The 288,358-nt window shown below is 43.0% G+C and overlaps 9 protein-coding genes and 1 pseudogene across 23 annotated transcripts; 4 read left to right on the forward strand and 6 right to left on the reverse strand.

Annotated features, from left to right (window-relative positions):
- Nucleotides 1–12,285: 12,285 nt before the first annotated feature.
- On the forward strand, nt 12,286–13,224 carry LOC138916650 (olfactory receptor 5AN1-like). Its single transcript, XM_070229692.1, has one exon. The coding sequence runs from the start codon at nt 12,286–12,288 to the stop codon at nt 13,222–13,224; it is 939 nt and encodes a 312-aa protein (XP_070085793.1).
- Nucleotides 13,225–44,925: 31,701 nt separating this feature from the next.
- OR5BB17 (olfactory receptor family 5 subfamily BB member 17) lies at nt 44,926–45,859 on the forward strand. The gene is given in 2 exon segments (NM_001391801.1): nt 44,926–45,806; nt 45,808–45,859. Coding segments are annotated over 2 exon segments (933 nt in total).
- Nucleotides 45,860–51,249: 5,390 nt separating this feature from the next.
- Nucleotides 51,250–61,714, forward strand: LOC138916651 (src substrate cortactin-like). Of its 3 annotated transcripts, XM_070229695.1 has the most exons (6): nt 51,250–51,400; nt 53,231–53,341; nt 54,865–54,975; nt 55,509–55,619; nt 57,971–58,026; nt 61,595–61,714. In XM_070229695.1, the coding sequence occupies exons 1-6, from the start codon at nt 51,265–51,267 to the stop codon at nt 61,598–61,600; spliced, it is 531 nt and encodes a 176-aa protein (XP_070085796.1). In that variant the 5' UTR covers nt 51,250–51,264; the 3' UTR covers nt 61,601–61,714. The 3 variants fall into 3 exon arrangements, with proteins under 3 accessions (XP_070085796.1, XP_070085794.1, XP_070085795.1); XM_070229693.1 differs by lacking the exon at nt 61,595–61,714 and having other exon boundaries at nt 57,971–58,360; XM_070229694.1 differs by lacking the exons at nt 57,971–58,026; nt 61,595–61,714 and adding an exon at nt 56,507–56,825.
- LOC138916649 (liprin-alpha-1-like) lies at nt 61,634–163,799 on the forward strand. Of its 13 annotated transcripts, XM_070229691.1 has the most exons (31): nt 61,634–61,800; nt 62,134–62,203; nt 102,746–102,847; nt 103,189–103,353; nt 103,998–104,072; nt 104,433–104,534; nt 104,763–104,984; nt 106,657–106,803; nt 108,191–108,325; nt 109,495–109,569; nt 109,949–110,032; nt 111,988–112,118; nt 113,420–113,483; nt 114,540–114,619; nt 118,569–118,704; nt 121,844–122,067; nt 124,732–124,963; nt 130,150–130,301; nt 131,289–131,461; nt 131,855–131,948; nt 137,995–138,076; nt 138,184–138,384; nt 140,012–140,074; nt 140,575–140,601; nt 145,486–145,665; nt 145,750–145,843; nt 156,714–156,889; nt 157,856–157,924; nt 158,819–158,984; nt 161,444–161,511; nt 162,416–163,799. In XM_070229691.1, exons 1-30 carry the CDS (start codon nt 61,634–61,636, stop codon nt 161,500–161,502), a joined length of 3,747 nt encoding a protein of 1,248 aa, XP_070085792.1. In that variant the 3' UTR covers nt 161,503–161,511; nt 162,416–163,799. The 13 variants fall into 13 exon arrangements, 11 of the variants coding, with proteins under 11 accessions (XP_070085792.1, XP_070085782.1, XP_070085783.1 ...); XM_070229688.1 differs by lacking the exons at nt 61,634–61,800; nt 109,495–109,569; nt 113,420–113,483; nt 140,012–140,074; nt 140,575–140,601 and adding exons at nt 65,272–65,361; nt 67,501–67,672 and having other exon boundaries at nt 62,075–62,203; nt 111,988–112,119; nt 145,486–145,661; nt 145,746–145,843; XM_070229687.1 differs by lacking the exons at nt 61,634–61,800; nt 62,134–62,203; nt 109,495–109,569; ... (1 more) ...; nt 140,012–140,074; nt 140,575–140,601 and adding exons at nt 63,722–63,856; nt 65,272–65,361; nt 67,501–67,672 and having other exon boundaries at nt 104,760–104,984; nt 111,988–112,119; nt 145,486–145,661; nt 145,746–145,843.
- Nucleotides 163,800–169,848: 6,049 nt separating this feature from the next.
- On the reverse strand, nt 169,849–170,784 carry LOC138916825 (olfactory receptor 4D11-like). The gene has a single exon (XM_070230437.1). It carries the CDS (start codon nt 170,782–170,784, stop codon nt 169,849–169,851), a length of 936 nt encoding a protein of 311 aa, XP_070086538.1.
- A 7,803-nt stretch (nt 170,785–178,587) lies between these two features.
- Nucleotides 178,588–179,511, reverse strand: LOC138916477 (olfactory receptor 4D10-like). The gene has a single exon (XM_070229123.1). The coding sequence runs from the start codon at nt 179,509–179,511 to the stop codon at nt 178,588–178,590; it is 924 nt and encodes a 307-aa protein (XP_070085224.1).
- Nucleotides 179,512–216,671: 37,160 nt separating this feature from the next.
- On the reverse strand, nt 216,672–217,607 carry LOC138916478 (olfactory receptor 4D10-like). Its single transcript, XM_070229124.1, has one exon. It carries the CDS (start codon nt 217,605–217,607, stop codon nt 216,672–216,674), a length of 936 nt encoding a protein of 311 aa, XP_070085225.1.
- A 26,613-nt stretch (nt 217,608–244,220) lies between these two features.
- On the reverse strand, nt 244,221–245,152 carry LOC138916826 (olfactory receptor 4D11-like; annotated as a pseudogene).
- A 5,907-nt stretch (nt 245,153–251,059) lies between these two features.
- Nucleotides 251,060–252,004, reverse strand: LOC138916827 (olfactory receptor 4D6-like). The gene has a single exon (XM_070230438.1). It carries the CDS (start codon nt 252,002–252,004, stop codon nt 251,060–251,062), a length of 945 nt encoding a protein of 314 aa, XP_070086539.1.
- Nucleotides 252,005–276,828: 24,824 nt separating this feature from the next.
- On the reverse strand, nt 276,829–277,785 carry LOC138916479 (olfactory receptor 5A1-like). Its single transcript, XM_070229125.1, has one exon. The coding sequence runs from the start codon at nt 277,783–277,785 to the stop codon at nt 276,829–276,831; it is 957 nt and encodes a 318-aa protein (XP_070085226.1).
- Nucleotides 277,786–288,358: the final 10,573 nt, after the last annotated feature.

A 288,358-nucleotide genomic window follows, 5' to 3' on the forward strand; every position in this document is an offset into this window, starting at 1 on the left:
GTTTATTTCTGAGTTCTCGATTCTGTTGCATTGATGTGTGTGTCTGTTTTTGTGCCAGTACCATGCTGTTTTGGTTACTATAGCTTTGTAGCATATTTTGAAAACAGAGAGTGTGATACTTCCAGGTTTTTTCCTTTTTCTCAGGATTCCTCTGGCTGTTTGGAGTCTTTTTTGTTCCATATAAATTTCAGGATTCTTTGTTCTTTTTCTGTTTAAAATGTCTTTGGAACTTTGATAGGAATTGCATTGATCTGTATACTGCTTTAGGAAGTATAGACATTTTAACTACATTAATTCTTCCAATCCAAGAGCATGGAATATCTTTCCATTTCTTTGTGTCCTATTTCTTTCAACAATATTTTATAGTTTTCAGTCTACAAGTCTTTCACCTCTTTGGTTAAGTTTATTCCTAGGTATTTTATTCTTTTTGTTGCACTTGTAAATGGGATTGCATTCTTAATTTCTCTTTATGCTACTTGGTTGTTAATGTATAGAAACCCAACTGATTTTTGTATGTTGATTTTGTATTCTGCAACTTTAGTGTATTCATTTATTGTTTCTAAAGTTTTTGTGCAATTATTTAGGGTTTTCTATATATAAAATAATGTCATGTGAAAATAGTGACAGTTTCACTTCTTTCTTTCCAATTTGCATCCATTTTATTTCTGTTTCTTGCCTGATTGCACTGGCTAGAACTTCCACTGCTATGTTAAATGAAAGTGGCAAAAGTGGGCATCCTTCTCTGGTTCCTGTTCTTAGAGGAATAGTTTTCAGTTTTTCTGCATTGAGAATTATATTAGCTGAGAGATTTTCATATATGGCCTTTATGATGTTGAGATACTTTCCTTCTATGCCCATTTTATTTAGAATTTTTATCATAAATAGATACTGTATCTTGTCAAATCCTTTCTCTGTATCTATTGAGATAGTCATATGGTTTTTATTCTTCCTTTTGTCTATATGGTGTATCACATTGATTGATTTGTGGAGGTTGAACCATCCCTGGAATAAATCCCACTTGGTCTTTTTGATGAATTGTATTCAATTTGCTGGCATTTTATTGAATATTTTTGCATCAATATTCATCAGTGACACTGGCCTGTAATTTTGCTTTTCTGTGTTGTCCTTGTCTTGTTTTGTTATCAGGATAATATTGGCTTCCAGAATGAGTTAGGAAGCTTTCATTCCTCTTGACTTTTTTGGAAGAGTTTGAGAAGACTAGGTATTAAATCTTCATTGAGTGTTTGGTCAAATTCACTAGGGAAGCCATATAGTCTTGGACTTTTGTTTTTGGGGAGGTTTTTGATTACTGTTTTGATCTCCTTACTGGTGATTAGTCTATTCAAATTTCTATTTTTTCTTGATTACATTTTGGAAGGTTGTATGATTCTGAGAATTTGCCCATTTCTTCTAGATTATCCAATTTATTGGCATATAGCTTTTCATAGTATTCTCTTATAATCTTTTGTATTTCTGAGGTGTCCATTGCAATTTCTCCTCTTTCGCTTCTGATTTTTTTTTATTTGAGCCTTCTGTCTTTTTTATCTTGTTGAGTCTTTCTAAAGTTTTGTCCATTTTATTTATCTTTTCAAAGAAACAGCTCTTGGTTACATCAGTTTTTTCTATTGTTTTTGTTGTCTCTATTTGATTTGTTTCTGCTCTGATTTTTATTCTTTCCTTTCTTCTGCTGATTTGGGGCTTGGTTCATTCTTCTTTTTGCAGTTCCTTTAAGTATACTGTTAGATTGTTTATTTGAGATTCTTCTTGTTTGTTGAGGTAGGCCTGTATTGTTGTAAACTTCCCTGTTAGAACCACTTTTGCTGTATCCCATGAATTTTGGCATGTCCTATTTTCATTTTCATTTCTCTCCAGGTATTTTTTGATCTCTCCTTTGATTTCTTCATTGACCTAATCATTGTTCAGTAACCTTTTGTTTAATCTCCACATATTTGTGGCTCTTCCGATTTGCATTCTGTAGTTGATTTCTAGTTTCATACAATTGTGGCCAGAGAAGATGCTTTGTGTTACTTCGGTCTTCTTAAATTTATTGAGACTTGTTTTGTGGCTTAATATGTGATCTACCCAGGAGAATGTTTCATGTGCATTTGAGAAGAATGTGTATTCTGCAGCTTTTGTTTGGAATGTTCTATATATATCTACTAAGTCCATCTGGTCTAACATGTCATTTAAGGCTAATGTTTCCTTATTGATCTTCTGTTTGGATGATATACCCATTGGTGGAGTGTTAAGTGGAGTGTTACAGTCCCTTGCTATTATTATGTTATTGCCTATTTCTCCTTTTATGTCTGTTAATAATGGCTTTATATATTTAGGTGTTTCGATGTTGGGTGAATAGATAATTAGAAGTGTTATATCATCTTATTGGATTGTTCCTTTTGTGATTATGCAGTGCCCTTCTTTGCCTCTTGTTAACAGTTTTGTTTTACAGTCCATTTTTTCTGATACAAATATTTCTACCACAGCCTTCTTTTCATTGTCATTGCATGGAGATTCTTTTTCCATCCTTTCACTTTCAGCTTGTGAGTGTCTTTAGGTCTGAAGTGTGTCTCTTGTGTGTAGCATATATATAGATCTTCTTTTTCTTGTTCAGTTGGCCACCTTATGCCTTTTTATTAGAACATTTAGCTTATGAATATTTAATGTATCTATTGATAAGAGTGTACTTATTGCCATTTTCTAACTTTTGTTCTGAATGTTTTAATTGTTTTTCTCTGTTCCTTTCTTCTTCTCTTGAATCTTCCCCTGTGGTTCAATGTCTTTCTTGAGCATTATGTTTCAGTTCCTTTCTCTCTTTTTTGTGTATTTATTATAGGTTTCTGGTTTGTGATTATGATGAGGTTCACATACAGTCACCTATGTATATAGCAATCTATATTAAGTTGATGAACCCTTTAGTTTGACCTCTTGCTGAAAATGCTACTCTTTTCTTCCTCTCTTCCCATATTTTATGTTTTTGACATCCTAATCTCTTTTCTTTTTGCATGTGTATCTGGTACCCTCATCATGGAAATAGATAACTGTAGTACTTTTGTCTTATGTCCTTTTTATTGATCTGCTATCTCTATTGTATATTTGCCATTGCAAGTGATTTGACTCCTGTAAAACTTCTGCTGAGAAGTAAGCCAATAGTCTTATGTGGTTTCCTTTGTATGTAACTTGTTGTCTTTCTCTTGCAGCTTTTAGGACTGTCTCTTTATCTTTAATTCTTAACATTTTAATTATAATGTGTCTTGGTGTGGACCTCTTTCAGTTTACCTTGTTTGGTGTTCTCTGTGCTTCCTGTACCTGGATGTCTATTTCTTTCCTTAGGTCAGGAAAGTTTTCAGCTATAATTTTTTCAAATAGATTCTCTCCCACTTTTTCTTTCTCTTCTCCTTCTGGGACAAATATAATATGGATATTAGTGTGCTTGATGTTGTCCCAGAGGTCCCTTAGACTGTCCTAGTTCTTTTTAATTCTTTTTTTCTTTTATGTTCAGCTCGAGTGATTTTCTCTACTCTTTCACCCAGCTCATTGATCTATTCTTATGTATCACCTACTCTGCTATTGAGTCCCTCTAATGAATTTTTCATTTCCAGTATTGTATTCTTCACATCTGATTGATTATTTTTTATATTTTCCAATTCTTTGTTGAAGTTCTCACTGAGTTCATCCCTTCTTCTCCCAAGATCAGTGAGCACCCTTATGACTATTAGTTTGTACTCTTTGTCAGGTAGATTGTTTATGTCTGTTTCATTTAGCTCTTTTTCTGGGTTTTGTCCTTTTCCCTTATTTGGAACATATTCCTCTGTCTCCTCATTTTGCTTCTTTCTCTGTGCTTATATCTGTGTATTAGGTAGGTCACCTACATCTCCCAATCTTAGACAGGCAGCTTTATTTAAGAGATGCCTTGAGGTCCATCAGTCTTTTTCCCTCTTGTGACTAGTTCCAAATGTTTCAGGAGTGTCCCCTGTGGGGGCTACATGTGTTCTGTTGTGGCAGGGTTGCTCTTGCTGCAGGTGCCTGGGGAGGCTAGGCTGTCCCCCTGGCTGGCTGGTTGTAAGGTTCAGTTTCATGTTGCTGCTATGGTCACCTTAGTCAGTTTATCAAGTGTGGGGAGCCCCAGAACAGTTGATTGAAAGGTCTCATATCATGTCCCTATTGCACTTTTTCTGTTAAGTGAGTAGTTCCCCTTGTGTGGCTGGTTGCTAGACTGAGGGACTGACAACAGCTATAGGCCTATGACTTGCAAGGCTATTGCCAGCTCTCTCAGGATTGCAGCTGAGTTTGGCCAGCCCCAGGCATGGGAGCATCCAATTTATTCAGGCTTTGGAAGATGGGGCCGATCCCCTATGTGGTTGTTTGATAAGCACAAGTCTGCTGCAGCTGACAAAACCCACCACCCACAGGGCCACATACATCATCAACACAGTCTTGCCATGTGCGCATGCCCCCACCCACTTAAGTGGACACAGTTGCATCACTGCAGAGGCTCCACACACTCTGCCAATGCAGACCTGCTCCTCATGCATGCCCTGCCCCACAGAGATAGACCCACTCACCTGGCAGCAGAGGTTCCAAGCACCCCACATCTGTGGACCACAAGTTGTCCAAGGGTTTGCTGTTAGATGGTGCCAGTCCCAAGGGCACGCTGTCTGTCCTGGCTGAACTGGATTAAATCAGTGCTCTAGTGGGGGGGGGGGGGTGGCGCAGACCCCTGTGCTAACAGGCCAGAGGAAGAATTCCAATGGCATTTGGCAGCTTCTGTGTCAGCTTGCCTGTACTAGATCATAATAATGCCCACTGCCAATGTCTCAGTCCCTGTGGATGTCTCACTTCTCAGCGAGATCCACCCAGAGCCTATCAAGTGATTCTCTTTTCACCAAAGGACTGTACACTTTTCTTTCTGGTGATTTTAGATTGCTTTCCAAAATGGGTGAATTTGCACATGGGCTCTTTAAGAGTAGGCTTTTGTTCCCTTTATGTCTGATAGCTTTGGGGGGGTATTCCTTATTGTAGTTAATAGCCAGCAAAGCCAAAAATTATGACACCTATCTCATTTGTGTTGAATCTAAAAGTTGCTATGGCTGTAATCTTCCCCTACTCAGACAGCCCAATCCTCCAGAAATGGCTTCATACCTTAGGATCATTCCCTCCCAGCTGAGAAGTGTCATAGCTTGAAGGTGGCTTTTTTTCTCTCCAGTAAGGAATTTCTACCTCTTCTAGCTCTGCCAGCACTGTCCCTTGTTGCCAGTGTTCTTTTTATTCACTTTTCAGTGATCTCCAAGAGGTAATTGTTCCAAGAGTAGTTGTAAAGTTGTTGTGTCCATGGGAGGGGGGGAGTTTAGAGTCCACCTACACCTCAATCTTGATGCCTTCTTCCCAGTAATGCAGCATAATATGTGGAAAAGAACTCCAATTTAGAACACAAAATTAAACCTATTAATAGAAGGCATACTGTGTACTACACAGTCTCAGTGTTTTATAAGCATTTAACTAATTTGATTCTCTGTATGACAAACTACTCTATCAAGGAGCTACTACTATCAGCCTTATTTTATAGGTGAAAATTCTGAGGCTTGAAGAGCTTAATTTGCTGAAGTTCACACAATCAGCTAGTGGAAAACTGGCATTCAAACCAGATTGGCTGATATCAATGCCCATGGTTGTAACCATGATAAGTTATGATTTTGTAATAAATAAGTTCTACTGTATTCCTTATTGACTTGTTTTCCTCACTTGTGCATAGGAAATCAGCCCTATCTGCCTCACATTGCTGCTGTGATGATTGATTTAGGTCAGCTATTTGAGAAAGTGTACTTAAAATGAAAGTACTCTGTAAACAAGTAAGTGTCTACATATCTAATTTATGGTTATCAGGCTGTATCATCAACCAGATGTGTCATCTTGGGGAAATCTCTTAGCTCCACTGGCTTCAGATCCTCACCAGGAAATTCACGGTATTGGACTAGATGATCTCTAGGTGCTTTCCAACTTCAGTGACTCCAACTGTATTAAAAGAAAAGCTATAATCATGAGATCATAATAGGACCATGGGGAAGTGGGGGATTGAATCAGAAGGGACATGAGAAAGTGGGACATGAAATTATCAGGAAAAGAACTCTATGTCTCAAGAGAGCAAGTGCATGGAGAGTTTTCTCCCTGTAATTGTCTTTTCTCCTTTCACCTCTGTCCTAATAACATATTTAAGAGGACTCCAGATATGCACATCTCTTTGGCTGTGAGTGGACAGCCAATTTCATGGCCAAAATCACACATCTTGGAGTGTAATAGGGTCCAGTTGTAAAATTCCTTTGGAAAAGAAATAAGCAATTTCAACCTTTGGCAAGAAGCTTGTCTTCCTGGAGGATCTGGGTCAAGGTCAGAGAGCAAGATTTATAGAAAACAGTGAATTCTATGCTATCTCAATTGCTGTGTGATTCTTCTAGTAGGAAGAGGAAGTACATGAAGCATGGGTTATGGTCCTCAATCTCATTCATTCTTCAACTCTCCCCTCTTTCTCACTTCCACACCCTGCACTTATATCTCTTCTTCAGGTTTTCTTTCACCTTACCCAAATTCTATGGTATACAGTGAAAAGAATAATTTCTAAACTAAACTGTCAGGCATGGATGTTGAGTACTGGTTCTCAATTTCCTAAGTGTATGATCTCAAACGCTGTTAATTTCTGGTTTTCACCTGTAAATTGGGGATAATAGAATCATCTATAATATAATGAGACAATATGTATAAAGGCTAACACATTGTAGATATTAATAATTGAGCACTGAATCAAAATAATAACTTGCTGAATTTCAGGATTAACTAAGATAAAATATGCTTCTCTGTGTTTCCCAACTTTATACAGTCCACTGCCTTTTTTAAAATTTTTATTTTATTTTTTTTTTTGAGGAAGATTAGCCCTGAGCTAACATCTGCTGCCAATCCGCCTCTTTTTTGCTGAGAAAGACTGGTCCTGAGCTAACATCCGTCCCCATCTTCCTGTACTTTATATGTGGGGCGGCTGCCTCAGCATGGCTTGATGAGCGGTCCCATGTCTGCACCTGGGAACCAAACCAGCAAACCCCAGGCCACCAAAGCGGAATGTGCAAAATTAACTGCTTAATATCTACAATGTGTTAACCTTTATAGATATTGTCTCATTATATTATAGATGATTCTATTCTCCCCAATTTACAGTTTATCAATTGTATTTATATAAGTAGGTTTTTCACCCATAGCCAAGTTTAAATTGTTATATCATATTTTTTCTCATAGTTTCTGGCTTCATGTTATAGTTTAGAAATTTCTTTCCCATCCTAAGATTATATAAATGAATATCTATTAATCCCTCTAATGCTTTTTACTGATAGTGAGCCAGGTTTAAGCGATCACTTCGGGCAGAGATTATCCTTTTTCTATCAGTTTAAAATACTACCTATATCGTATGTTAAATTCTTACCAATGTTAAAATTTACTTGTTAAATTCTATTTCTTCTTTTGACATGTCTATTTTTACAAGAATAAGGAATTGTTAATGTTTATATTATTTTTTAAAGTCTGAATCTCCAAGTCTTTTTAATTATTAATCTTTTTTCAAAATTTCCTTGGTCATTAATATTGATTTACTCTTTCAACTCAAGGAAGATCACTTTGGATATGGAACATAGCCAGTTGTTGTTATCTGCTATGAATCTATTAGTGAGCTATAACACACTGAATGTATCAACAAACATATGAAATATACTTTTGTTGTATTTGGGAATTGAAACAGTTGCTTTGACTCTTTCTCGACATCAATGCTCATCATAGCTTGATGATGGTTATCTGTTGACTCAAGTGTACATGAACTGAAGCAAACTAAACAGAAGATCATTTCTGTGATTTGTATCTTTATGACTTCAGGTGGTTTGATTTGTCTGGATGCTAGGTCTGAATCTACACCTGCCCAGAAGTAATGATGCCTAGCTGTCTACAGAGCTGATGATGTCTCAGGAATTTCCCCAAGTTAACCCATAAATTCTAGCACCCCTGGCATTCCTTTTTACAGGTACAGCTGTCATTCATAGTTATCTGTAAGTAATCAATGATAGTAATAGCCAACATCTATTGAACAATTAATGTGTCCTGGATTGTGTGCTGAGCAGTGTCATGAATTTCCTCATAAAACCCTCCCATTAACCTTACAGTTAAGGGGCTCTTGTCCTCACTTTGTTATGAGTAAATCATTTCTAGTGTGTTAAAACCACCAGGGTAAGTTCAGAGCATGAGAGAGTATCAAAACTAAAATTATTTTTTTCCATTTGTATTGATATACGGTTGATATACAACATTGTATAAGTTCAAGGTGTACAACATAATTTACTATATATATATATATAATAAAATGATCACCACAGTAAGATTAATCTTCATCACCTCACATAATTACAGTATTCTTCCTTGTGATGAGAACTTTGAGATCTAGTCTCTTAGCAACTTTTAAATATATGATACAGTATTGTTAACTATACTCATCATGCTGTACATTATATTCACAGATCTTATTTACCTTATAACTGGAAATGTTTTACTTTCTGACCACCTTCACCCAATTCCCCTACCTTCCACTCCTTGCCTCTGGCAACCACAAATCTGATCTTTGTTTCTATGAGTTTGTTTCGTTTTAGATTCCACATACAGTGAGACCATAATGTGCTTGCCTTTCTCTGTCTGATTGATCTTACTTAGCATAATATCCTGATGGTCTATCCATATTGTCACAAATTCCAGGATATCCTTCTTTTTTATGCCTGAACAATATTCCTTTATGATACATCCTATTATTTATGTTATTTATACATGTGTTATTTATATTTATAAATATATAATTTGACTTTTTATCCATTTATCTGTTGGTGGTTGCTTAGATTGTTTCAATACTCTGGCTATAATAAATAATCCTGCAATGAACATTGGGATACAGGTTTGTTTTAGGGGCAGTGATACCATTTCCTTTGTATATATATATATATCTCCAAGATATGGAATTGCTGGATCATATGGTAGGTCTATTTTTAATTTTTTGAAAAAGCTCTATACTGTTTTCCATAGTCACTATACCAATTTAAATTCTCATAGCAGTGCACGTTTCCCTTTTCTCCACATTCTGGCCAGGAGTTGTTGTCTCCTTTTTGATTATAGCCATTCTAACAGTTGTGAGTTGGTATCTTACTGCGATTTTGATTTGAAATTCCCTGATGATTATGATGTTGAGCACATATTTATGTACCTGTTGGCATTTTATATGTCTTCTTTGGAAAAATATCTATTCTGGTCCTATGAAAAATTTGAATTGGATTATTTATTTTCTTGCTACGGAGTTGTATGTGTTCCTATATATTTTAGATATTAACTCCTTATCAGAGATGTGATGTGCTAATATTTTCTGCTATTCTGTTGGTTACCTTTTCATTTTGCTTATCATTTTCTTTGCTGTGCAGAAGCCTGTTAGTTTGATATAATCCATCTTATGTATTTATTTATTTAATTATTTAATTTCACTTGTGCTTTAGGTGTGATATCCAAAACATCATTTCCAATCCATGTTCAGAAGTTTTTTCCCTATGTTTTCCTCAAGGAGTCTTATGATTACAGGTCTTAAACTTAAGTCTTCATTCATTTTGAGTTTTTTTTTGTGAGTGATGTAAGATCAGGGTCTAGTTTCATTCTTTTGCATGTGAATATCCAATTTTCCCATCATCATTTATTGAAGAAACTGTTTTTTTCCATTGAGTATTTTAGGCTCTCTTGTCAAATGTTAGTTGACCATATATACACAGTTTTATTTCTGGGGTCTTGATCCTGTTCCATTGGTCTTTGTGTCTGTTTCTATGCCAGTGGCATACTGTTTTTATTTCTATGGCTTTGTAGCATAGTTTGAAACATTTGCCAGCTTTATTCTTCTTTCTCAAGATTGCTTTGTCTATACGAAGTCTTTTGTGGTTCTACAGGGATTTTAGGATTGTTTGTTCTATTTCTGTGAAAAATGCCATTGGAATTTTGATAGAGATTGCATTGAGTCTATTGGCAGATTTGTGTAGCATAGACTTTTTAATAATATTAATTCTTCCAATCCATGTACATGGGATACCTTTCAATTTACTTGTACCTTTTTCAATTTCTTTGGTCAGTGACTTATAGTATTCAGTGAAGAGATCTTTCACCTTCCTGTTTAATTTTTTTCTACACATCTTATTGTTTTTGATGCTATTGTAAATGGGATTGGTTCTTTATGTCTTTTTCAGACAATTTGTGTTAGTATATAGAATGCTTATTTTGTATCCCAGGACTTTAGTGAATTATTTGATTAGATCTAACAGTTTTTAGTGAAGATTTTAGGATTTTCTATACGTAAAATCATGTCATCTGCAAATAGACACAATTTCAATCTTTTATTTCCATTTATGAGGCTTTATTATTATTATTTTGACTTTATTGTGTTGGCTAGGGCTTATTGTCGTGTTTTAGGAATAAAGAGAATGGCCATCTTTGTCTTCTTCCTGGTCTTAGAAAAAAATCTTACAACCATTTACCATTGAGTATGATCTTAGATGTCACTTTGTTAAATATGGCCTTTATTAAGTTCGATTTAGTTCCTTTTATACCTAATTTATTGAGAATTTTTATCAGGAATGTATGTTGAATTTTGTCAAATGCTTTTTGTGCATCTATGGAGAATTATATGATTTTTATATTTCATTTTATTAACGTGACTATCACTTTTGTTAATTTTTGTATACTAAACCATCTGTGCATCCTCAGAATGAATCCTACTTGATAGTGGAGTATGATCCTTTTAGTATGCTGCTGAATTCTGTTTGTTAGGATTTTTTTTTGAAAATTTAGAATCTGTATTCAACAGGTCAGGGACATTGACCTGCAGTTTTCTTTTCTTCTAATGTCCTTATCTGGCTTTGGTATCAGTGCTGGCAGGGGGAGGGACCATGGAGTCAGAGTGTAGCTGTTCCTCTAACTTTCTAACAGGATTCTTCTCATTCTCTGTGGCCCATGGGGATATTTCAGCCTCATCCCCGTGTTCTAGGATTTTCAAAATGATGTGTTGTTACGAGTCGTTGCTAGTTTTTTCTGGCAAGAGTGACAAAGTGCATGACCTATTTTGCCATCTTGATGACGTCATTCAGAATAAAAACTCTAAAGTCTGAACCCTTAACCACAGTACTATGCTGTTTCCTAAGATGCAAAATATCCTACAATTGATACAGTAGTTGGGGCTAATATTTGTACCAGCCTCCCTTAGGAATAGTTCATATGAAGACTTCCCTAAGAAGACTTACTTCATAACTTTATTGGGCATACATGCTATCCCCCAAGAAAATATCAGGATTATAAATTATGATATAATTTTCCAGGCCATGTTGAAGGTGTTGTATTAAATATATTTGTAAAAAGTTTGAGAAGTTATTATAAACAGGGTAATTTTTCTTATGTGTAAAAGAAGAAAATTTTAAAAATCTACCTGGATGAGATCTTGGAGAGAAGAGCTATTTCAAGTTTATTCTGGAATGATGCCAGTTTTACCTCACTATTATTAAGCAGCAGTTATGTATTGAATTTTCAAAATTCCTATAAAATCTTACAGTTTTACAATGATCTCTCTCATATAATTATAGAGTTTCTATTGCTTTTTAGAAAATTTTTAAAATATTTAATATTTCATCTCCACATACCCATGTACTTCTTCCTCCATAATGTGTCGTTCATTGATATCTGCTACGTGACCTCCACAGCCCCCAAGATACTCTCCAACTTCTTCCAGGAGTAGCAAACTATCACCCTTGTGGGTTGTGCTGTTCAATACTTCACCCTTCCAAACGTGGGACTGAGTGAGTCTTGTCTCATGACAGCCATGGTTTATGATTGATATGCTGCCATTTGTAACCCACTTCTCTATTCATCCATCATGTCACCCACTCTGTGTGTTCAGATGGTTCTGGGGTCCTATATTAAATATTTAATTTAATAAATATTTAATATTTTTAAAATATGTCTTTTAATTTTTCTGAGACCTCATCAGGTAATTGGGAACCTGAAACACTGAGAAGGTCCTATTTGGCACTTAGATGGAAACTGTAGTCTTTCTTCTAGGACGGTAAAGCGTTTTCCATTTTTCAGTGCTCAGTGAAGGGAAGAAAATGGCAGATGTGAGAATTATAATGTTGTCATTTCACGTGAGTCAGTAATGCATTCTTTTGACTCTTTTCTCATTTTAGGAGCACCAAGCCAATGACTCAAGGAGGAAATATTACAGCTATCACCCATTTCCTCCTCTTGGGATTCTCAGATTTCCCCGGAATCAGAGCAGTGCTCTTCGTTGTATTCCTGTTGGTGTACATTATGACTCTGATTTGGAACCTGTGTCTCATCATCTTAATAAGGATGGATTTCCATCTCCACACACCCATGTACTTCTTCCTCCATAATCTGTCCTTCATTGATATCTGCTACGTGACCTCCACAGTCCCCAAGATGCTCTCCAACTTTTTCCAGGAGCAGCAAACCATCACCCTTGTGGGTTGTGCTGTTCAATACTTCATCTTTTCAACCATGGGACCGAGTGAGTCTTGTCTCATGACAGCCATGGCTTATGATCGATATGCTGCCATTTGTAACCCACTTCTCTATTCATCCATCATGTCACCCACTCTGTGTGTTCAAATGGTGCTTGGGTCCTATATGGCAGGATTCTCTGGTTCTATATCCCAATTGTGTGCCATGCTTCAGCTCCAATTCTGTGGGCCTAATGTCATCAACCACTTCTTCTGTGACATGCCCCAACTGTTAGTCCTGTCCTGCACTGACACTTTCTTTGTACAACTCATGACTGCGGTATTAATAGTGATCTTTGGGATAATAAATGTCTCAATTATCATGATATCTTATGGCTGTATTGTCATCTCCATTATGAAGATCACTTCAGCTAAAGGCAGGTCCAAGGCTTTCAGCACCTGTGCTTCTCACCTGACAGCAGTGACCCTCTTCTATTCCTCAAGTATCTTTGTCTACTTGAGTTCCAGCTCTGGCGGTTCCTCCAGCTTTGACAGATTTGCATCAGTCTTCTACACTGTGGTGATTCCCATGTTGAATCCCTTGATTTATAGTCTGAGGAACAAAGAAATCAAAGACGCCTTGAAGAGGTTGCAAAAGAAGGGAAAGTATTGCTGAGGTCACAGATTATGAGATTTTTGACATATTTATCCTATCAGAATCACCTTAACCCAGAATAATATGCACAAGAATGCACTATAACAAAATTCATACTGCCTTTGGAAAAAGAAGACTTAATTTGACACAAATAATATGCCAAAATGGACCAATAGGTGACTCAATGCCATGCAAACACAATATCTTTAAGTCCTAGAGGTTCATGAACATCAGCTTACATGAGGAGTAGATTGATCATTTATTTATATATCAATCTTTCCATCATTTATGAAACATCAGGTTTAAAAACTTGTTGCTTCCTTTAGTTTCTGAGATTGAACCCTGCCCAATTGCAGGACTCTGACATGAAAGGAAAGGTAACAGACAGAGGTCCTCTTGGATATAGAAACTTTGTCACTCAAATATTTTGATGCAGCAGCATGACTAAGACACAGAAGTGACCAATGTTTGTTGTGTTTCTGACCAGAATAGGAAGGAACAAAGAGAAAGGATGTGACTTTGGACAGAAACAATCCTGTGCAATTGGTCTGGTTGTGCCTACTGCAAAGACCAATCTTACCTAGCTAGTGTTTGTCTAAGGCCTCTTTCAATGCTAATCATCTAATAAATTTTTGATTACATCCTAGTCTATACCACCTATAGTCTAAGGAAGGAGGAGGTGATTTGAATCATAAAAGGAATGGAAGGAAGTATCTTGTCCCTTCAATGCCATTTATTTATGAATCTGATGAGTTAATTTTTTGCACATAGTGTCCAGTGGGGATTTCTGATGGGAGATGATATTCAAAATCCATGTCACAGCCAATAGCAATTTCTGATATTGTGGGACTCAACTCTCCCTTTTTCTCCCCCATCCAATCTGGAAAATTTACCCTTGGTTCACATAGCCAATGGGATCACACTACCAAATCATTTTTCATATCTCAAACATCTGAAACTATTTGGTGTGAGAATACATGTGACAGCTCATCATAATAACAGAATTACTGAATATTCAGTATTGCAAAGACAAAGAGCAAATATGGAAAATTGATATACTTTCTTTCCTATCATTTTGTTCAACATTTTATGTCTTAGAGATTTATGGTTTTTTGGGGTGATATTATAGATGAAGTAGAATGGTTTGTGTTACTCTAATGCTGATATTTCCAGCAGACTTCAAGGGCCAGGAAAGGAGATAGATGGTGGTACAAGCAAGGTTCTCAACTCTGAACAGTTTTTGCTGTGTGAAGTAGGAGAGAAAGTTGTGGTCAGGTTAAAAAAAAGATGTGTAGCAACACTGAATGTTGACTTTCGAGATTGCTCTGACTTGAACAAACTGGTACAAAACATGTCATTACATTTACATATTATTCTTAGAGTTTCATTGAATTCTTATTTTTGGCTTGTTATTATTTTTTTTTTTGAGGTAATGCTGATTTAGAACATTATATCAATTTCAGGTATACATCATTACATTTCAAATTATATGTAGACTACATCATGTTCACCCCCCAAAGAATAGTTACCATTTGTCATTGTACTCATGTGCCCTTTTACTCTTTTCACCCCTTGCCCCACAACCCATCCCCTTTGGTAACAGCTGATCTAATCTGTATTTCCCTGTGTTTGTTTATTGTTGTTACTGCTTGTATCTTCCACTTATGAGTGAAATCTTACGATATTTGACTTTCTCTGTCTGACTTTTTGCTTACATAATATAGTCAAGGTCCATCCATCTTGTCGCAAATGGTAAAATTTCATCTTCTTTAATAGCTGAGTAGTGTTCCATTGTGTATATATGCTGCATCTTCTTTATCCATTCATCCACTGATGGGCACTTAGGTTGCTTCTGTCTTGGCTTTTGTGTATAATGCTGCAATGAACATATGGGTGCATATATCTTTTTGAATTAGTGTTCTTATGTTCTTTGGATACATACCCGGGATTGGACTAGTTGGATCATATGGTATTTCTATTTTTAATTATTTGAGAAGTCTCTATACTGTTTTCCATAATGGCTGTACCAGTTTGCATTTCCACTCGCAATGTATGAGGTTCCCTTTTCTCCACATCCTCTCCAACATTTGTTATTTTTGTCTTGGTAATTATAGATAGTGTGACAGGAGTAAGGTGATATCTTACTGTAGTTTTGATTTGCATTTCCCTTATGATTAGTGATATTGAACATCATTTCATATACCTGTTGGTCATCCATATATCCTCTTTGAAAAAAATGTCCGTTCATATCCTCTGCACATTATTTGATTAGCTTGTTTGTATTTTTGTTGTTGAGTTGTATGCATTCTTTTATATATTTTGCATATTACCCTCTTGTCTCATACATGATTTGCAAATATTGTATCCAAGTTGGTGAGTTGTATGTGTTCTTTTGCATATTTTGCAGATTACCCCCTTGTCTCATACATGATTTGCAAATATTTTCTCCCAGTTGGTGAGTTATATTTTCCTTTTGTTGGTAATTTCTTTGCAATGCAGTTTTTCAGTCTGATCAGTCCCATTTGTTTATTCTTGCTTTTGTCTCCTTTGCCCGAGTAGACATGGTATTCAAAAAGGCACTGCTAATACCGATTTCAAAGAGCTTACTGCCTATATTTTCCTCTAGGACTTTTATGGTTTTAGGTCTTGTATCGAAGCCTTTAATCCATTTTGAGTTAATGTTTGGATATGGTGTAATATGATGGCCTGCTTACATTCCTTTGCATTTTGTTGTCCAGCTTTTCAAATGCAATTCATTGAAGAGACTTTATGTTCTCCATTGCACATTCTTTACTCCTTTGTTGAAGATTAGCTGTCCATAGTTGTGTGGTTTTATTTCTGGGCCCTCAATTCTCTTCCATTGATCTGTGTATCTGTTTTTGTGCCAATACCATGCTCTTTTGATTACTAGCTTTGCAATACATTTTGAATTCAGTGAGTGTGATACCTCTGACTTTGTTCTTTTTTCTTAGGATTGCATTGGCTATTTAGGGTCCTTTCTTGTTCAATATAGATTTTAGGATTATTTACTCTATTCCCATGAGGAGTGTCATTGGGTTTCTGATTGGAATTGCAATGAATTTGTAGATTGCTTTAGGTAATATGGATATTTTTACTATGTTTACTCTTCCACTCAAAGTACATGGAATATCTTTCCATTTCTTTATATCTTCTTTGATTTCTTTCAATAATGTCTTATAGTTTTCAGCGTATTAGTCTTTTACTTCCTGGGTTAAATTTATTCCTAGATATTTTATTGCTATTGTAGTCTTGATTTTTCTTTCTGACAGTTCACTGTTAGCATATTGAAATGTGACTGATTTTTCTATGTTGATGTTTTGCCCTGCAACTTTATTGTATTTGTTGATTGTTTTTTACAGATTCTTGGTGGATTTGCTAGGATTTTCTATATATTGATTTATGTCATCAGCAAATAATGACAGTTTTGCACCTTGCTCTCCAATTTGCATGTTTTTTATTATTTTTTCTTACCTAATTGCTCTGGCCAAAACTTCCATTAATATGTTGAATGAGTGGCAAGAGTGCGCATCCTTTTCCTGTTACTGTCCTCTGAGAAATAGCTTTGAGTTTTTCACCATTAACTATGGTGATAGCTATGGGTATGTCATATATGGCCTTTAGTATGTTGAGTTATTTTCCTTCTATACCCATTTTATTCATAGTTTTTTTTTATTATAAATGTATTTTGAATCTTGTCAAATGCTATCTCTGCATCTACTGAGATGATCATGTGATTCTTGTTCTTCTTTGTTTATATGGTGTATCACATTAATTGATTTTCAGATGTTGACCCATCCCTGTGTCCCTGGAATAAATCTCACTTGATAGTGGTGTATGATCCTTCCAATGTATTGTTGTATTTGATTTGCTAACATTTGTTCAGGAGATTTGCATCTATGTTCATCAGCAATATTGGCCTGTAATGTTCCCTTTTTTGTTTTCCTTGTCTGATTTTGGAATCAGAATAATTTTGGCCTCATAAAATGAGCTAGGATACATCCTGTCTTCTTCAAGTTTTTGGAAGAGTTTGAGGATAGGTATTAAATCTTGTTTCAATGTTTGGTAGAATTCACCAGTAGAACTTCCCTGTCTTGGACTTTTGTTCCTTGGGAGATTTTTTATTACTGTTTCAATCTCTTTATTTGTGATTGCTCTATTCAGATTCTCTATTTCTTCTTTATTCAGTTTTAGGAGGCTACATGTTTCTAAGAATGTATTCCTTTCTTCTAGATTACCCTGTTTTGTGGGCATATAGCTTTTCATAGTATTCTCTTATAATCTGTATTTCTGTGGTGTCCATCGGAATTTCTCCACTTTTATTTCTGATTTTATTTATTTGAGCCTTCTGTCTATTTTCCTTACTGAGTCTGGATAAGGGTTTATTAATTCTGTTTAACTTTTCAAAGAACCAGATCTTAGTTTCATTGATCCTTTCTATTGATTTTTTAGTCTCTATTTCATTTATTTCTGCTCTGATTTTTATTATTTCCTTCCTTCTACTGACTTTGGGCTTCATTTGTTCTTTTCCTACTTCTTTTAGGTATAGTTTGAAATTATTTATTTTATATTTTTCATGTTTCTTGAAATAAGCTTGTAGTTATGTAAACTTCCCTCTTAGTATTGCTTTCACAGCATCCCATAAGGTTTGGTACACTGTGTTTTACTGTCATTTCTCCTGAGGTATTTTTTGATTTCTTCATTGATTCAACAGTTATTCAGTAGCATGTTGCTTGTTTCCACATATTTGTGACTTCTGGCCTTTTTTGTAGTTGATTTCTAATTTCATAGCATTGTGGTCAGAAAAGGCTTTTGATACAATTTAATTCTTCTTAAAGTCACTGAGGCTTGCTTTGTTTTCCAACATATGGTCTATCTTTGAGAATATTCCATATGCACTTGAGAAAAATGTGTATTCTGCTGTTTTTGAATGGGATGTTCTATATAAATCTATTAAGTCCATATGACCTAGAGTTTCATTTGAGGCCATTGTTTCCTTGTTGACTTTCTGTCTGGATGACCTATCCAATGAAATAAGTGGAGTGTTAAGATCCTCTACCATTCCTGTGTTGCTGTCAAGTTCTCCCTTTCAGACTGTTAACAGTTGCTTTATGTACTTTGGTGCTCCTTCGTTAAGTGCATTTATGTTAAAAAGGGTTATGTATTCTTGGGGGAATGTCCCTTTTATCATTATATTATCCCAATCTTTGTCTTTTGTTATATTTTTTGTCTTGATGTTTGTTTTGTCTGATATAAGAATGACTCTGTCCACTTTATTTTGCTTGCCATTTGTTTGGCGTATCATCTTCCATCCCTTCACACTGAGTCTATGTTTGTCTTTAGAGCTGAGATGTGTTTCCTGGAGACACCATATTGTTGGGTCTTCTTTTGTAATCCATCCAGCCACTCTGCATTTTTTGATTGGTGAATCAATTCATTTTCATTTAGAGGGATTATTGCCTTATGAGGGCTTACTGCTGTCATTTTATCTTTTGTTTTTGTTTTCTGGTTGTTTTATGTTTAAGTTGTTTCTTTTTACTTGTATTTCTCTCTGCCGTTTCAGTTTGGTGCTTTTCTGTGATGTTTTTCTCAGTTTCCTCTTTATTTCTGAATTGTGACTCTGATTTTTTGTTTTGTGGTTACCATGAGATTTGTATAAAAGATCTCATAATTGAGATAGTACTTTTTCTGATAGCCTCTTATCTCTATTAGCCTATGCAGGTTCAGCCCTTTTCCTCTTGCCTTCCTATGTTTTTTTTTGTCATGAGTTATTCTTTTCTGTGTTGTGAGTTTGTGACCAAATTGAAGTATCGATAGTTGTTTTTTGATGCTTTCTTTCCCTTTATTTTTTGTGTTATAATTGTTTATACAAACCTATTCTGATATAGAACTGCAATATTTTGATTCTTTCTCTCTATTTATCTCTTTGCACAAAGCTTTGTATAATTTTTCCTTTTCGTTTCAGGTAGGAGGGTCCCTTTCATCATTTCTTCTACAATAGGCCTAGTGATGATGAACTCCCTCAGATCTTGTTTGGGAAATTTTTATTTTCCTATCATATCTGAAGGATAATTTTGCTGGACAGAGTATTCTTGGCAGATAGTTTTTGTCTTTCAGTATTTTGAATATATCATTCCACTCTTTCCTAGCCTGTAGGATTTCTACTTGTAAATTTGCTGAAAGCCTGATAAATATTCCTTTGTAGGTTATTTTCTTCTGTCTTGTGGCCCTTAATATTTTTTCTTTGTCATTGAATTTTGACAGCTTTGGTATTATATGCCTTGGGTAAGATCTTTTTGCCTTGATGTAATTAGGAGTTCTATTGGTTTCAAGTAATTGTAAGTCCAGTTACTTCCTCAGGTTTGTGAAGATCTCAGCTACTGTTCTTTTGAATAAGCTCTCTTCTCCTTTTCCCCTCTCTTCTCCTCCTGGGATATCTATTATCCTTATGTTACTTTTCCTAATTGAGTCAGATATTTCTTGAAGAATTTCTTCACTTTTTAAAATCTTCATTCTCTCTCTTCCTCCACCTGAATCAATTCGAAGTTTCTATCTTTGAGGTCACTAATTCTCCCCTCCATATGTTCTGCTCTATCTTTAATGCTTTCTTACTTATTTTTAATCTCATAATTGTGTTCTTCATCTCCAACATTTGTTTGTTTTTTGTTTATTTTTTTAATCCTGAGCTCATTGAACGATATTTCTGAGTTTTCTTGTAACTCATTGATTTACTGTGGAAGAGCTATTGTGAATTCTCTTTCAGTTAGATTATATTCTTCTGTGACTTCAAATTTGGTTTCTGGAGAGTTTTCCTTCTCATTCTCTTGTACCATGTTACTGTAGTTATTCACAGTATTTGGTGAGTTAAGTCTCTGCTGGGGCACTTGTGATAGTACTACCATTCTTAATTGGGTATAGCTTTGATTACTTTGGTTTTGATCTGCTTCTTATTGTATTTGAGATCCTACACTTTCCATCCTGGGGTCTGTTCCCTGGATTACTGATACCAAGGGAGGAGGAGGGTGTTGCTACTCTGGTTCCATTGCCTCCTGTGGGTCCAGGCCACCTGCCTTCAGTTGTATATAGGTATGGATCTGTTATTTTTCCTGCGATGCTGTGTAGGGGATCTTCTGTTGGTCAATGGTATTCCAATGGTTTGTAACTTAGAAAGGAAAGACAAAGAGAATAACTTACTCTGCCATGATGATGATGTCATTGCATTTCATTTACTTTTATTTTACAATTACAATTGGGGGCAACTCACCATTAATTTCTTATCCTTTTGTTTTTTGATATTCAGCTTGTGTCTGTTTTCAAAATAAAAACAAAATTTCAATCAAAATATATTTGATATACAAGTGTTAAATTAAATTCTACAACATGTTGATTTGATATGTTTATATATTGTGATATTATTGCATTTGTAGTGATAATTAGCACCTCTATCACGTCACATAATTATCATGTCTAATATGTGTTTGGAATAATTAAGATCTAATCTCTTAAGTTTGAATATTATAAGGCAATATTGTTGTCTATAGTCACTGTACTTTTCATTAGATCTCTAGGACGTATTTACTACTAGTTGCAAATTTGTACCCTTAAACAACTTTTCTCATATTCCCCCACAACCAAGGCCCTGGTATCCACTATTTTCCTCTTTGTTTTTACAAGTTTAGCTTTTTTAGATTCCACATATAAGTGATATCATATAGGGTTTATCTTTCTCTGTGTGTGTTCTCTCTCTTAGTAAAATGTACTCAGTCTTTCAATGTTGTCTCAAATGGAAGGATTTCCTTCTTTTTCATAGCAGAATAATAATGCATTGTGTGTGTGTGTGTGTGTGTGTGTATCACTTCTTCTTTATCCATTCATCCATTGATGGGCGCTTACAGTGATTCCATATTTCAGCTATTGCAAATAATGGTGCAATAAACATGGGAGTGCAAATATATTTATGATATCCTATTTTCCTCTCCTTTGGGTATATATTCAGAAGTAGGATTGATGGATAATCTTTTAGTTCTATTTCTTAATTTTTTGAGGAACCTCTTTATTGTTTTCCTTAGTGAATGAACCAATTGACATTCCTATCAACAGTGTACAAGGGTTCCCTTTTCTCCATATCTTCACCAACAGTTGTTATCTCTTCTCTTCTTGATGATAGCCATTCTAACAGGTGTGGTGATATCTCATTGTGGTTTTGATTTGCATTTCCCTGATGATTAGTGATGACAAACATCTTTTCATGCACCTGTTGACCATTTGAATGTCCTGAGCATGTTTCTTTAAAGTTGTGTTTGACGATATCTTTTCTCCACCCTCAAAGGGTAGCCTGCCTCTTCTAGGAGTTGTTATGAGTTCAGAGTAGGATATGGAGGAGACTTGCTTCAATAAAACTTTCTGTGACATTATCTACCTGTCTGTTTTGGGTTCTTAAGAAAGAGGGGAAGATTAGTTCACAGCACACTCTTAGTTATCTTGGCTTCTATCACTTACACTTACCAGAACCCTCAATATTCCAGTATCTGAATAATTCCTGGTAGATTGTATGCCCCTAATCAATATTTGTCAAATGAATTAACCTTGTGTCTTAGCACAAATCTTAACATTTTGGTTCTTACTAAGTCAGTAAGTACGGTACAATAATTCAAGAACCAACCTTCAACAAAGTTTCTGAAAGTGTTTAACAAAAATAAAATGAATAATTCACATTACAGATAAGTTCTCAGTAGACTTCTTCTGAGAGAAACATGGAGATCATGACTATTTAAATATTAGACTATATTATATTGTGACAATATGCTTTACTTTTTTGTTTTAAAAATAACTGACCTATGAGGTCATCCCGGTGGCACAGCAGTTAAGTGCCCACATTCCACTTTGGTCCCCTGGGGTTCGCTGGTTCAGATCCTGGGTGCTGACATGGCACCACGTGGCATGCCCTACTGTGGTAGGCATCCCACATATGAAGTAGAGGAAGATGGGCATGGATGTTAGATCAGGGCCAGTCTTCCTCAGCAAAAAGAGGAGGATTGGCAGCAGTTAACTCAGGGCTAGCTTCCTCAAAAAAAATAAAAAATAAAAATAACTGACCTTTTATAGTAAAATTAATCAAAATTGTGATTCAACAAAACTGTTTTTCAGATCTATTAAAATATATAAGCAAAATTATTTATTTTTGACTTTATTCATGGGATACAGAATTTCTCAGTTTTTCAGTCAACCCTGACATACTGCAATTTAAGTTTTAAAACTATGGCCTAATTATAGTTTCTGAATGACAGCAAAATGTGCTTTTATCATATATTAAATAACATACATTTTTATATGTATATATATTTATTACTCAGATTTAAGGCCTTAGGGACATTAGAAAATATGATAGTGAATAATCAGTAGGTTATAGACAGTAGTAAGATAATAGCATAAGCTAATTACATTTTTATGAGTAGATAAGATAAATAGAAATTAGGATGAAAATAAATATGATTAAAAATATATAAACATAAATACAAAAAGTTTCATATCAAAGGTAATAAAGGGAAGTTAAATCAATTTTTCTACCTAATGAAATATCAGTAAAAAATAAATGTTGAAATAATTTAAATATTACAGTATATGAATGCCGGGGACAATACAATGAGCAATAATATGTTGTAACTTATTTCTGGTGGAAATATTAAATGGTTTAAGAAATTTGAAAATGTGGTTGTGATATTTGGTTAAACCTTGTGGGCTGAATCCAAATGTTTGTCTTGCTCATTCTTGGAGGCCACCTAAAATGATAATAAAAGTTTTTTAGAAAAAACCTATAAAGTCATGAAGATATGGATAACAGGAAATGTGACAACAAAGGTTGGAAACTGCGAGGCAGATTTATGAAGAATAACCAACTCAGATTCTAGAAATCAGGAAGCCATGGGTCCTGGGGAGAGTGGAGAGCAAAAAACAAGAAGCAGCAAGTTGTTTCCCCTTGTAAGACCTCAATAAGGATCAGTAATTGAAGGCATTATGGACCTGCACAGTGAGTGGGGCTTAAAACTGGATATTTGGTTGAAAAAAATCTGCTAAGAACAATTAGACTACTAGACAAGGCCTTCCCCCGCTTTTGCATCCAAGAAACTCCTGTCCCTCCCTCCTAATCCTTCCCTTGCTCTAACAGAAGACTGAAGGTTTATTCTCTGGAGAATTGAACCAAGAAGTATGGGCTTAGAGTCATCACACATATCTAAGGGGGGATGCTAAAAACAGAGGAATTAAGATAATAAACGCACAGTGAAAAAGGAGATTCTCCCTGCTTGAGCCTCTCCTTCCACCACACACCTACTGCATTCACTCATTCAACTCTCAGAACACTCCCAGCTGGGATGATTTCTCTTTGGCAGGAGACTGGAGAATTCCTTTCTGGAGAAAGACCCGCCCAAGATAAAATATATATCTCCTGATGCTTAAAGCTGGGGCCCATCAAAGCAATTGTGAAGTCCTCCCCAGATTGCCCAGCAGAAACCCCACCAGAGGACAATATCTGGCCAGAAAACCATGCTTGAAATGTTGCTTTTTAGTGCCTCACTTTGCAATGGGAAAGGACAGCAAAGAACAACCACACAGAGGCTCTAAAATAAACAAAGAGTAATAAAAGGAAAAGAATTCAGAGGACACAAAGGTGATGCAGGGAGCATTAGGGTATTTAAAAAACTAAAACTCCAAAATTAAAACACTCAGTTAAAGAAGATATTGTGGAAGAAATTGGACATTTATTTATAATATTGTTTGAGCCACAGGATCAAATTTTCTCTGACGACTTCAATTTTATGAGCTAATGGATTCACTTGATTGTTTTAACCAGTTTCAGTTCTTTCCTTTTGTCATTAAACATGAAAGATTCCTAATTCTGAAAAAAATGCTATAATTTATACCAAGAATCACAAAAATGTGACTCTCCTTGAGTAACTGGTCTCTTCCTGTAGTATATTAGTTATCTATTGATGCACAACAAATTACTACCAAACTTTGTGGTTTCAAACAAAAATATTCATTTATTACCTCATATATTTTCTGTGGGTCAGAAATTCAGGGGCAACCTGGCTGTGTAATTCTGGCTTAGGGAGCCTCATGTGGTTCCATACTAGTAGATGGTCAAAGCTGAAGTCCTTTGAAGCTAGATCAAGGCTGAAAGATCCACTTCCAAAGTAGATCTCTCACATAGCTGTCAAGTTGGAGCTGGCTTATGACAGGAGACCAATATTCTTGGTTACATGGGATAGCCCCATTAAATATTGTAGGGTTAGACACAAGCCTATGAATACCAGGAAGCTAGGGTCATTGGGAACCATTTGGGAGGGACTCAGATGGTAGAAATGCTTCAGAGTAGATATATTCAAAAATATTCATTGACAACTTGGAAATAACCCATATGCTACATGAAGAAAAAGGTTAAATACATTAGGATATAATGAATTGATCTATTATAATACACATGAAGGAAAATAATACTTATGATGCATGTGACAGGTTTTGAAAATCAATCTACAAAATCAGGAATTCAAGAAATACAATTTTCATTATGTTTCCATCACACTATTCCTACTTTGCACTCTTCTTATTTCTCCTCAGTGAAAAAAGCTTAGTCAATTAAAGGATCGTTTCTTCTTTTCTCTACATTTGTGTCTAAGTTCTAGAGGGCTGAATGATACCACAGCAACAGGGGAATCGGGTCCTTGACTTCCCTCCATAGCAGCATCTTGTGAAATATGTTACCTCAACAGATCCTCAGCTGTCAAATCACAAATGAATTGCTACTGAATTCCATTTATCCTCATCCTAAAGACTTGTAAGATCTGATGATTCTGCTGCTCACAGCGAGTCTTGGTTAAATGGGAATTGTTCTGTTGCTCCCATCTTTGACTACGGCACAGAAAATTCTGTAGAGTGTAAGCCCTCAGTGCCCAGTTGCTATCTCCCTGGACTCCCATGACCACATTTTCTTAAGTTTTGGCCTGCCAACTCAGGCCCTAAAAATCTTTTGGTTAGGGTCCCTCTGTTTTTGGTGTCTCTAAACTTATTTGATAGTTGTGCTGTCTCTAAGCCATTCTGAGACTTACTTATGTTTTTGGCCACATCATCTCTGCTTCGATTTCTTTTCGCTGCCACATCCCTTCTCTGAAGGTTGAGAACCTAATAACTTACGTACTTGAGAAAAAGGAATGATCAGAGATGTGGGGAAGGAAATGTTAGGTGAAATATTATACATACTTTACCCCATTATCCCTCTTTTCCTCCCTGTCTCTGCCATTCTCCATAAAATAATTTTCTTCTTCTCTCATTCTCACTCTTCTACTCACTTCTTCCTTCAAAACAAGCAGTCAAAGCCATGGGAGAGAAGAAGAGAATCATTTATGTTTCTACTTCCATACTCCAAATCTCTGGAAGGTCTTTCTGAATATAACCCTCCCAAGAAGTCCCATCTAAAAGTAAAAACAAAAACAAAGGTCCAAAACAAGAAAGTAGAGAGCTGAGATTCCCTATACCACAGAGAGTCTCACTCAGCATTGCTGGAGGTTCACTACTTCCTGGCATGTTTCCCAGACAGAGGTCTCTGATGATTGTTCCTATGCTTTGGGCGTAGGATGGAAGTGATCTCTAAATGAACTCCATGATTCTTCCAGGGTGAATGGAGGGTTCCTTGACATAAACATGTCTCAAAATTTGAACACCCTGAAGCAAGATCTCGGAGCCTAAAAAAGGAACCCATTAACAGAGTTGGTCTCCCCTCTATCACCCAGGAGGGAGGTTATTTACAGCTTGCATGATTTTAATTGCTCCTTTTTTATTGCAAGCTGTGTTCCCAAGTCCTCTCTTAGATGTGAGAGAAACCTCATAAGCTTTTAAGGTCCTCTTCTCCCACAGCTGGATCATTCTTGAGGGAGGCTGAGTGAGTCAAACCTTACTAACAAAAGACCATGCGCTCATCTCAGAGTAGTGATGGAGTAGGATACTCACAGAACCTGGAAGTTGAACTATGTGTGGGCTCTTTCTGAATACCTGGGTACACCACACACAATAAAAAGAAGAGTAAATCTTTACAGCACTCTTACGTAAGTAATTAGGGACTCTGCTCTAAGGAATATGAAGGCCTAGGACCCAGGAAGAATCTCAAAGGTTTGCAAACAACTCAATATCATTGTACTTCAAGTCTAATTTTTATAAGGAGTCTTCTTCTACGGTGGCTCATTTAGCCTGAAAAGACAAATCTGTAGAGGGATGATCTAAATTTATAGGCTGTGTCAATACACTTTGGCATAAAATGGGGAGCTGGAACCCCTCTGAGACTATTGTTCATATTTAAAAGGAGAAAACAAAGAGCCAGAAGAAAAGGTGTGGGTAATTATTGAGAGGCCTATACTTCCTGATTTGTTCCACTAACAAGTCAAATTTGAGCATTCTACAGAAGTCTCCCTAACTGAGTGGACTCAGTTCAACTTTGATGAACAGGTCAGTTCTTGAGGAAGTGAGGGACCACCAGCTGAGAATAAATGCAATGCTTGGTTTTCTGACAGTGATCCTGCCCATATTGTTCCTGATAAACAAAGCTCTTCAGATTTTGTTTCCTGCTCTACAAATATGGTGAACTTTTCCAAAGTCAGCTAACTAAATATTAGGAAGGATTATTGATGAAATATCTTAAAGAAGCAGAGCTTGTCAAATGGGCCACTTTTTAATAGTCTCCTTCCATTTCCTTTGTTTTTTTTTTAATTTACTAAGCAGAGTAAAATGGAGGTCAGTATGTGGAGGGGGACTATCTGATGTCAGAAATGACTTGAGAAAAATTGAAGGAAGAGAATCCACATAAGCTTTATCCTAAGATAAACTTTATCCAAAACAAAAGGTAGAAAGCTTAGCAGTCCTTAATAAAGAAGAGGAAACTAAAAATAAGGTTTAATTAGAAATGATAGAATCTGGGCTGGTTGAGAAAAGCAATGTGGCAATTAAAAGGTGCTCTGGGATAAAGAATAGCATCACTAGTCTGACATAGTTCTCTGTGTGTGGTACAATTGGCCTCGGTAATTTTATCTTAGACATCTGTGGGTACAAGCTTTGCAGTGTTCACCATCTAAACCTGAGATTTCCCTTTCTGGCAGTTATACCAGCACGTATTGCAAAACATTTTAATATCCCCTTATTTCTTCTTCCTGAAAGAAGATAAATTCTCCTTCAGTTTATCTCACTGACTTGGCAAGCAGTCACCATTACAGCCTTTCTGTTCATTTCCTGAAAGTGCATCTATGTGAAAAGATGTGGTGATCATGTTATTGAAAGCATGCTCAATTACGTTTTCATTGCCCTGTCCATTTTTATAATAATGCATCTGAAATGGTGTCTGTCATTCTAGAGATCTTTTGTGAGAAATTCTTGCAATGACTATGCGGGGGCATTCCCCCATCTCTAATCTCTTGCCCACATCCTGTCAGTGATCACCTACAAGAATTTCTCTCTGTCTTTCCCATGCCACACATCATCTCTCGTTTTGTGCGATGTCTCTATGGGTACATTTCTCATCTCTCTTCCTGGGCTATAAGCTCCGTATTGGATCGTTTACATCATCCAACGCACCAAGTATAGTCCTTTACACTCTCCAGTGTTTAGAAACAAGATTAATGCAGCAATTAACATATTTTAGTGTGCAGTTTTAGTGCAGATATTTAAAACGTGGCTCTGGAGTTAGACTGCCTGGATTTGAATCCCAGTTTGGCCTTTCATGGGTTGTGTGTCCTTTAAGTTCTTTGCTGCTCTGACCCAAGGTCTTCTCATTTGTAAAATGGCAATAACAAGTGCACATATCTCATAAATTTTAGTTGAAAACTAAAATAAGATAAAACATAGAAGTATTCAGAATAGCACCTGGAACATAGTACATACTCAATAAATATTAGCTACCTAAAAATATACTTGATCTTCTGGCAAATTCAATCCTATTAGAAGCAGAAAAAAATGAAGCAAATCAAGTAGCTTTGCGTTTTAGAAAAAAAATGGCCAGGAGTAAGCTGCAGTATTCAACTCTTTCACAGAAATATTATTTGTAAAGATGTTACTCTTAGTACTGTGGACTATATATTCAAGGAAACTAGTAATGCCAGATAAAATTTAAAAGAATTTTTTAAAGGCTGAGTCAGTGAGAAAGCAAATAAACTTATAAAGATTCAGAAATGAGAAGAAAAAGCACAAACCTCAGAGGCAGTGAGCTGGGGCCAGTATTTTCCCCAGAGGATCTGCTAATCTCTGGTCGCCTCATTGTGGGTTTCAATGAGCAAACATCTAAGAGTTAGGAGAAAAAGACAATGTGTGAGATGGACTTAGAGACAACACCCTTTCCCCTCAAGGCCACTGAAAACAGGGACTCTCCAGGAGTGACATTCTCAGACGGCAAACTATTAGAAAAAAGACAAAACTATGCGCAAAATGAGACAGTGATAAGCACACCTCCCTCAGCTTTAGTTTGAGAGAAAGAGAAAAAGCAAAAGAGTCTTCCTTGATAATTCTGTTTTTAAAATTTATTTTTATTGAGATAATATTGACATATGACATTGTGTAAGTTTAAGGTGTTTGATGTGTCGATACATTTACATATTGCAATGCACTTACCACTCTAGCATTAGCTAACACCTCTATCATATCACATAATTATATTTATTATTTTGTGGTGGGGACAATTAAGAGCTAGCCTATACAGATTTTGAAATATACTGATGTACCTCTGAAATTTATATAATGTTATAAACCAATGTCACCTCAATAAATAAATAAAATATCTAGTTTCTTAGGAACTTTGAAGTTTAAGATAGAATATTGCTGTCTGTAATCACTATACTGTGCATTAGATCTCTAGGATTTATCTGAAAGTTAAAAGTTTGTACCATTAAACAACATATCTCCAATTCCCTTAGCCCCCAGTCTCTAGTAACTTCCATTCCATTTGTTTTTACAAGTTCGGCATTTTTAGAATCCACATGTTACTATCATATAGTTCTGTCTTACTCTGTCTGACTTATCTCACTTAGTGTAATGCCCTCACTGTCCATCCATGTTGCTGCAAATGGCAGAATTTCCTTCTTTCTCTTGTCTGAGTAATATTCCACTGTGTGTGTGTGTGTGTGTGTGTAACATCTTCTTTATCTATTAATGCATTGACAGACACTTAGGTTGTTTCCATATCATGGCTATTGTGAATAATGTTGCAATAAACATGAGAATGAAGAGATCTTTTTGATATCCTTTTTTCATTTCCTTTGGATATATACCCAGAAGTAGAATTACTGGATCATATGATAGTTATATTCTTAATTTTTTGAGGAATCTCCATACTTTTTTCCTTAGTGGCTGGACCAGTTTACATTCCCAAGGCAACACATGCGAGTTCCCTTATCTCCACATTCTCGCCAACACTTGTTCTCTCTTGTCTTCTTGATGACGACCATTCTAACAGGTGTGACGTCATATCTCATGGTTTTCATTTTCATTTCTCTGATGATTAGTGATATCAACCATCTTTTATGTTCCTTTTGGCAGTTGAATGTCTTCTATAGAAAGAATGTCTATTTATTTTCAATGTCATTTTTAATCAGATTATTTGTTATTAAGTTGTATGAGTTCTTTAAATATAGAATATAATAAGCCCTTATCTGATATATGGATTGCAAATATTTTCTTCCATTCTGTTGGCTGCATTTAATTTTTTTGATTGTTTCTTTTGCTCTGTAGAAGCTTTTTAGTTTGATCTAGTCCCACTTGTTGATTTTTGCATGTGTTTCTTGTGCTTTTGGTGTCATACAGAAAAAAATCATTGCAAGATCAATGTCAAGGAGTTTTCCTCTATTTTTTCTTCTATTTTATGGTTTTAGGTCTTATGTTTAAATCTTTAGTTCATTGCAAGTTAAGTTTTGTGAGTTTTGTGAGTAAGGGATCTAGAGTTTGCTCTGCCTTTCTTTGGGTACTCCTGGTTCACTCTTCTTGTTCCCTCTTGTGGCTGAATTCTTAAGTTATTGTGTCTTTGGTTGTTACCACTCACTAGGCTGGCTACTGGAAACCTCTTTTCTGTTCCAGAAGGTGGTGCTCTAGCTCATGTTTGCAGTTTCTCCCTTGTACAAAGGCCAGTTCTGTTTTTCTGAGAGCAGTCTGTTTGCCAGATTCAGGAATGTGCACAAGGAGCCAGTTGCAGAGTGGAGAGAAGTGTGGGTTTGGCACTGGAGTTTTGGGCATTCCTGTGGATGTGGTGGGGTAATCCTCTGGTGAGGTACTCCTGGGGCCTCATGGGAGGACTTCCTGCTGAAATCATGAGCCCTTGCATTCCTCTAATTCTCTCTGATATTCCTATCTGCCTTTTAACCTGATCTCCCTTCTCCCTCTGCTCATGGTCTATCTGCCTCAGTAGTCTAAGTATCTCTAGAGAGCAAGGAATTCCTAGCTGCATCCATATTTGGGGAAAGGAACCCTTTTACCTTATTTATCAGGCTATACCTTATGCTTCTATAAGGATTTTCTCTTTTTATTCATCTTTGGAACAAGGAGAATGGGAAATGTTTAGGAAGTAGGAAGAAGTTCGGGATGCCTAATGCTGACCAATGATTGCAGCTCATAGACAAAGTTTATTCCATTAAAGACACAGCCCTTTTCCAGGGAAATCTCCGTGACTTCTACTATTACCCATATACATGACTGCCAGGCTACATTTGACATCTGTTTTCTACTTTTCATGGCTTCCCATGGTTTGCTTTCTATTTTGAGATTATCTGAATAAAAATGTGTTTTTGATGGGAGATGTTCTGTGACCATCTGGAAAGATGACAGCTATAACATCTTGAAGAAGGCTTACCGTGCCTGATGAAAAATATTCTTTGGTTATTTAGCATTTGGCCTGAAGGCCTAGTGCTTTCCTTCCCTGGACTGGCTCCAAAGAACAAAAAGAGAAAGAACTTCCAGAAACCCTGCCTAAGTTTCCCATCCCTGTGTCCATTGCCTAAGCATCGTAACCTTTTCATGATTCAAGTCACTCTACTTTGTAGGAGAAACCTTGAACATAAGAACAATGAATAGAACCAAGGGTGATTGAGAATCCAATAAAACCATATGCAAAAGTGATAAGAGGTTGCAGTTTGCTGGGTAGAGGGTCCAGAGTTTCCAATAGACTTTTGAAAGTATCATTGACCAAAGAAGATCAAGAATCACTGTCTTAGACAGTTTAATTCATAAGTATCTCTGATTAGAGGAAATAAAAATCTGTACCTGCAAGGATGGGTGGATAACGGCTCTTACAACTTGATCTTTTCTAGCTCCTCAGGAGCCTTCTTGGTGTCATTAAGTTGGGTAAGTCACATCCATTTCTAAGCTGTGTCTTGGCGTGTGACTCTTTCTACCATTTCATTATATTTTTCTTATATCTCTCTTGGCTTTGTGAAAGCAGAAAGGCAGTTACAGAACTTTCCACCCTCCCTGATTACAAATTAATTGAGTATTAGTTCCCAAGGGGATTTTAAAGAGCACCTACTTCACCATCCTCATTTAATGGTCCAGCATAACTCAGGGGCTTTTTCAAGCACTTAATTAATTTCAGAGCCATGACTGATCAGATTCTTTCTCTTTTACCATATAAAGAGATGAGAGTATTTTCCTTAATTACTTTGTTTCCAATCCTCATACGTTCGTAAACTATGGATTGGGAAAATATGAAATTAAGGCATTTTAGAAGATAATGTACTAATGATGTCCGTTTATTGTCTTTGTCCCCAAAGAGAATTACAGTATTTACGCAAGAGAATTTTTTAAGTTGAGTTTGGTAATTATAAATGGAAGACACTGATTAACTCAAAGTTGATGATTAAGATATATATGTAGCCAGCTGCAGAGTGGAAAGAAATTAAAAGTATTTCTTTTTGTCTTTTGAAAATGAAATAATTTCCTTCTCCCATCTTTTTCCCTGCAGATGGTACCAACCAGGTCCATGGAAGGAGATAGAAATCAACCTCTGCAGTCGTGTTTGTTCTCCTGGGACTCTTAGATGAAAAAAGGTAAAGCTTATCCTCTCTCCACTCTTCCTAGGGATCTACCTTGTGATCCTAATTTGGAAACTGGGTCTCATCATCCTAATCAGGATGGACTCCCATCTGCACACACCCACGTACATTTTTCTCAGTTTCCTGTCCTTTACAGACATCTGTTCTTCTTCTTCCACCAGCCCAAGGATGCTTTCGGACTTCTTAAAAGATACAAAAAATGATTTTGCTCGTTTCCTGTGCCACCCAGTATTTTGTTGAGTCCTAGATTTGTCTGACTGAATGCTGCCTCTTGGCTGCCATGGCCTATGACAGATATGTTGCTATTGGTAGGCCTCTGCAGTACTCAGCCATCATGGCTCCCAGCCTCTGTCAGAAGATGGCTGCTGGGGCCTATGGGAGTGGTTTCCTTGCTGTCATCGCTATTACTATGCCACTTGGTTTCATCTCTGTTACCATGGGCCCAACATCAGTTCAAATTTCTTCCTTGACATAATCCAAATTATTTTCTTGTCTTGTTCTAATCCCTTCATCAGCCATACCATTCTTTTTCTCGTATGTATTTTTGTTGGGTTCAGTTCTTTCTTAGTTATCAGCTTATCCTATGTTTTTGTTTCACCTTCCATTCTGAAAATATCTTCTGTCAAAGGTAGTGCCAAAGCTTGCAATACCTGTGCCTCTCACCTGGTAGTTGTGACAATCTTCTATGGCACAAGCCTCTCTGTGTGCCTACTTCCCAGCTCTAGCCACTCCAACAAGCAGGACAACGTGCTGTTAGTGTTCTATGTTATCTTTATACCCATGTTAAATCCTCTTATCTATAGTTTGAGGAAAAGGGCTTTCAAAGAGGCCCTGAAGAGGGTGGTAAAGAGGCTAATACATTTACCTCAGTGAGAACAATATTTTTGCAGCTGTTATTTCCCCTATGAGGAACACAAGAGTAAGAATACGTGTGACCCTTTGTAGGTCACAAGAATAGCTAGGTAGAGAGATGGAATGAAAACCTGGCTCCTTGATTCCTGGTGCCATTATGTTTAGCTGTCACCATCAAGTGATCTATTTGAGGCAGTGTCACCACCATTGAATTCAGTTTATAAAGTGTGTATCCATGATTAGACCCAGGTCGATAAAACCCTACACTTTGAGAATAGAAGTTCTGTAATATATTTCATGTAGAGAAATGATGAGAATCTAGGAAGCCACACAGACAGTTCTTTCCTCATTGATTTTTTCTTTTATATATTTTCAATTGTTGAGAATTTATTTGTACTTCAAGAAAATTTTTAAAAAGAATGTATAAAATTGCATATGTGAATGTTAAAAATAATTTAAAAGTGAATACTTTATCTTATTAATTCCAAAGAGAGTGAGAGACATCTAGTGTGAGAGAGATGGCACAGAATCAGAAAATTGGAAAGAGGGAGAAAAACAGAGAGAGAGAGAGAGCAGAAAAAATGGGTACAGAGGGAAGGGGAGGGGAAGGAGGAGAAAGCAGGAGAGGAAACTAAAGGAAAAGAGAAAAAAATAGTGTTCTGGCTTTATTCCCAAATAACATTGTTCCTTCTATCTTATTCCTTGAAACTCCTTGTGAATTGAATTGTGAAAAACAGATGGGAGAAAGGAATGGTAGAAAGAAGGGGCAATTTTAAGGTCAAGAGTTGGGGAGATTCTCACAGGCTAGAAAGAAGTCAAAGTCATCAATTTCCGGGCATACGTGGCCTGAAGCATGTTCTGTGGTAGCCTCCCAGAGACCATGCCAGACTCAGAAATGAAGGCTGTCATGGTATGTCTAGGAAGGCAGAGTCTGAATCTCAGAGATCTAAGCGCATGGAATTTCAAGGCCTTAAGTTGACCAGAGAGCAGCAGAGCAACCAGATGTGGGGTACCATGGAGACTCAGGGTCCAACTGGTATAATTTAAAGAAAATTTTGAAAAGAGATGTTTTCTCATGCATGAGTTGTGGACTAAGCTTTACATATATTATGTTACTATTTACACAGTATTTTACACTTTACATAGTTACATTGCATATGTTTGATTTTTTTCTCTTACCATGTTCAGTTGGCAGGGGATAAATTAGACCCATTTACAGATAAAACCTTTGGTCATATTGAGGTCTGCCACATTCTTCCCAGGGTAGCAACAATTCTTCTTGAAGCTCACAAAGTGTCATGTATGGAACAAAATGGTTCTTACTAACCAGAAACATTTCTACTGCTACTTGTCCATGGTGCCAAATTTCTGTACATTTGATGTTATAGCTTTAAAACTATCTTAAGAATCTGTTCCTTTTAAAATATTAATTTTTTACAGTTCTTATCAGAGTGACTATATAACTACTGACCAATTAGCAAGTGTTAAACTGAGTAATTAACTCCTTATCCCATCCATCCTTTTCTCTCTAGAAGTAGGATTAGCAGAAGCAGATCAAATCATGAATGAGAACTTCCTAAATCAGGTGTTTCCCTAGTAATGGCAGGGTAGATGAGCTCCATCTTAAAAAAAAAGGAAAAACAAAACCCAAAAAACAAAACCAAAATTTTGCGGGAATCATCTTAAGCAGATATTTTTAATGAAGGATTAGTAATGCAGCATAATATGTTGTAAAGAACTCCAATTCAGAACACATGAATTAAACCTACTTTTAATAGAAGGCATGCCACGTACTTCACACTCTCAGTGCTTTATAAGGATTATCTAATTGATTCTACGAAGAACTACTCTATAAAGTAGCTGATACTATAAGCCCATTTTATGGGTGATATTAATGGAGCTTGAAGAGATTAACTTGCTCAAGGTCACACAACCAGGAAATGGAAAGCTGGAATTCAAACCAGATTAGCTGATACTAATGTCCATGGTATTAACCATGATGATCTGTGGCTCTGTCAAGAATTAGTTTTACTGTATTCCTTATTACTTCAATATCCTTACTTATGCCTAGGAAACCATGCAATATCTGTCTCATAGGGCTGCTGTGATAATTAGCTCAGGTCACGGAGTGAGAAAAAATATATATCTAAAATGGAAGGCTTTGTAAACAGGGAAGTGTCCACATATCTAATTTATTGTTATCAAGCAGTATTCTCAGTTAGCTGTGTCATCTTTGGCAAATCTCTTAGCTCCTCTGGCTTCTAGCTCCTCACCTCGAAAATGATGATGGTATTAGACTAGAAGATGTCCAGGTCCTTTCCATGTCAAATGCCTCCAAGGTTGTTAAAAGAAATGTTATAATCACAAGACCATAATAGGACCATGAGGAAGTGGGGAATTGAATCAGAAGGGACATGGCAAAGTGGGGCATGAAATTAGATGGAGTAAAATTCCATGACAACCATGACCCAAGAGAATAAGCACCTGGAGTGTTTTCTCTCTCATTGTCTTTTCTCTTTTCACCTCTGCCCTAATAACACATTTAAGAAATACCCATCCAGTTGTGGGTGTTTCTTTGGCTGTGAATGGACACCCAATTTCATGGCCTAAAGCACCAATCTTGGAGTGCAGTAGGGCCCACCTGAATAGATCTTTTGAAAGCAAATGAGCAATTTCAAGTTTGGCAAGAGCTCTGTTATCCTGGGGGATGTAGGTCAAGGTGAGAGGGCAAGATTTATAGAAAAGAGTGGATTCCGTGTTATCTCAATATCCAAGTGATTCTTCCAGTAAAACCTATGTGGAGTAAGATTTGTGGTCCTCATACATTTTATGAGGTTTATGCTCTCTTCTCTTCTTTATCTCTTTCCTCTCCCTGACTTCCACACCCTCCACTTAGGGCTTTTCCTGGGGTTCTCTTTCTCCCTACCCAAATTCTCTCACCTTCAGTGAAAAGAATAATCTCTAATCTAAAATGTCAATATTACTATGGAGTGAGGGGTGGATGATGTTGAGTTCTAGTTCTGCAATTTCTTAATGATGTGGTCTTTAACTCAGTTAACTTGTGTTTTTCACTTGTAAAATGAGAGAAATAGAAACATTTAGAATCTAATGAGACAATTTCATTAAAGCCCAGCACACTCTAGAAATTAATAATAAAGCATTGAATGAAAAATAATAATTTGCTGAATTCCAGGGGATTTAACTAATATCAAAACATCTTTGTCTAAGTATGGCCCTCTCATCACTCTTATTCAACACAGTACTGGAAGTTCTAAGCAGAGAAATTAAGCAATAAAAAGAAATAAAAAGTAACAAAATTGGAAGAGAAGGAGTAAAACTGTCACTATCTGCAGTTGACATGATTTTATACTTAGAAAGCCATAAAGAATCCATCAAAAAACTATCAGAAATAATAAGCGAATACAATAAAGTTTCAGGGTACAAAGTCAATATACAAAAATCAGTTGTTTTTTTTTTAAAGGCAAAGATCATACCCATTTCATTTATTTATTTTTTTAAAGATTGACACCTGAGCTAACATCTGTTGCCAATCTTCTTTTCTTCTTCTTGTCCCTAAAGTCCACAGTGTATAGTTGTATATTCTAAGTGTAGGTCGTTTTGGTTGTGCTATGTGGGACACCACCTCAGCATGGTCTGACGAGTGTTGCCACGTATGCATCCAGGATCCAAACCGGAGAAACCCTGGGCCGCTGAAGCAGAGCACGTAAACTTAACCACACAGCCACGGGGCCAGCTCCAGTTGTTTTTCTATATACTAACAATGAACCAGCAGAAAGAGCAATCAAAAATAAAATCCCATTTATAATCACAATAAAAACAACAAAATGCCTAGAAATAAATTTCGCCAAGGAGATGAAAGACCTGCACACTGAAAACAGTTAGGGATTGTTGAAAGAAACTGAAGACAGAAAGAAATGAAATGATATTTCATGCTCATGGATCACAACTGATTTCTGAATGTTGACTTTTTGTTCTGGAACTTTATCAAATTCATTTATTACTTTCAACACAGTTTTGGTTGAATCTTTAGGATTTTCTGTCTACAAGCTCATAACATCTGCAAGTAATGCTAATTTTATTTCTTATTTCCCCATTTGTATGTCTTATATCTCTTTATCTAGCCTTTTTGCTCTAGCTAAGATTTTCAGTTGCTATATTGAATAAGAGTGGTGAGAGTGAGAACCCTTGTCTTGTTCCTAATGTTAGAGGGAAAGCTTTGTTTTTCACCGTTGACTATAATATTACCTCTGGGTTTGTTTTATATGTTCTTTGTTATGTTGAGGAACATTCCCTCTAGATCCAATTTTGCAGGGTTTTAATCATGAAAGGATATTGTACTTTGTCAAATGCTTTTTCTGCATCTATTGAGATGATCATGTTTTTCACCTTTCATTCTACTAATGTGGTGTATCACATTTATTGATTTCTTCATTGAACTTTCTTCCTTTCCTAGGATAAATCCCACTTGTTCGTGGTGTATAATCCTTTTACTGTGTTGTTGAATTTGGTTTCCTAATATTTTGTTGAGAATTTTTGCATCTCTTTCAAGATGGATATTGGTCTGTAGTTTTCTTTTCCTGTGTGCTGTTCTTGTTTTCTTTTCTTGTGTGTTTATCTGGCTTTGGTGTCAGAGTAATACTTTCAATTCCAAAATGCAATAGGAAGCATTCCTTCCTGTTCAATTTTTTGAAAATGTTTGAGAAGGATTGTCATTAATACTTTTTTAACGTTTGGTAGAGTTTGCCAAAGAAGCCATCTGGTTCTGGGGATTTCTGTGTTAGGAGGTTTTCAATTACTGATTCAATTTCCTTACTTGATTTTTTTCTATTTAGATTTTCTGATTCTTCCTGATTCAATCTTGACCGTTTGTATATTTCTCGGAAGTTATTCATTTCTTCTAGATTATCCAATTTGCTGGGCTGTAATTGTTCATAGCAGTCTCTTATAATCTTATGTATTTTTTACTATCACTTGTAATGTCTCCCCTTCCATTTCTGATTTTATTTATTGGAGTCTCCTGTCTTTTATTGTTAGTGTAGCTAAAGATTTGTCAATATAGTTTATCTTTTAGAAAACTAGCCCTTAATGTCATTTATTATTTCTATTGTTTTTCTGGTCTCTATTTAGTTTATTTCTAGCCTGGTCTTTGTTATTTCCTTCCTTCTATTCACTTTGGTCTTTGTTCTTCTTTTCTCATTCCTTGAAGTGTAAGGTTAGGTTGTTATTTGAGATCCTTCTGTATTCTTAATGTATGCATTTATTGCTGTAAACTTCCTTCTCAGAACTGCTTTTGTACCATAGTATTGGTTTTGGTGTATTCTATTTCCATTGTTATATGTTTCAAGATGTTTTTTGATTTCTCAGCTGCGCATTGATTTTTCAGTAGTGTGCTGTTTAGTTTTCACATATTTGTTCATTTCTCAGCTTTCTGCTAATGGATTTCTAGTTTCATGCCAATGTGGTCAGAAATGATACTTGGTATGATTTAAATCTTAAATTTTCTAAAACACATTTTGTGTCCTCTCATGTGATCTATCCTGGAAATGTTTTCTGTGCACTTTAGGAGAATGTGTGCTCTGCTGCTATTGGATGGAATGTTCTATAAATGTCTGTTATATCCATTTGGTCTAACGTGATTCAAGTTGAACATTTTTGTGGGAATTTCCTCTCTGGATCATCTATCCATTTCTGAAAATGGAGTATTAAAGTCCCCTACTATTGTTGTATTGTTGTCTATTTCACCCTTTGTATCTGTTAATATTTGGTTAATATATTTAGGTGCTCTGATTTTGGGTGCATATATATTTACATTTATTATGTCTTCCTGATGAATTGACCCCTTTATTATTATATAATGACCTTCTTTGTCTCTTGTTTCAATATTTGGCTTAAAGTCTATTTTATCTGATATAAATATAGCTATTCCTGCCTTCTTTTGTTTTCCACTTGCATGAAATATCTTTTTCCATTCTTCCACTTTGAGCCTATGGGTCTCATGAAAGCTTAGTGAGCCTCTTGTAGGCAGCACATAGTTGGATCTTGATTTTTCATCTATCTAGGACTCTGCCCTTTTTTTTGGTGAATTCAATTCATTTACATCTATTGTAATTATTGATATGTAAGCACTTACTAATGCCATCTTACTCATTGCTATCCAGTTGTTTGTATTTCCATTGTTTCCTTTTTTCTTGTGTGCACCTACCTTTGCACATGTGTTTTATTCCATGGTGGTAGGCTCTGTTTCCCCTTTCTTATCTTTCGTGAACCTAGTCTAGATTTTCACTAGGTGATTACAATGAGGGTTGTATAGAAATCTCATAAGGAAAACAGTCCATTTTAAGCTCATAGCAGCTTGACTTCCATTTTCTACAAAAACTGGACCCTTCTACTCTTCTGTTTTACATTGTTATGTTATTTTTGCCTCTTTTTATATTCTGTATTCTTTAACAAATTATAGTAGCTATAATTATATAATACTCCTCACTTTTAGTCTTTATACTACAATTTAGTGGTTAGCACACCATCCTATTACAGAATTAGTCTTTTCAGTCTGCCTTTATATTTACCTTTATCACTGTGCTGTATTCTTTTGTATGTTTTCATGTTGCTGATTAGTGTCTTTTCATTTCAGCTCAAAAAACTCCTTTCAGCAGTTTTTAGAAGGAAGATGTAGTGGTGATGAACAATCTCAGCTTTTGTTTTTCTGGGAAACTCTTTACTTTCCCTTCATATATGAAGTATAACTTTGCCTGATAGAGTATTCTTGACTGGCAGTTTATTCTTTCAACACTAAGTATGTCATTTCACTTTGTCTTGGTCTGTGGGATGTGGCTGAGAAAACTCCTGGTAACTTAATGGGGGTTCCTCTGTAGGTTACCATCATTTTTCCCTAGTTGCTTTTGGGATTTTGTGTTTATCTTTGATTTTTAAAAGTTTAATTATAATATGTCTTGGAGAAAGTCTTTTGGCATGAAATAATTGGGTGGTCTATAAGCTTTGTGAGCTTGGCTGTTCAAGTGTCTCCGGGTTTGAGAAGTCTGTAGTATTATTCCCTAAATAAATTTTCATCTGCCTTCTTCCTCTTTTTTCCTTTCAAACTTCAATTCTTTTAATTTTGTTTTGATGAAATCCCATAGATTGTATAGGCTTTCTTTGCTCTATTGTCTTTCTTTTTTTCTTTGCCTTGCTCTGACTGGGTTATTTCAAACTTCTTGTCTTCTAGCTCACTTATTTGTCTTCAGTTTTCTTTACTGCAAATGCTCTTTATTGCATTTTTCATTTCATTCATTGAATTCTTCAGTGCCAGAAATTGTTTCTTTTTTGTAGTTTTGGTTTATTTAGTACATATATATATATATGTGTGTGTGTGTGTATATATATCATTTTGTTCATTTTTTTCTCCTAACCTCATTATTGTCTTTTTAGTTACCTTGTAGTTCATTGAGATTCTTCAAAAAGCTGTTTTGAATTCTTTATTAGCTTGGTCACAAAATTATGTACCTTTAAACTTCTGAAATTGGAGATTATGGTCATCTTTAGGTGACAACATATTTCCTTGATATTTCATATTTCTTGTAGGTTTTGGTTGCTGCTTTTACATTTGAATTAAAAAAGACTTCCTAAAATCTTTACTAATTGCCTTCCTATGGGGTTTACCGTCACTGGTGGTGTTATATCTGAGATTTTCTCTGACTTTATATGGGTGAATGTGCTCCACTCTGCTTGCTACCATGGTTGGCAGAATTTTTAGGCTATTGTGTCTTCCTCGTTACAATTCACAAGGATGGCTACTGGAAACCTCTTATTTGTTTTCTCAAAGCTAGTGCTATAGCTCATGTTTGTGTTTTCTCTCTTGCCGTAGACCCAGGTTTATTTTTCTGAGACCACCCAGTTTACCAGCTTTGTTGTCACTGCTTCCCTTAGAAATATTCACAAGAAGCCAGTTGCAGAGTGGGGAGAGGTGTGGGTTTGGCACTGGGGCCTTGTGGTTCCCACTGATCTCGGGGGGAGATTCTTGGGTGAGGTACTCCTGGAGGCTCACGGAGGATTTCAGCTGAAATCCTGAGTGCAGTAGGCAGGAACTATGCTCATTTAATGTCTTTTGTTATTATCATTTGTTTATTTCCTGATCTTCCCCCTCCCTCCATCACCAACTACCTGTCTCAGTGCGCTAGGTTCTTTTTAGAGACACAGATTTCTCCAGCTGTGTCCAACACTACTGAAGCGGCTGGGCACTCACTCACTGTTCTTTTCCCCTGTGGCATAGTTCACCACCGTTGAATATTTCAGACTGTGCATTGTTGCCTTGAATGAGTGGTCCTTGGAATGCTCCTCTCACCTTCCCCACTGTGACCAACTCATGCTGCTTTTCTGTTCCAATAGTTCACTGTACTCCACTCTCAAGAAGGCTGGGGTTCCACAAAGTCTCTCTCATTCATGGGTGTCTGCCAAAGACAGCACTCTCCAGACTTTACCTGATCATAACCCAGATGGACTTAGGTAGGTTCACTGACTCCTGCTGGCTCTGCAGCCCATTCTGAGGTCTGTTTGACTATTATGGGATACACAGGTAGGCAAGATTTTTCCTGGGTCCCTTGGTCTATGGCCCTGGATACCACAACTCCCACAAGATGTTTTTGCTCAAGAATGGATGTCTAATTCATTCTTACAAAAGTGGGACAAAAAGAAGGACTGTCTTTTACTGCTAAGATGCTAACATTCCTCCTTCCTCTGATAATTTTTAATCTCATACACTTACTCATGTAGATATGCAGCTTATATCTTTGACTATTGTGACACCAAAAGACACCAAGTCAAAATTTTTGTTTAAAGGGATTCTGTGTTGGTGTTGCCCCTAAGGTATCTGACAGAAATAATATAAAGCATTTCTGAAGGAAGACATTTTAAACTCAAGCCTCAGTGATTCCCACAGATAAATTTTTTTTAAATGCTAAATTAAGATAAAAAAAAATCACTAAGCAGACAAAAATACAAGATACCTTGCTAAGAGTCAGCTATAACATCAAACTATAAAATCAGATTTGCAAAACTATGTAGTTAAATTATTAGATATTAATAAGAAATAAATATGTTTAATATGTTTAAATAATGGATGCTATGGAAAGTATGATGAAAGAATAAGAGACTATCAAAGATGACCACTCAGGAAAAGAACAAAATGAAACCTTTAGAGAGAAAACAAAATATTATCACTGAAATGTGAAATTAAACAGATGCATTAAACAACCAGTTAGCAAAACTTATGATAGAATAAATTATCTGGAAGAGAGATCTGTAAAAATTAAACAGAACACAGGAGAGAAATACAAATAATGGATGTTTGAGTGAAGTGGAGGGTAGAGCAAGAAGATTCAATGACAGACATTTAATTGTGGTTCCAGAGGCATATACTAGAAATATAAAGACAATTTCAGAATATTACCTGTGTTTGATAGATAGCACATCAGGCTTAAGTTTACCTTATTGAATGAATGGACATTAGAGGAAGCTGTGAATACCTCCGTGAGTAGAAGATGAACAGAATATATCGTAGATGTAAAATCAATCTTTTTGTTGTCATGATTGTTGGTTAAGATGATGACTGCGATGATGATGAAGAATGCAGTTTTCTGCTCTGTTCTCACAAAATTCTCTTTCTATTCAGTCTCACTGTGGACAGAACCACACCTAAGTCTGGCACGATCAATACACTCATGCATCACTTAATTGTGGGGAAACATTGAGCAATGAATCATTAGTCAATTTCGTTTTTGTCTGAACATCATAGACTGTACCTCCACAAACCTACTTGGTATACCTACTACACACCTATGCTATATGGTACTAGTCTTACAGGATCACCATCATTTATGCGGTCTGTTGGTGACTGAAATGTTGTTACGTGGCACATGACTGTACACATTCTGTCTGCTCCCATTTTTCCTTCCACATTGATCTCAAATCTTGCATTTATTTTCTAATTAGTAACTTCCTTCCTTCAGAATACTTTTCAAAAGAGTTCACCATGAAGCAAAGACAGATCTAATTTTGGGAAATGAACCCGTCTGCCTCACTTCTCAGACTACAGCCTTATGCTTCAATGGGGATTTTCTCATATTGTTCATTTTTGGTCCTAGAAGGCTGGGAAATGATTGGCGAAAAGAAAGTCATTCTGGATGGCTAATACTGACAGGTATTTGTAGTTTATAGACATAGTTTATTCCACTAATGTTGCAGTCTTTCTCCAGGGGAATCTCCAAGACTTCTACTTTACGCAAACACAAAACTCTCAGCTACATGTGACATATATTTTCTAGGTTTCATGGCTTCCCATGATTTTCTTTCTAGTTTGAGTTCATCTGAATAAAAATATACTTGTGCTGGAGATGTTCTAATGACCACCTGAAGAGATGACAGCTATTGCATCTTGAAGAGGGCATGCAGTGTCTTATGCAAAAATATTATTTTGGTTATTTACTGTTTGGCCTGAAGACTTAGTGCTTAACTTCTCTGGACTGGCTCCAAGGAGAAAAAGAGAAAGGACTTCCAGAAATCCTGCCTCAGTTTTCTAATCCCCATATCCCTTGCCTAAGCATCCTCATCCTTACATGAGTTCAAATCACTCTACTTCTACAGAAGTCTTGAATCTAGGAACCATGAATAGACTTGAGGGTGACAGAGAATCCAATAAAACCATATGCAGAGGTGATAAGTGGTTGCAGTTTCCTGGGTACAGGGTTCAGACTTTGTAACAGATTTTCAAATGTATCACTGACTCAAAGAAGATCAAGAGTCGCTGTCTTAGATAATTTAACTTATAAGTATCTCTGATTTGAAGAAAGAAAAAGCTGCACCTGCAAAGAAAGGAGCATAATGGCTCTTTCAAACTTATCTTATCTAACTTCTCAGGTGCTTTCCTAGAATCATTAAGTTGTTCAACTCACATCCATTTCCAAACTATATCTTGTCTCTGACTCTTCCCACTATTCTATGGCATTATTTTTAGATCTCAGATGGTTTTATGAAAACAGAAAGGCAGTTACAAGATAGTCCACCCTCCCTGATTACAGTTTAGTGGAATCTTGGTTCCAAAGATTCTATTTATTTATTTATTTATTTTCTGAGGAAGATTTGCCTTGAGCTAACATCCATTTCCAATATTTCCCCTTTTTTTCTTTTTATGTGGGCTGTACCACAGCATGGCCTCTAACAGAAGAATGGTGTAGGTCAGTGTCTAGGATTCAAACCCAGGTACCCTAAGTGAAGGGCACTGAACGTAACCGCTAGGCCTCTAGGGCTCGCCCCCGAAGGAGATTTTAAAAGACATGTACTCCAGCATCCTCATTTGGTGTATGAAGCCTCATGATTCAGGGACTTCTTCAAGCACTGATTAACATCAGAGCCATGTGTGAGGAGAATTTTCGTTTCACCATATCGAGAGATAGCAGTTTTCACCAGTTTTGTCTATTTCTGATTCTCATATATTTGTGAATTCTAGGAAGTTAAAACATGAAATTAAGACATTTCAGAGGATAATGTACTCATAATGCCAATTTACTGTCTTTTGTCCCCAAAGAGAATGAGAATGTTTATTGAAGGGAATTGTTCATTTAAGTTTAGTAATCATGCGTGGAAGACAGATTAACTCAACATGATGATTTAAGTTGTATATTTAGTCAGCTGCATGACTGGAAAAAGACGAAGAATACTTGTTTTTGTTTTTTGAGAATGAAATAATTTCCATCTGTCATCTTTTTGTCAGTAGATGACACTAACCATGTCCATGGAAAGGAATAGAAATGAGACTTCTGTGTCCACGTTTGTTCTCCTGGGACTTTCAGATGAAAAAGAGGTGCAGCGTGTACTATTCCCAGTCTTTCTAGGGATCTACCTTATGACTCTAATCTGGAACCTGGGTCTTATCATCGTAATCAGGATGAACTCCCACCTGCACACGCCTATGTACTTTTTTCTCAGTTTCCTATCATTTTTAGACATCTGTTATTCTTCTTCAAATAGCCCAAGAATGCTTTCAGACTTCTTAAAAGATGAAAAAAACATTTCCTTCATTGCCTGTGCCACCCAGTATTTTATTGGGTGCTGGATGGGTCAGGCTGAATGCTGCATCTTGGCCACCATGGCCTATGACAGATTTGTTGGTATCGGTAGGCCTCTGCAGTACTCGAGCATCATGGCTCCTGGCCTCTGTCATAAGTTGATTGCTGGGGCCTATGGGAGTGGTTTCCTTGGTAGCTTAGTTCAAACAGTTTCTTGCTTTCGTCTCTACTACTGTGGGCCCAATATCATTCCAAATTTCTACTGTGATGTAACCCAGATTATTTCTTTGTCTTGTTCTGATTCCTACATCAGCCAAATGATTCTGTCTCTCGAATCTATTCTTGTTGGGTTTGGTTCCTTCTTGGTAATCATCTTATCTCATGCAATCACTGTAGCTTCCATCCTGAAACTATCTTCCATCAAAGGTAGTGCCAAGGTCTTCAATACCTGTGCCTCCCACCTAGTAGTTGTGACAATCTTCTATAGCACAAGCCTCTTTATGTACCTGCATCCTAACTCTAGCCACTCCAAGAAGCAAAACAAGGTGCTGTCAGTGTTCTATGTTATCCTAATCCCCATGTTAAACCCCGTTATCTATAGTTTCAGGAACAAGGAGATCAAAGAGGCCCTCAAGAGGATGACAAAGAGAGTAACACATTTATCTCCATAAAAACAATATTTGGGCAGGTGTTATTTCCCCTATAAGGAAAATAGAGATAAGAACATGTAAGAACTTTTTGTAGGTCATACAACAGCTAGATAGAGAGAAGTGAAAAACTCACCTCTTGATTCCTGGTGCCATCATATTTAGCTCACACTACCAAGCGATCAGTTTGAGGCAGTGTTATGAACATTGAATCTAGTTTAAAAGGTTTGTTCCCAGGATTATACCCATGTAGGTAAACCCCATATTTTGAGAACAGAGGTTCTGATAGACATTATATGCAGAGATAGACAAGAACCTAGGAATCCACACAGTCTTTCTCCTATGATTTTTAAAATGTCTTTTATTCATTTTCAACTGTTAAGCTTTTATATGTATTTCAATAAAATAAAATAATGTATAAAATCAAGTTGTGAAACTTAAAAATTATTTTAAAGTGAGTACTTTTAATCTCCACCTCAAAGAGGGAGAGAGAGTGAGTATGAGAGGGAGGGACACAGAAAGAGAAAGATAGAAAGACTGAAGGAAAGACAGAGAAAGATAAAATATGACAGGAGAGGAGAAGAAGAAAGATTGATCTGGCTTTATTCCCAAATAAGCTTGTTCCTTCCATCTTACTCATTGAGCCTCCTTGTGAAGCGAATTTTGAAAAAGGTATGGGTGAAAGGAATGGTAGAAAGAAGGGGCACAATAAGGTCAAGAGTTAGAGAGATTCTCAGAGGCTAGAAAGAAGTCAAAGTCATCAACTTCTGGTCATAGTTGGCCTGTAGCCTGCTCTATGGTAGCTTACCAGAGACCATGCAAGACCTCAGAAATGCAGGCTGTCATGGTGTGTCTAGGGAGACAGGATCTGAGTCCCAGAGATCTGAGTCTCCCAAATATTCCTGGACCTTAAGTTTGACCAGGGAGCAGCAAAGCCAGTTTACTTGGGGGTATGATGTAGACTCGAGTCCAACTAAGAGAATTTAAAGAACATTTAAATGGACATATACTTTTAGAGGAGAATTTTTTTACTTTTTACTTTTTTAAAGATTGGAACCTAAGCTAACAACTGTTGCCAATCTATATTTTATTCTTTCTGCTTTTTTCCCCAAATCCCCCCAGTACATAGTTGTATATTTCAGTTGTGGGTCCTTCCAGTTGTGGCACATGGGACGCCACCTCAACGTGGCCTGATGAGTGGTGCCACGTCCATGCCCAGGATCCAAACCAGCAAAAGCCTGGGCTGCCACATCGGAGTGCACAAACTTAACCACTCGGCCAGAGGGCTGGCCCCTAGAGGAGAATTTAAATAGTAAGCTTCACATATATTACATTAGTATTTATACAATACTCTACACTTCATATAGTTAAATTGCATGGATGTGATTTTTTTCTATTACCATATGAAGTTGGCAGTTGAGAAATTATCCACATTTTACAGATAGAAGCTTTGAGCATATTGAGGTCTTCCATGTTCTTCCCAGAGTAGCCACAATTCATCTTAAGTCTCACAAAATTTAATTTGTGGAGCATAGATGCTTCTTATTGACCAGAAACATGCTCTCCATGGTTTGAATGGGTGCCCTAATTCTATACTTTTGGTGTTATATTTTTAAAAACATCTTAAGAATCTGTTCAATTTAAAAGATTAATCTATTACAGTTCTTACTTGTGGGAATATCTGACTACTAACCTATTAGGAAGAGTTAAATTAAATAATTAACTCATTGCCCCACCCACCACTCTCTCTCTAGAATTAATATTAACTGAAATAGAGCAAACCAAGAATGAGACCTTCCTAAAACATCTCTGTTTCCCTAGTAATGGCAGGGTAGATGATCTCCACCAAAAAAAAAAAAAAAAAAGACAAGAAACGTTTGTGAGAATGATCTTAAACAGATATTTTTTAATGAAGGATTAGTAATGCAGCATAATATGTTGTAAAGAACTCCAATTCAGAACACACAAATTAAACCTGCTATTAATGGGAGGCATGCTGTGTACCTCACAGGCTAAGTGCTTTATGAGCATTATCTGATTTGATTCTATGAAAAACTGCTGTATGAAGTAGCTACTATTATTAGCCCCATTTAATAGGTGATATATACTTAGGCTTGGAGAGGTTAATTTGCTCAAGGTCACACAACCAATAAATGGAAAGCTGGAATTCCACCCAGATTGGCTGACACCAATGCCCATGGTATTAACCACAATAAGTCATGGCTCTATCATGAATTAGTTTTATTGTATTCCTTTTTGCTGTGATTTCCTCACTTATGCATAGTAAATCACGCCATGTATGCCTCATAGGACTGCTGAGATGATTGATTCAGGTTAGGTATTTGAGAAAGTGCATGTATGTATTTGTCTAAAATGAAAGTGCTTTGTAAAAGTGTCCACATATCTAATTTACTGTTGTCAGGTTATATTACCAGCCAGCTGTGTCATCTTGGGCAAATCTCTTAGATCCACTGGCTTCTAGTCCCCACCTGGAAATTAATGGTATTGAAACAGATGATCACTAGGTCCTTTCCACCACAAATGATTCCAAGTTCATTAAAAGAAAAGCTATAATCATGAGATCATAGTAGGACCATGAGGAAGTGTGGAATTGAATTAGAAGGGACATGGCAAAGTGGGGCATGAAAAATTAGCAGGGGAATAATTCCATGGTAAACGTGACTCCAGAGAGCAAGAGCCTGGGGAGTTTTCTCCCTCTAACTCTTTTCCCTTTTAAGTGGGAAGTGTTTCTTAAAATATTTTTTACTTTATTTTTTTAAAAAAGATTTTTTTTTTCCTTTTTCTCCCCAAAGACCCCCCCCAGTGCATATTTGTATATTTTTCGTTGTGGGTCCTTCTAGTTGTGGCATGTGGGACACTGCCTCAGCGTGGTTTGATGAGCAGTGCCATGTCCGCACCCAGGATTCGAACCAACGAAACGCTGGGCCGCCTGCAGGGGAGCGTGAGAACTTAACCACTCGGCCACGGGGCCAGCCCCTACTTTATTTTTTTTAATTGCGGCAACATTGGTTTATAACAAGTGGGAAGTGTTTTGTTTTGCTTTTTCTCTTCCTCCCTCGGTGTGGGGCCCTGCCCGTCTTCCTGTTCTGCACTCGCCTCCAAGCTCTCTGTATTGGGGTGGGCCAGACACCTGTAACAAATTGACTGCGCAGATCATGTCTTAAACACAGGATTTCATTTCCATCTCATGCAACAGGCCAGGGTGTATGTTCCCGGTCAGACAGAGGAGGAGGAGGGGATGGTAAGGAAGATCTGTTCCGTTCAGTCTCGCAGGGACCCAGGCTAGTGGGGGCTCTGCCGTCTCCAGCACATGGCTTCCAAGGTCTACCTGTCACCTTAATGTGGCTGGCTGAATAACGGCCCCCGAGAATGTCCATTCGGCAATCATCAGAACACGTGAATATTACCTTATATGGAAAAAGGGACTCTGGAGATTCTCCTGGATTATCCGGTTGGGTCCTGAGTGTGATCACAAGGTCCCCACAACAGGGAGGCAGTGAGAGATTCCACCACAGAGAGGAAGTAGATGTGACAACACAAGCCTGAGTCTCAGTGACTCGAGCAAGAGGCCCCGAGGCACGGAATGCAGGTACAGGTGGCCTTCAGAAGCTGGAAGGGGCAGCAGGCTCTTCCTTGGGGTCCCTCTTTGGCCTTGACTTTGGCCCAACGAAACTGATTTCAGACTTCCGGCCTCCAGAACTGTAAGTATCTGCATTTTTTCAGCCACAACCTTGGTTGTAATTTGTCTCAGCAGCAACGGGCACGGATCCATCTTTGCCGTCATCCCAACCTATGGTAAGGGGGAAGCCGTGCGGGCGTTTTTACGGGCCAGAAAGCGGTGCATATCCTCCTCTCTGATGTTCCATTGTGAGATCCTGGCTATGTGGCCGCACCCGTCACCTAGAGAAGCTGGAAGATGTGGAGCTGGGCAGCCAGAGGCCCAGTGAGTCCAGAAGGAGGGCAGGGGATCCACTCTCTGCCACACCGAGTTATCCCGCCCTGCGTGGTGGTGTGGATGCCACAGCGGCTGGCCCGCTGGGGTCCTGTGTGGGCTGGGCAGGTTGTCCTCACTGCATTTGCCTTTTCGGCTCCTTGGACCAGGGTGGGCGCCCCGGGCCCAGCAGGCCTACAGCCTCAGCTCCCCACGTCACATTTCTATTCACTTCCGGTCCACAGAGACATTCAACTTGTTTTTGAGCACGGCTAAACCTTTTCGCTTTCCAAATTTGACGTTGTATCTGTCATGCTACTTGGCCAGCCAGTCTCTGCCACACACTCTCCTGACACGGTGTGTCAAAGGGGAGACGGGCGCCGCCTTTTGCCTTTTCGCCGGATGTGACTCTGAAGCAGTCTGTTCTCCATAGAGAGGCTGGATGGATCTGGGTGTCAGAAACGGCTCACGCCACCCTCCCGCTGAAAGCCCCAGTGAGCTCTGGCTGTCCTCATCTGGGAAACGGAAGCAACAATACCCACCTCACAGAGAGAAAGTAATGAGTGGCTGCTTGAGGGGGCGGGGGGTGGGGGAGCGGGGCACAGGGGTTGACTGCTAACAAGGTGGGCTTCTTTGGGGGGGGATGAAAATGTTCTAAAATTAGGTCGTGGTGATGGTTACACCACCCTGTGACTATATTAAAAACCACAGAATTGTACACGAGTGTATTATATCTTATGCAAATTACATCTCAATAAGATGCTCTTAAAAATAATTTTCAACTCATAAAGCTGTTTCCAGGGAAAAATGAACCATCCTGTATTAAAAGGATTACCTTGTATCCACAATCGCTATGTGGCCAGCTGGTCTGGGCCACACACTCTCCTGAGGGGCAGAAGCCACGTGGCCCGCAGGCTGCCTCCCCAGTGTTAGTTCCCCTCCTTCCAGTTCTGACTTCCTCATTAAGCCTACAAACCCCTCATTCTTCCCACTCAGTCAAGAAACCGCCTTCTGGGGGCCGGCCCGGTGGCGCAGCAGTTAAGTTCGCACGTTCTGCTTCGGAGGCCTGGGGTTTGCTGGTTCGGATCCCGGGTGCGGACATGGCACCGCTTGGCATGCCATGCTGTGGCAAGCATCCCACATATAAAGTAGAGGAAGACGGGCACGGATGTGAGCTCAGGGCCAGTCTTCCTCAGCAAAAAGAGGAGGATTTGTGGCAGATGTTAGCTCAGGGCTAATCTTTCTCAAAAAAGAGAAAAGAAACCTCCTTCTGGAGCCTTCGCTCCGTACATTGACTCTGCGTGTAGGAACAGACTGTTTCCACGCGTGCTTTGCAGGCTCGCACCCCGGCGGAGCTCGGCCCGCGCTGCCCGCGCACGCGCGCGAGGGAGGCGGCCGGGCGAGGGGCGCGACGTGCCGGGGAGGGGCGGGGCCTCGTCGGGACCCGGATGAGGCCCCGCCCCCACCCGAGGAACCGGAAGTGGAGCAGGGCGCCTGGGAGCGGCGGGCGCGGAGCGGCAGGGGCCGGGGCCGGGGCCGGAGCCGGAGTCGGAGTCGAGTGGGTCCGGACGGAGCCAGGCGGCGGTGAGCGAGCGCGGCTTCCGCCGGGCGGGGCGGGCCGGCCCCTCCGCGGCGCTCCTGGGGCGCCCCCGGGCCCCGAAAAGGGAAGGAAGCGGCGGCCGCAGCGGTCTAGCCGCTCTTCCGCTCGCGGTTTCGGGTCGGCCGCGGGGGGAGCGCGGGCGAGGCTTCCCCAGGCGGGGGAGCCGGGGCCGGGGGCCGAGGGGTGGGGGCCGGGGGGCCGCGGGGTGAGGGGCGGGGCGCCGAGCGGTGGGGAGGGCCTGGTGTCGGGGAGGAAGGGGCAGTTCTGAGGTTTAGGGGTCCGAAGGAGAGGGGCCGGGGCTGCAGGGAGGAAGGGGAGGAGAGGGCCAGACGGGGAGGGGGTCTGGGGTCTGAGAGGGTGCCCGGGACCCGGGGGCTAGGAGAAGAGAGAGCGGAGGGGCCGAGGGTCGGAGGGGGGCGAGGTGCGAGAGAGGCCATGCTGGGAGGGGGTGTGATCCGGGGGGAGGGGCTCAGGGCCCGGGGGTTTAGGGGAGGGGCGTGGAGGGCCGAGGGGAAGGGGCTGGGGTCCAAGCGGGGCGAGGTAGGAGAGGGGCCCTGCGGGGAGGGGTCCGGGATCGGGGGCGACGGGATCAGGGCCCTGGGGTTTAGGGGAAGGGGATGGAGGGCCGACGGGGAGGGGTTTGGGTCCATGCGGGGCGAGGTAGGAGTGGGGCCCTGCGGGGAAGGACCGAGAGGGGCCGGGGTCTCCCTGGCGCCCGGGCGGGGCCGTCGCAGCCGCGGCTCCTGCGGCCCGGCCCGCACCTACAGGGAGGTTTAGCAATCAGGTCACTGGAAATGCAGCGACACGCGCAGCTGCAGACGGCCGAGAGGCTCTAAATTTGGAGCCATCCCTCTTCTGGCTGTGTTGGAAATCAGCAGAAAGGTGCTTCTGGGTTTTTGGTTCCGCTGTTGGAATCGCCTGAGTGTGGCACCAGGAACTCGATCTCCGCGGGCGGCCTCCCTGGAGCGGGTGCGGGGCTTCCTCCGCCCGCGGTCTGTGGACGTGTCGGGCCTGGGGGCGGGGGTGGGATGGGGGGGGTTCCGTTTCCCTCTGATCGCAGCGCTGGCGGCATCCCCACTGAGTGCGCCCTCCCCGGGCGCTCCGCTTGGCGCGGGGCTGCCTGGGCCCCGCGGCGCTCTGCCTGGCTAATCCCCCAGGCCCTGACCGCGGGATTCAGCCGGGCGCCGGCTGGCGGCTGGCGAGGGCTGAGATCCCAGGGCTGTGGGTCGGTGGGCCCCCCTGCCCGTGGCTGAGCGCGGCTGAGCCCCTGGCGCAGTCCTGACTCTCCTCTGGTTGGAAAAGTGCTCCCAGATGCTCAGGGAGCCGGGCAGAGTCCTAGAGGCAACTTTCAGACCCGCTGGAAGAAGGAGCCAAAGGGATGCAGAGTTGGTTTTGATCCTCTGCCCCCCAGGAACTGGAAGTTACCCCCACCCCGTTCCCGCCCCACAGCTGACTTGTAGTGGAAGCATCTTGTTAGACTTATTCTTGAAACACTTTTGAGTGTATGTAAGTGGTGATTCAGACCTTTGCTCGCTGCCGTGCAGTCGGTGCTCAGAAAGTGTCTGAACGGTGAACTTCCGAGGTGGGAACGCAGTTCACGTCTGCCATCAGGAACGAAGTGCCCCTAACAGGTGAAAGGGACGCTGTAGACTGAGTCGAGCGTCACGCGTGGGTGATAGTGGGTGGCTCGTGTGTTTTAGAATGTGTGCTTGATCTCTTGCTGAGTCACACCGCGAGTCGTTTCTGTTCTGGTTCAACCAAGCGCCGGGTTAGCTCCTATCTGCTCCCATGCCGACTGCTGCGTGTCTCCACAGACTACTCCAGCGGCTTCGGCGGCAAGTATGGCGTGCAGGCCGACCGGGTGGACAAGAGCGCCGTGGGCTTCGACTACCAGGGCAAGACGGAGAAGCACGAGTCGCAGAAAGGTCCGCCCGGGCGGCGCCCCGCAGCCGGTCCACCGCGTGGCCTGCCCCCTCGCCGCTGCTTCCCACACGCTTACAGACATGCGCACTGGGGCGTTTCCCCTGTGTACGGCGGGTCACGTTATAGTTACACGGTTTTTTAACTCAAACGTTTGGCCGTTGTTGTTCCGTTCAGGTCAGCGTAGGGGTCTGTCGCGTTTTTGGTGACTGCTCAGTCCTTGTGGTGGGAAGATCCCATAGTCTACGTAACCATTCCTCTGTGGAATGTACAAGTTAGGTTGTTTTCAATTTTCGATGTTAAAAGTCGACTGCATGAGTATTCTTCTCCCTGTGTCTTATGTACGTAAGTGGTTATTCAAGAGTAAATTCCTAGAAATATAATTGGGTCAGAGAACACTGAATTAAAATTTCGATAGATTGCCAGATTGTCCTCAGAAGCCGTGCTGGCTTCCTTTGCTGTGGCGGCCTCGCGGGTCACTTACTGCCGTCACCCAGCGAGGGCTGTAGGTGGAGGGCGTTAGATTCAGTCCCTCCTGCAGAGGCCACAAACGGTTGGTTCTCCTCATTGTTTTGTTTGGCCTGTACATTTAGATTTTTTAAAATGATTGCCAACATATAAAAACTGAGAGCTCACATATTTAAAAAAAATCCCAGGATTCTTTAAAGAACAAAACCAAAACCCAGCACTGGAAACCCCACTGGCTTGGCGTTTCTGCGAGGAGCTGGCCGTGGGCCAGCCCAGTGTCCCTTTGCCGCAGGCGTCACTTCCGTTACAGCAGGTGGCCTGCGGCACGGGGTCGCTGTCACTGCCTTCTCTCCCTCCCTCCTTGGAGCAGACCTGTGCTCCTCTGCCCCACGCGCACCCAGTACCTCAGGACCTGCTGCTGGATGCCTTGCAGTCTGCACTGACTTTCTCCCCAAGAGGCCTCTGGGGCAGAGGAAATGCCACTCTGGGAGGTCGGGGGCACAGCCCCAAGTGCCTGGGCAGGCAGGCTCCTCGGCAGCCCCAGGCCTTTGCGGAAGGGGTTTGCTCCGCGCGCTCGTGCGTTGACGTGCCCACGATGGACTCCTCCTTTAGTGCAGAGGGAACCATTCCACTGGCGTTTCTGGAGGGCGTGTGTTTCTGGAGGGCGTTCCAGGTTTATCCTGTCTTTGCAGGCACCCCTGCATGCCTCTCCTTGTGCTGGTCCATGAAGCAGAGGGACCCATTAAAAGCCGGCTGCTCGGCTCGTGCTGATCCAGAAGCTTTGTAATAAACTGTTACTCCATGCTGTCTTTTGGAATGAAGGAAAGATGCTGCAGTTATAAATCTGCTGTCTTTATAGGACTCTTCCTAGTCCTGTTATTACATATGAGCAAGACTTTTAGATATTTTCTGTATCAGTGATCTTATAGTGAGCCTAAAAGATTTTTGGTTTATATTTTTTTTAATTGAGTGTTAAAAGTACTTTCTTGAAGCCTGCTGGAATCCACAGCTTGCTCGCTGGTTGTGTTGCTGGCCTGTAAACTGCTTTCCTTGTTTTTAGATTACTCCGAAGGCTTCGGTGGCAAGTACGGTATCGACAAGGACAAGGTGGATAAAAGTGCCGTCGGCTTTGAGTATCAAGGCAAAACGGAGAAGCACGAGTCCCAGACAGGTGCCTGCATCTTACCAGCTCTCCAGCCGGTGACCGTTAACGGGATGGGTGGTAACCAGAGCAGCAGGCAGAGACGGAGCGTAACCAGCAGCCCTTAATACGGACATCTCTCAGTTAAGCAGCCAGCTTTAAAACAGCAAAGCAGAAACACAGCTGTTACATGAGAGATCGACTCTTGCCAGTTGTTTTGGCTCTGACACCCCAGCAGTGCCGCTTGTGCTAATAGTGTCGCGTGTGTAAGTGGTGGGACTGTGGGGCTCCGGTTGCTGCTTAAGCTGCATCGCTTGGCGCTGCTTCTGTGGGGTCCCGTCTGCGTTTATTCGGAACGCTGGGATTACAGATGGGGTCAGTTTCCAGACGCTGTATGAGGAGGGCCTCTTGATGAGTGTTACCTAAAGTTTTACCGAAGATCTGAGAGAGAAGGGATGAATTGAGCGAATTGTGTGTATTGACGTGCGTTGAAAAACATGTTTTCTCTCTGTTGCCCGGGCTATCCGTTAATACCAGTTTGTGTCCTTTTTCTAATCCATTAGACTACGTGAAAGGGTTTGGAGGAAAATTTGGTGTGCAGACAGACAGACAAGACAAATGTGCTCTTGGCCGGGATCACCAGGAGAAATTGCAGCTGCACGAATCCCAAAAAGGTACCTTCATTTTGAATCTCCTACTTGGGATCGTTTCCCGAGTTTATTTCCCTTCCCAGGTCCGTCACTGTGCCGTGTTTTTGCCGTGTCTCTGTAGCAGTGGTGTTGTGTCTTCAGTGTGGGAGGTAGTCGTAGCCCTCCCGTGATTTGAGACAGCCCTTCAGCTAGAGGAGTGAGGAACCCCCGTCCCCTCCCACGGGAGGGCTCCCGCGAGAAGGCCCCATGTCACTGGGCTTCTGGAGCGCCGGTCACTGCCTGCAGCAGCTCTGGGAATGCTGTTTTCTGCCCTCAGCGGGCGGCCAGAGGGCCGACAGCGATCCAGTCCATGAATTGGTGCTGATAAAGCGTGCTGTAGGCTGTGGAAGGGGATGCCTCCTCTCTGCCCGGGAGTGTGTGCTTTCCACGACAGAACCATGTCCCTGGGAAAGTAGCACGTGGGGACGGGAGACCTCTGAGTGAGCCCCAGACTCACCCCGTCCTTTCAGCCAGCACAGATGGAGGTGGGGCTGGTACGCGTTGCCGTGCAGTAACCTCGTGTATAACGTGTCTCTTTCTTCACATGCGCAGAGATGCGTTCTCTTGTCTGCAGCGTGGGTAGGACCTAGAAAGAAACCTCAAAGCATGGAGTGGCTTTCCCGAATTACTTGAAATACAGTTCCTAACCCGGTCTCTGATCTTGGCTGGAGTGTTAAGAGTTTGAGTTTGCCCTCTAACCTTTGAGCCCAGTTTTGACTGTTGCTGAGCCTGCGAGCTGGCTCTGCAGCCCCTGAGCCTGGCAGAGCTTTTCCTTTCTCTAAACGATGTACTTGATTCTTGCCCATGCTCCCACGATTCTAACCGAACTGTGTTTCCTCTCTCGGTTTTCTTCACTGTTGTGGGATTTCCAGGTTATAAGACTGGTTTCGGAGGCAGATTTGGTGTTCAGCCCGAGAGGCAGGACTCCTGTGCTGTGGGGTTTGATTACAAGGAGAGGCTGGCCAAGCACGAGTCCCAGCAAGGCACCGTTGCTCACCACCCCCCGCCCCCGCCTCCCCTCCAGTGCGGCCACTTCTAGCACAGACTTCCAGCCTCAGCCTTGCCAGCACCCTCTGTGCCCTCAAGGGGCACTCGGGCGTTGAAACCCAGGTGTATGCTGGAGCCATGGTCGCCTGCACTCCTCCCACCCCCATTCACTTGTTCCCTGGCACCATGGGGTTTGTGCTTGGCAAGACATGGCCGTAGTTTGCAGGGTGTGTTGCCCTAAACCCATAACGTGGCTCCATCCTGGAGCGGGGTGTCCCTGGTCTCCCAGCAGCCTTCTGCTGGAGCTCTTGCTGTTGACCGTGACTTACCTACTGAGTAAGCCACCTGACTGCCTCTGAGACGGGGAGAACCATGTTTAGTTCAGCCAGAGGCGTGGGTCACCGGGGGGCAGGGGCAGGGGCAGCCGTGTTCTGTGTGGTCTCTGTTTCATCGTGGTGGTGTTTTTTTGACCAGGAGTGGGAGGTGTTTTTCGTTTGTTTTGGTTTTTTTGACGACACCACCTACGTATAACTTCCCCACACAGAGCTAAACGGTATGTACAGGAAGCTAAGAAGACACAGGAAATTTCTAGGTGTATCTGTTGGGAGTCCACACGGTGAACACATTTCTCCTTAGAGCAGTTATTTAATTGCTGTCCAAATTCGGACTTAGCCGTTAGAACCTGGACACACGAGCGGAAGACAAGGACGGTCCTCCTTGCCAGGGCAGAGCGTAGGCTCCGTCCCCTGGTTGGGAACACACGGCCGTGTTCAGGCGAGGGACGGCGGACGCAGCTGATCCGGTGCTGATCCGGCAGCCTGCGCGGAGATGGCCTTGGCTCTGCGTGGCCTTAAGGCCGTGTGACGGTGTGACTGTCACGGAGATCTGTGTTGCTACGTCCTAAGAGTTGGCTGGTAGAATTTCCCCATGGAATTTTTTTTTTTCTTTTAAAAAGCAAGAAAACAGCTGCCTCGAGCCTCTGCCTAGTCCTAGTAGGGAGGGAGCGGTGCCAGGTGGAGGACTGTGCTGTTGGAGTGGCACGCTGCCCCGCGCCTGTGCTGGGCCCTCGGCTCACTGCCTGCCAGCCCACACGGCACCCTCTGTCCCTCAGGAGAGCGCGGGGCGCATGCGCACACCCCTTTTCTGCTTCTCCCCCGCCTGTGTGCTGAACACCACGGGTAGAAACCAACTCAGCTTGCAAGTGAGGACCGCGTGGGGTGCGGTTCTGGTCTCTTTCTGCTCGGGGTGCGTCTTCTTGGGCTGTTTCTGGATCTGTTTGCATGCCTCTGCCCCGGGCACCTCGCTGGTCCTCAGCCTAAGTGTAAGTGTTGTGTTGTGCCACTTTGCAGACTATTCCAAAGGATTCGGCGGAAAGTACGGGGTCCAGAAGGACCGGATGGACAAGGTAAGGATTCCAGATCCAGGCCTGAGTGTCTTCTGCTGCCGTGTTCGGGAATTTAGGAGGTCCGGGAATTCGTGGAGCTCTTGGTGTGTCAGCGCACGGCTCCGTGGATGGTCTGGGGTGGGGTGTGGCTCAGGTTTTCAGAAGCACGAACGTTTAAGTCGGGCACGTGTCATCACTGATGGTGCCGATTGCTGACCTGTATGCCAGGCCTCGTCTACCGGTCACGGACATCCTCTCCGGTACCCCACATGGTCGTGCTGTGGGGGAGAGACTGTCCCTGTCCCCTTTTGCATTTGGGGGTCCCTGGCCAGGCAGGCTCAGTGCTTGGCCACAGCATAGCAGCAAGTGGCGGGGCCACCTTTGGAAGCCAGGCATTAGGCTCTGGGGCCAACACGAGACCCTTGAGGACGTGTGGCTGTTTGAATCCAAAGTAGTTAGCGGTAAACCGGCTGGAAATTGAGCTCCTTGGTCACACTGTCCATGTCAGGAGCTCAGTAGGCACGCGTGGCGGCGGCGGCTCTGGGAGCGCGTGGGTCTAGAACATCTGTATCATGGTTCATGGTGGAAGGTCCACGGGACAGGGACCGTCTAGAGGCAGGTCCTGCCCACAGCACCGCCTCCCACGGGTGTCCCGGGGAACACGCTTGTTTCTCACTGGGGACTTTGTCACACGGTGTCGGATCTCTGAGAGTCAGTCTTAAGTGTATCAGACGGCAGTTTTTCTAGCGTACGGTCCAGCCATAGCAGAGTCTACACTTAGAGCAGGTGTGGAGTTGTCCACACGAGGACACGTGTGGCTTGTATCTCCTGAGCAAAGACGGAGGCCGTCCTGCCTGGTCCTGTGCCCGGCCTGTGGTCAAGGAGAGCAGGGCCAGTCCTCACGGAGTTCTGCTGCTGTCAGGCTCACAGCTGACCACACAGAGGCCGTCACCCAGGGGCTCCACCACGTGACCACGCATGGGCCCTGGGAGCATGTGGCAGGCCCAGGGCTCAGGCTGAGGGGCCAGAAGGGTCCTGGGGAAGTGAGAGGCTGGGCTCAGCTTTGACGGGTGGAGCATGCCGGGAAGATGGGCCAGGAGCCTGGAGAGCAGGGGCATAGCGTGTGTGCGGGGGTGGGGGTGACGCCGCAAAGACTGTTAGGGTCTCACTGCAGAGGAGGGCCGAGGGGTGAGGAGCTGGGAGGGACCATCTCGGGGAGCCCTGCAGACTACGTACTTCAGGTTTCGTTCTTCATCAGATGAGTCCTGAGTGGCCCTCGAAGGGTTTGGCAGGCAAGTGACACAAACGGGATCTGTGTTGAGAAGACCCTGGTCACAGTGTGGAAGTGGATTGCGGAGAAGCAGCGAGGCTGTGGCCCTAGTTAGGAGGTGGCTTCAGCGGTGTGAGCAGGGTGCGGTGCTGGCTCGGGCAGGGGCTCGTGGCAGAGGGAGAGCGGCACTGACCTCAGCGAGGCGGGAGGTAAAGCCCCCGGCTTTAAGGGCTGGCAGGGGCAGGCAGGACTGCCCCAGGTGGGCGGTGGGCCTCTGCTGAGCTGGGGCGCCTGGGAGGAGCAGGGGTGGGTAGCTGAGTCGGCTGTGGGTGTGTCCGGGGTGGGCTACCCAGCAGGGCAGGTGGACGAGAGTGCGGCTGGACCAGAGGCAGACGGCCACTGCACAGATGTGGACGGAGCCGGGGTCAAGTCGGAGGCGAGGAGAGCCTGCAGAGTGGTGAGCGGGCCCAGGGACACACCTGGGGATGGCAGCAGTCAGGCTGGTAGAGGAGACTGGGAAGTGCACCCAGCAAGGTGGGGGGAGCCCACAGGGTCTGGTGGTGCTGGTCTGAGGGTAAACAGCTTTGGGGCAGGGGGGTCACCTGTGCCCAGCAGTGCTGCTGGTGGGGGCGACGTCTGGGCGAGCAACGTGGTAGCCCCGGGAGTCCTGGTGAGGGCATTGTTGTGGGTGTTGGGGGGCAGGTTGGGGGAAGCTGGCCTGCAGGGACCCGCACCGTGTGGGGAGGGTCAGTCGTAGAGTCGGCAAGCTTGGGCCCGCTCCGCCCACTGTGGTCCTGTGAGCTGGGCAGCGGTCAGCCGAGGGGATGGTTCTGTTTAAGATGGAAGAGACCAGAACGTGTAGGGGAGCCCAGGCCGTAGACAGGCATGTGGAGGGAGACCGTGAGGTGGTGCTGGTGGAGAATGTGGGGTCACTGAGACGCAGCCGTGGACGGTAGAGGCTGACTAGGGGGCCTGCGACCGAGGCAGCATGGTGGCTTGGCGCAGAGGTTGGGTGAGCCTGTGTCTGACGGTGACTGTGGTTCCTGTTGGTGGTGTGACGGCGTCCGTGTTGTGCGGTTGGCGGCCTGAGGCTTAGGAAGGTGAGGGAGCTGCGCGGGGTCCCAGTGAGCTGCGTGTGGAGGGATTCGGGTGTGAAGTCCCTATAGGGGATGGAAACGGGTTGAGGGGTGTCCAGCAGGTGGGACCTGGGAGAGGTCGTGACCTTGAGTTGCCAGGCTGGACCGAGGGGAGGGAGGAGCAGGCGCCGCGTAGAGGAGGGCGGTGAGAGGGAGAAGCTTCTAGTCGGCAAGCGGGTCTTGGTGATGGGGGCGTGCTGTGGAGGAGGTCGGGCGCGGTGTGGTGGGGACGCTGCAAGTGAGAATGAGAGGTTGGGGGCCGTGTTTGCTGGAAGCCCCCAGGTGACGGCAGAGAACTGGCTCTGGGCAGCGTGCTGGAGAACTGGCTGGGCTGGGCAGATGGGGGCGACAGGAGGGGCCCATGGGGAGGGTGCTGACGCCCCTACCCCTGAAGCCACAGGGCAGGCAGGAGCCTGATGGGACATCCGGAGGTGGGGGGCAGGGCAGGGAGTGAGTGTGAGAAGAGATTGTTCTGGAGAGAGGTGGCAGAGGCCCGGTCTGGTGGGCGGGTGGTCTGGGAAGGGAGAGCGCTTGGTCAGGGCAGCTGAGCGGTCGCACTCGGAGAGTGGGGCAGGGGGGCCAGGGTGGCCCGGGCGCCGGGCTCTCAGGCTGGCTGTGGCTGGGCATGGCAGACGGGTGGGCGGACAGCTGTGCTCTGGCCGAGCGGGGTGGCTGTGGAGGGAGAACGGGGCTCTGGGGGAGGGTGGGGGCCTGGCCCGTGAGTGCGGCTCCGCGCAGGGCTCAGCCTGTGCCTGGACGGGAGGGAGCTGCCACTCACAGTCACCCTCAGACAGTGCCCGCTAACTTCAGGTCCACGTCCTCGGGGCCCTGCTCCCTTGATTTGTGTCAGGAAGGCAGTGACTGTCCCACGCCCCAGGTGTGTCACTGGGAAGTGGTTGCTCACGAAGAAACTGAGGATGGCCCGTGGTTCCCAGAGCCTGTCTGCATCAGTGTCTGCGTCAGCATCAGCCTTGAAGGAGCAGCTGTCGCTCAAAGTGTCGTCTGACAGAATTGGGCCCCCGTACTCACGCTTGTGGGGGATGTGGACGGTCAGGCCAGGCGAGGCTTGCGGCACTGTGTCCTCTCCCGGGGCGAGGGCTAGTGCAGAACCCGCACCTGGTTTCTGATTGCGCAGGTGTAGATATGCTTTTGGGTTTTTTCCTGCTCTTTTTTTTTGGAGCAGTTTTAGCAAATTTGAGAGGATGGTACAGAGATTTCCCATATGCCCCCCGCCCCCACCACGCACAACCTCCGCCACCATCAGCATCCTCCGCCAGCTGGGACGTTGGGTACAGTCCGCGAGCCTGCGCTGACAGGTCGTCGTCACCAGAGTCCACGGTTGACTTTAGCGTCCACTCTTGGTGCTGGACGTTCTGTGGCTTTGCACACGTGCGTAAGGACATGTGTCCCCCTTGCACTGCCCTACAGAGTATTTTCACTACCCTAGAAATCCTCTGTGCTCCGCCTGTCCATCCCTCCTCACGCGTGTACTTTTTCTTCTCACGCTGACCCATGTCGTCACCAGCAAGTGTGTGTCGTAACCCTTTTCATGCCTCAGTTAACTTGCAGAACAGAGAAGGAGATACGAAAGCTTTGGGCTCCCCGGTGGGCTCTTTGGGAAGGTCGAGGGCAGGCTTTGCCGTCTGGGTGAGGTGGCAGCCGTCACGGGGTGTGAGGAGCAGAGAACAGTGCCTTCCTGATGTTCCTTTCCTGTCTCGGTAGAATGCTTCAACCTTTGAGGATGTCGCCAAGGTGGCCTCCACGTATCAGAAGACTGTCCCTGTCGAAGCAGGTGAGTCCTGGCGGACCCCCTACCGGCACTGTGGTTTTTCCAGGAGGAAATTCCACGCTCTTTGGTTGTCCCAGGAAAATGCTCAGGGCAAAGGGTAGTTGGGGGGCTGGCCCAGTAGCACAGCAGTTGAGTTCGCACGTTCTGCTTCGGCAGCCCGGGGTTTGCTGGTTCAGATCCCGGGTGCAGACATGGCACCACTTGGCAAGCCATGCTGTGGCAGGCGTCCCACATATAAAGTGGAGGAAGATGGGCACGGATGTGCGCTCAGGGCCAGTCTTCCTCAGCAAAACGAGGAGGATTGGTGGCCGATGTTAGCTCAGGGCTAATCTTCCTCAAAAAAAAGGGTAGTTGGCAGAATGTGCACCAGGAGCAGATGGAGCATGAGTGGAGAGATGGAGCTGAATGGGGAGCAGAGTCGTTCCTGTGTATTTTCAGGAAAGAAATTGACTTGCCTTTTGAGGGAAGATCCTCTTTATTCCTGCAGAGGGTCAGAGGCAGCTTTCCCACACTGCGTGTTGTGCTCTCCGGCCGTGGGGATCTGCTTTGGTGGGTGCCTCCCAAAGTAGAGCTGGGTTAACTGCACGTGTGCGAGGGCCCTTCTCGCTGCTGGAACCGCGTTCTGGGAGGGTCCTGTGGCACCTGCTGCTCAGACACGCTCGCTGGTGCCCCTGGACGCGGTCGGCCCTGGCTGTGACCCGAGGGATGTGTTGTAGCGCCTGTGCGTGAGCTGGAGTAGGCACTCTCTCCTTCGCTCCTTCTCCTCCTTGGGCCTGGTCCAGGCTGCCGCAGTCTGTCCTTTCAGGTGATTGCTCGTGTGAGGGCCTCTTCTAGTCCAGGGGTCTGCAGCCTGGGTCTGCTGCCTTTTCCTGTGAGTGTTTGTAGTGTTTCCCACCAGAGAAGGTAGGAGCGGGAGCCTGGGAGGTGAGCCGGAGGGGTGGGCTCCTCCTCCCTCAACCTGTCCTAGGGGGGCTGGTGTCTGAAGGCTCAGGTCCTTACGTTCTCGCCTACCAACTGGGCGACCCGTGACAGATGAGCTCGCTGTTCTGTGCCTCATGTTCTGGTCCATGAAATGGGGGTGGAGACACTCATCATGACTCTTTTTGGGGTAGTGACGAGGTAGAGTCTGAAGTCATGCATGCAACATTGATAAACCGTAAAGGTGTGTTTAACTCTGTGGACGTTCTGCCCGAAATCATGGGGGGGAATGTTGAGAACGTGGATAGTCGAGGAAATTAACATGCAATAGACAGAAAATGCCGACGCGGAGGACGTGAGTTAAATAAGCCCTGCTGTCTTACCACGTGCGGCGAAGTCGGAATAAGAGCAAGTTTTACGGTTACCATTTACTATTCCTTAATTGCTGGAAAACTTTTAGACATGTCTCCTTCAAGTTTTTAGTAAGCTGCTTGTAAGTTAGCTTTCTTTCATTGCAGAACACACGCTCACAGACTACAAGGCATTTTTTCCTGCTATCTTGGTCTTCTTTTCAAATAGTGCCCTCCTCATTTTTTGCCTTAGAAGTTTGACCCCTGCCATCTAAGTCGCCTCAGCATCCACAAGATGCAGACGGGATGGGCTGCTTGAGAAGAAGAAAACTTTTGATCATCGTCACCTAACCTCTCTCCTTTTGAGGTTCTCCTGCTGTCCCTTCGGGTGTGTTGTCCTTCTCTGTCCCCAGCCCCTGCCACCCGTCTGCTCTCTTCCTCCTCCCCAGTGAGAGCGAGTCTCCGTCGGCACAGTACTGCTCCCAGCAGAACCCCCTGGGCTGTGGAAGGGCGCTGGAGCACTCGGCTCCCCGACAGCACATGTCTTCTGAGTGCTCCCTCCTGGCAGGCGAGGAGAGTTTGACTTGGGTCCCGTACGCCTGACTCTCAGATCCTGGAAGCCCGCCTCTGGGAAGGAGTCTGCCTATACCCTGCCACCTTTGAGAGGGGCTGTCCTAGAGCCCGTGGCCTGGAGACATGTTTCTAGAAGTGATTCATAGACGAATCCGTGGCCCTGTGCCTCTGCAGTTCCCGGTCTCTCTGCAAGCCCACCTTCAGCCCGGCCGCCCAGCCCAGGCACAGCCCCTTCGAGGAGGTGCTCTGCTGCCTCAAGTACTTGTGGGTGCGTCCAAGTGACTTGTGGTGCTGGGACTCTCCTGGGGGGTGGGGAGGAGAGGGCTCAGATTCCGCTTCTGCCCCTCGCCGGCATGCGTCCCTGGGTGTGTGACTTACCCTCTCCGGGAGCTCAGTCTCCTCGTCTGAAACCTGGAGAAAAATCCAGCCTTCCAGCTGGCAGAACTCGTTCCTGTAGCTGCTGGATCAAATGACCACAAGTTTAGTGGCTTAAAACAACACTCATTTCCTGTCTATAGTGCTGGAGGGCAGAAGTCCTAACAGGTCAGCAGGGCTGCGTCCGTTCTGGAGGCTGGAGAGGACGACGTTCCCTGGCCTTCTCCAGTTTCTGGGGCCGTCCGCGTTGCACCCTCTGCTTTGCTCTCTCTCTCTCACATGGCTGTCCCCCTCTTGTAAGACCCCGTGATGACATGGGCCAACCCAGATAATCCCGGATTGTCTCCCATCTCAGATGCCTAACTTCGTCGCATCTGCGGTCCCTTCTGCCCTGTGAGGTCACGTGTTCACAGCATCTGGGGCCTGGGATGTCAGCTTGTTTAGGGGCCGTATTCTGTCCATGACAGTCCTCGCTCTGAGCCCCAAAGATTCATGTCCGTACTACGTGCAGAATACATTCTGTCCGTTTTAAAAGTCTGAGTTGGGTTTGGGTGGGCCGGGGGTTGTAGCTCGGTAGTGGTACTGTTGCCTTGCCGACTGCACAGTGAGTAAATCCTGTGGCTTATTTGGTGGCAGCAGGAGTATTACGGGCCACCGAGGTCCTAGTTCTTGAGAATACTTGACTGACTGCGTGACCTTCACTTCAGAGCAAACTTCCCTTAAGACCTGCTGGTGTTCGGTCTCCGTGCTTGGTCCTCTCTGCTCTTTCTGCCGGAGCCGTGTTGCCGCGGAGGCGGCCTGGTGACCCAGAGTGTCCTAGGCGTGTTCTGAGTGCTGCGTGTCTGTCGATCACAGGAGCAGGCCAGAGCCGGGAAGCAGACCCCGCCCGCGTCCCCTGCTCCTCAGCCGGCACAGGAGAGGCCGCCTTCGAGCCCCGTCTATGAGGTGGGTCTTCCGTTGTTTGTGAGTGAGTCTCTGGCTTCTTGAAGCCATCCCTCCTGGGGCAGTGCCGCCACCGCGGACGGCGTGGGCTCCCTCCTCAGCTCTGCTAGGTGCCCATCCACAGAGGGCGGCTTGGCGAGCAGCCTCCTGGTGCTGGGGGACGCTCCCGGGCACACGGCCTGCTTCTCACCGAGAATGGCCGTCCTCACTGGGCTCCTGGACGAGGCCCCCTTGCTCAGCCAGCCCGCAGCCCCCCAGTGGGGTCTCCGAACACCGAGTGGATGGCTTCTGGTCCGGAGCTCACGTGGTCATGCTGCATTTGCGCTGACCCCGCTCTTCTAGAATCCGCATCCTGCGGCACCCAGCTGCCTCTCCCGCGTGGCCTCGCTTCACTGGAGCCCTCTCCAGCTCTCCCCTCCCTCAGCCCCTCTTGAACGTGTCCGCTCCAGAGCCTCTGTCCTTGGCCCTTTCTCCTCAGTTGTGTCGTCAGTGCCTAGTGCCTGCCTGTGTCCCCAGGGCCTGCTAACACGGATCCCCATGCTCTCTCCTGATCTGAGTTACTGAGCTGCCTGCCTCAGCTCTCCTTCGCTCCGTCACGGGGTCTCCGCATCTCCCTCTCTCGGGAGCACCCCTGCCACCACCGTCCATGGCCATACCCGGCTGAGCCCCGAATTCCATCCCTTCTCTGGCCCTGCGGCCACTGTCCTGGTTCCCACACCCGTCTTCTCTCCCTGGACATTAGCCCTCAAAGATCATTGAGTCGCAGGGGATGAGAACTAACTCATATCAGCTGAGGCATAAAGGGACGAGGATGCGGGGAGAGCTGTGGGCCGGGGCAGCAGGCCTGGCCTCAGGTCCACAGTCTCATCACCACCAGGGTCATCTCCTTGTGTTGCTGTTCCCTCTGTGTGGCGGCCGTGTCCTTCTGGACTTCTGGGCGGGTGTGTTGGATGTGGCCTTATAATTCGTAATCCAATGGAAAACGGGGACCTTGAGCCACCCCCCCATCATGTTCCACTACTGGCCCGTCACTGAGCAGTTGGTTCTTGAGAAGGCCAAGATGGCATGCTGTCCCTGGCAGGGATGGGAGGTGGGTCCTAGATCAGCAGCCCTGCTGGAACCCTGTGCTGGGTGGGGCAGAGGTGGCGTTGCTGGAAGATAGGAGAATAGGGTGCTGCCAGTGTGGGATGCCCGCCGTAGCGCCCACCTGCTCACGGTGCCCCCACATGACTAAGCTGAGGGTGCGGGCAGCCAGCTCGTGCCCCCACACCATGGCCTGGCCTTTAATCCTCCAGTCCGTTCCCTTTGAATCCAGGGGGACCTTGCCAAAAGGAGCCTCTGGCTCTGTCCCTCCCTCTTTAACCCTCGAGTGACTCCTGGTACCTGGCCTGGAGGTGGAGTGCCCTCTCTGTGGCCTTCATAGTACCTCTCCCAGGCAGCATGCACTGTGCTGCTCACCCTCCATCGAGAGCTGGTGCCTGAGCGCCGGCCCTTCCTGGAGCTTCTCCCCATGCCCCGCCGCCTCTGGCTCCCGAGGGCGCCTTCAGGAGGACCCTCGTTGGAAACACTGGTGAAAGCCACCGTTGATGATCAGGAGTTCAGGACTTGGGTTCGAGCTTGGAAGTCCCGGTGCTTGTGACCAGGGAGTTGGTGATTTCCTCCTGCACGTGACCTGGTGCTCCCTCCCTCCCGCCCCTCCGCCAGAGGACTTGGTTAGAACAGAACCCGGCCGTCCGCGGCCTTGCCAGCTCTGGCCGTGTGATGGGGTGACATTGTGAAGCTGCTGGGTGGCCGTCGGAGGGCTGGGACCTGAAAAAGAAACAGGCCAGACCTGCCCCAGGCGACAGCCTGAGAAGCGCTCAGCTCGTGACAGCCGTGCGGGTTCCAGTTCCTGCAGGATTTGCGGGCGCTGGGGGGCGGTGAGGATGGGGGTTATTCAGGAAGAAGTGCCACGTGGTCCCTCTGAACACACTTAGCACGGTTAGAATCGAAGCCGTCTGCACACGTCGGCAGGTGTTGCCTCCTCTTCTCCCTGTCCATTTGCTCGGTCTCAGCTGGACCGAGAAGTGGTCCGTGTGTTTCCCTTGGCCGTGGCAGCGACCCACCTGGCCCATGTGAACTGTCTCCCTGGCTCTTCCCCAGGATGCGGCTTCGTTCAAGGCCGAGCCAAGTTACAGAGGCCCCGTGAGCGAGCCGGGACCCGTGTACAGCACCGAGGCCGCCGACTACCAGGACGCCGATAGCCAGCAGGGTCTGGCCTACGCCCCAGAGGCCGTCTATGAAAGCACGGAGGCCCAGGGCCACTATCCTGCAGGTACGGGGGGGGCCCCTGTTAAGTTGCCCTGTGAAAGTTGCCTTCTCCGATGACTGATCTGCCCCCCGCTGTGTGGTGCCTTCTGACCTGTCGTCTTAAGCCATTTCTCGCTAAATGTGTATTTCCCATGGGTTTCATCATATATTTCCAATATCCTAATGAAATTTAGTGGACAAATAGGATGGATTTCACAGAGAAAATATTTTTACACACCACCTTTATTAGAACACCTGTGTTTTGTAAATCCAATCTGTTTTAGGGGGTGGAAGACTGGAGGTTGACCCCTTTGGAACTTTGTCCTTGGCGGATGAGAGTTACAAAGCTTAGAGTCACACTGAACTTGTTAGTCCCGGTGTGTTGGCGTTGGGACCAGGGTGTCAGAGCCTTTCCTTCGGGAGCTGAGTGAGGTGTCATGGCAGGTGAAGGAGGAAAGCGGCACCTAGGAAAGTGGAGGGTACGTGGGTTCCGGGGGCCTCTGTGCTGTCTTGGTGCCATTTTACTTGCTCATAACAGGTGCCTCTGTGGTGCTTTCAGGTGGACCGAGTGGGTGCACACTTACACTCTCGTGATGGGTCTGCAGCACTGACTTAGGAGATGAGTAATGACAAGCTTAATGCGCTTCTTGGCTTAGTCAGTCCTTCTGAAAGATTGATTAGCCAAACATTTGGGTTTCCTTTTTTTTTTTTTTTTTTAAATATTTTATTTTTTTCTTTTTCTCCCCAAAGCTCCCCGGTACATAGTTGTGTATTCTTTGTTGTGGGTTCTTCTAGTTGTGGCATGTGGGACGCTGCCTCAGCGTGGTCTGATGAGCAGTGCCATGTCCCCGCCCAGGATTCGAACTAACGAAACACTGGGCCGCCTGCAGTGGAGCGTGCGAACTTAACCACTCGGCCACGGGGCCAGGCCCTGGGTTTCCTTTTTAACATCTAATTCACGCTATGCAGGGCTATAATGCTCCTTCTCTGTTGGGTTAGAGAATCATTAAGTTTTTTGTCCTCTGAATCTTATAAATTACGAAGTTCGTTTAGGTCAAATTTTATTACCACAGCTTAGAAGGATTGGTCAAATTATGTTTTACTGGGATTTTCATGTATTTATCTTTTCAGTAGTTTTGTTTGTTTGGTTTTGTAGCTGTGTTTGTTTTCATGTAATTTGGGGCACTTACACTGAAGTGTGTGTCAGATACCGCGTATTTGATAAGGTGGTTTTTGAGAGAATGGTCTCAGGGGCCCTCGCAGGGAAGGGACAGGAGTGTGTGCAGTCCAGTGTGGAGCGGCGGAGGCCATCGGAGCGGCGGAGGCCATCGCACCGGCGGAGGAGCCGGTCGCTCAGTGGTTTGTTTCCAGCCACTGCTCAGTGTTGTAGCCTGGAAATGCCTCGCCGGGTGGAGAAGGCGGTGACGTCAGCGGTCCCTGAGCCCAGCGTTTCAGAAACGCAGTAACCACTGAGTGAACACTTTCAGGACCCTTCCGATTCCTGGCGTTTGTCTCATGTTTCGTGGCTAATAGTGTGACCAGAGAGGCATGTGCTTAACTAAATGCATTTGTCTTCCTGGCACTTTATGTTGGCACGAAATGCTGTACTTATAAAAGATTTAGCTGTAGCATACATCAGAGAATTTCCCCAAGCGTAAGTGTGCACCTCAGTGACTTTTTCACTAAGTGAACACACTCTCGTAATATACCGCCTACATTAAGGAGAGAAACATGGCCAAGCTTCCCAGAAGCCCCCTCGTCCCCACTCCCAGGAACTGTCCCCCAAAGCCGGCAGTGGTCTTGGCTTTCCACCATTGATGACTTTCCCGTGTGCTTGACTGTCTAAGTGAAATAAAGTTATACGTACATTTGGTTTCTTGGTTCTTTCATTCAGTAGTACCTTTGTGGGATCCACTCGCGTTGTCTCTTAGCTTTGTTCTTTCTTGTCTGCTGCCCAGGAACCCAGTCTCTGAATTTACCATCATTTATTCTTTCTGCCATTCTTGGGTATTCTGGATGTTCCTAGTTCAGACGAACGCCGCCCTGCATATTCGTGCTTGTTTCTTTGGTGCAGGTATGTATGCGTTTCTGTTGGTGTTCACAGGAGTGGCACTGCAGAGGGCCAGGGTCTGCGTCTGTCCAACCTGAGTAGACACTGCCCAAAGTGGCGGTGCTGCCGCCAGCCGTGTGTGAGCCGTCCGCCGTTCCCCAGCGCTTGGTGTCGTCAGCTCGTTCGTTGCGGCTGTCCGGTGGGCACCGAGTGGAGGAGGCTCAGTGTGCTGTGGGCTGGCCGCTGCCCGGTGGCCGGGGACGCGCAGAAGCAGACTCTTTGTGTGTGTCTGTTGGCGGTTTCGAGATCCTCTCTTGTGAGTGCTTGTCCTTTGCCCGTTTTTCGATTGGGTTTTCTGTGTTGTTTCTTACTGAGTTGAAGGAGTTCTTTTCATATGTTCTGAGTACAAGTTATATATTCTGAGTACATGTGTGTGTGGCAGGTTATTTTACATTCTTGTGTATGTTTGCCCTTTGGCTCTCAGTGGTGTGTTGATAAGCAGAAGTTTTAATTGTAATCTAGCCCGATGGATCAGTCTTTTCAGTAATATTGAATGCTCTTTGTGTTCATTGGAAGATAGTATCACAAAGATCATGAAGATATTATCCTGTAAAAGCTTTATGATTTTATCTTTCACATTTAGACCTGTAATCCATCTGAAAGTGATTTTTGTTTGTGGTGTGAGATAACGGCCAAGGTTCCTTTTTTTTCCTTAAGTGTATGCTATACAGTTGACCGAGAATAATTTATTAAACAGACCCTCCTCTCCCCAGTGCACGACAGTGTCGTCTGTGTCATCAGGCAAGTGACCGTAAATATACGGGCCTGGATCTAGACTCCGCTCTGCCCCGTTGGTCTTTCTGTCGTCTTTGCACAAGCAGCACGCTGTGTAAATTGCTGTAGATTTAGCCTGTCCTGGCATCTGGTAATTTGAGTCCCCCAGCCTCGTTCTTGTGCAAGGCTAGCTGGGCTAATCTTCACCCTTTACATCCTCGGTTAAAATGTAGAGTCTGCGTGGCCGCCTCTCCCCGGAAAACGTGCTCTGATTTTCACTGAGATTGCGTTTCATCTGTAGACTAGCGTGGGGAGAAATGACAGCTTCTTAATATTGGTCTTACAGGGGCCCACGCGGTGTGCGGCGGTTAAGTTTGCGCTCTGCTTTGGCGGCCCAGGGTTTGCAGGTTTGGATCCCGGCTGTGGACCTGCGCACCACTTATCAAGCCGTGCTGTGGCAGGCGTCCCACGTATAAAGTGGAGGAAGATGGGCATGGACATTAGCTCAGGGCCAGTCTTCCTCAGCCAAAAGAGGAGGATTGGCAGCAGATGTTAGCTCAGGGCTAGTCTTCCTCGGAGGGAAAAAACATGGGTTTTAAAATCCATGAACACAATATAGCCTTCTATTTATTTAGCTCTTCTTTAATTTGTCTTAATACTATACAGTTTTCTGTATATATATCGTCTACATGTTTAATTACATTTATTCATAGATATTTCACATTTCTTATTTTATTATAAATATATTATGTAATTGTTTATTACTGTTATATAGTGATAGAATTGATTTCTGCGTATTCACTTGCTAAATCCATTTATTTCTAATAGTAATTCTTCTTGTATTTTGTAGGTGTTCACAAGTATGTCTGCAAGAGACAGTTTCTTTTCTTTTTTGTTTCCAAGTGCTGTACTCGTTTTTCTTTTTCTTGCCTCGCTGGCCTGGCTGGGACCTCCAGCACAGTGCTGAGTAGAAGTGGTGAGGGTAGGGATCCTCGTCTCCCTCCCAGTGTCAGAGGGAAGGCTTTCGGTATCTCACTGTTATATCTGATGTTGGCTGTAGCTTTTCCATAAATATTTTTATCGAAATATCCAAATTCTCCTCTATTAGTTTGCTAAGTGTTTTTTTAAATCATGAATTAAATTATTAAATTTTCTTAAGTGCATTTTCTGCATCTTTTGAGACAGTCCAGTTTTTTCCCTTTTATGTGGTGATTTACCTTTTAGTTTGCAATTCTAGAAGAATCCCAACCTGACCTTGATGTATTCTGCTTTCCCCGGATTTTGTTTGTTAATATTTTAAGATTGTTGCGTCTGTGTTTGTGAGAGCTTGGTCTGTAACTTTGCTGTCTTGTGTTGTCCTTGTTAGGTTTGGCTCATGCTCGTCTCCTAACACACAAGGTGGAAAGCGTTCCTTGTTGATTCCCAGAAGAGCCCCTGTGAGACTGGTGTTTTCTTCCTTGCAGTTTTGGAAGAATTGACCAGCAAAACCAGCTGGTGTAAGGTTTTCTTTGTGAGAAGGCTTTTAGTTTCAGATTCAGTTATTCACGTGGAAATAGGATTTTTCTGATTTTATATTTCTTCTTGTGTCTGTTTGGGTAAGATGCTCTTTTTTCCTAGGAATTTGTTCAGGCCACCCAAACTTTCCGATTATTAAGTGTAATATGGTTCATAATATCCTTATTTTGTGCAAGATCTCTTGTAATATCCCCTTTTAAAAATTTTTGATATTGGTAATTTGTCCTTTTCTCTTTTTCTTCATCGGTCTTGCTAGTCTTATGAATTGTAGTAGCCCTTTCAAAGGACAGCTTTTGGCTTTATTGATTTTTTTCTGTTTAGTATTTGTTCTCTATTTTGTTAATTTATGCTTTTTTCCTTCCATTTGCTTTGTGTTCTGTTTGCTGTTCTTTTTTCTAGTTTCTTGAGATAGATGCTTAACTGATTTTGGCTCTTTCGTCTTTTCCAGTCTATGTATGTGAGGCTCCAGCTGGCCCTGTAAGTGCACCTTTAGCTGCATCCCGCAAGTTTTGAAAGCCAGATTTTCGTTCTCTCTTGTGTGAAAACATGTTCTGATGTTCATCGTGGTATCTTTTTTTACTCATAAAGTTTTTAAAGAATTATGTCACTTGACTTCCCAACGTTTGTGGGGATTCTCTGGTTAGCTTTTTGTTGGTTTCTACCTTCCTTGCATGAAGATCCCTGTCTTGGTCTTTTGGGGCTGCTATAATCAGATGCATAGACTAACTGGTTTCTGAACAACAGAAGTTTATTTCGCATCGTTCTGGAGGCTGTGAAGTCCCGGATCAAGGCACCGGCAGATTCCGTGGCTGGTGAGGGGCCGCTTCCTGGTTCGTAGACGGCCAGCCTCTCACTGTCCTCACATGGCGGAGGGGGCGAGGGAGCTCTCTCAACTCCAGACTAATCACCTCGCAGAGTCCCCGCCTCCTGATACCATCACCTTGGGGCTGACGAATTTTAGGGGGACGTAAACTGTCAGTCTGTTGTAATCTCTACGTACACCCTGCATTATTTCAACGTTTTGAAATGAGTCGAGCTTTCCTAATGGCCCAGCGTACATTCATTTTTGTTAAACGTTCCTTGGGCCCTTGAAAATGTTATTTATCGGTGAGAATGCAGTGTTGTATGTATACCAGTTAGATCAAGTTTGCTAATCATATAATTTAGATTCTAGTAGCCACATTACATAAAGTAAAAAGAAATAGGTGAAATTAATTTTGATAATGTATTTTATTTAACCTAAATATCCAAAATATTATAATTTCAATGTGTAATCAACATGAAAAGACTACTGAAATATTTTGCCTTCTTTTTGTTGTGATAAGTCTTTAAAATCTGGTGTGCATTCTTGCAACACGTCTCAATTTGAAGTAGGCACATTTCAGGTACTTAATAGCTGCATGTGACTGTTTACTGGGCAGCCCAGTTCTACACTCTTACTTTGTTTTTTTTGAGGAAGATTAGCCCTGAGCTAACATCTACCGTCAGTCCTCCTCTTTTTGCTGAAGAAGGCTGGCCCTGAGCTAACACCTGTGCCCGTCTCCCTCTACTTTATACGTGGGGCGCCTGCCACAGCATGGCTTGATGAGCAGTGTGTAGGTCTGCAGCCAGGATCTGAACCGCCGAACCCCAGGCCACCGAAGTGGGACGTGGGAACTTGACTGCTGCACCACTGGGCCGACCCCTACACCCGTACTTTTTTTGGGTCTGTTTTTTCTATCAGTTACTGAGAGATGTGTCTTAAAGCCTCCCACTGTGATGTTGGCTTTGGTTGTTTCTCCTTTTCTATTTCTATCAATTTTTCTGTCTTTTGAGATCGTGTTGTGAGGTGCATTCAGATTTAGCGTTTTTATCTTCTTGGTGGATTGCACTTTATCATTGTGAAATGCTCCTCGTTAGTCAGGCTTCTTGCTGTCGAGGCTGCTTTATTTGATAGTGATCTTTGCCACATCGGTGTTCTCTTAGGTAGCGTTGGCCTGGGGATGTTTTGCTTTCACCTGTCTGTGATCTTGTATTTTTAAGCGTGCCTCTGTGGAGAGTATACAGCTAGTTTGATTTTAATCAATTTGACGATTTTTATCTTTTAATTAGAGCGTTTGCTCCATTTAAATATAATTGCTGGTACTTTGGTTTGTAGGTACCATGTTACTATCTGTTCTCTGTTTGTTCCACCTATGCTGTGCTGTGTTTCTCTCTGGCCTTCTGTTAGACGTATCGTGGTGTTTAGTTCGGTACTTCTCTCTTAGGTTGTTGGCTGTGTACATTCCTAGATACAGGGTGCATTTTACATTTGAGCCTTATTTACTGCTTTTACTACCTCCTGACACTGCTGTTTCCTTTGACAGTTGAACTGCACTGAACTCCCTCCCGCCTCCTGTGTCATTATCATACTTTTGAATTTTAGATACATTTTTGGCATTATCCTCGTTTTGTACAGTTAGTGCTTATGAAGGTTGATTCTCGTAGTGACCCTTTCTGTTGCTCTTCACTCCTCGTTTTTTCGTATTTCTGTCAGAGACTACTTTTCCCTGAAGAACTGCTTTCATAATCCTTTTAGTTCACGCCTGTGGGCAATGAGTTGTCTCATTCTTGTTTCCTGAAAAGTCTATATTTTGTCTTCACTTTTGAAGTGAAAAGTCTATATTTTGTCTTGACTTTCTATTGGGTATAGGATTCCAGGTTGGTGGTTATTTTCTTTCGGCATTTTATAGATGCCAATCCATTGTCGTCTGGCTTCCTTCCCTGTCCTTAAAAAGTCAGCTCTCAGTGTTCCTGTTGTCCCACTGAAGGTGGTGCCTTTTTTCGTCTGGCTCCTTTTGACACTTTGTTCTTGCCTTAGGCACACTCCGAAGGACTGCTGAAAACCAAAGTGTGGTTTTCTTTGTTGAGTCAATGGCTTGATTCCTTCATCAATTTCAGACAAGTTTTGACCATTGTCTGTAGATGTTTCTTACTCCCTGTTCTGTCTTTCCTCACTTTGGGAGTCCCCATTTATATGGACATTAGACCTTTTACCGTGTCCTACATGTCTTTTGGGCTCCTTCTGTATTTTCCAGACTTTTTTCTTGTGACTTCTATCTGGCTGTTTTTTACTGACCTGTCTTCTGGTTCACTGATCCTCTCTTCAGTTGTGTTCAACCTGAGCTTAAACCCATAGATTGGGTTCTTAATTTCACTTACCCTATTTTTCAGTTCTAGAATCTGTTTTGATTCTTTGGTGAAAATTTTCATTTTGTCAAGTCTATTTTTGACCAGTTGAAGTCTGCATCTGATAACTACACTGTATGGGTCACCCCAGGGTCTGTTTCTATTTCTGTTTTCCTTTTTTCTCTTGGTCCTGTTTGTTGTTATTTTTCTAAGTGAACCTTGGGCGTTATGGATGAAAACCTGTGGAGACTCTAGGTGATGCTGTCTTCCCTCAGCGCTTCCTCTGACACACACCCAGAGGACAGACACTCTCCGTTCAGCCAGCTTCTGAGCGACTCTAGGCTGGATTCGGTCTTTGTAAGCCTCAGTCCTTATAAGCTGCCTTCATCTGCCCTCTCACCCAGTGTGTAGCCCCCGGGTCTCCATCTGAAAGCCTGAAGTGTTTCCCGGGGCCCCTCCTCCTTGGCAGGTCCTGAAGCCCAATTTTTGTCACCTGAAGACAATGAGATTCCTGAAGGCTCAGCCTGTCAGGCAGTTTTTGCACAGTGCTGGGCTCATTTTCTCTGCCTCCCTTTTCTCAGAGATCTTGGCGCCTTAAGTCCCGTCTGATTTGTCAGGCCTGTATTTGAATTTCTGTCTTCCCAGCCCCATGGAACTCTCCAGAGCTCTGTTAGCCAGTACTTTCTGCTTGGCTTTCTGCTGTTTTCTTCCCAGCTTATTGGTGCATTTCCCCAAATCCCTGAGGAACACCTGATCGTCCCATGCCCTGAGGGAGAGAGTGGCTCTCGGAATGTTAGACTGGCCTCAGTGGGCTGCCCTTTTGTTTGGAATCTTTGCCCCTCCAGTTGGCTGCCTCAGTATCTCCTTGATGCCTTCAAACAGTCTTAAAAGTGTATCCAGCTTTTCTAGTTGTTGGTGAGTGGATCTCCTGCAGGCTGTTCGTGTATGTAGCTGGACGTGGGCAAACAAATCGGTGTTCCCTCTCCATCTGAAGCAAGATGTCAGAGTCCTAGTAAGTATAGTGATCGTTATTGTTATGAGAGCAACCTAAACCCACTAGTCCTTGCTTAGTACCCCCTGTTCTTTTTCTACTCAGCATCCCGTTTGCCCTGGCCCAGCCACGTACACAGGGAAAGACGGAGCAGGTGGCCCACCCCACCAGGACACACAGGCAGCACCTCCGCTCCTGGCTCCTCTCTCAGCTGCTGCGCGGACGCTCCATCCTGGCACTGCTCCCTCCTCTTCCCCTTGCCCTGAGCCAGCCCAGGGCAGGCTTTGTGATGACAGGCTGGCAGTGGCAGAGGAGAAGGCTTAAGAGTTGGAAGGGGTTAAGTGACATTCTGTGAATTGATCACATGTGAGTCTTCACTTTGAGTGTTTAAACAAATTACTGCTTTTAAGCTTCCCTCCGGTTTCATTTTAAAGTTGAAAATGCAGATTTTGTTCTTGAAATCTAGTGCAGTGATTTTACAGTGTTTTTGAAAGCACCGAATGAGATTTTAATAAGACGTCTCACTCAGAGAGCTCCAGTATGTAAGACTGAGAAAAGAGAATCTATTTGGGTTGAATTGTGGGTGGGACCCCAGTTGTGGGTCCCCCAGAGTCCACCAATGCCTGAGACGGGGCGTGTCTGTAGGACTCAGAACGCCCTCGGGAGTAAGGTCTTAAAGCCACGACCTCGTGACGCCTGAGTCGACCTGTGTCGGGTGTGTTGGTTGTCAGAGCACAGGTCGAGGCTAAACTGGTAGCGGTATGAGGTGTGCTGGGGGCTGGAAAGGAAGAAGGTGCAGGTGCAGCCCGGTCGGCAGGAGGAGAAAGGACGAAAGATGATGCGGGGGACAGCTCGGGTGGTTGGGGTGACAGAGGAAGGTGCAGACACTGGGCAGTGTCTGGGGTGTTCTGGTTGTCACAGCTAGGGGCAGGGGTGCTCCTACACATTCTGCAGTGCGGCCCCCACAACGAGGAGTTACTACTATTCAGGAAGCAGGTGCCAAGTGGAGAGGCTCTGGTGGAGGAACCCAGGCTTCTCCCGGGGACTGCTCTAATCTCCAGTGGGGTGCGGCGCGCCCCTGTCGTTTCATCCTGAGTGCTCTTAGCAAGGCTTCATCAAGCCCTTGCTGGGCTTAAGCTGGTGAGTAAATGAGGGAGAATTGACCTCGTAGTCCGCATGAGGTGAGACTAGCTCAGTGACTGCTGACTGAGGGTCCATTCTAGACGTCCCCTTCAGTTTAGATAGTGCCCCTCTGGTGGCCGTTACTGACTGCTGCTCTTGTAGGAGGAGGTGGCAGACCCCCCAGAAAATCAGGCTTATTTCTGTTGTGTTTGGTTTATGAAACAGTTAAATATATCCCTTCAAAGTAGTATTGGACTATTTGCATCTTGTCTCTTTTCTACACACTCAACTTGCCATCTCTTTGAAAGCAGCCCTGCCTTCTTTTCTTTTTTGAGGAAGATTAGCCCTGAGCTAACTACTGCCAGTCCTCCTGTTTTTGCTGAGGAAGACTGGCCCTGAGCTAACATCCATGCCCATCTTCCTCTACTTTATATGTGGGATGCCTACCACAGCATGGCATGCCAAGCGGTGCCATGTCCGCACCCGGGTTCCGAACTGGCGAACCCTGGGCCGCAGAGAAGCGGAACGTGCAAACCTAAGTGCCGTGCCACGGGGCTGGCCCCGCCTTCTTTTTTTCTTTTTGTGAATCCTCTTCTTTTTGCTGAGGAAGACTGGCCCTGAGCTAACATCCGTGCCCATAATTCCTCTGCTTTATGTGTGGGATGCCTGCCGCAGCCTGGCCTGACAAGTGGTGTGCAGGTCCGCCCTCGGGGTCCGAACCAGCAAACCCCACGCCGCCCAAGTGAAGAGTGTGAACTTAACCACTGTGCCACCGGGCCGGCCCCCAGCTCTGCCTTCTTGTCTTCCTGTTTCTGTCCCTTTAATCGTCTGCAGGAGCCAGCGCCACCCCCAGCCCCTCTGTGACTATATCTGGTTCCGGGTTCCAGGTTCCGTGCTCCTGGGAGACAGTGGTGGAGGCACACAGGATCGCAGTCCTCAGAGAGCTGACAGAGCGGATCCTTTCTCACGATCAGTACAGGTTGTGAGCGCACCCTGACAGGAGGAAGTAGTTAAGAGGAAAGACACGACCCGGTGTGTGGGCAGGCCGCCTGTGTGCACACCGTGGTCCAGCAAAGGCCTTTCGGAGGGCTCACGTTTGAGCCAAGATCTGAAGCTGAGCGGAGCCAGCCTGAGCGCTTTCCCGGTGCTGGGCCTGCTGGGGCCAAGGCCAGGGGCAAGGAACAACTTGGCCGCGTCAGGCCATGAAGCTGTTGCGGAGGTTCCTGGACCGGAGGCGGAGGGAAAAGACGAACAAGGTGAGGGGGACCAGGGAGTTGGGAGTCAGGTGGAGCCTTCCCCAGCAGAGCTGGGATTTTTGTTTTGTTTTTAAGGACTTCTGAGGGCCCCAGGGTATTGTGGCTTCTCAGGAAGGGGTTGAGGTGATTTGGGTGGGTTTTTATGACGCTGGTGCTGTGTGGAGAATGGGTTGAGCTGGAGGCAAGAACGGATGGGGAGTAGGAACCGTTGGTCCAAGAAGGCACTCCTGATGCCTGGGTTGAGCTGTGAAGTTAGTGCTTTGGGCCAGCACTAAAGTCCCGTTCACATCGCCCACCCCACAGAGCGCAGAGCAGTGTGCATGTGTATGATGTTGCAGAGCTAGAGAATGTTTCAGTGGCGGGTGTGTAACGGCTGTGTGTGTACGCCTGTCACGAGCACAGCACTGTGTTCAGATACTTCCCGAGTGCCTGTTACGGGGCAGGCACTGTTCTAGGTGCCGAAGAGTCAGGATGTAGTAAGGGGCGCATAACCCAGGTATGTTTCAGTTGTGCAAGGAGAGCTGGAGGACGGAAGGGCTGTGTGGGTTCAGCTGGAGCAGGTGAAATGTGTGGACGGTGCGGTGGCTGCAGCCGTGGCTGTTTTGTCCTGGGTGTCTGTGCAGGCGGACTTGGGGAGGCCGTGATCCCTGTACTTTCAGCCACGCCCTCTGCTCTGTCTCGCAGAGACCTGCCTCAGCGCCACGCTCTCTACCTCCGTTTGGGCGGTCTTTGGGTTCCTTCAGTTCAACATCGGCCACAACCATCCTTTGCCCTCGTCTGTCCCTCCTCCTGTGAGCAGTGTGGCCTCCCCCCAGCCAGGGGCTCAGAAACCGGGGAGCCCGCTTCGCCTCTTCCTCAGCCTGCAGTCTGCAGGTCCTGAGGCGTGTGCCTGTCCTGTCGGAGCCCGCCTCTGAGGTGCACTGGCGAGAGCTGGACCGTTTTTTCCATCAGGGTGATTCGAGGAGCGGTTGGCTCCCGTGGCCTCTCCCGCCCCGGCCCCCTGTGGTCTGGCACCCGCCGCGCTGAGCTGTGGGCAGTTCCTCACATGCAGATGTGTTGTTTTCTGGAAACTTCTTTGTAAATATGCTGTTCTCAGAGAAGGCGGTCTTTTTTACTCACCCTGTGTTCTGCTTGCTGATTCTTCGTGCTAACGACTGCTAAGTAATTTGATAACTAACTCTTTTGGAGAACCAGTTTCGCCCTGTGAATAAAGATCTTCAAAAGTGCTCGTATTCTGCCCGAGCAGTTTTACTTCTGCTCCAGAAATGGTTGCTTTCTGGAGGGGACTTTCGGCATAAGGATGTTCACCATAACAACTTAGCGTGTTTACATCCTTTATTCCTGAGCAAGTTAGAAAAGTAATAGATGCCAGCATCTATTTATTTTTAGAAACCATTTAAAGCATAAATAATGTGTAATTCCCACTTCATGGGTTTACCATCTCTCGCTTTTGCCTCCCAGCCTCACCTCCTTCCCCCTGGTTTTGGCATCACCTCGGGAGGGACATGAGTTCCTGTGGGCCCGTTCTTGTGGTTGGAGGTGGGGCAGCGGGCCCTGGCTGTGACTGCAGACCACGCTGGACTCTCCCGGAGCTTCCTCGGGCGTCTGCGGAGGGCCACAGACAGGGAGCCCATTCCCAGCGACCTTCCTGGTCAGCTGGGGCCTTCTAGTAGTCGGAGTGCCCATTGGTGTTCCTGCCCGAACCGGGTCCTGTACTGGAGGTTGCAAAGTGGTGATTTTTCTGACTCAATCCTCCTTCATTTGTTAGCTGCTCCTCTTCAGTAAGGAGCATCCCTTTCTGTTCTCTTTCTCTCTCTCAGTTGCTGTGGCCCCTTGCATTTGTATTTATTCAGTGTATCGCAGTCAGTTATCATCATTATTCCTTTGGATACTCAGATTGTCCCCTCAGCTGGGCTCCTGTGTCCTTTCACCAGGGCCCTATTAGTCTTTGAATGCTCCGTTGTTTCCTGACACAGAATTTGTCGCAGACCCACTTTGTGTTTCTCCTGCCTCAGATCTGCAGTCGTTCCTCTGAGGAGCCCTGGTTCCTTTTGGTGGGGAAATGCTGTTTAGAAATCAGTATCTGGGGGCTCGGTGTGCTCACTGTCACAGAGGTTCACATCTAGGTTCTTTTCGGGACAGAGCTGGAGAAAAATCTTGACAAAAAGAAAAACCTGGATTTCATATTGGTATTTCCTTTACAAATTAAACCTAGTTTTTTCCCCTTAATTTCTTTCTTTCTTTTTTTCTTTTTTCTTTTTTCTGCTTGATCTCCCCCAACCCCCCGATACATAGTTGTATATCTCAGTTGCAGGTCCTTCTAGTTGTGGCACGTGGGATGCCGCCTCAGTGTGGCCTGACGAGCAGTGCCATGTCTGCTCCCCGGATCCGAACCCGCGAAACCCTGGGCCCCCGAAGCGGAGCGCATGAACTTAACCACTCGACCCCGGGGCCGGCCCTTATTTTATACTTCTTGTCTTAGACTGACAGTTTTGATTTCTAATGATATTAGCCTTAATTTTTTTATCCTATGATACACATAAAATAGTTTAAACCTTTTAATATCGTATTGTTATAATCATCCTGTTGAGTGAAGTTTTAGAGTTTCTTTGTAGTTCTTTTGGATCTTAGAATAAACCTATCTTAAGAATACATAGCTAGAATAATGGGTTTCAAAGCAATGTGAAGTAACATAACCGCACAACATTTGATAAACAGTTGGAGTGCCCGTTGGTGTTCCTGCCCAAATCGGGCCTTCTGTTGGAAGTTGCAAAGTTCATTTGTTTCTGCTGCTTCTTAAGTTTAGGGTTTACATTGTTCTTCTGGAGTTAATTTTTCTTCAAATACATAAAGCTTTTACGTGATTCAAAAACGAGAAGTATAGAAAAAGGCATAGTCGGAAGTCTTGCTCCTCCCGTCCCTGTCCCACTCACGCCTTCTAGGTGGGGGACCACGGTCCGGTTTGCCTGAGGGTAGGCCTGGGTTTTGCCTCTTATCCTCAGGCAATTAGCAGTCGTGCCCCTTTCACTCTCAGAAATGAAGCATAGGGAAAGCCTTGTCGGCGCTTGCTAATGCTCATGAGAGAGCGGACAAAATGTTTCCACTTGGTAGGTTTTTCCCTGTGGCTGGAAGGAAGCTCTTGGCCGAGCTCTGCTGACTTGGATCGCGGTTCGCTGGGCAGGGAAGGTCCACCGAGGGAGTTCTTTGTGGCTTCCAGAGGCTCATTCTTATTCTGAGGAGGAAATTTCCTCTTTCTCTGAAAATAATCTGGGAGCTTGAAGCATATCTTGCATTTCCAAGTTTTTCTGCTTTGCAAATGGGTAATTATCCCTCCTGCCTATGTATTTTTAAACCTTTGCCAGTAGTAATATGGAAATTGATTTCGTGTAGCGCCATGCTGAAGAAGACTAATCAATGTCTCTGAGCCCTTAACATCTCTGGAAATCCCGGGGTGCTGCTAAGAAGCTAGGACACACTCTTGCTCCCGCCTTAAAAATAGTTCATGGGGAAAACGTGAGTGACAGGTGAGGTCGCGATAGCCTGCGCGCCCTGCAATAGAAACAGCTGTGGCAGGGCAAGGGTATTTTGAAGAGTATTAATTCTAGGATAGTCTGATGTGTTATTTTCATGCAAATGAAAATATGAAAGACTTCATTTTTGACTGAGTGTGAAATGCAGTTGATGCACAGAGTTAAAGAAGTCCCGTATAGAATTTTACTTGGCTGTTTTGTGGCTCAGCTCCTGTAGCTCCCGCAGAGATACACACGGAAGGGAGACCGTCAGCCAGCTGGCGTCTCCTTCTTCGTGCTGTTTGAAGGCGCCTCACGCAACGTGCTGAGTGCCTGTCCCTCCTCCGGCGGACAGACTGACTGCAGAGGACAGTGGCAGCAGGTGTGTGGGTGTGTGCCGCCCTGTCTCCTGTGCTGCCGTCCGTCTCTGTAGGTAGACCCCCGGTCTCCCTCGGTCCCGGTGGGCAAGGCTCGGAGGAAGCAGCCTGGTGGGCAGTCGGCGGACTCGCGCCCCATCCTCGCCGAGTTCCCTGCGTCAGTTACCTCGTCTCTGAGCCTTCGGAGTTCTCATCCGTCAGTTAGGGACGGTAACTGTCGGTTTTGCTTCAGCAAATATTGATTGTCTGCCGTGTGTTAGGCACTGTCTGTCCAAGGGCTGGGTAGACAGATGTTTGGGGGATTAAATGAGATAATAGCCAGCATTTATTGCTTCTAAGCCTCTTTCTGTGAGTTATCTCCCTGAGTCTCATAACAGTACTGTAGAGCATTCTTTCTACTATAAATAGTGCTGGAAGGCAGGGGCCTGTTCCGCAGCCCGTCTGACAGTGAAGGAATTGAGGCACGGAGAGGTTTGGGAGCCCCTTCAGAGGCCGGTAGCGAATGAGTGTGGAGATTGGTTATGGTGAAGAGTGCTTCCCTCTGACTCCCACAGTTAACCGTGACCAATAGGGAAAAAAGGAGAATGACGAAGAAAAAGTGCAAACGGTATGCAAATGTGTGGTGGACAGAGTGACAGTCTCTCTCTCCACCCCGTATGTCCACAGTGTGGGGTATTTTATCTGAAAGGCGGTGGTGTTTTTACTGTGCGTTCATACTTTTCGTAGAGAAAGATGGGTGAAGTTCTACATTGTGAGAATACAAGTAATGAGTAAAATAAACTTGCTGAGTCAGGGGGCTTAGCGACAAGCTGCCTGGTGATCCGTGCAGAGAAATAAATTATTCTAAGGCCTTTGGTTCCCCGCGTCAATGGGAGGGTGGGAGAAGAGCTCTGGAGGCCCCCCCGGGTGTGTTGCGGTCCAGTGCTGCCCCCCTCCCGCATCCTCACCAGGCGTGCCTCAGTCCAGTGCTGCCCCCCTGCCGCATCCTGAGCTGGCGTACCTCGGTCCAGTGCTGCCCCCCTGCCGCATCCTCACCAGGCGTGCCTCGGTCCAGTGCTGCCCCCCCTGCCGCATCCTCACCAGGCGTGCCTCGGTCCAGTGCTGCCCCCCTGCCGCATCCACACCAGGCGTGTCTCGGTCCAGTGCTGCCCCCCTGCCGCATCCTTGCCCGGCGGGGCCCGCGATTAAAGGATGCCTCTGCACACTGCTCGCTTCTTGTCTCAAGTCTGAGATTGGCAGGCCTGGGGCCGTCCTGCGCTGCCCCAAATGCAGGAGAGGCCGGGAGAGTAAGTGCCTGGGGCTCTCAGCTCCTCTGGCCCGGTGCTGTTCCCAGGCCTGGTGAGGGGCTCAGAGGCCAGGCAGCCAAAACAGGTGACAAATTGTGACAGCGTGCCTGAAATCACTGCAGCTGTGCCTCTGCAGCTGGAGAAGGCAGTTTAGTGTTACTTACATGGCAGCTGGAACGCTCCTCCTGGCTGGGATTATCGGGGCCAACTGCCACCTCCCCCTCCCCTGCCCTGACTTCCCCGAGAACGGAAGAGAACACGTGTTAAATAAACCCGGGGATTAGGGATTTGGAGTTATATACCGCCCCCCCCCCCCGTTTGTTACTTTTATTCTCCTTCCTGATGATCTTGACTCCATTTCTGTGAGACAGTTTCACAAACTGGACAGCGTGTCTTTTTGATGTGTGTATGGTGGGTGCCTGACAGTCACCAGAGTGGGAGAAAGGCCCATGCAGGACAAAGTAGTAGGTGGTTAGAATAAAGGGTTTAAGTTGGAGAGAATGTGCATTCCGAGGTTGTTTTCTTGTGCAAACCATAGAAATAGTTGTTCCTAACGAAGTTTGACGATGAACTAAGAGATTGTGTGGAAGCAGATTCCTGATTATAGGTTCTGCGTAGTTTGTACAAACCCTTAACGTCCAGTTCGTTCCCCTTCATGTTCCCCTTCATGTTCCCCAACTGTGTCCACAGGGCTGGGCGCTGCGGGAAGGGAGCTGTTTCCAGCAGACCTGGAAGCGTTAATACAGTAGCCGCTCTTTCCGCGGCTTCCAGGCTGCGAGCCCGTGCCCCCGCCTGGCCTGGAAACCCACGAGCTGTGGAGGGCAGGGCGTCACTGCCCACCGTGTCTGGGACTCGGGATGCGGGTTTCTCTGTGCTTTGAAACGCTGCCGGTGTTCCTTCAGTTGTAAATTCGTCTGAAGAGCCTCTGCTGGGAAGTTTTATAGTAATGCCGTGTAAAGAGATAGTGACACACGTAGTGCTAATTTGCAGTAACTTTAAGCATTGCCAGTAATTTAATTTCCAGGGAGCTCCTGAACCGCCTGTGCTCGGGTCTCCGTGGTTCTGCTTGCTGCGCTCGCTGGCGGGCATTAGGTTCGTTCCAGTTGGAAAACCTCTGCGGGAAGGACGGAGGGAAAGGAAGCACTTGCTATCCACACATTCTTGGGTAATTATTTTCATTTGAACGAAAGTTTTGTGCCACTGACTAGGAAATACGTTAAATCCTAGCCCTCTGCTCCCTCTGCTCTAGTCGTCATCTTGGAGATTCCTTCGTCTCTGTGGGGTCACCCGTCCCCTTTTTGAAGATGATCGCCACGTTTCTGTCTGGAGCTCCACATTTGGGATGCTCCTGCATGCCCAGCCCCGAGTTTTGCCATATCCCTTAGACGGCCCGTAGACGTCCTGCTGTGTCTCAGTCCAGGGTCCTGCTCCGCCTTCCTCCTTGGTCAGCCTCGAGTCTCCCCGCCTCCCTCCCCACTTCACGTGCCTCCTCTGCCCTTCCTCGCTCATCCTGCTGGGCCAGTCCGCAGCTCTGTCCGTGTTTTCTGCTCTCACGTCGTTTCTGTTTTCCTTTGTGCTCTGGTGCGCTAGCTTGGGCCGTTCGTGGGGCCTTGGTGTCTACATGAGGTGGCTTTGCTTGTGCTTTCTTCCTTTCCAGGCCACCTAGCTCCCAGGGTAACCCAGACCTCTGGCATGAGAAGGTTTTGGCAGGGCCTATCCATGGCAGCAGGTGTTTGGCAGTTTGGCATTCATGGCTCCATGTTCTGGCTTTATTCACCTTTCCCACATCTTTCCCTCTGTAAATGCCCCTTCACTCTGCCCAACCAGTCTGCTCACTCTGCTCCCCTTCCCTGACGCCTCGTCCTGCGCGATTCCCTGCTCGGGTACTGCCTCTCCCTCTCCTCGCTTTCATCAGACCCCAGCTGCCTCTCCAGGCCGAGGTCACCCCTGTGAGGTCTGCTCGGACCAACTCCGATTCCTACTGGGATTCAGAGTCGCTCCCATCTCTAGGAGACGACAGATTTGGTGCTTGGGGCTGGTTTTACTGTGATTCCTTTTATCTTTTCTCCCGTTTTTCAAAATGCCACCAGCTTTAAGAAAAACGCAGATGAAAGAGTAGGATCAAGGTCATTCTTGAGGGGGCAAAAGAAATCACAAAAAGATCTCCTGTGGGGCGTGTGGCCAGCCTCTTTCTCCCCGTGGGATGATGGCGGTGGGCTTGCTGGGTGAGCGTGGAACAGTCTGCTTTTTCACTGACTGCTGCGTGGCTTCCTCTTCTTTCCCACCCTCCCCTCCTCCTCTACCTCCCCCTCCACACCCGTGTCAAATCTTGGATCCTCTGCTTACTAACTTTCTGATCTTGGCCAAGATATTTCACTTCTGAGACCGTTTTGTCGTCTGTAAAGTAGAGATACTATTTATTTCCCAATATTATAGGCAGATTTAGTGAGAACTAAAATAAAGCATCCACCGCTGTACCCTGCAGAAGATGGGCCTTCATTAGATGCGAGGTGTCTGTCTGCAGACCCCGTAACCCCGACTCGGGTGACTGGGAGGGCGTACAGCCTGCGGGGGCTTGGTTTGGGTGCTCACCGTGGGATCTCCCCCTGAAGATGACATCGTCTTGAGCTCTGAGTCCCGAGCTGCTTATCAGCCAAGTGACCTTTGTAGGTCACTAACCTGCCCGGGCCTGTCTTCCAGTCTGTGAAGTGAGCTCATTATGTATGCCTTCCTGTCGTATGTGACATCTACTTTTATGTGATAAATATTGGAAAATATTTTGAAAACCAGTCAAGCATTAAGCACGTATAAAGTTATTACAATGAATATTTGTGTCTTAGGAGTACTTAGCATCGTGCCTCCCAACTTTTTTGTTCAGTAAATTGTCCAGATTAATAGGGCTGCTCCTTCTCCAGCTGGTATTGCTGTCTCCTGAGCTTGCTGGAGCCTCGAGAGGAAATCCCTAATAAAGTAGCTTCCGTTCCAGTTTTGTACTTAGACCTTTGGTTCTTTCTGAGACGCCCTTCTTGTTAAGTTAGAGGGTAGGTAAAACTGGTTATAATATAAGGCTCGTGTGAGACTGGTTTGCAAGACGTGAATACACGGAGCCATGACAGTTTAAGAAGGTTACAACGCGGTAATATTCACAGTCAGACGTAGTCGTTGCTGGTTCAGATCCACGGGGACCTGTTGTTTGAACACTACATTGTTCGCCCGGGCTGGGGATTTTGAAACAGTGAGGGGAGCAGTTCTTTCCCTCGAGCAGACTCGTGTGAGTGTGGTGCTGCACGGAAGGGACAGGTGCTGTCTTTCTCAGGGGCCGGCGGAGCCTGTACAGAGCGGCAGGGTTGAGCTCCGGCTGCGACGTCGTGTTGGGCATGCGGGAGGCGCGGGGCTGGGGCGGCATTGGGAAGGAGGAGCTGCCACGGGCGCGCGAGCACGAGCAGAGGGCGCAGTTTGGGCCGGCTGGGCGGGCCTGCTGCGTGTCGGGTGGTTTGCTGCGGAGGGGTGTGGTGTGCCAGGCACGCCGGGTGGGAGGAGAAGGGTCGACAGAGGAACAGAAAGGCACCGAGGGTGTGAGCTCACGGCAGGGCGGTCCCCGAGGGCTGGAGTCAGTTCTCTGAGAGCGCTCTGGTGGAGCAGCGTGATGGGGGCCCTGCAGGTTCCGAGAGGCCGCCTTTGTTGACGCTGCACCCTTACCTGAGATCCGCCAGCCAGCTGTGTGTGCTCCGGGGGCCGTTGTCACTCCTGCTGTGGACACTGCAGGAGAGGGGGTCGACAGCGTCTTCGGGCTCACCTGTCCTCACTACTGTCAGCCGAGGCTGCGTGGCCTTGCACGCCGCAGCTCCTGTGTTTCTTTGACTTGTTAGCAGGCGGGGAGGAGCTGCTGTCAGTGTAGCCTCAGGTAGCCGTAGGTGCTCCTTCTGAACTTGTGTTTCTGCTGACCCGGCGTGATGGAGCCGCGGGAGGAATCCCGCATGGAGAACTTTCAGGCACGGCTGATGTCGAGACCCCTGCCTCAGCCCGAGATGCCCTTCTGTCCCGTGTGTCCAAAACGCTCGTCAGAGACGGAAAGGAGAGCAGGCTGCTCGCTTGTCCTCGGTGTCCTGTGCGCTCAGCTGGAGCTTCCAGGTGTGGTCTCCCCGTATGTGTTGCAGTGCTGGCCCAGCTTCTCCGTGCTCGTTCCCTGCCTGCCTTGGGAATTGCGGGTGGCTCTAGGGCAGTGAGGTGCAGTGTGCGGGGACCCAGTTGCCGTCAGAGTGGGGCTGTTGAATAGTACCCGCGGGGGTCTTGTTTGACATTTCTGTTCCCGTCAGTAGTGGAGTCTCAAAGTGTGACAGAGCAGGTCCTGTCTTAGATCCCTTTCTGTGCCGTTGTGCTCGGTGGTACCTATGAAGGCCTAGGGGGTGGTGTCCAAACGCTCTTCCACATCTCGGACGTCCTCATGTAATAAAGGTCATGAAATAACTTCAAAGAGTGCTTCATCACACGCAAAAGAGTGGATTGTGGCTTTCTTTGCAGAATTGAAGTGCTAGTGTGAACTACTGACAAGCCTGAAAAATGCTAAAATTGTAACTGAATCGGGGAAACCTTGCTCACAGCCTAGGACTTTTCAGGAGAATTGCTAACCTGTAAGCTCTAAAGCTGTTCCTGAGAGGGGCTGGGGAGACCAGTATGACGTCATTTTACTAGAGGAGCGGGGGCGTTAATCAGGTTACTGTCCTCCCCTCTCAGGTTCAGGATGCCTGGAACACTGGCACCCTCCATCACTTCTATGCCTTTATTGGCTCCGTGTTTTGGTGGAGCCATCATTGCCGGGAGGGATACCACCACATGCTAAGGCGGGACCACCAGTGGCTCTGGAACGTGGCGGAGTGTGAGTGACGGAGCAGTGACTCGCAGGTGGAGCGTCCTAACGGAGGGACTCCCTCGTGGTAGATGGTGTCAGATGTGCCTCCAAGGGCTCACTAAAAGATGAGCTGCTGTTGTCAAGCAAGGAAGACTAGGAAACATAGTTTAAGGGTCTCGCGGAGATGTTTTAAAGCCTGGTGATGTAAGTGCAGAGTAAGCATGTTCGATGTGGTAACTTAGCGTGCAGCTGGCAGGAACACTTTTGTCTGCCTGTTTACTGTAATAAATTTGTGGGGCTGAGTCGGAGTCAGAGTCGGCTGGTGCTCTACTTTCCTGGAAGGGTGTGTTAACGTGGCCAAGCTTTCGGGCAGCGTCTTCGTAGGGAAATGGGGGGCTGGCCCCTTGAAGTCGCCTTGTGTTTAGGCACACAGACTATGTATGTGATGTTTACATAAGCTTCATAACTGGGGTGTCAAGCTGAATAATCACAGGTTTGTGATTATTTCTACTGTTATGTAATAGCGTAATATTTTAATCTGTCCTTTATTGCCATGGGAGGTTAAAAAAGGCAAAGATTTGGGGCCAGCCCCCTGGTGTGGTTAAGTTCGGTGCACTGCACTTCAGTGGCCTGGGTTTCGGGTTTGGCTCCTGGGCACAGACCTACTCCACTCGTCAGCCATGCTGTGCCAGCAACCCACATGCCAAGTAGAGGAAAATTGGCAACAGATGTTAGCTCGGGGGCAGTCTTCCTGGCCAAAAAGAAAGGGCAAAGATTCTACATAGAGAAATAGCAGTGAAATAAAACATTATTTTTGCAAATAATGTTTTATCTTCTAAAAAGTAGTAAGACAGTCCTCACTTTGCATGGGACTATAAAAATGACCATGCAGCTGGCCCGCTACAAAGCAATCTTAATCATTGATGGAGACGATTATGTTTGTGATTGTTACGTGTTTTTCAAGACATTGCAAACTCTCTTAAATTATAAATGTATGAGGAAATGACAAAAACAGTAAAACTAATCTTTATTTAGTACACTGCAATTTATAACATTAGAAACGTTGAGAATTAAATTCCATAGGTCTTTGAGCCAGCAGGTCCATTTCTGGGTCTGTCCCTCAGAGCAATCCAGTACCTCCTTTTTGTACATAATTTTAAAAAATCAGTACAATATCCTAATTATAAAATAAAGTAAATTTAAAAAGTTAGTTTACGGTGAAACATTTCATTCTGTAAATGTTTGGGCACGACTGCACCGAAGACGCAAGTCAGATGTTTGTACCTTCTGCTGATGAATGAGTTTAAGAGAAGATGATCAGAAGCCATTCCATAGAAAAATAGAGAAATGTGAAAGAAGAGGTGGCCACTCCATAAAAGTGTGTTAGGATAAGTAAACACAGACCAATCTCAATTGTATTTGATCCGAGAAAAATGAATAACCATGACTGAAATAAGGACAAGGTGCCGTTCGTATCACAGATTGTCAAGTAGAGACCTGGGCAAGTACAACAGTCTCGCATACGAGCTGAGCCTTCTTTGCAGGTGAAATGTCAGAAGAGTTCCCTTGGTCATGAGAGGGCCAGGGGAGTGACGGAGGGTCACGAAGAACATATTGCCTCTGGAACTCTCACCAAATGCCCAGGCATGCGTTCAGTCCCTGTCATATGAGAAGATTTTGGAGACCCCTATTTGATGGGCGACAGGGAATGGAAGATGGATCCAAAAAAGAAAGTGGGCCCTAAAGTTTAATAACACACCAGGGTGGCAGAGCTACAGGAAACAGGTGTTTCATAAGCTGCTGGCCCAGGAGGAATAATTTAGCAGTAGCTATTAAAATTGCAACTGACCTTTGACTCAGAAGTTCTAAGGTTTTATCCTGCAGATGCACTTGGCACATGTGCAGAATGATACATGTACAAGGTTATTTGTTGCCATGCTGTTTGTCAGAGCTAAAGATCGGAAGCACAGTCGTAAGTGTCCATCGGTAGGAGAAGAATAAATACGTTACGGCTTTTGTGTCAGTGCGGCTGTGAGAGGAGGAGGACGCTGCGAGCCGGCCGGCCGTCCTCAGGCCGTGTCCCTGCTGGAGAGGCACTAGAGGGAATGCGTGTCTCACTGGATTCTCCGCGCGTCGAACCTCGGGATAAACGGGGAGCGTCTGCCTTCAGCTGCCTGCCGAGTTGAAGAGCCACCAGGGCTGGAAGGGAGGCCTCCATGGATACCTTTATTACCATTTGTAAAAAACAAAGTTTTAAAAGTTGGTGTGAAAAAAAGCTCTGTCCTGAGCATCCTTCCATTGCTGCTGCTATCCCTGTTTTGTAAAAGTTTGTGATGGCCAAAACATCTCCGTGGAAATGTGGATTTTACGCTGCTCCTAATGATGGCTTTAGGCTGTCAAGGTCAGGCAGGCAGTTTCTGGTCTCATACTTTAAAGACAGTTTCTTTATGATTCAGTGGTTTTTTGGCACGTGCATAGATCTATGAAAGGAAGTATTCGAAAATGAAAACTATTTTATACTCCAGTAAGCACGAGCAGCGCCAAAAATCACATACTTGCTTTACTGGAAAGTTTGAAACATGGTGTGAATATAAACTGGACATTAATATGCTTCATATTGTGTTTTCATTTTATTATTATCTAGTGTTGTTAATTTATCTGAAACTCTTTAAGGTAGTCGTCTTTTGTAAAAAAGTAATGTTTAAAAAAAAAACCTACCTAGAAGATTCCAGAAGGCACTCATTCCTATTTGAATAAATATTTCTGCCCTTGATTTTTTATTTCATTGGTTTGATTCTCCCCTGCCGCTCAGGCTCCGTTTGAAAAATTTAATCAGAATGTTTTTGCCTGTGAGTATTTCGCTGTTATTATGCACTGAAATGTTATGCTTCTGAAATATACTTTCACACTAATATTTCAGATTGTTTTGAAATATACGTGTGCATTCATATTTCACATTGTCTTGACTAATTGTGAGACATTATTTGTGTTTAAATACAACATGCTTGTAACAACCGAAAACATTTTGGTTTACTATTTAGCAGAAAGGTAAAAATACGTGAAGCAAATCTTATACTCACTGCCCATGAGTAAATCCCCATTTTTGCTTAAAAGCAGATGCCTTCCAAAGAAGAAAGGAGTGATGGCTAACATAGCTAGAAATTTAAATTGGAAATGAGGAACAAAAATGGAACAATTCGGGGCTGGCCCCGTGGCCGAGTGGTTAAGTCTGTGCGCTCTGCTGCAGGCGGCCCAGTGTTTCGTCAGTTCGAATCCTGGGCACGGACATGGCACTGCTCATCAAACCACGCTGAGGCAGCGTCCCACGTGCTACAACTAGAAGGACCCACAACGAAGAATATACAACTATGTACTGGGGGGCTTTGGGGAGAAAAAGGAAAAAATAAAATCTTTAAAAAAAAAAAGGAAAGGAATAATTCACTCATTGCCATTGTAAAGAAATGTGTCTACCCATGTGTACACCCGAGAGAAAACATAGCATAAATCCACATGAAAACTTGTGCAGGAACGTTCATAGCAGCATTATTCGTGATCGCTAGGAAGTGGAAGCAACCCACATGTTCATCAGCGAATGAAGGGATAAACAAAACATGGTCCATCCATGCGGTCGAATGTTATTCAGCCATAAAAGTGAACAAGGCCCTGACACACGCTACGATGTGGATGAACCTTAAATATGTGATGCTGACTGAAAGACACCAGACACGAAAGGACAGATATTGTGTGATTTCATTTATACGAAACGTCCAGAACAGGGGAGTCCGTGGACTCAGCGGATTTGTGGCTGCCAGGGGCTAGGGGGGAGGTAATGGGGAGTGACTGCTAATGGATCAGCTTTTGGGGCGTGACCAAAATGTTCTGGAATTACTGGTGATGGTAACACAACATTGTGAATATGCTGAAAATCACTGAATTGTACTCTTGAAAATGGTTAAGATGGTGAATTTTATGTTAGTGACTTTTGTCGTAGTAAAAAATCTCAAAAAGAAAAGAAAAGAAAAGCAGTGTGGTCCCATTTTTTCTGACTTTGAGTGATGTGGATTGAAAATAGTGTTATAAAATAGTCACATCAGGGGCCGGCCCACGGCCGAGTGGTTAAGTTCCCGCGTTCTGCTGCGGCGGCCCGGGGCTTCACTGGTTCGGATCCTGGGCATGGACATGGCACCACTTGTCAGGCCACACCGAGGCAGTGTCCCACATGCCACAACTAGAAGGACCCACAACTAGGAGATACAACTATGTACTGGGGGGATTTGGGGAGAAAAAGCAGAAAGAATAAAGGGAAGAAGAAGATTGGCAGCAGTTGTTAGCTCAGGTGCCAGTCTTGGGGGGAAAAGAAATTCACATCAGTGTTTCAATTACTGTGAGGTAATGCAGTTCTCTCAAGAGTAAAAAAAGTTAAGATGTCAAAAATGATCAAATGTCAGAGTGGGCAGACCAAGTTGTGAGTTGTGTTGGTGTTATTGCCGCCTGGCAGTGCCCCTGCAGCCGGTGGACAGACCACATCCTACAGAGATGCTCAGGTTTGGCTCTAAAGGATGCTCGTTTGGAATTAGACTCCCACACAATGCATCCTCCCTAGTTGCCAAGCCAACAGTTAGGAAAGAGGCACAGGATGGTTTTTTTCCATAAACTTTATTTTTTAGAGCCATTTTGGGCGTACAGCAAAATTGAGGGGGAGATACAGAGGTTTCCCGTATACCTCCTGCCCCCCACTCCCCCAGCCTCCCCTACTGTCCACACCCCCCACCAGCGTGGCACATTGGTTACAGTCCTTCAACCTACGTTGATGCATCGTCACCACCCAGAGTCCACGGTTGACGTCAGGGTTCGCTCTTGGTGCTGGACCTGCTGTGGGCTGAACACGTGTGTAAGGACCTGTGTCCACCATTATAGGTCATCCGGAGTAGTTTCACTGCCCTGAAATCCCGTGCTCCCCCTGTGCATCCTTCCCTTCCCCCAGCCCTGGCCATCACTGATCTTTCGAGCATCTCCATAGTTTTCCCTTTTCCGGAATGTCATATAGTTGGAATCATACAGTATGTGATTCTTTCACCAAGATTAGCTTCTTTCACCAAGGAATGTGCATTTAAGATTCCTCGGTATCTTTTCACGGCTTAATAGCTCCTTCTTATTAGTGCTGAATAGTACTCCATTGTCTGGATGGACCATAGTTCATCCACTCACCCACTGAGGGACTTCTTGGTTGCTTCCAGGTTTTGGCAATCATGGGTAAATGTGTAACCATCTGGCACAGTGTATTTTTGACCTGGTCCATACGTACATTAAAAAAAAAAACACTAAGGTAGTTTTTTTCTCCTCCAAATGGAAGTCACGTTCGGTTTTTGGCAGAACAGGTTTGAGCTGCTGTTGGGAGCAGTGGCTGCTCAGCACTTAGCAGAGACGAGTTTTGGAAGACGAGAGCAGGCCCCCGGGCCGACAGCTGGCGAAGTGTCCAGCGCAGGGAGAGCGGAGGGCTGGGTGGCGCTCAGGTTTGCTGATCTTGGAGAGCGGTAGGTCGGTGAGTGGCAGGGAGAGGGGGCGGACAGCGAGAACCTGGGCGGGCATGAGCACGGGGACGCGGGGCGGAGTGCAGACCGCCTCTGAAGTGCGGTGGCGAAGGTAATGGGAGGTGACAGGGCGGGCTGGAAAGCCAGCCAGTGGTCCCTGTTGGAAGAAGGTGAGTGTACGTGTGATCGTTTTCCCCATCATGGGTGGGAATGCTTCTGTTAAGAGCTGAGCTAACGTTTGAAGGTACTTAAGTGACATCCGTTTTAGCAATATTGCAAAAATCAGCCCGTCAGAACCCTGTTAGCCACCTGCTCCTGGTGGAAACGCCCGAAGATGCTGTGGAAGGAGCTCGGCGGGGCCAGGTGGCGGCTGTCGCCTGTGTTTGAGGGCTGACAGTGAGGCCTTTCAGCGGAGTGGCTCATTTCCAGCGTCCTCATTTGATGTCACACTTGTGGCCGTGGTAGAACGTAGATATTGCTCCCCATATTTTTAGATGAGTGGTCAAGATGGAGAACTAAGTGACCAGTCCAAGGTCATAAAGGTCAGTTGTTTCCCAGCATGGCTACTGAATTCCCCTGGGAAGCCTTTAAAAATACATATTCCAGGTTCCACCCCAGAAATGTTGATTCAGTAGGCTGAGGCCTAGGAGTCTGTATTTTCATCAGCTGCACAGGTGGTTTTTAGGCAGCTGGTCTGGACAGCACGGTTCCCTGTGCCGCCTGCAAACCTCTGAGGTGGACGGGTGTTTTGTTCTGCAGCACGTGGCCCTTAGGCCGTGAACTGAGCAGGGCGAGTGGTGGCCAGGGGAAGACCGGCCGATTCACAGACCTGAGGCAGAGGGCACAGCCGAGGCACAGACGTGTTCTAGGAACTGTAGATGAGTTGGGACTGACATGCCGAGTAGGAGACACAGAGTGATGAGGGAGGAGGCTGGAGAGAGAGGCAGGGTCAGAGCTCCAGGAGCGGACTTCTGGAACCACCCCTCCAGACCAAGGAGACCTGGTGGCCTAGGCAGAGCAGGAGGCAGCGAGGACCCTCCAGAAGATCCAGGTAGGAGGCAGAATTAGTACCCAGCAGCTGGTTAATGTGGGGGGAGAGGAAGTGGGTGATGTGACGTCCGGGAGTCTGGCTTGGACAACTGCCTGGGTGGGTCCTCTGCTGAGTTGAGTGAGGGCCTGGGAGGAGTTGGGGGCTGGGTCAGGGAGGAGGGTGATGAACTCCGTTTGGGGAAGGTGGTTTAAGCGTCCAAGTAAAGATGTCTGACGGGCAGTTGGACAGTTGCCGGGGTGGGGGCTTAAAGCCTTGGACACAGGACACAGGTGTGGAGAGTGAACAGGGCACCCAGGAACCTTTTGTTCAGCAGTTACGAGATGAGCAGGGAAAAAGACGAGGGGAAGAGAAGGGGAAGGTGGGATCGCATGCTCCCTGACGGTGGTTGGCGAGGTCAGCGAGCACGAAGCCTGCCTGGGGTTAGCGCAGGCGAGGGGATTGCTGTGTCTGAGCCAGAGTGCTTTCAGGGCAGCAGCGGGGCCTGAGGCCAGGTTGCAGAGAGCAAGAACAGGATTCAGGATTGGGGTGTGGTGGCTGAGGGGGCAGGTGTTTCTGAACAAGTTCTGTGTCCACGTGGACAGTCCATATTCTGGTCGCGTCCTGTGCTCTAGCATGGTTTTGGGAGACAAAAAGAGAAGGGAGGATTGGTCTTTTTTTTGTTTGTTTTTAAATACAAGGCAAGTACATAGTTAAAAATTTAAAAAGGAATATAAATTAAAAACGAAGTCTCGCTTCAGCCCCCTTTCCCAGTCCCGGTGGGTAACCTGCATTAGCTGTTTGCTGGGTGTCCGTCTCTGTGTTATCTTAAAGACGTAAAAAATACGCATGGTGTGTGTTTGCTGTGAACCAAGTTGAGATGACGCTGAAATACTGTGCTGTACTGTCTTTTTCGGTTCGGATTATACAGTCTCTGCTATGAATCCCTAAATGCTGAGCAGCAGCATAAATTGTGTCAGTATCCATTTCTTAAAGAGAAACCGACAAGAAAAGAAATTAGATGTATTGGGACTTTGTAACTGCTTATGCATTTTACTCTGTTGCTTGCAAATGACATTCAGTGACTGAAAATCCCGTGCTGTTGCCTTAAAAGTGGCTTTCCACAAGTCTAGTGAGCTGACGGTCAGCTTTTCCAAGGGCGTAAAGTTTGCTGTCTTCTGACTGTGCCTCTTCTCCCGTCGTTAGATGCGACATGAACAGACAGTTAGACATAGTCTGTTAACAGGAATAGATAGTTGTAATAACCTTTCTAAGCACACTTTTAATCAAGATGCTGGAGTTTTGAAACATATGATTTGCTGACTCGTAAATAAACTTCCAATTTCCCTTATTTCACAATTTGACATGCTTTAAAACCTAAGGCTGAAGCGGGTAGCTTCTGCTGGCACAAGATAATCTGTCAGTTCTGCAAGTCAGTTTTTCAGGGGTTCGTTTGGTGTGCTAACAGTTAGACCCTGTTTCTATTTGTTTATTACCCTCCCTGTCCCCACACGAAGAGGACGGGTACTTTTTGCCGCCACTGAAGCTTCGCTCCTGTTTCAGCAGGTTAGCGAAAATAATGAAGAGTAGCTAAAACATAAAACGAAAGTACTGATGGAGATGCTAGAGAGTGAAAGATGCTGAAGCGCAGCGTGGGATGGCCGAGTGAAGAATTTGGGGGAGGGCGGGGGGGGGCAGGACTCACGTGGGGCTGGGGGAGTGGGAAGGGCGGCTGCTTCCAGCCCAGAGTCCTGCAGTTGCTGGGAGCTACTGGAATGACTGGGAAGAAAGAATGTTCTTTGCTTTCGGAGCTAAATGTTGCATCTGATCCATAGGACGTAACTTAAAATTGGTCTCATGGCGGATTTTGATAAATAATGTCTGGTTTGCATAATCTGGACCTGTTATCCAGATCTGAACCTTTTGTCCAGAAATGCTAAATGTCAGCATTTTTGAGCGTTATGTGAAACCAAGTTCTTGAGCTGGTGTTAATGGCTGTTACCTTCCCTGTTCTCAATCCTAGAAAGTGTCAAACGGAAATGCAAATCTGTATTGCTCAGACTTATACTTTAAATGAAAGTATCCCAGTGATTATTGGATCTGTTCAGTTTCAGAGATACTTTAATTATAGTAAATAGAATGACACTTTAGACTAGTAGTATATGTGGCTTACAGTATTTTTTAGAGCAACGTTTTTTTTCTAAAGAGGAAAAAGGTAGATGCTGACAATTAGATTCCTGTGATGGTAATAGGGGAGATCATTTACTGCACATATTTGGGGTTTGTTCAGCCTGTGCTAGTTTTTTCTGCAATAATGATACACAGTGCACATATGAACGTGCTTCTGGAGTCTTAAACTTTGGAATTTCCTGTCTAATGTGTATCTAAACTCCTAAGTTTAAATTTGCTTTGATGCTTTTTCAGTTGTCGAATTCTTTTGAGCCAAGGGAAAAGGTTTTCCTTTAAGGAGTAAAAATAATTGTCAAGTTCTGTAAATGTGTTTTCTACCATGGCCAAAGCAGTGTGTCACAGATTTCTTTTGAGATATAACCCAGCGATGGGAATGAAGCATATTCTCTTTACAGGTGAACGAAGACAGTCTGGGCTGTTAGGAAGAACTTAGGGGAACTGCATGAAAGAGACAGAGGCTTGCCCGGGGAGGGGGGCGGGAGGAGGTCACGGGAAAGCGAGGTGACAGGCATCCAGCATAGGGGCTCGATGGGAGCGCAAGTGGGCTCCGGGGCGGAGCTCCCTCTTGCCAGGCGGTGTGAGTCCGTGTAGGAGCCAGCTCCTCGTCCCGGTGCGCAGGGGAGCTTCGACGCACCCCCTGAAGCGTCCAGTGTCCACCTTGTTGTGCTTCGACTAGGCGTTTCATTTAAAGGTGGCGAAATTTGTCCATGACAGCTAGTAAGACTTAAAAATAAAACGCTGATACTCAACCCTCCTGGGACTGCAGGTCCCCTGCCACTTGTCATGGTCCCTCGCCCTTCTCCCCTCTCCCTTCTTCCTCACCCCCCTGAAATCCCATGGTCCGTTATCATCACAGCCTTGCACGCCCTGCCCCTCCCTCGCCTCTTTCACTTCACTGTACTCACCGGCAGAAGCCTGCACCCAGTAAGTGCGTTCTCTGTCCGCTGTCGTGACCAGTGACCGGAAGTGGACCTGCATGCCGCCACAGTCACAGCGACTCTTCTCTTCTAGGTGGCTGTTTTCTTCCTTCCCCTTTCCCCTCCCCAGCGCTCCTCACCCACCCTTAAACTTAATGCCAAGTCCTCTGTTTTCTCAGTGAAATTGGAAGAAATCAGAAGAGGTCTTGCGTAAACTCTCACCACATGTCTACCTATTTACCTGGATCTGTGCCCGTGTATTCGGCTGCCCTTCCTCTTACTGTGGGCGAACTGTGTGCACCCAGGAAAGGCCACCTCTGCACTTGGCCGCTTGGCCCGATCTGCTCGCCTTACTCAGGGGAGTTACTCTGTCAGTCCCACCGCTCCCCTGGCTTCCTGCCAGTCAGCACGCACACTGTCTCGCACACTGTCTCGTCCTCCAGAAGGTCTTTCTAAACCCATGTCTGCTGCGGCCCCTGCCCTGTTTCTCTTCCCCCTCTACCGCCCAGTTCCTCAAAGGAGTTTTCGCTTCTCCTCCTGCTCTCTAGTGACCTCAGCCCAGTCAGGCTTTCGGCCCTGCCGCTGCGCCAGAACTGCTGTTCTCACGGTCACCGCTGACCTGCCTTTCAGCAGATCCACCTATCAGTGATCGGTCAGCCAGCATCAGAGATAGGGCTGATTCCTGCTGGGAGCGCTGGATTCCGGCATGTCCTCCTGCCCACTGCCCGCTCCCAGTCTGCTTTGTTGATGCCCCTCATCTCCCAGCCGTCCAATGTTAGGTTGTCACAGGGCTGGAACCTCATCTCTTCTTGTCTGCGCTCAGTGCCTTGTCCATTTGCGTGGAATGCAATTGCTATCCCGTCTTGGCCAACGTTCCCGAGAACTCCAGACAGGGAATTGCAGCTCTGCACTGGGTATCTCACTCCGTGTGAGTGTCTGATGCTATCTCAAATGGAGCAGTCCACACTGGACTTCCGCCCCTCTCTTCAGAACGTGCTCTTCCCATGCTCGTTCCCTTCTCGGAACGTAGTGACTCCGTCCCTCCCTTGCTCCTGCCGGAATCCTTGGCATGCTCTTGGGCCTTTCTTCCTCTCAGATCTGTTGGGTCTGTCAACACATCCTGTTGGCTCTCCTCCAGGGCATCTTCGGAGCCCTCCGACTTCTCTTACAGTGCGCTCGCTCACCTGGTCTTGCCTGCGTCATTGCAATACCTGCCTGGTCCCTCCACTTCTGGCCTCACCCTCTTACCAGCTCTTCTGAACACAGCATCTCCCTTGAGGGAGTGTGTGTCAGGCTTCAAGGCACATTGAATGACTTCTTTTAGTGTTCCCGGAGTTTCTTTCTGTTTGCAGGCCTGCGGTGGAATACTGAAGTACAGAGTCGTCCGTGTTCTTTAGCCAGTCTTGTGCTCTCAGGAGCAGCCTTTTCTCCAAGGGCACCGTGTGTGTGTAAATTGTGATAAAATATACAGACCATATGGAGTAAAGCGATTCGTTTCAGCAGGGGAAAGGATGACTTGAGTAACTATTGGTGTTGAAACTGTTGTCTATCCATTTGAACTAAAATAAAGTTAAACCTTAATTTTGTACAATGAAAACGTATATACCTACCATTTTAACCAGTTTATTGAGTAGCTGGATGATTTCAGTGAAGCCTGTGTCTGTGGCCCCCGGCTGTGCTCCTGGGGGGGGCGGGGAGGTGCGGCTCTGGACAGGCCCCCAGTCGCCCTGGGCGGTAGTGGCAGTGGTAGGGGCCCTCTTCCCCTCTGTCCCTGACCCACCCAGCTGTTAACTCCACTAATTGCCAGCCAATTGCTCTAGTTCCAGCAGTGCCCTGGGGCATAAATTCCCCTACACACGAACCCAGTCAAATCCTGCCTCCTTTCTAGGAGTTGTCTCCAGGTCAGAGTTTGGTATTTGCCCTGACCCCAGGAGGGTTCCTCCCAGCTCCCCGAAGCTCCAGTTCCCTCCTGCACACCAGCGGGGTACCGTCTGGGCTGTGTCTTGGGAAAGCCGGTCATCTCCTCCCAGCTGCCCAGCTGCCTGTCACCTGACCCCCACTGTTCTTGAGAGCGCCCTTAGGCTTAAACTTCACCCGTGGAGTCAGCTCCTTTTGGACGAGATTAGGAGCTCTCTTACTGCCTCCCCCCGCCCCCCCACCGGAAAATCTCTGAACTAGGGCTCTGGAGCCTGGTGCGGACAATGGCAGGCTCCTCTGAGTGACACCTGTGCTCTAGGAGCTGAGCACTGGCAGGGGTGGGCAGCAGCCTGGGGTCTCTGCAGCCTTGGAACCACTGCCTCAGAGAGCGAGGGCGGGGATGATCAGGGCCAGGATTCTCAGCACGCGCCACCCAAGGTGTGGCGTGAGCCTCTATTCCTTGAGTGGAAGTTGGGCAGAACCTGGGAGCCCGCACATCTCCACCATGCTTCCCTCTGCGCCAGGTAGCTGGGGGCCCAGGTGGGAAATGCTGCTGTCCTGCCCCTCCCAGGAAGAAGTCCTTCTGATGGGGGCGAGGGGACGGGAAGCCTGTGTTCTTGGCTGCAGCCTCTAGATTGGAGTCTCTACCTCCTGGAGCTGGGGTGGGGGAGGGAGCAGTCTTGGTGCAGAAGCCGCAGACTCGTCCCTTTCCACGGAATCTTCATAGATTTTCTTGAATAGATGTTTCTTCATTTGTTATTTGCCCTTAGGACCAGGTCAGAGGCTTTGAATAGTTGTTTTTTTGGTTTAGTGGGAAGATTAGCCCTAGGCTAACTACTGCCAGTCCTCCTCTTTTTCGCTGAGGAAGCCTGGCCCTGAGCTAACATCCATGCCCATCTTCCTCTGCTTTATATGTGGGACACCTACCACAGCATGGCATGCCAGGCGGTGCCATGGCCGCACCCGGGATCTGAACCGGCGAACCCCGGGCTGCTGAAGCGGAACGTGTGAACTTAACTGCTGTGCCACCGGGCCGGCCCCACGAATAGTTGTTTTTATCTATTAATCTCACGAGTTTCACTGGGGAGCAGGTCAGCAGAGCTCCTCATGCTGTCAGGCTGGAAGTTGATCACCCACAGTCATAGACTCTTGAAGAAGAAATTAGATAAAATGGGCGTTAGCTGACTATATCCACAAAAATGTTCACGTGTCCTTCAAGATCTCTGTAAACTGTCTCCATCCCCATCCCCTTCTATTTGTTACCCTTGAGATAACAGCATTCGAGAAAAAAATAAATGTTTTCACTTTACTCTTTCCCATTGTGGAATGTAACAATATGGCTTGCTTCCTTTCATCCCCCAGGGGTAAGTATTTCAGTTCTGCATCATGGCTCAAATAGGCTTTTGTGGGCTAGCCTTATAAAGTCAAATTCTAATTGACCACAGATGGTAATGCTGACTTTGAGTTGCAAATGATTAATTTAGGAATGAGCTTTACACCACCTGTTTGTCAATTGATTTTCTAGAATTACCTCAATCAGCCTCTTTTCGTATTTTGACTGGCAGCTGGATTATTTGTTAGGTGAACCTTTATCCGTTCCTTTGTCCAGTAAAGAGAAAACTCTTAAAATGTTGAGAAACGTTGGCAGTTGGCAGATAATTTTAATTATTTCAGAGGAGTTTTGCTCCATTGAAAAACTGACAGGAGAATGTGAGTGCTTTCCTTTCTCCCCAGCTTAATGACATCGTGTTTGTGTGAGGGTGCTCAGTGTTGCAGTTAGAAGTGACCCACGGTTGACAAGGGGAGCGCCTGGCACCTCTCCTCTCAGTGATGTCGTCAAGGAACTTTTTCCCCTTAGCTAACGAAATGTCTTCTTTTTTTTTTTTCTTTCTGCTTTATCTCCCCAAATCCCCCCCGACCCCGTACATAGTTGTATGTCTTAGTTGCAGGTCCTTCTAGTGGTGGCACGTGGGCCGCCGCCTCAGCGTGGCCTGATGAGCGGTACCATGTCCGCGCCCAGGATCCGAACCAGTGAAACCCTGGGCCGCCACAGCGGAGTGCGCGAACTTAACCGCTTGGCCGCGGGGCCGGCCCCAGAAATAAGTCTTCTTAAACTTCCCCTTCCTACCAAAGGCTTACCGGCATTTGTGAAAAGTCCACATTAGGGAGTTGGCTTTGAGTAATTACTTGGCCAATCCGTTAGCGTTGGAGTGCCATCAGCCTTTTCCTGGGGATGCTCTTCCCCAGGGGAGAATCCGCGTAGAGCAGGAGGCTGGGCACAGGGCGGCGGCCTTCGGGGCCTCTTTACTCTCCGGTGGCTCCAGGTCACCGGGGTGCGAGTCGTTTAAAGATGTCTGTGTCCACTTGGTGTCAGGATTCCTGCTCAGGAACGTGTGGAGGGCTTCTCTGGGTCTGAGGAGGTGGGCTTGGAGTCCCTTCTTCCTCCGCTGTGCGTGTGCCCAGGTGCAGGGGTGGAGGGAGGGTGGCGTCTGAGTTACGGCGTCTGCGCGGTCTTGGGCTGGTGGCTCGACCCCCCACGGAGGTCCCTTAGAGCCTCCGGCTGGGGTTGCCTGTGTGAGGACTGGGGTGGCTTGCTGGGAGTCTGTCCTTAAAAGATCTCTTTCCCCCCTTATTTTCTAGGAGTATGCAGCACTCATTAAAGACCTCAGTGCGTGCAGGGAACAGCTCCTTGAGAGGGAGGAAGAAATTGCCGAAATGAAGGCCGAAAGAAACAACACCAGGGTCAGTAGGTGCCGGAACTTGAGCCTCTGGGCCACTATCAGTCACTCTGGCTGGCTTTAAACTCGAAAGACGTCCACTCTACCTGGTTTCAAACACATTTTCGACATTTTCCCATGACTTAACTGTGATCGATCAGTTCAGCGTTCTCATACTTTTCTTGAAATTCATAGTTAAGAATTAGTATTTTGATCCATTTGAGGAGGAATTTCTCTAACTTTCTACTGGATTGAAGGCATTCACACTGGTTCAGCATGAGATGGAAAGGATTGATTTGCCCCGAATCCCAATGTGCAATTGAAGGTGTTGTTTAAACTTGCGTCTGTGTTGGCCTTTTCTCCCAGCTGCTGTTGGAGCACTTAGAGTACCTCGTCTCCAGGCACGAGCCGTCCCTGAGGATGACGGTGGTGAAGAGGCAGGCGCAGTCCCCCGCCGGCGTGTCCAGTGAGGTGGAAGTGCTGAAGGCGCTGAAATTTTTGTTCCAGCACCACAAAGCTCTGGATGAGAAGGTACCGGCGGCCCCGGGGCCAGCCTTGGGCTGCGCGCTGTGCGCCCGGCGGGCGTTGTGCGTGTGCAGCTTCAGTTTACTCTTAGTACCTTCTGGAATTCTTCTCAACAAAGTTCTTCTATAAGAAGACAGTTCTATATGGTTAAAAAGTATTAGTTGGCAGAAATGTTTTAGATTTTTGTTTGTTGTTTTTTCCTTTTTCTCCCCAAAGCCCCCGGTACACAGTTGTGTATTCTTCGTTGTGGGTCCTTCTAGTTGTGGCATGTGGGACGCTGCCTCAGCGTGGTCTGATGAGCAGTGCCATGTCCGTGCCCAGGATTCGAACCGACGAAACACTGGGCCGCCTGCAGCGGAGCGCGCCAACTTAACCACTCGGCCACGGGGCCAGCCCCTGACATAAATGTTTTAAAATTTATTATATCCCGTTTATAGATTTGCTGTTAAGAATTGGGTAATGTAATTTATTTAGGGAGAAGATTTTTCTCAAACTTAAAATTTAAAGCTGTTAAAAGCAAGTTTCCATGATGGTAACATCAATGAGAGACGTTCCAGGTGTTCTGTGTTATATTCTGCTAGAGATAGGGTCACTGTCCGCGAAGGCTTGGAGAAGTGTGCACCCACACACTCCACCCCTGCTGTTTTCAGGTGAGAGAGCGGTTACGAGTAGCACTTGAAAGATGTAGTTTGTTGGAAGAAGAATTAGGAGCCACACACGAGGAGGTAAGCTTGCTAAATCATTGTGTGCTTGGAATTGAGGGCTGTTAATTTTTACTTCTTAATTTTGAAAAACGTATGATGCCTTAGTGGTGGATATCGGATGTTCTTTATCTTTCTGAATCTGGGTCATTTGAATGACTCGTAAACTAGACTTTTATTTCCAAGTTGCAAAAGTCTCTTAAGTACCCGGTTGGCCGGGAGATAATAAACTCTGTTTTGATAACCTGGTTCCCCTCAGGGTGGGTGACACCACCATGTGTTTTCTTTTTGTGTTATGGTTACAGTTTATAGTTCTGTTTTTCCAAAAGAAGTTTGCTATCTTTCCTTATTTCTTTGCTCTTATCCAATTTTTTTTGGTTTTAGCTAATGATTCTTAAGGAACAGAATAATCAGAAAAAAACACTCAAAGATGGGGTGCTTGACGTAAACCGCAAACAAGAAAATACACGGAGCACTAATGGAAAGGCAAGTCCGTGGGCTTTCTCTTTGTCGTCTCCTAGTTCCATCTGCCCGCAGTGTGCGTGCAGCACTGTTTCACAACTGTTGTCGAGCCCCGCTTCGAGCTTGAGTGTCGTGAGCGCTGTGCCATCCAGCAGGTCTCGTAAATCAGCTTTGGTTTTACCTTCCTCCTGGAAGTCCTTTACTTCCTAGCTCACCAAACAAGCCTATTTAAGGATTTTTTTCCCCCAGCAGCGATCTTCCAATGGTTCCTTAAGCCACGAGGAGGACCTTGCTAAAGTCATCGAGCTCCAGGAAGTCATAGATAAGCAGTCGAGAGAGCAGAGGCAGATGAAGGAGCGTCTGGCCGCCCTTTCCAGTCACGTCACGGAGCTGGAGGAAGACCTGGACACCGCTAGGAAAGCTCTCATCAAATCTGAGGAAATGAACACCAAGTTGCAGCGGGACGTCCGCGAAGTGAGTGGTGGTGGAGACGGCGCTGCCCTGGAGTCCCAGGGCTGGGCGGTTTGGGTTTGATCCTCGCTCATCTTGTCCCTCACACTCCCAGCTCCCTCCAGCCTTTGGGTTACTGTATAAGTGACGGCCAAACAGAACAGCACTGTGAGGCTGTGGTAGGCGCCTCCCCATCTCGGTGGTGAGGCCTCCTTTCCCTGAGGTCTTCGGAGCTGGAGGACCCCCGGTCCAGCTGGTCTGTTAGCCTGGTGGCCGCGGCTCCCCGCCGTGCTGCGGTGTGGCTGTAGTGCCCTGGTCTGTGGGTCCCTCACGTCCACGGCTTCCAGGCTGTCTGAATTTATTCTTCGTTATGCTCAGGTTTCCTTCTTGCTTAAGGGGAATGTTGGTTTCGGTTGTCTGCTTGTTCCCTGAAAGTGATGTGAGCGTGATCTGCTGAGCGTTAAGGGCGCGTTCCTGGCAGTCTTCCGGCGCTCTGACCTTCTGCTCTGCGAAGGGATGGGTGACGGTATTGAATGTCAGAGGTCGGACCACAGCGAGAGTGGAATTGGCTCACACTGTGCCGTGAGGAGCGTGCTGGAACAATATGCAGAAATAGACTCGTTTCCGGCACATGTTTCTGCACGTAGAATTATTTACGAGAATCTGTCTAACCATCATTATAAGAGCAAATGAGGGCTGGATACTTTCTCTGGTGCTTCCTCCTGTCACTGCAGCCCGTCCTTTGTAAACAAACAGAACACACGCACGCGCACCCCTGCGAGACCATCTCAGAGAGCCTGTCGGGAAGACCCTTCAGACCTTTTCACGTGGGTGCGGAGCAGCCGCACTGCCCCTTCAGCAACTCGGTGCGAGCAGTTTTCTGTAGGAATTCAAAACAAAGAAAAAGACTACGTTTATTACAGAACTTGTTTAGTTATATTGTTCTTTGGCAGCAGGAGATTATTTATGTGGCGGAGTTTAATATGCAGAGGATTTCGAACTTCTTTAAGACCCGTCACTTTGAATATTAAGACGTGGCTAACGTGAGTTCCTTAGTAAACAAAGAGGGACCTGAAATGGACTTTTAGGTTGGGGGACAGGAATGGCGCTATCAGAAAGTTCTGGTCCTGGTTTCAGTGTTCGATACTGTGTAATAGAATTTTGCTGCTGAATGAGGCATCAGAAGGTTGCATCCAATTAAATTGAACTTTGACTTCTGTTCCCATTTGTTAATGTTATTGCTTTAATTTTGTGGTAATTGCATGAGATTTCATCCAACTTCTAGCCAAGAAAATGAGCCTAGTGTCTCAGCATCGTGTCCTTGAGGGGCTTCGCCCCGTCCTGCAGGAGCGCACTTGCATCGTGAGGCACACAGAGGTCGTGTCTTCATTGTCAAGACCTTCACCTCCTGGGATTCTTGCAAGATTGGGCTATTTTATTATCCATTTTTCTGGGTAATCTTATGTAGAAAAGGATGAGCTTCGTAAACTGAGTGGCCAAACATAGTAGGTGAATATTTATGAATATTTATGATATTTGAGATAGGTACATTGCCATTCACCTTGAAGGAAACTGGCATCTCTGTCAACTGAATTCTGAGGACACTAATTTTATATTTGATTTCAAAATTAGAGTTTAGTCCAGTTTTTTCTCTGTTTAGCATTCACCTTTTTTCCGTCTGAAACACCTAATGTAGGCCATGGCCCAAAAGGAAGACATGGAAGAGAGAATCACTGCTCTGGAGAAGCGCTACCTCGTGGCGCAGCGGGAGGCCACCTCTGTGCACGACCTCAACGACAAACTCGAAAACGAAATCGCGCACAAAGACTCCGTGCATTGCCAGGTAGGGGATCTTACAGAGCTCTGTCTGGCTTTCGCTGAATAATTACTAAGGCAGTTAAAGGCCTTTTTCCTGTGACTTCCATGTTGGAAACCAAGGCCCAATGTAAAGTTTTTGTAATCTTAGACTACTGTGTTCAAAAGGGTGAATGACTTCAACTGGCCAGTTTTAATTACTTAGGATTTGATTTAACCATTTTATGGAACTGCACTCCTTGCTTCTTTCTCCTGTTTTGTTTTGTTTTAAGTGAATGTTAATCTGTTGCTTGTTAGCGTTTTTACCAAAGGAGCAGAGTGGCAGAGAGCTGCAAGGCAGTGGCTGCTTGTTAACAGCTGGGTCAGTGTAATACATGGCGCGTTTAGAAATGCAGCCAGCAGGGAGAGTCTGCCCCTCCTGCGGTTTGCTGAGCCACGCTTGCTCCTGTTTCTCTGTAGCCCCAGAGAATTGAGTTAACCAGAAAACCCCAATCCAGCTTCTTGAAAATAAAGTGAGTTCATCTGGTGTATCATAAAGTATATCATTAAACCCAAAATAAAAATAAAACATAAAATACTAGGAAGCCATTAACAATTTTATTGTGGAATACTGTTTGAGAGCTTGGGAGTTGTTCACAGGGATGACTTTAAAGGGCAGACCACAAAATACTGTGGACAGTGTGACGCGTTTTCCAAAGGTTTTCAAGCGTAATATATTGTCTGTATGTCTACGGAGATACGTGCACACAGGAAGAGGAGAAAGCTGCTTAGGAGCAAATGTCCACCTCTCAGGAACCTGAACTTACAGATGATTTTTAAAATTTTCTTTTTTTAAGAAGTTCTTGTCTAAATTTCCCACATTGAAGTTTTTTTTTAGAGTAGGAGGACTTTTTAAAAGAACAATGATACATTTACAAAAATAGCTTGACTAGCTTTTCCTTAGGCCGACTCTTCGAAGGTCTCTGTTTCAAAGGAGAAGGCCATCTTTGGCTTACCTGCCCCTGGCAGTTGGCTGGAAGTAGTGTTACCTTCAAATCATGGGTCTGGTTATTTTTTAAAAAGGGTTAATGATGACTCTTCTTCCTTAACTTGTCAATAAGAATGAGCAAGCTTCCACAGAAAATGCGTTTTCTTTCATGTATAGGAACTTTGTTTTTTGTTTTGTTTTTTTTTAAGAAAAAAGACTTCTTCAAAGATATTTAGGTAAAGTAACTACTTTGGCAGAGGCGCTTTGCACATTGAAATCAAGCCCAAACAGTGGAAGACGAGGTTCACTCTGAAGTGCCTGCCAGCACAGTGCTGCTTCTGTCAGAGCTGGTTTAGGAGATGTCTGCGTTTAGAGTTTTCCTCAGTTTGTCAATATGGAGAGGGCCAGAAGATTTGGTCCATTTTGATGCTCTGCTCTCGTTTCGTAGACTGAGGATAAGAACCGCCGGTTACAAGAGCGCCTGGAGTTGGCGGAGCAGAAGCTGCAGCAGACCTTGTGGAAAGCGGAGACGCTCCCCGAGGTGGAAGCGGAGCTGGCCCAGAGGGTGGCCGCGCTCTCCAAGGTGCTGCCTTGGGTTCCCTTCTGGGGCCAATGTCGGGATTTTGATCTTGAGATGATTTCCCTGTGTGCCTTGTTTACCTTTTGTTCTTATGTCGGTGCACCTCCGCCCACGAAAGAGCTCAGATTGGTTCTTAGTCTTGCGTTGTCTGAGATTGGACCGCTTTTTAAATGTCCAGTGTGAGCCTCCTCTTTTGTTATCCCTGAACTAATTTCTCTCCAGTTTTGTCAGGTGTGTGCTGTTCATCCCCAGGCTGCTTGATCTAAGAGTCACTGCTGCTTAGAGTTAGTCAGCAACTCAAAGTGTAGGATGGAAGCTTTGTGTAGAAGGATAGACTTGGTCCCAGAAATCGGAAAACACCATTCTCATTTGTTTTACTTTTTCTTTTTTTTTTGCTAAGCAAGAGTCACCCTGAGCTAACGTCTGTTGCCAGTCTTCCCCTTTTTTGTATGTGAGCTGCTGTCACAGCATGGCCACTGGCAGATGAGTGGTATAGGTTTGCTCCTTGGAATTGAACTCGGGCTGCCAAAGCGGAGCACAGCGAACTTAACCACCAGGCCACCAGGGCTAGCCCTGCCATTTTCTTTTAAAGACAATGAAAATAAATTTGTAATAAACAAATTTTTAAGCAATTTATTCATTCATCTGTTCAACAAATGTTGACTAGGCGTATGCAAGACACGCGCCCTGCCCTCTCTATCCACAGGTGACTAGGCACCTTCAGAATGATGTTGTAGGTGCTAGAAGCAGGTGGCCCGTACGGGAGGAGGAAGCACGTGATGACAGAGAGCCCAGCCTCCCTGGGCCTAGGGAAGGCTTAGCCTCCAGTGCCCGTGGGAGTCAGCCAGGCAGAGAAGCGGCCCTGGGCCAGGGGGCCTCCTGGCAGAGGCCTGTGTGGGCGCCTCCGTCAGTGGTTTCATGTCGCCTGGTTCGAGCTTAGTGAGCTGCTGGGGAGGGCACCCGTGGGAAAAGGGCAGGACAGGCACAGGCTGCTGCTGGTGAAAACTCGCCTTGGGTGGGTCAGATGCTGTCGAGTGCGCACAGGCCTCCCTCAGAGCAAGTCCATTGCTAACAGCTGTCGCAGAACCGCTTCTCTTCCTTCGTGATCTGTGTTTAAAGTGTCGGTTTCTTCTCTCCCCTGTCATCTCTCCTGTCCCTGGTTGACCTTATAGTCTGACCCTTGGTCTTCTGGAATGTCTGCTGCTAAGGAAGCTAAACTGTTCGAACTTACTTCCCAGCTCAGGAAGGTAGAACGTGTGCATTGCTCTCACTCGCGCTTGCTGCTTCCTGCTTTCCCTGCTGACTAACCAAACGCGGTGTGAGGGTGGGGAGCATACGATCCACTGAAATTGGGCACGGGGTCGGGGAAGCACATTTCTCTCACCACATTTGTCACCAACACCAGTCCTGCCTCAGCGTCACCAACGTGAGAGGATTAACCGCTTCCCAGATGAGCACGTGAAGCCACGTAGGCTGTGTCGGGAGATGTAAGGAGACGCTTTCCGTCTCACGTGGTTGACAGTGGTGCACGCAGAGCATGTTCCGCTGGCTGCCGCCGCAGTGGCGTACAGCATGCTGCCAGGGAAGCGGAGGCACTGGTTGAACTTACACTGTGTTTGCTGACAGGCCGAGGAGAGACACGGCAACATTGAGGAGAGGCTGCGCCAGATGGAGGCACAGTTGGAGGAGAAGAATCAAGAGCTGCAGCGGGTATGTGTCCAGGCACAAGGCCGAGCGCCGAGCCCGGTGCGGGGTGGGACGCGCTCAGGCAGGGGAAAGCGACACCTCGTGATTCCACTTGTCCCGACGCGGACACCGGTCCCTTCTCCATCCTGTCATGTGTGTTTCGTTTGTGGCCTCATGTACGAGTCGTCTGCTGACAGGTGCATCCACCCCGGGGACAGTCATGCCAGCACTGCAGCAGGGGAAGAGCTTGGTGCCCGTAGGCCCTGCAGGGAGGTGGGTCCCCAGCCCGAGGAGGCCGCTTGCTTCTCTGACCAGCCCGTCAGGGGACCTTCTCCAGGCGCCCCTGAAACCTGAGGTGCTGGCCTGGGGTCCCCGTGAAACTTAGAGTGAGGCGTGTTGTCCTAGATGACAGGTCCACTTGCTTAGGATATGGCACTGAAAGCCCAAATTCAGGTCACGGGCCTGACTGTCTCCCAAAGTACCAAAGTATGACTGCAGACACACAGGTGTGTGCAGAGGTGGGTATTGGCGAGGAAGAGGAGACTGTGACTGAGCTGTGAGCTGTGAAGAGAGTGTGCAGTGGAGGCTCGTGTCAGTTGAATCCTGAGAGAGTTTTCCCTGAGGAGTTGGTCAGGTGTCAGTGTGGAGCATCCAGGCAATGGAGCGAGTGGCCGTCCTGCGTCCGGCTGGCACCCAACCTTACGACACCAATTCAAGGCCGTCAGATTTTATTTTCACCAGAAGCCCGTATTCTTGAGCGTGGACCGCAGACTTTCAAACATTCTGACTCCCTTCAGAAGATTGTATCTTAGTCCTCTGCCTGCCCCCCATACGCACACGCGTAGCTCTTAGGCAGAGATTTTTATCCGTTTGGGGATGCACTTCCTTACTTTCAGAACTGTTGATAGAATTTGGAAGGACCAGTGTTGAGATAGGGGTGCCATTAATAAGTAAGGCAATTCCAAGTAAACGTTTAAGTTGCTTTGCTTTAAAAATATTTGAACACCGGTGCCTTATTGTGTGGTGTGCTGGGTCTCTCCAGATGGTGGTAGCTGCTGTGTGTTGGGCATGATTCTGAGAGCCTTCTGTTTGATTTGACCGTGACCCATGAGAAAAGGGAGATGCTGGCACCCGTGGTGGTCAGCTGAGGACGCTGAAGCACGGAGGGCTTGACTGTGTTGGCGATTCCCTGTGGGCTGCTCCTCCAGGCAGCGTGGCTTGAGCGCAGGTCTCAGCCCCCGAGCCATGCTGCCCTCTGCCCGGGAGCTGCCCACCGGCCCGGGGGACTCACCCTGACAGGTGCCGCCTGTTAGCCCTTCCTGTCCCCTCCACGTGCCCTTTGTATTTGTTCAGAATAAGGGGTGAAAGCAAGCTTTTTAAGCCATGAAATTGATGATAGTTTTATAAAACACAGACTTAGCAGCTTTATTTTTAAGTTTTAAAATTACTCGTGATTATTTGTAATTTTTCAACATAAACGTTCATTACAAAAAATTCAAGTGATGTAGGAGTATAAAGAACAGGTGAAAGTCTCTGTCTCCACTGTTTTTTCCCCAGATGAATTTCTTTACCTTTTGCTTTGTGAGTTGAGTTCATTTTTTCTCCTGAATCCAGACACAAGCTTCTGTTTACATGGGCAGATTCCTCCACTGGTGTGTGGATAAGCTGATCCCCTTGAAACTCTGCTGTGTCTGGGTGTAAATCTGCTCCTGGAGCCCACCCGACAGTCAGGGATGGGTGACGTTGCTGAGGCCCCGTGAGGGCCTCGTTTAAGGAGCAGTGGACGTTCTCATTAACGCTCTCGCAGACTTGGCCCTGCCTTTCTCTGCGCCTGTGAGGCAGTCCTGGTCATCGTGTAGACGTCCACTGATGGCGGAGGGCCGGAACAGCCCAGGGATGGCGGCACGGGTGACTCCACGGTGGGGGAAACGATCCTGCCTTTGCTCGCAGTGGCCAGGTTTTTGTTTCTCCTGTTCCAGGCAAGGCAGAGAGAGAAGATGAACGAGGAGCATAACAAACGCCTGTCCGACACCGTCGACAAGCTTCTGTCAGAGTCTGATGAGAGGCTCCAGCTTCATCTCAAAGAGAGGATGGCTGCCCTGGAAGACAAGGTGGGATGTCACACACCTCGCCGAAGGTTTCCCATCCTTTACAGAGAGATCGCCCATGTTCTGCTCCCCAGGAATGCTGCATAATGGTGGTTAACAGCCATTACAGGAAGTAGAAATGACTCCGTAAGGAGGAAAAAGTGCCAACTGTTAACCGCTCGCTCAATTAACTTCTCGTTTGTTATGTCCTTGCCCAATTTGTGTGTATGGAAGCTTGTTTACCATTCTTATTCTCTAGAGCAGGAGTTGGCAAACTGTTTCTATAAAGGGCCAGATAGTAAAAATTTTAGGCTTTTACGAATTATGAGTAATTGAGCAAAATAATTTCATGCCTACTAATAATGAGCATGAAAGCAGCCGCTGATGACATGTGAGTGAGTGACTGTGTTCCAGTAGAACTTTGTTGACAGGGACAGGCCCTTGCTTGCCAGCCCCTGCACTGGAATCTTTTGCTGGGCCCAGCCCTCACCCCTTCGTTGCTCCTGCGTCGGAAGTTAATTTCTGTCTCGTTTATAAACATAACGGTGTAGGAGAATGGTGTAAAATAAAGGCTTGGATCAACTGAAAGTGTTCCAGCTCCTCCCTCTCTCCCTCCATTCGGTTTGGAAAACGTCTGAGCAGGACTCATGCTCCTCTCATCATGGGGACACTTCAGCCATCCCCAGGGTGAAGGAGAGCCCTAGAATTTGTCAGAGAAGCTCTCATGGGCGACAGTTGCATTGGGCCTTGGCACGACCTGTCCCGACTGCACTGGTGTCCCTAAAGATAACGGCCAGAGCCTGCCCTGAGGTGGGCACCGTGGTCACGCTCATTCGAGAGAGACCAGTGGTCATTACTAATGACGTGACGTTCCTGTTGCACAGAGCCCGTCAGGAAAGGCGTTATCAGAGACCACACAGGGCGCTTCCCCCTTCCCTCCTTGATCAGTGGGCCAACCTTAAGGGCAGAATACTTTTACCTTAAACTGTACATTTGAAACTTATGTCAGGTTTCCCAAGTGACCGATGAATTGTAAAATCTAAAAGCTACTATAAACCAGTTTAACGGATGCAGATAGGCCTACACTATGGGCTTGACATGCTTACTTAGAAAAATCCATCACGGAGGTAGTAGGTTCTGTATTTACAAATTATCATGAGAAGTTGCGATGGTCTCACTGTTGCATTTCACTCTAATACTGCTCATGAGTACGTTCACGTGGCCCCTTTTCCGTGGTACTTTATTGTCTTAGACAGAAATGTAGCCATACTATTATGTGGAACGTTTTCAAGAATCAACACTAAAGGACTCTTCATCTTTTGCGGAATTCTCTATTACGAGAAGTTGAAAATGCAAAAAAGCAGTTAGAAGAAACGCAACATGATAAGGTACTTAAATCTCTAAATCATTGAGAAATCCGTGAATTGAGCGAGTTCACTGTTGCTATAACTACTACAGACGTTGGGTGAAGTGGGGTCAAACTTTCCTGCTGTAAGATTTTTGGCACTCCTAGAGTTGTGCGTGAATGCGTTTGTGTTGGCGGTGGATGTTAAGTCTGGCAGCGGGTAGGGATCAGAGTTCTGAGTCCTTTCTGGGTTCATTTGGAAGGTAAAACCTTAGCACAAACCTGTCCTCTAGAACTGTGCTGTGCAACAGAAATGTAATGGGAGCCACATGTATAATCTAAAATTTTCTAGTAGCCACATTTAAAAGTGTAATATGAAACAGGTGAAATTAGTTTTACTTAACCTGATAGAGTCAAATGTTATTTTATCATGTCATTAATATAAAAGCTAATGAGCTGCTTTACATTCATTTTTTCATAGTGGGTCTTTGAAACCCGCTGTGTGCTTTATAGTTACAGGACATCTCAGTTTGGACCAGCCCCATTCAGGTGCTCAATGGCCACGTGTGGCGAGTGGCTGCTGTATGGGACGGCATAGATCTAGAAGGTTATAGGTGACTTAAAAAGTTTTTTGTCAGTTTTCCTTACTGTTTTGACGTGTACAAAAATGAGATTGGACGTACAAATGAACAAATGATTCATGAATGAATGAATGTGTGCTCGATGTGAGACAAAGACAATACAGAAAGGAAAAAGACAACACAGGGAAGTCTGTGCAGTAGAAGGTGAGTATTGTTCGCCTCTCCCACCCCAAATCTCTCTACAGAATTAATAATTGTTAATGACTCGGTGTTTCGCCTCTAAAAACTTCTCTTTGACTAAGACATGACTTTTTATGCATCAGGGTTTATAAAGCTAATTTGGTGGTCTGAGTGTTTATGTTTACTATAGGACTCTCGGAGAAAACGTTCTCAGAACTAAAATACTTGATATTTATAACTGCTAATTTAACCTATTATGGTTATGTTCAACATTTGATGCAAATAATTTTAAATCCTGAAGGAGACAGCTGCAGTATGTGTCATTTGCTGTTTTGTAGGATCAGCTCGTACTGGACATCGAAGCCTTGAGGGCTGAGCTGGACCAAGCGAGGCTGAGAGGGGTGTCCCTTCACCACGGGTACGGCACTCACGCGTTCACAGACACACTCCAGCACCTGCTGTGTGTGTACGGGGCGCTCACAGACGTGCTCCGGCATTTGCCGTGTGTGTACAGGCCACGCATGTGCTCACAGACACTCTCCAGCACCTGCTGTGTGTGTACAGGGTGCTCGCACACTCACAGACGCACTCCAGCACCTGCTGTGTGTGTACAGGGCGCTCACACCCTCACAGACACTCTCCAGCACCTGCTGTGTGTGTCTGGGGCGCTCACAGACATGCTCCGGCATCTGCCATGTGTGTCCAGGGGATTCACGTGCTCACAGACATGCTCCGGCACCTGCCATGTGTGTACAGGGCACTCATGTGCTCACAGACACGCTCCAGCACCTGCCCTGTGTGTACAGGGTGCTCGCACACTCACAGACACATTCCAGCACCTGCTGTGTGTGTACAGGGCGCTCACAGACATGCTCCAGCACCTGCCGTGTGTGTACAGGGCGCTCACGTGCTCACAGACATGCTCCGGCACCTGCCATGTATGTACAGGGCGCTCACATGCTCACAGACGCACTCCAGCACCTGCCGTGTGTGTACAGGGCGCTCACATGCTCACAGGCGCACTCTGGCACGTGCCATGTGTGTACAGGGTGCTCACGCGCTCACAGACACACTCTAGCACCTGCCATGTGTGTGCAGGGTGCTCACGTGCTCACAGACGTGCTCTGGCACCTGCTGTGTGTTTACGGGGTGCTCAGACATGTTCAAGCGCCTGTCGTATGTGTATAGGGCGCTCACACCCTCACAGACGCACTCCAGCACCTGCCGTGTGTGTACAGGGCGCTCACATGCTCACAGGCGCACTCTGGCACGTGCCATATGTGTACAGGGTGCTCACGTGCTCACAGACACGCTCCAGCACCTGCTGTGTGTGTACGGGGAGCTCACGCACTCACAGACACGCTCCAGCCCCTGCCGTGTGTGTACAGGAACACATGCAGGCCACAGGGGCAGCCAACTGAACACACTGCCTGGCCTGAGCTCAGGGAGCCTGGGGCTTCGGAGCAGGCCGGAGGGCAGAGGACAGCATCATCCTGAAGGTTAGGTTCTGGTACCTTGGAGGTTCCCGTCACGTCCTTGACTCAACTCAGAACCGCAGGAGGAGGTGGGGCTGGGGACGATTGATTAGTGTCGGGCATATGAGTCTGAGGCACCCGACAGAGTGTGGGCGTGATGGTGTCGGGATCGGAGGACAGAGCCCAGGGTGCCAGAGGAAGCCCCGTCCACCTGGGAGTGACGGTCGCATCCTCGAGGTGAAAGAGAAGGCCGCGGAGAGCCTGCGCTGCTGGAGCGGGAGGATGCCCTGACGTTCGCGTGTCTGGTGCGGCGCTTGGAGTCTGTATGTTTTGAAGAGGCTGAGAGTTAACGGCGTGGCGCTCGCAGATCTTTCGAGGCGTGACCGGGCCGGCTGCTGCGGGAGTGAGCCCCCTGGCTCGGCGTGAATCTACCAAGTTGCCCGGCATCCTGAGTTTTTCTTCCTCATCGTGGTAGAGGCGGTAATTCTCATTTAGGTGATTTACTTCTTTGTAGAAAATGGTCATCAAGTGAGAGTTACGCTTTAGCAAAAGTTATCGAAGCGCTTACCTGGTGGCAGTGACTGAAACACAGGAGACGGGCCCCTGCCTCCAACAGGACTCAGGAGGAAGCTCCGAACCTCTGCAGGTGTTCCGGCATTTGCCAAGTTAGGACATCCTGAAGGTTTAGGGTATCTTGCGGCTGTCCCTGCCTAACCCACTCCTAGAAACTAGAGGAGAAATCAGCGAGGACAGAGAGGCAGAGCCAGAAGCTTCCCCTGACGCCGAACCCGCTGGAAGGTGGAGTTTCGAGGAGGAGAGTGTGCGCTTCAGAGAGCGAGGTGCAGAGGAGGACCAGTGCAGGGAACAGGCACTTGCTTTCTGCTTCAGGTCCTCGCTGGTGGAAGGCTCGTGTCGTTAGAGCGCTGCAGGCGGACCCGCTGCTCGGGATTGCAGGCGTGTATGCGAGGAGGCTCTCACAGGCACGTGGGTGAAGAGGAAGTGGACACGCGTGTGTGACTCTTGTGGAAGTCGAGTCCTGAAGGGAAGGGAGCCGGTGTAGGAGCTTGAGGGGGTGGCAGAGCTGGGGGCAGTTTTTCCGATGGAGACGTCTTGACATGTTTGCCGGTCCCAGGTGTGATGTTAGAGGTGAAAGACAAGGAGAGAAAGGAGCTCTTTGCTCTGGTAGTGCAGAGGTGGCAGGAGGGGATGGCCAAGGTCACCTGGGGCGGAGTGGTCTGAAGACAGTGGGCAGGAGAGGCTGCATGCGGAGGGAAGGGCTTTGTTTCAGGGAGGCAAGGCTAGAGGCTGCATGTCAAGTGGCCTAGAAGAGAGGTGGTTGGGAGCTGTAGAAACGGGGGGAAGACCAATCACAGTAGGCGTGGAAGGGCCTTGGGTGGACTGAGGAGAAGGGGTCTGGCAGGCAGGGCAGGCTCAGCTCATTTGGTGTGACTCCACGGTGAGATCGGTCATCTTGTTTTTGTGATCTTCTCCATGAGAAAAGGTAGTCTAGCTTGAGGAGTGGAAAAGCACGGTGATGGGTGGCCTTCCGTAAACAGATTGGCCATATAGAAGAGAGGCTTCAGCAAGTGATGAGCTGCAGGGTGGTGGCGGGTCGGGAGGCAGGTAAGCCTGGGAAGGGGTGTCAGAATCGGGAAGCATTTGTGCTTCCCGAACCATCCAGAGGTACACGCAGGATTTCAGGTGCATCGCTTTCATCTGCCGTTGAACCGTCTCACGGCCCCAGAGCAGTTGGGCTGGAAGTCACCCTGAGGGAGAGTGAGAGTGTCGTGAGGAGTAAGGGGTAGAGGAAGTAGGGCTGGGTGTGCTCCAAGGGGAATTCCAGACTTGGAGATCTTCGAACAGGCAGTAAATCTCGTGTAATGCTACAAGAAGGTATTTCTTTAAAAAGATGTCGAGAGGTGTGTACCAAAAGTAGATGAGTTGGCATGTCAGCCTGGCCCTGTCCACGATCGGGTGGGGAGGCTCGAGGGGTCCCCTGTCTAACTGGCTTTAATCAGATGAATGGACTCTGTCTTCTCAGATCGTAAGGCCTCCTGAAAATGAAGGCAGCCAGCCTTCTTTCCGGAGAACAGGGAGGCCCTCGGTGGTGGGCCAGGACTGAGGTGTGGCTGGGGTGCCCACGGTCAGGGCTGAGCGCTGGGCTGGGCTGCGCCCTCCTCGCCTCTGCTCACCAGTTCCTCTCCAGGGCCTCCTAGTGACTCTCTTGAGCGTCTCCCTCGCGGGTGCTCAGGGCCCCAGTCACTGGTTCAGGGGACTGTTTTAGCCAGGCGTGTTGATTGTCTGTCAGTCTGATTGCACGCAGTCTCTGCTTTTGGTTCGGAATCCTCAAAGCGTCCTGCCCAGCCCGGTTCATACCAGCCCGAGCTGTGGTCAGAAGGGCTTCTGCAGCCGCTCCCTCCGAGGGGCCTGTGGGAGCGCTTCAGACAGTGCCACGCAGAGAGAGGAGTGTCGGTGTCCACCAGCCTCACACTGCGGAGCCTGGCACAAATGGGAGAGTGACTGTGGAAGGCCGCAGGTCGGGGTGGGGGTGCTTCCTGGTGGGTCGAGGAGAAGGTCGAGCAGAGGCAGGGCTGAGCACCTCTCTGTGGGCCCTGACATGGGTGACGGATGCCTCTTCCACGGCCCAGACAGCTGGACCCCATCCTCTCATCTCCAGGTCTGCAGTGGCAGCATTGGCTTTCCTAGGTATGGAGTGTCCCCGCTGGCGGGGCTGAAAGGCTCAATGCTGGCGGGAGCGAGGACAGAGGTGCCCTCCTTGGAGTCCTTTTTCTGTGAAATTACGTGTTTTCCAAATTGACAGCTTCTGGCTTGACTAACAAACTTAGTTCGCTTTTCTTATCTAATAATGACCTTTTGTTTTCCATATTTCAGCCGACCCCACTTGGGCAGTGTCTCGGATTTCAGGTTCCCTGTGGCAGACGGTCCCGCAGATGCCTCCAGCAGCAGCGCGGTGTTGCGGCGCCCCCAGAAAGGCCGCGTGGCAGCCCTGCGGGATGAGCCGTCCAAGGCAAGGGCCTCCGTCCTCGCCGCCCGCGAGCTGCCGGCCCTCGGGCGCGTCTCCTGCTCGTCCCGTGACTTTGAGACTTTGGGGATTCCAATGGTCATAGGTCGCCTTCTCTCTTCCCCTCCCCCCATTTTCCTTTTTCTGGCTAAGAGTTTCGTTTTAGGCATGCTTTTTTCTGAAGAACAAGTTCTGATAGAATATGACCTACTCTTAAGTGCAACGTAATGTAATTAGTACGGTTTGGAAGCAGCGATAAGCGTGAATGAATGCGTGTATCCGTCATCTTTTAGTGAGAAGAATTCACATCGGGAAGTTTAAATACCTTCCTACTTGTGTCTGTTTAACAGCATGTCTTTATCTACTTCTGCGTATTTTTATTTACAGCACCCATATTCAGTGCACACCTGGTTTGGGCCAGGCGTCATTATAGACTAGGGCTCCAGCAGTGAATACAGGCAGAGAAGATGCCCGCACCGCCAGGGCGCACGTTCTAGTGAGGAGCCAGCGTGCGTGAGAAGTACAGTACGGGCCGTGTGTCAGTTTCCTCTCACTGCGGTCACGGGCTGCTGCGAGCTCAGTGGCCTAAAGCAAGGAGCACTTAGAGTTCACAGGTTCCGTGGGCTCGGGGCTGTGAGCAGGACGGTTCGGGCTCAGTTCTCCTGAGGTTGCAGCCGTCCGGATTCTCGCCTGGGGCTGAAGAGTGCACTTCCAGGCTCACTCGCCTGGCTCTGCCTGGCCCCTCTCTGGGGGCTGCTTGAGTGTCCTGGAAAGGTGCCCGCCAGCTTTGCTCCGGGCTCATTCTGAGAGAGAGCCAGGAGAAAGCCCCAGAGCCTCTGAGGCCCTGGTCTGGAGGCAGCACGCCTTCACCTGGGCTGCACTCGGTGCGTTAGAGTGAGTTAGCGAGTCCTGCCCTCACTGTGGGCCAAGGGAGGAGTGTTAGAGAAGTGTGGACGTATATATAAACCACCACAGGGTTTCCGATGGTCATAAGCAGGGAAAGGAAACCCGGGGTACCCTGAGCTGTAGGAGGGGAATGATAGTTTTAAGTAGGGTAGCCAGCGAGGTCTCACAGGGACGGTGACATTTGAGCCAAGGAAGGGAAGGACCCATTTGGAGATATTAGAAGGTCATGCCAACACGATGTGCTGATGGGTTGAATATAGAGTATGAGACAAAGAGGCGAGTGAGGCCCCCGAGGGCCCGTGCTTGAGCAGCTGGAGGCTGGAGGCTGTCTCCTGCGATGAGGAAGACTGCGGGGCAGGGGAGACGAGTGGAGCCTGGCCCTGATCAGGTCGACAGCCCTATCTGCTGTCCAGGTGGACGTGTCAGGTAGGCAGTTGGATATTCTGGCCTGGAACCCAAGAGAGAAGTCTGGACTAGAGATAAAGATGTGGGGGTCATGACCATACAGATGGTGTTTAAAGGTGTAAGATGAGATCAAGTCCAAAGTGGGTGCCTGTTGATAGAGAGGAGCTTCCAGGATAGAGCCGTGGGCCCCTCCAAAATTGAGAGGTTGGGAAGACTGAGAAAGGACCGGCAGGAGACTAAAGAGTGACAAGGAGGTAGGCAGAAACCCTGGACAACGGGGCCTGCAGCCGAGTGAGCGAGATGCTCAGGGAAGAGGGAAGAGCAGCAGGCCTGGGCCTGCCGATGGGCCAGACGAGAGGGCGGTGGAGGTCAGTGGCGGACTTCTTAAGGTGGGCGCTTTGATCCTGGAGCAGCTCTGTGGGAGGGGAGGTGAGCAGGAGGAGAGGAGGTGGAGGCAGAGTCGAGGCGGCTCTGGAGACCTTTTACGCATCGGGACGAAGTGCAGTGGTGGCTGGAAAGAGACGTGGCATCCAGGTTCCGTGGTTCTGGTGTGTTATCTGAAGGAGGGAGAAGGGCGCAAACCTTCTCAGGCTGATGGGTGTGGGCCAGTAGAGAATCGATTACCCCGAGAGAGGGAGGGAGCACAGCAGGCGAGCCTGGAGTCAGCCAGAGGGGGTGCGCCTCGTGCCCAGAGGTGGGGCTGGCCTGGGTGGGGGCCCAGGTACCTGGCCGCGACCTCAGATCTTGGGAGGGGAGGTGGAGTGCATGGGTAAAGGCCCGGGGGACGGGGAGATAAGCCAGCAGGGCATCTCAAGTCTTGTGGTTGCTCTAATGTCGTGTCAGTGAAGTGGGAGGCAGGGCCCTGGGCTCAGTGAGGACGGGAGAGGAAGAGATGGAGGCTTCGAGAGAGGGGCTGAGACAGCCGCACGGGATGGGTCACGTGGCCCCGGCGCGCATGCCTTCTCTGTGCGCGTTCTGATTGCACACGGTACCCCTCCATCACGCGAGACAGGAGTTGGCTCGGCACAGAGGAGCCTTTTCTCCGAGAGCCTCAGTTCTCTAGAGACCGTGGTCCGCCAGCTCGCTCTTCCCTGGGTGTTGAGACGAGTGCGTCCGACGGCTGCCCTGCTGTCTCCTTCTGCCCCTGCCTGCTGCTGTCTGTGCTCGTTCACACCGGGCTCAGAAGAGGGAGGATTGGGGAACTCCAGTGAGGTGTGTTACTCGATAACACTAGTACAGTGGTGTGGCAACTGCAGTGAACACAGCTGCCGTGGATGTAGTGAACTTTTTACTTCCCATTAGCGTGGCTGATCGTGCCATGTTTTTGTGTGTGTGGTTTTTGTTTTTGTTTTTGCTGAGGAAGATTAGCCCTGAGCTAACGTCTGTGCCGGTCTTCCTCTGTTTTATATGTGGTTCGCTGCTACAGCGTGGCCAACTAGCAGTGTAGGTCCAAACCCGTGGATTCAGGCCACCGAGGCAGAGTGCACCGAACTTAACCACTATGCCACAGGGCCGGCCCCCCCATGGTGTATTTTTCTAATTTTCAGTTTTTGTTTGCACTCGGTCTTGTCACCATTGTGAATAACGTCATGGAAATGCCTTGTGTCCACAGTGAGATGTGACTGTTACCAGGCAGTCTAAGTAATCGACTGTCCTGCCCCTGAAATACTGCCTGCTTAATACGTGTCAGCAACTTACAAGCATGGCCTATTTTTCCAAAATCTTTTGGGCTTCTATTTAAAAGATATTTAAGTTTCTGCTAGGTTTACTGTAAGTTGCTGTAACTTGGTTGTTATTTTCCATCTTTGCTGAGATTTGATTTTCTTGTTTCTAGGTACAGACTCTTAATGAACAGGATTGGGAACGTGCCCAACAAGCGAGTGTCCTGGCCAACGTGGCGCAGGCCTTCGAGAGTGATGTGGACGCGTCCGACGGCGAAGACGACAGGGACACCATCTTCAGCCCAGCTGGCCTCTTGTCCCCCAGTGGGCAGGCCGATGCCCAGACGCTGGCCATGATGCTTCAGGAGCAGCTGGACGCCATCAACAAGGAGATCAGGTACGTGGGCTTGTGCATAGCACCACAGACACCATGCATGTCTCTAAAGAATTGTATACTACCTAGGACAGTCTGGAAGAAATACTGTGGACGTATTCTACACGTCCCATGATAGTAAAACTTAGTTCAATCCTGTTTGAATAGTTTTAAGTTCTGAGGTTGCCCTTGATTGGAAAGTTCAGTTGACCGGGCGTTCTCGCCACAGTTGTGGTGTGGGTACACTTGTGTAAGATCTTGCAGAAGGGTGAAAGGGGTTCAGTCCGTTCCCCCACGAGCCGATGACACAGCTGGAGAGCGTTGCCGGGGAGCTCAGTGTCCACCTGTGCCACTCTGGATCCCAGGCCGGGTTCCAGAGACGGGCGGGGTGCAGAGAGCTGAGCGCACATCGGAGGAGGCCTCCCTGCTCCGAAGTGCAGAGGGGAGCTGTGGTGTGGGGCAGGGCACCATGGAGAGCCAGGAGGAGGTGGACTGGCCTGGCGCCCTTGTGGGTAAGAAGCAGGACTCTTTTCACGGGCAGTGCCAGGTGGCGGGTGACTTACGAGGAGAAACGCCAGAGTTCAGTCCACTGGCAAGCGAAGGTGAAACATGCAGTAGGAAGCGGGAGGGAGAGTTTCCTGCCCCCCTCCAGCCTGAGTGTCCCCCAACTCTGAACCCTGCGGGGGGCAGGGAGCTGGGGCAGCGTCCACCTGCCGCTTGTGCCTCCTCCAGCGCTGAGGAGGGCCCTCTTGTGTGTCTTTCAGAGCCTCACGTTTTCAGGTGTGTCACCCAACCACCTGGAACAGAAAGCCGAGGTTTTCAGATTGGCAAATTCCCACTCCTACTTGCGTTTTCCTCTATTAAACTAATAGAATGTGAAAATTGGTTCATTACAAGACAGTGGTCAGGGACAGGCCCCATGGCCGAGTGGTTAAGTTCACGCGCTCCGCTTTGGCGGGCCTGGATTTCACCAATTTGGATCCTGGGTGCTGACACAGCACCGCTCTTCAGGCCATGTTGAGGCGGCATCCCACATAGCACAACCAGAGGCACTCACAACTAGAATCCAGCACTATGTACTGGGGGCTTTGGGGAGAAGAAGAAGAAAGAAGGCGACGATTGGCAACAGTTGTTAGCTCAGGCGCCAATCTTTAAAAAAAAAAAAAGACAGTGGTCAAAGGATGGTTTGAATCTTAACCTTGTCAGTGTTTCAGAGGTGTTTTCTTTCGAAAGCCTCTTAGCAGTTATAACAGTAAATTTACACGACAAAGGGCCGACTGTGGGGTGCAATCCAAAGACTTGCCCGTCCAAGGGGGGGCTGTCCCCGTGGCCGAGTGGTTAAGTTCCTGAGCTCCGCTGCAGGCGGCCCGGTGTTTCGTTGGTTCGGATCCTGGGCGCAGACATGGCACTGCTCATCAAGCCAAAGACTTGCCCGTCCGAGGGGAGATTAAGAGGCCTTAGGTCTGGGTGCAGGGTGACAGGGAGCCCAAGATCTGCCCTGTCAGGCCTGAGGCAGCCGTGGTCCGGTCCTGCATGCACACAGAGACCAGCCGTGTGCCGGTGACCCTGCGGGAGGTCCGGGCAGAGTTGCTGCCAACATTTTGTTCTTGTCAAGCTGACACAGACGCCAAGTGCCGCTTCCTGCGCAGAGCCTGCGGGAGGGAAGGAGGGGCAGAACTAACTCCAGGGAGAGCTGTAGGCTCTGCAAGGAAGGGGTGTGCGGCCTGCAGTCTGCCTCCCTAAACCACGGTTCGTGTGCTGTGTTCAACCCCGCAGAGCCCGGAAGACTGCCTTTCCCCATCGCTGTGGGAAACGCGAAAGGATTATAAACGTCAGCTTTTATTTTTCACAGTGTATTGCTAAGTAAAATGGGTTCTTCTTTATGTAGCAAGTTGACCTGATATAAATGGTAAATTCTGTCCACTGCCTTGGTATCAGTAACAGAAAGTACTTTCAGAATATATAAGTAGAACTTTAATTGGACAGGTTACTGCAAGGTTACTACTAATTTAATATTAGAGTAATGATTTGCATAGTCAAATATTAAAACTGCTGTTTAAGCATCCACTATACATTAGGAGAGAAGAGCTTTAATTATGAATTTCCAAATTAATGCAGCATGGTTGACGTGAATTCATTCAGATGAGGCTGGTGGAGAATTCTGTCAAATAATACAAACAAAATACTTTTGTTCGAACTCAACCTTTAAAAAAAAAAAATCAATGTTTTCGTCTAGTCTAGAGACTTAAGTGTTTGGAAACTCCTGATTGCTTTGTAAATTGATTTTTTGATTATATCAGAGTTCCCAGTTTCCAGTCAAAAAAACCGATAGGTAAATGTGCAGCTGTGCCCTGAGAAGTGGGAATGTCGGAGCTGTAAAATTCAAACATCTCGTTGTGTAGTAAGAGAGTTGCCAACTAGCCCCTCCAGACTTGTGGGGTACGTAAATAAAATCAAACACGAGTGATCAGAGATAGTTGGTAAGACTCAGTGGAAGGTGTACTTTGTGCTGTTCCGAAGCCGAGTGTGTTAAAGAGAGAAAAAGTAGAACGTTTTTGCTGAAGTGTTAATTGTTGGAGCAACCGTCATTGGAGTTTCCTTACAGTAATGCAAGCACCGATTTTTTCGTCTGAACCCGTTAATCTGTCTGCTAATGAAGGAAGGATGACTGTTTTGTTTTTACTTTAGGTTGATACAGGAAGAAAAGGAAAACACAGAGCAGCGGGCGGAGGAGATTGAGAGTCGAGTTGGCAGTGGGAGTTTTGGCAATCTTCGTCGTTTTAGATCAGTGAGCTCCATTCCCCTCTACCCTGCCTCCTCGCTCGCCGGCTCCTCTCCTCCGAACAGTGGCCGGTCCACCCCGCGAAGGATTCCGCACAGCCCAGCTCGGGAGGTGGACAGACTAGGTATCATGACTCTGGTAAGGATTTGTCTTTTCTTGTGCTGTCTCCCCTCGCCCCCGACACACCTGATTTAAGTCTTGGACACCACGAATATGCTTTATTTTTAACCCGGAAGAAAATCAGGTGCATTTGTTATGCTCAGAGGTTTGAGATTTTTAAAACCAACTCGTATTTAATCATTCAACAATAGCATGGTGACAAATTAATTTTAATATTGGGGTGATGCCTGAACTCCAGAGAAGTTTTCACTTGTTCAGCTCTGAGCGTGGTCAGCTCTGCAGGGTTCGGCAGCTAGGGGGATATTTTTGTTTTCCAGCAATAGACAGTGTAACAAAAGTAAATACAGCAACCATCGTAACATATAGGAAAATATGCAGAGAGAGTCAGTGCTGTCTGTCTTTACGTTCGGGATGCCTGACTGGAGGGTACAGAATATGCCGTCAAAAACAAAACTGAAGAAAAAGCTAAATCGGTCCTCTTAATAATGCCCTCGGTGGCATGCTTGGCACCGGTTCTGCAGGTGAATCCAGGGTGGCGTGAGTGAGAGCGCGCTGCCGCTTGGCCTCCCCGGGAAGCGCGGGGCTGCGTTCGTGCGCAGCCTCTGGAAGTGCAGGGACCGCGACAGCGTGCTGCTCTAAAGAATAGTGCCTAGCTTTCTCACGTGTTTAGTCTGGGTTTTGTGAATGCATGAAATCATGTTGACAGCGTTCTGCTTTCTCACTGCGCTTCCGTTCTCATTTCTTCTGCTACCACCCATTTTCGTTTTTAGTTGCGTTGTTAGCCTGCGTGTAATTAAATGAACCGTGAATCGCTTTAGTAGCGTCCGAAGTGGTAACTAGTCCATTTCGCGGTGTTTTGACATAGTATTTTTATAATTTACATCGTTAGCTCATTAGCTGATATTTTAAGCTCTTTGACAATTTCATGCTTATTTCCTTTCAGAGAATTTGTAAAAACAGTTCTGTTTTTCTTTTTCCTTGTTTTTGTAGTTGTGTGTGCCGGCTGACGCTGTGTCTGCTTCCGTGTTTAGTTTTGATTTCCTGTGTCATCCTTCTGTTTATTTTGTCACTGTTAGTCCAGGCCTCAGCCCACGCTGTGACACCCCCTCCATGGGGTGCTCGGGGAACCGCCACAGTGGGGGCCATGGTGTGTGTGTGGGGGCCACTGGGGCTCATTAGTGGGCTTTCTGCGTTATCTTCGTTTCTCATGAAATAGTGTCTTTTTCCCTCAGTAGTGATACGTTTTTACTGCTGTGTCACTGTACAACAGATGTGGATACAGGCATGATATCACTGGATCAGAGTGCTTTTATTCAAACTGTGTAGGGTTTGTGTAATTCAGAAATGAAATCTTTTATATATACAGAGATAATCCGCCAAGTATAGAATTAACGGAAACTTGACACAAACAGTATACCTTTTGGTTTTGATGCTTATATTCAAGACTGTAAATTTCATCAACTTGTTGGACATAAACAATTAATGCCTTTAATAGACTATTTTTTAAATTCACATATCTCATAGGAATCATAGAATGTGAAGATTCCACCTGCTATTCTGCTAGCTTTTATCCTTACGTATTTTCACAGGGTACCCTGCTTTAATCAAAAAATTTATGTTTGAGAAATTTTAAATCAATTTCTAGGTAAGAATTTTATATGAATGACCAATAGGTGATTAATAACTAAAAGTAGGTTTGTTCAGTTTTATAGTAAGTCTTGCAATAACTTCCTCGTCAACTAAATTGATGTTTAGAGACATGTTTTTCATTAGGGCAAACTAAGTTCTAGAGAAGTTTGGCTTAGAATAGACAACTGTTAGGGCCCTTTGTTCTATAAAATGCCGTATTTTAATAAATTGTATATGTTGTAATAGAATTTTATCTCCCTGAGTAACGATTTATAGGGTTTCTCTAGTAAATCTTGAGTAACTTACTGTTTAAATTTCATGGTGAAAAAGATGTTCCATTTCCAGTTACGTTTTCTCTGAATCTCAGCTTGCTTATATCTGTCTTGTCATTCTCTTTTGAATATATTTACCTGTACTGATCCTTGAATTTTTAACTTCAGAGTATGCAGTAAATCTGGTTTCTCTTCATTTCTTTGCATGCGTCCGTCAGCCTAGTGATTTAAGGAAACATCATAGAAAGGTCAAGTGTTTAGTAATTTAACATACCTTTGTTTCTCTGAAGTATTGACGGGCACCTATCATTTGGCATGAATGAGCCCTGTGAATCACTGACATTTAAATGGACATGTTGACACTCACCTGGCATGTCACAAATGACGATTGTCCTGTTGGAGACAGGTCACTGGTGGTTTGCATAGAATGCTGGGACAGGCGTAAGGGTGTGCCTTTCTTCCACTCATTTGCCTTCTCATCGTTGCATGCTTATTTATAATGGCTATACTATTTTTTCAATGAGAAATTACTGAAGCAGAGCCACAGATTTTAGTTTGGGGAAAAACTAATTTTAATAAGCATAGCTAGAAGGGCCGGCCTGGTGGCGCAGCACTTAAGTTCGCATGTTCTGCTCCTCGGCAGCCCGGAGTTCGCCGGTTCGGATCCCGGGTGTGGACCTGGCACCCCTTTGCGAAAGTCATACTGTGGGAGGTGTCCCACATATAAAGTAGAGCAAGATGGGCACGGATGTGAGCTCAGGGCCAGTCTTCCTCAGCAAAAATAGGAAGATTGGCAGTAGTTAGCTCAGGGCTAATCTTCCTCAAAAAAAAAAAAAAACATAGCTAGCTGTCATGAGCTCTTACTGTATGCCAGGCCCTGTGCTGAGTGCTCTACGAGTCTGCTCTCTCGTCCTCATGGACTTCCCGTGAGATGCAGGTTACTGTCGTTATCCCCATGGACAGATGTGGAACGGAGGCTCAGAGAGGCCACGTGCTGTGCCTAGGGGCACACAGTTAGGGAACGCTGCAGTGTGGACTGGTCTGATTTCAAAACCAGGACACTGAGTCGCTTCCCCCACGGCCTGACTTCTCTGCAGATTCTCTCACCTCCTCACTCGTCCCTGACAGCGGGGGCCAGTGGGCCTCTTCTCCTTATAGATAGTCGTGAATCGGGCCTCCCTGTTCTTGGAGGACATGCACGCACTGGGGAGCAGATCTGTTGACCAGAATGCCTTCCTCCTAACCTTCACGCCATGTGCATAGCCTGCACCCCCACCCAGAAGCTGCCTGATCCTGCGCTCGTAGGCCGCCCTTCGGATGCTCGGGCAGCTGTCCTCTGACCGCAGCGCCTAGAGCACATGAGCTGGGCGGCAGCCGTGGGAGCCCTCCGCTGCGCAGAGCACCGTGGCGATTCAGCGAAACGCAGGCTCAAGTCCCCGCTGTCAGTGATGATTTGTGACCCGGGTGTGCTGCTCGCCCTCTCTGCGCCTTGGTTTGCCCTCCTGTTTAAGTGAAGACAACGACAGAAGCGCGCTCCTCGGGGTGGCCGCAGACGGTGCCCGGCCGTGCACGATCTGCAAGGAGCAGAGCTTATAACCGGCCCCGCGGCGCACAGCACGCCCTCAGTCCCGCCGACTCGCATCCGTGTTTCCCTCGGTGGGAAGGCTTTCTCAGGGAAGGAAGGAGCGTGTTGATTGACGTCCAGGCAGGACAGCCTGACCCTGTTGCTCACGGCACTGTGGGCTGGCTGGCTGGCTCCTTCGAGGGCCTTGCTGTGGGGCTGTGGTGAGGATGAAAGGCAGGAGTGCAGGCATGGTGCAGACACGGGCGGCGTGGGCCGCGCACTGTCCTCCTCCTCAGCGTCCCTGGCCTACGCCACCGTGACCCCCCAGCTGTCGGGGAGCTTCGTTCCAGTCAGCTCTGAAAGAGCGTGCAGGCCCCAGCCTGGCGGGCCCCAGGCTGGGCAGGGCCCCTCACCACGGGGGCGCAACGGGAGCAGCCACCGGCCAGGGCGGGCCGCTCCTCCTGAGCTCTGTCTCCGCTGAGGACAGTGAACTCAGTCCCGTGGACTGCTCCCTGTCCTGTTCTTTTTTGTTTTTTATAGGTGATTGTTTTAACCTCAGTTTGAAATCTCTCCCTGTTTCAGTTTCGTATTGATAGTTTCTAGCTGTCGTAGCCTTTGGTTGTCTGCAGATTGTAATTTGAAATCAGGAGAGCATGCGGAATCTATCCAGCTACGGCTTAAGGTTCTATCTTAAATGAGTTCGACTCCGTTTTGCACTAAGCCCCTTGGTTGTCACTGAGCCGCTGTGGGGCTGCAGTGGAGCGACACTCTACACAGTCGCATTAAAAAAGCCCAAGTTGGCTGCTCAGGTCTTGCTGTTTGTACAAACGCCTGCCACGCACGTTTTGAGGACTCCAGCCCTGCCTTCACCACGGAGCCACATGGATCAGTAAGACCTGCCGGAGTTAACGTTTTCCCCACCGCCTCCTTCCTGTCCTCACGTTCCCCGACACGGGAAAACTGGCAGTCTGAAGGAGAGGATCTTCCAGTGGAAGGCCAGGACTGCTTTGAGCCGGCTTAAACAAATTGCTTTTAAACCGCGTAGAAAGACCTCAGTTTATAGCATCTGTTCTGCACGCTGAGACGTATGAGACAGACAGGCGTGTCTGGGATGCAGGAGTTAGATCCCTTTTTGCTTTTCCACTTGTTACAGAGTCCAGGAAGGTGCATCACTACTCAAAATGATAGTGGATCATGGTACAAGCTATTTCTCTTTTTCTCCCAAAACAAAAAGTTCTGGACAGTTTACCCAAGAGGTTTCTGCCCTCTCTGGTGTTTCTTCTGAATGCATCAGGAGATAAACACGTTCGTCTTCAGCTCCTCATCAGGGACAGTGAGTGCCGTGCGTGCTGTGTGAGGACGAGGTTTTGGGCGTGGTTCAGATCTCGGTGCCCTTCAGTGGCTGTCCTCGTGGTGGCCTAGGATCCTAGGGCGGGCGGGCCCTCGGGCTGCGAGGAGGCTCAGGAGGAGGAGTGCCCGTGTGTCCTGCCCGGGTCTCTGCGCTCGTTCTGGTGCTCGTAGGCCAGGAGTCGGGCTCTGCTCTGTGCTCCTGCTCCTGATAAGTAAGACGGTCCTTTAACGTGGCGTTGGGCTAGAACGAGGCTGGTTGTACTCAGCAGAAAGCATAGCTCGTGGATTTCCACATAAGTTTATGGTTATAATTTAAAGCCTATGTGTTGTGGGGTTTTTTTGGTCACAGTGTGTTGTTCACTAATTTTACACTGGTCTCAACCCCTCAGTTGCCAGCCTCCCTAGAAGAGGTACGAGACGACAAGACGACAATAAAATGTGAAACCTCGCCCCCGCCCTCCCCGCGGTCCCTTCGGCTGGACAGGCTGCACAAAGGGGCGCTGCACACGGTCGGCCACGAGGACCTCAGGGACTTACGGAAGTAAGGAGGGCAGCGTCCCACCCTAGCCCGGCTCCAAACAGACCGCCTTCTCATGCTCAGCTTTCAGAAATCCATTGCTCTCTTCTTGGGGAAAAAAGTCAGAATGATGACTTTAAAGAAATACCGGTTAATTGAGTTGAGTTGATTTAGATGATGCCCTCGGGCTGCCCTGGGAGCTCAGGTGAGCCCAGCAGAAGATGCTGTCTGTTTGGGCGACGTGAGTTTAGAAAGAGAGTTCAGTGATAGCAGCAATCTTAGAAAGCCTTCATTTCTTCAGAGTCTGCAAATTGACTCTTGTGAGAACTTTCTCTTCTTGTGGAGCATTTGCTAAGCATGTGGCGTGTTCTGAGCGTTGCTCTGCAGGACCGTCCGTGTCCCGCCGCTCGGATGCGCTCTCTGCCTCTGAGCTGTGGAGAGCCCCACCTCGTCCCCAGCGCTCCAAGCGCCTCCCCACAGGGACCATGAGAGCCAGTGGGTGACTAGTGTGCTCCTATGTCAAACTACCACGGGCTGTGCTTTTGTCCCGCCCTGGCAGCCCTCGGTGGTGGGTGCAGGTGTCCATCCTCGCCGCCTCTGCAGTAGGCCCTGTGGCTCTTGTTTCGCGGCAGGGACGGTGGCACTGGGGAGGTTGCTGGGGCGCTGGGGTCAGGCCTCCAGTTGGGAGAGCATCTTCACAGCCGAGGGGCGGCCCTCAGGTGGGCTCATGGTGCTCTCTGCCTTCCATGGTTCGGACTGGAAGCCTTCTCAGAAGGAGAGCTCCGGCTCAGAGCCTCAGCTCCTCAGAAACGGTTCTCCGTGGTGGGATGGCTGGGAGCCTTCGTTTCTACACGCGATGCATTTTGCGAAGGAGACATGCCTGGAGGAGACTTGGAATGCTCATGTAGTTGGAAGAGCAAGTATTAAAAGCGTGGAGTGTTCTAGTGCCTGTGAATGGAACGTTGTGTTGGGACGAGGGCGCTCATTAAAGATCGTTTTCTGTCCCCAAAGCTCCACAGGCTCACAGGACGGCCCCGTGAGCAACCCCAGCAGTAGTAATAGTAGCCAGGACTCGCTCCACAAAGCCCTCAAGAAGAAGGGCATCAAGTCCTCCATCGGCCGCCTGTTTGGCAAGAAAGAAAAGGGCCGACCTGGACATGCCGGCAAGGAGTCATTAGGACAAGGTGGGTGGCTTCCAGCAAACATTCTTAACCCTTAGGATGGAGGCGGGGGGCCTGCCGTGTGTGTGCCTACTGTGTGCCCCCGGTTGTTCCCACGGGCGGTCTGTCGAAGACGCTGGGCGTTCTCAGGGAGTGAAAGCTCAGGAGGCGTATGTTTTCTCTGGGACACATGCGACCCAGAGAGCCACGGTGGACGTTCTTTGGCCCTGAACAACCTGGCGTCCCAGACAGAAAGGGCTCACTGTCTCTCGAGCATTCTCGTGCCTTGGTTGCCTAGTCAGAAACTTAACCTTTAGAGGTGTTCTTTGCCTGCAAGTGCTCTTCCACCTGTTTCTGAACTCACCTAATGCGGCCGTGTTGATTTCTCTCGCTGTTTCAACCGCTGGGCCCTCACAGCTGGCGTTTCGGAGACCGAAAACTCAGCTCAGGATGCCTTGGGACTCAGCAAACTAGGAGGACAGGCGGAGAAAAACCGGAAACTTCAAAAAAAGTAAGCTTTTCGTTATTCGTCCATCTCACTGAACACTTCTCAGTTGTGCCTGATTTTTAACTAACGTTTATTTAATAAATGTAGTATCTATTTATGTGTCTATATTACCTTCTGAAAGGTTAACCTAAAGCTTTTAAGAGACTGTGCTTCCTGGGGGGCTGAGAGCCTCTGCTCAGGAAGGGGGAGAGGACTCAGGGGAGGCTCCCGTCCCCCGGAGAGCTGTCTGACGAGGAGGGCTCCCCGCCAGGCGTGGGGCCCCGAGTCCGGCTCCGGTGCGTCAGCTCTGGGGGGAGGGGCCGCTTAGCCTTGCTGCATTCCCGATTTCCTCCTCTAAGATGGGAGTGCATCGGTACGCGCCTCACACGGCTTTGTGAGTGTTAGACACACATCTGTCGCTACATAAACACACGTAAAGCACTGGCAACAGTGCCAGCCATCCTAAAATAGGGAGAACTGAGTGTGTAATTGCAGCCACCGCTCCGACTTGATCACCAGCATCCAGAGTTTGCCGTGCGGGCTATGATCTGTCAGGAAATATTCGCTGTGTTGCCCCTTTTTTCCTCCTCCGGTAGATTTTGTATTTTTATCTTCAATAGACTTGTGATTTTGTGGTCTGTTTATTAAATTTTGATTCCGATTTGTCTTGACTCTGAAAATAGGTGATAGCAGGGTGATCATTTTCTGCAAAGGTGCTGAGACGCTGCGATGCCCCGGGGTAGGGGCATGGAGGAATAGTGTGTGCGTGTTTCTCTGGCTTCGTTCTGATCGGGAGCAGGTTGTGTGTTGGTTGACCGTATGTCAACCAGAATTAAGTAGATGAACGAGGTAGGGAGAGACAGTATCCCAGTGAACTGGCGACTGAAAACTGAAACTGAACCACCCTCTACGACAGAAGGGGCAGTTAGCAGTCCCAGAGGGAAGCGCTGACCTTGAGAATGGGGAAGACGGGCGAGAGCCAGTGGTCAGATGGCAAAGCTGGGCCTTGTGACAGGCTGACGATTGGTAGGTTCTGTGGTCAGTCTGACGATAGGAAAGGTCGTCTGGCCACTCAAGTACCCTGAGACAGCCTCATTGGTGTGGCACCCGGGCCTACAGTGCGCCCCGAGGACCACGCTGGGGCCCGGGGACCCTCTCCCCTAGAGGCCACGTGCCTTTAGCTGTAGAGTTGCCGGTTGGGTTCCCTTTTGTGAACCCTGCCTCGTTTTCGTTCTCTTCTCAGAATCGTACTAATCTTCTTGACTGGCCCACTGCTGGTCTTATTTCAGGCGAAGTGCCGTTGTTTCTGTTATTGCTCACCATGCCCTAGGAATACTCAGTCTTTCAGGTCCCCGTGAATGGAAATCCGCAGACACCATTGAACAGCAAAACGTGCTTTGAACGTTGCTGTCTTTGAACTGTATAAAAATGTTTTAAAGTAACTTGGGTAATTGCCATTTGCCTTTGTGAAACGTATCCCAGCCAGGCCTTTTGCCTCCTGGAGCCATGCCAGGAAAAATGTGTCCGTTAGATTTTGCTGACGTGTTCTAGTGCACACGCTTGCACATGCTGGAATAAAATCCGTAAGGTTTGTGGCAGTGCGCCTCGGTCCTCGTCCCCGGAAGTTCATGGTTCCTGTAGGGTCACAAACTATTCAAATTGGCCCAAGTTTGGGTCACCCTTGTTTTCTAAATTTATTTTGTAATTCGCAGGAGGTATGCTTGAGCACTTGGCTGTGTGGAGACAGCCTTTATTGTTTGTCCCGGCACGTGACTCCGTTTCCCGCTGCGTGGGGAGCGTGTGTGGTGGTGGGTGGTAGGCAGGTTTCTCTGGAGCTCCGGGTTCCCCGTGATGGCATTGGCTCTGCACTTCTGTGTCACCATAGCTGTAACTGTCCAGGGGCAGGCCGTTCTCTGAACTCTGTGGTCGTGCACGGCAAGTTCTAGGACGTACTAGTAAGTTACTAGGGAAAAATTCAAAGTATGGAGGTTATTTGTCTGACTACAGTGGGTAATTTTAGTTCTGTCAGTTAACCAGAAATAAAATTGACTTTAGGAAAAATGCTTTATTTATACTTGTGGGAAAATGTTTGAGTTATCCGGAAAAAGTATTATTGGAATACAGTTTTACGTTTATGGCATTATAGAGGTAAGAATCAAAATACGGTCCTCAGAAATATTTCTTTTTATTACCTCAAAAGTGTGCCTTTAGCTGCCAAAGTCACACAGCCAAACACATCCACTTTTAGAGAGTTTTCAAGAACCTGGTGACTTCGGTGGAGAGCTGACTTTGAGGTTTTGTCTAAGGTACATAAAAGAGAGTGGTGGGCGCATTCGGTGCTGGACATGCTTAATGAATCCGTGGAGGGTACCGCTGGCGTGAAATCAGACATCACTGTGTTCGTCCGCTTGGCGGTGCTCCCACAGCGTTGCCGGGTGTCCCTGGTGCTGTCTGAACTCCGTCGCCTTAAGTAACCTGGTGTTCTAATGCTCTCTTTCCCGTTTCTCCCTGGTTGACTCTAGTGTGGTTGCAGGGTAAGTTGAGGCGGAGGGTGTGCTGTGCTGAGCGTGTGTTACAGCCTGTGGCGTTGGCGGTCACCAGCCTCAGGCTCTGAACTGAGGTTCCGGGAGAGTCGTGCTGCTTTGCTGAGAGCTGTCCCGGGTCCCCTCACCCTGGCCGCCCCCACCCCCAGCCTCTGACAGCGAGCTGCACCCCATGGCGGGAGTAGTGCTTTGCGTGGGCCGTAGAGCCGTGTTTGTGACATGAGCCCAGCAGGTGTTGGTGCAAGGTGCCATGGTACTGAACGTGTCAGCCTCAGAGAAACGAGGTGCGTGTGTCGCTTGGATGGTACACCTTATCTGGGGTCTGGTCAGCAAAGCCCACACCGCTTCTCGTTATGAAAGATAACTTCATCATCGTGTCCTGTCCTAGTTATAAAACACACGCCGTCACTCACGGGTTACATGACCTTTGTCTCATCCGTGTGCCTGTTCCCCAGGGGATTTAGCATATTTCTGAATGTCTTTCTCCTCTGACTCTAATGTTAAGGCTGGGAAGCATGGCACATCAGTTTCCTGGTATAGAGGTATTTAAAAAATCGCCCTTGGGGTCTAGAATGATCTTCGAGGGAGGAGGTCAAGTCCCAGCCAAGCAGCCGCGAGTTGCTGGCTGACTATCGCAGGCCCAGCGCTTGTCCCTTTACCCCGCAGGGACGGCAGCCCCGCCCTTGTTTCTCGAGTAGCTCTCTGTAAACGGAGATCGCAGATCCTAAGGGTGGACAAAGCGATGACAGAGATTGCAGTATCTCCAAGCAGAGGAGGGAAATACGTAACAACAGAAACCAGACGAGTCTTCTGTTTGCTCTGGACAGTGGTTTGGGGCCATAGAATCTGGGCACACAGAATACACCTCATTGCCCCAGGATATCAGCTTCTGCCTCAGCCTCTGCAGAACAGAGGTGGGTGCCTCGGGTAGACTTAGGATGCAGAGAAACGCAGGGCACTTGAGAGGCCCGCCGCCTTCGATCTCTCGGGTTTCAGGCCTTGGAGCGAAGGGCCAGTAGAAGACGACCTCGTGCCCTGGCGGTTAGCTGTCGCGAGGACTCAGCAGCCTTCGTGGTGATCTCTGGTTGCGGTGAAGTCGAACCACACGGGTGGTTCTGTTGATTCTTAGAAAGTGCTCTGATGAGTAGTCACAAACGAAGGAGAGCGGCCGTCTGCCTGAGGCCGTTCTCAGTGGCCAGCAGGGAAAGGCAGTTCCTAGACCGAGCAAGAAGGGAGCGTATTTGTTCGAGAAACCGAGCTCCAGAGAGGGCAGGAGTGGCGCTGGCCCCGGCGTCTCCAGTCTGGTCTCCGCATCCTGTGCTCGCCCTACCCTGCACAGCTTCCAGGGGCGCTGCCCTCTCCTCTCCCACGGGCAGGGGCCTTCTTCACGTGACAGAACAGTCACCCCCAGAGAAGAAGGGGGTGCTGGTGTTCCTGCCTGGGGTGATAACGCAGGGATCTGGCTCCGTGTGGGGTCTTCAAGGTCACCAACTAGCCTGATAGGGGAGGGAGCTGGAAGCAGACAGAGACCTGGGCCGGCCGCCCAGCTGGGGTCTCCTCTGCCCTCGCGCTCACTTCTCGCGTCTCTCTCGGCGGCATCTAAGAGATGCATCATTCTCCCTCCATTGCCTTATCGCCCTTTCAGCAGGGCGCTGGGCCTGCACTGTGAAACCCAGAAGTAATCCATACTAGAGAAAGCTGTTGATAAAAGCCAACGACCATTGCAGGTGAAGTCAGAAGGGTGTGCACCAGTCCCCAGATGATGGAATTACCAGACTATTTTTAACCCTATGTTCCTGTGTACAGTGAGTGTCTGTTTCATATGAAAAACGAACTCTCTGCCAAGTGCCCCGGACTCAGTACCTGTTTAGTTCACTTCAGAGTGTGGGGATCGGAAAGCCCTGTTGGCCCGGCACCAGTGCCATCCCCGCCCCTCCGCCGGGCCAGGCGGGCAGGACTTGGGCCTTGACCGTGCTGTCAGGGTTCAGGTCTTTCCCTGCTCTGTCTGCCGAGGAGGTGTTTGTCTTGCTCGTATGGCTCCTATGGCTCACAGACATGTTTACATAAGATAGAGCCACTGTCCTTGAGGAGAACTTGTCCCCAGGAAACACAAAGTGGCACTTAATTCAGCACACTGGCGGTCGGTCCCGCCCAGCGAGGCCCTCCTCCCCCCTCCGTCCAGCATTGGCCTCCTGTGTCAGGGGGACGGCAGTTCCAGTGGACTTGGCTGCTTTTTTATTTATGAGTAGCTTTGCTTATTTGAACTAGAGAAGTTTGCCCCTTGTTAACTCTACTTGAGCTATTAAGATATTTGTTGCATCCTCTGGTCGAATTATCCTGGATAGTTACAATATCTGTTATTCCCCAGAAGCCTAAGGGTGACTTAAGGAACACTTACTTGAGATCCTGTGTGAAACGTTTTGAGCTTTAATTGTCCGTAGACTTCATAGTCTTAAGAAAAGTCTAATAGCATTTCAATATGTTGAAGAGCTGTTATGTATCTTTAGAAGTAAAAGATTCGACGACGTGTTCTGTAGAAATGATTATGGAAAATGACTTGGGGTGTCGGGGCGCGTGCGGTGAGCAGCCCCGTCTCCTCTCCGAGGCTCTCCCTGTCAAAGTAATAGGGTGTCTTAGAAAGGCTTGGAGGTAAACAGCACAAAGCAGTAAGATAAGATTCGTGAAGCTTCTTTGTTCTCTCTTACATAGCCATGTTCCCAGTAGACAGAATCATTTGCAAAGATGGTAATGTGGTAAAGTTCCAGTTCGCCTATTTGAAAATCAGGCCTACAGAATATTTCTGATCTCACGAGGGCCCTGGGACTCCTCCCTGCCTCCTGCCCCACGGTAGCTGTCAGCGCAGGGCATCTTAGGCTCACACTCCGTCTGGGGTCCTGGTAGAAACTGTCCGGGTTGAAATTTTCTGGATTTGAAGCCTGTGGGTTAAACCACAGAATGACCCAATGTCTGAATTTAGCAAGTACCTAGTTAGCTAACTAGCAACGTGGAAGAGAAACAGCCAAAATCCAGTCCACTACTTGCTTGCTACAGTAGACCATTCCTAGTGTTAAAAATCCACATTGTTCTCGGTGTTGGTGGTGTGAACGCTGAACGTTTGTGAAGCTCCCACAGAGGCAGGCTTCTCTGTTCAGACCCGGTCTAGTTTCCTCTTTCTCCATATTTTCCCTCATCGTTTAGAAAGAGAAGAGCGAGTATGTTTTCGCTTGAATGTCCTAGCTTGGATACAAAGGCTCTGCTGGGTTTTTTTAAAGTGGGTAATAATTCTTTAATTCTGCGAGGAGATGATTCTACAGAGAACCTTGTCGAGTCCGTCAGCATTTCATTGTTCAGGAGTTCTTCCTGACATGTACCAAACTACCGTTAAGTGGATGGTTTAGAAGATGAAAGGAAAATAATGAGATATGTGCTACTATGCTTGTGAAAGTGTATAGAGCGAGTACTCTGCTAACTTGCTTCCTGTATGCGTGTGATCGAGTCTTTCATTGTGACTGTCTGGTTATTTGTAGGCATGAGTTGCTCGAGGAAGCCCGGAGACAAGGTTTACCTTTTGCACAATGGGATGGGCCAACTGTTGGCGTCTGGCTGGAGGTATAGTCGTCTTTCGATCCTGGATCAAGTATGTGACTCATGTGAACGTGTTAATCCATTTCACACACTGTGCATAACCTTCTGGCCTTAACATTTCCTGTCTCTAGCTCTGGGTTGGGTTGCCAGCCTGGTATGTGGCCGCCTGCCGAGCCAACGTGAAAAGTGGGGCTATCATGTCCACCCTGTCAGACACGGAGATCCAGCGCAAGATCGGCATCAGCAACCCTCTGCACAGGCTGAAGCTGAGGCTGGCCATTCAGGCGATCACGTCCCTCACGAGTCCGTCAGCCCCTCCTACGTCAAGAACGGTGCGTCTCCCTGAAAGCAGTTTATCCCCTCCTGACGTTGCTTCTCCAAGTCTTCGTAAACACACCCAGGGCTCCGGTTTAAAATTTCAGCCTGCAGAAACATCACAGCTTCTAACGGGTGAAAACTGAGTGGTTAAAAATACTTTATTGAATGCTTTTTTTAACAGCCTGGCTTCAGTGGCTGCATTGTAACATAGAAGTAGGAGTTTCTGAAAACAACAGTAGCGATCACAAATTTAAACATAAATTCATCAAAAGTGAAGGGAAAAAAGCCTCGATCCCCAGTTGCGCTATAAGCAGTGTTTTACTCTAATGTGACGTTGGGCCCCTCGGTGCTTCCATTTTTGGCACTGAGGGCCCTGGGAGCTCAGGGTTCTGAGCAGTCCATTAGCCTGCGTGTGCTCACGCACCAGGCATTACCTGTGCTCATCCGGTTTGCTCCCCGTGGGGAGACCTCGAACGTCCTTAAAGAGGGTCCTCCTGTTTGAAACGTTAAAAACTAATCTAATGAAAACATTAGCGGTTACTGGGAGATAAGGGCAGGCCAACGCCTCATTTCTAAAGTGCAGACTCTTTTCATTGGCCCAGTGCCCACTCTCTGCTTTTAGCTTTTGGTTTACTCTCGAGAGAAAAACCCTGATTAAGAAACCAAGAGCCTCACAGGCATGCTTCTCTGAGTAGCAGGTCAGGGCCCGATTCAGGCCTCGGTTCCTTTGCACAAAAAGTGTTAAGAGCCTTTTTTGTTTGTTTGTTTGATTTTGTCTCTTAGTAAAGAGTTGTGGTAGCGACAATCAGCCTGTGTTCTCACCTGTCGCACAGACAGCTCTTCTCCCAGTGGAAAGTTTTGTCGCAGTATCCGATCTGGTCCCTGTTCCCCCATCATTTCACATGAGAGTGGCCTTTCTACAAGTGAAGGCGCTGGGGTGGTTTTCCCCAAGTTTTTATCAACTGTCTTGAGAAAGCTCGCGTCCTGCGAGCTGAGGTTAACGGCCAGTGGTGAAGAGCCCGTCCCCCGGGAAGCTCTGAGTTGAGAGCCGCGGGGCCTGGCTGTCCGCGGCTGCAGTGACGGGGACAGGACGTGGGGCCGGTTTTCCGGTACAGTTGCGATTGGGCCTTCTTTTGGACACACTCAGTCCTGCTCCCTGCCTCTTGAGCCCCCCGGCGAGGTTGTGCAGGCCGAGAGGCCCCATCCTGGGAGCGCCTGCCCCGAGCCGTCTCCCCCAGTCCGGAGCTCGGCTGCGTGGGCTTCCTGGGCTGAGGCCCTTTCCCATGGGGCGGGTTGATGGGCACTGGAGAATTACTCACACTTTGAGAGGCGCAAAATGTATTTTCTTCTCTTTATATTTCACATACCTCAGGGGGTGAGCAGGGCAGATCCAGCTCTAGGAATCATGGGCTCTTCTCGTGTGGCTGACCACACAGCATTAATTAGGTGTGGTCACTCTTTAAGAAGGGCGAGCTGGTCGATGTTCTCTCCTTTTCTACGTGGGCATCTCAAATGAGAAGAGGGGGAGACGGGCCTCGCCTCCCCTGCTCCTCCTGTGTGCCCGTGGCTCACGTGTCTGCCACCTTCCTCTCTGTCACTGCTTCCCTCGCCCTGGATGTGGTGGTCCCTGGGTCACCGTAGACCACAGGAAATGTCTGGTTAACGCATGAGGAGATGGAAACACTCGCGGCCTCGCCACAAACGGTCAGTCCCGCCCCGAGCCTGTCCTCCTCCCAGGGCACCCCACTTACAAGCGGCACCATTCCCGGCCTTTTTGTGGGAAACAGAAAGGTCATTTTACACTCAGTTGTTCCTGATAAGTATTTCCGCTAGGTATTAGTCAAATGTATAAAATAGGATCCGTATTTTGTCTTATTTTCGATTTTTCCAGGAACTTTACATTGGTAGGCCCTCTCTCTTTAGAGTAGGTTGAATTCACACCTCCTTTAGGGAGAGGCCTCGGCCGAACACTCCATTTTGAGGGTCTGGCCCATTTTCTCCCTCACTGAGTGTGCTTGCCGGGGGGGCCTCGGCTCCTGCCTGAGAAGCTGGGATTGTTGTTTTGCATGCGTTTTGCATGATACCTTGATTTCTCGAACTTTCCCCTCCGTCTCGCTGCACCTTCTGAAGTTGATCTGCTTGCCTTACTAAGCTCACCGATACTAACAGCTGTGTTCTTTTCATTCCTAACCACGTAACATCAGGAGGATGAGGAGGGAAGCTGGGCTCAGGTTGGAGACTTTCTATACTATATTCTTCACTATATGTACAGCAACAAAAAGAATTGGCGTATGAAAACTCGTAATTTACTTTTCTTGACATTTTTAACATCTTAACTTTTTCAGAATATTGTTAACGATTTGAAAGCATTAGGCGGAAGCAGAGCGTAGAGTTAAAGAGCACGTCTCATGGACAATTTTGAACCTCTCTTCCGTGGGGCCGTGGTGTCAGTTCTGGTTAGCGTAGACGGCTCTGTGTAGCGGACCGGCTCCTGGACGCGGTCCTGGGGCTTCGGCGGCTCCTGACATTGCGGATTTAAGTACCCGCTTGGGTAACTTAACCGCAAGGTCTGCCGGTGGGAAAACTGAATTCTGAGAACTTTCCAGCACAGGAGTTGCTGTGGAGACGTCACGTCCGGGTCTTCGTGTTGGTGTTTTACTAAGTGCTGATCAAAAGGCTTTCTTACTAATGGAATTCTCAGAAATTAAGCCTCTTCTTGCTTAATGTACTTTTCCGTTTTCAGCTCCCCAGCTCTTCAGCTCACAAAAAGCTGCCACACGTGTCTTGCAGCCTTCCTCTGAGACAGCTCGACTAACACAGCCGTGTCCCTGCCTGTGACCCCACCAGCGTTGCTGTGTGACATGCCGCACTTTAGAGGGACCCGCACAGCCGCGCGGTGTGAGCAGGCGGCGTCTCCCGAGGCTCTTGCTGAGGGCAGAGCGCTCAGGGTCCTCACGGGATCGTTGTATGTCTGAAAAGAATCAGGATAGTTTCAAATCAGAATTTTCCTGAGTACAAGTTGTTGGTTGAAATGCCAGTTTCCCTCTGTTTGTATTCCCAACGTAAAGCCAATTCTCTCTCTCTTTGTAACAAAAGAAGAGAGAAGCTATAATATGATGGTGTGAGCCCTCTGCTCCTGATTTGGGCCTTCTGTGCTGCTACGCCAGATAAATATCCTCATTAATGATTTAACCTGGTCAGCTACCTCTTTACAAGGCCACTGATGACCATCAGTGAATTAAAAAGGGTGCATTTCGTAATTACTTAAATGTCGGTGTATTTCACACTAGGAAGCAGAACTTTGTCAGCACTTGAGTAGGAAATTCCCTGTGTCCGGGGCACGAGGTATAAATTAAATAAGCGGAATGTTTGCTCTCTGCAGTAGAAATACAAACACGGGTGAGCTGTGCCCGCGGCAGCAGAGTTAGCCAACACTCAGTGTTCCTAGTAAGCAAGAGCTGCTCTCGCTGTCGCCTCCCCCAGATGAGAGGAGTGAAGAGGCTTCCTGGGCTCTGTGAGGCCACCCGGTCTGCTGAGGGCCGCGGTCACACAGTGTTCCTCTCCTGTGCCCTTACCTCATGGCCAGCTCTGAAGCCGAGGGGAGGTTCAAGGTTTCCTCGGGCCCTCGGGAAGAAAGCATCAAGGTGTGGTGAGAGCCGTGGGTGCCTTCATTTAGCAAGTGGCACATGTGGGCTGTCTGTGGGAGGCTGTGCTGCTTGCTGCAGACACAGGAGTGAGCGGGACAGCCACAGTCCCTGCCGCCGGCCCTCACAGTTTACAGAGATCACAGAAGTGTGTTTGTGATCATTTCAGTGGTGGATTAGCAGGCCCTGGGCAGTGGCTGCCTCTTCTGGCCCAGGTGTTGTCCGATGATGGAGATCCGTGTCAAGGGCTTTTTCAGAAGGCTCTGATGGCGGCCCGGGAGATGGAGGGCTCCCTGGACTGGGCCTGATCCTCAGTCGCTGACCTACGTTATCTGACGCTGACCACTTAAGAAGTGTGACTAGAGTGTATGATGAGGAAACAAAAAGGAGGAGGGTTCCGCTTCCATGGAATTCTCTTATTTAGAAATCTTTGCGTTGTGTGCCCATTTAAGAATACGTAATCACAGGCAAGGAAATGAGACCAGATGCTCATGCGTAAGTCTCAGGCATATGAGATGAGAGTAAGGTTTGAAAGAGTGAAAAACATGACAGTGTGATGATTTCCCGAAAATGTTTGATGTTTTTCCCACTCATGGTTGCTTAGAGAAAATAGTGAAAATGTTTTTTTCTGTTCGAATTTGAGCATTCTTGTTGGAGTGTGAGTCATTTCTTCCAGCTTGGTTGGTGTAAGTGATAAATTAGACCAGAGGCCGTGTTTTCAAGGCAGAGCACGGTGGTAGTTGAGAGGGACTGTGTCCAGGGATTCCGTGATGGGACTGCAGAAGGCCTGCGGGCGCACTGGTCTCGGACAGAGGGGCAGCGAGTGCCTTTTTTGGATATGTCTGTAGATACATATAATGTGTGTGCTTATTTCTCATTGTACAAAGCTTGGCTGTGTTCTGTTAGATTTATCCCTAAGGATTTCATGACTTTGATGACATTGTGAATGGCATTTTGTAAATTTCAGTTTCCAGTTCACTTCTAGTATTTAGAAGCACAGCTCGTGTTTGTGTCCTGGCCTTGTGTCCTGCCGCTTTGCTAAGCTCGCTGTAGTTCTCACAGCCAGTTTGTAGGTGCATTTTCTATGTTGCTAATCAGGTCATCTGCAAATAAAGACAGGTTTTTTTTTTCCAATTCCTATGCTTTTGATTTCTTTTTCTTGCCTTGTTACCGTGGCTAGGAGTTCCACCGCAGCGCTGAATAAAATTAGTGAGAGCAGACCCTTTGTTCCTGATCTCAGGAAGAATACATTGTCTTTCACCGTTAAGTGTGATGTCAGCCCTGTGTTTGCTGTAGATGCCCCTTATCAGGTTGAGGCCGTTTTCTTCCATTGCTAGATTGCTGAGATTTCCATAAATGAATGACGAATTTTGTCAAATGCCTTTTCTGCATCTTTTGAGATGATATAGTGGTATTTCTTTTGAATCCATTGATAGGATGAATGTCATTGATTTTTCAAGTGTTGACCCAACCTTATGTTCGTAGGATGAACCTCACTTGTCGTGATAGCTTATTCTTTTAATTTATTATTGATTTAATTTGCTCATATTTTGTCGAGGAATTTTGCATCTGTGTCTATGAGAGATACTGGTCTGTAGTTTTCTTGTAATGTCTTTGTCTGGTTTTGGTATCAGGATAGTGCTGGCTTCATAGGATGAGTTAGGCATTTCTTCTCTATTTTTTGGGGAATAATAGTGTAGAATTGGTATTTTTTCCATAAATATTTGGTAAGATTCACCAGTGAAGACATTTAAGGTAAAGATTTTATGTGTATGTGAGAGAAAGTTTATAACTGCAAATTTGAGTCCTGATAAGATACAACTTATCTCTTTCTTATGAGTTGCTCTCACAGATTATGTCTTTTGCCCATTTTATCTAAGTTGCTTACAGTTGTTCACAGTTTTCCCTTTCAGTGTCTATGTCCTATAGTGTGTCCCCTCTTTCATTCTTGATGTTGGTAATGTACGTCTTTTCTTTTTTCTTAGTCACTCTGTCTAGGGCTTAGTCAATTTTACTGATCTTTATGAAGAACCAGATTTTAGTTTCATAGTTTTATTTTTCTTGTTTCTGTTTCATTGATTTCTGCTCTTTTATTTTCTTCCTTCTGCTTGCTGTGGATTTCATTTGTTCTTCTTTTTCAAGTTTTTTAAGGTAGAATCTTACACTGTTGTTTGGAGACCTTCCTTCATTTACGACATAAGTGTTTAATACTATAAATTTCCCTCAAGACACTGCTTTAGCCATGTCCTACAATTTTTGAATAGATTGTGTTTCACTTTCATTCAGTTAGAAATATTTTCCCATTTCTCTTGTTTTCTTCTTTGGCACGTGGGTTATTTAGCCGTATGCTAATTTCCAAATACTTGAGAATTTTCTAGATATCTTTTTATTATTGATTTCTAATTTAATTCTGTTGAGGTCAGAGAACATAGTTTGTATGATTTCAGTCCCTTTAGATCTGTTGAGATTTGTCTTGGAGAATCCCATACGCACTTGAAATGAACGTATTCTGCTATTATTGGGTGGGGTGTTCCACGAAACGTCACTTAGGTCAAGCTGGTCAATAGTGTTGTTTAAGGCTTCTGGATCCTTACTGAGGGGGTCTGTCTGCCTGTTTTGGCTTCTTTGTTCAATCAGTGACTGAGTCAGAGGAGGGTTGAGGTCTTGTGACTGTAACTGTGGATTTTTCTGTTTCTCCTTTCAGTTCTGTCAGTTGTTGTCTTGCTTCTCTCTTCTTTTAAAACTATTTTTCGGTTCACTTTTTTTTTAAGATTTTATTTTTCCTTTTTCTCCCCAAAGTCCCCTGGTATGTAATTGTATGCTTTTAGTTGTGGGTCCTTCTAGTTGGGGCATGTGGGACGCCACCTCAACATGGCTTGATGAGCAGTGTCATATCCAGGCCCAGGATGCAAACCGGTGAAACCCTGGGCTGCTGAAGCGGAGTGCGCCAACGTAACCACTCAGCCACGGGGCCGGCCCCTTCAGTTCACTTTTTACACGGATTTTGAAATTAACAGATTTTTTGTTGAGGAAATTTGGAAAACAAAGTGTTAAAATTAAAACCAGCCACAGATATTTTTGTGTACAGTGGATTGATCCTTCAAACTTGTTCATGAGTCATGATCATTCTTTGTTGTTATAGTATTATACACAAAAATTACTTCAGAAAGATCATGTGTTATCAGCTACATTTTTATTGTGGTTGGGGAAATAGGTTAAATTTATAAACACGAATGAGTCATAGGTTTTCAGTGGTATAATACCTTCTGTTAAAATTCTACTGACAAATTTAAAAGGTAGTACATAGGAGATCAAATTATTTTGAAATGATAAAGAACAGTGTTGTCATTCATTTAAGCTTTAAGGATATGTAATAGGTTAAAAATCCAGTTTAAAGATTATTTAAACTGCCCTTGTGACCTCTTGGGTGTTCTTTTTCCTGAACTGATCGTACTTGCTTGTTGAAAGCAGACGCTCGCCTACGGGGACATGAACCATGATTGGATCGGGAACGAGTGGCTGCCCAGCCTGGGCCTCCCGCAATACCGCAGCTACTTCATGGAGTGCCTGGTGGACGCGCGCATGCTGGCCTATCTCACCAAGAAGGACCTGCGCGGGCAGCTGAAGATGGCGGACAGCTTCCACAGGTCAGTCGTTGCACACAGTTCCTGCTCGTTGGCTAGGAGGCTTTTGACTGTTTCCATCTGTAATTTTGTTTCTTTTGTAAATAGAAAGAGCTTCCAGTGTGGAATTATGTGCCTGCGAAGGCTGAATTATGACCGGAAAGAACTGGAAAGAAAAAGAGAAGAAAGCCAGAATGAAATAAAAGGCTAGTACATTACGTTTAATTGATTTAGCGTATTTCTGCTTCCCAGTGTATTAGCAGCCTAAGTGGTTTCCTAGTTTCTTTAAATTAAAAAAAGTATTTTTTTTATTGTGGTCATAATAGTTTATAGCATTGTGAAATTTCAGTTGTACATTAATATTTGTCAGACACCATGTGAGTGTGCCGCTTCGCCCCTTGTGGCCACCTTCCACACCCCTTGCCCCTTGTAACCACTAAATTGTTCTCTTTGTCCGTAAGTTTGATTATCTTCTACATAGGAGTGAAATCATCCAGTGTTTGTCTTTCTCCATTTGGCTTATTTCGCTTCACAGGATGCCCTCAAGGTCCATCCATGTGGTTGCGAATGGGACGATTACATCTATTTTTTTATGGCTGAGTAGTATTCCATTGTGTATTTATATACCCCATACTCTTTATCCAATCATCCGTCGATGGGCACTTGGGCTGCTTCCACATCTTGGCTATTGTGAATAATGCTGCCATGAACATGGGGTACCTAAGTCTCTTTGAATTGTGGATTTCAGTTTTTTTTTGATAAATACCCAGTAGTGGGTTAGCTGGGTTGTATGGAATTTCTATTAACTTTTTGAGAAATCTCCGTACTGTTTTCTGCAGTGGCTGCACCGGTTTGCATTCCCACCAGCAGTGGATGAGGGTTCCCTTTTCTCTACAACCTCTCCAACGCTTGTTGTTTTTTGTCTTGGTGATTATAGCCATTCTAATGGGTGTAAGATATCTAAGTGTAGTTTTTTGCTCTTTGGGTTTTTTTTTAAAGACGGGCACCTGAGCTAACATCTGTTGCCAATCTTTTTTTTCTTTTTTCCCCTTCTTCTTCTCCCCAAAGCCTGCCAGTACGTAGTTGTATCCTCCAGTTGCACGTCCTTCTGTCTGTGCTATGTGGGGTGCCACCTCAGCATGGCTTGATGAGCGGTGCCATATCTCCACCCAGGATCTGAACCAGCGAAACCCTGGGCCTCTAAAGCGGGGCATGCGAACTTAACCACTCGGCCACGGCCCCGGCCCCTAAATGTAGTTTTGATTTGCATTTCCCTGATGATTAGTGATGTTGAGCATCTTTTCATGTGCCTATTGGCCATCCATCTATCTTCTTTGGAAAAATGTCTGTTCGCATCCTCTGCCTACTTTTTGATTGGGTTGTTTGTTTTTTTTGTTGTTCATTTGTGTGAGTTGTTTCTATATTATGGAGATTAACTCCTTGTCGGATATATGATTTGCAAATATTTTCTCCCATTTGGTGGGTTGTTTTTTCATTTTAATCTTGATTTCCTTTGACTTCCAGAAGCTCTTTAGTCTGATGAAGTCCCACTTGTTTCTTTTTTTCTTTTGTTTTCCTTGTCTGGGTAGACATGGTATTCAGTAAGATCCTTTTAAGTGTGATGTCAAAGAGTGGACTGCCTGTATTTTCTTCCAGAAGTTTTATGGTTTCAGCTCTTACCTTCAAGTCTCTGGTCCATTTTGAGTCTATTTTTGTGTATGGAGAAAGGTAGTGGTCTACTTTCGTTGTTTTGCATGTGGCTGTCCAGTTTTCCCAGCACCATTTATTGAAGAGGCTTTCCTTTCTCCATTGTATATTCTTAGCTCCTTTGCCGAAGATTAGCTGTCTGTAGATGTGTGGTTTTATTTCTGGGCTTTCGGTTCTCTTCCATTGATCTGTGTGCCTGTTTTTGTACCAGTACCATGCTGTTTTGATCACTATGGGTCTGTAGTACGTTTTGAAGTCAGGCACTGTGATGCTCCAGCTTTGTTGTTCTTTCTCAGGATTGCTTTGGCTATTCAGGGTCTTTTGTTGACCCATGTGAATTTTAAGATTCTTTGTTCTATGAAGAATGTCATTGGGATTCTGATTGGGATTCCATTGAATCTATAGATTGCTTTAGGTAGAATGGACTTTTTTTTTTTCTTTTAGGAAGATCAGCCCTGAGCTAACTACTGCCAATCCTCTTCTTTTTGCTGAGAAAGACTGGCCCTGAGCTAACATCCATGCCCATCTTCCTCTACTTTGTATGTGGGACGCCTTCCACAGCATGGCTTTTGCCAAGCAGTGCCCCGTCCGCACCCAGGATCCGAACCAGTGGACCCCAGGCTGCTGAGAAGCAGAACGTGCGCACTTAACCGCTGCACCACCGGGCCGGCCCCTAGAATGGACATTTTAACTATGCTTATTCTTCCAAATCCATGTGCATGGAATATCTTCCCATTTCTTTTGTCATTATTGATTTCTTTCAGTGATGTCTTATAGTTTTCCTTGTATAGATCTTTTTATTTATTTTTTTATCGCAGTAACATTTGATTATAACATTATATAACTTTCAGATGTACATCATAGCATGTTTCAAATTCTATGTAGATTCCATCATGTTCACCACCCAAAGACTAATTACAAGCCATCACCACACACGTGTGCTTAATCACCCCTTTCACCCTCCCCCTATTAAATTTATTCCTGGGTATTTTTTTTTCATGTTGTGAGATTTTTTACTTTATTTTATTTTTTAAAAAAATTTTTATTGAGTTAATGATAGGTTACAATCTTGTGAAATTTCAGTTATGTATTATCGTCTGTCAGTCGTGTTGTAGGTGCAACCCTTCACCCTTTGTGCCCACCCCCCACCCCCCCTTCCCCTGGTAGCCACTAATCTGTTCTCTTTGCCCACAGGTTTAAATTCCTCATAGGAGTGGAGTCACACAGAGATTGTCTTGTCTATCTGGCTTATTTCACTTAACATAATTCCCTCAAGGTCCATCCATGTTGTTGCAAATGGGACGATTTTGTTCTTTTTTACGGCTGAGTAGTATTCCATTGTATATATGTACCACATCTTCTTTATCCAGTCATCTGTTGATGGGCACTTAGGTCGCTTCCATGTCTTGGCTATTGTAAATAATGCTGCAGTGAACATTGGGGTGCATAGGACTTTTGGAATTGCTGACTTCAAGCTCTTTGGATAGATACCCAGTAGTGGGATGGCTGGATCGTATGGTAGTTCTATTTTTAATTTTTTGAGGAATCTCCATACTGTTTTCCATAGTGGCTGCACCAGTTTGCATTCCCGCCAGCAGTGTATGAGGGTTCCCTTTTCTCCACAACCTCTCCAACATTTATCACTATTTGTTTCAGTTATTTTTGTCACTCTAATGGGTGTAAGGTAATATCTTAGTGTAGTTTTGATTTGCACTTCCCTGATGATCAGCGATGATGAGCGTCTTTTCATGTGCCTATTGGCCATCCGTATATCTTCTTGGGAGAAATGTCTGTTCCTGTCTCCTGTCCATTTTTTGATCGGGTTGTTTAATTTTTTGTTGTTGAGTTGTGTGAGTTCTTCATCTGTTATGGATATTAAGCCTTTGTCAGATGTATTACTTGGAAATGTTTTTTCCCAGTTAGTGGGTTGTTTTTTTGTTTCACTCCTGTTTTCCCTTGCCTTGAAGAAGCGCTTTCGTCTGATGAAGTCCCATTTGTTTATTCTTTCTATTGTTTCCCTTCTCTGAGAAGACATGGTGTCCGAAAAGATCCCTTTAATACTGATGTCAAAGAGTGTACTTCCTATATTTTCTTCTAGAAGCCTTATGGTTTCAGGTCTTACCTTTAGGTCTTTGATCCATTTTGAGTTCATTTTGGTGAATGGTGAAAAAGAATGGTCCAATTTTCATTCTTTTACATGTGGCTTTCCAGTTTTCCCAGCGCCGTTTGTTGAAGAGACTTTCTTTTCTCCATTGTAGGCCCTCAGCTCCTTTGTCGAAGATTAGCTGTCCATAGATGTGTGGTTTTATTTCTGCGCTTTCAGTTCTGTTCCATGGATCTGTGCACCTGTTTTTGTACCAGTACCATGCTGTTTTGATTACTGTAGCTTTGTGGTATGTTTTGAAGTCAGGGATTGTGATGCCTCCAGCTTTGTTCTTCTTTCTCAGGATTGCTTTAGCAATTCAGGGTCTTTTGTTGTCCCATATGAATTTTAGGATTCTTTGTTCTATTTCTGTAAAGATGTCATTGGGATTCTGATTGGGATGGCGTTGAATCTGTAGATTGCTTTAGGTAGAGTGGATATTTTAACTGTGTTTATTCTTCCAATCCATGTGCATGGAATGTCTTTCCATCTCTTTATGTCGTCATCCATTTCTTTCAGAAAAGCCTTGTAATTTTCATTGTATAGGTCTTTCACTTCCTTAGTTAAATTCACCCTGAGGTATGTTCTTCTTTTTGTTGCGATTATGAATGGTATTGTGTTCTTGAGTTCTTTTTCTGTTAGTTTGTTATTAGAGTATAGAAATGCTACTGATTTATGTAAATTGATTTTATATCCTGCCACTTTGCTGTAGTTGTTGATTACTTCTAAAAGTTTTCCAATGGATTCTTTGGGGTTTTCTATGTATAAGATCACGTCGTCTGCAAATAGCGAGAGTTTCACTTCTTCCGCCCCATTTGGATTCCTTTTATTCCTTTTTCTTGCCTGATTGCTCTGGCCAGGACCTCCAGTACTATGCTGAATAAGAGTGGTGATAGAGGGCATCCTTGTCTCGTTCCGGTTCTCAGGGGGATGGTGCTCAGTTTTTGCCCATTGAGTACGATGTTGGCTGTGGGTTTGTCATCTATGGCCTTTATTGTGTTGAGGTAGTTCCCGTCTATCCCCATTTTGTTGAGTTTTTATCATAAATGGCTGTTGGATCTTGTCAAATGCTTTCTCTGCATCTATTGAGATGATCATGTGGTTTTTATTCCTCAGTTTGTTGATGTGGTGTATCACATTGATTGATTTGCGGATGCTGAACCATCCCTGTGTCCCTGGTATGAATCCCACCTGATCATGATGTAGGATCCTTTTGATGAATTACTGTATTCTGGTTGCCAAAATTTTGTTGAGAATTTTTGCATCTGTGTTCATCAGCGGTATTGGCCTGTAGTTCTTTTTCGTGCTGTCCTTGTCAGGCTTTGGTATCAGCATGATGTTGGCCTCGTAGAATGTGTTAGGAAGTGTTCCATCCTCCCTAATTTTTTGGAATAGCTTGAAAAGGATAGGTATTAAATCCTCTCTGAAAGTTTGGTAAAATTCCCCAGGAAAGCCATCTGGTCCTGGGGGTTTATTCTTTGGGTGCTTTTGATGGCTGTTTCAGTCTCTTTGCTTGTGACTGGTCTGTTCAGATTGTCTCCTCCTTCTTGAGAGAGCTTTGGGAGATTGTGGGAGTCCGAGAATTTATCCATTTCCTGTAGGTTATCCATTTTGCTGGCATATAGTTTTTGCGTAGTATTCTCTTATAATCCATTGTATTTCTGTGGAGTCTGTTGTTATTTCTCCTCTTTCATTTCTGATTTTGTTTATTTGAGCTTTCTCTCTTTTTTTCTTTGTAAGTCTGGCTAGGAGTTTGTCAATTTTATTTACCTTCTCAAAGAACAAGCTCTTTGTTTCATTAATCCTTTCTACTGCCTTTTTTGTTTCAATACCATTTATTTCTGCTCTGATTTTTATTATTTCTCTCCTTCTGCTGACTTTTGGCTTTGTTTGTTCTTCTTTCTCTAATTCGGTTAGGTGTAGTTTAAGATTGCTGATTTTCTGGTTTGTTAAGATGTCCCTGAATGGCGATGAATTTTCCTCTTAATAGAGCTTTTACTGCATCCCATATGAGTTGGTATAGCATGCTATCATTTTCATTTGTCTCCAGGTATTTTTGGATTTCTTCTTTAATTTCTTCCATGATCCATTGCTTGTTCAATAGCGTATTGTTTAGTCTCCACATCCTTGTGCCTTTCTCAGCTTCTTCCTTGTAATTAATTTCTAGCCTTATAACATTATGATCGGAGAAGATGCTCGTTATTATTTCAATTTTTTTAAATTTGTAGAGGCTTGCCTTGTTTCCCAACCTATGGTCTATCCTTGAGAATGTTCCATGCACGCTTGAGAAGAATGTGTATTCTGCTGTTTTTGGATGAAGCATTCTATATGTATCTATGAAGTCCCACTGTTTTAGCTTTTCGTTTAGCTCCACTGTTTCTCTGTTGATTTCCTGTCTGGATGATCTATCCATTGATGTGAGTGTGGTGTTGAGGTCCCCTACTATTTTTGTGTTATTTTTGATATCTTCTTTTAGGTTTGTTAATAGTTACTTTATGAACTTTGGTGCTCCTGTGTTGGGGGCATAGATATTTATAAGCGTTATTTCTTCTTGATGAAGTGTCCCTCTGATCGTTATATATTGGCCCTCTATGTCTCTCTTTACCTGCCTTATCTTGAAGTCTGTTTTGTCTGATATAAGCATTGCGACCCCTGCTTTCTTTTGTTTGCTATTGGCTTGGAGTGTTGTCTTCCACCCCTTCACTCTGAGCCTGTGTTTGTCCTTGGAGCTGAGGTGTGTTTCCTGGAGGCAACAAATTGTTGGATCTCATTCTTTAATCTATTTTGCCACTCTGTGTCTTTTTATTGGCGAGTTCAGTCCGTTTACGTTGAGGGTGAGTATTGATGCATGAGGGCTGAATGCTGTCATTCTGTTGCTCGTTTTCCGGTTTTCCTGTGTTTCCTTTGTTTCTTGTCCTGTGTGTTTTAGCCTACCCATTGACTTCTGCAGTTTCTTAGGCTGGGTTTCTTAGATTTTTCCTTATTTATGTTTTATGTTTCTGTTCTGTTTTTCAGTTTAGTGGCTACCCTGAAGTTTGTATTCAGAATCTCGTGTATAACATAGTCCATTTTCTGGTGGTCTCTTACTTCCTTAGCCTAGATTGTTTCAGTCCCTTTCCTCCTCCCCTCCGAAATTATTATTTTCATCTCTTATTCCAACTTGTGTTGTGAGTTTGTGGTTAGAGTGATAAGATTATCTTTGCTTTGGTGATTTCCTTCCCTTTATCCTAATGCTATAGTTGAATATTTGCTATCCTATTTAGCTTCTGTCTATTTGTCTCCCTACTCTGTGTTTTGTGACCCCTTACTCCCTTTTTTTCTTTTTTCAGGTATGAGAGCCTTCTTGAGTGAAGGTCCTGTGACTACGAAGTCCCTTAGCTTTTGTTTGTCTGGAAAAGATTTAATTTCTCCCTCCTATCTGAAGGATATTTTTCCTGGATAGAGTATTCTTGGCTGAAGATTTTTATCCTTTAAAGTTTTGAATATGTCACTCCAGTCTCTCCTAGCTTGTAAGGTTTCTGTCGAGAAATCCGCTGAAGGTCTGATAGGGGTTCCTTTGTAGGTTCTTTTCTTCTGCCTTGCTGCCCTGAGTATTCTTTCTCTGTCCTTCATTTTTGCCATTTTTACTACTATGTACCTTGCAGTAGGTCTTTTTACGTTGACAAATGTAGGAGATCTGAAAGCTTCCTCCACACACATTTCTCTCTCAATCCCTAGATTTGGGAAGTTCTCTTCTCTGATTTCGTTGAGCACACTTTCTGCTCCATTTTCCTTTTCCACGCCCTCAGGAATTCCGATGATTCTTAAGTTGCATTTTCTCATTGAGTCAGCTATTTCTCTGAGCTTTTCTTCAGTTTTTTTAATTCTTAGTTGTCTTTCTTCCTCTGTCTGGAGCCATTCAGCCTGTCTTTGATTATGCTAGTTTGCTCCTCTATGGTGTCTACACGGGCATTCAGGGAATCTGTATTCTGTTTTATCTGGTCCATTGTGTTTTTCGTCTCTAGTGTTTCTAATTGATTCTTCTTTATAATTTCAATCTCTTTTGTGAAGTAACTCCAGAACTTGTTGACTTGTTTCTCTATATTTCCCTTTACCTCATTGAGTATTTTGAGGATAGCTATTTTGAACTCCTCTTCACTTACTTTACCCATTTCCAAGCCCTCAGGACATAATTCTGTGTTTTTATTGTTTTCCTTTTGGACTGGAACTTTTATAAATTGCTGGATGGTAGAGGAGAGGTTTTTGCGCATGATGCTGTTATTTGGTTGCAGGTACAGCCTGTCGCCACTAGATGGGGGTCGAGAGCCTTGGTTCTGAGCCCTGCACCTTCAGCCACGATGGTGGCACCCAGCATGGGTTGAGGGAGGAGGGACACTTTCTCTCATGCCGACCTGGATTGGCACAGCTCTCGCTCTCTGGTCTCCCAGGGCCCTGGCTTGCTGGGGTTCCCCCACGCGAAAGCTGTCCCCTGTTAGAGGGTTTCCGCTGCTCCAGCGGTGGGAGTCCTGCACGATCTCCCAATGCACGGCCCCTCCCCTGCTCCTTCTCACACCCACGGCAGCGATCCCAGTCTCTAGGGGAGGGAGCGAAGACCCCGTTCCAGCTCCTCTGAGGGCGGCTCCAGCCTCTCCGCCTTCCGTCGTTTGGCTGCTGTGGGTCTGTGAGGATTTCTGTTATTGGGATTTTTTTTTTTTTGGTTGGAAAGCAGTTGCTCTTTTTAGTTGTAATTTGGAGGGGAGAGAGTCCTGGGTGAGCTCACGCTGCCATGTTGCTGACGTCACCCCTATTTCTAGATATTTTATTCTCTTTGTTGCGATTGTAAATGGTATTCTATTCTTGAGTTCTCGTTCTGTTAGTTTGTTATTAGAGTAGAGAAATGCAACTGATTTTTGTAAGTAGACTTTGTATCCTGCAACTTTGCTGTAGATGTTTATTTCTAATAGTTTTCCCATGGCTTCTTTTTTTTTTTTTTAAAGATTGGCACCTAGGCTAACAACTGTTGCCAATCTTTTTTTTCTGCTTTATTTCCCAAACCCCCCTGGTACATAGTTGCATATCTTAGTTGCATGTCTTTCTAGTTGTGGGATGTGGGACGCCGTCTCAACGTGGCCTGATGAGCGGTGCCATGTCCGTGCCCAGGATCCGAACCCTGGGCTGCCTCAGCGGAGCGCGCGAACTTAGCCACTCAGCCACCGAGCCGGCCCCGCCATGGCTTCTTTAGGGTTTTCTCTATATAAAATCATGTCGTCTGCAAACAGTGAGAGTTACACTTCTTCACTGCCAATTTGGATTCCTTTTCTTTCTTTTTCTTGCCTAATTGCTCTGGCCCAAACCTGCAGTACTATGTTCAGTAAGAGTGGTGGGAGTGGGCTCCCTTGTCTTGTTCCTGTTCTCAGGGGGATGGCGCTCAGTTTTTCCCCGTTGAGTATGATGCTGGCTGTGGGTTAGTGATTTCCCATTTTTAAAAATATTAGGAAATTTGTTAAGTGGAGAAAACTAGTCTGGCATCCTTACAGAGGAGGGAGGGTTGGAGATGAGTGCTTTGAAGACCCTCCTCTCATGGCCTGGTGGTTCAAGTCTGGCCCCCAGCACTCAGCGGCCCAGGTTCGCTCCCTGGCCGCAGCACCACAGCACCTGTCTGTGTGCGGCCGTGCTGTGGGGCAGCTCGTGACTTACCACCAGGGTGCGCCACCACGCCCTGCATCTCTGGGAGGAAGCACGGTCCTCCTCTGAGCCACAGCACCTGTGCCTACTTTCTTGTGCTTACGTCAGTCTGCGCGAACCGTCTCAAGGGGAACACTCCTCCTGTGACTTGTTCTGACGTGTGTACTCCTTCACTCAGAAATGCCACCCCCTGCCACACTGCTGGGTAACACCAGGGCACAGACGGGCAGGACTCTGCTATCGGCTCACTGGACTCCAGTGCGGCGATTCTGCTCTAGCCACTTATCAGAGGGCTTCAGGAGCACAGACGGAGCCCTGTGTCTCTGCCTCCAGGGCTCAGGGGGCAGCACAGAGGCGCTGGTTCAGCTGGGCCTTGGAGGTGGAGGAGGAGCTCCTTAGCAGGGGACGATGGCAGAGGCGGCTCAGTGAGAGCGCAGGTGGGGAGATGCAATGGGAGCCTCTCACCCGGCATGCCTCGAAAGCATCGACTACAATAGTCTGCTTTTAAGTAAGACGTTAACGATTAAGCTCAAAGTAAAATCTCCCAGAATTTTCAGAATAAAGAAATCACTAACAACAGTCATAATAATAGGTAAGACTTAAGAACTCGAAGCACTTTCAGAGGTTAATTATTTAATCCTTCCCACAACCCTGTGCGTGTGAGTGCTGTCTTCTTCCCCAGGTTTTACAAAGAAAGAAACTGAAGACAAAACTGGTTGAGGACACAGCCCGTTTAAAGGATAGTCTGGTCATGATTGAGCTAACGTGAATCACAAGAAAAACCGTAAGCCAGCTTTTATACTATATATATATACACACTTTATACTATATATGTAGTGCGTATATTTTATACTATATATATAGTGTGTGTGTGTATAGTATAAAAGGGCATTGGAAATAAAATGGGTAAATCAGTTTTGTCTGTTTTCTGTATCTGTTTTAAATCTTTTTATAGTTGACAAAAGTTGTCTTTGGAAGTGATTGGTGAGCATCCGGAGATATTTTCATGGAGTGGCTATTTTTAGATCTCTACTAGAGCGAATTTAATAATGGATCACTTCGTGTGGTGTAAGATCTTCCCCCCAGTCTCTGATATGCTGGAGAGTATCTTTAAGTTTCTCTCTTTTTAAAATGAGACAACAAGAAAGGCTTCAAGGAAACAAGCTTCAAGATTACAAATGAGAGATTTGTGTTGAATCGAGCAGGGCGCCAACTCCTTCTCTGACGAAAAGAAAGTGTTTCAGAAACTCTGAAGGCTGTAGAGGAAGCGCGCTCGTGCCTGGTGGGCATTCAGCTTCTTCTCTGTCCTTCTGGTTTCTGACCCTGGATCCTCCTCATTTTCTGTTCTCTGGAAAATAAATGTCCGTAAGAACTTCATTGCTCTTGGGTTCTTTGGCAGCATGAGTTCTAGTGGGACAGTTTCCCTTCGATGGAGGAGGGCCGAGGCGTGACCTCTAAATGCAGCAGCGGTTGCCTGCCCACCTTCTGTGTGCTGTTACAGGTGTGCATGATGAAGACAGCTTTGTGCAGACGCCGTTCTAATTGTTTCTGTTCACCTGTAGACGTGCTTGTGTGGAGCAACGATCGAGTGATTCGCTGGATCCTCTCAATTGGTCTTAAAGAATATGCAAACAATCTGGTGGAGAGTGGCGTTCACGGTGCACTTGTGGCCTTAGATGAAACCTTCGATTTCAGCGCACTGGCACTCTTGTTACGGATCCCTAAGCAGAACACACAGGTATGCTGCAGAGCCGGCCCGGCTCTCACTCAGCGTTCAGTCAGGTCTCCTGATGGAGACGTCTAGCTGGTTAACTGAGTGGACACAAAACTTCACAGTACCTCAGACAACTATCCCTAATCCACAAAATACTGGTTCCAAACCAGCAATGCTTAATTCTTCATTAGTTTTGCCTGTCCTTCCATTTTCTGTTGTCAGCATGAGAGTCTTGCGATAAAAAAAAAAGGGGAAACTTCGTTCAAGTCCATATGCTCGTAGGAGTGACGACATGTATTTAGTTCTTACGTGGAAAGAGAAATGCTCATAGGTACACCGATGGAGATTCTGTTAATTTTGTTTCTATTGCCCTGTGTGATTCTTTTTGACACACGGGCTCACCTGAGAATCAGGAAATTTATTCTTCTTCTACAGAAGATTGTATGTCTTTTGCCGATACCCCCCATCCCCCCACCAGCACCAACCCACAGAGCACACTTTCGTAGATAGTCTGCCAGCGGTCATGGGTCCCTTTCCCTGAAAGCCCATCCATGGGCTCCGCAGGAATCCCCTAATTTAAAATGTGGTTGTGGGGGCCAGCCCGGTGTTGCAGTGGTTAAGTGCGCACGTTCTGCTTCTCGGCAGCCCGGGGTTCGCTGGTTCGGATCCCGGGTGCAGACGTGGAAGCACTTGGCAAGCCATGCTGTGGCAGCGTCCCACATATAAAATAGAGGAAGATGGGCATGGATTCTAGCTCAGGGCCAGTCTTCCTCAGCAAAAAAGAGGAGGATTGGCAGCTGGTGTTAGCTCAGTGCTAATCTTCCTCAAATAAATTAATTAATTCAATTAAATTAAATGCTGTCATGGCTCAAGGTGTTTATAGCCTGAGCTTTTTAAAAGTCTTGATTTGAAAAACAGTTGTGATATGCTAACGTCCTTCAGATTAGATTGATGAAGCTTTGCGGTATTGTTGTTTCGTTATGATTTCAGGCTCGCGCTGTCTTGGAACGAGAATTTAACAACCTTTTGGTCATGGGGACGGACAGAAGGTTTGATGAAGTGAGTTTTCAGCCTAATGAATTTTATTTAAATTTGCATTCAGTGTGAATTATTTGTTTATACGCACGTGAGCCCCGTCGGCAGTCTCTCTTCTAAGGGTGGGGATGATTTTACCTCCTGAGCTAAGCTTTGCTCTCAAAAATGTGTTAACAAATGAGATAGTAAGAAACTCGTATTTTCAGTCTGAGGTTTTCTGTTTTTAAAATATTTGCTATTGAAGTTTTGATAGCCCTCAAAAATGTTGTTCCCATCAACATTGGTGGCAGCCGAGGCATGGCGTCCATGGGCTATGTTTGGGGACCGCTGGATGTCTGACCCCAATCCAGAGTCCCTGTGCTTTGGAGAAACCTGTTAGAAGGAGATTAGAGAAACGCAACATGTTAATTTCCCCTCACACAGTCGTGACTGGTTTGTTCCCACACTGTTTTTATTCTTTCCTTCGTTGCCCCTTAAGAAAACGTGAGTTTGCCTGGTGACTAGGAGGACAGCTAAAGGAGCGCTTGCTGGCTCTTCCCCGGCTCTAAGGCAGAACTGCTTACAGCTTGGAAACTATTTTAAGACAAATAGAAATGTATTATCTTATACGGCAAGAAGATGATTTCTCCAAGATAAGAAAGGAAACGGGGTGATGAACAGGAGGCACATGCACCTGGCCGGCCCAGGGCCGTCCTCATCGATGCCCAGTGAGGGCCCCACATAGTGTTACTGGGCCCGTCACTCTCAGAAGTTCCCGGTGGGGACAGTAGATCCTGTGGTTATCAGGAACGGGTTAAATAGGTGTGAACAAACATGCAGTGACGAGTTCAGCAGTCAGGTTCAAGGCTGGTAACTTGACTGTCTATTTTTGTCCTTTATTTTAAAATCAGTCTTGTTTTCTGTCCTTTAATTTCCCAGGACGATGATAAAAGCTTTAGGAGAGCACCTTCTTGGAGAAAAAAATTTAGACCAAAGGATGTTCATGGCTTAGCTGCTGGGTCCGCAGAGACTCTCCCCGCCAACTTCCGGGTCACCTCCTCTCTGTCCTCACCCTCCATGCAGCCGAAGAAGACGCAGCTGGACGGTAGGTGTGCAGGGGCGGCCAGCCGCTGTGGGCGGCAAGAGCAGCTTTGTGGCTGGAATGTTAACAGTGATCCAGAATGCCCTCTTGGATGTGTTACAAGGCATTGAGTACTGGTGCATGCCCAGGTTAAGTGTTTTAAAATGAATCCTAACATCTGTGCATAACAGTTTAACAATAATGTAGGTTTTTTAGAGTCTTGTCTGGTTGAATCTTAGCATATCCTTCCAACTAATAAAGCTGAGCGTCGCGTGTGTTCTCGGCGTGCTGAGTGGACGTCCTGTAGCCTGTGTGTGTGGCAGGCAGCCCTGGAAGGCTCCGCCGCAAGGTGGTGCAGCAGCTCTCGGGCCACGCCGGGTGCTCCCGGGACGTCTCTCCACCTGGAGAGGTGACTGAGTCCATCTTAGAGAACACAATTTCCCCCTCTGTGAGCCTTCCCTTTCCTCCCTCCACCCCTGCTGGCATTGGTCCCTGTCACTGCGCACCATAAGGACGGAGAGGAGGAAGAAGGTGAGCCTGGGCAGGTCGTCACTGGAGCGCGGTGGGCCGTGGGAGCGCACGAGCCTTGCAGTCAGGGTTCCAGATGGAGCTTGCGGTTTTCCCTTTGACCGCCGCTCCGCTTGGAGGACACGGCTGATGACAAGTTGGCCGCGCTTTACTGACAGACCTCTCAGCTCTGACCGCGGCCCCCACGATGACAGGATCAAGGGCAGATGGCCTCTGTGGACCCTGGCTCTGCCGCTGAGGAGGGGCACAGCCTCGAGCACTGTGCCTCAGTCTCCCCGTCTGTAGGGCCGTCGTCGTACAGCCGTGTCCTCTTCAGCGGCTGTGGCAGTGAAACGGCTGCTCCTCGTCAGGCTCGTAGGAGGCGTCTGCGGGTCCTGGTCCCATGTGGTGCTGGCCGCTGGGGCCATTGTAGCCACACTCCCGTTACGAAGGACTTCATTCTCATCTCTGTGGCCCATGGATCGGCTATGGGAAAGGAAGCGCTTTTAAAAATTGTCCTGAGTTGGCTTTTACAAGTTTCCCTGTTCTTAGCCCTTCCCATATGTAGGTTTGTGAGTTTGGCTCTCACTTGCTTATATCAAAATAAGAGAAAAGCGCGTGTGTGTAAAGCCTTCGCTCAGCCGGACGCTTGGTGAGATGGCCCCCAGGGCAGCACTGCTGCTGGAAGCCTGCATCTCTCTGCAGAGCTCAGTGATCTGGTTAATGGGGCAAGAGTAGCAGTGTCTTCAGTAGCATTCTTATTCCAAGGAGCATGAGGTAATTTGTATAACTCTAACGGTAACTCGGCCCTCCACTTATTGAATAGGCTGCCGGAGCGCCTTCTGATTTTCTTCACAGCTTCGTGCCCAGTTTCCTCAGACTCAGTCACACTTCCCGTGTTCAGTATTGACGGCGACATTGAGATTAGAGTTCAGATAAATTAAAAATAAGCCTAGAGAGAGGTGTAGGGAATATATTACATGGAAGACGGCTGTTGACCCTTGTAGGAAAACTGAGGCCCAACCCCGGGAGAGTGGACTGCTCAATGCCTTCTTAAATAAGGGGCATCGGGGAAGCTGCAGCTGGCCTCCTGGGACCTCAGGGTCAGGGTTTGGAAAGATGACCCATGCTCACCGACAGTGCCGGCTGTCGTGCCATCTCTTCTGGAACCACGGCACATTCTTGATAAAACGTGTTCCTGCTGGACCCGTGGGAACACAAACTGTGTAACTGGCAGTCGGGAATATCTGCTCCAGGTGTTTGCACATTTTCTGTCCAGGTTGCAAGGGAGAGGCAGGGCTCACCTCTTGGGCCGTGCCGTGTGTTTCTCGACAGGAACAAGGCCTCAGTGGTACACATCACTTCCGGCAGAAACTGAGACTGGGTTTTAGTGTTCTTAGATGAGTCATTGTCCTCTACCCACCCCCTGCAGCCAGGCCCTGGGGAGGAGTGCCCTGGATGCTCCCTCAGACAGGCGCGGAGGGCAGGTGGCCCGAGGGCGCGTCTCCCGTCAGGCCAGGCCTGCGTTTGACTCCGGTCACCTGCACCCCGTGGTGTCTAGCGCTGCCCCGGGTTATCTACCTCACACCGGCCTTGGGGATATCACGTTTAGGCCCCGAAGAAAAGTCTAGTTGCTCTGCAAATCTAGAGAGTTTCAGGAGAAACAAATTTACCAGCTGAAGTAGTTGTCACTTACACAGAGGACATCACGAAGTGTGTATCATCTGACGCGTCCTTGCTGTCGTGAGATTAGCTGCCAGTGGCTCCCAGGGCTGCTGGGGGCTGAAGAGAAGCCCCTCCTGGCGACGCTTAGGTTCTCTTTCCCTGGCTCATCCGCTCCCATCTAGCAGTTTCCCTGGGAGCCCTCAGTAGGTGGTGTTGTAGGTGTGCAGATGTGTGTGTACGTGTGCCCCGTGTGACGTCTGAAGACTAACCGCACGCTGTGTTTGCACGCTTCCTCCCCGGTGTCGGAGCAGGCAGCGTGTCGGGAGCGCAGAGGCTGGACGCCGCCACGGTCAGGACTTACTCCTGCTGAAGCCCCATGGTGAGTAGAGGGCTCCGCGTGCCCGGAGGCCGCAGAGGCGGCCGGGTGACCGCACGGGGGCGCTGCCTGGCCCAGAGAGCCCGTTTCCGTTCCTGCAGGCCTTTAGGAACACGCACGCAAGCCCGGCTGCACCCGTTACGTGGTTCTGGTGTTCTGTATGCTCACAGTTGGTCACAGAGGGGTTCGTGTATCCTCATTTGTTAAGGAAAAAAGTGTATTTGCATTTTTTCCTTAAAACTGAAAGTGCTGGACTCTTTTCAGTATCTGCTAATGTCTTTTGGGGGTGGGGAGGCAGGAGAGCAGCGCGTGGCAGGAGCTCACCGGCTCAGCTCTTGGCTGGCGACCACCCGTGGTTGAGAGCGCCCGGCACAGCCTTGACCCTGGCATCCGCGCTGGTGTCGCTCCCAGGTCAGCGGCGCCCGCTGGCTTTCTTCGAAATACACGTTCTTGAATGAGCTGCACCCCGCACAGCCAGGTTTCCTGGGGCCACGCTGTCGTGAACCCTGAGGGCCTGGTGGGTGGTTTTAAACACACAGCTGCGTTGCCATCGCAGGGGTGCAGTTACGAGCAGCCCGCTCGCGCTGAAGGGGTGACGTGGGGCTGGGAGCCCAGCCCCTGCTCGTGGCACCAGGGCCGGGGGCTGTGTTCCGCTCTCCACTTTTCACGTCTCCGCCAGAAGGTTTGATTGGTTTCCTAATCTTTTTAATTGGTAACTGTTAGACATACGCCAAAAGGAAGTCAGCAAGGAATTTTCTCATTGATACGCGTACTCCTTGACGTTTCATCTCAGTTCTCAAGCAGCTACAGCGCAAGGGGCAGGGAGGCAGGGCTGGGCCTCAGGACGCAGGTGTGCGCCGGGCGGCCCGTCCTGAGGCTGATTGTCCTGTTTGTGCTTCCTTTCCAGTTTACCCACACTACTTCTACAGATGACCGTGCAGCGCTCGGGACCCGGCGAAGACGGCCTTTCAGAATTCAGTGGATCTGCAATCTGTTGATACTTGTTACATGGACCCTAAGATATTTTATTACAGAGTTTTTAATTAGTGAAAAATTCACGAATACCATAGAGAAAATATTTTAGAATTTAATGTTTCTTATATTTATGTAAACATATGACTTCATTTATATAGTTAGTTACTTTTTCATGTATATCCAGGCTATAAATATCCTTTCAAATCGATTCTGTTCTTCTATCTAATTTTAGTCTTTCAAACGAATGTACTGTAATGCTTGTATGTATAAATCCTATGAAAAGATACAGGGCTTTTGTAAATTATGCGTTTATTGTAATTATCATTAATTTTTTAATAATAATCGGCGAGAGAGAAGAGGATTTTACTGCATTTGCATTTGTAAGATCATCATGACATGGTGCGCGTTATCCTGACAAATGTAACCAGCTCTACAACAATCATTTTGAAACAAGCAGACTTAATTTCAAGCAATTGCGTTTTAATGACTGACCTTACTCTACTTTTTCTAGCAAGAAATGCTTTATCCTGCAGCGTGAACAGACTGAAAGTACCTGGTGTTAAATATGAGCTTCTGATAAAATTTGGGCTGAAGGGGCCGTCAGAACTGTGAGCATCTCTGGTGGCTCTCAGTAGCTTGCAGAGCTCGTCCCTGGAGACCCGCACGGCTTGTCCTCAGCGCCCGGCACGAGCCCCAGCCGGGAGTACTTCTCTCGGCCACAGGAAGGGCTGGGGGGCTCTCCGGGCTCTGCCCCGACGGGTGGACGCGGGCCCCCGCCCCGCTGCTCTTTGAGGACCAAGCAGGAAGCACCGCGCTCCACAGGGACGCCCGTGCCGGAAGAGGAAGGCGCGGGCTCCCTGAAACCAGGAAACCACGCAGTGCGACTCTACTAAAGGCCTTATTTTTTCTTATGTAAATCATCTTTTTACATTTGTTTGTAAACATGTTGAAAGGAGGGACCTATTGGTACATTTTTAGCTTTTGACGATATAGCCGTTTTGGACTGTCTAAGTAGCAGATGTAACTTTTCCTTTTTAAATGGCACATTAAAGAGCCAGCAGGAAATGTGTTCCCACCACGGTGCATTATTTATTATACAGCTCATTTTGTCGGTGGACGGTTTACATTCGGTTTCTGCTTTTAACTTCCTTGTACGATTCTTTCGTTGTTACATTCTGTTTTCTGTTAATCTTGTGTGAACCTCCTGATTATGTAACAAAGTATGTACAGTCTCCTTTTGAACTATTTTTATCACAGTATTATTTATTGCTTTCTTTCAATAAAGTACTGAGGCGTTTTCCACTGCCAATAAAGGATACTGAGAATAAGCTGTCATCCTGTGACAAATCGGCCGCAGCTGGCTCATCTCCGGCTCCAGGCTGATTCAGTGGCGGCAGTGTGGTCGAGTGGACTTTCTTGGGTAGAAATCAGTTGACAGAATGAAAAAGCTGGGGATGGAAGCACAGGATGGGGGCGTCCCCGCCAGGAAGCCCAGGGGCTTCCCGCCTCGGCCCCCGAGGCCCAGACCCTCTCTCGCTGAGACCTGGGGGACCAGGCCCGGGCAGCCTGGCGCTCAGAGGCACCACAGGCCACAGGGAGGCGCGGAGGCGCGTCAGTCCATGCACGCACTGGGGCCCTGCTCTCCTGCTGCTCCCGCCCTGGGCTGTGTCCTTCCGGTTCCCAGGGAGCCTGGTCTCGGAGCGCTCAGACGGAGTCCTGAGTCATGAAGCAGTCCGGCGCGAGAGGGGAGGGACGCGCCGACGGGCCCGGGCAGGCAGGCAGGCAGGACGCGCCCGGCTGCAGGGCGGCAAGGCGCGGCGCTCGTGGCTGGCAGCGCCAGGCCCAGGGCACCCGATGCCTCAGCCCCTACGTGCTGTCGCCCGCCCTCCCCCCACCGCAGTATTGTCATCAGGTCTGGGGGTGCGCGATGCCCAGGCCGACCCCATGCCTCGCGCTGTGTTGGGTGGGCGCTGCTGACTGTCGCCTCGGTTTTCCTTTTCCTGTTCTGCTGTCCTTCCAGGGCTGACGGCCGCCTCTCCTGAGTGACGTGTTTTCTTTATTCGGGTGAATACATTCCAGCTGGTGTCCGTCAGGGCACAGCGATCCGGTGGTTTGGTGTTCTCTTGAGAGCCTGTGCTGGCTGGTTTTCCAGTTTTGTTGGGGGCAGCCTTTTCTTGGCATTTCCTCGTTCTTGGGTTCACTTAAGCGTGAGACTCAAAAGCACATAGCGCTTCCCTGCTTTTTCACCCACCAGTCCGTTTGCCTGACCAAAGCCGGGCAAGCCTTGGGTAGCCTGAAGCTTCTGGAAGCAGACCAGGTCATCATTGACTCTTTAAGTTGCAGGTGTTTGATTAAAACTTCATTCAGTGGTTCCGTTTACGCCTTTAACAAAAGGTCAGCTCAGAACGACACAGAGAGCACAGGCCGGTGTTGCAGTAGCTCTGCTGTGCTAGGCGCGCTCTGCTGTGCTAGGCGCACTCTGCTGTGCTAGGCACACTCTCAGCCACGCCTCCCGGGTCTGCTCGCCCCACACGCAGTGTCCCAGGGCTCGCCCGCAGTCGGCGGGGATGGGAGCCATTCGCAAGCCAGGTGTGGCCACACTGAAGACTCTCTGGACCCTTCCCACCGCTAGAACTCTGTCGAGCCTCCTTTAGCCTCATAATTGCTGCCCTTAAGTTTCTCTTTTCAAGTCTCACATCATGCACTTTAAGGTAATTGTTGGTTTGGGGTTTTCTTTGCTCTTTTGCTGGCTAAGTCCTGTGCTCATGGGGATGGGCTCCCCAGGGTCTGGGGAGGAGCGTGTCTCCCCTGTATCTCCGGCAGGTGGATAGCGAGGTGGCCGTCCGGGTGCTGTGGCTGCTGTCCTAACCACCGACATGTCATCGAGTGCATTCCCAAATAGCTCAGAGGCTTCTGTTTCTGACATTTCCTTAGCTTAACTCCTCGGTGAGGAGTAGTAGCCAGTGGTTTTGCAACCGCGTGTCCTTGACTCAGTGGGGCACCTTTTGGAGTCCTGTTGTTTGAGGCCAGCACTGCGTGCGCCCCTTCCACCTGGCACACGCCGAGGGCACACCCAGTGCAGGGAGGAGCAGGGCTGGCGTGGAGGATCCATCCTTCGCCTCTTCCCGCTTTCAGTGCTTGTTGGCCTCCTGGGCTGTGAGCCGGGTCTCCCGTCTCTGCCTCTGTCTTCACGTGGCCCCACCCTGTGTCTTATCTTCTGTCTCTTACGAGGACACTTGTCACTGGCCCACCTAGGTCATCTGGGATGGTCTCACCTCAAGACGCTTCACTTAGTTACACCTACAAAGACCCCTTTCCCAAATAAACTCACGTTCACAGGATCCTGCGATTTGCACACAGACACATGCTTGTGGGGCCCCCGTTCACCCCATTCCACCTTTCGACATTCTGGAGAAGAGCTGCCCTGCCCGGGAGATACCCGGATGGATAGACCTGGCTCTACCCCAAGGGACCCACCCCCCAGTGGGAACATGGTGAGCCGAGAGAGGGAGCCGTGACGCCCGGGCTCCTACATAACACGTGCTTAATGTGGCCTCTCGATTCCTCCAGTGTGGACTTTGCCTCTTGGCATCTCCTTCTGGGGGATGAGAATTTCAGCTTTCCCGCACCTCCCTTTCTCCTCCCCAGCTCCCAGCAGAGCTGAATCCGTGTTCACTGTTGCCGTGAGGAAGGCTGGAGGTGTTATTCATTGCTGGGCCAAGTGGGTTACTATGATTACAACGGAGGGCACGTGTTGTGTGCCCAGTATTTACAGATGAAATGACCGTGTCTGGGATTTGCTTGACAATAATCTTGGCGGAGGGGTAGGTCAGGATATGGGTCAAACCAAATTGACCGTGTGGGTTGATAGTTGTTGAAGGTGGGTGATGGATTCATGAGGGTTTATCATAGTATTCTCTTTTTGCATTTGTGTGACATTTTCTATAATAATATTTTAATAGTTATTTTAGGGAGACCCTCTGTGTTTTAAACCCTCAGTCTTTAGATGTCTGGAAAAATTGCTTCTTGGTCCTCACTTTGGAATGTAATTTACCCAAGTTTTGAACATTAACTGCAGCCCACCCATTTTACACCACAACTCAGCATGCACGCACTACGTTTCATCCATTCTGTCGTGACTCCTTTGTGACATTTTGGTGTCTTTGAAGTCAGGATGTGTCTTACAAACGATGGCATCTTAGACTTGATGAACTATGGCGTACGACAAAACTTCACGTGGGCTGCAGCTTCTCTGCTGCTCCTCCCACTGACAGGTGGGGTCTCATCCCCTGCAGCCTGGCCAGCCTCAGTGACTTGGTTGACCAAATGAATGTGGCAGATGTGTGTTAAAGAAAGTGTGTTAAACCACACCAAGGACTGTGCTGTCTTCCTTCTAACCAAAATTGCTTTGCTTAGGGGGCTGGGAAATAAAGCTTAAATAAAAGGGTAGTGAGGGAAAAATCAAATCTTTGTGGCTACTGTCAGGGCCGCTGTTAGAGACTGAATGGTGTAGATTTATATGTCCAATTTCTGTTGAATGCAATATATTCATTGAGGCTATACAATTATCTTAATCTACATCTCTAAGATCCACAGCTCCCTTAGAATCTAGGAAGGTAGCACAGTGACAGCTGTTGATATTCATCAGGTTAATTACTTCAGAATAATTTTATGTTATTGGGTTCACGGGTACCCAGAGATGTTGATCATTGAAATATTCGATTCAGGGAACAATGTAAGAAAGGGTAGTTTGAAAGCTATGTGTGTGTGTCCAGAGCCAGTCAACCTTTCCATGGCTATTAGGAACAGAGCTTAAAAATAATAAAAGCTGATTTAATTGGAACAAATGCAACCCAGCTTTAGATTTTATGTCATCCAGAGTAATGATAATGTTTATGTAATCAGATGTAATTCTTTCTCCTTCTCCTGAAATATTGAATCAGATTGTGTTGTGTGTTTAAACATGGCTTGAGAAAGTCTCAGGGACAGTGATGTGGCAGGAGTTCTTTGGTCCTTGGTCTCCTGGGATTATGCCTCTGAGATACAATCAGTGATTCAGTCCCCATAGATCTTTGGTGCCATCCAATTCTGACATAGTGATAAAACTCTGATTTGAGTGATTCACAAGAGATAGGAAGGACAGAAAAGGACAAATTGGCATGAAATAGACTGTAAGGTGGTTTGTGGCATGCATTTTTCATAGGCAATTTCACATAGAAAAGCTTAGAGACTTGTGACCAGTGCTACCTGAGCAAAGGTAGCAGGACCTTATGAACGGTGACTTGACAAATGTGAATTATTCTTAGAATTTTCATGTTAGGGGAAGTAGGTCAATATGGTAAACATTTAGAATTTATAGACCAGGTGACAAGAAATGGCAATGAACCAGTTAGTTAATCAATGCTTATGGTGCCATTCCAGATCCAAAGTGGGACATAAGTAAAGTTTGTCCTCAACGCTCAGTATCCTTTGGCTAACTCTACTTGGGCTCTTCTCTGTCCTGGGTGATCTGACTTCTTGTTCTGATCCCTTATCCCTGCCAGAAAAGCCAAGGGTTTATATTTGATCCATTACTTTCTTTTAATATGAAACTATCCAATGCATTATGTCAACAGCTTCAGGATGACTTTTTAAGCTATAAAAATAACCAGCAAAGCTATAGTCATGTTTTAATGACAGAAAGCTAGAAATTTGTTTTTTTCCTAGATTGACACCTGAGCTAAAACTGTTGCCATCTTTTTTTTTTGTTCTTCTCCCCAAAGCCCCCCAGTACACAGTTGTAGGTTCTAGTTGTGAGTGCCTCTGGTTGTGAAATGTGGGACTCCGCCTCACCGTGGCCTGACGAGTGATGCCACGTCTGCATCCAGGATCTGAACCAGTTAATGCCTGGTCTGCTGAAGCAGAGCACATGAACTTAACCACTTGGCCATGGCGCTGGCCCAAGAAAGCTGGAAATTTTAAGATGAAAAATGCTTTGAATTCAATGTATATTCCTATGTTTTGCTACCCCATCAGTTTTTTCCAATAATGAGGAGTAGTGGCCCTGTAGTAGGAGAGTGTAACAGATCATTGGGGGTTGGGGTTAGGGTTCAGGTCAGAATGTGCATAATGTAGAGCAATTTGGATGGTATTAATAATGATATTTGCCTTTCACTGAGAATTTACTATCTGCCAGGCATTGTATGTTTCACATATACCATCTCATTTTAACCCTGACAACAACTCCATGAGATGGATATTATAAGTACCTTTTTATAAGTGACATATGACCTGTGAAGACATGAAATAATTTGCTCAAGATCACACAGTTGAGGGATGGCAGAGATAGGATTTGGACCCAAGGCCGTATGACTCTGAGGTTAGAGCATTCAGCTATAATGGTTTACTTTTACCATGCTTTCCCAGACAAAAACACTACCTTTTACTTCTTCACAAACACCAACAAATTGAAGACTGGATTGTTTAGAGTTTTATCTTCTTTAACCCTTCCTCTCTCTCTCTCAGGAAGTGGGAAGTGAAAAGAGTGTAAATTCTCAATGGAGAACCCAGTCTGAGATTGGCCCTGGTAAGGCTGGACTAGAAGATCAGTTCTTGAATAATGAGAATGGCTTGCTCGTTGTGTAGGATTTCTGAGGTTCTGCCTTTGTCTAAACTTATCACAAGAATGTGAATCTGGCACGTGCAGTTCTGCATAAGATAAATCCCTGTAGGCCATTATGGGAAGTCTTTCAAAGCTTCTTCGTTCCTTATAGGAATCCAGGAGGACAACAATTGTGTGCCTTTGAGGTTCTCAAGAGGTCACAAGCCCATGTGGTGTTCAACTAAGCAAAAAAAAGTCTTAATCTGTGATGGGCCATTTGTCCCCATATACGGGTGCTGCATTTGCAGTGATCATGAAATCTTTCTAGAACAGGATTACAGTTTGGCGTAGACAGGTCCAGTAATGTAATACATTACATCCAAATGGTTTAAGAGCAATCAATTGGGTATCTGAAGACTTATCTCTGTGATTAAGTGGATATGAGTTCTTGAGCAAATCACTCTAACTCTAGGCTTCTGTGTACTTACCTCTGGAAAAGGAGTTGGATTTAATCAATCTCTTCACCTGCGATATAGTTGTCCTGACACATTGTTACTTTGTTCTTTGAATGGAAATACATCAATCAGCTCAATCCTGTAGCACTAGTTACTTTATGCTTACCAGAAGCTAGGGTTACCAGCAACCTATTAATTTACTAGAAAAATAAATTGTTACCTAGTACGTGTAGTTGGTTTATTGATAATATATTTGAGTATATAAATAGGACTCTGTGGGAAAAATGATGAAAGGAGTCCTTGGTGATGAAGAGGTTGGAAACTCTTATTCTATTCCACCACAGAAGGCATGAGTCTTCTCTTCAGTCTCTTCATGGCTGACTTCATTTCTTGGTTCCTCAGAGTGTAGATCAAGGGGTTCATCAGAGGGGAGATGACAGTGAAGGTGACAGAGATGGCTTTATCTGTGGGGAGGGCAGTGAAGGGCCGGGCATAGACATAGATGCAGGGCACAAAGTGCAGAGTCACCACCGTGATGTGTGAGGTGCAGGTGGAGATGGCTTTCCTCCTGCCCTCCCCTGCCTGAGACCTCAGCATCATTAGGATGACTGTGTAGGACACAAGCAGGAAGATAAACCACAGGGTACTCACTAAGCCATTGTTGGAAATCATCAGGAGCTCAAGTGCAGAGGTGTCTGTACAGGCGAGTTTGAGGACATGGGGGACATCACAGTAGAAGCTGTCAAGAACATTGGGTCCATAGAAAGGGAGGGGCAGCAATAGGGAAATTTGCATGATGGAGTGGACAAAGCCCCCCACCCAGGAAGCCAAAATGAGGGCAGTGCATCGCCCCCTACTCATGATGGTGACATAATGCAGGGGCTTGGAGATGGCTATGTAGCGATCAAATGCCATCACAGAGAGAGAGAAAATATCTGCTCCACCGAGGAGATGGAAGAAGAACGTTTGTGTCATGCAGCTAGTATAGGATATGGTCTTTATCTTTGGCAGAAGGTCTGCCAGGACCTTTGGAGCGGAGATGGAGGAGAAGCAGATGTCAACGATGGCTAGATTGCAGAGCAGGAAGTACATGGGGGTGTGAAGGCGAGGCTCACAGGTCACAGTGACCATGATGAGGAGGTTTCCCAGCAGAGTTGTCATGTACACAAAACACAGAAAAAGAAATATGACCAAACTGAGATCTTGGGACTGAGTAAGTCCTAGAAATATAAATTCTTTTACCCTGGTGCCATTTCCCAACTCCATTGAATCATGTTTCTTCTTCTTTGTGTAGCTTGGAAAAAGTTAAAAGTGTTATTTCAGAAAGGGTTTACTCCCCCTTAATAGATTCAGGTTTACAGTTGGGTATTAGGTCGGAAGACTAGTGAGGCATTATCACCACATGAAGACTCTTTCCAAGGTTATTGTTAACACATCCTACATGCCATCTTATTCCGTAAGCATGCAGTTAATTATTGTTTTCTTCTGTAAATTATATGTATTTTAGAAAATGCATAAAAGTAATGTTCTCAGAATAGAAGTTGTAAGTATCCAAGATAAAAAGGTGAATAGTAAATAATCAGAAAGGGAATATTTTGGCCCAAGGGATACAAAAATGGATGCAGTTTGGTGTGTAAATAAGACAATGCCTATTTGGTACAACTGGGGTCCTTTGAGGTTTTACACAAATGTGGGGTTTTTTCCAGACTGGGTGCTCCATTTAAATGCTTTAAGAACTCCTATCTGCAAAATGATTGTCTTTGGACTGAATTTCACAGAAGCACTCCTCCCTTTTTTAGGTCACAGATTTAATGCTATGAAAAATCAGATAATTTTAAAGCTGTAAAATTCTTCTTTATCGTTCTATTTTTCCTTAAGGGGATTTATTTGTTTCTTTCTTTAATATACTTTAGGTACCAAAACCCCTGGATGTTGAATAACTCCTCAGCTATGAAAGAAAAGTGGTAACTCAGAGCTTCTCTTCTGTTCACTGGTCAAATTTCTTTCCTAAAAGCTATTTTTTTTTATTGCGCTTTCATTGACATACGATAGACTCATGTGTTTGACGTGTACACTTTGATAAGTTCTGACATACGCATATACCCATGCAATCATCAATATGTTTAAGATAGTTAATTAATATGTCTTAATATATATTAAGATACAATAAGATATAAGTTAATTAATATATGTATCACTCCAAAAGTGTCCTTGTGACTCTAATATGTCCCCTCTGCCCCCTTTCTTCAGGCAAGCACTGATCTGCATTCTGTCACTATCCATTAGTTTGCATTCTCTAAAATTTTCTATAAATGGAATCCTAAAAGGTGTACGTTCTCTTTTTGTCTGGCTTGTTTCACTTACAAAATACATCCACGTTTTGTGTGTACCAATATTTTGTTCCCTTTTATTGTACGGATGTGCCACATTTTGTTTATCAATTCACTTGTTGATGAACATTTGGGTTGTTTCTAGTTTTTGGCTATTACACATAAAGCTGCTATGAATATTCTTGTAGAGGTCTTCATGTAGATATATGTTTCCATTTCTCTTAGGTAAGTACCTAGGAATGGAATGGCTGTAACTCTTAAAATTCAATAAGAAAACCAACCACCCAATTAAAAAAAAAGGGACAAATGGTTTGAACAGATACTTCAACGAGAAGATATAGGTTTAGCAATTAAGCATATGAAAAGATGCTCAATGTCATTTATCAGTGGGGAAATGTAAATGAAAGCTATAGTGAGATAACAGTGCACATTTATTAAAATGGCTAAAATAAGAGAGAAGGGGTTAATATCCAAAATATACAAAGAACTCATACATCTCAACAACATAAAATCAACAACCCAATTTAAAAATGGGCAAAAGATCTGAACAGAGATTTCTCCAAAGAAGACATACAGATGGCCAACAGGTGCGTGAAAGGATGTTCAACATCATTAGCTATCAGGGAAATGCAAATTAAAATTACAATGAGATATCACCTCTCTCCCATCAGAATGGCTATAATTAACAAGACAGGAAACAAGTGTTGGAGAGGATGTGGAGAGAAGGGAACCCTCGTACACTGCTGGTGGGAGTGCAAACTGGTGCAGCCACTATGGAAAGCAACATGGAGCATCCTCAGAAAATTAAGAATAGATCTACCGTATGATCCAGCTATCCCACTGCTGGGTATTTATCCAAAGATCTTGAAAACACAAATGCATAAAGATACATGCACCCCTGTGTTCATTGCAGCATTATTCACAATAGCCAAGACTTGCAAGCAACCTAGGTGCCCATCAAGGGAAGAATGGATAAAGAAGATGTGGTATATATTCATAATGGAATACTACTCAGCCATAAGAAATGACGCAATCCAGCCATTTGTGACAACATGGATGAAGCTTGAGGTTATTATGCTGAGTGGAATAAGTCAGAGGGAGAAAGTCAGATACTGTATGATCTCACTCATAAGTAGAAGATAAAAACAGCGACAAACAAACACATAGCAACAGAGATTGGATTGGTGGTTACCACAGAGGAAGAGGGGAGAGGGGAGGGTAAAAGGGATGATTTAGGCTCACATGTGTGGTGATGGATTATGATTAGTTTTTGGGTGGTGAACATGATGTAATCTACACAGTCTTCGAAATATGTTACGATGTACGTCTGAAAGCTATATAATGTTATGATCCAGTGTTACTGCAATAAAAAAAGAAGATTGACATATCAGAGTTGACAAAAATGTAGAGGAACTGTAACTCTGGTGGGAATGTGCAATGATGCAACCACTTTTTATTATTATTATTATTTTTTATTGAGTCATTGATAGGTTACAATCTTGTGAAATTTCAATTGTACATTAATGTTTGTCAGTCATGTTGTAGGTGCACCACTTCACCCTTTGTGCCCACCCCCCACCCCACCTTTCCCCTGGTATCCACTAAACTGTTCTTGGTCCATAGTTTTAAATTCCTCATATGGGTGGAGTCATACACAGATTATCTTTCTCTCGCTGGCTTATTTCACTTAACATAATTCTCTCAAGGTCCATCCATGTTATGATGCAACCACTTTTGAAAACAATTTGTCACTTTCTTAAAATGTTAGGCATGTGCTTACAATATAATCATTTTGCTCTTGAATTCCTTCCTTTTTTTATTTTGCGAATCCTTGAAATGGACTTAATTTCTTTCTTTGCAGTTTATCTCCTTTTTCTTACCATGATCAGAAAGAAAAGAAAGGTGAAAGTCACTTCTCTCACTTTTTTGGGGTCTTTTCCAGTTCAAATGAAGATATTTCTTTTCACCTAGCTCACTTTCCATTCAAGTTGTCTTTCTTCTGTATACAATTTTGTCGAAAGTCTACTTAATATGGAAAACTAAAAAAGCTACCAAGAGTTATCAGAGCATGCAGGCAGATACCTGGGATCCTCTGGCATAGCACAGCCTGTTGCAATCCCAGCTGGGTACTTACTGCTTACGCTACAGGAGAAGTTAGTTTACCCCTTTGGCCTCAGGCTCTGCATCAGTATCTGGAAACAATAGCATCTCCCTCATGTGATTTTTGTGAGGATTAAATGAATTAATATATGCAAAAACATCAATACTTAGAGCATTGCCTAAGCAATAATAAGTATGCTCATACGTGTGTTACCTTAAAGTAAAACGCTGGGTTAGTAACTGTCTCAGGCACACAGCTTCTTAAATGTACTGACAATCTTTTAGAAGAGTTGTATGTTTTCCAGAATCTGTATTCTAAAACAGCTTCATCAGAACATACTTTTTTTGGGGAAAATAGGAGGTACTTTTCTTTTACTGTCAATGAGAGTGGCCCAGAGGGTGGTGACAGCGTTTGGTAGTAAGGAGAGCACTTGCTTGGTTTGGTTTCTTATCTGACAACATCTTAGCAGACCAGAGAAGTCAAGTGCTGGTCTCTGCAGTGAGAGCCATCTGGGCTCAAGTCCTGGCTTTGTCCCTGTGTGACTTGGGTAAGTGAGAGACCTCATGGAGTCTCCACTTCATCTGTGGAATGGGGATTATAGTAATACCCACCTCACAGGGAAGTTATCAGGATTAGGTGAATTAACATACATAGAGTCTCAACATACATGACTGGTTATCTCTTATGATTAGTACTATGTTGGGTAACCTTAACATGGGAGGCTCATCAGGAAATGGAGTGTGTTGAACCAAATAGTAGCTGAGCTATCAATTCTGACTAGTTAAAGTGGGGAAATAATCACCAGAAAACACAAACTCAATATAGTTACTAAAGATATTGAGGAGGTCTTACCTACTTATGATATCCTTCCACAGGGACTATGGAATTGTAAATAGTAGACTGTGGTCTACACAGAAGGGTAGAAGGTACAGTACCTCAGACCCCGAGTCAGTACTGTTTGTCAGAGAGGAATAGGTCCTACGTTCACAAGATACTTTTGGTAATTCAGACAACATCCTCTGCCTTCTGCTCCATGTTTCTGCTATTTTTACTCCATTTATTTAACAAATATTGATAGAAAGTTGGCAGAGTTCTAGGTTATTTGAGAGAAATGAATATAATCCAAAACCAGTGGAGAAAGAACTGAAATTTAATAATATGACATTGATGGGGACCGTCTAAAGACAGATGAGGTGTGTGTGAGAAAAGGGTGATTTCTCTCCAAGAGGCTCAGAGGAAGCTGCATGGAGGAGGTGACATTTCTGTTTGGGGCACATGGGAGTGGAGAGAATGGGAGATCTGGCTTTAGGGGACCAGTTGAATATATAACAGTTGCTGATGAGTGGGAAGTTTGGCTGGAAAGAAAGGATCCAAATATGTAGGCACGGAAAGACAAGCAAAAGAAAATCGTTGTTACAAAATTTTTATTTTTTGATAAATCTAAGGGAGGGTATGTAGGTGTTCACTGTATTATTCTTTCAACTTTTTTGAAATATTTTATTTTCTTTCTAGTTTTGAATTTAGCATAAGAAAAACCTCTGTAGATTTCAGTTTCAAGAGATCCATCTATAGGATGAGAAAATCTCATTGTTTTTTTCTGAGAAAAATCTCTTGTTTGTGCAATTCAAAGGATCCTGGAAAAAAAGAGCTTCCTCTGCCTACTTCCAAACTAAACTCATTTCTATGACTCTCCTTTCACAATATCTTCTTTGTTCATATTTCTTAGCTGTGCTGTCTGCCACTGACAGTTCACCCTGGAATGCAGCATCTTGTGTATATATTTCATTATTTTTAGTCAAAGTGTATTTATGAATCTTACAATTCCATCTAGATTTCAGTTTTTCTCACTCTTCTCTTCTCACACTTATTCATCGACACCCAGACACCATAGTCATTCACACTCATGTAGAGTTATGTGTCTTACCTAAAATTTCCAACCTCCTTCTCAAACATCTTGAATAATGTTCACACGAACCTTGGGAGTCATTCAGCTGCAGGAAATTTTGTTAAATACCCCTCTGAAGGCCAGTGATTTCAGTGGCTTCCTGTCTATCTTTACGTGGAAAAAGGCAGACTCAGGGAATAATATTTCCTTGGCTTTTCCACACTGATTCACAGTGTTCCATCATATGTACCAATTTGTCAATCCCAGAACTAGTGTGAGAATTATCAGAGGGCATATAATTGGATGTGGCTGTGGAAAAATTCTACTGATGGCGAGGTGGTTTCAGTGGGAGTAATCAAGATGTGACTCAGGCACATGTCCTTAGGAACACACTTTTTGTGTAGGATCTAAAAGTTTTTAGCAGTGACAAAGATTCTCCCCTTGACCAAACTCTACTCAGGCTCCCCTGAACTTCTCAACTAGGCCTCCACTTTGGGACCTCCATGCTTGTCTCTGCATTGTCGAATTTTAACAGGAATTCTGCTAATTCAGTTTAGCCAAAATCCCCCACCCTCCATGTTGATCACCATCAGTGTGTAATCAGGTTCCTCACCATCCACCATGCCCCAAGTGATATTTGATCACCCTGGCCTGCCTTCAGCAAGAATCCTGTTAGGTCAGTTTACCCAGAATTCCACCTTACCTCTGATGTTTCCCCTAGTAGTTTTTCTGTTGGGACATAAATGCCTATTCTTAGGGATTCTGCACAACTTCCTTAGGCAGTTTCACCCATGTAGGGTAATTCCTGAAGTGTGACACACAAGTATTGGAAGGAGCCATTGGACCTGAAAGGATTATGTAGATGAGAGTGAAGGAGATCTCAATGGGCGGATGAAGAAAGTGTGTGATGGAGTTCTCACAGGACATACACATCACCAGGAAATCCACACTGGATCCATCAGCAACTCCTACTTGCTCGACTTTCAGAGTTCTTCACCATTCTCACCACCTCCACTGTTACTACCCTAAGTTGTGTCTTCATTATTTCTTTCCTGGGACTTTTGCAGTAGCTTCTTAATTGTTCTCCCTGTTTTTGTCCTTGCCCCACCTCAGTCTATTCATAACAGTAAGCACTGCATTTCTGCTAAAACATTCATCACTATTCTGCTCTTCAAAGCCCTTCAAAATGCATCGCATCTTATTTAGGTGAAAGTCAAAATCCTCACAATGTCTAAAAGGTCCTAAGGACCTGATCCCGTGGCCTCATCTCTCTGACTGCAATTATTACCTGTCTCCTCCTTGCTTCCTCTCATCTTCTTATGAAGGCCTGGGCACATCCCCACCTGAGGACCTTTGCATGTCTGATTTTTGAACTGACATTTGTACTGTGACATGAACATTTGTCTAATTTCAAAAATTTTAAGATCTAGGATCTACCTGCAGAAATGAAGGGCAAAAAAGAAAAACTCCCAAATGCTGTAAATAGCAGAACAAGAAAACAAATAAAAACCAAGTTCATGTATTGAATAATGTTTTTCCGTTCATGCCAACCTTTTTGAATGTATATGCGTAGTCTGAAGCAGCTTCATAGGTTTCTGTCATTTTTAGGGAGTCATGTTAACAGAAAATAATAACAAATCCATTGTTTTCTTACTCCTATTCTCCAATGATTTGAGAAACAGAAAGGAGTGAGAGGTGATATTCATTCACTGAGTTCTTTAACTCAACCATTTTTTGGACAGTTTTCTACGTTCTACTTGCTGTGCTAGGTGCTGGGGATACAAGAAATAAATCATAGCCCTACTGGGGGAATAGGAGGAAGGAGGACAGGGAATTGGAAACAAGGTCCTGAGTGTGGTGCTTGAGCTGAGCCCCGGTCACTGAGGCAATGTCATGGAAGTGTGGTCAGTAGGCATGGGGTTCAGAGGAAGGTCAAGGTAAGGACCTACATGAGGTCATAGAACCCATAGTTACTGGGGTCCACATTCTAACTCAAGCTGTGCTGGCTTCAAAGCAATTGCACTCAACCACTGGAGTGTGGGCTTCAGACGGAAAAATCTTCAGGTAGTAGTTATTTAATTTACTCATATCAGAAAGTCAGAGGAGGAACTTAATTTGAGTGTGCTTACTTCATTAAAATGTGATTACTTCATGAAAGACCTTAGCAATCCAATGCCCAAGCTGCATTATGTTTCTCAGCTCCCTTCCTGGTAACAAGAATATAGTGGGAATGTCTGAGTATATATATATTTGCTTTTTCTTATTGTTAATTTTATTTATACAATTGGAGATTTCCATGTTGTTGTAAGTAATAACCAAGAGAGGTCCCACCTTAATCCATTTTCCCCCAATGATCATTTCACAATCTACATGTATATCAAAACATCAAGTTGTACATCTGAAATAAACAACATTTGTATTTCTCAATTATAAGCAATAGAGCTGAACGAAACCCCCACAACAATTCCAATGTGATAAAATTTCTGAGTGCATACATATTCTCTTTTCTTTATTTCTTCCAAGGCTTTATTGCATAAGCATTATGCAATAACTCTTCAGCTAACAGTTTGATTTCTCTGCTTCCTTTTGCAACATGAAATGTATCTTTTTACATTATTATTGCATGCCAAACAGAATCTTTGAAAGTCATGTGCATCTTAGTAGAAATATCAAAATTATTTAGAAATCCTTTAGTCAATGTGGTTTATTTGATGGACATTTTCAAAGGTGGTGAGAAGGAGTGAGCGACCAGTCTATATCCTCTCAGAAGGTACACATCTTCTTTTCAGTTTCCTGATGGCTGACTTCATCTCCTGGTTCCTCAGAGTGTAGATCAAGGGGTTCAGCAGAGGGGAGATGACAGTGAAGGTGACGGAGATGGCCTTATCTGTGGGGAGGGCATTGAAGGGCCGGGCATAGACATAGATACAGGGCACAAAGTGCAAGGTCACCACAGTGACATGTGAGGTGCAGGTGGAGATGGCCTTCCTCCTGCCCTCCCCTGCCTGAGACCTCAGCATCATTAGGATGACTGTGTAGGACACAAGCAGGAAGATAAACCACAGTGTGGTGAGCAGCCCACTATTGGAAATCATCAGCAGCTCAAGCACAAAAATGTCAGTATGGGCGAGTTTGAGGACCTGGGGGACATCACAGTAGAAAGTGTCAAGAACATTGGGTCCACAGAATGGGAGGGGCAGCAACAGGGAAATCTGCACGATGGAGTGGACAAAGCCCCCCAGCCAGCAGGCTATAATGAGGGCTCTGCTCATGATGGTCACGTAGTGCAGGGGCTTGGAGATGGCCACATAGCGATCAAATGCCATCACCGACAAAGAACATACATCCACCCCTCCAACAAGGTGGAAGAAAAACATCTGGGTGGAGCAGCCATTGAAGGAGATGGTCTTTCTCTCTGACAGAAGGTCCACCAGAACCTTGGGAGCTGTGATGGAGGAAAAGCAGATGTCGGCAATAGACAAATTCCGGAGCAAAAAATATATGGGGGTGTGAAGGCGAGATTCACAGGTCACCGTGACCGTGATGAGGAGGTTTCCCAGCAGAGTTGTCACATACACCCAAAGCGGGAAAAGGAATAAGACCCAGTTCAGTTCTTGATTCTGGGTTAGGCCAAGGAAAATAAATTCTTTGACCCTGGTACAGTTTTTCAGCTCCATTGAGTCATTTTCTTTGTCTCACTTTTGTTTCAAGCTATTTCATTTGAAAAGAATTGGCTCTTTATTTTGTTTTCTTCCTAAGCACTAAGAATGAAATTCAGAATCTTCTTCATGTGATTGTGGTGTTTGCAATTTGTTGAGTTGTCCAAATTTTTAAGATTTCAATCAGTTTGGTGATCAAATAAAAATATAACATGAAAAGTCATTCGATATTTCTTTACCTATAAAACTATTTTTGAAGAGAATAAGCATTTATGTTAAGAAGTGATGTTTACATTGCACATTTTAGTTAATTAGTTTATTTTCATTTGTAAACTGTATTATTTTTTATGTATTACTCACAAATTGATTGAATGTCAGGAACTGTCTGAAGCATAAATACAAAGATTAGTAAAACATGGTTCCAGGCACTGTAGAGTCATAGTCTACAAGTTTAATATTCATATGAGCAAACTCTGTGTTGCACTTCAACAGGGTTTTGTCTTGCTAAAAAAAAGATATCACTCTGTTTCTCATTGCGACGTTGATGTCACATGGGTCAGTTTCCTTGCTGTTGGCTGTGTTGTGTTGAATTTCTTAAAATTGCAACCTATTGTTCCATGTATGTAACTTGTCATAGTGATTACCTTATACTAATCAGATTATTTGCTTAATAAGTATTTTAAAATATTTAAAATTTACTATTGGGAAACACATTGAAACCATATGTAAATCCAAATCTCAAAGAATATTTTTAATTCCTTTTATTGTGATAAAAACACTTAAACACGAGAGCTACCCTCTTAACAAATTTTTGGGTGCACAATACAGTATAGCCATAGAGCTGTACAGCAATTCTCTAAAACTTATTCATTTTGCATAACTGATGTGATCCTTGCTTGAATGTGGGGGAGAGAGTGAAGACAGTGACCCACTTCTGAGAGGTGGTGCATACACAGTATCAACCTCACTCTCCTCTGCCTCTTTCCCTTTGTGATTCAAAGCCAAGAGAGTAGAGGCATCACACAGCAGGTAGCGATGTACACATCTTTAGAATAACGCCTATTTTTTATAAGCTGTTATTGATCATTCTCAGGAAATTTTATAATTACTATTTACTCCACCTTACACTTAGAAAGTGAACATTTATTGCAGTGTTCGAATGTATACGAACAAATGAGATCACATTGCCAAAGTGGTTACAGCCTAGCAAAAGTGGATGATTTGCATAAATTGATGAACATAATGCATGGGAAAATGTAAAATGTCAAGAGAAAAGTAGAGGTAGATTTGGGTGAGATAGGAGCGAACCTAGGAGATATGACTTCCAGCAGTAACAAAAGCTACTACTTTTTGAGTGTTTACGGTGTGTGAATAATTATGAAATGCTGATTTATTGAATTTTCACCACCATCCTTTAGGAAGTATTAATGTTATTCTTTTTTTTCACATGGAATATGTTATGCATCTATGTTTGGCTGAAACAAAGGGGAAGATGGAAAAAAGGATGGAAGGAACAGTGTTTTGTTTCCCCCTTCAATCTTATTTATATGGGGTCTAATTTTGCATAACAAGAGTATTTGGTAAAGCCTGTTTGAAGATAAGAATTTCACAGAAAGGGGCTCCAGAAAACCAATAAATGTTGACCTTAGACTGAGGCTGCCTCATCAATAAGCAACTCAAAGGATCATAGCAAATGGGTGATGCCTTCTCTCACACTGAATGGACCACATTTCTGAATCCCTCTTAACACATCACCTCTCTTCCAATAGTTAACACCCACCTTTGTTGTTTCTGTCACTGAGAAGATCATCTTGTCTCTGAAGCATTTAATATACCTGGAAAATATCAAAGTCAAACTATTTATGTGTAATCAATAACGACATCTCAATGTCACTATCCATAACTTTAACTTTAGCTAAAGCTTAACATCTTTACCTAATACCTTTGATTCTGAAACTCCAACTGCTGATTGTATGTTAGTACGTACAGAGCAGAACAGAACACTGGTAATGTTAATTTGGAAAATATTGTTTCTGAAGGTAGAGCCTTTTGGAAGACTAGATATCTTAGTGTCTTTATTCTTCTCTCAGGAGAGAAAGGGCAGATTCAAAGAATCACATCTTCTTGAACTTCCGGTGTCCCTGTCTTATGTGCAAATCCCTCAGCCTCAGGCTTAATATAAGAATTGCAAAGGGAATAATATTGGACAAGGAAGCAAAAGTCAAGTGCCTGATTCAGCTTTTGATGATGAAGTTTCATCGGGAGTTATTAGGAAGTTACTGAGACATGCACATGTGTAAACACACATACACACACACAGACGGACACATTTTGATTAGTATCCAAACTACTTAGAGTCAGTAGAGGAAATCTATCTGCTTATCCATAGCTGAATCAGAACTTTGTTAAAACATGCCACATGCTGTGCCTGAGAGTACCAGGGTCCAGTTTTCATGGCTTGTGAGGCTCAAAGGACACTATATATAAATGAGCTTCAATTAGATTGCCAAAAAAATAGTAGAGAACTGGACCTCAAATCCTTTGCTACCACTCCAGTTTCTAATTACACACAGAATTGTTATAGTCCCCTGATGTTGCTATAAGTCTAAGAAACATGACTTAGATGACTTTGGGGAGTGCACATTTTTCCTGTTTTCCAATGCTTTACTCATATGGAATCTCTCAATTTGGATTACCGCTAGATAAGTATGTTAGTAAAGCTGTCTACAAAATCACAATAGTTATTTAAGATTAACTCACATTATTGAATGGTTTGATCCTATGTAGAATGCACTTCCACTGTTTGCAGAATGCTGATGGGTTTGGATTTACCTGCTTTTCCATCTTGTTTTAGTACATTAAACTAGTTTACACAGATTTAAAACTGCTTGAAACACGTTGTGTGTTTTAGGTGGGTAATTCCTTCTCCCCCCAGCTTTACTGAGATATAATTGGCATATATCATTGAGTGTGTTTAAGGTATACAATGTGTTGATTTAATACATTTTTGTGTGCGAAGAAGATTGGACCTGAGCTAACATCTGCCAATCCTCTCATTTTGCTTGAGGAAGATTGTTGCTGAGCTAGCATTTGTGCCAATCTTCCTCTGTTTTGTAAACAGGATGCCTCTATAGTATGGCTTGATGAGCTGTGTGTAGGTCTGCACCCGGGATCTGAACCTGCAAACTCCAGGCTGCCCAAGCAGAGTGTTCAAAGTTTACCACTGCATCACTGGATGCCCTGATTTGGTACATTTTTAAATGGAAAATGATTATCATCTTAGTCTTAGCTAACACTTTCATCACCTCACTGTTCTTTTTGGTGGTGAGATCATTTAAGATATTCTCTCTTAGCAACTTTCAAGTATTGTTACCACAGTGTTAACTATAATCACTATCTGTACATTAGATCTTGAAAACTTACTCATCTTATAACCTGAGTTTGTATACTTTGACCAACATCTCCTCACTTCTCCCACTCCCCAGGACCTAGTAACTTCCATTCCCTCTACTCTGTTCCTATGAGTTCAGATTTTTAGATTCCATGTATATATGTGGTCATACATTATTTGTCTTTATCTGATTTCGTTTACTTTGCATAATGCCCTCAAGGTCTATCCATGTTGTTGCAAATGGAAGGATTTTCTATTTTTTATGACTGACTACATCTTCTTTATCCATCTATCCATTGATGGACTTATAGATTGTTATTATATCTTGGATATTGTGAATAATGCTGCAATGATCATAGAAGTGCTGATACCTCTTCAGGATCTTTAATTTCATTTCCTTTGGACATATACCCAGAGATGGGATTGCTGGATCATATGGTAGTCCTATTTTTATTTTTTTCAGAAACCTCTATAGTGTTTCCCATAGTGGCTGTGCCAACGTATATTTCTACTAACAGTGCACAAGGGTTTTCTTTCCTCCACGTCCTCATCAACACTTGTTATCTCTTGTCTTTTTGATGATAACCATTCAAACAGGTGTGAAGTGATATCTCATTGTGGTTTCGATTTGCATTTCTCTCATGCTTAGTGATGTTGAGGACCTTTGCATGTGCCTATTAAATTTGAATGTCTTGTTTGAAATAATATGCAGTTCCTCTGTCCCTTTTTGAATCTGATTGTGTATTTTTTTGATATTGAGTTTATTATTTCTTTACATATTTTATCTGATATGTAATTTGCAAATATTTTTTCCCTTTCTGTAGCTAGTCTTTTCATTTGTTGATTGTTTCTTTGGTTGTGCAGAAGATTTTAGTTTGATGTGGTGTCATTTATTATTTTTGCTTTTGTTGCCTGTGCTTTTGTTATCATATCCAAATAATTGTTGGCAAGACCAATGTCAGGGAGCTTTTCCACTGTTTCTTCTTCTGGGAGCTTCATGGTTTCAGGTCTTATGTTTAAATCTTTAATCCATTTCAAGTAATTTTTGTGAGTTGTGTAAGATAGAGGGCTGATTTCTTTATTATGTATGTCGTTATCCAGTTTTCCCAGGATCATTTATTGAAGAAAGTATCGTTTCTCCATTGTATATTCTTGGCTGCTTTGTTGTAAATTAACTGTCTGTATATGCATGAGTTTATTTCTGGGCTCTTGATTCTGTTCCATTGGTCTGTATGTATGTTTTTATGCCAGAATTCTACTGTTTTGTAGCATATAGTTTGAAATCATAAGTGTGATGCCTCCAGCTTTGTTCTTCTTTCTCAGGATTGCCTTTTCTATTTCTGTGAAAAATGCTATTGGAATTTTGATAGGGATTGCATTGAATTTGTAGATGTCTTTGAGTAGCATTGACCTTTTACAATATTAATTCTTCTAATCCATGAGCATGGAATATCTTTGCATTTATATATATCTTCTTCAATTTCTTTCATCAGTGTCTTATGGTTTTCAGTGAACAGATCTTTCATCTCCTTGGTTAAATTTCTTTCTAGGTATGCTATTCCTTTGCTGCAATTGTAAGTGACATTGTTTTATTAATTTCTTTTTCTCATAGTTCATTGTTAGTGTATAGAGATGATTAACTTTTTGTCTTTGATGATTTTCAATTTTGCTACAATATGAGTATATGTGGATTACTTTTTATGTATTCTGTCATGATATGTTGTGAATCTGAGAATTCGTATTTTTCATTAGTTGTGGAAATTTCTCAGTTATATCTCATAAAATAGTGACTTTTCCTCCTCATTTTTTCTTCCTGAAACTCATGTCACATATATCATTAATTGAACTAGTTTGTTTTCTTTTCCATGTCTCCTAACCACCGTTCTCAGGTATTCTATCATGTATTCCATCACGTATGTGATCCACTTCTGGGAGTTTCTTCAGTTCTCTATAGTTTTCATTCCTAGAAGTTCTGTTTTATCTTTTTACAAATCTCCTTCTTTTCTTTTATCACCTTGCTTCTTGCTCATGTTTTTAAAATATCTCCTTTAAATTTTTTTCTCTTAGCTTTAATATTTATATTATATTATATATCTGATTATTCCAGTAGTCAAAGTCCTTGAGAGCCTGATTGTGTTTTGGTTGTGTCTTTTGATTCTTGCTAATAAGGACTTGTTTCTTCATGCTTTTTGCTATTTTGAATTATGAATTTATGCTGAGCTATTTATGTGTAAATCTTGGAAGGCTTGGGTTCAGCGTGCATTCCTTCAGAGAGGGCAAATATTTGTTTCTTTTGGGCATCATAGGGCATTACTAACACTGCATCACTCTTAGTTAATTTTTCACTTTGGGGCTTCCCATTCCATGTAGCCATTACAAAATTGAACCCCAAACTCGCACCAGGGTTTTCAATTGTCAGAAGAGATTATCTTTATTCCACTCAAAGCCCAGATTGAGGCAGATAAGTTTTACACTTATCTTCTTTGCTGGTCGGTGGATTTTTTTTTCCAGTTTACCCTTTCACTGATGGAGGAGTATTCAATTTTCTGGTTTCCTGCCCTCTATCTACTTTTGGTCCTGAGCCTTTCCCTTCCTTTCCTGTGAGTCTTGACATACACTTAAGTGGATGTTTGCTAGAAGCACTTCTATTGTGTGTGAGTGTTTAAATCAGGACTTTATTTCAGTATATGTGGTCTTTCATATTGCCTGAAATAGCACTATTACATTTTCTCCGTGGATATCAGTGGTGTGTAGGAAACCAATGATGTATGCAATTTGATTTAATGTGTGAGCGCCTAATTGAATTCTTTTAATATCATCAATAGTTTTTCAGTGAATTCCTTTATATTATTTAGAGTACATCTTTTCAATAACTGGGAATAACTTTTTCCTCCAGCTTTCCAAAACTTATATACTTTCTTATTTTTTTCTTGTGTTTTTGAAGTGTAAGTGAATTCAAGTTTAAAGATTAATATTAGTGGTGATAATGTGCATCAATGTGTAGTCATGGATAATAATGGAAATTATTTTAATCTTTAATCATTAGGTATAATGTTTACTATATGGTTCTTGTAGATATTCTTTATCTTTATTCCTTATCTTCTCTATCTTATTTGATAAAGAATAAAGATGTTCTTTATCAAGATATTTTTTTTCTTCAGTTCCTGAGCTGTTAGGTGCTTTTTTTCCACAAGGATGTGGGTTAAATTGTATTGAATATCTTCTGCAACACTTAGATAATCACATTGTTTATCCTTTTAATCTGTTATTTTCGGAACAATATTACTGCTGAATATTAATATAATGATAATATTAATATTCAGCATTATTTCTTTTTGAATTTCTGGAATAAACACTTCTCAGTAATTATTTGACATTGCTGTATTTCATTGCTATGTAATTTGTTAATATTGTATAAGATCTTTATGTCTTTGTTCAAAGATGTGATTTTTGTGTGTACATTTATTAGATGTGTGATATTATTAGGTATATTTGATGCTAACATCTAGCTTGCAGATATAGTTATGCTGTCCATATATAGTATTAAGAGCTTTCTAAAATTCGTAAGAAAATTGAAAGTTACTGGCTCCTTAAATATTTATTGGAAATCACCCACAACAAATTTGAGCCTGATGCCTTTTTAAATGGTCTGTCTTTGACAACCTTTTCAATTCTTTTACAATTATTGATCTGTTAAGATTGTTTTCCCTTCCTTTTAGTCCATTTTCATAACCTAAATTCCATGAAAATTAGATGCTCCATTCTATCCAGTAAATTTTAAAAATTACATTTCTATGAACTGAGACTTTACTTCTCTTTTTTAGTTGGCTGTGAGTCCGTAGAGTGCATTTGTTTTCATGTTCAATCAGAAAAGTGTAACTCTTGAATGTGCCTGGATCATTGGGAAAAAAAGGAGGGTGTCTAGAAGGGAGTATCTTATCAGGTTCCCATAAGATAAGTATTTTCATGGCTTCCAAAATAAGGAATTGTAGCAGTAGCATCTTTGGTCCCCTACAGTGAAGAAAAATAGGATTTTCAAACTTTCTTTTAATACCAAGAAAATGATGAACTGCACATAAAAAATGTAATGTGCTGTCAATGATCAGAATTTGGTTATAAAAACATCTGTTTTGTACTAGTGAGTTGATTGCAGTCTTACGTGTTCCTAAAACATGTGCTTGACAAAATAACACTTGTTTCCTTTTTTTTTTGTTTTTTTATGTTTCTTTTAAAAATTTTATTGAGGTCATAATAGTTTATAACATTGAGAAATTTCAGTTGTACATTATTATTTGTCACTCACCATATATATGTGGCCCTTTACCCAATATGCCCACCCCGAAACCCCTTCCTCTCTGGTAACCACTAATCTATTCTCTTTGTCTTTGTTTTTTTTCATCTTCCACATATAAGTGAAATCATACGGTGCTTATCTTTTTCTGTCTGGCTTATTTTGCTTAACATAATACCCTCAACTTCCATCCATTTTTGTTGTAAATGGGATGATTTTGTCTTTTTTATGGCCGAGTAGTATTCCATTATATATATATACACCCACACACCACATCTATATATATATATATATACACCGCATCTTCTTTATTCATTCTTCCGTAGAAGGGCACTTGGGTTACTTCCACATCTTGGCTATTGTGAATAATTCTGAAATGAACATAGGGGTGCATAAGTTGCTTTGAGTTGTTGATTTCAAGTTTGTTGGATAAATATCCAGTTGTGGGATAACTGGGTCTTATGGCATTTCTATTGTTTAAATTTTTTGAGATGTCTCTATACCATTTTCTGTAGTGGCTGCACCAGTTTGCATTCCCATCAGCAGTGTGTGAGGGTCCCCTTTTCTCCACAATCTCTCCAACATTTGCTGTTTTTTGTCTTGGTAATTGTAGCCATTCTAACAGGTGTAAGGCGATATGTCATTGTAGTTTTGATTGCATTTCCCTGATGACTAGCGATGTTGAACATCTTTTCATATTCCTGTTAGGCCATTGTACATCTTGTTTGGAAAATGTCTGTTCATATGCTCTGCCCATTTTTTGATTGGGATTTTTGGTGGTGTTGTTGAGTTGTTTGAGTTCTTTATATATTTTAGAGATTAACCACTTGTCAGACATACGATTTGCAAATATTTTCTCCCAGTTGGTGGGTTGTCTTTTCTTTTTGTTCATGGTTTCCTTTGCCTTTCAGAACTTCTTCAGTCTGATGAAGTACCGTTTGTTTGTTTTTTTCTTTTGTTTCCCCTCCCCGATTAGACACAGTATTCGAAAAGGTACTTCTAAGACGGATGTCAAAGAGTGTACTGCCTATGTTTTCTTCTAGGAGTTTTATGGTTTCATGTCTTACTTTCAAGTCTTTAATCCACTTTGAGTTAATTTTTACCTAGAGACCAGTGTAAAAGTAATGGTCTACTTTCATTCTTTGGTATGTGGCTGTCCAGTTTTCCCAACGCCATTTGTTGAAGAGAATTTCCTTTCTCCATTATATGTTCTTAGCTCCTTTGTCAAAGATCAGCTGTGCATAGAAGTGTGGTTTTATTTCTGCACTTTCAATTCTGTTCCATTGATCTTGTGTCTGTTTTTTTACTGGTGGTATGCTGTTTTGATTACTATAGTTTTGTAGTGGATTTTGAAGTCAGGGATTGTGATGTCTCCAGCTTTGTGCTTTTTTCTAAGGATTGCTTTAGCTATTCTGGGTCTTTTGTTCCTCCATATGAATTTTAGGATCCTTTATTCTATTTCCATGAAGAATGTCATTGGGGTTCTGATTGGTATTGCATTGAATCTGTATATTGCTTTAGGTAATATCGACATTTTAACCATGTTTATTCTTGATCCATGTGCGTGGACTATCATTGCATTTCTTTATGTCATCATTGATTTCTTTCAATAATGTCTTATAATTCTCAGTGTATAGGTCTTTCACCTCCTTGGTTAAATTTATTCCTAGATATTTTACTCTTTTTGTTGCGATTGTAAATGGGATTGCATTCATGAGTTCTCTGTGTGTTAGTTCATTATTAGAATATAGAAATGCACTGGTTTTCATAAACTGATTTTGTACCCTGCAACTTTGCTCTAGTTGTTGATTATTTTGAATAGTTTTCTGATAGATTCTTTAGAGTTTCCTATATATAAAATCATGTCATCTGCAAACAGCAAGAGTTTCACTTCTCTCTTTCCAGTGTGGAGACCTTTCATTTCTTTTTCTTGCCTAGTTGCTCTGGCCAAACCCTCCGGTACTATGTTGAATAAGAGTGGTGAGAGTGGGCACGCTTGTCTTGTTCCTGTTCTCAGAGGGATAGTATTCATTTTTTCAGCAGAGTTTGATGTTGGCTGTGGGTTTGTCATATATGGCCTTTATTATGTTGAAGTACTTTCCTTCTATATCCATTTTGTTGAGAGTGTTTTTTTTAAAATCATAAATGGATGTTGGATCTTGTCAAATGCTTTCTCTGCAACTATTGAGATGATCATGTGATTTTTATTCCTCATTTTGTTAATGTGGTGTATCACATTGATCTGCAGATGTTGAACAATGCCTATGTCCCTGGTATAAATTCAACTTCATCATGGTCTATGATCCTTTTAATGTATTGCTGTTTTTGGTTTGTCATTATTTAGTTGAGACTTTTTGTGTCTATGTTCATCAGTGATATTGGCCTGTAATTTTCTTTCTTTGTGTTGTCCTTCTCTGGCTTTGGGATCAGGGTGATGTTGGCCTTGTAAAATGTGTTACGAAGTGTTCAGTCTTCTTCAATTATTTGAAATAATTTGAGAAGGCTAGGTACTAAATCTTCTTTGAATGTTTGATAGAATTCTCCAGAGAAGCCATGTGGTCCTGGACTTTTATTTTTTGGCATTTTTTTGATTGCTGTTTCTATCTCTTTGCTTGTGATTGGTCTATTCAGATTCTCTATTTATTCTTGGTTCAGTTTTGGAGGAAGTATGAGTGTAAGAATTTATTCATGTCTTCTATGTTATCCAATTTGTTGGTACATAGTTTCATAGTATTCTCTTATAATCCTTTGTATTTCTGCGGTATCCATTGTAATTTCTCCTCTTTAATTTTTAATTTTATTTATTTGAGCCTTCTCTCTTTTTTTCTTAGTGAGTCTTGCTACAGATTTGTCAGTTTTATTTATCTCCTCAAGGAACCAACTCTTAGTTTCATTGATCCTTTCTATTGTGTTTTTGGTTTCAATCTCAATTGTTCTTGCTCTAACTTTTGTCATTTTCATCTTTATGACTTTGGGATTTGTTTGTTCTTCTTTTTCTAGTTCTGTTAGGTATAGTTTATGATTATTTATTTGAGATTTTTCTTGTTTGTTAATGTGGGCCTGTATTGCTATGAATTTCCCTCTTTGAACTGCTTTTGTTGCATCTCAAGTGAGTTTGTATGGTGTACTTTCATTTTCATTTGTCTCCAGATATTTTTTGACATCTCCTTTAATTTCTTCAATTATCCATTTGTTGTTCAGTAGCATGTTCTTTAGTCTCCACACATTTGTGTCTTTCCCAGCTTTTTACTTGGAGTTGATTTCTAATTTCATACCATTATGGTTGATATGGTTGGAAAATCTTCTTAAATCTATTGAGGTTTACTGTGTTTCCAAATATATGGTCTATCTTTGAGAATGTTCCATGTGCACTTGAGAAGTATGTGTATTCTGCTGATTTTGGATGGAGTGTTATTTTTATATCTATTAGGTCCATCTTGTCTAGTTTTTCATTTAGTTCCACTATTTCCCTGTTGACTTTCTTTTTTCTATTTTATAATCTTTTTATGGCTTTCCATTCTTATTGCAGTAACATTGGTTTATAACATTATATAAATTTCACTTGTCCATCACTATATTTCAATTATTGTGTAGATTACATCATGTTCACCCCCCAAAGACTAATTACAATCCATCATCACACATATGTGCCTAATCACCGTCTATTCTGTATGGATGATCTATCCACTGGTGTATGTGTGGTGTTCAGGTCCCCTAATGTTATTATGTTGCATTTAATATGTTGTTTTAGGTCAATTAATAGTTGCTTTACGTACTTTGGTGCTCCTGTGTTAGGTGCATATATATTTATAAGAGTTATGTCCTCTTGCTAGAGTTTCCCTTTTATCTTTATATAGTGCCCCTTTTTGTCTCTCTGCCTTTTTTATCTTGAAGTCTACTTTGTCTGACATAAGTAGGGCAACACCTGCTTTCTTTTGTGTGCCATTAGCTTGGAATATCATTTTCTATCCCTTCACTCTAGCTCATGTTTGTCTTTAGAGCTAAGATGTGTTTCCTGGAGGCAGCATACTGTTGGGTCTTGTTTTTTAATCCATCCAACCAAGCTGTGTCTTTTGATTGGAGAATTCAATCCATTTATATTTAGACTGATTTTTGATAGATGAGAGCTTAATTCTGCCATTTTATTACTTGATTTACAATTTTTCTGTATTCCCCTGTTTCTCATTCTGTATATTTCAGACTATCAATTCAGTTTAGTGGCTCTCCAGGATGATTTTCTCATTACTCATCCTTTATGTCTCTGTTCTGATTTTTTTGTTTAGTGATTACCATGCAGTTTGTATAAAAGATCTTGAGTCTATTTTCTGATTGTCTCTTATCTCCTCAGTCCAAGCAGGTTCCATCCTTTCTTTTTCCCATCTAACTTATTGTTGTCACAACTTATCCCATTTTGTATTATGAGTTTGTGGTTAAAATGAAGGGATTATGTTTATTCTTGATGATTTCCTTCCCTTTATCATTAGTTTTCTAATTAAGTGTTTGCTAATCTGTTCTGATAGCGAGTTGTAATTTTCTGATGTTGTCTGCCTATTATATCTCCTTCCTCAAGGCTTTGTAAGTGCTTTTTTTTTTTTCTAGATATGAGGGCCTTCTTGATCATTTCTTGTAGTGGAAGTCTTGTGGCCATGAACTCCTTCAGCTTTTGTTTATCTGGGAAAGTTTTTATTTCTCCATCATATCTGAAGGATATTTTCACTAGATAGAGTGTGCTTGGCTGAAAGTTTTTGTCTTTCAGAATTTTGAATGTATCATTCCACTCTCTCCTAACCTGTAGGAGTTCTGCTGAGAAATCTTAAAGTTTGATAGGGGTTCCTTTGTAGGTTTTCTTCTTCCTTGCTTCCCTTAGTATTTTTTCTTTGTCATTGACTTTTGCCTGTTTTACTAATATATGTCTTGGAGGAGGTCTTCTTACATTGATGTAACTAGGAGTTTTAATAGCTTCTTTTACTTGTAGTTCCAGCTCCTTCCCCAGGTTTCAGAAGTTCTCAGCTATTATTTCTTTGATCAAGCTCTCTGCTCCATTCTCTCTCTCTTCTCCCTCTTGAATACCCATAATTCTTATGTTGCATTTTCTACTTGAGTTGAATATTTCTCAGAGAATTTCTTCATTTCTTTTTAGTCTTCATTGTCTCTCCTACTGCATCTGAGGAATTTCTATATTTTTATCCTCTAAATTGCTAATTCTGTCCTCCATAATATCAGCTCTGTTGTTTAAAGACTCCAGGTTTCTCTTTATCTCGTTCATTGTGTTTTACATCTCCAACATTTCTGATGCTTTTTTCTTTAATGTTCCAATCTCGTTTGTGCAGAATTCTCTCTGTTCATTAATTTTATTCCTGATTTCATTGATCTGTTTTCTGAGTTCTCTTGTAACTAATTGAATCTTTTTATGATAGCTATTTTGAATTCTCTGTCATTTAGATTGTAAGTTTCTGTGTCTTCTGGATTGATTTCTGGGTGTTTGTCTTTTCCTTCTTGTCTGGATTATATATACCTCTACATAATATTTGATGGGGTGGATTTGTCCCTTTGCATATTGATAGTATCTGGTGGCTGATTTCACCTGCTGCCACTTGGGAGGGAGGAGCTGTGTTTTCTGAACCTGCTGTGATCCACATCAGCTGTGTCTATCTGATCCCGAGCCATTCCTTGGGATTGCAGTGGCCCTGTAGGCTCCTCCACCAAAGATAAGGTGATCACATGGGGGTTCAGGGCTGCCACCACCTGCTCCCACAGTACTGCCATGACGCACTCCCTCATTCTGGTCCACAGCAGTACTGTGGTTATTCACAGCAGCTGGAAGCTCATTCTCCTGGGTGTGTAGATCTACCACTGTCTCCTCCTTGGTCTCATGAGCCATTGTGCTTGGCTTCCTACTGGTTTTGAGCCTAAGCCACTTCCATGGTGGCACTGTGGGCTCTCTTGCTGGATGTGAAACCTATCACGTGGGGGATCAGGCCTGCCATCACCTGTTCCTACAGTCACACTGTGGTGCACTCCCACGCTTGGGGCCACAACAGTACTATGGGTGCTCCAGCAGGGGAAGAAGTTGTACACATGCAAAGGGCTGCTGGGTGGCCAGAGACTACTCACCTATCTCTGCGACCTTCCTGGTGGTAGTCCCTCAATCTTCAGATGTATAGCTGCATGGGTCTTTCAGACATCCTGTTGTACTGTTTCGGGAATTCTCCATTGATCAATGAATGTCCATTTAGTTTTGGTTCTAAGTGGGGGAGATAAAGGGAACAGCTCACTCCCCCATGTTGATGACATCACCTCTTCAAAACTTATTTACTTTTTCTCTGCCTCTCTTTGGAAGAGTGTTTGTGTGTGAGTGTGTGCTTGTGTGTATATGTGTATGTTGCAGGAAGTGATTACTTGGTACACTCATGTGTTACTTAACAATGGAGATGTGTTCTGTGAGATGCATTGTGAGTAGGCTGCATTCCTTTCTGAAGGTTCTAGGACAGGATCCACTATCTTCCTTTCTCTACTTTCTAAAGGCCATATTCCTTGGCTTGTGAATGCTTCCATCTTTAAAGCCAACCAAGTCAAGTCAAGTACTCCTCACATTGCATTACCCTGACCTCCTCTTCTGTCTACCTTTTCCACTTTTAAGGGCCCTTGTGATTACATTGGGCCCACCCAGATAATCCAGGATAATCTCCCTATTTAAAGCTCAGCTCATTAGCAACCTTAATTTCATCTGCAACCTTAGTTTCCTTTTCCTTTGCCATATAATGTAACATACTCACAGATTTTGGGGATTAAGATCTGAATATCCTGGTCGGGGGTTAATCTGCCTACTACAAGCCCTTCTTATTCAGTTATTGTATTTGTTGGCAGTCATCCTGAAATATCCAAATTCTGAATGCTGAAAGATTTTTAGAAAGCCATTTGGTAGTAAAATCTTATCTGACCTGAACTAATTTTGTGGTAAAATTTGATCTGAATTAATGTGAGGCCATACACAATTTTTTAAATTGCTTTTGCGGGAATATTCATACATTTTCTTACAGAAATACTAAAATGTTTGGGTATCAGATGCTTCCCATGGGAGAAATGATGTAATATACAATACATACACTGCACTATCAATCTAAAATCTAGAAATTCTAAATTCTGAAACCTATCTGTTCCCAATAAATCAAAATAAAAGAATGTGGTCTTGTATTATTATTCTTATCATAATAATTAGCATATAGTTATGTCACAATGAATCATTTTACTTACTAAGTCTTACTAGGTTCCATGCTCCAGAAGGAAAAGAGAGGAAATGAATGCCATCCTCCCATATATGATTACCAGGCATCCCAAATGTCTAGCTGGACATACTCAAAGCACAGGTTTATTGAAACTCTGTTTGAATAAATTTGTACATTCATTTGTCATGAATATCACAAAACACTCATTTATCCTGTGATGTTTCTATTCTATAGTGTACATGGGTCTCAACAAATGTTTTTGGACATAACACGTGTTTTTGTGATATCATAAACATACACACAGATGCCAAGGTCTTGAATATAAAATCACAGACACTTTGACTCAATAATTTCCGTTTTCTTTGGCCTGCATGTAGAAGTTCAAGAAATAGAGTCAATTTTAAATACTAAAATCCAAGATTAGGTAGAATTTGGAATAATTTTCTTACATACATTCATTCCCTTCCATTCCACAGATTCAGCCAACACTTACTTATAGCTTCTTACATGTCAGACACTATTGTAGATGCTGAAAATATAAAGGAGAATTAGATCTACTTGCAGTTTTATGGGGTATTCAATATACTGTAGTAAAGGAAATGATAAAGTGTTTCACATAGGAAAAACAAAAGTATTTAATAATGCCATTCTCTATCCTTAATTGTCTATGCATGGTCATACCACACTGCTGCAAGGTGCCCCTGCCATTAAATACTTTTCTTTTTCAATTTGTCAAACTAACTTATGCCTGAGGCAGTGGTATGAACAGTAGGACAGGTAGTTCTAGACTGTGGCCATCACTCTAGTAATGTAATGGGGCTTTACAAAGTCTGACTTTATAAGTCCTAGGTCACATCCAACTTGGACAAAGTCATTGGGAGTGAAAGGCAATGGAGATCTTTAAAAGCTAAGGCTCTTTACATAGACTGAATGATTGTTAGAGTTTGTGCCATGCATTTTATAGGTGAATCAATGAAAAAGAAGCTGTAAAGTTGCTTTCACAAGAGAAGTAATATAGAAGAATGTTTAAAAACAGTGTTTGGTATGTAGTATATGCTTAATAAGTAGTCATAGGGTAACTGTTATTGAAGCTAGACCTAGCTGCTGGATCTCTGCTATGTTGAGATAGATGTCCCTGTTGTCTACTGTGTGTATGCACATCATAGTGCTATCCTTTACCCCATTGCTTGGGCACCCAAGAACTTCTGTTATATTTCACATTTGTGTCCTGCTTGCTTTCAATTAGTCTTTAGGGACTATGTTCTATATACTTAATTTCCTGCTGGTGTTCTTTCTCAACGTCAGTGTTCCAGGTTGCTGATCCTTTGTGTCTGCACCATCCTGCTATGCTTAATTGTCTATGCATGGTCCTACCACACTGCTGCAAGGTTCCCCTGCCATGACTACCAGTCTGTCAGCCCCAGAGCTGGTAGAAGAATCACCAAAGGGAATATTTTTGGATGTGATTATTGAGCTTGAGTATTCAGAATTTCCATTCGGGGTGATGCTCCCTTGAACGTTATTGAGAAGTCAAACATGCACTGGAAGATGTGTGCAAACATGTACGTTTTGGTTTTGAAATTCCCTTAATGTAAAGGAGAAGATGAATTTTCATGAACCTTGTACTTAAACTGCAGATATCTTTGCTTGAAGAGATCATAGGGGAGAAATAGGAATCTGTCTCCTTAGGAGATAGGAGCTGAGGGAAAATGAATAGAGCTCCCCGTGTAGCAGTCCGTTCCATTTTTTTCTAGGCAGACGGTTTGCTTTTTATTCTATTGAGATACGTAATCAGTAGCATCAGAAAGACTGAAAAATGCATTTGCTCCTGTTTTCCACAAAACTGCTCTCATGAAGAAGGGATAAAGGCAGACAAAGGTTGTGGTGGTACTATTTATTCACCAAGTATTAAATTGTGATATGTTTACTGAGCACCTCCATGTTCTAGACCCTCTGGTTTCAGAGATGCTAAAAGCAATGAATTCCATATTCCCCCTTGTCTCAGTCCCAATGTCATTTTTGAAACCTTGTCTCACCATAGATCTATTGATAGTCTCACTTGGTTATATTGCACACCTCTAACTTAAAATGTCTAAAATTGATATTATCATTTTCAAGAACTAAGTACTTCCTTTTTGTAGCAGGCACTATCATTCTCCTTGAATTATCTATGACCCTCTCCCTTATGCCCTCTTCCTTCTTTTGGTCTTTTGTAACCCATCTTGAATAAATAACTTTTGCATTTCTTTCATAATTTGCAATGATTTTTTGCAATAGTTTACTTCTAGAACTTTGCAGTCTCTGTCCTGATATTCAAAATCTTGCACAATTCCTTCTCTTTGTGTGTAGATTGGATTTAGTGCCTTGCTTCTTTAGAAGAGAATGTAGAAAATGTGATAAGATGTAACTTCCAAGATGAGGCTATAAAAGACTATGGCTTTTATCCTCTTGACACACTCTCTTTTTCTTTGATTGTTACCTTTCATGAAGTAGGCTGCCATGTTGGAGAGACTCACAAGTCTAGGACTTGAGGAAGGCCTCCAGCCAACAGCTGGTAAGGAGCTGAGACTTCAGACCGATAGCTCTTGATTCTGACCAACAATCATGTGAGTGAACCTGGAAGTGGGTCTTTCACCAGTTGAACCTTCAGATGAGACTGCAGCTCCCAGCTGACGCCTTGACTATAGCTTTGTGAGAGACTATCAAGCAGAAGACCTAGCTAAGATTTGCCTGATTCCCATCCCACACAAACTGTGACTTGAGAAATGTGTGTTATTTTAAGCCACTATGATTTGGCTTCATCTGTAATGCAGCAATATGTTACTAATACAGTACTAAATTAATAGTTTACTTTATTGAATAAGAGCAATGTGGATGACATTCCATTTTAGACTTGAAAGACCAGATATGCAACAACAATAAGAACAAGAAAACTCTTCAGATCCCTCCAGGGTAGGGTCTTGTGACTGGAGCTTCATGGATGCCTAAATATAGTTCCTGTTTTGCTGACTAACCTAGAATGTTAGAAATTAAGCTTCAACAACCAAAACCTTCTTTGAATTTCTCAAATAAGTCCAGAATGGCAGGATCACTCCTAAACAAGTCAGTTTGTGTATTTATATACATTGATTTGCTTATGAAAAATATTGTAAAAGTTTAAAACCAAACAACCTTTTATAGAAAAAAATCAGGGATGGTAGGACCAAGTATATGGGACATTTCTAGGATAAACTATAATCAGTTTAATATCTAATAGTTCTCTAAGAAAAAGCTCTACGTAGAGAAAAATATAGATTAATCCAAATAATTATTTCGTGCCACATTGAAAGAGAAGTAAATTTAATGGTGCCCTGAATTCCATTGCTTTTCATCACTGTGTGTGATCAGGTTGTTTTGCATGTGTAAACAGTCCAAGGCAGCTTCCTGGGCAGCTTTTGCTGGGTTTCTGTCATTTGCATGGTCCTACACTTGGGAACATAAACTCTGATTGTATTGATCTTTGGTTACTTAAAATTTTCCCAGTCACAAAGGTTTGCTCAAGGTCAATTCAACAAAGCAATAAGAAAAAGGCATACTTGTGAAAAGTAGGCACGATCTGAAGAACAGTAATGCCAGAGGAAACATTCAGTGAGGGAGTAAGTGGGCATGTGATCTGCAGATGGATGCAGCTAAAGACAAATGTACATCTTTATTTAGTTTTATGCTTGAGCAAGTATGCCTAATATTAGAAAATAATTCAGGAAATGTTTTATTGATGGGCATAAAATAGAACACACGAAGAAACAATCAACAAAGAAGATGACACTCATCTCTACAGGAGCATCTGCATGATTAAATGTTTATTTACAACTTGCCTGTAGAAAGTACGAGGATAAGTGAGGGTTGTCTCCTTGACCAATCTTCTTTGAACACTCTCTTGCAGTGTTCTATGTTTTGGAGCCTGTCCTTCTAGTCTATTGTCATCCTAGTTCCTAGGCTTACCTTGATCAACTTTCTCTTCTTTTCAATTACATTTCCTTTCTCCATATCTCTCTCATTTCACTTTGGTTCTCTGTGAATTCCAAGGGACCAGTAGTACTTCCAGCAAACAGTTTTATGTATTAAGTGAATCCTTTTAGAGACTCTCAGTCCTTGTCATCTAATCCCATTGTGATTTCCTAGTAATGAGTCACATCTGTGGAAAAGACCAGCAGAGTTCATAGTTTTTCATGTTCTCCTCTTTTTTCTGGGGACAGAGCAGGATTACATTCTCCAGACTCCCTTGCAGTTAATTGGGGCCATATGACTAAGAGATGGCCAGTGAAATGTGGTCGAAAGTGATACACATTACTTTCAGGACTGGCCCATAATCACTCTGCCCCCTTTCTCTCCATAGTTCTTAATCTTCTCTCCCTTTCTCCATTTGCTGGATGAATGGAAAGGATTCTGGGGATCTAGAGACAGGTAGAGGCTAAGACAGAAGAAACAGAAGTCTGTTTCTCTAAATGACTACATGGAACAGCTGTTTCTGAAGACCAGCGAACATTTTTGTCCCCGTGTTGATGTGTCCAATTAATACATGAATGCCAGCTTCTATGGCTTAAGCTCTATAATGGGAGACACTGTGCAGTAAAGTCAATAGATCCCATCAAAATACCAGCTGGATTGTTATATAAACCTTCTCCTAGAACCATTCTCATTTCACAGAGACTAGCAAATTCTGATTCACTGAGTAAACCTGCATGATTTTCATTACTCTTTCTTTTGCTTCTAATGGAGTGAGTGGGAAGTGCAAAAAAGTTGTGAGGTCTCTATGTGAGAAACAACAAGCACCACAAAAAGGAAATGTTAATTATGTGATGTGATGGAGGTGGTAGCTAATGCTGTGGTGGTAATCATATTACAATATGTGTGTTTATCAAATCAGCATGTTGTACAGCTTCAGTTTCACAATGTTACATGTCAATTATGCCTCCACAAAGCTGGAAAAAACCCAAAATGAAAAAACAGAAACAATGAGAAATTTTGGCCTGTCCATTCTGTGATTGGTATAGTTCTGCTACCTAATGGGGAGTCAGTTGTTTCCCATGAGAGTGCTTAGCATCTATCTTTGCTTAAGCATTTCATAAATCCATGTGAGCTGTCACAACATCTACCCATCAGTGTTATTCCTTTATGAATACTCCCACCTATTGCACGACTTCCTTCTGACCAGGAGGTAATCATGGCTTTGGAATGATTTGGGAATCTTCTCTCCCTGGAGGAAATCATGGATTTGCTTTGCTCAGGGGACCACAGAAGGAGCTCTTCTTTCTGAACTTTCCTTTTGAATGTCAAATACTGGTATTGACTCCATGAGTGTAGTATTTCATGGCTCCAATGAGCTGACTGTTGCATAATGTGGCACACTTTTATACTATTCTCTCCCTCTGCACATAGTGATTCCTTAGATTGCTCCTCTCTACCTTTTTCCCTTGAAAAGATCTACTCATGCTCAAGTGTCTTCTGAAGTTCTCAAGTAAAGTGCCTACAATGTTTCCACAGCACCTTGTTCATATCTTCATTAAAGCGTCTTGGAGTATGCATATAGGTCAGTGACTATCTTTAATCGTCCTGAAGAAGTCTGAATCCTACCACTGTCAGGCACATAACATGTGTCCTGTCAATATATGTGGGGTGAATAATTGAAAGTGGGTAGTGGAAGACATGAATGGGTCTCACCTTAAATAGCATCACCCATAGGTCCCCAGCACATACTGTAGGACCGGCCTCTCTTAAGACTCCATGGTATCCATAGATGCTCATTTGTTTTTTGCATTAAGTTGATCTCTTTCCATTTTGAGAAAGCGATATTTAAAATCTATCTTTAAATTTAAGTGTTATCTCATCCTCATAGAATTTGGGTTATTTCTTAATGCCTTGTTTCTTTAGTTTCCTCATGGCTGACTTCATTTCCTGATTTCTTAAGGTGAAGATCATAGGATTGAGCAAAGGAGAGGTGACAGTGAAGGTGACTGAAATGGCAGTGCCTGGGGGGAGGGCAGTGAAGGTCCAGGTATAAACATAGGTGCAGGGCACCAGGTTTAGTGTCACCACAGTGATGTGTGTGGTACAGGTGTATTGACTTTTCTCCTGCCCTCTCAAGAATGAGATCTCAGCATCCTCAGGATTACTGTGTAGTATATGAGGAGAAAGAAGAATATATAACAGCTGAGTAATCCATTATAGGAAATCATCAGGAGCTCCAGAGTGAGGGTGTCAGTGAAGGCTAGTTTGAGTGCTCCGGGGACATCACAGTAGAATGGATCAAGAACATTGGGTCCCCAGAAGGGGAGGCGAAGTAATAAAGAAATCTGGACGATGGAGTGGACAAAGACCCCCATCCAGGAGGCCTCAACTAGGCTAGTGCATCGTTGCCTACTCCTTATAGTCATATGATGGAGGGTATTGAGATGGTAATGAAATGGTATAGCAATACAATGCCAACACAGAGAGAGAAAAAAACATCTGCACCTCCCAGATGGTAGAAGAACGTTTGAGCTATGCAGCCATTGAAGGAGATGTTTTTTCTTATCTGTTATTCTTTATTTTTTAATTGAATTCATAATAGTTTACATCAATGTGAGATTTCAGTTGTACAATATTTCTTGACTGACACCACATAAGTGCTCCCCTTCACCCTCTGTGCCCACCCTCCACCTCCCTTCCTCTGGTAACAACTATTTTCTTTGTCCATCTGCTTGTTTATATTCCACATATGAGTGAAATCATCTGGTATTTGTCTCTCTCAGACTGGCTTATTTCACTTAGCGTAATTTCCTCCAGGTCCTTCCATGTTATTGCAAATGGGATGAATCGGTCTTTTTTATGGCTGAGTAGTATTCCATTGTATATCTATACCACAGCTTCTTTATCTAATCATCAGTCAATGGACACTTGGATTGTTTCCATGTCTTGGCTATTGTGAATAGTGCTGCAATGGTCACAGGGGTACATATGTTACTTTGGATTGTTGATTTCAAGTTGTTTGGGTAGATACCAGGTAGTGGGATAACTGGGTCATATGATATTTCTATTTTTAGCTTTTTAAGGAATCTCCATACTGTTTTCCCTAGTGGCTGTACCAGTTTTCATTCCAACCAGCAGTGCATGACCATTCCAGTTTCTCCACATCCTCTCCAACATTTTTTGTCATTGGTCTTGGTAATTACAGTCACTCTGACTGGTGTAAGATGATGTCTCATGGTAGTTTTGATTTGCATTTCCCAAATGATTAGTGATGTTGAGCACCTTTTCATGTGCCTGTTGGCCATCTGTGTATCTTCCTTTGAAAAATGTCTGTTCATATCTTCTGCCCAGTTTTTGATTGGGTTGTTTGTGGGGGGTTTTTTTTTGAGTTATGTGGGTTCTTTATATACTTTGGATATCAACCCTTTGTCTGATAAACGATTTGCAAATATTTTCTCCCATTGGTGGGTTGTCTTTCCATTTTGTTGACGGTTTCTTTTGCTTTGTAGAAGCTTTTTAGTTTGATGTAGTCCCATTTGTTAGCTTTTTATTTTGTTTCCCTTACCTAAGTAGACATGGTATTTGAAAAGCTGTGGCTAAGACCAATTTCAAAGAATATACTGACTATATTTTCTTCTAGGATTTATATGGTTTCAGTTCTTACATTCAAATATTTAATCCCTTTGGCGTTACTTTTCAAGTATGGTGCAAGATAATGGTCTACTTTCATTCTTTTCCATGTAGCTGTCCAGTTTTCCCAACACCATTTATTGAAGAGACTCTCCCTTCTCCATTGTATGCTCTTTGGCTCCCTTGTCAAATATTAGCTGTCCATAAATGTGTAGGTTTATTTCTGGACTCCAGATTCTGTTCCATTGATCTGTGTGTCAGTTTTTGTGCCAGTACCATGCTGTTTTGGTTATTATGGCTTTGTAGTATATTTTGAAATCAGGAAGTGTGATACCTCCAGCTTTGTTCTTTTTTCTCGGGAATACTTTGGCTGTTTGAGGTCTTTTGTTGTTAAATATAAATTTTAGGATTCTTTGTTCTATTACTGTGAAAAATGTTGTTGGAACTTTGGTAGGGATTGTGTTGAATCTACAGATTGCTTTAGGAAGGATGGACATTTTAACTACCTTAAATCTTCCAATCCAAGAGCACGGAATATCTTTCCATTTCTTTGTGTCTTCTTCAATTTCTTTCAACAATGTTTTATAGTTTTGGGTGTACAGATCTTTCACCTCTTTGATTAAGTTTATTCCTAGGTATTTTATTCTTTTTGTTGCAATTGTAAATGGGATTGTATTTTTAATTTCTTTTTATGCTACTTCATTGTTAGTGTATACAAGCACAACTGATTTTTGTATGTTCATTTTGTATCCTGTGACTTGACTGTATTCATTTATTATTTCTAAAAGTTTTTTAGTGGATTCTTTAGGATTTTCTAGATATAAAATCATGCCTGCAAAGAGTGACAGTTTCACTTCTTTGTTTCCAATATGGATCCTTTTTATTTCTTTTTCTTGCTTGATTGCTCTGGCTAAGACTTCCAACACTATGTTAAATAAGAGTGGTAACAGTGGGCATCCTTGTCTGGTTCCTGTTCTTAGAGGGATGACTTTCAGTTTTTCACCATTAAATATGATGTTGGCTGTGGGTTTGTCATATATGGCCTTTATTATGTTGTGGTACTTTTCTTCAATGCCCATCTTATTGAGAGTTTTTATCATAAGTGGATGTTGAATTTGGTCAAATGCTTTCTCTACATCTATTGAAATAATCATGTGATTTTTATTCCTCATTTTGTTAATGTCTTGTATCACATTGATTGATTTGCAGGTGTTGAACCACCTTGCATCCCTGGAATGAATCCTTCTTGATCATTGTGTATGATTCTTTTAATGTATTGCTGTATTTGGTTTACCAATATTTTGTTGAGGATTTTTGCATCAATGTTCATCAGTGATATTGGCCTGTAGTTTCCTTCTTTATGTTGTCCTTGTCTGGTTTTGCTATCAGGGTAATGTTGGTCTCATAGGATGGGTTAGGAAATGTTCCGTCTTCTTCACTTTTTCGGAATAGTTTGAGAAGAATAAGTACTAAATCTTCTTTGAATGTTTGTAGAATTATCCATAGAAGCCATCTGGTCCTGGACTTTTGTTTTTTAGGAGGTTTTTGATTACTGTTTCAATCTCTGTACTTGTTATTTGTCTATTCAGATTCTGTATTTCTTCTTGATTCAGTTTTGGGAGGTTGCATGAGTCTAGGAGTTCATTCATTTTTTCCAGGTTATCGAATTTGCAGGCATATAGTTTTTCATAGTATTATCTTATAATCCTTTGTATGTCTGCAATATCTGTTGTAATTTCTCCCTTTCATTTCTAATTTTATTTATTTGAGCTGCATCTCTTTTTTTCTTGGTGAGTCTGGCTAACTGTTTGTCAATTTTGTTTATCTTCTCAAAGAACCAGCTCATAGTTCCATTGATCCTTTTTACTGTTTTTTAAGTCTCTATTTCATTTATTTCTACTCTTATTTTTATTATTTCCCTCCTTATGCTGACTTTGGGCTTTGTCTGTTCTTCTTTTTCTAGCTCTGTTAGATGCATTTGAAGATTGCTTATTTGAGACTTTTCTTGATTGTTGAGGTAGGCCTGTATTGCTATGAATTTCCCTCCTATGACTGCTTTTGCTGCATCCTATAATAGTTGGTGTACTGTGTTTCCATTTTCCTTTGTCTCCAGGTTTTTTAAAATTTACTCTTTGATTTCTTCAATGATCCAATGGTTGTTGAAAAGCATGTTGTTTAATCTCCACATATTTCTGACTTTCCCAGTTTTGTTCTTGTGGTTGATTTCTAGCTTCCTAGCATTGTGGTGAGAGAAGATGGTTGGGATGATTTCAATCTTCTTGAATTTATTGAGGCTTGTTTTGTTACACAACATATGGTCTATCTTTGAGAATGTTCCATGGGCACTTGATAAGAATGTATATTTTGCTGGTTTTGGATGGGATGCTCTATATATGTCTATTAAGTTCATCTGTCCAAGTGTTTCATTTAAATCTACTATTTCCTTGTTGACTTTTGTCTGGATAATCTGTCCATTGAATTAAGTGGAGTGTTGAGGTCCCCTACTATTATTGTGTTGCTGTTAATTTCTCCCTTTACGTCTGTTAATAATTGCTTTATGTATTTTGGTACCCCATGTTAGGTGCATGTATATTAATAAGTGTTATGTCCTCTGGTGAAATGTCCCTTTTATCATTAAATACTGCCCCTCTTTGTCTCGCATTGTCTTTTTAACTTGGAGTCTGCTTTGTCTGATAAATGTATGGCAACACCTGCTTTCTTTTGTTGGCCCTTAGCTTGGAGTATTTTCTTCTATCCCTTCACCCTAAGCCTATGTTTGTCTTTGTAGCTGAGGTGTGTTTCCTGGAGGCAGCATATTGGTGAGTCTTATTTTTTAATCCATCCAGCTACTCTGTGTCTTTTTATTGGAGAGTTCAGTCCATTTACATTTAGAGAGATTATTGTTATATGAGGGCTTAATGCTGCCATTTTATCTCTTGTTTTCTGGTTGTTCTATGTTCCCACTGTTTCTTTTCCTTTGTATTTCTGAGTGCTGTTTCATTTTGTTGGTTTTCTGAGAGGGATTTCTCAGTTTGTGAGTTGCGGCTGTGCACTGATCTTTTGTTTAGCGGTATTGTGAGGATTGTATGAAAGATATTGGAGATGAGATAGTCCATTTTCTTATAGCCCCTTATCTCCATTACCATAAGTAGGTTCCTTCCCTTTCCTCTCCCTTTCTGAGTAATTGCTATTACACATTGTTCTCTTTTTAATTTTGTGAGTTTGTGGTTAAGTTGAAGTGTTTATTGTTACTTTTGATCCTTTCTTTCCCTTTCTCTTTTAAGTTGTAATTGAGCCTTTGCCTACTTGTTATAGTAGAGAGCTGCAAGTTTCTGGTCGTGTCTGTCTATTTATCTCCTTGATCAGAGATTTGTAGACCTTTACCTTTTTGTTGCAAGTGTGAAGGAATCTGTAATTATTTCTTGTAGGGGAAGTCTTGTGGTGATGTACTCCCTCAGATTTTGTTTGTCTGGGAAAGCTTTTATTTCTCCACAATACCTGAAGGAAAGTTTCACTGGATAGAGTATTCTTGGCTGAAAGTTTTTGTCTTTCAATATTTTGAATATATCATTCCATTCTCTCCTAGCTTGTAGGTTTCTGCTGAGAAATCCACTGAAAGTCTGATAGGGTTTGCTTTGTAAGTTATTTTCTTCTGCTTTGCTGCTACTAATATTCTTTACTTATCCCAAACTTTTGCCATTTTTACTATTATATGCCTTGGAGAGGGTCTTTTAGGGTTGATAAATTTGGGCATTTGATTAACTTCATGTATCTGTAAATCTGAAACCTTCCTCATGTTTGGGAAGTTCTCAGCAATTATTTCTTTGAACAAGCTCTCTGCTCCTTTCTCTCTCTCTTTGCTGTCTGGGATACATATAGTCTTTGTGTTGCTTTTCCTAATTGAGTTGGATAGTTCTTGAAGAATTCCTCCATTTTTAAAAAATCTTAGTTCTGTCACCTCTACAGGTGGTGACCTGTAGAATTTCTACACTTTTATCCTCAAGAAGGCTAATTCTTTCCTCCATAAGATTAATTCTATTTCTTAATGATTCTAGATTATTATTTATTTCATTAGTTGTGTTTTTCACATCCAGAATTTCTGCTTGATTTTTTCTCAGTTTCAATCTCTTTGGTGAAGAGATTCATTTTATTGCTGAGCTCCTTGAATTGTCTTTCTGTGTTATGTTGCAAGTCATTGAGTTTCCTTATGATGGCTATTTTGAATTCTCTGTCATTTAGGTTGTATGTTTCTGTGTCTTCAGTGTTAGTTTCTTGAGAATTGTCATTTTCCTTCTGGTCTGAATTTTTGCTGCAGTTTCTCATGGTATTTGATGAACTAATCCTTTGTGGTATTCTTAGGATGCTGATTCACCCGGTTACCACTAAGGGGGAGCAGGAGCAGTATTTCTGGCCCCACCCAATCTGCTGGAAGCTGTGGGGGTATTATGGGTGCTTGCCCCAGCTTGGGATGCATTCAGGCACTGATGTGGGCTGTCCTTGTCAGGAGGGCTTCCTTGTTAGGCCAGTGCCACTCTTTGGAGCTTCGGGGGTACTCTGAGCTCCCCCTCCCCACCAGAAAGTTATCACCAGTGGGCTCAAAGCTCCTGTGCTTATTCCTGCAGCTGCCCAGACCCATTCCTTCTTTGGGAGCACAGCTGCACTGTGAGTGTTCGCACACACCTAGAAAGTGTTTGCTCCAGCACGGAAATCTGCTGAGGTCCCTGTTTACACTCCACAATATACGGGGCCACTGTGCTTGGTGAGCAGGGCTTCCTCTGTTGGACCTGAGCTATGGTTATTCTTTGACAGCACTGGGACAAGATGGGCTCCCATTCCCTGCCAGGAAAGTGAGCGCCTGTGGGTTCAAAGGTGCCACTCTTATTCCCACAGTAGCCCTTAGCAGTTTGCTCTGTGGGAGCGCAGTTGCACTGTGAGCATTCCGTGTGCCTGGGAAGTTTTTGCCCCAGTGCGGGAATCTGTTGAGGTCCCTGTTTATTATCCACAGTCCACAGGCCACTGTGCTTGGTGGGCAGGGCTTCCTTGCTGGAACCCCAGCTATGGCTGCTCCTTTACAACACAAGGGTGTGGTGGGCTTCCTCTCTCCATTGGGAGAGTGACCACTAGTGCGGGATAAGGGTTACCACCTCCTCCTCTTACAGTTACCATGTTGCATGTTCCCAATTTCTAAGTGTTTGCACCAGGTTGGAAAGTATTCATGTGTGTGCATAGGGCTACTGGGGGAGAGCAGCGTGTGCTCACCTATCTGCCACTTCCCAGGGGGCCGGTCCATCCACCCTCAGATGTATAGCTGCGAGTGTCTCTCAGGCCTCCTGTTGTGATGTGTGGGCTTCCTCCATTGGTCATTGAATGTCTATTTAGTTGTAGTTCAAAAGAGGGAGAGAGAACAGGAACAGCTCACTCTACCATGTTGTTGATATCACTGAGCCAGGATGACTCTTTAAGTTGTCAAAACAACAAGCAAACTTATTGTCATATTTTAATTACAGAAAGCTAGAAATTCTAGGATGAAAGCTGCTTTGCATTCAATGTTCATTCCCATGTTTTCTACCCCATCAGTTTCTTTCCCAATAATGAGGAGTATGGGCCATATAGGAGGAGAATATAAGAGGTCAATGAAGGGCAGCATGTGTGTTAGGCAGAGCAATACAGATGATATCAAAATGACATTAGTTTTTCCCTGAGCATTTACAATTTCCAGTCATTGTATGTTTCACATATACCATCACACTTTAACCTTCACAACAAGACCATGAGATGGATATTATAAGTATCTTTGTATAGGTGAACTGTGACCTGTTAAGAGATAAAATAACTTGCTCCACATCCAACCACTGGTGGATGGCAGAGATGGGATTCAGACCCAGGTATGCATGACTCTGAAGTTAGAGCTTTCAGCTATAATGCTTTACTTTTACCAAGTTTTCCCAGAAAAAAACACTAGCCAGTACTTCCTGTTCACAAAAGCCAACAGGCTGAAAAATAGACTCATTAAAGTTTTATCTTCTTCAAATTTTCCTCTGTCTCTTTGGGAATTGGGAAATGGGAAGTGGGAAGAATGTTAATCCTCAATTATGAAGTCAATCTCAGATTAGCTCTGGTAAATCTGCAACAGGAAAATCAGTTCTTGAATAATGAGAATGGCTTACTCTTTGTGTAGCATCCCTGAGATTCTGCCTTTGTCTAAACTTATCAAAAGAATGTGAATCTGGCACATCTAATTCTACATCAGATCAGTCCTTTTAGGCCACTTTGTGAAATCTTTCAAAGCTTAGTAATTCCTGATAGGAATCCAGATGGATAACTATTATGTACCTTTGAGGTCCTCAAGGTCACAAACTCTTTTGGAGTTTAACTAAGCAGAAAAAATGTCTTAAACTGTGATGGGAAATGTGTCCCTATATATGTGTACTTCAGATGCACTGATCATGAGATCTTTCTAGAACAGGATTGCAGTTTGGCATAGACAGGCCCAGTAATGTAAAAAGTTACATTCAAATGGTAGAAGAGCAATCAATTGGGTATCTGAAGAGTTATCTCTGTAATTAAGTTGATATGAAATCTTGAGCAAATCATTCTATTTCTAGGTTTCTATTTACTTACCTCTTGAAAAAAAAGAATTGAATTCAATCATTCTCTTCACTTGCCACATTGTTGTCATCATTGACACATTGTTCCTTTGCTCTTTAAGTGGAAATACATCAATCAGTTCAATCCTATAACGCTAGTTACTTCATGCTTACCAGAAGCTTGAGTTACCAGCTACCTATTAACTAGAAAAATAAATCATTACCTAGTAAGAGTATTTGGCTTATTGACAATATATTTGAGTATATAAGTATGACTCTATGTGAAGAATAATGAAAGGAGTCCTTGGTGATGAAGAGGTTGGAGACTCCTATTCTTTCACAGAAGGCTTGAGTCTTCTCTTCAGTCTCTTCATTGCTGACTCCATTTCCTGGTTCCTCAGTGTGTAGATCAAGGGGTCCAGCAGAGAGGAAATGCCAGTGAACATGACAGAGATGGCCTTATCTGTGGGAGGGCCGTGAAGGGCCAGGAATAGACATAGATGCAGGGCACAAAATACAGTGTTACCACAGTGATGTGTGAGGTGCAGGTGAATAAGGCTTTCCTCCTGCCCTCCCCTGCATAAGACATGAGTATCATTAGGATGACTGTGTAGGACACAAGCAGGTAGACAAATCCCAGGGTAGTGACTAAGCCATTGTTGGAAATCATCAGGAGCTCAAGTGCAAAGGTGTCTGTACAGACCAGTTTGAGGACCTGGGGACATTGCAGTAAAAAGTGTCAAGAAGTTTGGGTTCACAGAAAAGTAGAGGCAGCAACAGGGAAATCTGCATGATGGAATGTATAAAACTCTTCATCCAGGATGCCACAATGAGGGCAGTGCATCACCCCCTACTCATGGTGGTCACATAGTGCAGGAGATGGGAGATGGCTATCTGGTGGTCAAACACCATCACTGACAAAGAAAAAATGTCTGCTCCACTGAGGAGGTGGAAGAAAAACAACTGTGTCATGCTGTGTGTATAGGATATGGTCTTTATGTTTGATAGCTGATTTACTAGGACCTTTAGAGCAGTGATGGAGGTGAAGAAGATGTAAAGAATGGTTAGATTGTGGAGAAGGAAATACATGGGGGCATGAAGGAAAGACTCACAAGTCACAGTAGCTGTGTTGAGGAAGTTTCCCAGCAAAGTTGTATGATACACAAAACATAAAAAGAGAAATCATACCAAGCTCAGGTCTTTGGACTAAGTCCTAGAAATATATATTTTTTAACCTAGAGCCATTTCCCAACTCCATTGAATCACATTTCTTCTTTATGTAGCTTGGAAAAAAATTAAAAGTGTTATTTCAGAAAGGGTTTACACTCCCTTAATATATTCAGGTTTACAGAGTCAGGTGTTAGGTCTGAATACTGGCGAGGTGTTATCAGCACATGAAGAGTTGTTCCGAGATTATAGTTGATGTGTCCAAAATGACATCCCCTACACGAGCATGCATTTAATCATTATTTCTTCTGTAAATTATAAGTATTTTAGAAAATGCATAAAAATAGTTTTCTCAGCATATACGTTCTAAGTATCCAAGATGAACAAGTGGGTGTTAAATATTCAGAGATGGACTATTGTGGAAGGAGGGATATAAAAATGGATGCAGTTTGGTGTGTGGATAAGAAAGTGCCTATTTGGTATGACTGGGGTTCTTTGAGGTTCCACAAGAGCGTCGGGTTTTTTTCCAGACTGAAATCTCCATTTAAATAGTTTAAGAGCTCCTATTTGCAAAATGGTTGTCTTTGGACTGAATTCAACAGAAGCACTCTTCCCTTTTTAAAACTCAGATGTAATGCTATGAAAAATTAGAAAATTTTAAGGCCCTAAGAATTCTTCTCTGTTGCTCTATTCTTCCTTAAGGGGATTACTTTGTTTCTGTCTTTACCTTAAACTACTTTAGGTATCAAACCACCCGGGTGTTGAAGAGCTTTTCAGCTATGAAAAGAAAAGTGATAACTTAGAGCTTCTCTTCTGTTCATTATTCAAATTTATTTTTAAAAGTTATTTTTTTATTGTGCTATCATTGACATTCAATAGACTCAAGTATTTGAAGTATACACTTTGATATGTTTTGATATAAGCATATACCCATGACATCATCACTATATTTAAGATAGTTAACATTTGTGTCATCCCAAAAGTGTCCTTGTGGCCCTTTGTAATATGTCCACTCTTCCCATCCTTCTACAGGCAACCACTGATCTTCTTTCTATCACTATCCATTCATTTGCATTTTCTACAAATGGAATCCTACAATGTGTTCTCCTTTTTTGTCTGGCTTGTTTCACTCATAGAATTCATCCATACTTTTGGGTCTACCAATATTTTGTTCTTTTTTATTGTATGGGTGTGCCACATTTTGTTATTCTTTCACATGCTGATGGACATTTGGGGTTGTTTTTGGTTTTTGACTATTACACGTAAAGCTGCTATGAATATTCATATACAGGTCTTCGTGTGGACATAAGTTTTCATTTCTCTTGGGTAAGTACCTAGGAGTACAATGGATGCAAGTCTTAAAATTCAATAAGAAAGAAAACAAATGAATTTAAAAAAATGAAGAAAAGGTTTCAACAGACATCTCAACTAGAAGATACAGAGATAGCATGTAAGTACAAGAAAAGATACTCAACATCATTTCTCACTGGGGAAATGTAAATTAAAACCATAGTGAGATAAAAGTACACATCAATTAGAATGGCTAAAATAAAAAAGGCATATATCAAGAGTCAAGAAAAATGTAGAGGAATGGAATTCTGGTGGGAATGTACAACAGCGCAACCAGTTTTGAAAACATATTGTCAGTTTTTTAAAATGTTAAGTGTATACTTAACATATAATCTTATTGCTTTTGAATGCCTTTCTTTTTCTTGAATCTTTGAAATGGATTTTAATTTCTTTCTTTGCAGTCTATCTCCCTTTTCTTGCCATAATCAGAAATAGAAGGTGAAAATCATTTCTCCCATTTTTTGGGTGTGTTTCCCAGTTCAAATGAAGATATTTATTTTCACCTCGTACACATTCCTTTCAAGTTTTCTTTTGTCTGAATGCAATTTTGTCCCCCAAGTCTACTTAATATGGAAAATTTAAAAAGCTACCAAGAGGTATCATAGCATACAGGGAGAGACTTGGGAGCCTCTGGCATCACACAGCCTGTTCAGCTCCTAGCTGGGCACTGACTGGTTGTGCTACAGGAGAAGTTAATTTACCCCTTTGGCCTCAGGCTCTGCATCAGTATTTGGAAACAATAACATCTCCTTCATGTGACTTTTGTAAAGACTAAATGAATTAATCTAGGCAAAAGCAAGAATACTTAGAGTGTTGTCTAACCAATGACGTGTGCTTATACTTATGTTACCTTAAAGAAAAACTCCAGGTTAGTAAGTGTCACAGACACACAGCTTCTTTAAATGTACTGGAAATCTATTATGGGAGCCTTTCATTTCGTAGAACATGTATTCTAAAACAGCTTCATCAGAACATACTGTCTTGGGAGAAATCTGAAGTGTTTTTCTTTCAGTGTCAATGAGAGTGGCCAAGAGGGTGGTGACAGTGTATGGTAGTAAAGAGAATGCTTGTTTGGTTGGGCTTATTATCTGACATCGTCTTAGCAGACCAGAGAAGTTGAGTGTCGTTCTCTGCAGTGAGAGCCATCTGGGGTCAAGTTCTGGTTTTGTCACTGTGTGTGGGTAAGTGAGAGACCTCACGGAGTCTCTACTTCTTCATCTATACAATGGGGGTTTTAATAATACCCACCACACAGGGAAGTTATATGAGGATTAGGTGAATTAACATATGGAGAGTCTCAGCACACATTGCTGGTTATCTGTTATGATTAGTACTATGTTGAGTAGCATTAACACTGGAGGTTCATCAAGAAATGGAGTGTGTTGACGTAATGATAGGTGAGTCATCAGTTCTGACTAGTTTAAAGAGAGGAATCGATCACCAGAAAACATCAATTCAATATAGTTACTAGAGATATTGAGGAGGTCCATCCTAGTTATGAAAACCTTCCAGAGGGATGCCATGTAAATAATAGACTATGATCTACACAGAATGGTAGAAGGTAGATGGTACCTCAGACACCAGGTCAGGCTTCTTTGTCAGAAAGGAATGGGTCCCATGTTCACAAGCTACCTTTGGTAGTTCAGACAACATCTTATACTTTCTGCTTCATGTTTCTGCTATTTTTTAAATCCATCTAATTATTTAGTAAATATTTATAGAAAATTGACAGTGTTCTATGTTATACAAGACAAAAGAATATAATCCAAACCAGTGGAAAAACAACTGAAATCTAATAGTAATATGGGAGAGATGGAGACTGTCTAAAGACAGATGAGCCATGTGTGAGAAACAGACAACTCACCAAAAGGCTCAGAGAACCCTGCATGGAGGAGGTGACACTTATGTTTGGGGCATGTGGGAGTGGACAGAATGGGAGATCTGGCTTTAGGGGACCACTTGAATATATAAAAGTTGCTCACGAGTCAGAAGTTTGGCTGCAAAGAAAGGATACAAATATAAAGGCATGGAAAGACATAGGAAGGAAAATCATTGCTATAAATTTTTATTTTTTGGTAAATCTAGGGAAAGGTATGTAGATGTTCATTGCACTATTCTTTCAAGTTTTTTTTTTGAAGGTTTGACATATTTTATTTTCTCTCTAGTTTTAATTTAACGTAAGACATATCTGTGTAGAATTCAGTCTGAGGAGATCCATCTACAGGAAATAAGTCTGAGAAAAATCTCTTCTTTGTGTAATTCAAGGGATTCCAGAAAAAGAGTTGCTTTCTCGTCATTCCAAAGTGAACTCATTTCTATGACTCTCATTTCACAATATCCTCTTTGTTCATCTTTCTTAGCTGTGCTTTCTGTCACTGAAGTTTCACCCTGGAATGTAGCACTTTGTGTACTTATCACATTGTTTTTAGACAGAATGTATTTATGAATATTAACAATTACATCTAGAGTTCAATTATTCTCACTCTTCTTTTCTCACACTTATGCATAGACACTGAGACCCCACAGACATTCACACCCATGTAGAGTTATATTTCTTACCTAAAGTCTCCAACCTTCTCTTCCAACATCTTAAACAATGTTCACACGTATCTTGGGAATCATTCAACTTCGTAAAATTCTGTTAAATACCCCTCTCAAAGCCAGTGATTTCAGTGGCTTCCCTTTTATCTTTATGTGGGAAATGGCAGACATAAGATAATATTTTCTTGGTTTGTTCACAACGTCTGACAGTGCTACACCATATTTGCCAATTCCTTGATCCCAGGATTGGAGTGAGAATTATCAGAGGGACTATAGTTGGATGTGATTGTGGAAAAATTCTTCTGACAGTGAGGTGGTTTCAGTGGGAGTGATTGTGATTCAGGCACATATGCTTAGTAACACACTTTTTGTCTAGTGTCTAAAATTTTCTAATGGTGACAAAGATTTTCTCCTTGACTATATTCAGGCTCCCCTGAACTTTTCAACTAGGCTTTGACTTTTGGAACCCCATCCTTGTCTCTGCATTGTCCAATTTTAACAAAAATCCTGCTTCATCAGTTTAGCCAAAATCCCCCATCCTCCATATCCTATCACCCTCTGTTCAGGTTCCTCATCCTCCACCATCCCCCAGTGATGTCTAATCACCCTGACCTGACTTTGGCAAGAATTTTATTAGGTCAGTTTAGCCAGAATTCGACATTACTCCTGACATTTCCTTTTAGTGGTTTTTGTACTGGGAAATAAATGTCCATTCTTAAGGATTCTCAGCAACTTCCTTAGGCAGTTTCATGCACGCAGGGTGATTCCTGAAGTTTGACACAAAGTTTTGGAAGCAGCACTTGGACCTGAAGAGGTTGTTTAGTCAAGAGTGAGGGAGCTCTCAAAGAGCTGGTGAACAAAGTGGGTGATGCAGTTCTCACAGGATACACACGCAACCGGAATATCCACACTGGATCCATCTGCAAATCCCACTTGCTTGACCTTCAAAGTTTTTCAAAATACTCACCATCTCCACAATTACTACCCTAAATCATGTCTTCATTATTTCTTTCATGAGATTATTGCCTCATCTCCTTGTTTTTGTCCTCACTCCTCTTCAGTCTATTAATAACAGTAGCTCCTGCAATTCTGTTAAAGCATGCATCACTATTCTGCTCTTTCAAGCCCTCCAAATGTATCCAATCTTGTTTAATGTGAAAGTCAAAATCCTCACAATCATCTAAAGATGGTCGTCCTATGGCCCCATAATATCTCTTACCTTTAGTACTATACCTCTCCTCTTCTCATCCACTTACAAAGGCCTCCTTGCTGTTTCTTGGATCTCTGGGAACATCACCATCTCATGGCCTTTGCATGTCTGGTTTTTGGACTGAGATTTGTACTGAGACATGAACATGTTTCTAGTTTCAAAGATTTTAACATCTGGGATCTACCTCCAGACGTGAGAGGAAAAAACACAACTCCCAGCAGCTGTAAATAGCATAAAAAGTAAACAATAAAAGCCAAGCTTATATGTTGAATAATGTTTTCCACCTCAAGCCAACTTTTTTGAATGTATATGCGTAGTCTGATGTAGCTTCATAGGTTTCTGTCATTTTTTAGGGCATCATATTAAGAGAGAATAATAACCATGAAGCAATTGTTTTCTTAACCATATTCTCCAATGACTTGAGGAGCAGAAAGGAGTTAGAGACAATATTCATTCATTGAGTTTTGTAATTCAACAATTTTTATGAGTGTTTTCTATGTTTTGCTTGCTGTGATAGATGCTGGGGATACAATAAAAGCATAATTCTACTGGGGGAGATAGGAAGAAGGAGGACAGGGAATTGGAAACAAGGTCATGAGTTCTGTGCCCAAGCTAAGCCCAGGGCACTGAGGGAAAGTGGTGGAGGTGGCAAGCAGGCGTGGGGTTCAGAGGAAGGTCAGGGTAAGGACCCTGCACAAGGTCACAGAACTCATAATTTTTGAGGTCTGTATTCTAAATCAAGCTGTGCTAACTTCAAGACACCTGCTCTCAATCACTGGATTGTGGGCTTTAGATGGAAAAATCTTCAGATAATAGTTATTTAATTTATCGCATAATAGAATCAGAGGAGGAACTTAATTTGAATGTGTTGACTTCCTTAAGATTTGATTACTTTATGAAAGACCATATAGAATCCAATGCCCAATCTGTATTATTTTCTTTCTCTCTTTCTTTTTTTTATTTTAAAGATTGGCACCTGAGCTAACATCTGTTGCCAATCTTCTCTCCCTTTTTCTTCTTCTTCCCAAAGCACCCTAGGACATAGTTGTATATTCTAGTTGCAGGTCTTTCTGGCTCTGCTATGTGGGACACTACCTCAGCATGGCTTGATGAGTGGTGTTAGGTCCATGCCTGGGATCCTAAATGGCAAAACCCTGGGCCACTAAAGTGGAATGCATGAACTTAACCACCCAGCCACGGGGCCGGCCCCCTGTATTATTTTCTAATATGTGTCTCAGCTCCCTTCCTGGGAACAAGTAATGTACTTGGAATGTCTCAGCATATATATATTTTACTTTTTCTTATTGATATTTTTATTTAGACAACTGGAGATTCCCATGCAGTTGTAAGAAATAACAGAGAGATATCCCACCTTAACCCATTTTCCCTCAATGTTCATTTCACAATCTATATGTATATCAAAATTTCAAGTTGTACATCTTCACCATATGCCTTTTTTATCTGTCAATTACATCACAAAAGAGCTGGGGAAAAAACCCACAATAATTGCAATATGATAAAATTGTCTGAGTTTATTTCAATTCTGATTCCTTTATTTCTTGCAAGGCCCTATTGCAAAAGCAATGAACACCTCTCCAGCTAACAATTTGATTTCTCTACTTCGTTTTAGAACATTAAACCCATCTTTTTACATTGTTATTGCAGCCTGATCCAGAATCTTTGAAAATAATGTGTATCTTAGTAGAAATATAAAAACTATTTAGAAATCCTTTAGTCAATACATTTTATTTGATGGACAAACATATTCAAAGGTGATGAGAAGGAGTGAGAGACCAGCCTATACCTTGTCAGAAGGCAGAAATCTTCTCTTCAGTCTCCTCATGGCTGACTTCATCTCCTCGTTCCTCAGAGTGTAGATTAAGGGGTTCAGCAGAGGGGAGATGACAGTAAAGGTGACGGAGATGGGCTTATCAGTGGGGAGGGCAGTGAAGGGCCGGGCATAGACATAGATGCAGGGCACAAAGTGCAGGGTCACCACAGTGATGTGTGCGGTGCAGGTGGAGATGGCCTTCCTCCTGCCCTCCCCTGCCTGAGACCTCAGCATCATTAGGATGACTGTGTAGGACACAAACAGGAAGCTAAACCACATTGTAGTGACCAGTCCATTATTGGAAATTATCAGCAGCTCAAGCATAAAAATGTCAGTACAGATGAGTTTGAGGACATGGGGAACATCACAGTAGAAAGTGTCAAGAACATTGGGTCCACAGAAGGGGAGGGGCAGCAAAAGGGCAATCTGTACGATGGAGTGGACAAAGCCCCCCACCCACGAGGCCACTATTAACCCAATGCAACGGCCTCTACTCATGATGGTCACGTAGTGCAGGGGCTTGGAGATGGCCACATACCGATCTAAGGCCATCAGTGACAAAGAAAATACATCCACCCCTCCAATGAGGTGGAAGAAAAACATCTGAGTGAAGCAGCCATTGAAGGAGATGGTCTTTCTCTCTGACAGAAGGTCCACCAGAACCTTGGGAGCTGTGATGGAGGAAAAGCAGATGTCGGCAACAGACAAATTCCGGAGCAAAAAATACATGGGGGTGTGAAGGCGAGATTCACAGGTCACCGTGACCGTGATGAGGAGGTTTCCCAGCAGAGTTGTCACATACACCCAAAGTAGGAAAAGGAATAAGACCCAGTTCAGTTCTTGATTCTGGGTTAGGCCAAGGAAAATAAATTCTTGGACCCTCGTGCAGTTTTTTAACTCCATTGAGTCAACTTCTTTCTCTCTCTCTTGTTTGAAGCTTCTTCATTTGAAAAGACTTGGCTATTTATTTTATTTTCTTCTCAAGCACTAAGAATACAATTCAGAATGTTCCTCGCGTGGTTGTGCGCTGTTTGTGATTTGTTGTTTTGTCTAAATTTTTAAGATTGCAGTCTGTTTGGTGATCAAATCAAATTATCCCATGTAAAGTCATTCAATAATTCTGTTCTTATAAAACTATTTTTGAAAAGAACAAACTTTATGTTCAGCAGTGATGTTTACATAACATTTTATTTAATTAATTTATTTTAGTTTTTAAATTTTGTTATTGTTTTCTTCCATCCAAATATATCGAATGTCCAAAATGTCTGAATCATAAACAGAAAGATAAGTACAATGAGGTTCCAGCCACTGTAGACTCATAGTATGAAAGTTTAATATTCATATTAGAGAACTTTCTGTTGACTTCCACAGGGTCTTGTCTTGCTAAAAAGAAAAAAAGAGTATCATTCTGTTTCTTACTGCAATGTTGCTGTGGCATGAGTCAGTTTCCTTACTGTTGGCTGTTTTATGTTGAATTTCTTAAAATTGTCACCTGTTAGTCCATATATGTAGCTTTTCTTTGTCATTACCTTATATGAATCAGATTTTTTATTAATTATTTTAGAATATTTAAAATTTATTTTTAAGAAACACATTGAAACAATATATAAATACAAATATCAAAGAATATCTTTAATTTCTTTTATTGTGATAACACTTGAACATGAGAGCTGCCCTCTTAACAAATTTTTGGGTTCCGATACAGTATAGCCACAGTGCTGCACAGCAATTCTCTAGAACTTATTCATCTCATGTAACTGTTGTGATCCTTGCTTGAGTGTGGGGGAGAGAATAAAGATAGTGACCCACTTTTGAAAGGTCATCCATACTCTATCAACCACACTCTCTTCTGCCTCTTTCTCTGTGTGGATCAAAGCTAAGAGAGTGGAGGGTTCACACAGGAGGGAGAGATGTAGATATGTTTAGAATAATACCTATTTTTTATAAGCTGTTATTGGTCATTCTTAGGAAATTTTATAATTATTACTTATTCCACCTTATACTTAGCAAGTCAACATTTATTGCAATGTTCAAATGTATATGAACAAATGGGACCACATTGTCAAAGTGTTTGCAGCTTAGCGAAAGTGAATGATTTGTATAAATTGATGAACATAATGCATGATAAAATGTAAAATGTCAAGAGAAAAGTAGAGATTGATTTGGTTGGGATAGGAACTATGCTAAGAGATATAATGATTTCTAGCAGTAATAAAAGCTGCTATTTTTTGAGTGTTTACTGTGTGTGAAGAGTTATGAAATGTTGACATTGAATTTTCACCACTATCCTTTATTCCTGTTTTTCAGATGGAATATAGTGTGAATCTATGTTTGACTGAAGTTAAGGAAAAGATAGAAATAGGATGGAAAAAACATTGTTTTGTTTGCCTCTTCAATCTTATGTATATAGGGTCTCATTTTGTATAACAAGAATATTTTGGGGTGCGCCTGATAGCCATGTGGTTAAGTTTGCATGCACTGCTTTGGTGGCCCCAGGTTCACTGGTTCGGATCCTGGACACGGACCTATGCACTGCTCATCAAGCTATGCTGTGGCAGGCATCCCACATAGGTAAAATAGAGAAAGACGGGCACAGATAGTAGCTCAGGGCCAATCTTCCTCAGCATAAGAGAGGAGGATTGGCAGCAGATGTTAGCTCAGTGATAATCTTTCTCAGAGAAACAAAACAAAGAAAAGAAAATTTGGTAAAGTCTGTCTGAAGATAAGAATTTTTCAGAAAGGGGTTCTGGAAACCCAATTTATGTGGAGCTTAGTCTGAGACTACCTCATCAAGAAGCAACTCAAATGATCACAGCAAACGAATGATGCCTTCTCTCACACTGAGTGGACCACATTTCTGAATCCCTCTTAACATATCACCTCTCTTCCAATAGTTAACACCCACCTTTGTTGTTTCTGTCACTGAGAAGATCATCTTGGCTCTGAAGCATTTAGTATACCTGGAAAATATCAAAGTCACACTATTCATACATAGTTTGTATAATCAATAACAACATCTCAATGTCACTATCGATAACTTTAACCTTAGCTAAATCTTAACATCTTTACCTAATACCTTTGATCCTGAAACTCCAACTACAAATTGTATGTCATCAGGTACAGACCAGAATAGAACACTAGTGATACTAGTGACGTTAATTCTTGAAAATATTGTTTCTGAAGGCAGAGCCTCTTGGAAGACTAAATATCTTAGTGTCTTTATTCTCCTTTCAGGAAAGAAAGGGCAGATTCAAAGAATCACATCTTCAAGAACTTCCTCTGTGTCCCTATCTTACGTGCAAATCCCTCAGCCTCAGGCTTAATGTGAGAATTGCAAAGGGAATAATATTGGACAAGGAAGTGGAATTCAGTGCCTGATTCTGTTGTTGGTGATGAAGTTTCAAAGGGAGTTATTAAGAAGTTACTGAAACATTCACATGTGTAAACACACATTCACGCATACACAGACGGACACATTTTGATTGATATCCAAATTCTTTAGAGGCAGTAGAGGAAATCTATCTGTTTATCCATAGCTCAATAAGAACTTTGTTAAAACATGCCAAATACTGCACCTGAGAGAGAAAAAGGGTCCAGTTTTCATTGCTTGTAAGGCTCAGAGGACAGTATAGACAAATCAGTTTCATTTTGATTGTCAAAAATCTCAAGAAAAACTGCACCTCAAATCCTTTGCTACCAGTCTAGTTTCTAATTATATGCAGAATGATTATAGTCTCATGATGTTGCTCTAAGTCTCTGCATGTAGAGAAACAAGACTTAGATGACGTTTGGGGAATGCACGTTTTTCCTTTTTTCCAACACTCTACTCAAATGGAAACTCTCAATTTGGATACATCTAGATAAGTATGTTAGTAAAGCTGTCTACAAAATCATAATAGTTACTTAAGATTACCTGAATTTATTGAATGATGTGATCTTATATAAAATGAACTTCCACTGTTTGCAGAATGCTGATGGGTTTGGATTTACTTGCTTTTCCATTTTGTTTTAGTACTGTAAACTAGCCTACACAGATTAAAAAGTGCATGATGCAGGTTATGTGTTTGAGATGGGTAATTCCTCCCCCAACCCAGCTTTACTGAGATTTAATTGACATATATCATTGAGTGTGTTTAAGGCATATAATGTGTTGATTTGATACATTTATAATTGCAAAATGCTTATCATCTTAGTGTTAGCGAACACTGTCATCACCTCACATAACTACTCGTTCTTTTTGGTAGTGAGATCATTTAAGACATACTCTCTTTTAAACTTTCAAGTATTGTTACCATATTGTTAACTATAATCACCATCTTTACATTAGATCCAAAACTTATTCATCTTATAGCTGGGAATTTTTACAGTTTAACCAACATCTCCTTACTTCTCCCCATCCCCAACACCTGGTAACCTACCTTCATTCTACTCTGTTTCTATGAGATCAGATTTTTAGGTTCCATGTATATATGAGATCATAGAATATCTGTCTCTGTTTGACTTAGTTCACTTAGCGTAATGCCCTCAAGGTCCATCTGTGTTGTTGCAAATGGCAGGACTTTCTATTTTTTGTGACTGACCACACCTTCTTTATCCATCCATCCATTGATGGACACTGAGATTGCTTTCATATCTTGAATGTTGTGAATAATGCTACAATGAACATAGAAGTGCTGATACTTCTTCAAGACCTTAATTTCATTTCCTTTTGGTATATATCCAGAGATGGTATTGCTGGTTCATATGGTAGTCTTATTTTAAATCTTTTGAGGAACCTCTCTACTGTTTTCCACAGTGGTTGTACCAATGTATATTTCCAGCAGCAGTGCACAAGGATTTTCTTTCCTCCCCATCCTCACCAACACTTATCTTTTGTCTTTTTGATGATAGCCATTCTAACAGGTGTGAAGTGATATCTCACTGTGGTTTTGAATTGCATTTCTCTCATGCTTAGTGATGTTGAGCACATTTTCATGTACCTATTGGCCATTTGAATGCCTTGTTTAAAAAAATATCTATTCAGTTCCTATGCCCATTTTTAAATCGGATTGTGTGTTTTTTGGTATTGAGTTTATCAGTTCTTTATGTGTTTTGGATACTAACAGCTTATCAGATACATAATTTGCAAATAATTTCTCCCATTCTGTAGGTTGTCTTCTCATGTTTTGATTGTCTCTTTTGCTGTGCAGAAGCTTTCAGTTTGATGTAGTTTCATTTATTAAGTTTTTCTTTTGTTGCTTGTGCTTTTGGTGTCATATCCAAAAAATTATTGACAAGGCCAATGTTGAGGAGATTTTCCATGACTTTTTCTCCTAGGAGTTTTATTGTTTCAGGTCTTATGTTTAAATATTTAATCCATTTCAAATAATTTTTCTGAGCTGTGTAAGACAGGGGTCTGATTTCATTATTATGCATCTAGTTATCTAGTTTTTCCAGTATCATTTATTGAAGAGAGTATCCCTTTCCCATTGTACATTCTTGGCTTCTTTGTTGTAAATTAATTGCCTGTGTATGCATGGATTTATTTATGAGCTCTTGATTATGTTCCATTTATCTGTATGTCTGTTTTTATGCCAGACTATACTGTTTTGATTATTAAAGTATAAAGGTTGAAATCGTAAGTATGATGCCTCCGAATTTATTTTTCTTTCTCTCAATTGCTTTTTCTAATTCTGTGAAAGATGTGATTGGAATTTGGATAGGGATTGCATTGAATCTGTAGATCTCTTTGGGTAGTATGTACATTTTACAATATTAATTCTTACAATCCATGAGCATAGAATATCTTTGTATTTATATATATCTTCTTCAATTTCTTTCATCAATGGCTTATGATTCAGTGAACAGATCTTTCACTTCCTTGGTTAAATTTCTTCCTTAGCGTGTTATTCTTTTGATTCAATTCTAAATGGGATTGTATCTTTGAGTTCTCTTCTGTTAGTTCATTATCAGAATATAGAAATACTACTGATTTTTGTAAGGTGACTTTGCACCCTGCCACTTTGATGTAGTTGTTGATTATTTATCATAATTTTCCAATGGATTCTTTAGGGTTTTCTACATATAAAATCATCTAATCTGCAAATAGTGAGAGTTCCACTTCTTCATTGCCTATTTGGATTCCTTTTATTTCTTTTTCTTGCCTAATTGCTCTGGCCCAAACCTCCAATACTATGTTGAAGAAGAGTGGTGAGAGTGGCCACACTTGTCTTGTTCCTGTTTTCAGAGGGATGGCTTTCATTTTTTCTCCATTGAGTATGATGTTGGCTGTGGGTTTGTCATATATGGCCTTTAATATGTTGAGTTACTCTCCTTCTATAAACATTTTTTTTTGAGGAAGATTAGCCCTGAGCTAACTGCTGCGAATCCTCCTCTTTTTGCTGAGGAAGGCTGGCCCTGAGCTAACATCCATGCCCATCTTCCTCTACTTGATACATGGGAAGCCTACCACAGCATGGCTTGCCAAGCAGTGCCATGTCTGCACCTGGGATCTGAACAGGCAAACCCCGGGCTGCTGAAGCTGAACATGTTTACTTAACCGCTGTGCTATGGGGCCGGCCCCTATATATATTTTATTGAGAGTTTTTTATCATGAATGGGTGTTATATCTTGTCTAATGCTTTCTCTGTGTCTGTTGAGATTATTGCGTGGTTTTTATTCCTCATTTCGTTAATGTGGTGTATCACCTTGATTGATTTACAGATGTCGAACCATCCCTGTGTCTCTGGTATGAATCCCACTTGATCATGGTGTGTGATTTTTTTAATGTATTGCTGTTTTCAGTTTGCCAATATTTTGTTGAGGATTTTTGCATCTATGCTCATCAGTGATATTGGCATGTAATTTTCCTTGTTTGTGTTATCCTTGTCTTCTTTTGGTATCTGGGTGATGTTGGCCTCATAGAATGTGTTAGGAAGTGTTCTGGCTTCCTCAATTTTTTGGAATAGTTTGAGTATAATTAATAAATCTTCTTTGAATGTTTGGTAGAATTCTCCATAGAAGCCATCTGTTCCTGTGCTTTTATTTTGGGGGAGGTTTTTGATTACTATTTCAACCTCTCTACTTGCGATTTGTCTATTCAGATTCTCTATTTCTTCTTGATTCAGTTTTGGGAAGTTGTAAGAGTCTAAGAATTTATTCATTTCTTCTAAACTGTCCAATTTGTAGGCATATAGGTTTCCAAAGTATTCTTTTATAATCTTTTGTATTTCTGTGGTAGCCATTGTAATTTTTCCTTTTTCATTTCTAATTTTATCTATTTGAGACTTCTCTCTTTTTTTCTTAGTGAGACTCCCTAAAGGTTTGTCAATTTTGTTTATCCTCCCAAAGAACCAGCTCTTTGATTCATCGATCCTTTCTACTGTCTTTTTTGTTTCAATATAATTTGTTTCTGCTCTACTTTTTCTTTTTTCCCTCCACCCACTGAGTTCGGGCTTTATTTGTTCTTCTTTTTCTAATTCTGCTAGGAGAAGTTTAAGGTTGCTTATTGGAGATTTTTATTGTTTGTTAACATGGGCCTGTATTGCTATAAATTTCCATCTTAGGATCACTTTTGCTGCATCCCGTATAAGCTGGTCTGATGCATTTTCATTTTCCTTTTTCTATAGTATTTTTTGATTTCTCCTTTAATTTCTTTAATCATCCATTTGTTGTTCAGTAGCATATTGTTTAGTTTCCACATTTTTGTCCCTTTCCCAGCTTTTTTCTCCTAGTGGATTTCTAGTTTCATAGCATTATGGTCAGAAAAGATGCTAGATATTATTTCAATCTACTTAAATTTATTGAGGCTTGCCTTATTTCCCAATATATGGTCTACCCTTGAGAATGTTACATGCGCACTAGAGAAGAATGTGTATTCTGCTGTTTTGGCATGGAGTGTTCTATATGTATCTCTAAAGTCCATCTGGTCTTTTCATTTAATTCCACTATTTCCTTGTTGAATTTTTGTCTGGATGATCTATCCATTGATTTAAAGGGAGTGTTCAGGTCCATACTGTTATTGTGTTGTTGGTAATATCTCCTTTTAAGTTTGTTAACAGTTGCTTTATGTACTTTGGGACTCCTGTGTTGGGTGCATAAATATTTATAAATGTTAATTCTTCTTGGTGGAGTGTCCCTTTAATCATTATATACTGCCCCTCTTTGTGTCTCTTTACCTGTTTTATCTTGACATCTACTTTGTCTGATACAAGTATGGCAACATCTGCTGTCATTTATTTGTCATTAGCATGGGATATCTTCTTCCATTGCTTCACTCTGAGACTGTGTTTGTCTTTGGGGCTGAGATGTGTTTCCTGGAGGCAGCATATTGTTGGGTCTTGTTTTTTAATCCATCCTACCACTCCGTCTTTTGATTGGAGAATTCAATCCATTTACATTTAGAGTGATTATTGATATATGAGGGCTTAATGCTCCCCTCTCATTGCTTATTTTCTGCATTTCCCTTTTTTCTCGTCCCATGTATTTTGGATTACCAATTGGGTTAAGTAGTTTTCTATGATGATTTTCTTGATTTTCTCCTTATGTCTCTGTTTTAATTATTTGTTTACTGATTACCATTAGGTTTATAGAAATATCTTATAGATGAGCTAGTGCATTTTTGATAGCCTTTTATTTCATTAGACTAAACCAATTCCATCTCTTTCCTCCTCCCCTTTTAGGTTATCATTGTCATATCTTTTTCCATCTTGCGTTGTGAGTTTGTGTTAAAATGACAAGATTATATTTATTTTGGTGTTTTCCTTCCCTTTATCTTTAATGTTATAGTTAAGTGTTTACTAATCTGTTCTAATAGACAGCTGCATTTTCCTGATTATTGCCTACCTATTTATCTCCTGGCTCAGGGCTTTGTAGCCCCTTTCCTTTTATTTTTCCACTATGAGGGCCTTACTGAGGATTTCTTGTAGGAATGTCATGTGGTGATGAACTCCCTTAGCTTTTGTTTATCTGGGAAACTTTTTATTTCTCTGTCATGTCTAAAGGATATTTTTGATTGATAGACTATTCTTGACTTAAAGTTTTTGTTTTTCAAAATTTTGAATATATCACTCCACTTTCTCCTAGCCTGTAAGGTTTCTGCTGAGAAATCCACTGAAAGCCTGTTAGGGGTTCCTTTGTTAGTTGTTTTCTTTTGCCTTGCTTCCCTTAATATTTTCTCTTTGTCATTGACTTTTGCCAGCTTTACTAATATATGCCTTGGAGAAGGTCTTTTTACATTGATACAGTTAGTAAATATATTGGCTTATTTCACTTGCATTTCCAACTCCTTCCTCATGTTTGGGAAGTTCTCTGCTATTATTTCTTTGAACAAGCTTTCTGCTCCATTCTCCTTCTCTTATCCCTCTGGAATACCTATAATCCTTATGTTGCATTTCCTAATTGAGTCTGATATTTCTCAGATAATTTCTTCATTTCTTTTTAATCTCAGTTCTCTCTCCTCCTCCATCTGAAACATTTCTATATTTCTGTTCTCTAAGTTGGTAATTCAATCCTCCATAATATCAGCTCTATTGTTTAGGGAATCCAGATTTTTCTTCATCTCATTCATTGTGTTTTTCATCTCCACACAGTTCTGATTGGTTCTTTTTATAGTTTCAATCTCTTTTATGAAGAAGTTCCTCATTTCATTGAACTGCCTTTCTGCATTTTCTAGTTACTCGTTGAGTATTTTTTTAATGATAGTTATTTTGAATTCTCTGTCATTTAGGTTGTGAATTTCCATGCTGTTGGGGCTGATTGCTGGGTACTTGTCATTTTCCTTCTGTTCTTGAGATTTAATATCTTCATACAGCTTGATGGCCTGGATTTTTGTCTCCATCTCGTGATATTATCTTTTATTTTTTTTAGGAAGATTAACCCTGAGCTAACTGCTGCCAATCCTCCTCTTTATTCTGAGGAAGACTGGCCCTGAGCTAACATCCGTGCCCAGCTTCCTCCACGTTATATGTGGGATGCTTACCACAGCATGGCATGCCAAGCAATGCCATGTACACACCCGGGATCCGAACTGGTGAACCCCGGGTTGCCAAAGTGGAACATGCACACTTAACTGCTGTGCCACTAGGCTGGCCCCTCATGATATTATCTGTTCACAGTTTCCAACTGCCACCACTGAGTGGGGTCAGGCACTGCGTATTCTAAGCTTGCCACAATCTGCAGCTCCCTAGCTCAAAACAGACTCCTTTTCTGTTTGTGTGGCACTCTGGCCAGTTGCTGAGCTAGATCACTGGGCAGGGGGAGGGGCACTTTCTTTCACCTGTGTGATCCCCTCAGCTGCTGGCTACTTTTCTCTCTGTGTGGTGGTCTGTCTGATGGCAGAGCTGGAGTGCTGGGCAGGAGGAGGGGCACTTTCTGTTAAGGTTTTTCTACTTTCTTTTAGTCCATTTTGGTAACCTATAATTCCCATGAAAATTATATACTTTAGTATATCCTGGAAATTTTAAAAATTACATTTCAACGCACTGAGTCTTTACTTCTTTCTCTTGAAAGGCTGCAAGTCCATAGAGTGCATTTGTTTATATGTTCAATGAGAAAAGTGTAACTCCTGAATGTGCCTGGATCTTTGGGAAACAAAAGGAGGGTGTCTAGAAGAGAATATCTTATCAGGTTCCCATAAGATAAGTATCTTCATGTCTTCCAAAATGAGGAACTGTAGCTGTAGCATCTTTGGTCCCCTAAAGTGAGCAAAAATAGAAGTTTCACACTTTATTTTAATACCAAGAAAATGATGAACTGCACATAAATAAGGTAATGTGTTATTGACGATCAGAATTTGATTATAAAAATCTGTTTTGTACTAGTGAGTTGACGACAGTCTTCTGTGTTCCTAAAATACATGGCTGACAAAATAAAACTTGTTTACTTTTTACCTGTCTCTCTTTGGAAAAGTCTTTGTGTGTGACTGTGTGTGTTTGCATGTGTATGTGTGTGTGACAGGGACTGATTACCTCATACAGTCATGTGTTGCTTTATGGTGAGGATGCATTCTGAGAAATTCATTTTTAGGTGATTTCGTCATTGTGTGAACATCATAGAGTGTACTCACACAAATCTAGATAATACAGACTTCTATACACCTAGGTTATATGGTATTAATCTTGTAGGATTACAGTCATTAATGTGGTCTGAATTGACCAAAATGCCATTATGTGACACATGACTGTATTTTTAAGTATTCAATTTCTTGAGTTCTAAGATGAACTTTTCTTTCATATTTTAACATCCGTGAAATTAAGATTTGTCTTACAATCAATGAGTACATGTGATATGGAAATGCTTCATTTTTACTACTTAGCTGTCATTAAAGTGGCAAATACAGTTTACAGTGGATGACATTTTAAATTCTAATATGGTAAGTATAGTCAATATACAAAATGCTTGAGACTCCATCTCTGAGTCTCTTTTCATAAAGTCTAGGGGCACTTCAATTGATATCAAGTCATCTCACTATTAGCCAATTACATGTGGAATTTATGAGAGTGTTAAATTAGACCTTTACTTCAGATTTGAAGGTCTATTTCATCCTATACAGAGTTTTAAAGTGATGACAGCTTGGGACTGGCTTCTCTAGCCCATTGCCCTTGTACTTGAGATTTGTGCATGGTGTGTTGCTCATTCTTAGGCTTTTGGGAGAAACATGTGGGCACCTTCCCTTGATTGAGCCCTGTCCCACCTCTGACCCTTTTTATTCATTTTTCTCTTTCTTTCCCTTTTCAGTCCATACAGCCCCTTCGTCTCCAATTGAAGCATTTCTCTTATATTAGTTTCCTACTACTCCTGTTACAAATTACAAAGAGTTAGTTGTTTAAAACAACACAAATTTATTATCCTAAAATTCTGTAGGTCAGAAATCTGACATGGGCCTCACAAAGCTAAAATCAAGGTGTTGGCAGGATGCATTCTTTTCTGGAGGTTCTAAGGCAGAACCCATTCTTCTCTTTTTCTAGCTTCTAGAGTCTAGCTACATTCCTTGGCTTGTGGATACTTCCGTCTTTAAAGCCAACCATGTCAACTCAAGTACTCCTCACGTTGCTTACTCTGACCTCCTCTTCTGTCTACCTCTTCCACTTTTTTTTTAATTAATGTTATGATAGATGAGAACCTTGTGAGATTTCAGTTGTACATTTTTGTTAGTCATGTTGTGGGTACACCACTTCCCCCTCTGTGCCCTCCCCCCACCCCCCCCCCCCACCTTTTCCCTGGTAACCACCAATCAGATCTCCTTGTCAATATGTTAACTTCCACCTATGAGTGGAGTCATATAGAGTTCGTCTTTCTCTGACTGGCTTATTTCGCTTAACATAATACCCTCGAGGTCCATCCACGTTGTTGTGAATGGGCCAATTTTGTCTTTTTTTATGGCTGAGTAGTATTCCATTGTGTATATATACCACATCTTCTTTATCCAATCATCAGTTTCTGGGCATGTAGGCTGGTTCCACTCTTGGCTATTGTAAATAATGCTGCGATGAACATAGGGGTGCAATGGACTCTTGAGATTTCTGATATCAGGTTCTTAGGAGAGATACCCAGTAATGGGATGGCTGGGTCATAGGGTATTTCTATTTTTAACTTTTTGAGAAATCTCCATACTGTTTTCCATAGTGGCTGTACCAGTTTGCATTCCCACCAACAGTGTATGAGGGTTCCTTTTTCTCCACATCCTCTCCAACATTTGTCACTCTTGGTTTTGGATGTTTTTGCCAATCTAATGGGTGTAAGGTGATATCTTAGTGTAGTTTTGATTTGCATTTCCCTGATGATTAGCGATGATGACCATCTTTTCATGTGTCTATTGGCCATATTCATATCTTCTTTTGAGAAATGTCTGTTCATGTCCTCTGCCCATTTTTTGATCGGGTTGTTTGTTTTTTTGTTGCTAATCAGTGTGAGTTCTTTGTATATTATGGAGATTAACCCTTTGTCAGATAAGTGGCTTGTAAATATTCTTTCCCAATTAGTGAGCTGTTTTTTTGTTTCAATCCTGTTTTCCCTTGCCTTAAAGAAGCTCTTTAGTCTGATGAAGTCCCATTTGTTTATTCTTTCTATTGTTTCCCTCAACTGAGGAGTTATAGTGTCCGAAAAGATTCTTTTGAAACTGATGTCAAAGAGTGTACTGCCTATATTCTCTTCCAAAAGACTTATTGTCTCAGGCCTAATCTTTAGTTCTTTGATCCATTTTGAGATTATTTTGGTGTGTGGTGAAAAAGAATGGTCAATTTTCAATCTTTTGCATGTGGCTGTCCACTTTTCCCAGCACCATTTGTTGAAGAGACATTCTTTTCTCCATTGGGGGCCCTCTGCTCCTTTGTCGAAGATTAGCTGTCCATAGATGTGTGGTTTTATCTCTGGGTTTTCAATTCTGTTCCATTGATCTGTGGACCTGTTTTTGTACCAGTACCATGCTGTTTTGATCACTGTAGCTTTGTAGTATGTTTTGGAATCGGGGATTGTGATTCCGCCGGCTTTGTTTTTGCTCAGGATTGCTTTAGCAATTCACGGTCTTTTGTTGCCCCATATGAATTTTAGGATTGTTTGTTCAATTTCTGTGAAGAATGTTCTTGGGATTCTGATTGGGATAGCATTGAATCTGTAGATTGCTTTAGGTAGCATGGACATTTTAACTATGTTTATTCTTCCAATCCATGTGCATGGAATGTCTTTCCATCTCTTTATGTCATCGTCTATTTCTTTCAAGAAAGTCTTGTAGTTTTCATTGTATAGATCCTTCACTTCCTTGGTTAAGTTTATCCCAAGGTATTTTATTCTTTTCGTTGCGATTGTGAATGGGATTGAGTTCTTGAGTTCTTTTTCTGTTAGTTCATTGTTAGTGTATAGAAATGCTACTGATTTATGCACGTTAATTTTATACCCTGCTACTTTGCTGTAGTTGTTGATTATTTCTAATAGTTTTTCTATGGATTCTTTGGGGTTTTCTATATATAAGATCATGTCATCTGCAAACAACGAGAGTTTTACTTCTTCGTTACCTATTTGGATTCCTTTTATTTCTTTTTCCTGCCGAATTGCTCTGGCCAGCACCTCTAGTACTATGTTGAATAGGAGTGGTGAAAGTGGGCACCCTTGTCTTGTTCCTGTCCTCAGAGGGATGGCTTTCAGTTTTTGTCCATTGAGTATGATGTTGGCTGTGGGTGTATCATATATGGCCTTTATTATGTTGAGGTACTTTCCTTCTATACCCATTTTATTGAGGGTTTTTATCATAAATGGGTGTTGGATCTTGTCGAATGCTTTCTCTGCATCTACTGAGATGATCATGTGGTTTTTGTTTTTCATTTTGTTGATGTAGTGTATCACGTTGATTGACTTGCGGATGTTGAACCATCCCTGTGTCCCTGGTATAAATCCCACTTGATCATGGTGTATAATCTTTTTGATGTATTGTTGTATTCGGTTTGCCAAAATTTTGTTGAGGATTTTTGCATCTATGTTCATCAGTGATATCGGCCAGTAGTTCTCCTTCTTTGTGTTGTCCTTGTCAGGTTTGGGGATCAGAGTGATGTTGGCTTCATAGAATGTGTTAGGGAGTACTCCATCTTTCTCAATATTCTGGAACAGTTTGAGGAGAATAGGTATTAAGTCTTCTTTGAATGTTTGGTAGAATTCTCCAGAGAAGCCGTCTGGTCCTGGACTCTTATTTTTGGGGAGGTTTTTGATTACCGTTTCTATTTCCTTACTTGTGATTGGCCTATTCAGATTCTCCATTTCTTCCTGATTCAGTTTGGGGAGATTGTAGGAGTCTAGGAATTTGTCCATTTCTTCCAGGTTGTTCAATTTGTTGGCATATAGTTTTTCATAGTATTCTCTTATGATCTCTTGTATTTCATTGTTATCTGTTGTGATTTCTCCTCTCTCATTCCTAATTTTATTAATTTGCGATTTCTCTCTTCTTTTCTTGGTGAGTCTGGCTAGGGGTTTGTCAATTTTGTTAATTCTTTCGAAGAACCAACTCTTTGTTTCATTGATCCTTTCTATTGTCTTTTTTGTTTCAATATCATTTATTTCTGCTCTTATTTTTATTATTTCCCTCCTTCTACGGACTCTGGGCTTTGTTTGTTCTTCTTTTTCTAGTTCTGTTAGGTGTCGTTTGAGGTTGCTTATGTGAGCTTTTTCTTGTTTAGTGAGGTGAGCCTGTATTGCGATGAATTTCCCTCTTAGGACTGCTTTTGCTGCATCCCAAATGATTTGGTATGTTGTGTTCTCATTTTCATTAGTCTCCAGATAAAATTTGATTTCTTCTTTAATTTCTTCAATGATCCATTGTTTGTTGAGAAGCGTGTTGTTTAGTCTCCACATTTTTACACCTTTCTCTGCTTTTTTCTTGTAGTTCATTTCTAGTTTAATAGCATTATGATCAGAAAAGATGCTTGATATTATTTCAACTCTCTTGTATTTATTGATGTTTGCTTTGTTTCCCAAAATATGGTCTATCCTTGAGAATGTTCCATGTGCACTTGAGAAGAATGTGTAGCCTGCTGTTTTTGGATGAAGTGTTCTATATATATCTATTAAGTCCATCTGGTCTAATTTTTCATTTACTTCTATTATTTCCTTGTTGATTTTCTGTCTGGATGTTCTGTCCATTGGTGTTAATGGTGTGTTGAGGTTCCCTACTATTATTGTATTGTTGTTGATGTCTTCTTTTAGTTCTATTAAGAGTTGCTTTACAAATTTTGGTGCTCCTGTGATGGGTGCGTATATACTTATAAGTGTTATGTCTTCTTGGTGGAGAGTCCCTTTTATCATTATATACTGTCCCTCTTTGTGTTTCTTTATCTGTTTTGCTTTGAAATCTACCTTGTCTGATATTGGTATAGCGACACCTGCTTTCTTTTGTTCATTATTAGCTTGGAGTATTGTTCTCCATCCCTTCACTCTGAGTCTGTGTTTGTCTTTGGGGCTGAGGTGTGTTTCCTGGAGGCAGCATATTGTTGGATCTTGTTCTTTGATCCATCCTGCCACTCTGTGTCTTTGGATTGGGGAATTCAATCCATTTACATTTAGAGTGATTATTGAGATGTGGGGGCCTACCACTACCATTTTGTGTCTTGTTTTCCGGTTTTCTTCAATTTCCTTTGTTTCTCGTCCCATGGTTTAATCTGTTCTGATGTAGAGCTGCTACTCTCTGTTGTTGTCCTTCTACTTATCTCCTCTGCTCTTGGTTTTGTAGCCCCTTTCCTTTTTTGGATTTTTCAGGAATGAGGGTTTTCCTGAGGATTTCCTGAAGTGGAGGTTTTGTGGCAATGAACTCCCTTAATTTTTGTTTATCTGGGAAAGTTTTTATTTCTCCATCGTATTTGAAGGATATTTTCGCTGGGTAGAGAATTCTCGGCTGTAGATTTTTGTCCTTCAGATTTTTGAATATATCATTCCACTCTCTTCTAGCCTGTAAAGTTTCTGCTGAGAAATCTGCTGATAGCCTGATGGGGGTTCCTTTGTAGGTTAGTTTCTTTTGCCTGGCTGTCCTTAGTATTTTCTCCTTGTCGTTGACTTTTGCTAGCTTCACTACTACATGCCGTGGAGTTGGTCTTCTTGCATTGATAAAGTTTGGAGATCTATTGGCTTCTGTCACCTGAAGATCCATCTCTCTCACCAGATTTGGGAAGTTCTCAGCCATTATTTCTTTGAATAGGCTTTCTGCCCCTTTCTCCTTCTCTTCTCCCTCTGGTATACCTATAATCCTTACGTTGCATCTCCTAATTGTGTCTGATAATTCTCAGAGAGTTTCTTCATTTCTTTTTAGTCTTGCTTCTCTCTCCTCCTCTGCCTGCAGCAATTCTATATTGCCATCTTCCAAATTGCTAATTCTTTCCTCCATATTATCGGCCCTACTGTTCAGAGCATCTAGATTTTTTTAATCTCCTCTATTGTGTTCTTCATTTCCAATATTTCTGTTTGGTTCTTCTTTATCATATCAAACTCTTTTGTGACATAGCTCCTGAACTCGTTGAGTTGTCGGTCAGAATTCTCTCTTAACTCATTGAGTATTTTAATAATGGCTGTTTTGAAATCATCATCATTTAGGTTATATATCTCATTTTCTTTGGGATTGTTTTCTGTGTATTTGTTACTATCTTTCTGTTCTGGAGATTTAATGTATTTTTTCATATTGCTTGATGTTGTTGATTTGTGCCTCTGCATGGAGATAGAGTTTAGTTGCTCCTTTCACTTGTTTCAGCTGCTGCGGTGGGGGAGCAGCTGTTTATACTGCACCAACCAGGAACCCTGTCTGCAGTTGCTAACTGGGCCTGGGCCCCTCCTCATAGTCACAGTGGTCCTTTGGATTCCCTCCTCTGCCGTGGGGGCCGTCACAGGGGGGCTTCAGGCTGCTGATGCCTACTGTTGCAGCCCACCTAGATGTGCTCCCTCCTTGGGGTCTGCAACGGTGTTATGGGCTTTTCCAGTGGCCAGGGCTGGGATCACTTAGATTTGTCGCTCCGTTGCTGTCGGCACCCACAAAATCTCACTTGTCCTCTATGGGTTGCAGGAGAGCTATTGGCATCTTCTACAGTCTGTGGTTAGTTCACCTAGCTATGCTGCTTTTGCCCTGGGGTCTTCCAGCCTTGTGGCTGCCGGCTAGGTGCCTTCTACTGGTGCTGTTCAGAGGCTTTCCCTAAGGCTGCTGTGAGCCTGTAGGGTTTCCCCCTCGGCTACGGAGCTGGGTCTCTGGAACTGCCCCCAGCCCCAGTCCTCTCTGAGATCTCCGGCAATCCCTAGTCCCACGGGGCGGGCAACGGCAACTGGGGGTCGCCCCGCCCTCTGGGATTCTCTCCGGGGCTTTCCCAGAGTTGAGTGCTGGGCATGGCCCCTCTGCTAATGGCAGACAGAGAGTTTTGTCTCCTGCCCAGGCGGAACTCCGGAGCTTCCCCTCCAGGTCGCAGAGCCGGCCTTTGAAATTTCCCCCAGCCCCAGTCCTCTCTGAGATCTCCGGCAATCCCTAGTCCCACAGGGCGTGCAATGGCAGCTGGGGGTTGCCCCGCCCTCTGGGATTCTCTCCGGGGCTTTCCTGGAGTTGAGTGCTGGGCATGGCCCCTCTGCTAATGGAAGACAGAGAGTTTTCTCTGCTGCCCGGGCAGAATTCTGTAACTTCCCCTCCAGGGCGTGGAGTCGGCCTTTGGAGCTTCACCCAGTCCCAGTCCGCTCGGAGATCTCCGGCAATCCCTAGCCCCACCGTGCAGGCAGTGGCAGCCAGGAGACCTCTGTACCCTCAGCGACTCTCTCTGGGACCCTCCGAGCGCCGCGAACACCAGGTGGGGTCTCCCCGCCAATGGCGGGGAGAGACTCTCCCCGTGGGCCCAGGTGTGCAACTCCAAAGTTTCCCTCTGCGTTTAGGAGTAATTGCGGGGGGTTTAGGTAGGGTTCTGGTCACCTGTTTCCACCGTCGCTCCTCTGTTGTGTGCTCGCTCCTGCCCTAGATGTGTGTAGATCTTCTGGGGGCGTCCGTTGGAAGAAAGCCGCTTGCGGGTACTCGGCTGCTCAGTCAGGGTCGGAGAGTTTTCACCTATTTCCACATCCTCCCGGAGGAAAGTCCGTCCGCCTTCCGATGTATAGTCGCGTGGGTATCTCAGACGTCCTGAGATGCTGTCTGGATATCCTTTGTTAAGAGATAAGTGTCCAAATAATTGTAGACTCGAAGGGGGAGAGACAAAGAGGACTACTCACGGCGCCATCTTGGATGCTCTCTACCTCTTTCACTTTTGAAGGCCCTTGTGATTTTATTGGCCCTCTCCCAGATAATCCAGGGTAATCTCCCTCTTCAAGGTCAGCTCATTAGCAACCTTAATTCTACCTGCAACCTTAATTTCCTTTACTACCTAAATAGCATACTCACAGATTCTGAAGATTAGGATGTGAATATCTTTGTGGGGGGATTACTCTTCCTACTACAACTCCCTCTTACTCAGCTTCTGCATTTTTTGCAAGTCATTCTGAAATCTCAAAACTCTGAATGCTGGAAAATTTTTAGGAATACATTTGGCAGTAAACTCTGATCTGACGTGAATTAATTTTATTGCAAAATTTGATCTGAATTTATGTGACACCATGCACAGTTTTTATTTATTGCATGTTTGTGGAAATATTCATCCATTTGCCTGCAGAAATATTAAAGTGTTTGTGTATCAGATGCTTCCCATGGAAGAAATTACGTAATAAATAATACATGCACTGTATTATGTTTCTAAAATATAAGAAATTATAAATTAAAAAATCTAGCTGTTTCCAATAAATGAAAATGAAGGAATGCAGGCTTACATTATCATTATTATTATCATAATAATTATCCTACTGCTACATTTCAATGAATCTGTTTACTTACTCAATCTTACTAGGATTTGTGCTCTAGAAGAAAGAGAGAGTAAAAAAATTCCATCCTCCCATATATGATTGTCAGGTATTTCAAGTGTCTGTCTGGACATACTCAAAGCCCTGGTTTATTGAAACTCCGATTGAATGAATTTGTACATTCATTTTCCATGAATATTGCAAAACACTCATTTTTCCTGGGATGTTTCTATTCTATGGTGTATATGGGTCTCAACAAATGTTATTGAATCTAACATTTGATTTAGTGTTCTCATAAAGACACACACAGATGCCCAGATCTTGAGTATAAGATTGCAGATACTGTGATTCAAATACTTCCATTTCCTTTGACTTCCATGTTGAAGTCTCTGTTCAAGAAATAGAGACAATTTTAAATACTAAAAACCAAGGAGGATCTCGTCAAGATGGCAGCATAGGCAGACTCTGAACTCACCTCCTCCCACAAACACAGCCAGGTCACAACTATTCTTGGAAAAATTATCCCAGACAGACGACTGAAATGTGGATAAAAAGAACACCCACAACAAGAAACTGTCCTGACTGAGGCAGAAGAGGGAGAAATTCCTTATGGAGAGAAAAAGAAGCCACCTTTGCGAGTGGTGGAGCTTCACAGCCAGCCAGATGGGAGCCATCCTAAGGTATGCAGCCTCCCTTGGAGAAGTAGGGCCCTTAGTAAGGGCACTGTACCACTATAAGCATCCTTCAGACTCAGCACAACTGAGATAAGTGTCCTACTATCTGGCTCCACTGGCTATTAACTGCAATGGGGAATAACCCCAGAAAAGCTATCAGAAGAAAGCTGGAAATATCCAGCTCTTAAAAGGCCCATACATAGATTCACCCATCTCAGACAGCAACCTAAAATCACCAAAAAGAAAGCTCCACAGTCCTTTGGTGAAAAGAGACTCACCTGGCAGGCTCTGGGTGCATCTCAGTGAGTGATGAGACCTCTGCAGAGACTGAGACATTAGTGGCAGCCATTGTTGTGACCAAGTACAGGAGAGCTGACATAGATGCTGGCAGATGCCATTGGAGTTCTTCCCCTGGCTTGTTAGTTCAAGGGTCTGCCACACCCCTGCACCCAATAAAGAGTGGATTTAATTCAGTTCATCCCGGGCAGGCAGCCCACTCTAGGGACTGGAACCACGTAACAACAAGCCCTCATGCTACTTGTCAGCCTGCGTAGACTGGGTACCTTAATCCTCTACAGACAGGCTGGTGTGTCCACCTCTGTGGAGCAGGGCCTGTGTGAGGACCAGGTGAACTGTGGGGGGCATTGGTGGAGGGGTGGGGACATCTACAGTGGGGTTACAGAGTACCCTTCAGGAGATCAGGAAGTATTCATGAGCCAGGACTGTGTTTATGGTGTGTGTGGACTGGGGGCGGGGGGGGGGGCTTATCAGTGGCAGAAGACTTGTGCTTCACAAAAACCCACAAACAAGATTTGCCCCACCTTCTGAAGCCTGAAACAGTTGAGTGCTCCCCATGCCTAGGGCCTGCCCCCCAGAACTGTGATTCTAAGAGAGCTGACAATAGCCTTGCAAGCCTGAGGCCTACAGCAACTGTTATCCCCTGAGCCTAGCAACCAACTACATTGGGTACCTACTCAAGTAACAGGAAAACTGCAACAAAAGTGTGCTATTAGATCTTGTTGCCAATGCTGCTGGGGCTCCCCAAACCCAATTTACAAACAGCTGGCCAGGGAGTGAAAGACTAGACTCCTTGAGTATCTGCAGTAAGAGCAACCCTGACACAGCAGAAGGACATAAATAGCACTCACAGCGGTCACTCATGGATCATTTGGACTGCTGATGAGAGGGAAGCACACTACTGGGCCTCTAAAGGCTTTTCTTACATAAAGCCACTTCTCCAAGATCAGTTGACATGGCTGACTCACCTAATACATAGAAATAAGCACAGAGAAAGAGGCATAATCAGTAGGCAAAGGAATACATTCCATGCCAAGGAACAGGACAACCCCCCTCCCAAAAAGAATTAAATGAAACAGAAATAAGCAATCTACCTGACAAAGATTTCAAGCAAAAACTCATAGGGATTCTCATAGATATTGGGAGAAGACTGGATGAACACACTGAGAACATCAACAAAAAATTAGAAAATATCAAAAAGAACCAGTCAGAAATGAAGAATACAATACTGGAAATGAAAAATTCACTAGAGGGACTTAATAGCCGAGTAGATGATACAGAAAGGATCAGCAAGCTGGATGAAAGACTAGAGGAAATCACCCAAGCTGAACACATAAAAGAAAAAAGAATTTAAAAGAATGAGGACAGTCTAAGAGAACTTTGGGACCATATCAAGCACACTAACATTCGTATTATATGTGTCCCAGAAGGAGAAGATAGAGACAAAAGGGCAGATAATCTATTTGAAGAAATAATAGATGAAAACTTTCCTAACCTAAGGAAGGAAACAGACACCCAAGTACAGGAAACACAGAGAACACCAAACAAGATAATCCCAAAGAGACCCACACCAAGACACATTATAGTTAAAATGTCCACAATTAAAGATAAAGAGAGAATCTTAAAAGCAGCAAAGATGGGCCATAAATGACATACAAAGGAAAGCCCATAAGGCTATTGGTGCTCTTCTCAGCCTAAACCCTAAAGGCTAGAAGAGAGTGGCATGACATATTTAAAGTGCTGAAAGGGAAAAAAGCTACAGCCAAGAATACTCTCTTCAGCAAGATTATCATTCAGAATGGAAGGAGAGATAAAGAGCTTCCCAGACATGCAAAAATTAAAGGAGTTTACTACTATGAAACAAGTTCTAAAAGAAATGCTGAAGGGACTTATTTAAGTGGGAAAGAGAAGATCACATATAGGGATAAGAAAATTATCAAAAAACCAAACAGATAATAAAAATCTCTGGTAAAGGCAAAAATACAGTAAAGGCAGCAGATCAACCACCTCTGAAGATAATATGAAGGTTAAAAGACAAAAGTACTAAAATTACCTATTTCAACAATAAGAGGGTAATGAATAGACACACACAAAATAAGAAATTAGATATTATTTCAAAAACATAAAATGTGGGAGGAGGGGAGTAAGAGATTAGAGATTTTACAAGAGCTCAAGCTAAAGAGACTATCAACTCAATATAGATTGCTGTATATGTAGAATAGTATATGGGAACCTCATGGTAATCACAAATCAGAAACCTATAATAAGTGAACAAATAAGTGAGAGGAAAGAAATCAAACACATTACTAAAGAAAGCCATAAAACCACAAGGGAAGAGAGCAAGAGAAGGAGAATGAACAGAGAACTACTAAAACATCTAGAAAACGAAAAGTAACAAAATGGCAATAAATACATACTTATCAATAGCTACTTTAAATGTCAGTGGACTAAAGGCTCCAATCAAAAGGCATAGGGTGGCCAACTGGATAAAAAAAACAAGACTCATATATATGCTGCATATAAAAGACACACTTCAGACCTAAAGGCACTCACAAACTGAAAGTGAAAGGACGGAAAAAGATATTCCATGCAAATGGCAAAGAAAACAAAGCAGGGGTAGCAATACTTATATCAGACAAAATAGATTTTAAAACAAAAACTATAACAAGAGACAAAGAAGGGCACTACATAATGATAAAGGGAACAAAGCAACAAGAAGATACAACACTTGTAAATATCTATGAAGCCAATATAGGAGCCCCTAAATATATAAAGTAATCATTAACAGACATAAAAGGAGAAATATGCAGTAACACAATAATAATAGAGGACTTTAACATTCCACTTACACCAATGGATAGGTTACCCAAACAGAAGATCAATGAGGAAACATTGGCCTTAAATGACACATTAGACCAGATTGACTTAGTAGATATATATATATAGAACATTCCATCCCCAAATCACAAAATACATATTGTTTTCAAATGCACATGGGACATTCTCCAGGACTGATCACATATTAGGCTACAAAACAAGTCACAATAAATTTAAGAAAACTGAAATAATACCAAGCATCTTTTCAGACTACAAAGGTAAGAAACTAGAAATCAGCTACAGGAAGAAAATCAGAAAAGCCACAAAAATGTGGTGAATAAACAAAATGCTACTGAGCAACGATTGGGTCAGTGAAATCAAAGGAGAAATAAAAAATACTGGCAGACAAAAGAAAATGAAAATACAACATGATAAAATCTATGAGGTACAGCAAAAGTGCTTCTAAGAGGGAAGTTTATAGCAATTCTGGCCTGCCTCAACAAACAAGAAATACCCCAAATAAACTAACAGTGCACCTAAAGGAAGTGGAAAAAGAAGAAGAAGACAAAGCCCCAAATCCGTAGAAGGAAGGAAATAACAAAAATCAGAGCAGAAATAAAGGAAATAGAGACTGAAAAAAAATAGAAAAAATTAATGAAAGCAAGAGCTCGTTCTTTGAAAAGATAAACCAAATTAGCAAATCTTTAGCTAGAAGCACCGAGAAAAAAAGAGAGAAGCCTCAAATAAACAAAATCAGAAATGAAAGAGGAGAAATTACAATGGACATCTCAGAATTACAAAAGATTATAAGAGAATATTATGAAAAGCTATATGCCAACAAATTGGATAATCTTGAAGAAATAGATAAATTGTTAGAATCATACAACCTCCCAAAACTGGATCAAGAAGAAGTAAAGTATTTGAATAGACCAATCACCAGTATGGAGATCAAAACAGTAATCATTGCCTACCAAAAAACAAAAGCCAGACGGCTTCCCTGGTGAATTCTACAAAACATTCAAAGAATACATAATACCTATCCTTCTCAAACTGTTACACAAATTTATAGAGGAGGCAAGCCTTCCTAAATCTTTCTATGAAGCCAACATTATCCTGATATCTAAACCAGACAAGGACAATACAAAAAATGAAAATTACAGGCCAATATCACTGATGAACATCGATGAAAATAAAACTCAACAAAATACTAGAAAATCTAATACAACAGTACCTTAAAAAGATCATACATCATGATTTAGTGGGTTTCATTCCAGGGATGCAAGGATGGTTCAACATGTGCAAATCTATCAATGTGATACACCACATTAACAAAATGAAGAATAAAAATCACATGATCATCTCAATAGATGCAGAGAAAGCATTTGACAAGATACAGTATCCATTTATGATAAGAACTCTAAATAAAATGGGTATAGAAGGAAAATACCTCAAAATAATAAAGGCCATATATGACAAACCCACAGCTAATGTTATTCTCAATGGAGAAAAACGGAAAGCTATCCGTCTAAGAACTGGAACCAGAAAAGGATGCCCACTGTCACCACTCTTATTTTACATCGTATTGGAAGTCTCAGCTAGAGCAATCAGTCAAGAAAAAGAAATAAAAGGGATCCAAATAAGAAAAGAAGTAAAACTGTCACTTTGCAGACGACATGATTTTATATGTAGAAAACCATAAGGAATCCACTAAAAAATCTTTTAGAAATAATAAATGAATACAGTCAAGTTGCAGGATGCAACATCAACATACAAAAATCGGTCCCGTTTCTATACACTAACAACGAAGTAGTAGAAAGAGAAATTAAGAATATAATACCATTTACAAGTGCAACAAAAACAATAAAATACCTAGGAATATCCTTAACCAAGGAGGTGAAAGATCTGTATACCAACAACTATAAAACATTGTTGAAAGAAATTGAAGAAGATACAAAGAAATGGAAAGATATTCCATGCTCTTGGATTGGAAGAATTACCATAGTTAAAATATCCATCCTTCCTAAAGCAATCTATAGATTCAATGCAATTCCTATCAAACTTCCAACATCATTCTTTCACGGAAATAGAACAAAGAATCCTACAATTTATATGGAACAACAAAAGACCCCGAATAGCCAAAGCAATGCTGAGGAAAAAGAATAAAGCTGGAGGTACCACAACCCCAGATTTCAAAATATACTACAAAGGTTTAGTAAAAAAACAAGCTTGGTAATAGCACAAAGAGAGACACACAGATCAATGGAACAGAATCGAGAGCCCAGAAATAAACCCGCACATTTATGGACAACTAATTTTTGACAAGGGAGCCAAGAGCATATAATGGATAGAGGAGAGTCTCTTCAATAAATCATGTGAAAACTGGACAGTCACGTGCAAAAGAATGGAAGCAGACTATTATCTTACACCACGCACAAAAATCAACTCAAAATGGATTAAATCCTTGAATGTGAGAACTGAAAACATGAAACTTCTAGAAGAAAATATACTCAGTACCCTCTTTGACATCGGTCTTTCCAGCAGTCTTTCAAATACCATGTCTGACCAGGCAAGATAAACAATAGTAAAACAATAAACCTACAGGATGACATCAAACTAAAAAGCTTCTGCACAGCAACAGAAACCATCAATAAAATGAAAAGACAACCTAGAAATTGGGAGAAGATATTTGCAAACCCTATATAAGGTGTTAATACCCAAAATATAGAAGGAACTCATATATCTCAACAATAAAAAAACTAACAACCCAATTAAAAAATGGACAAAAGATCTGAACAGAGATTTCTCCAAAGAAAACATATGAATGGCCAACAGGCCCAGGCAAAGTTGTTCAACATTATTAACTATCAGAGAAAAATAAATCAAATTGCAATGAGATATGACCTCACTCTGGTCAGAATGACTATAATTAACAAGACAGGAAACAGCAAATGTTGGGGAGGATGTGGAGAGAAGGGAACCCTTGTACACTCCTGGTGGAAGTGTAAACTGGTGCAGCTGCCATGGAAAACAGTATGGAGTTTCAGAAAATTATGAAATCAGAAAATTAAGAATGGATCTACCATATGATCCAGCTATTCCACTGCTGAGTCTTTATCCAAAGAACTTGAAAACACAAATTCATAAAGATACATGCACCCCTATGTTCATTGCAGCACGATTCACAACAGCCAAGACTTGGAAGCAACCTAGGTCCTGATCAAGGGACAAATGGATAAAGAAGATGTAGTATATATACACAATGGAATACTACTCAGTCATAAGAAATGTTGAAATCTGGCCATTTGTGACAACATGGATGGACCTTGAAGGTATTATGCTGAGTGAAATAAGTCAGACAGAGAAAGTCAAATACTCTATGATCTCACTCTTAAGTAGAAGATTAAAAGAAAGGACAAAGAAAAAGATAACAACAGAGACTGGATTTCTGGTTACCAGAGGGGAAGTGGGAAGGGAGGAGGGCAAAAGGGGTGATTAGGCACACATGTGTGGTGACGGATCGTAATTAGTCTTTGGGTGGTGAACATGATGTGATCTACACAGAATTTGAAATATATTTTAATGTACACCTGAAAGTTTTATAATGTTATAATCCAATGTTACTTCAATAAAAATAAATAAATAAATTCTAAAAACCATGATTAAGTAGAACTGATGTCATACTCTTATATAAATTCCTTTCCTTCCATTCCACAAATTCAATGAACAAACACTAATAGCTTCTTACAGGTCAGGCACTTTTCTAGACACTGCGAATATAATGGAGAATTAGATCTGCTAAGTTCTCTGGAGCTCTTTAATGCACTGTGGTAAGGGAAATGACAAAGAAGTGCACATAGGAAAAAAATATTTATTGGCTTAGATACAGCTTTTCCTTTTTCAACTAGTCAAACTAACTTATGTCTGAGGCAATAGTATGAACAGTTAGACAGGTAGTTCCAGATTCTTACCCTTGCTGTAGGCATATATTGGAGCTTTAAAAATAAGACTGTATAAGTTCTAGGTCACATCCAACTGTTAGGAAGTCACAGGGAGTGAAAGACAATGAAGATCCTTAAAACTAAGTCTCTACACATACTGAATGGTTGTGTCCCTGTTGCCTACTGCATGTCTGGACACCACAGTCCTATCTTTCATCCCATTGCCTGGACACCAAGAACTTCTACAGTATTTCACGTTTGTGCCCTGCTTGCTGTCAATTGCTCTTTAAGGACTATGTTCTATCTGCTTAATTTCTTGCTGGTGTTCCTTCTCAATATCGTTGTGCCAGGTAGCTGATCCTTTGTGCCTGTGCCATCTTGCTATACTCGTCTATTTCTGGTTGAGGCATGACAATATGTGACAGCAAATATTTTAAGAAAATATCTCAATTATATTCTTGCAGCTTGATCCACAATCTGTAATCAGGCTATCCCCTTTCAGAAAGCATGAGTCTTCTCTTCAGTCTTCTCATGGATGACTTCATCTCTTGGTTCCTCAGGGTGTAAATCATGGGGTTCAGAACAGGGATGATGATAGTGAAGGTGATGGAGACAGCTCTGTCCATGGGGAGGGCAGTGAAGGGCCGGGCATAGACATAGATGCAGGGAACAAAGTGCAGTGTCACCACAGTGATGTGGGCTGTGCAGGTACAGATGGCTTTCTTCCTGCCTTCTCCAGTTTGAGTTCTCAGCATCATCAAGATCACTGTGTATGACACAAGAAGAAGGACAAACCACAGGATAGTGACCAGGCCATTGTTGGAAATCATTAAAAGCTCAATGACAAAGGTGTCAGTGCAGGCGAGTTTGAGCACCTGCGGGACATCACAATAGAAGCCATCAACAACATTAGGTCCACAGAAGGGGAGGGGTGGCAAAAGGGAGATCTGCACAATGGAGTGGACAAAGCCCCCCATCCAGGAAGCCACAATGAGGGCAGTGCATCTCCCCCTATGATGGTCACATAGTGCAGGGGCTTGGAGATGGCCATGTAGCAATCAAAAGCCATCACAGAGAGAGAAAAAATGTCTGCTCCACCGAGGAGGTGGAAGAAAAACATCTGTGTGATGCAACCGTTGAAGGAGATGGTCTTTCTCCTTGAAAGAAGGTCAGCTAGGACCTTCGGAGCAGTGATGGAGGAGAAGCAGATGTCCAAGACAGAGAGACTGCGGAGCAGGAAGTACATGGGGGTGTGAAGGCGAGGCTCACAGGTCACAGTGATCATGATGGCAACATTTGCTAACACAGTTGTTACATAAATCACAGCTAAAAATAAAAATAAGAGCAAGCTTAACTCTTGAGACTGGGTAAGGCCACAAAAAATGAATTCAGACACCCTGGTATGATTTCTCAGGGCCATTGGATGATATTTCCTCCTCCAAGTACAGCTTGGAAAGAAATAATATTACTTAGGTAATGAAATCAAAGTTTTACCTCATACAGAAAATGAACATACAGAAATATATCTTATTCTTCATGAACTAGCTGTGTTACCAGGGAAATCACTCAGTTCTACTTGCTTCAGTTCCCTCATTAGTACAAGTTGAGTTTTGAGCTAGATCATTTGCTTTCCTACCGTACTTGATTGGGGACTTTGTGATCTTTTAAAGTTCACCCCTAGAAGTTGCTGAGGAAGAGATCTAAGGAAGGCTTTATGGAAGGAATTATGGGTTCCCTACATCTTCGTGAATCAGAGCAGCTCTGATTTTATTCAAGTTTCACTTTGTTTCTATGGCTTAAAAGCCATTGGAATAAATCAACCCTCAAATGCCTTTCAGTAACAAGATGATATGGGTCAATTTGAACAGCATATTATTGTTTTAAAAGCTACTGCACACTTAATTACAATAAAATTTCCTAATATCCCTCTGAGTTTAGGGAGAAAGCTGTTATTCCCACTTTAATAATACCAAAACTGAAATCAATAAGTATAAGCCAATTTTCCAAAGTAATTCAGAAAACCAGTGGCAGAGAAAAAGTAACACAGTTTTCTTCTGTCTCTTAGTTCTAGGATCTTTCCATTATACCACACTGCCTGCCAGTTTCAAAATATATAAATCCATGAATAATTTGTGTAAGGAACACTCTACAGAACTTTCAGTGGTGAGTTTTATTAGCTCCTCAATTTCCTCTTTCCATCGATGGAATTTTAGACCTTTCAGAAATGACATCTTCTCTTCAATGTTTTATTTCATTTCATAGATACTAAGAGGTCAAGGGTAAATGATGAATTTAACACAAAGAAGTTGACAAAGATGGTGATGGAGATGATTATGTTCACAAAGGTCCAGACATGCATACATAGAGAACGAGCATGAAATTCAAGGTTACCACAGAAATGTAGGCAGTACAGGTAAATGTGAATTTCCTCCTGTGCCCTTCCTATAAAAGATAAACAGTTTCTAGTGAGCTTGGGATTTTCACTTTCTGATGGAGTAAGATAAACACAAGATGGAAGCAATGGTTGTTCCCCATCCCTGAGGGTTGGTATGTTCTCTTACTATAGAGTCGTGGCTGAGGAGGAAGGGGCAGATCCAACTTAGAGGATTTTTATTTCCTTGTATTTTTCCCGTATGAGTCAGGAGTAAGCAACCTTTGGTTGTTTGAAGATCAATTAAGGAAAAATAAAGTTCTTAAGAGGCCCAAGTGACAAGTATAAGATCACACAGGAAGCTAGTGATGGAGTTAGACTTTGATATTCAGCCCATGTCATTTCAATAATTTATAAGAAGATTTATGATGGTGGCAGTGGCCACAAAGTTAACTCAGAGTTATAGGTAAAAGCCATCCTCAGCCTAAGCATCTGCCTGAATCACCTGGCATTACCTTATTGATAGATGGTCACTGTCCAGATCAGTGCCCAACTGGGAAGCATCATGATTGGTCTGTGTAAAAACAAACTTTGGGAAGGTAAGAGTCTTGAAAAACTATGTGGATAAATAAGCCCAAAACACATGTTGCCTCTCATTTGCTCTGGAGAATTTGATGACTTGTCTTGTTTTCCCAGTTTATTCAGTCTCTGAGGGCACACTTACCTCCACAGCATGTACTGATAGGCAGTATGTTTTATCCAAAAGACTTATATTGAGCCACCCACATGCAAGAGACCTGGGCACTGTTAAAACTCTCCTGAGGGTACTACTTTTTTCACTTCTCTCAATTTGTCCCATTCTCCTCATCCTCACTTAAACCTTTATCGCTTCTCCTCAGATTGTTGCAGGAGTTCTGTAACTGGTCTCCTTTTCTTCGGTGTAGTTTTCTCTAATTCATCCTCTCTGTTGTTTGCAGAAATATCTTCACAAGTCATAAATGGGACCATTTGTTCCCTTGCTGGAAAATTTCTAGTAGTTCCCTATTGCTTATAGAATAAAGATTAAACTTTTCTTATAGCATCTAAGACTTCCCTCCATCTTCGATATTATCTAGTGCCCTGTTTCCTTTGATTCTGTTTCAGGTGTTTAAATGTTATACACATTCTTATGCCTTTGGATCTGTGATCCTGTTGCTCCCTCTACCTACCGTATCCTCCCTACTCTCAGAATCTCCCATCTATCCGTCTTCACAAACACTGACCTTTCAACACTCGGGTCCAGAGACTCCTCTTCTGTGAAAACTTCCCTGACACCCCTTTGTGACTCATTCCCTGCACTGACTTCTCTTCTGGTATTTTTAACAGTTTCGTCTAATTATATGTCTCTTTTCCCATAGCACACTATAATTTCCCTATTATACCTCAAGTTCATCCTGTCTGCTCAGTATTTCATCCATCCTAATATCATCAAATCTTCACTTAGTATGGGGCATGCGTTAGGTGCTCAATAAATGTTTTGTTGCTTTTTTAAAGATTGACACCTGAGCTAACATCTGTTGCCAATTTTCTTTTTTTCCCTTCTTTTCCCCAAAGCCCCCAAGTACATAGTTGTATATTTCAGTTGTGAGTGCCTCTGGTTGTGCTGTGTGGGATGCTGCCTCACCGTGGCCTGAGGGGTGCCATGTCCATGCCCTGGCTCTGAACCGGCAAAACCCTGGACTGCCCAAGCAGATTGCATGAACTTAACCACTCGGCCACAGGGCCAGGCCCTCAATAAATGTTTCTTAAATTTATAAATCTAGCTGGTAAGTGCACATCATTACTTATAAGCATTGGCATTGGAATGTGAGCGAGGGAGAAGGATCTTGAAGAACACAGGCTAAGAAACTCTTTTGTTAACATCTTTGACATGGCCTGAGGGATGCCAGATAGAGATTTGTTTTCTGATCCAGGCTATAAAACACCTTTGTGACCTTGAGAAAGTCACATTGCCTCTCTGTTCCTTGGATCCTCAGTTGTAAAATGTGAGGGCAATCTAATGTGATGCGGTGTAGGGCAATGTTAAGAGTTTTCAGGTAGGGCAAATTTGGGTTGGAATTTTGCCTCTTCCTCATTTGTTACATGGAGCAAGTTCTTTATTTTCCTTCAATTTATTCCTCTGCAAACTGGGAAGCATACCACTTACTTCAATGGGTGGCATAAGGAGTAACTATGATCATGTTTGTAAAGTACCAAGATCAGAGTGGACATTCAATTAACTTGATTCCTTTCGCTTTTTCCTGAAAACAGAATCTGACCTGCCTATCATGAGGGTTATTTATGAAGACATATGTAGAATATTCTATTGAATCGCAATAAAATGTGATTCAATAGAAGTACAACTTCTCTTTGAACCAACTTAACTATTTTTGTTTCCATGAACTTGCATGAATTAACCAAGTGGACTTGAGCCTTCAGCCCTGGGTCATTGGGTTCAGGAATAAGACAGGCTCTGGATCAAAGGCTAAAGAGACCCAATGAGTCATGGGCAGTGTATGGAAATAGGGTTGCCTTTGAAACCTCCACAGTTTTTAAGATAATTTGAGGTTAAGATTATGTTTTTTAAGGAAGCACCAATGTTGTGGAAAGAGGCTCCATGATCCCATGGACAAACCCTAAGCTAGAATAAAATCTGCTCCTTATATGCAACTCAATTGTTCCATCAAATACGAGCTGCTTTCTCTTTTACCATGCTGACTCCATCTCTGTGGCTCCTTCTTCTTAAGGAGACATTCCTCCTTTTCCAGTATTTAAAATCTACTTCTTTGTTTTCCGTTACTAAAATTTTCAGCTATTTTTGCAATATCTTATACACTAGGTACATTTTCATGCACATCCTATCCATGTATAATCCACAATGTCTCACACTCTGACAGTTCAATATTCTTACCCAAATCCTTCAGTATCCAAGCTGGAATTTATGCCATCTGAGACTGGATATCTGGGCCTCAGTGTGTATGGTTCTGGGGAAATATCATGTTAGAAGTTGAAGTCCTTCTGCAGGTTAGTTACATTAGACTTCGGTATCTTCTCTTAAAACTTCACATTGGAAAGGGCAGACTGAGGGAGTTACATCATCATGGCTCTTCATCTGGTCCCAAAGCATCCCTATCACATACAGTAGTCCCTTAGGCTCAAGCCTAATATGAGAATTAGCAAAGGGAATTTTATTATATCTGAGTGTGGAAATAGAATGGACATTCTTATGACAGTGTTGGAGTTCGAGTGGGAGTTATTAAATATTTTCCAAGTCATTATTGGACACAAATCCACTCATATGTGCACACACATACATATGCATGCACTTACAGACACACACAAACAAAGATGCCCACATTTCTATGCTTTCCAAATTCTTGCAAGGCCCCAGAAGACATACGCTATTTATTCTGTGATTCTTTGAATTTTGGGGAAACATGTTAATAGAAATATCTAATGCCATGTTATCATTCATTCTCAGTGTGGGCAATGTGACCAAGGGGGCAAAAATTGGTTATTGGTAGCCAAAAAATCTTAGATATTGCAATGATGTGTGGTCCTTCAAAGATCTTTGGTGTGTAAAAAGATATACAGTATATCTTTGGTATTACATTTTCTTGTGGGAAAGCAATTAGTAAAAATACCTAATAAAGCTCCTTGGGGGGGGGCAATAATTTTAAAAAGTTTGAGAAGCACTGCCATGTGGTTAAGAGTCTTGGCCCAATGTCTCTGTCTTGTAGGACTCAGAGAAAATCACAAATGTATGTCATCTACTAGGACCATTTTGCAAGTATTAATGCATCATAACAATTTCAAAAGAATGGTCTATATGTTGAAGTTTCCTGAGATTTCTTATTCCTCTTGGCCAATTTTTTAATGACTTTTGGAGGCTGAAGGGTAGAATTTGAAGCAGGAATAAAGAGAGAAGGGAGATTTATTGTCTCTCTACATAATTACATTTTTAGAATCGTCCTCTTTGGAGAGAGGTGGATTACAAAGAAGACCCAGTGGCTATTCCTAAATGGCCCTGCCTACAATGTGTTTCTTTTCTCTCCTGCTACAAAAAATGGATCTTGAGTGTGTGAAAAGGTATTTTTTTTTTTACCAGTGATTTATCTTGAATTGTCTGTGCATATATAGACAAAACTATAGTTTTCCTCCAGCTATAAAAGCCCTGGGAGTGAAGTGGAGAGAAGATAGAGGGAATAAAGAAGTTTAAGTTAACAAAAAATAAATTATCTTTGTGGATTTTGTGCAGATATAGCCCCAATTTGTACAAGTACTTTTGAGATTAATTTGAGTGAGAAAATCAGTAGAATGGATCTGAGAATAGTGAAATATATTGAAATAAGTTGAAGATTCTGTACTCAAAATATTAAATCAAGAAGTGATTTTAATAATCAACTGGGAATAATCAGAGAAGGCAGAGAAATCTCAGAGACACTAGAGAAAGCATGTGAGAAAGAAATACATCCATATTCTGTATATATGTACATTTAGGAATATTATAACAGGGAAATCGTTTGTATGCCTGATTAATTCCAGGAGCAATGCTAGTTTTTGCAGCTATCATCCTCTCAACATTTGTAATTCTTCACTCTCTTGGCAACCTTGTGAGTAGACAATGTTATTTCCATGTTACAGGTGGTAAAAGTGAGGTAAAGTATGTTGGCATGAGAGTCACAGATTACAACAAAATAGCATTAGGTTATTGATTTTAGTCTTATACCTCATTCCTCTCCCCAGTCTGCAAGCCCAATATCTCATGTTGTTCAACCTCATCTCTTCTTTTTGTTTCTATATTCCCTCTAATAGAGTTAAGTGTCTATGAGGATGTAGAGAAATGACCGTGGAGAAAAGAGATAGCTGTCTCTTACTCCCAGGATAGCGGTTTGAGAAAAACTAATCAGAGTTAGATTTCCATCTCAATCTGACTGCTCACCCCAGTTTACTGCTCTCAGAAAACCCAATCCTTCTCTGAAGTCTCTTCATGGCTGATTTCATCTCTTGGCTCCTCAGAGTGTAGATGATGGGGTTCACCATGGGGGTGATGACCGTGTTATTGATAGACACAGCTATGTCCATGGGCAGTGTAGTGAAGGGCCGGCAGTAGATGTAAATGCAAGGCACAAAGTGAAGAGTCACCACCAGGATGTGGGAGGTGCAGGTGGTGAGGGCCTTGTGCCGGCCCTCCCCAGAGTGAGATCTCAGCATCACCAGAATAATAGTGTAGGACCCCAGGAGCCCGAGGAACCACAGGAGTGTCACCAGCCCATTGTTAGAGATCATAAGGAGTTCCAGAGCAAAGGTGTCAGTGCAGGCCAGTTTAACCACTTGGGGCACATCACAGTAGAAGGCATCTAGGACATTGGGACCACAGAAGGGGAGTGGAAGTAAGAGAATTATCTGGACAATTGAGTGCAAACCACCACCCACCCAAGAGGCGACCACCAAACCCACCCACATCGATCTCCTCATAATGGTCACATAATGCAGAGGTTTGGCAATTGCAAGGTATCTGTCATAGGCCATCACAGAGAGGAAAAAAATATCTGCCCCACCAGCAAAGTGGAAGAAGAAGATCTGTACCACGCAGCCATGGTAAGAGATGGTTTTCCTCTCTGATAAAAGATCCACCAGGAACTTGGGAACGGTGACAGCTGAAAAAACAATGTCCAGGACTGATTTGTTCCTCAGGAGAAAGTACATGGGAGTGTGGAGGTGGGACTCACAGGTGATGGTCAGCACAATGAGTGTGTTACCCAGCACAGTTGTTACATACACAGCAAGGAAGACCACAAACAAGCAAAACTCTAGCTCCCGGAAGCGAGTGAGTTCCAGGAAGACAAATTCCTTCACAGTGGTGTGGTTGCTCTGGCCCATGATGGGGACTACCCTCTGCTAGCTCTACCTTAGGAGAAGATATGTTAGGATTAGGAGTATGCAGTCATGAGGCGGCAATATCATTTATCATATATTGTTATAAGGCTCTTGCAAGTATCCAGATCATAACGACTACTCAGAAAAACTGTGCTAGAGTCTCCCTTTTCATTGTGTGGAAACTCTTTATCCTGGTGATTTTCCTTTCTTGTTGTAAAACCCTAGGTTGACAAGAAGAACCATCACACTCCTATGTCCTTACTCTGACTAGAGGGAGATGGAAAGGCTATGGTCATTTGACCATGGCTTATTTTCTATCCTGCAGGAATAACTTCTTTACATGTATGCAAAGCTTTATAATTTACTAAAAGCTTTCACCTGCAACATTTCATCTTGATTTTGATTCTTGTGGTGTCTCTGTGGGCTCTGTAGAGTAGTTATGATCATCTCCATTTTACATAGGAGAAACTGAAGCTTAGAGCAGTTAATGACTTTCCCACATTTGCAAAATCACAAAGTTAATAAGTGGCAAATCAAGGATTTGAACCCAAATAATTTTTCTGACTTGACAGAGACTCCCTTCTTGACGAGATTTTAGTTAGGCCCTTCTGAGCCCTCTTCTCAACTAGGTGTCAACCTCGACCTTACACATTTTTCCTGGATAAACTCAGTTTTAGCAAGAATCCTGCTAAATCAGTTTAGCAAGAAGCCCCTACCCTTGATATCTGATCAAATTTCTCAACCCCCACCCTAGACATCTAACTCCTTGTATCAAAGTTCTTGGCTTGTCTTTAGCAAGAATCCTGTTAAGCCAATTTAGCAAGAATCCCCCTATCCTTGCATTCTCCCTTTAGTAATTCTCTATCCACTGACCCTCTCCCTCTGTTCATTGGCTATAAATCCCAACTTCTCCTCATTGTATTTGCAGTTGAGCTTAATCTCTCCCCTCTATTGCAATAGTCTTGACCTCTACTGCAACAGTCTTGGATAAAATCTGTCTTGCCATTTTTAACAAGTGGCTGGTGAATAATTTTTATTTAACAGTCTCCAGAGGTTTTTCCACTGTAGCATTCTGCCAGATCAGAGAGTGTGGGGCTTACTTTGCTATATCAGAATTATAGTGGGTAGATTAACTTTACAGTTAATTAAGTAGCTTGACTAGTTAATCCTCATCTCCTTTCATACAGGAGAGAAGAATCAGGCCCTCATAAGTACTCCTCCATGTGCTCTGAGACACTTGGATCTCACTTGGTCCACAAGGCTCTTGGTTGAGTGTAGAGCTGCAATCATAATTCAGAGCACATGAAATCATCACAAACAAACTCATCATTAAAACTTCCAGACCTCAGTGGTGACTTAATCTGATCCTCCTTACTTTAGGGGTGAATGGAGAAGGGTATTTATTTTTCTAGAATCAGTCTATGGATTGGTGAAAGAGACATAACTTTAATAAAAATTTTCCGAGTCCTCTTTGAATTTTTGCCATGAGAATACTTAATATCTACCCTTTAAACAAATTTCAAGCATACAATAAAGTATTGTTAACTATAGTGCATTACATTTCCAGGACTTATTCACCCTGCATTACTGAAACTTTGTACCGCTCATATCCCTTGACTAGCATCTTCCCATTTCTCTCTACCCCAAGCCTCTGGTGATCACCATCCTACTCTCTGCTTCTCTGAGTGGAAGACATTATGCTAAGCGAAATAAGCCAGCCACAGAAAGACAAACACTGCATGATCTCACCTATAGGTAGAATCTAAAACAGTTAAACTCTTGCAAAGATAGAGAATTTTAACCTGGGATTAAATATAACCTCAAATTCCAGGGATTTTCTTCTGTTGCTATGTTGGCAAGTAAGGTTTTTTCAAATCAGATATCTGGCCATCAGAGGACAAAACTCTCTTAAATATGAATATTTGTATGTCCAAGGACTCTCATATTGCAGATAATTTTTAAAAATTCAAATAGTTGAGATGACCCAAAGCCAGTTCAACAGTAGAAAGTAAACAGTTTTGGCATTCAAAGCAATGGAAGCATATCTGAAGAAAATAGGATAAAAAAGAGAGTAGACTAGATAAAAAAAGAACAGAGCACAATCCCTGAAATAAAAACATAATAAAGCACCCTGCAAATGACCTGTTTAGTGGCATTTCTTTTTTTCAGTTCTGTTACAGTTGAGGGTATTTTATGGTTTAATTTGAGGAGTTCAGACATGCAGAAAGCTTCTTAAATAAAAATCTTCTCTGTTGATTTTCCTAGATTTCTGATTTCACCATTAGAACCATTTAATTCCTGTGGAAAAGTGAATTTCCTCTCTAAGGGTTCTTTTAATATGATACAATAAGAATCCTACTTTAATATCCCATCATAACACAGTACCTGGAGGTGGTATTCTGGAATTTTTTACTGCCACCTAGCAAACAACAGAAAGCTACTCAAATTATGTTATTTCCCTTTATAAAAGGTGTCTACAAAGAAGAGCCCACCTTAGGATTGTATTGAGGGCAAGATATATTAGCTTCCCAACTTGAAACTCCAAGGGAAACATTTGTCCTAGACCCAAGTGTCAGGGACAGCTCCCCTAGGAGACCAGTAAGATCTTCCTCTTAGACAATGAAGACTACGTACTGGGCCATTTCTCTTTTGTCTTCCATACACTCAAAAACCTATATATGGGTTAATTTCCTACTCCATACTTTCTCAATTGTAATCTCTTAACAGTTTCCTACTTATATTTTGTTGTTTTGTTACGTGTTTTGCTGTTGTTTCTGTAAGATCTCCCTAATCCTTTGTAGACGTGATGGGTAAATACATTGGTTACTAAGGTAGAGACTGATTTTCATAGGTATAAGGCAATCAGCCATGTCCAGAACAAGCATTGGTTATGAAGGCAAGATTGGAATGGGCGCTAGGCAGGAAATCATAGCAGTCTTGGCCGACAGGGGTTGAAAAGGTAATATGGAAACTAAGGATGGGTGTGTAGCATTGGGAGTCAGGCTTGTAGAATCTACAGGAGGTGAGGGGCCACAAAAATCATACATTGCCACCTTCAGTTTGCCTAGTTGGGCCCTCATTACTATTTTCAAATAATGCTGCACTCAGCATTTTGGAAATGCGTTTTTGTGTACATCTGTAAGTCCAGACATGAACTTTACCGGGTCTAGGTCTAGTCAAAAATTACTTTAGTTTTCTAATTTTAACTAATGATTAAGGTATTGTAAAGAAACAGCCTAATTCTAATTGTGGTTGGATGTTTGATTTCTTTTTATAGATGGATGTTATAAGCCAAAATAAATTACAACACATTTTAACTTGAAATGGAAGACTGAAGAGTTTGTCATCTTGATGATACAAATGCCAAAAAAACAAATTTATTATAACATTCGAATAAAATTTAAGTAATTGTTTTTTATAATTTTGGGGTTGAGAAGAACTTTGTAAGCATTACACCAAAGATTACCAAAGACTATTAGATTTGGTTGAATAAAAATATGAAACTTCCATGTTTCAAAAGCATTAAAAATAAGTTAAAAACTAAAAATGAATGAAAAACTTGGGAAAATGTATGTAAAAAATAATACAAAATAAGTTTACTACTTTTGCTATAAATAGAGCTTTTATCATTCAGTGAGAAATGTATACTTTAAAACAAAAGTGGGTCATGATTCACAGAGAAATATAGTTGGTCAGCTCATATATGAATTGATGTTCAATTATACTATTAAGCAAAGAAATGAAAATTAAAATTGCAATGAGATATCAATTTTCACCTGAAGTATTGGTCAATGTTTAAACGACCCATTATTTGCATGGATATGGGGAAGGAGATATATGGTTGGTAGGAGTGTACAGAGGGACAAACTTTCTGGGGTCATTCTTGAAATATGTGCCAAAACTTAAAATGTGCAAGTCCTTTGACTCAGGAATTCTATCTTAGGAAGTTATGCTAAACAGTTAATAAATCAAGTGCTTAATGCCATAAGTGCAAAGAAAGTTTGTGACAGTACAGATTATAAGAAATAAGAATTTAGATTAATATCTGATATATAAAACTTGTTCAATAAGTTACTGTACAATAGAATAATTCAGTATTTTTGGCCAACAAAATTGATAATGTAGAACTTTACTCTTAGATGTGGTAAGAGTCCTTTTTAGTGATAGGTTGAAGTGCTGACTGTATCACATACTGTTACTTTTGCAAATAAATCTATTTTTTTTGTGAGGAAGATTAACCCTGAGCTAACATCTGTTACCAATCCTCCTCTTTTTGCTGAGGAAGACTGGCCCTGAGCTAACATCCATGCCCATATTCCTCTACTGTATATGTGGGACACCTACCACAGCATGGCTTGAGAGGTGGTGCCCTGTCTGCACCCGGGATCTGAACTGGCGAACCCTGGGCCACTGAAGCAGAACATGTAAACTTAACCTCTATGCTACTGGGCAGGCCCCAAAATCTATATGTTTAAAAGAAGTCTGGAAAGATGTCTACCTCAATAGTAGCAGCTATTATCTGTGGGTATTTGGATTTTGGTAATCTAATTTTTAAAATAGATTTTAAATGGCTTCTGATTTTGAAAATTAGAAAAAGCGTATTAACATACACTTTGAAGTAAAAGGTTTTCCTCATTAATTTGAGCTCTGATGTTATGCCTCTTGTGTTTTTCTTTTCCATTTCCATAAAATTGTCCTAAGAAAGGTAACTTATTAAGGAAAGAGATGTGTGGGGAAAAGAATTCTAATTATTCTCTCAGTGTGTTATGGTTCCATGAGACATTGGCTGGAGGCATCATATAGAGAGCCTCGGACCAGCCAAGTCAGGTCTCTAGAAACTGAGATCGAAGCTACTTACTGCTGGCTTCTCTTTTGAATGAATACAGTTCCACTTGCTCTTCTGGTCAATTACTTTAGAAGGTTCTAGACTATCAGGTGCGATGTCAGGTCAGGATGGAATGGTGGATTGTCTATTTTGTAACCTCAGGGTTGCATTATGAAACTTAGAGGCCCCTTGTTCAAAAGACAATAGTCTTTGAACTGAGATTCAAGTATTTTAAATTTTGGCTGGATGGGCCTGAGCAATTTAACTTTTATGCATCTCAGCATCTTCTTCCATAGAATGGGGAGCATATGCCTTGCTTTGCAGTGGGGTTTACTTGAGATAATCTAGCACTTTTTACTGCCTGTCATTATGTACCTATTTATTTCTGCCTCTTGCTCCAAATGTAAACTCCTTGAAGGCAGGGACTTAGTTTTGTCATCATTGTTTCCCCAGCTCCTACTGGCACATAGCAATTATTCTGTAATTCTTTTTGAATAGATGATGAACGAATGGCTGGCCAGTGACTAACATGCAGTAGTTACTTAACAAGTCCTTGTTCTCCTTTATCTCCAGTCTCATCCCACTTCTGTCCCTCATTCACTTTTGTTGCTGTAAATTCAATGAAATGACAATTCACATGAGAGCACATTGTACACTTCAAAGCATTATACAAACATAGGGTGTTAATATCATCATAATGCTAATGGTATTATATAATTGTGTTTCTCACCCTGTTCCCAGCTGTCTTTGAATCTCTTTTTCATAAAGGAACTGGGCCAGTTATTTTCCCATATATTGTAAGTACTCCATAAATGTTTATGAAATTTGTTTTAATATAAAGGAAATCACCTTCTAATCAGAAGGTGTCTTGAGACGCCTAATATTTTATATGAGAGGCAGGAGATTTTAATCAGCCTAAGGCTTTCAGTTCTAAATGATGTACACTTCAAGAATTGCACATGAATATTTTACCTTTCAGGGACTGAAGACTGAACACTATCAAATAAAAAAATTATATGTGTGCTAAGCTGAGGTTGCCTGCACCTACCTTTGCATTAAAAAGGTGAGCCTGTCAGGTTCCCCATCTTCACTGCTCTGTTCGTCTTTACCCAAACACATGCACAGTCCACATTATTCCCTTAGACACTGAATTGGAAGTCTAATATAATAATCAGCATAGGGAATAGTGTCAGATATTTGTAAGAAACATAATTTTCAATGGAGAAGCTAGCAGTTGCAGATGCAATGGGAGTTATTAAAAGGTTACTAGGCAACATGTATATATATATTGGGATTTTTCCAACTAACTTTCTGTTATTGATTTCTAGTTTAATTCCATTGTGGTATGAGAGCATACTTTGTGTGATTTGTGACGGTCTGTTTTATAGCCCAGAATGTGGTCTATCTTGGTGAATGTTCCATGTGAGCTCGAGAAGAATGTGTATTCTGCTGTTTTGGGATGAAATATTTTATAAATATCAATTAGATCCAATTGATTAATGTTGCTTTTTAATTCAACTGTGTTCTGCATACTGAATTTATGCCTACTGGATCTATAAATTACCGACAGAAGGTATTGAAGTCTCCAAATATAATAGTGGATTGGTCTATTTCTCTTTGTATTTCTATCAGTTTTTACCATATCTATTTTGACACTCTAAGTGCATACACATTAAGGCTTGTTGTGTACTAGGAGAATTAACCTCTTTATCATTTTCATTATAAAAACCCTCTCCTAAGATGGGCATGGATGTTAGCTCAGGGCCAGTCTTCCTCAGCAAAAAGAGGAGGATTGGCAGCAGATGTTAGCTCAGGGTTAAACTTCGTCAAAAAGAAAAAAACCCTCTCCTTATCACTGATAATTTTCCTTGTTCTAAAGTCTGCTTTATCTCAAATTACTATACAGTCATGCACTGAATGACATTTTGATCAACGATGGATGTGGTGGTCCCACAAGATTAATACCATACAGCCTACATGTGTAGTAGGCTATACCACCTAGGGTTGTGTAAGTACACTCTATGATGTTTGCACAACGACGAAATCACCTAAAGACTCTTTTCTCAGAACTATCTCCCATTAATTGACACATCACTGTATCTTCTCCAGTTTTCTTCTGGTATATCTTTCTCGACTGAATTATTTTTAATCTGTGTCTCTATATTTAAAGTGAGTTTCTTGTAGAAAACATATAGTTGGGTCTTTTTTAAAAAAATCCACTTTGGGGGCTAGCCCAGTGGTGCAACAATTAAGTTTGCATGTTCCACTTTGCCGGCTCGGGGTTAGCCAGTTCAGATACTGGGTGCGGACCTATGCACCGCTTGTCAAGCCATGCTGTGGCTGGCGTCCCACAGATATACAGTAGCAGAAGTGGGGCTGGCCCTGTGGCACAATGGTTAAGTTTGCACGTTCTGCTTTGGCGGTATGGGGTTCATGGGTTGGATCCTGAGTGCAGAGATGGCACCGCTTGGCAAACCATGCTGTGGTAGGCGTCCCACATAGAAAGTAGAGGAAGATGGGCACAGATGTTAGCTTAGGGCCAGTCTTCCTCAGCAAAAAGAGGAGGATTAGTGGCAGATGTTAGCTCAGGGCTAATCTTCCTCAAAAAAAAATCTACCTTGCACTCTCTGTCATTTAATTGGTGTATTCAGACTGTTTGCATCAGCAGGTGGCTTAAGAAAACTTCCTATTGTAAATGACAGCTCACTTTCAGCAAAGTAAAGCACAGCTATAGAACAAACTATGTGTTTGTTCTATAACCATCACCCAGATTGGGAAATGAAACATTGCTAACACTTCAGAAGCCTTAGAATGTTACACCCCGTCCATTTCCTTACCACTAGATCTAATGCCAATCCTGACTTTTGTGGTAACCACTTGCTTGTCTTTTATTATTTTAGCCACTTATGCACCCATAAACTATAAAATTAATTTTGTCTGTTTTTGAACTTTATATGCATTAGGTAACATTTTAGGTATTATTTTGTGCCTGGCATCTTCTGCTTAACAGTATGCTTCTGAGGTCAATCCATGTTGTTGCATGTAGCTATAATTTGTTTACACTTATCACTATATGATATTCCATTGGATAATATAGCTCCATTATTCAACCACATCTTTATGGACATTTAGATAGTTTAGTATTTGGAGCTTTTATGAACAATGCATTGTGTTAGTCCAGGTCTTCCAAGAAGCAGAAACCAAGCAGAATTGAACATAGAGGGTTTTAGTAAAGGAAATTCCTGTGAGAGGAAATGTGAAGGGAGCCAGGAAAGATTGGGGTTGATGTCAGACTATGATGTGAGCCTGATCCTAAGTGAAGGAGAGAGGGAAGAAATATTTGGGTGGAAGCCAAGTTTAGTTTTGACCCTTGTGCTGGCAGAAAGGGATGGTAAGAGAGTGTAGTGGTTTAATATTGAGTGGGCTTTAGAGATAAGACAGTACTTGTTTCTAATTCTAACTGTAATTAACAAGTTGTGTGACTTTGGGCTACAATTATGCCAACAGGTTATTTTTGAGGCTCAGTTTCTTTTCTTGATAGGAATGATATTGCCTATCCCATGAGGCTGCTGAGACTCCTGGTTCAGAGGGTGTATATAAAGTTTATGATATAAGATAGGCACAAAGTGAGTGCTTATCTAAAGGGGCATTTTAAGAACAGTGGCTCTTGGGCATGGATGGATTATATATCATGAGACTCCATGTTGACATATGCTAAATACAGAAGTGAGTCCACTCTGAGAGATAATGCAAGTTCAAAGGAAGATGGTGTTAGAGGTGATGTTGGGAGTTTGGTCTTCTTGAGATTGAAAACTCCATCAAGCGGCTCTTTTTAACCATTATTTTATTTTGTCCTTAAAAATTCAGTTTAGGGAGTAGCCTTGAGGAAGAACATTCAAAGTTTAAGGGTAAGATGTCTCAGCACCGTAAGTTTTATTTTCTATTAGACAAGTTGACATCAGAAGAAGAGGAGTAGGGATATCCTACCCTGAATGTTACTTTAGAAACAAATTAGAATTATTTATGATTGTTAGGGGTTTTTAACATAATTTCGATCCCTGGACTCTTATAGTGAAAGATGTAGAAACACCTTGAACTTGGAAGAGGTGATTCTTTCCTTGAGACAGGGGAAAGCCCCTCCTCTCACCATAAAACAGAAAATTCACTCTGCACACAGAACCACATGGAGAGATGGAAACCTAACATAAATTGCACAGATTACATATGTGTATATAATTTAATTCACACACCTATTTTGCAAAATAGATGTGAAAATTAGATGTTAATCAATTTTAAACTAGAATTACTTCCTTGGTAGATTTTAGAGAATAAGGATACAAGAGCATAAGTAACATCTATAAATTGTCAAAGCCGTCAACGTTTGGATCTGGGATTAGAACCTTGATCATCTGAGAAATATCCACCTTGCAGGTTACTGACCTGATCACATCAAACAGAAACTGTGAAGTGTCTGGTACAATGCTCCATGAATAGTAGACACTCAGTAAATATTAATTTCTTTACGTATATGTAGGGAAATGGTGGCAGGCATCTTGGGAGTTGATCCTTCTTCAATTAGATGATAATACTAAAACCAAAAAAACAGATAAGATTTTACTAGTGTGCAAGACCCAGATGTTTTGCATCTAGCTCATTTAATTATCTCTTGCCATTCTCAACTGTCTTAAAATGTGTGACTAAGTTTGAGCTTGAGCATCTGTACTGCAGTTTTGATTTGACAGGTGTCCTGGCTGTGAAAGTGAAATGGCATAAATTGCTATCAGCATTATGTAACCAGAACTGTCAACCTGAGTTTGAAGTTTGTCTGTGAGTGCGCCTTCTTCTGGTCTGAAACTTTTCCTCACTCAGTATTTCTTTTAACTTCTCAGGAAGCTTAGAAAGGTTTTAGCTTTCTCTCTCAGATCCTTACTGGACAAATGACTATGAAACTTAAAGAATAACTTCTTTTAAAAGAGAAAATTTGGCACTTTTAAAAGAGGACAAGCCTTAAACTAACAAATGAGTTTCAGATGGTATAATTCCAGGCATCAGCATGCAAATAAGGGGACGTTTGGAAGTGAGGCACCTCCTTTGTGCTTAAGATATATGTCACTTCCCAATTATTTGGGTAGGGGTCTGGAGCAAGCAACCTCCACAGGAACTTTTTTAAAATTTCTCTTCCTAGGAGCAGAACTTCAAACGTGGGTCAGGATGCCCATCAGAGGATGTCATCAGAAGAGCAGAAGAGAAAAGGGAAGAATCTGAGTTGAGTTTATGGGAAGACAGAAAGATTGGAGTAATTTATGGAGAAGAAATACTAAAGAAGTTCTTGTCATTTCACAAAGTCTTACAGTTCCAGGGGACTTGTAAATAAGACTCCATGGTACATACACGCAGAAAGAATGCAGACTGGATGTCATCACCTCTCCCTTCCCCTCTCTCCTGCCTCTCCCTCTTGCCAATCTATTCTATAACTACTTTATATTTTGATTTATTCTGCTTTCAATGCAGTCTAATCAGGCGCATCCAGCTCCTTCCCATCTCCAAGTTGCTCTCTAATCAGACTGAGAGAACTTGAAACTGGTGCGAGAAATGTGTGTTTGTGGGAAGATACTTGAAGCAAGAAGATAAAAGGAGATTGGAGAGAGATTGCAACCTCTAAGACATTCTTTTCTAGTGCCTATTATCATCTGTAGCTTTGGACAGTAGAGAAGTGGTTTTCAAAGTTCGTGGTTGGGGGTGCATTTGAGGAGATGGCTCTCTCTATCCTTGCAGATGAATCACCACATTTACAACTTGGCTGTCTCTACAAAGGAAGGATTTTCAGAATTCAAAATTCATGGCTGCATAAATTAATCACTCTCTGGGGTGTAAAAAGCATATCCTCATTTAAATTTTCTGAAAGCAGAGATAATTAATTTCCATCCCAGTGGTCAGACCCTGAGATTCCCCAGGGTTGATCTAACTCAGAATTTTCCTTTGTGGTCCATGAAGAAAAAACACAGGAACGTCTGGAAGAGAGAGCAAGGATAAACACTTAAATTCTGCCTTCTACACTTCCAAATAACTTGTTATCATAGAGAATCTCATAATTATTGAGTTTCTATTGTCTACCCAATGTTATGCTGGGAATTTTGCATATATTAACATATTAAATCCATTTACAGATGATTTGATGGGCACTGACACTCATAATTAGAAGGACACTGTGCACCACATCCTCGCATCATGAACTCATACTCTCTTCACCTCAGACGTTGTGACCTTTCCCTCAGGTGAGGGAGGGCAAAATGCACAGACTTTTCCTGGAAAATTTTGGTTTTGTTTTATTAAAAATATAGCACTATTTAGGGTGGCAGTGGAGAATATCTTTTCTATGGAGGAATCACATGCATACAAAAAATCAATAGAGGGGAAATTGGCAGAACATGGTTAAAAGCATAGACTTCCAGTTATAAGATAAATAAGTCCTGAGGATGCAACATACAACATGGTCACTATAGTTAACACTGCTATATGGTATATTGGAAAGTTGCTAAGAAAGTAGATCTTAAAAGTTCTCATCACAAGGAAAAAACTATTTTTTCTTTCACCTATAGGAGATGATGGATGTTAACCAAACTTATTGTGGTAATCATTCCACAACACACATAAGTCAAGTCATGGTACTGTACACCTTAAACTTGTACAGTGTCATATATCAATATATCTCAATAAAACAGAAAGAAATAACAGCAATAGAAGATGACAGACTCATAAAAAAGCAACTTACCAGTTAAATATAACATTAAAATTTTTATATATAAACATAAAATTAAGTGAAAATATGATTTTATTTTTAATATGTTAAATTAAAAGTTTATTATAAATTTTCATAATATTAATAAACTATTTAATTTTAATTTAATATAAATGTTAATTTAACATAAATATAAACATTTTAATTAATTTGCTTCACCACAGAACATAGAATTGGACTTTTAAAATTAAATAGCTAAAACAGTGAAAAGGTAGAGAGAAGTTGAATCTTGACTCATGTTATGGCCAATTAAAGGAAAGAAAGGCATTTGATTTAGAAAACAGGATATGACTTTCAAGGGCAAAAAGGTTGCTTCAGATCTTGATGATGTCACCAAGATGGCGGAGTGAGTAGTCTTCTTTGTCTCTCCCCCTTCGAATCTACAACTAATTGGACGTTCATCAGTTAACAAAGGATATCCATATAGCATCTCAGGACACCTGAGAGACCCGTGCTGCTATACATCGGAAGGTGGACAGACTTCCCCCTGGGAGGAGATGGAGATAGATGAAAACTCTCCGACCCCCGGCCCCCAGACAGCCTAGTACCTGCAAGCAGCTTTCTTCCAGCGGACTCCCCCATAGCATTGCCATGCACCAAGGGCAGGTGTGAGCATGCGCCAGGGGAGCCACAGTGGAAACAGGTGACTACAGCCCTACCTAATCCCCCCGTGATTACCCCTAAGCCCAGGGGGAAACTCCATGGTCCTGCACCAGCAGGGAAAGCCTCTACTTGCCATTAGTGGAGAGGCCCCACCCAGCATTCAGAACACCAGGAGGCTCCTGAAGAGGAGGATCCCAGGCAGGGCAGCAGCCTGCCAGCTGCTGCTGACTCACAGACTCTGGCTGTGTCCAAGAGGGGGCAAGGGACAGCCAGAGATCCCATTGGAGTGGCTGGGGGCTAGGTGGAGCTCCAGTGGCCTGGATCCACGGCCCAAGGGGAAACTCTATGGTCCCACAACAGCAGGCGGGAAAGCCTCTACTGGTGTTAGTGGAGAAGCCCTGCCCAGCATTCAGAACACTGGGAGGCTCTGGGAGAGGAGGATCCCAGGCAGAGCAGCCGCCCGTGAGCTGTCTCTGACTCACGGACTCTGGCTGTGTCCCAGAGGGGGCAAGAGACACCCACTGATCCTGTGGGAGTGTCCAGGGGATGGGTGGAGCTCCAGCTGCCTGACTCCATGGCCCAGGGGGAAAACTCACAGTCCCACAGTAGCCACAGTGAAAGCCTCTGCACAGCACTAGTGGAGAGGCCCCAACTGGCAATCACAAGGCTGGAAGGCCCTGGGGCAAAAGTAGCACAGCTAGGTAAGCTAACCACAGACTGCAAAAGATACCCATAGCTCTGCCGTGGCCTCTAGTGGACAAGTGAGATCTTGTGGGCCAAGAAAGTGACAGAGCTGCGAATATAGGTGATCCTGCTCCTGGACGCTGGGAAAGCCCATAACACCACTGCAGACCCTAAGGAGGGAGCGCGTCTAGGTGGTCTGCAACAGTAGGCACCAGCAGCCTGAGGCCCCCTTGTGATTGCCCCCACAGATGATGAGAGACCCCACAGGACCACTGTGACTATGAGGAGGGGCCCAGGTCCAGTCAGCAACACCTGACAGTGTTCCTGGTTGGTGCAGCCTAAACAGCTGCTCCCCCCTACACCAGTAGAAACAAGTGGAGGCAGTAACTAAGCTCTATCTCTATGCAGAGGCACAAATCCACGCCATCAAGCAGTATGAAAAAAAATATATTAAATCTCCAGCACAGAAGGAAAATGACAAGTACCCAGAAAACAATCCCAAAGACAATGAAATCTATAACCTAAATGATGATGAATTCAAAACAGCCATTATTAAAAAACTCAACAAGTTAAAAGAGAATACAGATAGACAACTCAATGAGTTCAGGAGCTATGTCACAAAAGAGCTTGACACTATAAAGAAGAACCAATCAGAAATACTGGAGATGAAGAACACAATGGAAGAGATTAAGAAAGATCTGGACTCTCTGAACAGTAGGGTTGATAATACAGAGGAGAGAATTAGCAATTTGGAGGATAGGAATATAGAAATGCTGCAGACAGAGGAGGAGAGAGAACTAAGACTAAAAAGTGTAGCCACCCCTGATGCAGGAAGTGTTGATAATCACTGGAAAATGCTTGCCCACAAACTGTGACCCAGAGGTGAGAAGGCCAGTTAGCCAATGAGAGGTAAGACCTCCAGTGGGAGGCAACCTAAGCCAGGCATGGTCACCCGGGGGCACAGATGGAGACATGATATAGGGAGCAGGAGGGGCCATTGCCTAGGAGGCCTAGCATGCTCCAAGATAAAAATATACGAGCACAGCAATAACATGATAATATCAAAACAGAGGCCAAGGGAGGGTTCCTTGAGAAATCACAAAGAATTCTTGGCATTTGCTAATTACATTGTCCAGAACACCTGTGTATGTTTAACAGATGTAAGCTATGTATATATTGAAATGCTGGTTATAATAAACTCAGAGTGGCCATCAGCCCTCTCCGCATCTATCTTGATGTGTACATTGGATTGCGACACCGACAAAAAGAAATGAAGAAACTCTCCGAGAATTATTAGACTCAATTAGGAGTCAAAACATAAGGATTATAGGTATACCAGAGGGAGAAGAGAAGGAGAAGGGGGCAGAATGCCTGTTCAAAGAAATAATGGCTGAGAACTTTCCAAACCTGGGGAGAGAGATGGAACTCCATGTGACAGAAGCCAATAGATCTCCAAACTTTATCAATGTAAGAAGACCACCCTAAGGCATATAATAGTGAAGCTAGCAAAAGTCAATGACAAAGAGAAAATACTAAGGGCAGCCAGGCAGAAGAAAATAACCTGCAAAGGAACCCCCATGAGGCTATCAGAAGATTTCTCAGCAGATACCTTACAGGCTAGAAGAGAGTGGAATGTATATTCAAAACTCTGAAAGACAAAAACTTGCAGCCAAGAATACTCTACCCAGCGAAAATATCCTTCAAATATGATGGAGAAATAAAAACTTTCCCAGATAAACAAAAGTTAAGGGAGTCCATTGTCACAAGACCTCCTCTTCAAGAAATGCTCAGGAAGACCCTCATACCTGAAAAATCAAAAAAAGGAAAGGGGTTACAAAACCCAGAGCAAAGGAGATAAGTAGAAGGACAATAACAGAAAGTAGCAACTCTCCATCAGGACAGGTTAGCAAAAGTTAAATAAAACATTAAAGATAAAAGGAAGGGAAACACCAAGAAAAAATATAATCCTGTCATTTTAACCACAAACCCACAACACAAGAAGGAAGGGGAAAAAATCTGACAATAACAACCTGGAAGGGGAAGAGAAAAGGGATGGAATGTTTTAATTTAAGGAAATAAGAGGCTATCAGAAAATGAACTACCTCATCTATGAGATGTTTTATAAAAACCACCTGGTAACCACTAAATAAATAACAAGAATAAAGACACAAATTACAAATAAGAAGAAAGCCAATATAGAAATTTACCTACCTGAATTATTAGTCCAAAAATCATGGGACAAGAAACAAAGGAAATGCAAGAGAACCAGAAAACAAGTGAAAAAATGGCAGCGGTAGGCCCCCACATTTCAATAATCACTCTAAATGTAAATGGATTGAACTCTCCAATCAAAAGACACAGAGTGGCAGGATGGATCAAAGAACAAGACCCAACAATATGCTCCCTCCAGGAAACACACCTCAGCCCCAAAGACAAACACAGACTCAGACTGAAGGGATGGAAGACAATACTCAAGGCTAATAATGAACAAAAGAAAGCAGGTGTCACCATACTTATATCAGACAAAGTAGACTTCAAAGCAAAACAGATAAAGAAAAACAAAGAGGAGCAGTTTATAATGACAAAAAGGGACACGCCACCAAGATGACATAACATTTATAAATATACATGCACCCAACACAGGAGCACCAAAATTTGTAAAGCAACTCTGAACAAAACTAAAATGAGACATCAACAACAATACAATAATAGTAGGGAACCTCAACACCCCATTAACACCAATGGGTGGACCATCCAGACAGAAAATCAACAAGGAAATTAAAGAATTAAATGAAAAATTAGACCAGATGGACTTAATAGAAATATATAGAACACTTCATCCCAAAACTGCAGGTTACACATTCTTCTCAAGTGCTCATGGAACATTCTCAAGGATAGACCATATCTTGGGAAACAAAGCAAGCATCAATCAATTCAAGAGGGTTGAAATAATATCAAGCATCTTTTTGGATCATAATGCTATGAACCTAGAAATCAACTACAAGAATAAAGCTGGGAAAGGAGCAAAAATGTTGAGACTAAACAGCATACTACTGAACAAACAATGGATTATTGAAGAAATTAAAGAAGAAATCAAATATTATATGGAGACAAATGAAAATGAAAACACGCCATACCAACTCATTTGGGACACAGCAAAAGCACTCCTAAGAGGGAAATTCATTGCAAGACAGGCTCACCTCAAAAAACAAGAAAAATCTCAGATAAGCAACCTCAAACAACACCTAACACAATTAGAAATAGACGAACAAACAAAGCCCAAAGTCAGTAGGAGGAGGGAAATAATAAAAATTAGAGCAGAAATAAATGATATTGAAACAAAAAAGATAGTAGAAAGGATCAATGAAACAAAGAGTTGGTTCTTTGAAAAAATTAACAAAATCGACAAACCCTTAGCCAGACTCACTAAGAGAAAAAGAGAGAAGACTCAAATAAATAAAATTAGAAATGAGAGAGGAGAAATCACAATGGATACCAAAGAAATACAAGGGATTGTAAGAGAATACTATGAAAAACTATATGCCGACAAATTGAACAACCTAGAAGAAATGGGTAAATTCCTAGACTCTTACAACTCCCCAAACTGAAGCAGGAAGAAATAGAGAATCTGAATAGACCAATCACAAGTAAAGAAATAGAAACAGTAATCAAAAACCTCCCCAAAATAAAAGTCCGGGCTTCTCTGAAGAATTCTACCAAACATTCAAAGAAGATTTAATGCCTATCCTTCTCAAACTACTTCAGAAAATTGAGGAAGATGGAGCACTCCCTAACACATTCTATGAAGCCAACATCACCCTGATCCCCAAACCTGACAAGGACAACAGAAAGAAGGGAAACAAAAGACCAATATCACTGAGGAACATAGATGCAGAAATCCTCAACAAAATTTTGGCAAACCGAATACAGCATTACATCAAAAAGATTATACACCATTATCAAGTGGGATTTATACCAGGGATACAGGGATGGTTCAACATCCGCAAGTCAATCAACGTGATACACTGCATTAACAAAATGAGAAGCAAAAGCCACATGATCATCTCAATAGATGCAGAGAAATCATTCGACAAGATCTAACATCTATTTATGTTAAAAACCCTCAATAAAATGGGTATAGAAGGAAAGTACCTCAACATAATAAAGGCCATATATGACAAACCCACAACCAACATCAGACTCAAGGGACAAAAACTGAAAGCCACTCCTCTGAGAACAGGAACAAGACAAGGGTGCCCACTTTCACCACTCTTATATACATAGTCTATACATAGTACTGGAGGTGTTGGCCAGAGCAATTTGGCAGGAAAAAGAAATAAAAGGAATACAAATAGGCAACGAAGAAGTAAAACTCTCGCTGTTTGCAGACGGCATGATCTTATATATAGAAAACCCCAAAGAACCCATAGGAAAACTATTGGAAATAATCAACAGCTACAGCAATGTTCCAGGGTATAAAATCAACATACATAAATCAGTAGCATTTTTATATGCTAACAATGAGCTAACAGAAAAAGAACTCAAGATCTCAATCCCATTCACAATCGCAAGAAAAAGAATAAAATACCTTGGGATAAATTTAACCAAGGAAGTGAAAAATCTATACAACAAAAACTAAAAGACTTTCCTGAAAGAAATTGATGACGACATAAAGAGATGGAAAGACATTCCATGCACATGGATCGGAAGAATAAACATAGTTAAAATGTCCATACTACCTAAAGCAATCTACAGATTCAATGCTATCCCAATCAGAATCCCAGTGACATTCTTTACAGAAATTGAACAAAGAATCCTAAAATTCATGCGGGGCAACAAAAGACCCCAAATTGCTAAAGCAATCCTGAGAAAAAGGAATAAAGCTGGAGGCATCACAATCCCTGACTTCAAAACATACTGCAAAGCTACAGTAATCGAAAGAGCATGGTACTGGTACAAAAACAGGTGCACAGATCAATGGAACAGAATTGAAAGCCCAGAAATAATACCACACACCTGTGGACAGCTAATCTTCGACAAAAGAGCTGAGGGCCTACAATGGAGAAAAGAATGTCTCTTCAATGAATGGTGCTGGGAAAACTGGACAGCCACATGCAAATGAATGAAAATTGACCATTCTTTTTCATCATTCACAAAAATAAACTCAAAATGGATCAAAGACCTAAAGATTAGGCCTGAAACAATATGTCTTCTAGAAGAGAATATAGGCAGTACACTCTTTAACATCAGTTTCAAAAGAATCTTTTCAGACACCATAACTCCTCAGACGAGGGAAACAATAGAAAGAATAAACAAATGCGACTTTATCAGACTAAAGAGCTTCTTCAAGGCAAGGGAAAACAGGATTGAAACAAAAAAAGCTACCTACTAATTGGGAAAAAATATTTACAAGTTATTTATCCTACAAAAGGTTAATCTCCATAATATATAAAGAACTCACACAGCTCAACAACAAAAAATCAAGCAACCCGATCAAAAAATGGCCAGGGGACATGAACAGAGATTTCTCCAAAGAAGATATAAGGATGGCCAATAGACACATGAAAAGATGCTCATCATCACTAATCATCAGGGAAATGCAAATCAAAACTACACGAATATATCATCTTACACCTATTAGCATGGCAAAAATATCCAAAACCAAAAGTGACAAATGTTGGAGAGGTTGTGGAGAAAAAGGAACCCTCATACACTGTTGGTGGGAAGGATAGTGGTGCAGCCACTATGGAAGACAGTATGGAGATTTCTCAAAAAATTAAAAATAGAAATACCTTATGACCCAGCCATCCCACTACTGGGTATCTATCCTAAGAACCTGAAATCAGCAATTCCAAAAGTCCCATGCACCCCTATGTTCATTGCAGCATTATATACAATAGCCAAGACGTGGAAGCAACCTAAGTGCCCAGCAACTGATGATTGGATAAAGAAGATATGGTATATATATATACAATGGAATACAACTCAGCCATAAAAAAGGACAAAATTGTCCCATTCACAACAACATGGATGGACCTTGAGGGTATTATGTTAAGTGAAATAAGCCAGATAGAGAAAGATGAACTTTGTATCACTCCACTCATAGGTGGAAGTTAACATATAGGCAAAGAGAACTGGTTGTTGGTTAGCAGGGGAAAGGGGGCATGGGCGGAGGTCATAAAGAGTGAAGTGGTGTACCTACAACATGACTAACAATAATGTACAACTGAAATTTCACAAGGTTGTAATCTATCATAATCTTAATAAAAAAAAAAAGGTTGCTTCAATTTTCACCATTATGTAGCACTGTGATGAGCATCCCTGGACATATATGCACACCTTGGAATACATTCCAAGAAGGACGATAGGTGAGGCAAAAGTATGTACATTGTTTTATCAATTATTTTATTGAGGTTGTAGTGGTTTTTAACATTGTGTAAAAGCATGTACATTTAATTACTTTTGGTACATGTAGTCAAACTGACCTTCAGAAAGATGATGCAATTTATGTTTTACCAATTATATATGAGAGGGCCTATTTTTCTGTAACTTTGTTAGCATTTGGTATTATTGTTACTTTTAACATCTGCCTTTTTAATAGAAAAAAATTCTCACTGCTACATTTTCATTTCTTTGAATATTAGTACTCTAGAGTATTTTCTCATCAAATTATTAGCCATTTGTATTTCTTTTTTGTGAATTGCTTGCTCATAACTGTGCCCCCCCCTTTTTTTTACTGAGGTAACATTGGTTTTTAACATTATGTAAATTTCAGGTGTACATGATTATATTTTGATTCCTGTGAAGATTGCATCACCTTCACCACCCACAGACTAATTACAATCCAACACCACACACATGTGCCTCATCACCCCTTTCTCCCTCCTCCCTCCCCTCTATAAAAAAAAAGGTGCTAAAATCACCGGTAAAGGCAAAAATACAGTAAAGGTATCAGATCAAACACCTATGAAGATAACATGAAGGCCAAAAAACAAAAGTACTAAAATTTCCATAATAAGAGGGTAACAATACACACACACAAAAAAGGAGGTTAGATTTGATATCAAAAACAGAAACTGTGGGAGAAGGAGAGAATAAGAGTAGAACTTTTAGAAAGAGGTCAAACTAAAGAGACCATCAAGTTAATATAGATTGCTATGTACATAGGGTATTATATATGAACCTCATGGCAATTATAAGTCAGAAATCTATGATAAATACACAAAAACTTATGAGAAAGAAACCCAAACATAATACTAAGGAAAGCCATCAAACCACAAAGGAAGAGAGCAAGACAAGAAAGGAACAGAGAAGAACTATTAAAACACCAAGAAAGAAGGAACAAAATGGCAATAAGTACATACTTATCAATAGCTACTTTAAATGTCAATGGACTAAATGCTCCAATCAAAAGGCATAGGGTGGCTAACTGGATGAATAAACAAGACCCATATCTATGCTGCATACAAGAGACACACTTCTGACCTAAAGACAGAATTGTGCCCATTTTTCTATTGGTTTATCTTGTTCTAATTTTGTTTGTAAGATAAACTTATATAAACTACTGTCTACCATAAGTAGTGCACATATTTTTCCTCGTTAGACTTCTGTCCTTTGACTTTCTTTATTTTGTTTTTTTGCCATATAGATTTTAACACTATTGTAGTCTGACCTGTCCTTTGTTTCTTTATGGTTTTGCTTTTAGCATTAAGTTTAGAAAGATCTTTTCTATTCCAAGATTACGTATATATTTATCTATGTTTTTCTAATTGCCATGCAGCATTTTAACTTTTTAAAAAGCATATAGCTGTTGACTTATATGCAACTTGCTTTATTTTGTTTATTGCATGAATATTTCAAGTCATCCTAAAATATTTTGAAACTACAAAGAGCAAAAGCAAATAAGTGGAGACCTTTTATCTCTGCTTAAAAACTTTATTTAAATATATCCCAGAACATGTTTCTGGTAAAATTGAGTTTGTAAATATTTATCAAATCATTTTGTACTTTAACCAAGTTAAGTTAGCTTCTAATTTCTAAGGGGGGAGAGCTAAATTTGAGAGATGGAAGATTTCTGAAGGAGAGGGAGAAAGCTAATCTTCACAGAGTATTTTGTTCTGGACACAGTGGATTCATGGGTGATAGAATAATGGTCTCTTTTTCTCTTTATAGTTAGAAAGGAAGGAAGCAGAAGAGGTTGAAAAAGTCTCAGGGGAGGTTTGCACTTGTCTTCAGGCACAAACTGGGTTAGATTTCTCAGATTAGGGAAATGAGTGCCTTGATTTCTGGTGAAGATGGGAGTCCACTAAAGCCAGAAATATGGTAACCTGGCTTTAATTTTAATTGAGTAATTCTGTGTGAGTTTAAATAAATTATGCCTAGAGATGGCAAAGATGGAAAGAAATTAAGTACTGCTGTATGGAGTGTTTTATTTGTGAGGATTCTCTGGTATCTGTTTTTCTATTTAACTGTCTCTAGTTGTGTATTATATTTACAGTAATCAGTACTGCTAATTTATTTGAATCGTTATGATTAGCAGTTTAATTAAAAGCCCTCCTAAAATTTTATAGAAGGATAATAGATGAGAAAAGTGGTCTAATTTTGTTCAGTCTCTCTTTTGTTGAAATACATCTATAAGAAACCTTGTTAGCCATACCACAAGACAATAATACAATCACTATATGCAGCAAAAGCCAAAGTTACTATAAACAATGAATTGTTTATTTATTAAAGAAATATTTATCATATGTCTACTATGTGCCAAACACTGTGTTAGATGGATGAATGAAAGTGAACAAGGGTCTATCTCTATCCTCAAGGAAGTTATAGTTTAGTGTAAGGTACATGCAATAGAACAAATGATTACAAACAGTAATGTTAGTGCAACAACTGGGTAAACCATGATGTCCTGGGTTTGGGAAATGGGTGGGAAGATCTTCATGGAGGAAGTGCTCTGAGTAGAGACCTGAAGGATGAACAACCATCAGTCAGTTAAAAAGATTATGGAGGAAAGAGGAAACTCCTAGTACAAAGAGCTTGAGGGGAAGAAAAAGAAATAGATGCCTTGGGACAGCATGCTGTCCCCAAAGTACTAGGGGAGATGTAGTAGGGGGTGAAGAGTTGAAGTAAGCAGAGCTGCAGCATGAAGCAAAGAGGACTTTATAATGCATGTTAAGGACTTTAACCTGAGGGCAATGGGGAGCTCATGAATGTTCTTGAAAGCTGGCCTCATAAACTCAAATCAGTAAAGTGACATCAAATGTTAAAAGAGCTAAGTAGGGAGAATAGTGGTCCCCAAACATGACAAAATCTTAATCCTATGAGCCTGTGAATAGATTATCTTTCAGGAAAAAGAGAGTTTTAAGATGTGATTGAATTATAGACTTTGAAATGGGGAGATTATCCTGGATTATCTGAGCAGGCCCAACCTACACTCAAGTGTCACATTCTGAGATATGCATCGTTAGGCGATTTTGTCATTGTGCAAACATCACAGAGTGTATCTACACAAATCTAGATGGTGTATACTACAACACATCTATGCTATATGATACTAATCTTATGGGACCACCGTCATATAGGCAGCCTGTTTTTGACTGAACCCTAGTTATGTGGCGCATGACTCTAATCACGAGAGTCTTTAAAAGCAGAGAACCTTTCCCAGTGAGGGTAGATGTGACATTGTGGGCTTTGAAGATGGTGGAAGGGAACCATGAGCCAAGGAATGTGGGTGGTCTCTAAAAGCTGCAAAGGGCAAGGAAATGGATTCTATCATAGAGCCTCTAGAAAGGGACACAGCTCTGCTACTACTTTGATTTCAGCCCAGTGAGACCTCTCTCAAACGTCTAACCTACAGAACTGTGAGATAATAACATTATGCTGTTTTAAGCCACTTACTTTGTGGTAATTAGTTACATTAGTGATAGTAAGCCAATACACTCAGATTCCTCAGAGTGAACTGTGTAGAGGCCACATTGTATTTTGCTTATATGTAAAGTTCTCTCAAGAGGCCAGGTGGAGGGTTTATGTTATATGAACTGAGATGAGTTGGAAAATAAAGCAGATGAGGAATGTGTGTGTGTTTTAAAGAAGGAGAAGAAGGTAAAATGATTTGATATTAAATAATTTGTACTTTTCCTTTAAGGTAAACCTTTTCCATATTTTTCATAAATTGAATCACTTCCTTTAGGAAGAAAAAATAATTCTACTTAATCATAGCTATTAATTTGAATGGAAATATATCAGAATTCAAGAATGTCCATTCTAAACTTCAAAGAAATCATCTATTCACATGTATCGAAATCTGCTCCGCTTGGCCTGACTGGCCCCTTCATTAGATCTTACATCTGAAATAATCCTAAAGACTTCCTCACATTGTACTCAGCCTGCTAAGGAAGCAGAAAACTAGAAGTATCCTGGGTATAACATCCATCAATAAAGGTGATTCCCAGAATTTCCAATACAGTGCCATATAAGTCCTAATATTCATAGAGGTAACTGATAAAAAAATTTCAGGAAAAGTTACCCATTGGGTAATATCATTGGATATTATTTGTATGAATCACTTTAAGTTTGCTTGACTTTGAATGGGAATGAATTTAGGAGACTCAAGAATCCAGGAGACCTGGGACAGAGATCTCACCTCCCCTGTGCGTTGTTTATGCTCTTCCAAATATGAAGTAGTTAATCCACTTACATGAACAATGAAATCAAATGAAGACTTTTTGCATATCCAATAGACCTCTATTAATGGAAAAATGAATGTGTTGAGAAGAGGACAGGCCCATAAAGGAATGATGGAGGGATTTACCAGCAGAAATGGTTGTGCTGGACAACTCCACTGTCCATGTCCTTTAAGAAGGACTAATGACCTGGAGGTGATGGCCTGAGACATACCTTCCAGAGACAGTGGCAAATAGTACTGAATGTGGGCTAATCCATTCAGGTTAAGAAACAAAGTTTTTATGGGAGCAATGGGTTTGGATAGAAGAGAGCAAGAGGAACTCAGAGTGTGGTGATCAAAAGGGAGACTAAGCTGTGAAGTGGAGTCAGGTGCTGAACTGGTAAAGGAATGACATGGTTGAAATCAAGGAAATACAGACCTAGTAGGCACTTTAGGTGACAGAGACTGGGAAGAGAAGAGTACGGATGTGATATCATGGGACACAAATTTTCCAGGCCCCTACACAGCTCAGATAGAAATGGCGGAAAAGGGTAATGTACTTTGGTACATTTTGTTTAGAAAATTATTCAGTAGCCATAATGGGAATCCAACAGGGATACCTTGGAGAGAATGTTTAATGGAGTAAAAAGGCATCTTGTTTTGTAAAGTACCTCAACTATACATAGTGTATCTTTTTTGGATCCTGCCATATGCTAGTAATAAGAGTTATACACATGTACAACTTCAGGGCTGTTTGTTGTTGAACACGGAAGGCAGCATTTGGGCAGAGTATGGGCTCTGGAGTCAGGAGGACCTAGGTCTGAATGGGATTCTTGCCCCTTACTTTCCGTATAACGCTGGGCAAGTCATTTTTTCTTCCTAGGACCTCATTTCTTCATTTGTAACATAGGGATAGTACTATTTGCATCATAGCACTGCAATGAGTATTTTATTAAATAGCTTTTGTGCCTCATATATGTTAAGTACCCAATAAAATGCGGTTGCTGTAATACTAATTGTGAGAATCCCAGGGAGATTATTTTTGTGCAATAATCATTTCCCCTTTTTGGCTATCCATGGTGGGATCAGTGGACAGATCACCAGGGGGAACAGTGAGAAAAATTTGGCAGGAGGAGCCTCCATTTCCAAATATGCACACAAAATGTACCTCTTGCCTAAGCCAGAGGTGGAGGTAGATATCATGTGTTATATAAGTCTCTGTCAGTTTGGAGAAATATGTTTTCAATCATAAACTAGGAAAACACTTTCTTATTCTCCAACAACTTCCACAGGGCATCTTTGATCTCTTTGTTCCTCAAACTGTAGATTAGAGGGTTCAGCATGGGGATCACCAGTGAATAGAACACAGACACCACCTTGTCCCTGCCAAGAGAGTAGCTGGAGCTGGGTCGCAGGTACATGAAAAGGGCTGTCCCAAACAGCAGAGTCACCACCATCAGGTGTGAGGCACATGTGTTGAAGGCTTTCCTTTGGCCTTCCACTGAATGGATCTTCAAGACAGCAGCAACTATGTAACTGTAGGAGATGATGAGGATGAGGAATGATGTTCCCCCAATAGTGACCACTACAAGAAAATTCACCACTTGACTGAGGAACGTGTCAGAGCAAGAAAGCGCTAAGACTGGTGGGAGGTCACAGAAGAAATGGTTGATGATGTTGGGTCCACAGAAGTGGAGCTGAAATATAGAGCAGGCCTGGATCAGGGAGCTCAGGAAGCCACTGAAATATGCCCCAATCACCATGTGTGTACAGAGACCCTGGGACATGATGGCAGTGTAGAGCAGGGGACTGGAGATGGCTGTGTATCGATCATATGCCATAGCAGTCAGGAGAAAGCACTCAGTTAGACCTATGCCAACAAAAAAAAAGAACTGAGCAGCACAACCCAAGAATGATATGGTCTTCTGCTCCTGGAAGAAGTCAGTGAGCATCTTGGGAGCCACTGTGGAGGAGTAACAGATGTCAATGAAGGACAAGTTGCTGAGGAAGAAATACATGGGTGTTTGCAGACGGGTGTCACTTCTGATTAGAAAGATGAGGGCCAGGTTCCAGGAGAGGGTCACAAGATAGAAACCCAGGAAGGTCACAAAGAGCAGGACCTGGAGTTCTGGATGGTCTGCAAATCCCACGAAGATGAATGTGATCACTGATGAGCTGTTCCAGGCCTTAGTTGTGGACGTGTTTCCCATGGACCACAATGACAAGATGCAGATCTGGGATAATAATGACAATCTGCATTACAGTGGTATCAACAAATAATTAAAAAATATGTGAGAGGGAGGGCAAAGTATTACAGAGGATTACAACTTTATGCAAAGATTCTCTCTCTTTCTCTCAGAAGGCAATTATAGTCATTGTCTTAAATATTTGCTTTTTAATATAGCATGGTTGATATGAGCTTAAACTTTGGATTCAGACTTCCTGTGATCAAGTCCTGCCTCTACCAATTAGCAGCTGTGTTATTTTGGGTGATATGTATATCATCTCTAGGCTTCAATTTCTTTTTCTTTAAGACAGATGACAGGATCAATGTCATACATTTATTTTAAGAATTAAAATAAGGCAAAGTTTGTAAAGTGCCTGATACATAGTAAATCCCTGATGAAAGTTATTATTTGGACAGTTTTTTGTATGTCCCAGATGAGTTACCTCATGCCCTGAAAATAACTATTCATCTAACTTATTTAAGTTTCAGTATTAGAATGGAGAAACCAAGGGAGGGACCAGGTTCAGCTACGTAATTGTGAAACAACCAATCAGACATTTAGAATATTTTTTTTAAACTTAAAGTCTCAGCTATGTTCCATTTTGACATTTTATGTAGACTCTAAGTAAAATGAAATTTTTTTTTACTTTTATTAAGATTATGATAGTTTACAACCTTGTGAAATTTCAGTTGTACATTATTGTCAGTCTTGTTGTAGGTGCCCCACTTCACCCTCTGTGCCCACTCCCCCATCCCGCTTTTCCCCTGGTAACCACCAATCAGTTCTCTTTGTCTACATGTTTAACTTCCACCTATGAGTGGAGTCATACAGAGTTCATCTTTCTCTATCCGGCTTATTTCATCAAAAAGATTAGGCCAGATGTGTATAGAAATGCTCTTAACTGTCAAATATTAGATCTGAATATACTAACATAGTTCCACTTTCAAATTTGTCTTCAGTCTGAGCTCTCTAAGCTATTTAATTGTTAAGAATGTGGATTCTGGCTATAGCCTGCCTGGATTTAATTCCCAGCTTTACCATATAATATATGTGTGATCTTGGGCAAGTTAGTTGAACTCTCTATGACTCTGTAAAATTAGGGATAATAATAGCACTTTGTTATTAGAATTCCTTCTCTCTCTCTGTTTCTTTCTTTCCTTCCTTCTCTTCTTAAATCTCTTTTAAGACATGCATGGCCCATAGTAAGTGCTCTACAAGAGTTTTTTATTGCTGTTGTTATTTAAAAATCTAAATTACAATGTAACCTCAATCAAATTCTTATAATTTTCAGTATATGAAGTATCTTTCAAGATCAGGGACTTGATTCCACCCAATCCACATCTATAAGAATTTCCATCACCCCCTCCACATCCACACTAAGTCTCAATCCACATAAATCAGAAAAGAACACTTACCATCAGCGGGTCTTTGAACCTGAGGTCCTAACTCAGCAGAAGGCACTAGGAAAAGTGTGGTCAGAGGGCCTGGTGGCTCATGGTAAATGACCCTTATAGGTGTGGGATATATTTTGATCCTTCTTCAGGTTTTAACCCAAACAATTTAGAAATCATCAAAATTACCTATCTTTTAAACAATATTTTCATTCTGTTCTACCTATCTCTTTAAATATGATGACTCTCACAAATTTGCTTTTGTTTTTCAAAATGGAAATGTTATTTTATGAATTTTAAAGCAATATGTGAGAACTGGAAGATAATTAGATCAATAAACAACGGTGAAATAATAAACCTAAAAATCATGGGCACTTCCTGATCAATGCAAAAAAACCCTCTTAAAACTGGAAATTATGACAATCTATCTCCCGAAATTAGAGCTCTTAACATTTAGGTGTATGCCTTTCATGTTCAAGTATATGTATATGCATATGGCTGTTTGTATCAAAGACCCTCTACAATTTACATATATTATAGAAATTATTCCAAGTCAATAACTTCACAATTTGGGAAGTAATGCTTTCTCTATTTGCTATAAATTTTTCTGGCTCAGTTTAGGAAAGCCACGCCATTTTATTATCTCCAATTTTTCATAAGTCAATCTACATCTACCTATTGCCAGTCAGTCAAGCTATCATTGATCTTTACTTTCCTCTTGGAAATTGCACAGAGATATGCCCTTGGTATAGACTCCCTCTCTTCTTGCACTCAATAGCTCCTGTTACAGATTTTCCAGTTCTAAACCTTAAAATTTGGGTAATGAGAGAATGTGAAGCTCCTTTTAGCCATCACCATGCCATCATTTGTGCAGAGTTTCAGAGATCTCTTACACTAATCTCAATCTTGTCAAATATGGCTTTAAGATATGTATTATGTTTAGAGGCTCTGCAACTGTTTGTGAAAGGTGTGTAGAATTTCCAGGATCAGGAGGGGATTCTTTCCTTTTGAAGAAAATAAAAGGGCCTCCAGCAAAGTTTGACATAACCCAGTGCAGATGTAGTGCCACACAGAGAAATTGGGAGCTAAACAAAAACAGCTCTACCGGAACCCTCACCCATTCTGTGTAGGGTCTGCCATTTAGCAAGGTAGAGACCTGAGGTCTGTGATGTTATTAAAGGTCATTTGGGCACCTACTCAGGTTAGCACAAAGGGAAGGGGGATGAGTTGGTGGTGATGATTCTGGGTAGACTTCAGGGTAAGCCTGGTTCTAATCCTGTTTCTACCACTTGCCAGCTGTGGGATGTTGGGCAACTCATTTAGTCTTTCTGATCTTCTATTTCTCCATTTGTAAAATGGGGATAACAGTGGTTACTTAAGAGTTGTTTGAGGGTTGTTTAAGATAATATGTGAAAGCCTCATGGGTCTTGAGATAGGACGTTTGCTTAATAAATTGGGAATGTTATTGCTATCAGCAGTGAATATTCCATAAAGAATTATTTATGGAAATTAGCCTTATTTTGGAAACGCTTCCTTCTCATGTGGCAGGTTGAAGTGTGCTTATCTTACAGACATAATGAGTTCACTGATAGACCATGTAGCTTTGTAAAAAGTGTTTAGGAGTGAGATTGAAGAATTTAATCATCTGGACTTGATGGGTCAACTGAAAGTCTGTTTAGAGTGTTGCCATTAGGGCAGAGAACTTCCACATTTGGAAGGAACAGAAAGTGAAGCTGGACAAATTGAAACAAAAAGAAAAGAATATCCTGGGTTTTATTCCCACATATAGATTCTCTGAATCTTACTCTAAAACATTAAGTGAAAGGTATATTAAGAGTTGTATGGAGCACTTTATGTCACCAAACTCTACTCATGAAGTAGTGCTTCTTCCCTTGAGAAAGGAAATCTCCTTCACTCTTACTGCAAACTCAGGGAGGCTCAGTTTGGTCTGAGTCTGGACTCCCTTTGATCCTAGAATACAAGTATAATCAACACCAGGCCTCTTTTACAGAGCTGAAGAAGGAAAGTTTGAGAGGCTCAGGACCTCATTGGATTCATAGATGCTGGAGGTGAATGTTTGTGAATAACACTAGCCTTCAAGACCATAGTGAAGATAAAATAATACAGTAAAATTAAGCATCTAGCACAGTACCTTGCACATAGCAGACACTTAGAGATTGATGAGAACTGGTAGGGTGGATTTACAACTCAGGTCATCTTTTGACAAAAATGGCAAGAAAGTGTTAAGTTTTATAGCCAAATCTTCCTAATCGGAGCTTAACAGGTGCAGTTGGTGATGGAAGAGAAAAATGGAATAATGACGCAGAGAACCTGAGCTAAACTGTGGAGGTGATGTGGGTTTTCTATGGTTTCTCCGTCATTCATGATCTGGGCTGTGTCCTTCACTTCATGATGCCTCCTCCTCTCACTCCTCCAGGAACCTGGTGTCCACAAGGTCTTGCTCTTCTAGCTCTGTCTATCATCTAAATGCACAAATGGTTGATGTAACTGAAAGAGACTCTCTCAATGTGAGGTGAGAATTCAAAAGGCACCAAGAGATTAATTCAAGAATTAAGATTCAGATGGTAAAATTCAAGCCATCAGTCAGAAAAGAGAAACCGGGTTTTAGAGATTAGAGATCTCTTCAGTGTTTGGAAAATCTGCTATGTCAAGTCTGTCCCAATCACACCCCTTCCAAATTACTTTTCAGACTACTTACTAATAATTGGGGCTGTGTTAAAGGACATAGCAATCCCTTCCAAAACTTCATTCCCTCTTAAATCTCTTTCTAGCTGCAAGTGCTCAAACATGGTCCAGGAGGACCATCAAAGGAGCAGAAAGGTAAGATTTGGGCTGAATTTGAGGAAAGACAGATAGAATTGAAAGGTATATGGAGGTAAACTAAAATCCAAAGAGCTTCTTAGCCATCTATATGGGCTTGTAGATCTAGGGTGCTTTATAAGTGAGATTAATATGAGCATGAAGACAAAAAGTAAAATATGAATGGCTGCACCCACCTTCTCCCTCTTGTTCTGTCTGACCCTTAGCTGATACTTGTCTTGAGTTCTGCTTTGGAAGGAGTCTAATCAGGCTTTGGTAACTGCTTCCAGTCCCCAAAGTGCTAATGAGTTGGAGAGCAAGCTTGAGGCTGATTTATTTATCAAAGGTCAAAATATCCACTTGGTGAATAGAATGTGTGGGCAGAAAAGTGGAGGGAAAAGATACACAGAAGAGGAAAGATGTAATCTTAAGAAATTCTTCTGCTGTCTGCTAATATCTGCATTTGGGGTCATTTTTGAAGTGTTTCAAAGCTGGGGCTGCAGGGGAATTTGAGAGAGGTTTTTTTTTCCTCTCTCCTTGGAGGTGTTTCATTACATTTTCCCTTGAGAGTCTTTTTGAAAAAGAAAGAAATGTATTATCCAAACTTCACAGATTTGTAGTTAATTGATCTCTGGGGTGGTATGCTCATATAAGTGCTCTGAAGAAGATGCTTATTAAACTCCATCCCAATGGCTTTCTCATCCTCCAAGGCTACTCAAGATCTCTTCTGGTAGTACATAAAGAACAAGCTCAAGATAACATTGGGACACATAGGCAAGATAGACGCCTATTCTGCAGAAGAAAGAAAGATTGTAAACAAACAAACAAACACACAAACAAACTCTTTTCCACTCCTTCATAGAAACTTTTTGGCCTGAAGTATTTTAAGCGGATGGGAATTCAAACTTATTGAGCTTCTACTATGTGCTAAACTCTGTACTAGGTGTCTTATGTGTGATAACTCACTAAATCCTCCAAACCCTCCCTTGCAAGGAGGAAACTGAAATTCTGAGAAAGAGTAAGCTGTTCAAAATTTTATAGCTAATAAGGGATTGAGCCACTATTTGAACCAAGGACTGTGTGACAAGAAATCCTGCATTTGCATGTATGGTACATGCATTTATTTTGGAACTCAATTGCACATAAATGTGTATATATGGTCAATCGTATCTCTCAACTCATAATCCTTTCTCTTTTCACAGAATCCTACTACCTTCCTCCAGGAGAAAGACATTAGATACAGAAGTTTTCCTCTAAAATTTTTAGAAACTTACTCTGACTTAGCATGATAGAGTATAAAGATGTAGGATTTTTATTCTATGGAGGGCTACATACAACAAAAAATAATTTGGGTCCAGGCATTCAATAAAAATCAAGGCTTTAATTCATGTATTTGAAGATGAGGGGAGAAAAATAAAAGGTTTGATTCACTTGTTTCTTAATCTGAGAATATTGAACTGTCATCTTTTAAAAATAACTAGAATAAATAGTGGAATATTGATTCCAGCTCATGGCCAACTAAGAGAGAGAAAGTTTCTCTAACCAGACAAAGAAAGAAATAGAGGGGGAGACATCCAGGAGAGGCTAAGGAATAGAATTCCAGTGAAAACATGGATAAGAGAGATATTATTTATTCGTCCATTTTATAAGTCTTTATTAATGCCTCTTCTGTGCCAGACCCTGTGTAACTCATCAGAGACACACAGAATGGAAGATGAGATAAGAATTTTGCCTGTATGGTGCTTACATAATAATGGAGCTACTTACGATGAAGTTGTCACTGAAGACAAGCTTTGGAAAACCAAGCTACTGCTGCCTTGACCATTATGTTTGTCATAACGACTAATATGATGGCTAGATGGGATGGATGGTTCTGACTCCACTGAAGAGTTTTCATAAAGAAAGTGACAAGCTTGGGGTTTTAAACTCTCAGCTCACCTCCAAGACAACCAGAAAGCCTCTATAAAGGCTCTAAAATAAATATTTTATTTCTTGTAGATTCAAGGTCGATAAGACTTAAAATCAGATGCAAACTTAATTGTGCAGATCGCAAAGCCTCTTAAATTAAAGTTACGACATGTTTGAAAAAGAGGAAGACCCTGAAATTTGGACTGGGGATACTTCAGTAGGCTCTAAGGAAGTTGATAATCTTGAACTCCTAAATTATCCCGAGCCTTTCTAGCCATGAGAATAGTCCCTTTTAATCTGTCTGAAGAGACTAGCCTTCCTTTTTGCAATAAGTATTTATTAGCCTCGTGTGAAGCATTGCCTTGCAAGGGGATGCCTGTCCACATTAAGCCCCACCAAACCAGCCTTCATTGCTGCCAGATCATAATTAGATTCAAATATCAGCATGCTCCAGGAGGACAAGTAAAAAGTATGACTTTTGAGAAGAGATTATTTTTCCCAAGCTTGAAAGATGTTGAGTTATTTTGGAAAAATCCTGGGGGAACATATGTAGAATGGGTTCTAAATGTGTTAGGAAGAAAGACAGACTATAGCATTAGGTTGGGTAAAATGTATTCACATACTCTGGACTGTGGCTCAGTACAAAGGAAAGAATCCAATGTTTTAGGGAGATAGAAATTTTAAAGTAGGTTTATCATGTGTGATCTACATGCTAATCCCTCCCCAACCACGTCTATCTAGAGGGTTGAGAGGGAAGTCCCGTCATTCAGGCATGGAGGAACAACAGAAGGGGGAGAACCAGCATCTGTGAAAATTAGCATGTAGAATGACAGTGAAAGATGCTGTCATTGAGAAGATGTCTTGATTTTTTTGTACAGGCAAATGGTGGTGCTGAACCTCCAGAGACAAGGTGGACAAAGTTAATATATTGGGCAGCAGGACTTATACAGTCTGAGTCTGGCTTTTTTCATCTAGCATCTTGCATTCGTGATTCACTCGTATTGTTGTGTGTATCAGTATCCCATTCCTTTTTATTGCTAAGTAGCATTCCATTGTGCGAATGTAAGACAATTTGTTTAATTATTCTGCAGTTGAAGGACATTTGGATGGTTTTCACTTATGGGCCATGGTGAATAAAGCTGCTATTAACATTTTGATACAGATTTTCTTGGGAACACAGGTTTTCATTTCACTTGGGTATACATCTAGAAGTGAAATTGCTGGGTCATATAGTAACTTCATGCTTAATTTGATGAGAAACTACCAAAATGTTTTCCAAAGTGGATGCCTCATTTTTCATTTTTATTAGAAATGCATGAGAGAATCAGTTGTTCTGTATCCTTTCCACCTTTCGGCATTGTCAGAATTATTTATCTATTTATTTATTTATTATTTATCTTTGAGGAAGATTAGCCTTGAGCTAACATCTACTGGCAATCCTCCTCTTATGTGAGGAAGACTGGACCTGAGCTATCATGCATGCCCATCTTCCTCTACTTCATATGTGGGACGCCTACCACAGCATGACTTGCCAAGTGGTGCCATGTCCACACCCGGGATCCGAACCGGCGAACCCCCGGCTGCCGAAGCGGAATGGGCGCACTTAACTGCTGTGCCACTGGGCCAGACCCAGAATTTTTTGTGTTTTATTTTGCTGTTCTACTAGGTCTGTGTGGGATTTCATTTCAGTTTAACTTGCATTCTCCTGACAAATCGTGATGTTGAGTATCGTATGTTCATTTACACATGTGTTTTGCTGAACTACATGTTCAAATGTTTTGTCCATTTTTTATTTGGTTATTTTTTAAAAGAAATGTTGAGTTTTGAGGATTCTTTTTTCTGGACAAGTACTTTACCAAATATATGATTTACAAATATTTTCTTACAGTCCATAGCTTGCCTTTCTTTCTTTTAATAATGCCGTCAAGAGCAGAAGAAATTACTTTTGATAGCTGATTTGTCACTTTTTTCTTTGATGGGATTGTGCTTTTGGTATTGTATCTTGGAAATTTTTGCCTAACCCAAAGTCATAAAGACTTTCTCCTGTGTTTCTTCTGGAAATTTGTAGTTTAGATTTTACGTTTAGTTGTAAGATCCGTTTTGAGTTATGGTGTGAGAAATGGATTGTGTTTCACATTTTGACACATGGATATCCAAATGTCCAGCATTGTGGAAAAGAATATCTTTTCTATATTGAATTGTTTTTTGCATCTTTGTTGGAAACCAATTGATCATAAACATGTGAGTCTATTTCTGTACTCTCTATTCTGTCCCATTGATCTATACTATATTTATCCTTTCTCCCATACAATACTTTCTCGATTTCCTTTGCTTTAGAATAAATCTTAAAAACAGCTAATGTGAGTCATCCAACTTTGCTCTTCTGTATAAAAATTATTTTGGCTCTTCTAGTTCCTTTGTCTTTCCATGTAAATTTTAGAATCAGCTTGAAAATGTCTACAGAAAATGCTACTGAGATTTTGGTTTGAAATGCATTGAGTCTAGAGATCAATTTGCGGGAATTAATATCTTCCTACATTGAGTATTCTAATAAATAAACATAATATATGCCTCAATATACTTAGATATTTGATTTCTTTCATGAGTGTTTTGTAGTCTTTTTCGTACAGATTTTGTTAGATTTATACCTAAGTATTTCATGTCGTTTTTTGGTGAGAATGTAAATGATACATTTAAAAGTTTCAATTACCAATTGCTCGTTATGAGTATGCAGAAATACATTTACTTTTTAGATATTAATCTTTTGTTTTGTGGCATTGCTTAACTTATTCTTTTTTCAACTTTATTGAGGTATAATGGACAAATAGAAATTTTACATATTTAAGGTATACAATGCAATATTTTGGTATACATTGTGAAATGATCACAATCAAGCTAATTAACATATCCATTACCTCACATAGTTACTGTTTCCTTTCTTCTTTCCTTCCTTTCCTCCTTCCTCTCTTCCTTTCTTCTTTGTTGTAAGAATGCTTAAGGGCTACCCTCCTACCAAATGTCAAGTATACAATACAGTATTGTTAAGTGCAGTCACTGTGTTGTGCATTAGATCTTTAGAACTTATTCATCTTGTGTGACTGAAACTTTCTACCCTTTGACTGGTATCTCCCCATTTTCACTCCACCTCGCATCTAGTAACCACCATTCTACTCTCAACTTCCATGAATCTGACTATCTTGGATTCCACATTTGAATGAGGCCATGGAATATTTGTCTTTCTGTGTCTGACTTATTTCACTTAGCATAACCTCCTCCAGGTTCATCTACGTTCTTGCAAATGAAAAGATTTTGTTCTTTTTAAGACTGAATAATATTTCTTTATATCTCTATATATCATATTTTCTTATCTGTCCATCTGTCAATGGATGTTTAGGTTGTTTTCACATCTTGGCTATTGTGAACAACGCTGAAATGAACTTGGAAGTGCAGATACCTCTTGAACACACTGATTTCATTTTCCTTGGATATATGACAAGAAGTGAGATTGCTAGATCATATGGAAGTTCTATTTTTAATTTTTGAGAAACCTCCATAATGTTTTCCATGTTGGCTGCACTAATTTACATTCACAGCAACAGTACACAGGGGTCTCTTTTTTCTACATTCTCGCCAACGCTTTTCATCTTTTGTCTTTTTAGTAATAGCCATCCTTAGAGATGTGAAGTGATATCTTAGTGTGGTTTTGATTTGCCCATGCACACTCGTGTGTGTGTGTGTGTGTGTGTGTTTGTGTGTGTTGGGGGAACAGAATGAATGCAAAGAATGACAAGTTAATTGTTTTCTTCAAGGATTTTTCCTTCCCCACACTCTCACTGGTCCTCTGTTTTTCACCCTCTACACATTTTGTTTATGCCATTTCCACTTCTCTCAGAGTTTAAATCAATAATGCTATACAAAACCAGTGCTCCTGCTAAAATCAGCTGGGGGATTAAAACATGATCAGAAAACAATGAACAAACAAATTTTCCAGAGTTTCTTCTCATCTAGATTCATTCACATTCCTATGCCTGTGACTCTTCAGCAGAGAGTCTCACATGCGTTTGTACAACAATCTATCATTGTGTTACCTACTATTTTCTTTCCTTCCTGGTCTGTATCATGGTGGTGTTTCCTGCGGATACCTGCCACACCACTAACTATGATGTAAACCAACATTAGTGTCAAAGCTGAAATGCTGGCGTTGAAGACACAGATATCTGCTCTGAGAGGATCATCACCTGATGCCACCCAAACTACTTTCACTTTCAATGCCCCATTAAGTATTAGTCAACACTCTTTTTCCATTTCTTTTTCTTTCCACTATTCTTTTTCGAGGCCTCTTGTGCCAGAACTCAGGAATGAATTTTGGGCTGGGCTGAAGGATGATTTGAGTGATAGAAAAATGGCTCTTTCCAGAATCACCTCTCTCTTCTGAG

The sequence above is a fragment of the Equus caballus genome, chromosome 12 (genome assembly GCF_041296265.1).
Source record: "Equus caballus isolate H_3958 breed thoroughbred chromosome 12, TB-T2T, whole genome shotgun sequence".
NCBI lineage: Eukaryota > Metazoa > Chordata > Mammalia > Perissodactyla > Equidae > Equus > Equus caballus.

Excerpts from the sequence above, each read along its gene's own strand:
- LOC138916825 (XM_070230437.1), bottom strand. The coding sequence starts at position 170,784 with ATGGAGTTGGGAAATGGCACCAGGGTAAAAGAATTTATATTTCTAGGA.
- LOC138916649 (XM_070229691.1), top strand. The coding sequence starts at position 61,634 with ATGCCCCCCGCCCCCACCACGCACAACCTCCGCCACCATCAGCATCCT. Across the intron at positions 106,804-108,190 it reads AAGACTCCGTGCATTGCCAG|ACTGAGGATAAGAACCGCCG; the intron begins GTAGGGGATCTT and ends CTCGTTTCGTAG. Across the intron at positions 131,949-137,994 it reads AACCGGAAACTTCAAAAAAA|GCATGAGTTGCTCGAGGAAG; the intron begins GTAAGCTTTTCG and ends GGTTATTTGTAG.
- LOC138916478 (XM_070229124.1), bottom strand. The coding sequence starts at position 217,607 with ATGGAGTTAAAAAACTGCACGAGGGTCCAAGAATTTATTTTCCTTGGC.
- LOC138916651 (XM_070229693.1), top strand. The coding sequence starts at position 51,265 with ATGAGGCCCCGCCCCCACCCGAGGAACCGGAAGTGGAGCAGGGCGCCT. Across the intron at positions 53,342-54,864 it reads GAAGCACGAGTCGCAGAAAG|ATTACTCCGAAGGCTTCGGT; the intron begins GTCCGCCCGGGC and ends CCTTGTTTTTAG. Across the intron at positions 54,976-55,508 it reads GAAGCACGAGTCCCAGACAG|ACTACGTGAAAGGGTTTGGA; the intron begins GTGCCTGCATCT and ends CTAATCCATTAG.
- LOC138916650 (XM_070229692.1), top strand. The coding sequence starts at position 12,286 with ATGACTCAAGGAGGAAATATTACAGCTATCACCCATTTCCTCCTCTTG.
- LOC138916827 (XM_070230438.1), bottom strand. The coding sequence starts at position 252,004 with ATGGGCCAGAGCAACCACACCACTGTGAAGGAATTTGTCTTCCTGGAA.
- LOC138916477 (XM_070229123.1), bottom strand. The coding sequence starts at position 179,511 with ATGGAGCTGAAAAACTGTACCAGGGTCAAAGAATTTATTTTCCTTGGC.
- LOC138916479 (XM_070229125.1), bottom strand. The coding sequence starts at position 277,785 with ATGGGAAACACGTCCACAACTAAGGCCTGGAACAGCTCATCAGTGATC.